Genomic DNA, 233,802 nt, shown 5'->3' with positions numbered 1-233,802 from the left:
GCTTCCATGATTTAACTTGCGCTCCCCTCCTGACTTGTATACAGTTCAATGATAAATGCTACCACTGGCAACACCTTTCTACGCTTCCCCGTAAATCCCAGCCACTGAAACACTTCATTGATCATTGTGCCAATAAACCGTCCAAAGATGTACCATTCATCAGGACTCTGTCGCTGTTTTCCCGTGATTCCCTCACCACAACACGACTCAAACGATCACGACTAGCAAATTAAAAATATTTTACCCGAGCTTGTCTCACTATCGACCTACCAGCTGGGCTCCGAACTGCCCTTGATTGACCTCTGGGGCGGTGTTGGAAGTTCGGCGAACCTCCCAGCAGGGCGCGGGGCACCTCTGTTCTGTCTGCCCGGTGAATCACTAGATCCGTGACAGGGGGCAGAGGTCATCGGAGCCGTGCTCCAAAGAGCTGCACGAGCGCTGGGGTCACGGAGGGGTCAGCCCACCCCCGCTTCTTCGTGATGCCTTACAAGAAGCGACAGGGAGGTGATGGAAGTGGGAAAGGCAGGAAAGCCCCGTTCTTCATTGTGGATGAAACTTCCAAGAACACGCAGGCGAGTTTGCGTAACGCAACGATAGCAAAATTAACGCATTGTCGGTCGCGTCGTCACTTTGTTCACTGGTTCAGTTCCGGTCGTAGGTATGTCAATTTCTTTTTTGCTTGCTTGAGTTTGCACTTTTGGACTAGATTCTAATATGTGAATTCAGGGCCATAGAGTGAAATGATAAAGGGATATTGAGAGGAGAGACTCCTGTCCAACTGATGCTGTTCGCTGTGCTAACTGCTATGAATTTCGTATTGATCCTTCTTTCTTGTTAGCTTTTTACGTTGTCTTTGTGCTCCGGCCTTCGAAGTCATTCCTTTCAGTCTTCACTTCACATATGAGATTCGTCGAATATTCATTGAGACAGCGTTGATTATCAAATAATTACTTACCGGGGACCATAACCGTTTGTGGTTACATGGATGCAGCGCCAAGAGGTAAGGGAAGACGGAGCATAACGTTAGAAGAAAATGAATATGACGGGGCTGGATCACGAGAAAGAAGGCCCGGAACGGAAGGATGGTGGATGATGAAAACAGACGGGAATGAGTTACCTACACGTGAAATATTGAAATGAAAAGGAAGACATTAGACAAATGTCCATTGACATCAAGAAAGTTTATGTTGAGACGCGTGTTTCAGAGAAACACATTATCGCTAGCTAGCGATGTCATTAGACAGTCATAAATGTCGCTTGAATTTAGCTGTTTCAAATTAACTAACCTTACATTCAGTAAGCACTAAATGAATTTAAAACTTCGAATAGGGCCGTGATTGGACGGTCGACAGCCCCGCCATTGACGTCACGCCAGTGTGAAGCTCATCGACCAGTGATGCATCGGAACATCCTGCATGACTCCTCCGTTCTTCTGCGTGTTTTGATTTCATACGTATAAACCAGAACCAGACTGTATCGCCCACTTGTCATGTGAATATACACTAAGGATGCGGTTAATTACTTGCCGTTTCCCTCTTGGTTTCCCGGTTTCAGTCGAGTTTTCAAATGGAACCACAGCATGCTTACACGGAACACCTGTTGAATATGTTCGGAAATATTTGCTGTTTCTGGTCATTGTGACGGAGCAAGTATGTAGTATTCGTGACGAGCCAGAAACAAGTACGAAGTGCATGATCCGGTTCACGAACGGGCATTTCCTTAGCGCAATCACATTCTACTTCAAGTTTATTTTTATGGTCGGATACATTCTACCGACAACTTATCAAACGAATGCCTGCGGTACCTAGTACCTATCTCCCCTCTCCCGACACACACAATCTTTTTGCTAAAAGTGGCGAACTCCAAGCATGAATTAATCCAATCCACAACCGGTAGATACGAAAGAAAACATTTTGAACCTGGCATTGCATACGCCCCGGAAAATAATGCATGTAACTCGAACGTTTGCATTCATATAAGCAGATGTGTTCCTTTTCCTTCTTGAATCCTATGGACATGAAGCACACCTGCACAGTGCACAGCCTCGCATGGTTGACATTCACAGTTCATTCAACAAATAACTTATCATATTCTGGGCTCCCGATTCGCTCATATGGTCGCTGCGTTTGACTTTGCCGAATGGGCTGACTGTAGCCTGCTCTCTGCCGAGTGGTTCGGGGCACGACTGCTAAAGAACGCCCACCATTTGTGACATCTTATATTGGCTCCTAAGCCGTAGCAAAGTCTATAGAGTGCCTCAGTGACTTCCCCATGCCTTCCCCAATCGTCTGACTCAGACCGTCGTCAATCGGTTTCGATTCGTTTCAAATCGCCGCTCCGAGGTATGACTTCAGTCACAGTTGAAAGGAATTGGTCGGTTGTCGTGAATTGTTTGTGACGGGTTAGTTGCGCCACAGTAGCAAACGTGGTGGAAAACAGGATTGAGGCAATTAATAATGCCGATGTCCCACACTTGCAGTCCGAAGAAGTGTAAAAACAATGTCATTTTCTTATTTTGTTGCCACGAATTTTACCACCTGCAACGTTGCTTCATTGTCAATTTATATCTAAGCACAGCAGACAGGTGTCGCCGAACGATATAAGAGCCTGAAACGGAGCCGTTCAAGCAGCAGTGACAGAAAAATTGCCGTCATGTTCGGCCTGAAGTTGTTGTTTTGTCTTCTGGTACAGGGCCTTGCCCCATCCTCTTCGGTGAAAGGTACGATAGCAGGACTTCATTGGTTGTCAGTTGTTACATTACTGCCTCAATATATCATGTCAATTGATAATCTAACTCAACTTTCACGATTCAGAAGCTGTCTTTCTCGTAGGCTAGATTCAACTGTGAATAAAAACACAACGGGATTTCAAGGCAAATTCCGAACAAAACTCAGCTTTTATGTTATGCTGCTTGAAGCTGTTGCTCCCTTAGTTGCACTGATCATTTGGCGCCCATCGTGACATTGTCGGTCGCCATGTTCCGTTCCGTTCCAGCTGGTCCCGTGGAGGTAACTCTCGACTCGCACCCACTAGAGGTCCGCGGCTCGTACAACCGTCCCGTGCTGGGGTGCAGTAGCGATGTCCAGACACTGGAGCCGGGCGCCTACATCATCCACTCGCCCAACTTCGACCGGCACAACCCGCAAAATACACCAACGACTACACCTGCACCTACAGCTACGATTAAATACCACGGGATTCTCCGTTTCGACTGTTTCGACTTTCAGCTTGAAGACAGCGATGGGTGCTCCAAAGATCGCCTGAAGGTGACCTACGGAAGCCAGGCGCTGATTTCCTGCGGAAGAAACACACCGCGCACCCTGTACGGCGAATCCCTCGACATTGACTCACCACCGACTCCAGTGGCACCGACACGGGTTTCCTCTGCACCGTCATGTCCAAGGTATCGACGTCCAGTAGTGGTCTGTTCTGCGGAAGGGGTTTCCCTCGAACCGGGAACCTACTCCCTCGTCAGCCTGTTCTATCCAGACAACTACGGGACGAGCCTGTATTGCCGCTGGGATCTGAGCGCGAACCTTCTCACTTATTCTATGGAGTTCAGCTGTAGGGATTTTGATATGGTGTCCTGGGATGGATCTTGTGAGTGGGATTATTTGGAGGTCAACGGGAAAAAGTACTGCAACGGTAACCCACCGCCAGGGGAAGATAGCCCGCTGCCGGTGGGACAGCACGTGGAAGTGGTGTATGAGACCCCCGATTTGCCCGACAAGACCCGCAAAGGTTTCAACTGCACTGTGGTTGTTAAATAAACATCATCCATTGAACCGTAACGCGAAGAAGTGTTGAAAACGCAACGCTGTCTGGCTTTTCCCACAGTATGCATGCACATTGCACAATCGGTGGGTTTGCCTTCGGTGATATACTGAATTCTGTTTTTTTTTTCGATTTCCGATTGAGGCTGGTGAATATCGTGCGCGTGACTTGGCGATTCGGACATTCGGTTTGTCTACGAACGTCGAACGCCATCTAAGTTCTAACTGGCTGGTTTGATAAAGGGAGAATATGACCCAAAAAATAATTTATGAAACCTTTTTTGTATGTCATGTGAAACACATTTGGGAGGTAAAAATTCAATAAACTACATAAATTATCGATCGATAAAATAATGTTGAACTTCGTAATTCCTATTAACTAAAATTATGTAATGCCTCATTAGTAGGTAACGGCAATTTCGCGCGTATTGAAAAACAAGGCTGTATAAATTTGATTTATTTATAATCATCAAACCAAACTTAAATTTGTGTACATAAATTGCAATCTTTCACAAGGTGGCGTTAGCCTCCAAATTTGCAAAAGAATTTAACCCTCACCCGCATGGGAGGGGGGGGGGGTCGAACGGACCCCATCCCGCAGTTTTTCGCAAATAACTCGCGTAAAAAGCAGCCGATCGCGACGAAACTTCCAGAACTTTCGAGTTATTTGTTTTACACCAACCCTAGAAATTTCATGACCCTGACCGACCTGTGAGTTGTGACTTAAACTTTGGCGTCTTTCAGAAGAGCCCAGGAAGGGGCCAGGGGTCGAGGCCAGCCAATGCCAAAACACCGAACTGTAGCTCCGCCCGGACTCACTTAGCAACCTTAACGCTAATGGTCATTTCACGATGGAACCGTGCAAATTATATTAGCGGGAAGTTGCGCCCTAGTCACCTCCGGGTGCGTATTATTTAGGCCAGGGTTCATAATGTCCAGGGCACAATGTGTCCAGTGCTCGAATTGACCAGTGCCTTGAATTGGCCAGTGTTCACATTGTCCAGGGATTACATGGTCCAAAAGTGGCCAACTGGCTGCAGATAGGGTAAATTCAAAGAGGCCAGGGTTCATAATGTCCAGGGCACGATGTGTCTAGTGTTCAAAATGGCCAGGGTTCATAATGTCCAGGGCACGATGTGTCCAGTGTTCGAAATGGCCAGGGTTCATAATGTCCAGGGCACGATGTGTCCAGTGTTCAAAATGGCCAGTGCCTTGAATGGGCCCGAGTTCATAGTGTCCAGGGATTACATAGTCAACCCAACCCAACCAAACCTAACCTAACCTAACCTAACCTAACCTAACCTAACCTAACCTAACCTAACCTAACCTAACCTAACCTAACCTAACCTAACCTAACCTAAGGTAATGATGTTTGCCTACCAGGGATAAGGAAATAGTTTCTCGCATGAATAGATTGCAAGCAATAGTAAATCAAATATTTTTAGGTTAAGTGGTTATGCATCAGGCTTCAGGCCTTCGGCCTGAAGCCAGATACATAACCACTTAACCTAAAAATATTTGATTTACTATTGCCTGTAATCTCTCCTAAGGCATTGCCTTCGGCACTGCACTGCTTTGCATTGAGCTGATTCCGTGTTTTTTACATAATGACGTCACTTTCAGTGACTAGGTAATCCCTGGACATTATGAACTCTGGCCCATTCAAGGCACTGGCCATTTTGAACACTGGACACATCGTGCCCTGGACATTATGAACCCTGGCCATTTCGAATACTGGACACATCGTGCCCTGGACATTATGAACCCTGGCCATTTTGAACACTGGACACATCGTGCCCTGGACATTATGAACTCTGGCCTCTTTGAATATACCCTATCTGCAGCCAGTTGGCCACATTTGGACCATGCAATCCCTGGACATTATGAACTCTGGCCCATTCAAGGCACTGGCCATTTTGACACTGGGCATAGCGTACCCTGGACATTATGAACCCTGGCCAGAATGAATGCTCCCCGTCACCTCCCACCTCCGCCAGCGCCAGGTCGTACCTCAACACGGAACAGGCCGTGCCACCTAGGTGCGCCGGGGAGAACTACAGGTCGCATAGTGCCACCAGATGTCGCGCAAACACGACAGGCGCAGATAAATAGATTTTAGATCGTGGGTGATATATTGTAACAGCGTTGATTTCTACCATGCATGTATTTTAGCAACTAACAGCATGGGCGCAGGCACTGGAACCACAACGGCTACCACAACTGCACGTAAGTATGTATTTCTCGAGACCATGTTTGGGCCAGAGTCGCGATTCAACGCATGTCGGCTCGCATTAGCCGCGCATTTGCGGTCTTTTCGTGGTTTCAAGCTTTCAAACATGTGATATGATGCTGGTGCTATGAATAAGGCTGGGTGTCAAGGTCACCTGAAGGTCATGTTAACCCGCGCCCTGCTGGGGGGGGGGTGTTTGAACACCCCCCCCCCTTGTGGTTTTTCGCGAATATCTCAAAAACGGCGGCGCGGAGCGCCGCCGTTTTTGGTACACCTTATCATACATCAATTCTACACATTTTGTGAAAATTTCAGACCAAGGTCATTCAAGGTCAGGTCACCAGGTCACTTGAAGTGACATCACCTCATAAAAAGTTTCAATGTCTGTCATAGCTACACCGAGTGACCGATCGCTTTGAAACTTTCAGCGATTGCTAAGAGCAATAGCATGTACAAAATGTATATCTCAGAATTTTGATATCGATGACCTAAGGTCAGGTCAATTTTGCGACCTCCCCATTATAAGTCAATGGGAGAAAATTGAAATGCGCCTCCTTTGGACGAAAGACATTATAAACACTCCCAAACACTGAATTACAAGTGGTTTAGACACACTGAACATGAAAACGGTGTCCGTGACCCCTGTTTATGCCCTGAGGTCATCTTAGGTCACGAATGGTATCTAACAGTTTTTCGCAAATAACTTTTGATAGAGGCATGCTAGAGCGATGAAAACGCCTTAGATGTGTTCAGCTCGACAATACGGATCGACTGATATGCAACATGACCTTTTCCGGTCAGGTCATGACCTTGACCTGAGGTCAAATTTTCAAGTTGACCTTTCAAGGTCAAGTTATAGTTCATTCGATGCGTCTTGACGAGAGGAACACGATGCCGGTAAAAGTAAGCTCGTACAATGCTTGGGTCAAAAGTTATTGCAGAAAAACTGTTTCCGAAAAAATCGTCTATTTTTGCAGTTTTTGCCCCCTGCAGGCAAAACCGTTGACGCTAGGTCAAATCTGAGAGTATTACTCAGAAAGGGCGTTAATAGGGCTATCGAATGCGCTTTTCCGCGGCGCTGTAGCTCTATTGGTTCCCGAGTTATGCGTTGGCTTCTTGGAAATTTTCGACATTCGACCTGGAAATCGGCGAAATTTTGCCTTCAATGACCTCTGGTGACCTGACCTTTGACCTGACCAAAAAATTGACCGAAGTGATTTCCTCATTATTTTTGACGCTCTTTCGAACGCCGCCTTCCGCGTATCGCTACGTGGTCCAGGAGCCGAGTTAGAAGGGGGGGGGTGTTCAAACACCCCCCCCCCCCCAGCAGGGCGTGGAAATCCAGGACCCCCAGCCGGGCGCGGGTTAATGACCTCAGTTCACTTTTTAGTGTTTTATACGTTTCTAGGCTAGTTTTTTTTTAGCTGAATTCGAATTCAGCAACCATATGAACATTTACGAAGTAGTTTTGGTGCCTTCGTAGCATGTTACGAAGCTGTCAGAGACGGTTGACACCTGCTACGAATACCCGACAGGACCCCTACTGGTTGACCTTTTATTTCCTGACCTGACCCGAGCTCGCCTAAATTCATGAAGACATCATCGGTGATCAAAACTAACATGATATTCGTGATCAGCACCCGCCCGAAACCCCCATAGAAGCCACAATTCACGCGACATTCCAACAGGTCCCGATTCTCCCGAATTTTGGGTCATTGAGTATTGACCTGACCTGGAAGGTCAACCGATGGCCTAGGACCTTAAAATTGAGTATCATCGGCTTCCTCTCGGCTCGGGCAACACGCTCGTTCTTTTCTCCGCGAAGCTCTAGCTCGATCAGGGTCCAAACGCGAGGGGGGTCGCATCCCCCACACTTGTGCCGTCGAAGGACGCAAAATGGCCTGTGCCGGCGTGGGTTAAGCTGACGGGGCATCCTGGTAAGAGCTTCGTGCTGACACTGACAGCCCAACCGAACATATGTGCAGTTTTTTTTTTTTTGCATCAGCCGTGCACTCTGACCAGCCGCCAGCTATTGAAGTTTTCGCTTAGAAAGTTTCACTTAAACCGGAGGCTCTTCACCAGAGCGCGGATGATTGGGTTCCAAAGCCACACACTACTCAGATTAATTTTTTTCACCGTGGTTAAAGCAGTCATTCTGCATTACTCAACATCCATATGAGACGACTGGTCTTTGGAGAAAAGAGGTCACGGTTTTTTAAACACCGAGTGAGCACCGGGCCTGCGGTTTAGTGACAGCGCAGTACAAAGTGCGGTTTGGGTATACGGCAGGAGAGGTGAGGTGATCAACCTTTGCATTTGTGGCTATCACTTCTCTCAGTCTGCAATTCTTATACGGCTTTGGTTCTGCACAGCATGTCTAATGAAAATTCGCGAATGAGGTAGTATGTCGATTGAACCTGGGCTTCATCATACCTTATCCCTCAAACCATGATTGCATCTGCTTCGTTCATGCTTTATAAACTCAGGAAAAACAGCCAACTCATGTATTTAACAAGTCAGAAATCATAAAAAACAAATCAGGAAAGGCACGATCAAATAATCAGCAAAAAAGCTGAAACAAAGTGGGATGCAATACGTTTTGATATTAGTTCTGAAGCCGGTGTGAAAAAGACGGCTATAACGACGGCATTTCAACCTATTAACAACCAGGCTCCTTGACCATATTTTGAATCTGAAAGCTGAACTGATTTCTGGAACACGCAAACAGTTCTCAGATTCCTGAGAAAAGGCACAACGGCGTTGACATGATAGATATGGAAGACTGCAAGGTGAAATGATGATACATTCCAGGCATGCGTGCAGCATACTTGCTGACATGCGCACTTCTATCCGTAATAATCTCATCACGTTTCCAGACACCCGCGTTGTTAAATGTACGGCGTAGTTACATACCAACAACCACTAATCACTAGTTTTATCACTTTTTCTTCGCACGACCGTAAACTTCTCCGAGTACGGCCATTTTTGTTGATAACGTCATACGCTATACGTTGAGTTATCGCTCATCATTGACGTCGATTTCGAACACCGTTGTCGGATATCGCTCGCATCAAATTTGTTCAGAAACGCCGCGCATCATGCGAACGTTTTACTGTTGGCCTTGGATGTGCGCTATGCAAATCTAACTGCACATTTCCACAACCGGCTCTATACAGTCAGTAACATCGCAACTTAATCAACTGTGCAATCCATCGTTCTTTCCCTCTAAGCCCATCATTGCAACATGTTGTCATTCAATTCCGTGTTGCACACAACGTGACAGCCTTTCCCACTCTTCACTCACTCCACCTGCACTTAATCTCTAACCATTGAGATTAGCGGCGAACGAGCGATTGATCTGATTGCTGAGCCTGTTAAAGAAGCCGTTGGCGTCGATGCTGTTGAACCCGTTGCTGCCCGCAGTGCTGAAACCAGACGTGCCGCTTCCGAACCTGTTTCCTCCAAACCTCGAGCCGACGCCGTTGTTACCGAAGAATTGCGTCTGTGGTCTAAACTGCGGCACCCGAGGGAACGCGATGGGCCTGAAGTTGAAGTTGAAAGACGGCACCCGCGGCACCTGGAACGGCCGGAAGGAGCCGCGGTTGCCGACGCCGCTGTTGAAGCTGCCTCCGCTGTTGAACGTCTGTCCCGTGCCGGTGGTGAAGGAGGTGGTGCTTGCTGGGCGGTTGTTGAAGCGCGTGCTGGTCGTGAAGGCGGTACCTCCGCCGCCCGGACCGCCTGCCGAGGCTGAGGACGATTGGAAGGTGGCGCAGGAGCCGAGGCCGACCGTCGCCAGCAGGAGAGTCAGGTGCAGAATGGAGCCCATGGCTGTGAACAGAGAACATCGGGTCAGCGACCGTGGTGAATGAGTGGCTCGTATTCGTAACGACAGGCAACTAATCGGCAACTCATTGTGCTGGGAGTGGGAGCGGTGGATCGTTAAATCGGAGAATGGTGGGAAACAACACCGCATCATCTCCTCTCTCTCTCTCTCTCTCTCTCTCTCTCTCTCTCTCTCTCTCTCTCTCTCTCTCTCTCTCTCTCTCTCTCTCTCTCTCTCTCTCTCTCTCTCTCTCTCTCTCTCTCTCTCTCTCTCTTCAACAAAAGTTGAAATTTACGTCACTTACGACCACGGACCAACCCAACATAGCTTTAAAACGATCTTGAGCTTTCTGTTTCTGTTGTGTTTGTATTCTTCATTTCGGTCGTTAGGACTTTATTTACAGCCCCTAAATACATCTCAACGATACGAGAACAAGTAAGACCTTCTCCAAACTAAAGAAATTCTTAGGAATTAGTGTATTATGACGTACACTATGATCGTTTCACTGCGTCGGACAAACTCTAATCCCTGCTGTTGGATCCGATGGACGCGCCTGTCTCTGAGATTGGGCTTTCCACAGCGTGCTAACCTTGATCAAAAGGCACGCTGTCGACAACGAAAGCCGGACGCAGAATTCGTGACGATGAGCTTCACGCAACGTTCCCGTGGTTTTCCTCGCGTTATTTTTTTCCAATTTTTGACATAGCTGTGCGCTAGTGGAATGGCCGTTATCTATCGTTCTTCTAAGCTGATGGGCCAAAGTGAAGGCCAAAATGGGAGGAGCTCTCTGTGGGCGTTCCATTCAAGACTATCACCCCACTAAACCGGTTTTTGTGGCAAACCTGGACGCCCGGACAGCACGAGAGGGCAGATCACGCGGCTAGGTAGCCTTCTGAACACGCCAGGCTGACCACAAGTCGCCTGCTTTTTGCCTCAGAGGCGAAAATCCTATGGGATGGTGTGCGCTGGTGGACGCCGGCACTTTTGGAGTTTCTCTGGAAAGCCCGTCCTCTGGGCTTTTACCGACGCATGGCGCTATGACAGGTGTGCTGTGTTGGAAACGGCACTGCCGACGGGAGAACAGTGGTATTGGGCGGAGAACAATGCTCAAATGAACGTGACGACGCAAACTCGGGACTCAGTGCGAACGGCCGGAACAAACAGCACGGCCCATCAGCCGGCCAGACCGGATCTAGGCTTTTCGACCGATCCGCTGCGGTTTGTGTGGTGGGACAATACGTAATGCAGCTCCCATCACTACGGAAAACGCGAGAATCAATAGATGGCCCGGGGCCGTGTATATACGAAGCTGCGATTTGACCCCTCCCCATCCAGGGTACATGGAAATACTTACCCAATCCGCCTCCGTCAAAGCATATCACATCTTCAAAATCTGAACGTTCCACAGGAAATGTAGACCCGATCCGCTGTACTACCCTCTCTTATCTTGCGCTCCCTCAGCTCGCAGTCTTACCACCGCCTGACTGCCCAGGGCCATGTGACGAAAAGCTCAGTGTCATGTCTCACTACCAATGCCGACTTGGATGTCTGATATGTGGCTTAGACGTAGCTGATGATTAGGCGAGTTCCCTCAGAAGCACCTCGAGGTAGCAGCAGTTACAATGTAATATGCTCATAATGGTGACTATTGTGTAAAGCTGCGACTTTATGCACCGAAACAATGCATGTAGATTCTACATGTAGTGCATGCATTGTCATATTTGATGTTAGTTATTCATCCATCCCGATATTTGTATTACTATCTGTTTGACTGCACCTATTTGACAGCATGCTGTGGGGAGACAGTCATGAGCGACCCGGATTAGTTATGGATAGGGATTAGTTTCAATTGAAGAGATGCGCCGTAACGGTCACGTTGACCGGACCACTTGTAATCCCCGCGGATAAACTGTACCGGTGTGAGAGTAATCTAAATCCCCTGTAGATATCTATCAGTGGTTATATAATAAATGCATCACGATTTACGCGAATCAGTCTTGTCCTTGAACGTGAGTTTCTTTTAACAGTTATCTTACGACAGAGGTAAATTCGGCGACATGCGCTTTTCCTGTGCTCTTCCTGAAGTGGACAATGGACGTAACGCACGACACAAGTCGTATAAGGAGTTAACCATCAGTTTGTTCACTGACCTACCGATTTAACAAGGTCAAGCTGTTTGGTTGACAGAAATGACGCTTTCCTGTCTTCCGTATAAGGGAATGAGCGTGTCTTTTGTCAATAGCTGAAACAAGCATCCACATCCGCTATTGGTAGCTTAAATCGTGATAGAAGAGAAGCCAGATTTTCCCTTTATAGGCATACCTCCCGGCGTATTGCAATGTCAAAACGGCATTTCATGTGCTCAACGATGCCTTTACATAATATTTTGGGAGTACAATTAAACACCCCTATGCAAAAATCTGGCAAATAAAGCGTATCATCTATTGCCAGATTCTGGTGGTATTGTTTTTCTTTAGAGTTAAGCCTGTATTTAAATTTCACCACAATTTTTTTCTAGGCAACATCGCAAACAGGTCCGTAAACATTAGAAGAGAGTGTTACATCAATTGCACTTTTGAGACACTGACACTTCTTAGAAGATGCCGAAAAGCGTTCACTTGCAAGCGTTCACCGAAACGCTTGCAAACTATACGTAAATGGGTACGGCAGAAGCTGGTCGCCAGACCACGACTATCCTTGGCCTGAATGTCAGAAACCATGGTGACCGGCCTATCCGAACACTTCGTGATTCCTGTAGACACTATAACTCTACAGCACTGTTGCACTGCTGGCGTCTTACATTCCAAACAGCGCTCTGACACAAGTGAATAAAAATACATCGTTTATGGCGTTAAATGGACGGAAACAGCGTGAAATGAGACGTCATGTCTTCCGAAGTCACGACATCGACTGAATTGTGGTAGGAACAAAAAAGCGGGAAATGCCATTGTGCATGCCTCACGACCAATACAATGCCTACACGTGAGTGAAACATGGCTGTTTCAAGTGAACACCTCTGGAAATAACCTTCATGTAGGGCGAATTTACGTCATCAATACTACGCAAGATGTTGTGAAGAGATGGTCATCACGGAATGTCCCGTGGCTGACAGAACGATAAGGAAAATATTTAGGTTTCAATGTCGGCTTTATTATGGTTAGATCGGTACTGCAATTCACAGAATGGCACTACGACTAATAAACCTTTTTGACGCCTTGTGGGTACACAAAAGCGTCCCAATTAACGTTAAAGTAGTCAAGAAAAGGAGCAATGGAAAGTGGATAACAGCAGGGATGATAAAAAAAATGGTCTGCACTTGATGCAAAACTACGGTGTCCATATTGATGTGGAGATAATCACATAGTAGGTCCAATAAGCTGCTTAGTGCTTATCCAAGAGCCGCAAACTTTCAGTCCTACTCCTAAATGATCTTGCCCTTGCCAAGGTGACCACGAGACGTTGCAGCGCACAAAGCTCTGTTGTTGGTAAGCCTATGGTAATTTTGAGTTATAAGGTTAAGCCTGTTATTCCCGATTAGTAGGTACTCTTGTTTGCGATTACCCTATTGAAAATATGCCGTATTGAAAATACCAGCCCATCGTGCAACATCACTTAAGTCCCCGCCCAGACACTTTTTCTTGTTTGATGCTGTGTGCACCGACCAAGCTCACGAAGCCGCACAGGTCACCCTCATAAACATTCAGCGACCCAATCTCCAAACCTTACGCCATACCCGTCAGAACTTCGCACACCATGACACTACGCCCCAGTGACGTTCACTGCACTCAACGTCATTACCTTTCACTTTCGACAAGAACAGTTACCCTCGCCCTCGGTCACTCACCTATGCTTCCCACTCCTCTGATTTGATCTTCCCTTCTCTCTCTCTCCTCTCTTACTAATCCGCACCTCTCCCTCTAACACGGGTCCAGACCAAACACTGAGCCGGCTGTGGGGATCCGGCTCACTTATGTAGGAGTGCAGAGGGCGCCGGCGACAGGCCGGGGCTGTGGAACGGCCGTCCAGGCACCGGGGCTGTGGAACGACGACCCGTGCGGTGGAGGTCCCAACTCCAATGGTAGCCGGAAAATGAAAAATAAAAATGTCGTTGCTACATTTTTAATATGATCATATCACCGTTCTCGATAGAAAACTTAAGATGTGACGTTGCTAAAATATCCCCTTTTATTCGCTTTTTTTGGCACAGGATGGCTCTTGTGACGCCGATTTTGGTGCCGTATCACCTGAGCTGACACCCATAAGCTCCGCATATTTTAAAATTGTGGCCACGGATCACTTGTTCAGGTCACCAAGTTGAGGCTCAGTGGTTTATGAAAAAAACTGCGCGCTAACGAGATCGAATGACTTCCATCTCCCTAAGATATTGATGAACATCTGCTGTACGTATTTATTGCGCACAAAGCCAATATACGAATCACGCTGTTTGACCTCAAATGACCACGTGTTCTGCCAGTGCCCTATTAGATGTAGTAATGGTTGCAAAGCAAAAACAAATGCTCATTAGGTATAGGGATAGAAATACAGACACGAGAGATAACTAATTGGAATTTGAAACAATTGCATCGATGCAGTACACAATGATGTCATACAGACTAACGACGATACAGAATTGATGACAGCATATTTACTGGCCACAACAGCCACGTCAGCGGTCACACCCCTAAGATGAATTGGTGCACTAAATGTCAGCCACTTAGATTGGCATATCGCACCGCATTGTCACGCACCAGGGGCCTCGTGAGGGCCGGGGTGGCTTCTCCTCATGGGACCTGCAGCATTTCAGGATTCAAGAGGGCTTGGTGTGCTTCCGTGTCCATTCGCAAAGAGAGAGAGGAATGCTGCTCAGTGCTTAGAGCGGAGCTGACCCTTGACCTTTACCAGGTTACCTGGCCTAACTTCTTTCTTGGTCGAAGTTTCCGCTACCCGGGATGCTTACTCAAACCCACAAATTGTTAGGACCAAAATTCTTCCTAAGACAGCAGCAGCGAGGACTTTTCAAAACAGCATGTCAGACTTCTATCAGCATCCTGAATCGAGGAGGGCTCTGCAGCAGCACCCCTTGAGACCGTTGGCCGTTCTTCGGTACTGCTCAAACCACTCCGACCGGACGGCAAACCGATCTGTCGGCTGGCCGCTCCTCTACGACGCTCACCATTTTTTTTTTTTTTTACGACGGCACTGGCGCTTCCGTCCGTCGTGACGCAGTTCCGCGGGCCGCCGGATGTGACGCCCTCAGCCCGCGTGACGCGAAATCGTGACAGCTCATGGACATCGGACACACCTCGAATCACACACAAACGGTACTGGTAGCAGGAGTCGTGTCCACAACTGTACTTACATCGTCCATCCTTAACTTCGTCATGACTCATTCCACAGCTCTGAATTCTCTAATTCATGAATTCGCTTGGTCATAGCGAGCAGTTATTGAAATTATCGAATTGTTAACGCTTAACCCTATTAGTGGCAGGGGGGGGGGGGTTGTTTTTATCCACCCCTCAGGTTTTTCGGGAATATCTCCGAAACCGCAGAAGCTACGATGCTGAAATTTTCTGACTTTTCCTAAAACTAAATTGGGCACATTCCCTGAAAATTTCAAGTTCATAACTTTACCAGGGGCGGCTCCAGAGCACTGGGAATTGGGGGGTCCTATTCGTGAAGCGAGTCATTTGGGCGAAGATCACGATGCTGCACCAGTTTTACGAACAGTGAATGAAAGGTATCATGTGATAACATATACAAAGTTATTGTGCATCCTCTTTTGACACGTTTTTGCTATACCTAATAGGCGGATCCAGGCGTCCAAAAAGGGGGGTTATTTTTTACCTCCCAACATAGGTGCCCTGACACCGCCTATGCATGACCAATACAATTTTAGTCGCTCTCTCATAAGAAAATTGTAACATAACAAGACCATTGCCACCCTTTTTAGAAACAGTACCAACAAAAACCTTATTTACTATACTTTTTGTGTACCCCCAATCTCAATGATCTGTATCCGCCTATGATTTTTGAAAATGCATATTTTCAGGATCCATGTGAATTCCTGGTTCATTCTCTATCGATCGGCAAAAGTTGCGTTAAGATTGGTTCAGAAACCTGGCCGTGAGAAACAGTCTAAAATGTATCTGCAATTTGCCCGTTTTTACCCCCCTCTACCCCCCCCCCTAATGACATTTTTTTTTTTAGAAATGTAGATCTCGTTGAGCGAAATCGAATGCCGTTTGAATTTTGAAAATCGGCCCGTTAGATCTCGAGATATCAAGGGGGGGGGGTCGTAAACAGCCCCCCCCCCCTGCCACTAATAGGGGTAGCCAGGAGCCTGCCACTAATAGGGTTAACAGCATTGATGGGCATAATGAACGAGCCGGAGGGAACAGTTCGTTTCAAGTGTAAAAGTCAATGGGTGATTTTATGCAGCATTGTTTGGTCCTGGTATTCATCAATGCACTATGTAACAAACAACCATGGTTCAGTTATTTCGCATCACATTTTCTATCGCGAAATGTCTATCGAAATGTTTGAGATCAACCAGACGAGCAACGCAGGATCAGTCCAGCTCCCAGTCATCTGTTATACCTATCGACTGTTATGATGTCACTTATCGAGTTCCAGACCTGAGACCAGCGCCTCCACGGCAGACGCAGCGGTTTTACTGCGTCGATTTCGCTGTAACCGGTGCAGTGTTCGATGAAAAGTACCTCCCGGCGCCCCGCTGCTCCCACTCCTCCTCTCTCCCTCTTTCCTTCTCATTCACCCACGCCCAGATCAGCCTACTCCCTCCTCTCTCTCCTCTCTCTCTCTCTCTCTCTCTCTCTCTCTCTCTCTCTCTCTCTCTCTCTCTCTCTCTCTCTCTCTCTCTCTCTCTCTCTCATCCCCTACTCTTCCCCATCCACCCGCGCCCAAGTCGTGACTGCAATAGAGCACGCTCAGGAAGGGACGAACGCTACACCGCCACGGGGATTTCCAGACGCTCGGGTCTATGAAGCCGAACTGCCCGTCCCATGGGGAGGGAGGGGCGACCATTGTCACGACCAAGACTCCTCGTGCTGGAGCGTGAGGCGTGATGTAGCCTTGAAACCAGAGCAGGGGGGGGGGGGGCGTGGCAGAACGAATGATCCGGCGAATGAACTACGCGTCGTGGAGGAACACCTAGCGCGCTTGGGTTCATCCGACGCCGGCGCTAAGTGATGTGTTTACGCCGGTAGTTTCGGTGAGCGCGAGCTTGGACTGCGGGTGGTACAGGTGTCAAAGGGTGCACTGATGCGCTCGCCACCCGGATGTGGTATATCAAGGTTGAGCAATCCGTGTTGTTATAGGTAATACCGTTAGCTATGTCGTGTTGGAAGGGAAGCGAAGGCAACAGACGGGCACAAATAAAGACTTACAGAATAAATATAGGTAATGTCTGTCTAAAAAAATGAGTAGGAATTATTTAGTGAATTCCCGGCTTGAGTGGTTTCTTATTGATATAAAAAGGAAATATCCGAATGTCCGAGATTGGAGATAAGTATTTCAAATTGGAGATTCAAACAAAATATCATAAAAACATAGCCTCTGCCTACCTTTGCCATGAAAATTTCATCGACGCGCCTGTGGATGCCTCTTATAGCATATATGTCGGTAACACCTAAAGCCATAACCGCCAAAGGCATGACTATATATTACTGACCGGGCCGACGAAATTATTTGGAAACGAGGTTTGCAAAATTGACGGAGGCCCGAGTGCGGAGCACGAGGGCCGGAGTCTAATTTTGCAAGCCGAGTTTCCAAATAATTTCGTACGGCTGAGGTCAGTAAGATTTTTCCTACATGCCGCATACCTGCTAAGTAGTTTCGACAGGTTTTGGTCGTTTTGGTGACATTTTTATACAATTGTTTTGTCCATAATTTCCGAACATGGTGATTGCGCTACTGCTGTGGATAAAGCTTGAAAGGAAATTTATAGAAGAAAATGCATCAAAATACCTCACTTCAAAAAGAATCGCGTCTGAAAATATCAACTCAGAATGGCACAACAATTGGATATCCAAGGAACATCATGCATGAATAATTTGCCACGACATAAGAACAAGAAGAAGGTAGAAGGTATAATATTCCTAGTGATTAAACGTGAATTTTCCAGTGCTCTTGCAAGAATCTTTTCTTTATTTATGTGATCGTACTTTGTTGATGACCTATGGCTAAACTTTCGTGAAATACATTATATTTTCCATATTTTACATGTTTGTTTTGAGGAAAGGACTACAACCGTCAAATAATAACGCAATAACTTACGCCCAAGGTATCAGTGGACATATCAAATGAAGATAAGAAACAAGCGATAACGGATTTCGATTAATAGAAGCATATCTTGCCATAATTTCGGCTTTGTAACCAATACAAAGTATTTCAAACCCCTTGATAAGCAGAGCAGATATTTTTTACAAAAAAATGTTGGTTTTCTAATCTTACGCGGCAAATATCATGCAATAATGATATCAATTATACATTTCCTATCAATTATACCTCTGGGCTAATGCGATAAACTGTAGTTTAGAGGTCATTGCCCTGGGCAGTAAACCCGGGCAGTAAACTTTTGTTTCCTGCCCGGCCCTATCAAATAACATGGCATTTTGACACCGACAGTTTCTTGGTCATAGTTTTACTGCCCGGCTCGTGCTGTGCTTAAGACATACCCCGGCATGTAGGAAAAGACAAACAGGTAAATTGAGAAGATATACAGTTGTCATACATCATCGTTGTTGATCTATATTCAGCAAAGGTCATCTCCGTCGGAGCTGTCACACCACCGCCGCTTTTTCCCGCTATAGGTACGTAGGAATCCGACTTCCTATGAGATGCCCGAACCGGTTCGCTCTGGAAACGGACCGCAATGACTTGCAACTGCTGATGCCTTTTGACTACTGCCGTAATGAATATGAGAGTGACATGTCCAAATTAGACAATTTTAGCAACGAACGATTTTCAAATGATACGGCAGCCTTATACACCGAGCTGAAAAAGTAATATTTCGGAAACTGCTAAAGTTAAAGCCTCTTCTAACCAATCCATTTTTTTAGTTTTACGCTTAGATGCGAAATATCGATTCTTAGCCGGGAATGTAAAGTTCGCCACGAATCAAGTGTTGTTAAGTTCCTACGCTGTCGATGAACGCGGCTCACATCTCGCCGCAGTGTTCCCGGAAGGCAGCGTGTGTAGGTACACACGTTTATCGTGTTTTCGTGCGACACTCCCCCGGCACGTGACCCAGCCCGGCGCCACCTCCTGAAGGTCAGCTCTTGATGACACCTGGCGTGCGCGAGCCCCCATCTCGAGAACGTCTGATTGGCGAAGAGGATCGACAACGCCCCTGTCTAGTGTTGTGTAATGAAGCCCATCCAACACCCCTGGCGCTTCTCGGTTCGCGCTGGAGAAGAGAATCTGGGATCGGTGAAGCTATGTCGTCCTGTTTCACCGCTCTCATTTCTCTCACAGTTCTTTCACTGTCTGTCGTCCTTTACATCATCAAATATGAATGTCGAGTTACTTATTATATGTATGCAAGCTCCGGCGGAAGAAAGCTTCCATCTCCTTAAATAGCTTCCACGATTCAGCAGCGGAGGACTTCGGGCGCACGACCTTACTGGAGTGCAACTATACGATGGCACACTCTCGTTCGGTGACCGGCTCCCACGAGCCATGGGAGCTGCCCAGATGCGCCGGGCGTCCTGCCGCGTATAAAGAGGGCTCGACTGTTTGACGCCTCAGGACTCCGTGGGGACGGACTCATCGCGGGGCCCCTACACTATCAGGTAAGCGAAGGTGTACCATTAATTTCAAGGGACCTTTTGGAGCTTGGTATGTATTTTGTTTCTGTCTACATTGTTTCAATTAAAATAATATGCATCTTTTACATAGACGGACAGCATCTAAGACGTCTTTAGACTGTTTCAAAGCATAAAATAGTTGGGTTGTGCATTTATTGCCATCACTGTGGGATTGTTTTCCAACATACCTAAGTCAACTCAATCACCTACTAATCGCCCGAGGATTCACAGTTATGTTAGCCTCAAAAGTTAAAAAGGTAGGCTATGGGCTTCAATGGAGTTTTTGGAACGCTTTAAAAAAACAGCCCTTATCTACTAAAACGGCTAAATTTGCACAACGGGAAAATACAAGCGCTAGATGTCTGGAAAAATATATTTACGCATAAGTTTATGACACAACTTATGGATTATGCGGCGGTGGCAGCTTCATAATCATTTTACTTTGCCGTCAGTTCCAAAATGGCGGTCGCTGGGCTGCTCCTGCCGCTACTGGCAGCTGTTTTCGCGCCAGATGTTGTCAGTGCGACGGGAGCGTGCGCCCAAAAGGGCATCATCGACGAACACACCGTCTGGAACGAGGGCATGTCGGCCAACCTCAACATCAAGTTCCCGAGCGCTGTCACTAGTTGGCAAGTGAAGATGACCTTCGACCATGCACTTTCTGACTTCGAGACCTGGGAAGCCATTGCCTCAACTACGGACAACGTTCTCTATACCTTGGACAACGCGCCATTCGATGGGAACCAACCGGCTGGAGCCGAGCTTTCAATCGCCTTCAACGCCTACTTCTCCAGCAAGGCTGAGGTCACCAGCGTGACGCTGAACGGCGTCGAGCAGTGCGGAGGTGGAGGCACCACGCTGCCGCCGCCGACGGGCCCGACCCAGCCCCAGCCGACCGGGGGACCCACCGAAGGACCCACCAAGCCTCCTCCACCACTACCTTACGACTACCAGGAGGTGCTCGAGAAGTCCCTCCTCTTCTACGAGGCCCAGCGCTCTGGCCCTCTGCCTCCTGACAACAGGATCCCGTGGCGCGGCGACTCGGCGATGAACGACCGCGGAGAGAACGGCGAGGACCTGACCGGCGGCTACTACGACGCCGGCGACCACGTCAAGTTCGGATTCCCGATGGCGGCCTCCATGACGGTGATGGCCTGGGGCGCCATCGACTTCGCCAGCGGCTACGCCGGTGCCGGACAGAGCAACTACGTCAAACAGGCCGTCAAGTGGGGAACCGACTTCTTCATCAAGGCGCATGTCGGTGACACAGACTTCTATGGTCAGGTGAGGGGACGTTGTTGAGGGCTGACGTTTCAGAAATCTGGGCAAATGTTCGTTTAAGTTTTTCCGGGAGCTGTGCGACTCTTTCTTCATCTGAGGCAGATTCCTTTGAGTGTGAGGATTAAGGGTCTCAAACTGATTGTCCCGCATACTGTGTTGTACTTCGCAGTGTGGCAACGGAGATGCCGATCACGCCTTCTGGGGCCGCGCTGAGGACATGAACATGGACCGTCCCGGCTACAAGATCACGGCTGGCGGACCGGGCTCTGACCTGGCCGGAGAGACGGCTGCCGCTCTCGCCGCTGCCGCCGTCCTCTTCAAGGACTCTGATCCCGGCTACTCTGACACTTGTATACAGCACGCTAAGCAGCTGTTTGAGTTCGCTGACGGACATCGTGGCAAGTACCAGGATTCTATCTGGGACGCCAGCAACTTCTACGGGTTAGTGAAATCGGCACAAAATCAACAAACGGCTGTAAAATATGCTTCTTCAGCAGGTTTCTATAACAGCAGGTGGTTTTATAAGGCCGTAAGTCTCATCCATTCCTTTTAGAGCGCCATGCCTCAATTTTAACTGCTACAGTGCATTACTTTATACCTAACATCCGAGACAAAGCGTTACAAAGGTCTTAAATATATAAGGAACGTAAATGCCACATACATTCGGCTTATCATATGAGGCAGGTGCTCAATTCTCACACTCCTGGGCCTCACTTCAAATCTTATCATGCGTCTCTCTCATGACTAGTGGCCGTGAACCTGATGTTGACACGCCCCCGGCCACTGCTGAATTTTTCCCAGTTCCATTGGTGGGCAGGATGACAAATAGAAAGCACTTGTAGCTCTGTACCAACTACCAACCCAAACCTGTTGTCAAGAGTAGGGAATTCACTGCCAACCATGAGATCTTCGGGTGAAAGGTCCTCACTTTTTGTTACAACAGCTTACTGCTTTTCGCTATAGCATGGCTCTAAAACTCCGTAATCTCTCTATTTTCCAGCTCCAGTGGCTACGGTGACGAGCTCGCGTGGGCGGCGGCCTGGATCTACCGCGCTACTAACGACCAGACTTATCTGGACAAGGCCAAGGGCTTCTTCCAGGAGTTCTCCGATCTGAACGGACGTCCCAGCGAGTTCTCTTGGGACAGCAAGCACGCGGGTGTTCAGCTTCTCATGTATCAGCTCACGGGTGACTCCTCGTATGGATCCATGGTCACCCAGTTCTGTGACTGGGTCAAAAACGAAGCGCCGCGTTCTCCCAAGGGCATGGTCTACCTCAATATGTGGGGCTCCCTCCGGCACGTGGGCAACGTGGCCTTCATCTGTCTGGGTGCCGCCAAGAACGGTCTCAACTCTGATGCCTATAACGACTTCGCCATCCAGCAGCTCAACTATATTCTGGGCGACGGCGGGCGCAGCTACGTGGTCGGATTTGGCAACAACCCTCCGGTGCGCGCGCACCACGCCGGGGCTTCGTGTCCGGACGCGCCGGCGCCCTGCGGCTGGGACCAGCTGCACACCTCGGAGCCCAACCCGCACGTGCTGTACGGAGCTCTGGTGGGTGGGCCCGACCAGTACGACGCGTACGAGGACAACCGCGACGACTACATCAAGAACGAGGTGGCGTGCGACTACAACGCTGGTTTCCAGAGCGCCATCGCCGGTGTTTTGTCCCTTTACTAACTTGGGTGATGCCTCGCTTGGAATTGTGGGCACATTGTGATATCGCTGTGACCTGTGGTCGCCCTGGAAATGCATTTAAAAACTGTTCAAGTTCGCCTGCCAAAGTTATTTAGGGGAAGTTCGCTTACCAATAAATGTCAACAGGGTGGTTGATCTTTAACGATCTTGAGCTGTGGGTAAACCGTGAGAGCTACACATCTCCGTTTCATCGCCTGATGATCTTTCCCTCAATGCATACAGCCAAGAACATATTCAATAAAGGCGTCTTATAAACGTAAATAAACGAACGTTTGGCGTTGGAAGACGATGGGTAGCAGCGACATCGCTAAAAAGCATTCCTTCCACTCTTTGCATATGTTGAGTTTGAGTGAGGCAGGGGCAGGCTGAAAACTTTGGGCCACTGACATGTTTCCTTTTGAATTTGCCAAGGACACAAGAAGGGATGCACTGTGCAGTGTGCATGGTGCATTGTGCATGTCTCTATATTTAGAAATCTCCGATATCCAGTAAAACATTGAATACCTTTAGATATCTGTATTTACTAGCATTGAACAAGAGAAGACGAGATTTACTGTCCAGCGGACACTACGTGTTCACAACTAACATCAACGCCAAACCATTCAGCATCCTCATTTTTTGACAAACGTCATCTAATCATTTTCCAAGAGTCTTCAACTCGTAACGATCTCCATCTCATGCTGTTGGCAATTGGCGGTCCGCAGAATAGGTACTCATTCGAGAGACAACACGCCAGCAATGGCGCTCTGGAAGCCAGCGTTATAATCCAACGCCACCTCGTTCTTGACGTAGTCACTTCGCTTGTCCTCGTACGCGTCGTACTGGTCGGGTCCGCCGACCAGAGCGCCGTACAGCACGTGCGGGTTGGGCTCCGAGGTGTGCAGCTGGTCCCAGCCGCAGGGCGCCGGCGCGTCCGGACACGAAGCCCCGGCGTGGTGAGGCCGAACGGGAGGGTTTTTGCCAAAGCCGACCACATAGCTGCGCCCGCCGTCTCCAAGGATGTAGTTGAGCTGCTGGATGGCAAAGTTCTCGTAGGCGTTGGACTTTAGTCCGTTCTTGGCGGCAACCAGGCAGATGAAGGCGACGTTTCCCACGTGTCGGAGGGAACCCCATTGGTTCAGATAGACCATGCCCTTGGGCGAGCGTGGTGCGTTGTTCCTGACCCAGTCACAGAACTGAGTGACCATGGATCTATAAGAGGATTCTCCAGTGAGCTGGTGCATGAGAAGCTGGACACCTGCGTGCTTGCTGTTCCACGAGAACTCGCTTGGCCGGCCCCGCAGGTCTGAGAACTCCTGGAAGAAGCCCTTGGCCTTGTTCAAGTAGGTCTGGTCGTTTGTAGCGCGGTACAACCAGGCTGCTGCCCACGCGAGCTCGTCGCCGTAGCCGCTGGAGCTGATGAAAGAAGAACAGTCAAGCCAGTGAAGCGTTACAGAACAAGTGACCAGAACCCTATAAACGTAAAGTGACCAAGGCACTGGAACCACATACAAGAGCGAAGATAGATTATTTTCGTAAGAAAGTGGCAAGACTGACACGTGGAGAATAAACCAGTGAGGTCACCTAAAGTGCAAGCGACGGATACATCAAAGGCTTGTGCTTCTTGTTCCTTTCTTACCTGTAAAATTTACCGGCGTTTGGGATCGCGTCCTGGTACTTGCCACGATGTCTGTCAGCGAATTGGAAGAGCTGCTTCGCGTGCTGCAAGCAGGTGGCTGAATAACTGGGATTTGAAGTCTTGAACAGGATGGAGGCAGCGGCAAGAGCGGCAGCTGTCTCGCCGGCCAGGTCGGAGCCGGGCTTAGAAGCCATGATCTTGTAGCACGGACGGTTCATGGTCATGTCCTCGGCTCGGCCCCAGTAGGCGTGATCCGTATCACCGTTACCGCACTGTCAAGGGGAACACGGGACTGCCAGCTTGAGACTCCCAGCGTTCACACTAAGACACATCTGCCTCGGATGAACAAAGAATGACTCAGTTTCTAGGTAATTAAACGAACATGTATCAAGATATCTCAACCTCATGCCTTCAACCATGTCCCCTTTGAAGTTCCTCACCTGGCCATAGAGCTCCGTGGAGCCGACGTGCGCCTTGATGAAGTAGTCGGTCCCCCACTTGACGGCCTGCTTGACGTACTTGCTCTGTCCGGCACCGGCGTACCCGTTGGCGAAGTCGATGGCGCCCCAAGCTAAGACGGTAATGGAAGCAGCCATCGGGAGGCCAAATTTCACGCGATCGCCGGCGTCGTAGTAGCCGCCGGTCAGGTCCTCCCCGTTCTTTCCTCGGTCGTTCATCGCCGAGTCACCTCGCCAAGGGATCCGGTTGTTCGATGGTAGACGACCCGAACGCTGGGCCTCGTAGAAGAGAAGAGACTTCCTCAGCACTTCTTGGTAGTTGTAAGGGAGGGATGACGGAGGATTGTTGGAGCTGGCGCTTGGAGTCGTGGTCGTAGTGGTCGTGGTTGTGGTAGCTGCAGCCCCTCCTCCTCCTGCTCTACCTCCTCGGCATTGCTCGACGCCGTTCAGCTTGACACTAGTGACCTCAGCTTTGCTGGCAAAGTGAGCGTTGAAAGCGATGGACAGCGAAGCCCCAGCTGGCTGGTTCCCGTTATAGGGCAGATTATCCAGCGTGTAAACGACGTTGTTGGATGTCGATGGTGTCGCAGACCACGTCTCAAAGTTAGTGAGGGCGCGATCAAATGTCATGGTTACTCTCCAACTGTTGACTGCTGACGGGAACTTGATGTTGAGGTTTGCGCTCATCCCCTGGTTCCAGACAGATTTCTCATTGATGACGCCACTCTGAACACAGGCGCCTGCTGCTCTTACGACAATGTTGCTGTTTCCAATGCTCAGCAGCAGCAGGGACAGCCAGACGCCCGCCATCTTGGAACTGGCGTGGAGCAGAGCTGCGTTGAGCAGGTCGCTAGAAGACGAATGGAGTTATATCGAGTGAAACTAAAATACTGTTAGACATAAGAATATTATACGAATAACGAAACTACGAAACCATTCAATGTTTTACGATTAACTACGGACTGATAACCTTTACACATCCGACCTTTTCCTGGTGCGTGAGGTGAAGCATGCTAATTCTTATCTTAGGTATCACCCAACAACCATGTTATACGGTCCAAATAAACCGAGGGAACAACCCCAACCAGGCACCAAGGAATAAAGCAAAAGTTCCTACCTGTCTCAGGTAATCCACAGATATAATTCGGAAGCCGTCACTACCCGTCAACCGGAGACGTTGCTCCCTGCAGTGCTGTAGATCGCATAGCCCGAAATCCGTTCAGTTGCCCAACCATACCGGGCAAACTGACATTGATTTGATATGAAGGGCAATTCAGCCGTGTCATGGCAGCCCGGTCATGAGGATGCCTTGGCAACGAACTGTCACTGTGACAGCACGGTGAAGGGAGAGACACGGAACAGCCACATGACAGTCGGCTGTCACAGTTGCTGTCAATTGACGGGGTGAGATGGGAAATGTTGAACCATTGAAACTACGTGGAATCAGCGAATGTCAGTGGTAGGTTATAATATAAAAGTCTTGCAGTTTGCATGCGATTTGTTCCTTTCGCTGGTCCTTCTTGGTCCTTTTGTCTCGTTCTATGATACAGCTATGAGATACCGCATGCTTAACCTTCGCCCCAGTGGGGGGGGGGGGGGGCATATGTTACCACCCTGTGGCGTTTTTCGCGTGTGGATAAAAAACCGCGGCGCGTAGCGCCGCGCCGCTTGGGGTAGCTTTTGGTACATCAATTTTGGACAATGTGTGAAATTTTTGACCCCAGGTCATGTCAGGTCAGGTCACCAGGTCAAGTTAACTGACTAAGCCTAAAAAAGTTTGCAATCCTGTCCAGCCTGCAATGTTTGTCAGAAAGGTTTCAAACTTGGTGGATTGCATGATGTTATGGGCACCTACAACTTGTATATCTCAGATTTTTTATATCCGTGACCTAAGGTCAGGTCAGGGGCGTGACCTTACCATTACAAGTCAATGGAGAAAAATGAAAATGCCTCTAGATCCGTGTCAGTGTGTACGCATAGGAACAGTCCAAATATTTCAGAATCACAATGATTTAGTCCACTCGTGATGACCAAGGTGTCATTTTTGCTGATAGCCTCTAGAAAGGTCATCTGAGGTCATTTGAGGCTACAAACAGTTTTTTTGCCAATAACTCGCGATTGGAAAGAGATAGGACGCTGGGGATGGTCTTATTGTGTTTGTATCGTTGAGACGCATCGACTGATATGCAACATGACCTTTTTCGGTCAGGTCATGACCTTGACCTGAGGTCAAATTTTCAAGTTGACCTTTCAAGGTCAAATTATAGTTCATTCGACGCGTCTCGGCGAGGGGAACACGATTCTGGCAATATCAATGTCGTGGCTTTTTGTAGTCGAAAGTTATTGTCGAAAAACACTTTTCGTAAAAACAGCTATTTTTGGAGTTTTTGCCCTCTGGAGGCTAAACCATTGACCTGAGGTCAATATTGATGATGACCTTTTCAAAAGAAGAGTTCAAAAGCTATCGATTGCTCTTTCATGCGTTTTTCTAGCTACCATAGTTCCTGAGATAGCGGCATGTGTTCTGAGAAATATAATGACATTTGACAAATTTTGACCTTTGATGACCTACAGTGACCTCAATGTCAATATTGCTCTAAGATGAAAATGACCTAAATACTTTCAAACGTACGCATTGAGAGCTGTCGACTGCTTTTTACCGCGTCTTTCTAGCCCTCTTAGTTTTTGAGTTAGAGGTGGGTGGTAACATATGCCCCCCCCCCCCCCCCACTAGGGCGAAGTTGGCTGAGACCGCCACTGGGGCGCGGGTTAAAGGACAGACCGCATGCTAAAGACAGCTGCAATTCGACGTTTTCTTAGCATTTATTTCCATTGCCAGCGCCAAGCACCTTTTGAGTCCTATTAAGTAACCATTATTCTTATGATAAAACGTAAGCTTCACCTAATCTAAGCGTTGCTGCGTATTCAAGTCACCGAGCATTTACGTTCCCCATACAGCTGAGGATCAACCAACCCAGCCGTCCGAGCAGCCTTTCGGGTTTTCTCATCGTAGCGTTTTCTCTCGAGCTAATCTTAGCATCCACCCAGCAAAACCTGGCCGCTCCTCCTCTTTCTACAAGCTGTTTTCAAATAACATCCCATTTCCCAATGCGATACCACGGTAACCAATCCTCTCCAACCCAATCCACCTCACTGAGTCAGCATGGTCAGTCCCTTTGGCCTTCTCATTATCTACGCTACAGGACTTGCTGCGCGGTCAGCACGTTCAGTCTATTTCCTTCAGCCTCGTCATCATCTACGCCACAGGGCTTGCTGCGCGTTCCGGAGGCGGCGGTGAGGCAGGAGGTACTGGTGACCCTGGGGGAACCGGTGACCCAGGAGGCACCGGTGATCCTGGAGGCAGCGGTGACCCCGCCGGCGGCACTGGAGAAATGACCCCGTCCTCTTCGCCACCAGGCGGTGGAGGCTCTTCGTCAGGAGCGAAGGGGTCGGCTATGATGGGAGGTGCTAGAGTCGGACGGGATTTGTAGGCCACCACGCAGGAGAGGAGAAGGAACACCACGCAGGCGATTCCGAAGGCACCTGTGAGATGGGAGAGGCGTGTGACTGGATTATAGAACGATGTGAGAACGGGGATGGACAGTAGAAAGGACGAGGGCAAGCATTGGAGAGGTGAGGAGGAGGCTGGATATGAGTCTGCCCGGTGTACTGTGCAGTGTGCAATGTGTGCACTGTGCAGTGCTATCCCTTATCACATTCATTACATAGAAGCGTGCGATACGCGCTCAGTCGTGAAAACTTGAGGGAATCTATTATTTCTGTCTTACGCAGGAAATGAATGGCGCGGAAATGGACCAATCGAAATTTTACGGACAAAACTCGTAATAATCAGTTACCGTTTCTGTGAACTAAAAAAAATCTGACATTTTACGAACGCAATTCGTAATGACCGGTTACCGTTTCTGCAAAATAAGGGTGTCTTAGATTCCTCGAGATTCCGTCCCAGCCTGCCTCACCTGTTGCGTAGAACATCTCATGCGCTTTCTCCATGAACCAGACGGCCTTCTCGGCGCTTCCCTCGCGGATGTTATCCAGCTTGTCGTCCATGCCTTTGGTGAAGTTGGAGGCCGTGGTGCGGTTCACCAGGTGCACGTTGGAGACGCCCGTGAACGCCTTGGCGACGCCGTAGAGGATGCCGCCGCTAAGAAGACAGAGCAGGGCGATCCCCAGAGCGATACCGGCCAGGATACAGAGCGTGGACTGGCAGCTGGCCTATCAAGGAGCATATTGGCGCAGTCAACGTCAAAGAGCCACCGGTTGCTGCCCTTGCATAGAGTTCAAAACAATCGGGATTAACAATGGAAGACTAATTGCTTACCTACCTAAGCGTGAACGTCACATGTTATAAGAATTTTATGTTGAATAGAATGATAAAAAGGGTAACAACAGGGATACATTAACTAAAATGGCATGCACAAAATGGTTATGCCAGCTTCATGCCGTTAGTGAACAAATGTATCGAAGGTGTCACTCAACATTATCAATTTCCGAGATCATCACCATGTCGAAATGTGAAAGGTCTCGGATCCCAGGTGCCTCAGCGACAGGACAGGATCATATCAATCACTTGGCTGCTAATCAATGACCAACACGGAAGACCCGTCTTGTAACGTTATCTCTTACATTACTAATGAAGCAAGTGGACATGACTTGTCCTGCGGGAGTAAATAGTGATAAAAGATGCCGCAATAAACGGGCAGGGACAGATACATTTTCTATTTAGGTGCTACTTTCACAGGCATTATAAACTTACCCGAATGCCTCCGGATCCCATGGTGACTTTCTTCGCTGGCGCGCAGAGAAAGATGCAATCTTCGAGTCAACACTATTTCTGGATGAAATAGATAAACGTTATGCTTCCAGTAAAAGCACGTTTAAACTTTAAATCTTATTGACGACTCTCTTCATGTATTAAGCAGTGCTAAAGGATCAGTAGCTAAGACGAAACATTAAAAGTCGGTTTTCAACAAAACCTTAAACATAATTAATTGCTAGCATTTTACATAATAAATCGACGATTATAGCAGAAAACTTGTTGAAACTTGTTAAGCAGTAAACACCAACATAACTTTCATCTTGCTTGCTCCTTCTCATCTAGCGTTGCGGTTTATCACCTTTCGAAAGGTAATATTTGCTACACCGCTTCGCCAATATACATTATTTATTTTAATTAATTACCTTAGTACCCATACCTTATACCTTGCTACCTTGGCTACACCGGCTACACCTAAGTTCCATTGGCTTCCATTGGCTCCAAGCCAATATCGCAGTGGGAGGCTATTTTCATAATAAAAAAGCCGTGCAACTTTTCTTTCACGTCTCCGTTGTGAAGACACCGCGCAATGCTGTTTTACAAAACGCGTGTATTGAAGGTAGATACACATTGCATGTTTCATTTTCTTGATATCAGCATATGACATGACGAAACACACCGCACTTGCAAACATGGTCACTGCAAGTCGGCCACTCTGAGAAGAGTCCCTGACTCACTGTATCGCAGGCATCGCACTGTATCGCAAGAAGAGAATCGCAGGCATCTCACTGTGGACATAGCTTACGAAGCGGCCTCGTACTGACGGTTCCGCCTTAGCCTTCGACGTGAATATGGGCCAGGTTGGCCAAGCACAATCTGGGAACGAGTCACCAATGTTAGTGCTGCCTAAAAGGATGTCAAACATGCGCTAACAGAAATAAAAATGTTATTGTTTATCTGGTCCGAGGTCATCTTTATCTGCTATGTCGTGTCAACCGTAGAGTCTTGATAATAACGTTTTTGTTTTTTAACCTTTTTAAATATCATTTGGTTGATCGTGTGGCGTTTGTTGATATCCAAATCAGCACTATACACATCATAAAAAAACGGAGCAATCTAATCTGATGTTGTTCGGTCAATGCCGGACGAAGATTCAGGGGACAGAAAGTCGATATGTCAAAGCCACGCCACGACGTAACCAACGCATGACGGATAGCGGCGTCAAACAGTCTACGCACATTTTATCCCAACCACCACCTAAACCCTCCATACCCATCCCATACCCAATACCCGTACTCCACCCATACATGCCACCCCATACCCATCATCCTCAGTCCTCACCTCAATCATATAGCGCAGCACGTATCCGAGTCAGGACAGCAGACTGAGGCGCAGCAGCAGCAGCAGCACTCCACCGTCGGCTCTGCACACGTCATATGACAACAAATATCGTTATCTGGACAACAAGCGGTCGCACAGCACGTCAGGGACTCCTGAGGTTCGAGCATCATCGGCGCGGCGACGGGGACCACCTCAGGCGGAGGCTCTTCACCAAGGGAGTTGATGAACGTGCGACAGAACTCGATGCCCGCCAAGAAGAGGAAGATGACGCCTGGTGCTGCCAGGCCGCCTGGAACACGGGGTAGAGGATTTGAGGGTTGGAGGGGGAAAGGTGAGATGAAATAAGAGGTCAAACAAAATGCAAAGACAATCTCAAGATACGAGCTCTACTGATTGTTATTCTTTTCTTCGCCGTTTTTTTTTTTTCTAGGACTCGGGATACCTGCAAGACCTTTGTGTTTGTCTCACCTGTTACATAGAAAGTAATCATTCCCATCTCCTTGAGCAGCTTGCCCTTGGCTGCGCTGCTGTTTCTGAAGCTGTCGAACTTGGCGTCCAGCTTCTTCGTGAAGCTGGAGGCCGTCTCTGGGTTGACCAGGTGGGCGTCGCCGACCATAGTGAACATGTGAGACGTCCCGTACAAGAGGCCGCCGCAGATTCCCGAGAAGCCGGCCAGAGCGAAAAAGAATGCCGCGAGCAGAAGGAGGCCGTTCAAACAGCTCACCTACAAGAAGAAGGGAAGGGAGGACTGGTGCTATTTGTTGCCTTTTGGGTATCCAAAAGCTGTGAAAATTCAATGGCACTCTAGATTGTTAATTATTGTGTGCATACTATGTTAGGGTTTAGTGAAAATAAACGTGCATCGAGAGCAGCATGAGCAGCAAGATATGAATGGAATATGGATATATAACATATTTGATCATGAAGCTGAATGAAACGTTAAGCGATTGGCTTACTGACAGCAGTTTAATACACACACCTAATGACTGTCCTACCTACCTGAAGACCAGCTATAGTTCTTTTCATCGTCGAACATCGAGCTCGTCTTCAGCTGAATCGACTGGCATCCTTGAAAGGCATAACTTCCGACGAAAGGTGCCATGAAGACGTCTCTTCTTTATCCGTCGTCTTGACGCCACATACCGACACTAACGCTCAAATGAAGAGAACAGGTCCCACGCAAGCCGCACCATTGTCATTTTCACTGCCACTCGTATTGCAATAAAAATAAAGTTTGTCCTCAACTGAAGAAAATGGTTGCGACTTTGAAGTGAGTGTAAGAAATTGACGCCAAAAGCTTAGGTATTCATGGAAGGAAAACAAAAGCTTCAAGTACCAACTGAACGACTGGCGAAATTTAAAAACAGTCGATAAAGTCGTTCGTCCCTCATGTTAGATGTCGGACAGTGCTCCAAGACGTTGAAATAGATCAAGAAATAGACCAGAGAATACACACCAATGTAGACGTGTGCAGACGCGTGCGAAACAGCAAACAGGTACTAAAGGGCCATTGACTTTTACGCAGTGTTTGTTCCACGGAGCGTGCAATTAATCTCTGAGAGCTCGCCGTTTATGTTACAAATTTTGTGCCAGACAGGAACAGAGTTGTTTTTAGCGTTTAACTGCATTTTGCTGCATCGCTTCACATTTTAACGTAATAATCAATTCATCATGGATCAAGAACACAAGACAAACATAATTTCATCCCACTAGATTCCCAATCCAGAAACAGATACCAATAAAATGCATTGTGAACATTTATTATATACCAAACAAGCCATATCAGTCACAGAAATAATATAAATGTCTTCGTAAATAACTTAACAAATCATTAGCCACCCATAAGTAGGCCTACCACCGTAGTTCGTGGCAGGCAAATGCCCTTGGAAACCCCAAATATCGCCAGAAATAGCCCACATCAGATCGATGCGATAATAGATACCAAAGGCAAAACCTGAGCTGGCCCCGTCACACATGCGTTTCGCATCGCTGGCCGATGAACTGGCAAAACTCGGCACAAACTAGTCTCTTCCCTGCTAGAGGAAAGCCGATATCTTCCCTGCTAGAGGAAAGCCGGTGTCTTCCACTTCAGAGGAAAGCCTATATCTTCCCTGCTAGAGGAAAGTTGATATTGATATTACGAAGCATCCTAATAAGTGCTAGCCCCACAAACTCAAAACTAAACAGTCAACAACACTGTGCCATGGTGTGAAAAATACGTGCCTGTGGTAGATATCACAGTAGTGCCTCCAGTTAACACGTAGCCCAACGCATCCCTGCGTCGATCTGTGATCGGAATCCACCACGAAACTCTCATGAGAACCCCCATCGCAATGCCCGAGTGGCTGCCGGGAGTTATCCCGAAAAAATATGTTCACCACACCCGCCACCTTGTCACTTCAGAACGGCTTTGACCAGACCGAAACCCGGTGTTCACACGACCCAGTCTTCACATAGCCACTCGCCTTCCATCCGGCACCCCTCGAGCTAGAAAACCGCTAAGCGCAACAGGGCTGACAAGCCACACTTGGTCCGCTTCACAAACCGTCAGAGCTTCCCTAAACATACAACCCGATCGGAATTAGCGTCAAAATGACTCCCACAGGCCAGGCCCAAGTGGAATTGGACGGCAATATCCTCACGCATACATCACCGGTGGCAATATCGTTCGCTTCAATGACCATTAAACCACCGAAAGATCACGCGTTTTCGTCCCCAGCCACAGCCTGCAGTCAAGCTTTCAACCCGGCCTGGCATCAGTATGACAGCTTCGAGCAAACGGCGGGATTCGGTGCCAAGCTTTTTCTTACATTCCCTCGCCTACAGCCGCCATGGGCACCCGACATAAGCGGGCGCTGAGGTAGTACCTAACTAGTCTGGAAGAAGCTCAGGGTGGACTGTCGTACGGCTGGACGTCCAGCAAGTCGAACAGCTTTGTGCAAACGTTGAATCAGCTAGTCAGCCAGAAGTCTAGCCAGCCAGCTAGCTAGCTAGCCAGCTATCCAGTCAGCTATTCAACGAGTCAGCCAATCGCATAAAAGTCGAAGCAGCCAGCTTGTTAGTCAGCTAACTCTAGGCAGTCAGCTAGCCAGCCCGAAATCCAACAACTTGATCGGCCCGCTAGCTAAAAGTTCAACCAGTCGGCTGTCCAGGTACAGGACACTGCCGGGGCTGAGCTGTAGCTGATGGAAGACTGTCCCGTATGGAATGAGTCTCGACCTGGATTGACAGGTGCTGCTTCTAGTGGCGCCGACGGAAGTGATGGGCGTGATGTGCGGTCGTGACGTCAGACGACAGTGATGTATGACGTTACAGAGCTTGTGATGGCAGTATTCTCACGCCTTTGACGTTCGCCTTCATTGATGGTAATAGTTCTCGAATGTTTCCGCGAACAGCACTGCTAATCCCCAATGGAACACTTCGCTGCACGGCCGGGAACCAAAATAACGTACCCCCGTTCACTTCACCCAACCGCAATAAAGACGTTTCCCTATGTAACGTCATACACCATCCAGCTCAGTTCTCGCTGTAGCAAGTAACGCTCGTCGCAGCCTCGCCAATTCTGCCGTGTGTCGCGTTAGTGTCCGTCTCGCACCACTCAGCTGCCGCCGCCGCACTAGCGCCGCCTGTCGGCGTGTTTTGTAAGCTGTAGTTGCGCGACACGCCGCGTCACATTGACTGTAGAAGAATGCGTGTCGGACTGAGCTGCTGGCGTTGGCCAGGATGAATCGCAGTACGTACCCGAGGGTGATGGGTAGGTCCGCCGGGAACACACGGCTCTCGGATTTCCTGAAACGGCGGCACAGAGGGATGTTAGCCGTTAGGGTCAATAAAGGCTATGACAAAGAAGGAATGAGGCTTTGGCCCCGTAAGGACTCTAATATAAAGCATTACGCCTAGGACACAGAGCAAGAACTAGCTTGAACACTCGACTATCAATCTTGACGATTTCTCTGCATCTTGCAGTTGCGACTCGGTATGACTGCAGACACGTGTCAAGGAGGCAAGTTGAATGGAATACAAGCCGCAGGCGTGCAAATATTTCATCGGTCGACAAAACACAGAGCATTGTCGACAAACTCACATTTTCATAGCTTTGAGGCTAAGCCAGGCGGGATGTTAACGGATGAAACAGATGTCTTACCTTTGAGCAGGAAGATACATAATTGTTGGGAAGGTCTCCAGTGAGAACTCCCAGCGCAGGTCGTTGGCAGCGCCATCTATCCGCGCGAACCGCAACCCTGAGTTTGTGAACAGCCGCATGGCGGCCAGAAACACGTGGTAGTACGCAGTGCAGTGGCCGCAGCCAACAGAGTAGAAATATACTATCACGTCCTGCAACGGAACGCGAGAGGTGGATGTCAGACAAGCCCAACCGCGGGCGGTAACAATTCCAACTTCGTGATTTCCGCCTGCTCTCCCTCCCCCGGGCCATGTAAACTTACAAAAAAGAGCCCCCCCCCCCAAAAAATGGAAAGCTAAAAAATTAGTTGAAAAAAAATGTATGAAAAAAGGCTCACTTAATTAAAAACTCGTGTTATCGTGCATGTGAACACTATGTGAACAAAATGACAAAAGAGGAAAAAAGTGGCAAAAAACAGCAACAAAAAACAAACAAATATATACCAGCTATATAATTAAAGCCCCCCCCCAAAAAAGACCTGTTGTTCCGTGTTCGTGAGGCTGACGTCAAAAGAGTGCTATCCGCCAACCCAATGCCGACACCGGACTCAACACAAGCGGTCCTGAGACAAGCAAACAAAATCGCTCCAGAGCCCAATGAAGAGTGAAGACTGCCCTACACGATGATGCCACCCCTGTCAAACACGCCAAAGAAGATAAAAGACCCAACCCCAAAAGCTCACAACTCGGCCGACATCGCCACTGGCGGCAGGCGAGACACATATGTACTACATGGACATGGACATGGAGGTGGTGAAAAAAAAAAAAATACTGACAGATATTGCTTTTGGCAGAGTATTGAAACACAAAGTTCTGATAGGAGGTACCGACCCAAAAGTTCTGAGAGCACTAAAAGTTCTGAGAACACTGAGAGTTTTAGGAGTGCACGTACCAAAAACTGAGAAAAGCCCAAAGATCACAGACGGTTAAGACACAAATGTAAGTCAAATGATTCCCCACTTTTTATCCAAGGGCTCTGAAACAGGCCCAGAAACTAAATGCGCCTACCTCCCTCCCGAAAAACAGCCGAGTAAAAAAAAACATTTTCACAAAACCAGCGAGCGTGTTGACTACGGAGGGACAGCATCCCTAAAGAAAGACGAAACACCAGCGCCTTCTATCAGCCATCCTACCCAGTCTCATCCGTCCTCTACCAGACGACTCACCTCACTACTGTTAAGCGCCACTTGTTTAAACGTTTCCGAGGTAAGCTCCGTCGGACCCACCAGGGGTCGAACAGTCGGCCTTCGTACAGCTTCCGACCAAAGATCCTCAGTCCTCGCTTCTCCATTCGCCGTCACATCATCACAATGTGATAAAACGTCACACTGTGATGTCACATCACCATACGTCACCTGTGACGGTTTTACACAGGTTCCGTCGCTCGCTACATCATCTGCCGCTGACGGTTTATCACGATCTGACGTCCTTTCTACATCATCACTGTCTTCTTTACCATCACTGGCCGGGACGGTTTCAAAGTCCCAATGCGGTGAGCTGAAACCACTATCCACCGAAGCCTTCGGTGCCGATGAGGGGCAGCATTCATCGTCGTCGCTGCATTCGCTTTCAAGGTTGTTAGCTCGAGATACCAGAGTCCGAGTCAGTCGACCGGCCGTGTAGTCGGCCACAAACTGACTCAATGAGTCAGTAGTCACCGGGCCGTCTAGCACGTACTGACTCTCCGCCTGTGGATGAACAGAGGAACAGTTAGAAAGCACTCTAAAAATGGAGCCAGGTGCAATGTGATAGGCAAAGAGGTAACCAGAGGTTGAACGCGGTTGGAGCTCAGCAAACAAAAACGTAGGTGAAGGTGAGCGGCTGCATCGTGGGTGACTGGTCACATGGCGTGGAATGAAGCTTAGCAAAGGCTATTCTAAATACGCTGATAATATGCGAGCGACGTAAATGGGACAAATATGCGGTTAATGTTTGATGTCAAACAACGCAATAAATAGCGATTAGCGCAAGGACTCGGAAAATGTTGCTAATGGAAACACACCACGAAAATTCAAAATATGCCACCGCGCATTAATTTCAGAAAAACTGAGCCAGGAACAATCCAAACCATCGCATTATCACACCTAGCCCGGCTGCAATACCTCTGCATCCAGTATGACGGCTCCGGCGCCGCCCGGTGTCAGGCCCAGCCTCCGTACGAGTGCCGCGTGGCGCACAGAGTCCAATAGGTAGATGGAGAGAGTGCGGTTGGTAGCGCAGTGTAAACCTGGGGGAGAGAGCACAGGGAAAACAAGGGTCACTGGCTGGGTATGTGGGGCTAGAGAAGGGTGGTAGGAAAAGGAGACAAGATGGGCAATTCCTATCGATTATGATATTCATGGAGACATTGGACAGAGATACTATGAATATGATATCTCTTACGAGGTTAAAAATGCTGAAGATATTGCCATAAAGTGAACGTACGCTAGCATGCACGTTAAAGTTTGCACAATGTGTCAAACATGGATGAGAGTATTGGTAACAGCGAAGTTTCCGGAGCCTCAAAACTAGGCCACGATACTCAGTAAAACGGATACTGAGCGGTGTCATGATTCACGAGAGTCACTAACCTGTGATGTTGACAGGAACCACTTTCTCCTCAGACTTCTGTTCCTGATCCCGCTGTCCTCGGACATGCTGTCCGTGTTGCTGCAGGTCCAGTAGCAGACCGCGGCAGTGGGATAAACTCTGCTGCCACACCAGGTCACGCAGCCTGGGATGGGAGAGACGGTAGGGAGCGTAAGATAAGGCGAGAGTGACGACAAGAAACAAAACAACAGAGTAAGATGATGAGGACATGACATGAGGACAAAATATAAGGAGCAGCACATATAAAGGGACTGATGTCACCTGAGCATATAAGACACACAGGCCTAACGGCATTCCAATGCAATGAAACATCCGAAGTCGCGCCCCGTGCCGTCTTACCCGGGATCAGGATGAATGAAGTCTCTCGGTGGGGTAGAGCTACCGGCCGCTTTGGACGACTGTGCGCGGTAGTCGCTGTCCTCCTGCTGGTCCGACAAGCTTTCCTGCTCGTCAGATAAACTCTCCTGTTGGCCTGAAGTGCTCTCCTCCTGGCTTGGCTCACTGTCCTGTTGAATTGGCGCATTATTATTCTCTCCAGTTTGGCTGTCTTGACGTTCTGTCTTACTGTCAAGTTCTTCTCCACTGCTCAGCTCTCCATCCTCACTGCCAGGTTGCCCCGAGCTTACGTCCGCGTGTGTCCTGTCTGGCTCTGCGGCTGTGCCAGGGGCATCTCCGTTGTCCGTCCATCGTAGACACGCGGCTACCTGCTGCTGCTCCTTGGGCATCAGAGCTGGCGAACAGACAAAGGTGTTTACTGTTTAGTTCCGGTTCGACCTAAGTGATCTAAGAACACAAGGTCCGCGCAAGACTTTGAACACAAGCGATTACTGACATCAGTTCCCTGGGTATCTCTAAATATAGACATATACTGTAGGCATCTACTTCCCTGTATGAAAGCAGAGATCAGTTACACTGTACGAGCTCAGAGACTAAGCTAGCCACTAACTTTTGTATATGGTGTGGTGGATCTTTCCCAGTTTGGTGACGGCCTCGGAGCTGTTACAGTTGTTGTAGTCCAGCCACACGCGTCGAACCTGACGATATAAAAACACAGTGTAAAGAACAGTTTAGGGATGGGGATGGGGTCGCTTCTGAGTGTTATGCTAAAGGCGATCGGCAACACGCTCGCACAGTTTATTAAACCAAATCCAGAAGACTAAAGCGATATACCTAAAAAGTTTGCAATGTTCAATCCACGAGCGCGGCAGCGAATAAGCACAAAGCAAAGAAGAAAAAACAGTTTTAATTGAAAGGAACACAGGAATAAATCAACTGAGCTCAAAGCCTGCTTTCACTTACCGCTGAGACCGCCTGTAGATCGGCGGCGGGCGCTAGAGGTCTGCGACGGTCAAAAACCAGCAGCGTCGCGCCGCCAGACAGCACCACACGCAGCGTGTTGGACTTGGAGTCGGGCAACTCCAGCCAGCCTGCCATCTCGCGGCGGCGCATCGAAACATAGCTTTTCATCAGCTCCGCCGTGAGCGCGCCGCTCGGCGGCTGCTTCAAAACCTGGGTGGGAAAGAGACACCAAAGAGTTGAATAGACGTTATACGGCTAGATAATTTCGTGAAAACAGGATATTTTTAACTTTATTGCCGTTATAGTTATTACAAATAAATCAACTATCCGATATGACGTCGGTCACGGTGCATCTATTTCAAACGCATTATCGTCAGCATGTTATCGTCAGTATCGTATAATTTTGTTTTTGTATACAAGTTATAACTACTCCTTGTGTATACCCGTCGAGGTAAAAGGCAGAGTTACCCGCTCGATCGAACCCTTCCTCATCCCGGTCTCCCCACATTCCACAATATCGACCCACTGACGTCGAGTCAAAGCCATGCAAAAATAATCGGTCACGCACCGACGCTGACCGGGGTCGAGGGAAGCGAAAAAACCGCCGACCCGCCATAAGCCAACTAATAGGTCGGTTACATCCCCAGTCATAGGCATAGACATTAGACAACCATGCCATTCAACGAGAAAGATTGTTACCTCTCCGAGACACGTCATACCCAGCCAGTGAACGAGAAAGATTATTTCCTACCCAAGACACATACCCAGCCAGTCAACGAGATATATTGTCACCTACCCAAGACACATACCCAGTCAACGAGATAGATTGTTACCCAAACTAACCGTGGTGCCGTTCCAATTCACCACGGCCAGTCCACCGGGGTGATGTAGCCTCAGTCGGGCGGCAGCTCGCGCGTTAGTGACCACTGCCCAGGCCAGGTCGGCCCCCGGCCGCTCCTCTAGGCTGAGTAGGGCGGCTCGCAGCAGACTGAAGTAGGAGGCCGGCGGACGGCCCTCGACGAACGGGGTGTAGCCCACCGCTATCGTCTGTGACAGAGAAAGAGAGGTGAGACTTGAGAAAATCTGGAAATCTTTATTTCGTTCCTGAATCTTGATTGATCCAGCGCTGCGCAATAAACCTTTAAGGTAAACTATTTCGAGATTGTTTATCCCGTAAATGAATCTTGGTACTGATAATTCAAACAACGATCAACGTATTTCAAAAGTACAACGGTATGTCGACAACAACTTCTTCCTCGTTCGCTCAGGTGAACTCGAAAACCAAACGCTGAAAGAAACAGAACGAAACCAAATAACTTACGCATCATCCACGCATCCCACCGGCTAACGAAACATTTTTCTCCATTTCCAAAAAGACCCATGTCGCACCCCACCACGTCTTATTTTCCGAGGTTCCAACAGCTAGTTCCAGACCACTTCCCATCAACTAACCGTGCTAGCAGCCTGCAGCAGGGCCAGATCGGCAGCCGTCTCTAGCCGTTTGAGCGGCCGCAGCACACGCTGAACGAACCGAACCAGTCGGGCGGCCTCCAGTGGGCCAGAGTACTGCACGCCTGTAGGGGTTGGGGGAGGGGGGGGGAGAGGAGCGACAGAAAAGAGTCATGTGACATCACCGATTGACGGGAATATCGTCGATGTAAAATGGACCTTGACTGATGAAAAACTAACAGTTTTTTCCGATGCATCGAAAACACTTAGGTAACTACACATGCAGAGAATCCAAGAAATCCAGCAGTTGACTTCCAGATTTTCTGCCGCAGTTGTAGCTATGAGGATGCAAACGGTCCACGGGAAGCAAAGTGGTGTAGGTGATTTAGTGCTTACAAACCCGTGGTTGAGGCTGAGGAATAACTGGTTGTGACTTTGATAACTTCGGCGGAATGGAAGGAGAGATAAGCGCGGTGACTGCGGACCTTACCGCGAAAATACGAGGGAGAGACTAAGGAGTTAGCATAGTCCTTACCTCGTCCGTGCCGGAGTGAGACTATAACCAGCGGGAAAGCGGCGATGTTCTTTATTTTCTTGCGACACTCTCCGGTAACATGCCAGCAGTTGATGGCGAGGACGTCCACCTGTGAAAATCGTCAAACGTCAGTCGAGAGCCACGGAAAGTGAAGAGCTAAGCAGTTTGTTTGTTTGTTTGTTGGGGGTTAGGGGCGCGCCGATTGCGAGGTCATTTTGCGCCCAAGAGCTAAGCAGGATGCGAAATAAACTTCGATACTTGCCGCTTAATTTCAGGTCACGGCAGTGAAAAGTTCATCATTCACCAGAAAATTTCCCGATTCTGAGTTTTTGAAAATTACGAAAATGACTCTACAATTCATCATTGAATTTGAGTTAAGCCAAGCGTTAAATACGTCCACCGTAAAACAGGCAATGTCGCCCCACTCTTTATCAGTCTCGCCCAATGAGTGCTTGCTACGTAATTTTTACAACATAAACATTATATATACCATATATTATATACCCTTCGCCACATCTCCCGGTCCAGTCCTACCCATGACCCTAGCCCTACAACTCTCCCCAACCCTTCCCTCCTCCCCTAGTCCCACACAACACCCTCATTCACACACAATTCCCATCCTTACCTGACCACTCAGCACATGTGCTGCCTGTAGGATCTCAACCCGAGCAGCCTGACTGGCACTGTCCCACGGAGCATAGAAGAAAAGCACGCTGGCATGGCTGGCGGCTGCTCTCTTCAGCATTGCCGGTGTATCACCGGTGAAGTAGTCTGCCACCGGGTCATGCTGACCGAAGAAAGGAGCTGCTGGCTGGGAAGGCACCAGGGGGGCCAGCAGAAAGGGGCTGTTGGGGAGGGGGGGGGTGTCAGTAAATGAGGCAGCCGACGATAACTGACTGCTGTGGGTATGAGGCAGGGGAGAAATATACTTAATATAGGAAGTGATATAAGCAGTGAATGGGTGCAGGAAGGTGGGGGGGGGGGGGAGACACTATTTACAGGTAGGTATTACTGCTAAGAGCACATTCAGCATTAACATTACAGGAAATTGACAACTCTATGACCTAACTTCATCACCAATTTCTGGGTAGGTAAAATCTATAATGGTAGCACTTTGTAAATTTGCTTGCAAATCCTTAATTTCACAAATTTTGCTTTAGGTACTCATTTTCAAAAAAAAAAATGTTTGAAAGTTGTCAAAATGGCTATTCTTTGCATGGGTCAAAGTAGGTATGTGCTTGCAACTTTTAAGTTACGTCCCTGCACACAATTCCAAAACACACCTGCGACTAACTGCAGAGAAGACCGAGAACACACAGCAGAGAAAAAAGCAGAACTGTGCACCGGCACTGTTGGGACACCACATGGCCTCCCACCACTTCTGAGCCTGCTGTGGCCGTGGTGGTGCTGTCGGCTCCTCACTGCCTTCTGGCGCAGAGCTCTGTCCACTCATGACCCAACATCACACTCTGGGGTAAAATGACAGCTGAAAATACACCTGCCGCAAAAAACAATCACGTTACATCAAAATTAGCACACTGTCAGCAACGGAAGGTTTATATCATTGTTTTCTCCAAAGAATATAATTGATGGGTTAACATACTTGATGCTTTACTAGGAGGCAAGCCCAGTAAGCCTAAGTGTAAGGTGAAGGGACTAAGGAGGTGACACTTGACACTTGACAGTCAACCATTTGATTGACATTGACATGATGATGATGATGATGACAATAATGATAACTCACCCAACCAAGTTGAGCTGAAGTTCGCGCTTCTGCCAATCAGAGCTTCGGATCAAGCCAAGAAAGCAATGCCCGATATCAATATATTGATCTTAAACTAGTCGGTACGCTTCAAAAATCTGTAATTTTGTATACTGATAAGTAAGTGATACCAGCGCCCATTGACAATGCTACTAATAGCCATTCATAACTGACTCACTCGACATATAAAAAGGTCATGAACAATAAACCCATATTATCGGTCGGTGCAGTCAGTGGGCCTGGGGCAATGGGTGCAAGATCCTGATCAATTCACTAATAAGAGGGGGGGGGGGGTAACGACATCGACAAGTGCAATGAAAGTGTAGGATGTTTACATCACGTTTACATATTGTTTTCATTCAGTATGCATTCGAAGGGCATCTGGAATGAACCTGGCCGTATCAAATGTCTATCGATAATAAAGAAGGATTTATTGTGATTTTAAATTGCTTGTCTTCCGATTGATTGCCGAGGTTCATGCCTCTTCCTGCAGATCACTTGGTTTAGTTATATCTTTGGGAAAGATAAGCAAGAAGTCGAAAACAAACGGTATAGTATATTTCCTAATTTTCCTTTTAAAAAATTTATCGATTGGAAGCGAGCAAAAACAAACTTTACAAAAATGATACAAATTAACTGTTTCGAAGATATTACAAGTAGATGAAATGGTATTAGATTCAAAAAAATATTTTCTTCCTAATGGAAGTCAACCTTACGGTGTGAAGTGTCATTTTTCATAAATTTTACAAAATTTCCGGGACATATCATTATCGATTGATACATTCTAACTTTTACCTTCCGTATTTCTTTGTCATTACCGCGCCGTTTATGAAACGTGATTAGTCCACTTTAAGGGCGCTGATTGGTCAAAAGGCAAAAATTGTATTTGTCTTTATTAGTGAGCCCCAGATATTCGCTGCACACTCACACATAAACAAAATTGCAAGGTTTGGTTGGTTTGCTGGGATTGTTGATTGCAGTGTTTGCAGTGTTTTTATATACCTTGGTTGATTGCTGTGGCTTACAAGAAAGGTCGATAGGTCCGAATATTGTTTCGAGGTGAAATTACTGGTGAACAACCTATTTCTTTTACTGATAACTTGAGTTCAAGAATCTCATAATTCCATGTTTTGTCCCAGTTTTTTTTTTAGCTGTTTCAGTTTTTTGTTAAAAAACACCGTTTTTGGTTTTTGGTATGCTTGCCATGTCTTATCACTTTGACCAATTTATGCTGCCACCCTTGCTGCGCTGCCACCTCAATAATTGCTGGCAATTGCAGGACTCATCTGTAAAGTTTTTATTGATACTTAACTTTGTTTGCGTCATTCCTCGTGACTAGGGCTGCGGAGTCGATGGATTTTCGGCGACTCCGACTCCAACTCCGTCTTTCAAAAACCAGCTCCGACTCCGACTCTGACTCCAGGCAGAATTGTCGACTTTGACCGACTCCAACTCCCGATTCCGACTCCGCAGCCCTGCTAGGTCTGCGGAGCCGACAGATTTTCGGTGACTCCGACTCCGACTCCGGCTCGGGTTTCTAAAATCGGCTCCGACTCTGACTCTGGTCACAACTGTCGACTCCGACCGACTCCGACTCCGACTCCGCAGCCCTGCTCGTGACTCAATAATTAATTTCAAATGTAGTGTCCATTTCAGCCTCAGTTAACCTTTGCTCTGCCCTACATTTTGATGTTGAAACATATTTGAACGCATCACATTTACTGAATGTCATATGGTGGTTATTGGTAATTAATGATCCATGCTTATCTTGGATGATCTATTTCATTGTTTGTATCTAACCTTTAAATGGATGGTGTGGTATGCCAACAGCCAGTAGGTGCAGACCTGCAGGCAGTCAGACTACTTCTGCCTCAAAATGGTCATACCAAACAGTATACTAAGCATGGGATTGCTTTCCCCTGGTAGAAGATTGAGGAGCATTTCTTCTTCACTCTTTGGTGAGTTATAACTAATTTTCATTTCCATGCCTATTCTATGCTATACATTAATCTGAACACAAATTTTCAATTTGTTTTCATCATTTTAATGCCTATCCTATGGTATGCTATACATTCTGAACACAAATATCTTTCATATATGGCTCATATATTGCCTGGTGAACCATTTATTAGTTTGATTTTATAAACGAATTTCCACATTTTAAGGAAACATGTTGTTTCATTTTTCTTCAGGATGCAGGATGCAGACAAGTGCAGCAAAATCAGATAAAGATGAGAAGAAGATGCAGTTTCTTACTGTGATGAGGGAGGTGCCTGTCCCAGGTATGCTGCTGGTCATCCTCAGTTAGGCTACTAGTTGGTTGAAAAAAAAAAAAAACAATAATAAAGGTTTGCTGATAAGTTTCCTCCATTAATGGACAAATTATATTATTCACACGCCTTACAAGCATATTGAAGATACTATTATTTACTCAAAACGACTTCACTAGATATGGAGGCCTACCAACCTATTTTCTTTGCTGTGAACTACGCAAAAAAAAAATCAAAAGGATTGAGGTCCACGGAGAAACCTCCCGTGGACGACGCGTAGATGGCGCTGCTATAGTTGTGCTAGCGGCGACATCTACTTAGTTTTCGTAATTATCGCTAGGTGGCGGCATAGCGTGATTGATTGATAGTTGATACACTACCGGAGTCTCCGCAGCTTCTGCTTAGCATAGCGCCGTACACAATCAAAAATACTTAACAACGATATTCAGGCTCTCAGGGTTAAAGTGCATAATGCATATCGTAAAAGTATGTATGGTAAATGTACGCCGGTAAAAGTACGTAGGATGAATGTACGTAGCGCTTAAATGTACGTGAGGTATAAAGAACGTATGGATAAAAGTGTGGGTCAGGTTTGGTTGGGTAGTTTTGTAGATTATAGATTTAGCAAATACCAATATCGTCACTATCTTTCACACTTGGTGTTATTCCCAATTCTTGCCTGGACTGGAAACACTCATCCTCCTAAAACGCTCGTACTATCCCTGACCTAATGACTGTTGCTCTACGGTACTCCCCTTGACCGGGCATCTGCTCTACAATACTCCCCTGACCTGACCTCTTCTCTACCCTCCAGTTGTCGTAGTAACTGCTGCGGCGGCCGGCGGTCCACGGCGTGGGTTCACCTGCAGTAGCTTCACCAGCGTTTCGGCACACCCACCTCTGGTCAGCGTATGTATCGGTCAGCCGAGCAGGTTCCTGCGGCTGGTGCTCGACACGGGACGGTTCAACGTGCACGTGCTGGCAGAGCGACAGGTCAGTCGATTGAGGGGAGGGGAGGGAGAGCGGGTTCATGGTGGGGAGAGGGAGGAGGTCGGTGCGTAGTGGACGTTTTGGGCACTACATAGTACACACTTTCTCTGCCTGTGCAGCAGCTCTTGCTCGTACCCAAAATCCATTGTTTATTGACACTTTTCTGTCTAATTTTATCTCCGAGAGGCAATAAATGCCGTTATTACGATTGACTGACGACCTGCATAAGCAGTGTAAATATTGAGTCATCCTCAGTTAGTTCAGTGATTTTTAAGGAGAGAGCTCTAGTCACTTGGACAGATGTGACAGCCCTGTGTTGATCGATTGTCTAGCCCCGGCAGCTGAGAGACACCGCCCAGCCTCTAGCCACCTTCTAACCTCCCCTTTCCCGGTGCTGTTCACAGGTGAGCCTCAGCGTCCACTTTGCCCGTCCTCCGGAGAAGAACGAGGACCAGTTTGATGGCATCTCTCACACCACCGACGAGAACGGGGTGCCTCTGCTGCCAGATGTGGCCGCAGGTACTGATAATCGAATCGATTGATTCACTAACGGCTAGACGGGATAGACGAATTGATCAACTTGACAGGACTCGCAGGCAGAATAGAGTGACAGACGAATTTCTGACAGAAAGGAGATGACGGGTACCTGTCAATGTCATAATGATACGGACAAGCTGTAATAGGCACAGCTCTGAGAAACAAATGGAGCTGTAGGTACTGTGTTTGATGTCTCCATGGGGGGCATTGCGACAGTAGCTGTTTTTTAAGCCATGTACTGTTACTTGGTTTTTGTTGTTCATCCAGCATAACGAAATTGTTCCGCTGTGTCACCCCCGAAATCCTTTTCACAGCATCGCTATTTGTTTGTGTTTTGCAGGCATTCGGTGTTCGGTGTTCAAATCGGACATAGTGGGCGACCACGCTGTCATCTATGGGGAGGTTTTGGAGTCAACGGTGGCCCAGGACCGCCCTCCGATGGTGTTTTACCAGCGGTAAGTGAAACAGCGCTGACCACACAGCTCAAATGTCTTTGGTTTGTAACCCGTTTAGCTCACCTAAATATCACTTCCAGCTTTCTTAAGTTGCTCGGTTCACAAGACTATTTTTTCATTGCAATGTCCGTGAAGTTCTTCCATAGCCATATAGGTATGTTTTATAAGCAAACGGCGCTAGTTTTGCAAGTTTTTCTTCGCGTTTTGATAAGCAACTTAATCCAGACCGGAGCTCTGTACTTAATGATTAGTACCTTTGACCAGTACCCTTCCTGGTCACTGGTTGGGCGCCGATGACCACAGTTGTAGTCCGGGCGCCCAAAAACCCCAATTCACCACCACACCACCACCTGGTCACTGGTCAGGCAATCACACTTGGCCACTGTTTCGTCCAGTCATATATCATTACATTCAATCTCCATCCCTATCCCTGCCAGGTCGTACCACAGTCTGGCTGAGGCAGCGTTCATGTCGGCGTTTGAGCGCCAGACTCTGCCCTTTGAGGACTGGACCCACGAGGCGCACATACGGATGGCCTGGAACTACCTGAGACAGCACCCGCTGCCAGAGGCTGAGAAACTCATCAAGTAAGGCAGCTAGATCAGGGCATGGGAAAGAGTAATCCTCAAGGATGACTGTGATTGTGATTGCCTTTTAAAGTTTTTTGGAAGGTGTTGGATATTTCGTTAAGTAAAAACAAATTTTGTTATGATGGCCTCTAGAGGGAAGAAGGAAAGCAAAGTAACGGTAGGAAAAAATTAAATCGATTCTTGTTTATAAACTCAAGCATGGTGTAGGCAATATTCTGATACTCATCTTCTTGGGTTCAGAATGCATTTGTCTGCATTATCATCTCCAAATCACCTTTTCTATGTAAAAGCCTACCGATACCCTACCGATACTAACCACCCATCTCACATCTTGTCCCTCAGGCAAGGCATCCAGCGCTACAACGTGGTCAACAAGACCCGCGTCTCCCGCGGCTACCACGAGACCGTCACGTGCTGTTTCGTGCGTCTGGTAGCGGCCGCTCTGCGTGATCCTATCACCGGTTCCGCCAATACTTTCCGCGAGTTTCGGCGGCGCAATGAGTACCTGTGGGACTCAGCTCTCGTGGGACGGTACTATTCACCGGAGAGGATTAACTCGGAGGAGGCGAGATTGAGGTGAGGACTGAGGGTCGCATTGTGGGAGGGTGAGGTGCAAGAGGTTTGGGATGGGAGATGCTTACGGTGGGTGGGAAGTGGGGAGTGGGAAGCGGGAAATGGGAACAGATAATAGGCACAGGCAGAATCATAATAATTGTTTTCACTTCTAACGTCTAAATCGTCGTAGAAGACAGATACTTGGTATGTTCATTATATGCATAAGAGTTTTTGCCACACCTATTTCGTATCGAAGACTTTTTGTTGAGAAGGCACATTTATTGAGTCATTTCTTGTATGATTGAAATATATACATCGTTAGGGTGTTATTTTCTGGGCTAGAAATCTGCTTATCGCCTACCAACCGTGTTCTTTTACTTGTTTTGCAAAGCCATTAAGTAATCGCCCTCGCGTTACCTTTCCCCAGGTTCGTGGAGCCGGACCGGCAGCCTCTGCCTGAAGTCAGCTGAGACGATCTCGCCTTCTCTGAACATGCTAGCGAAGTTGCCGTCTCGACCGTCGCCACGCAGAGCGTCATCCGGCCCTGAACCCAGGTCAGCGACTGAAGCGGGGCTTGTGTCACGGCTTATAAAGGCAGCTGGGGAAGCTGGGTTTGTTAGGAAAATGAAGTAAGGGCGATGGAATGTGCCACTGTGCGCAGCTGTGTCATTGTGCTTTGTTTGTTATTGATCCAGATAGATTGACTTTGTGAGGTGATTTCAAGGTAATAGCTACCTATGTGGCACATCACGTCCATGTGTAGATGCGACAGCAGTCGGTTGACCAGCCCCCACGAAAGATTGCAATGCAACATTGATGAGTTTAGGCAAGCAGAGCTACAAGAATGGTTCCATAAGATTTATAAGCTTAAATTCGCGTAAAAATGAAGGAACCGGTAGCTTTACGTTTGTCTCTCTTGCATGTCGGATTTTTTTTTTTTTTTTTTGGGTGGGGGGGGGACAGGATTATAAGCTCAACGCAGCTGTCTGATGTAGTTCATAACTTAATCCCTTAGAACCTAAACGGTGGGATCTTAATTTGTAACGTACCAATCGATTTATTATTATGAAGGTTATCATCTGAATATTTATACTTCAACATCGGCATTTGGTATAACTACCCTACGCTACGTGCAGTAATGTGCAGTAATGTCTAAAGCAGTAATGTCCTCGGCTGTGCAAACGTGTGCGTCAGAGTCCAAATGTCCAACTCTAGTCGTACTTTGTGCCAGGTTCATAACGGGTGACTGTCGGAACATATTTTTATATAAAGACATCGCCGGTGCTTTTCTCTCTCGTAATGCGTTCTGTATGAGTGTGTCTTGGTTCACATTGAAATGACTGATAGTGCAAATAACTAACCTTTGAATGCTGATGAGCAAGTGATTTTGGCAATTAATGTTGCAATAATTCTACTTCATTGTCATCTTGCTTTGCCCATCCAGCGATGGGATATAATTCGATGCATCCATTGTATTGTATTGAACAATCATGAGCGATCCACATTCTGAAAGTGCGTGGCGATTACTGCTCAGAATCCGTATCCGCGGTTACTAATCTAATTCACAGCATTCACACATTCACTCACGTCAAAGCACGGACAGAGACACTTTCGTAGTACCACAGGTACAACTCACTGTTGGTCAGCGACGATCAGTTGATGCCCCGTCCACTATCGCGGCTTTAACAGATCGGGCAAAGGGGGCGGGAGACAGCTGCGACAGCTGAGTTGGGAGACTGTTGAGTAGAGCAGCGGCTCGATAGCCGAACCGCCGCCTACCCGTTTCCAGCCGTGGTCGCGGAAGGTGAAAGAGGTGGTCTTGCCTGGAGTGTCTCTCCCGGACAGCGCTGTTTGTGACGAACATGGTTGCCAATTCCTCGGGTTCGCCGCGCTGAATGGCTTTGTGGGCGATAACAAGGGTTTGGTAATCAGCCATATGACGCGGGGACAACCACCCGAGCTTTTTTCGCAGGTCAGAGACATGGGCAAATTTACGGCGACCGAAAATCACTCTAGCAGCGAAGTTCAGAATTTTTTGGAGACGATCGAAATTTTTTTGGGACCCATTGCCATAAACTGAGAGGCAGTACTGAATGCGTGAGATCACGAGTGCTGTCACGAGCGTTCTAATGATGCCATCCGGGAGACTGTGGCGCGCATGGGAGAGACCGATCAACAGTCCCGTACACCGGCGGCTGAGTTCGGAGACGTGAGCGTCCCAGGATAGAGTACTGTCAAAAGTGACACCCAGGTTCCCCACCTGCGCGCACGGCTGCAACGCTGCGTCACGGAACGATACCCTGAAATCTGGCAATTTGCGTAAATTTTGACGACTGCCGAAGACAATGAGCTGTGTTTTACTGGCGTTGACCTTCAGGGCGTTAGCGCAGAACCATTCGTTGAGTGACGCGAGCGAAACCTCCATGCGCGAGATGAGAACTCCAAGGTTCCTGGCAGGACCGCTAACCAATACTTGGGTGTCATCGGCATATTGAAAGACTACTGCATCACCCGCGTACAGCGATAAGTTGTTAGAGAAGATGGTGAAAAGTAACGGCCCTAACGCAGAGCCCTGGAAGACACCCATGGTATTAGGAAGAGGCCGAGACAGCACTCTACTTCCGGACCCATTTTTCAACGACACGCTCTGGGTGTGTCCATGAAGATAGGCGGCGAACCAGGAAATTTCGATACCGTGCAGCATAAGTTTTTGCATCAGAAGCTCGTGGTCTATCACGTCAAAACATTTACTAAGATCGAGAAGGCATAGCATTGAGATCTGCCCCTTGTCGGTGGCGGCCAGGATGCGTTCAGTGACGGACAACAACGCGGTTTCAGTAGAGTGCCGGGGGCGGAAGCCGTGCTGTGAGGATGCCAGAAGGTGATTATGAGAGAGATAGATGTAGAGCTGCTGATGGACAATGCGCTCAACCACTTTCATAATTACAGGAACCAGGGAAATGGGCCGGAAGTTTGCGGGGTCTGAAGGATTGCCGGATTTGAACAGAGGGTGAACTATGGAATGTTTCCATGAATCGGGGATATCGGATTGAATTAAGCAGGTATTGATAATATGCAGGATGACACCACCAATAGCTCGGAATCCGGCTTTCAGCATGCGAACGCAGACACTGTCGGTACCGCAAGCACCCGAGCTACGCATGCTGAAAATCGTCCGCTCAAGCTCGGCAAGTGTGATTTCTCGAAGTTGAAAACTGCATGCGCCAACACGGGTAAGACGTACATTCAAATCGGTAGGTGCGTTTTGGGCTCGGATCTCGGCAGCGACACGAGGACCGACGGATACAAAGAAAGAATTTAAGTCATTGGCAGATAGGTCAGGCTGAACATCAGAACCATCCTTCTTACCGGCAACCACCGACCTGATACATTGCCAAACTTTGTTGGGGCCCCGTTCCCCGATTTCCCTCTGTAGTTCCACCCGCCGGTCGCGACGCAAAGCCGCCCGGACAGAGCGGTTAAGGTTTTTGTACTCGCTCGAGTTGCGGCCTAAATGGCGGAGCGCAGCGCGACGTTGGGACATGAGATCTCGAGTGGCGACGGAGACGGGAGGAGCAACAGTGGCGGCGGAATAGGGGATGCAGGGGGTGCAGCTGCACCCCCATCGAAAAACATGGGGGTGCAAACATATCTTTTTGCACCCCCAAAATCCGTACAAGGGGCCCGTCGCACCATCCAATACATTTTCTCCTGAAAACCAGTGATCGGGAAACGAACACTGATATCCGGGATGTCCAATTATGGTTAGGAGCGCCCCATGCTAGTCTTTGGGGCCCCCACACCGGCTAGAAGTGTCCCAAGCCGCGTTTGGTGCTCCATGCGGCATCTGAGGGCCCCCACGACGGCCTCAGAGGGCCCTTTTATGACGATCTCTGAGGGCTCCCACGACGACCTGTCCCTTGGGGCCCTACAACGGCCACTAAGGGCCCTTATGACGACCGCTGAGGGTCCCACAGAGGCTCCAGGGCCCCAAGGAGACTCCAGGGGCCACGCTGGCGTCTGAGGGCCCTATGACGGCCTCTGAGGGCCCTTACGTCTTACGATGATCTCTGAGGGCTCTCACGGCGACCTCTGTCCCCTGGGGCTCTATAACGACCACTAAGGGCCCTCATGACGACCGCTGAGCCTGAGGGTCCCACAGGACTCCAGGGGCCCGCTGGCCTCTGAGGGCCTCTACGACGGTCTCTAAGGCCCTCGTGACGGTCCTAGACCCAACTCAAGTCCGAGGGCCCATTTGGCTTCAGACGGCACAGCGACGGCCTCTGAGGGCCCCAACACAACCAGGCTGCTGGCATCTGAGGGCCCTGCAACGGTCTATTGAGGACCCTAACGATGGCCTCTAGCGGTCTTACCAAGGCCTCTGAGAGCCCTGCAAAGGTATCTGAGGGCCCATGAAGACCCTCACTATGGCCAAGGACCCTCATGACGACCTCTGATGATCCTCTCGAAGGCTTCTAAGGGCCCTCACAACAACTTCTGAGGACCCCAGGACGGTCCCTGAGGGGCTGAGGCCCTGACGACGACCTCTGTGGGCCCTCACGATGGTCTTTAAGACCCAACGCAAGCTCCAAAGGCCCACGCTGGCGTCTGAGGGCCCCACGGCGGCCTCTGAGGGCCTCGATGCAGGCAGGCTCCAGGGGCCATGCTGACCTCTGACTTCTGAGGGCCCTCTTGACGGCTTCTAGGGCCAACGCTGGCCTCTGAAGAACCCTACGACGGCCTCGGAGGGTCTCAACTCAACGCAGGCAGGTGCCAGGTGACATGCTAGCCTCGGAGGGCCCCGCAGAGTTCAGATTCAGAGGACCCAACGACCTTTGTGGACCTTACGAAATACGAAGGTCTCTGAGAGCTCACGTAGGCTCCTGGAATTCCACACTGATTCTCAGTCTCCACGTCGGCTTGTTGAGGCACTTTATCTGCTCTTGGTGCCCCGTCGCCGGCCTCTGAGAGTCTCAATGTCGGAACTTATGGGGCCATGGGCCCTACACCGGCTTTTATGGCCCCTACATCGACTCTTGGGACTCATAACCCGTGAAATGTGGGTCTAAGCGGCTTCTAAGTCCTAAGAATCCCAATGCTGGTTCTAGTAGCCACCAGCCGAATATTTGGGCTCACACGCGAGCTCCTGGGACCCCGTGCATACTCCAGGGGTCTACCTGCCTCTAAGACCCCACGCATACTTTTGAGGCTTAAACGCTTGCCCCTGAAGGCCCCACTGAGACCCCTTTCCTCTATTCAGTTCTCCATACCGTCTCTTTAGGCTAAACAGCGGCTCATGTGGCCTCCATCCCGGCTTTGGAGGGCCTCCATACAGGTTTTTTGGGGGTCCGATGCCGGTTTCTGAGAGCCCTCAAAAGACTTTCGAGCCTATACTGCCTTCTGACACCTTTCAGCAACTTTTAAGGGACCGACCCTGATCGGAGGGCTCATTCAGTCTGGGGAGTCATGTAGGTCTCTGGAGGAGTCTCTATGTGGTCGGTTTCAATTCCAAGGGGCTTCTAAACACGGTCAATTCTTGGAACGGTCTCGTAGGGCCCTCAATGGTCCACTGCGGATCCAGAAAAGTGGTTCGAGACGCTGCGGGTGGTGGCTAGACTAAAAGATTAGCCGATAAAAACTAGCTGCATTTGCGATCTTTATGCTTTCATTATTTGAGATAGGTAGGTACACTGTAATTTCAAACCTTTTGCAGAACTTGTGTGTATGGGGATAGTCATCCATGGGGATAGTTTTCCAAAATCTTCGTTTTTCATAAATCAATAATAATCATTCAAAAAAAAAAAAATGAAGGGGGGCCCAAACTTCCAGAGGGGCCCTTCGAGAAAACTTTGCACCCCCATCCAAAATTACCTTCCGCCGCCACTGAGGAGCAATCGGGTTACGGATAGACACACGCTTAATTGGGGCATGGGCATCGAAAACAGGTACGAAGGAAGACAAGAAAGCATCCCACTTATCACTGACGGTTTCGGCGGAGAATACATAATCCCAGTCAACATCGAGTAAGTCATGATGCAGTGCAGGGTGATCTAAACGCTTAAAGGAGCGAGACGAGATAACAGTGGGCTTTTGACGCAGTTTCGGCACATTCACAACGACATCGATAAATTTGTGAGGACTGAAGTGACAATATTTAACACGGGTGTCGCAAACGAGATCACGGTTGTTAACAATACACACATCCAGGAGCGAGCCGGAGGAAAATGTTGCAGTTGTCACTAATTGATCTAATGAGTAATTTGATAGGAAGCTGCTTAGGTGTTGACGCGCGCGGAAATTGGGCTCTTTCAATAAATCACAGTTGAGGTCGCCGCAGATGACAAGCGGAACACTGGGGTAATCGATTATAACTCGTTGCAGTTGGGCCTCGAGGTCCGTGAAGTCGGCAAGCAGAGCAGCCTCACTGTGTCGGGGTGGCCGATACAGGGAGCAGATAATCAGCTGCCGGCCCTGTTCAAGCTTTAGCAGCGCCCACAGTGACTCCAGGCTGCTGGCAGAGCTCCCACGGCCCGGAATCTTGAGTGCGGTTGACGTGATTTTAGCCTTGGTGATAATTGCGACACCGCCGTAACCGCTACCATCTGGGCGGTCCACACGACAAAGCGTGTATCCTGGAATGACCAGGAGGCGGTTCGGGGTGGTCGAGCGCAGCCAGGTCTCAGCCAGAAGCATGGCGTCGTAGTTGTGTCGATTGAGCTCAAACGTCAGCTCCTGAATTTTGGGCTTCAGGCTTTGAATATTCAGGGAGCCGATGAGTAATTTGGGCGGGTCGGTCGGCCGGCTAGACTGGCGCTGAGTCTGTCGAGCAGGCCGGCCATGTGCTCCGTCCACTAGGCTGAGGGGGCGTGGCCGATTATGACGGCGGATGACATGGGCGGGAAGACTGCGCCGGATAGTCTCGGCGACTTCCCGAGCCGTGTTGTTGTTAAGCCGGTCACGCACCTCCATCAGAAATGCCAGGTCGTATGCACAGGCAGGAGCAATTTGGTCGTCCCGTCGATGGTTGATGTCAGGTGTTTGGCACTCTACACGACGAGACCCGTGAGGGGTCCCAGTGCCGGGAGCAGTCAGCTGTTCGCTGCTCCCATGTCCCCTCGCGCGCCGAGCGCGCCAGCCTGCGCGACGGCCGCGCCGAGCGGGCCGCCGGGGCAGGGGACGAGGGTCGGCCGGCATTGTTGTTAGCTTTAAAGGGATGTTGTTTGTTTTAAAGGGAAAATACCATTGAAGGTATTTTCCCTTTTTGACGCGGTGCATTGTGTGATCTTCAAGGTCCAGTTAAGCATGTTCACTGGCTGTGATATACCTATTGAATGCAATGTGATGTTATTGCTTGAGCAGGCAATAAAAAAAAAAACGGAACTGGAGCGATGGTGTTTTCAGAAAGATGTTACGGTTCCTGGTGCAATATGGTTGCCTATTCGGGAAGAGGTCAAGTCAGGGGCGGCGCCACGGGTTTTCGATAGGGGGGGACGGGGACCGAAAATCGAAAATCCCAAAAGTAGATACTGATCGTGTATGCAAAAAAAAAACGAGGCACGTAACGCCGCGAAACTTGGCAAGGCCCAAAACACATCGAATGGTGCATCCCGTTTCCAAACTTATCCTAGGACACCTAAGATCGATCACCTTTTCAAGCATCCTTGCCTCTAAATCAAAATTTGCAGTCTTGCCAACTCAAAGCTGGTTTCCTACAAGCCAAGGGCGGATCTAGGGGGTCGTTTTGGGGGGGGTCACCAGTCGGCCGACATACCAGGTCTGGTGAATGAATTCTGACGACCGGGGGGGGGGGGGGGTAGGGAGCGAGTATGTCGAGATCAAAAAATGACATTTGATCTTCGTCGTTTATAAGATGAAGTTTTATCGTAAGTCACTCGGCTCAGTAGTTTTAGTTAGTGAAACCCACCTATATAGGAGCGTCGCCACGGATTTTTTACTGGGGGGGGGGGGGGAGGCGGGTCGACCGACTTAAAAACCCAGAAGTAGATATAGTTACCTCACTTTTAGCCTAATGCATTAGTAAATAGTAGCATACAGTCACGATCTCTCTTATTGACCTGTGTATGAATCGGCGGCGCGAAGCGCCGCAAAAATTTGCAAAAAAAAAGTTGTCAAAACACAGCTCTAAAACACAAATATTACAACCTTTTTAGCATGCTAGTACAAGCCGGAGTTCCTTCACAGTACACATATGAATTCCGATTCAATTTGACACGGTTAGTGTTATTACAGTCACTGTTATTTCTCTCTTATTGATTGGTGTATAAATCGGCGGCGCGAAGCGCCGAGAAAATTTGCAAAAGAATGTGTCGAAACACAGCTCCAAAACACAAATTTTACCACCCTTTTAGCATTGCAGTACAAGCCGGAGTTCCTTTACAGCACACATATGAATTCTGATTCAATTTGACACGGTTGGTTTATGTAATTACAGTCAAGATTTCGTATTGACCTGTACGTATGTACATAAATCGGCGGCGCGAAGCGCCGCGAAAAATTTGCAAAAACATTTGTCAAAACACAGAGGGGGCCTCCTCTCTACAGAGGACCACCGATCTCTACTGCGGGCCTCCTCTTTTCACAGGGCCTCTTAACTACAGAAGCTACAGGGCCTCCTCTCTACAGAGGGCTTCCTCTCTACTGAGGGTCTCTCCCTTTAAGAGGGCCTCCTTTACAGAGGGCCTCCTCTCTTCAAAGAGCCAGAGGACCTCATCTCTGCAAAGGGCCTCCTCTCTTCAGAGGGCCTCTTCTCTACAGAGGGCCTCCTTTCTTCAGAGGGCCTCTTCTCTACAGCGGGTCTCCACTCTTCAGAGGGCCTTCTGCATTCAGGCGGTCTCCTTTCCACAGAGGGCCTCCTCTCTACACAGGGCCTCCTCTCTACATAGAGCCTTCTCTCTACAGCAGGTCTCCTCTCTACAGAGGGCCTCCTCTTTAAAGGGGTCTCCTCTCTACAGGGGGCCTCCTCTCTACTGAGGGCCTCCTTTCTACAGAGGACCTCCTCTACAGAGGGCCTCCTACCTACTGAGGAGTCAGAGGGGCCCTAGCGGTCAGACACAGACACTAGCGGTTATTCACTGGAGGCCCCAGGAAGTAAGAAGGGCCCTAGCTGTCAGGCTGGTCAGAGGGCCCTGAATGTCCTGACGTGATTTTTGGGATTCCCGTGAATTTCTTTCGCCTCAGACGTGATTTTGACCTGCCAGGGCCCAGGGGCACTAAAAATAAAACAAACAAAATAAAAAATGAAAATAGGACATCACCAAAATTAAGTGACCGAAATCCGTTGAGTTTTTAATTTTGCGTATAGGTAGGGGCACCACGAATTAAATTCATGACCATCCCCTTGGAGTTTTCCTGGATCATCCCCTGGTGCTCGCACGGTTGAGACAAAAACGAGTAAGATTCTGGTCTTCAATACGCCTTTTCACGCAACACGATCCAGAAAAACAAAGGTATTAGCTCAGAAGTGTTTGACAGGTGATTTTGAGCATGCAAGACGGCGTCTATAGCGCATTTAGGTCTTCGGCTTTTGGGGGGGGTCAAATGACCCTCTCAGACCTTTTGGGGGGGGTCATGACCCCGTGGACCCCCCCCAGGATCCGCCAGTGCTACAAGCTGCGAATTGCTTAGGTATGAGTAGCAGTGACAGCTATTCTCACGTTTCGTACTTTCAAATTTTCGATCTTACGTCTGGTCAGCTTCAGGGCTTCACCATCATATAGTCATGGAGGAAAAGTGGGAATGTCTTCTGCTCTGATAAGTGCGCCAAAACTGCAATATAATTTCAGAATCATGACATCACCACCTGATCCATATGCAACGGGCAGGGTGCAGCTAATGGCTAGCCGTCAGTGGTCATGTCATCGGTGGTCATTCAAAAGGTCACGCTAGGTCATGGAAGGTCACCAGCCGTTATTTGATCACACTTTCTGATGATTTTACTTGCCAAGAGCTTCGCGGGAAAAACGAGCGATGCACCGTTGAAAAAAATTGAGTGAAAGGGTCTCAGGTCCGGTGACATCTGCAGGTGAAATGCCCCAGGGTAGGATTCCGGTGCTTGTTGATTAACTTCGTCAAAAATGGCAGTAGAGCTGTGATGTCGGCACCATTGTGTTCGTCATGATCGAGCTGGCACGACCTGCATCGTTCTCATATTCACCCTCCAATCGTAACAACTACAGCAGGGATTGGCAAATGGCGGGGCACCCCCTTTGGGAGGTAATGAAGGTCTCTGGAAACCTCATCCCACATCTCTTTAGCATTAGTGGCTCTCCTTATGGAACAGGTTTCTTGACTGGTCTGTTTCGCCCCAGAATTCAAAGACTAGTCAAGGTAAAACCGAGCGCACCATCAGTGAGCACAATTTGATAAGCTGGTGTATCTCAATTTTCATGTAGAACCTTGCACGTATCACGGACCTAAAACCCTTTCGTGCACTCGTGCAAAAGCAACTGCCATGTTTCAACAGCTGGTAATGGCATTTTCACAGCCGCTGACGTAAGAAGGGGAGGGATGGGGGGCTCGATTAGACCCCCAGCCGTTCGGCCGCCGACCGAACTTAGTTTTGCAGAAAAAAAAAACGAGTGCTATCGAACCCCTTGACGAGAGGGAGCCGATGCTATATCCAATTATAAGGTCTTGGGCTACTGCGTGCTTTTTTGGTCCTGCCTGTGATCTATCCGAACACTTCTCCCCACAAGTGCTGGGGTTAAATGGCATACCTAGATTTCAAATGGTTCCTGTGGTAGAACTGCCATGCTTGAATTTGACTAATTAGGAATGGAAAATTTTCATATAGTAACGGAAATCTATGGAATTTCAGTGAACTTGGTTTTATCGGCAATGGGGTCTGGCAGTGGGGTGGGGAGGTAATAAGTAATAACCCTGCCTGGCGCCCCAAAAAGGGGGCACGATCCCCGAGGCCCTGCCGATCACCTTATAACTACAGGCATCACAGCTCCACACCTTTTGCAGATGGCCAGGACCCCCTGCGATGCATCCCAACAGCAATCTTTATTCAGAACCTGCCTTGATTAACCAACGATGCATTAAATGCGACGGATAGCTCTATAATGCATTATTATCAACTATTGAACGGGCCTCGCCGATAGGGGGGTACTGTACCCCCCTAACTTTCGATAGCGGGGGACCTGTCCCCCCCGTCCCCCCCGGTGGCGCCGCCCATGGGTCAAGTTATGGTGGCATTCAGGTCAAGGTGTGACATGAAATTTACAGATTGGAAACTTGTATTGTCACATCACAATTCACGATACTCGCTCCCTCCCGGAAGTCGCTGTTTGAAAGCACGACTCACTCCGCGCTGTCAAACGCGAGGTTTGTCTCTCCCTTGCCGTCCAGCGATGACCGTTTGGAGGGAGTTTGCTCCGTTTGAGCCTTCCGAAGGTCTCTCCGTAGTGCTAGTAGCGCCAGGACGTAGACGATAGCTCCCAGGATGTACTCTCCGGGGAAAAACAGGTACAGAGTATCTGAGGGAGAAACAAACGTATTGTACAGGTCTACCAGATACCAGCACACTCACCTCACTAAGAATACGAAAATGTTAAGAAGTTGGCGTAATTCCAACTACAACTTTGTTGGAAGTTGGAATTGTAGACACGCTTTAGAAAGAACTGGATCGTAACGTTTATGGAATCGAATATGCTACACTTCACATGTGGCAATTCTCACAGGACAAATCAATATTAACCGTGCTTGGGTTACAAACTTATGAGTCACACTTCATCCAATGGTATTTGAAGGCTCCTGGCTAAAAGATGTTTCGCACCACTTATTTGGTTCTTTAGTATCTGCATGAAGTGACGGACAAAGCCTCCAAAACAGCTGACATGAGACTCAGTGCTTAGTATCGTTACCAGCCAGGTAATCGCGCCACTCACTTCTGAGAGCCTCGACCTCCGTGTATCCGGCGTTCTTGAATGCCTGCTTCACCGGGTTCAGCAGTAGCGGCATGTTACCGCCGATGTTAGTCGTAATGAAGAAGTACAGGGCGACAGCAGAGGTGCGGACCTCGGCCGGGACCAGCTCCACCAGAACGACGAGCGTGATGGGGACCCATACCTCACCTGAGACACATGGAGGGCATGGTCGGGATGACGTGTATCAATACAAAGTTGACAGACGATGGATATCGTTGGTACTAACAACGGATACTTTCGAGCCTTTTAGACTTTTTTAGGGGGGGGGGGACTTTGATTCCCTGTCGCTGCAACTGTTCATCGCATCGATTGTCTTGTGACTTATTCAAACAGTCGCCATCCTCGAAGTGATGCTCACTGCAAGCTGCCAAATGAAGTAGGTACTAGGTATCTGCACTCCGCGGTATTTGGTCTCTCACCGATGATGTATGTCTGTATGAGACTGACGTAGGGCCTACACAACTCGACTCACCGATGATGTAGGTAGGTATGAGGCAGATGTAAGCCCATGGTGGCTCCAGGAACAGCACGCAGAACACGAACGGCGCCGCCAGCAGCTGCGAGGCCACGATGACCCAGACGCGACCGTGCGGCCCAACGCGGCTCACCACGCGGTCTGAGACGAACCCGCCGACCAGCACTCCCACCGAACCGGACACCATCGGTATCCACGACATGTAGGTGCCGATCTGGGCCGGGGTTTGTCCGGTGCTCTCGAAGTATGTCTCGGCACTGTAGGACCAGACGTAGCCGGCTGCGTTTCGTATCGCTCCGGCCAGGGAAAGGAGGAGGATGGATGGACGGAAGAACATGCGAAGAAGATGAGGAAGTCTCCCAAAGAGGGAGTCCTGGGATGTTGAGGAGTCTGAGGGCGGAGGTAGATCGGTTAGAGGTGGTTCGCGAAGTGTGAAAAGCATGAGGAAGCTGAGCAAGATCCCAGGACTGCCAGAGAGGAAGTACGCCCATCGCCAACCCTGGAAGAAGAGCAGGCGCAAGTGGTCAGGAGCATAAAGATCTCAAATACAGAGAGGCCATTTACTTAGCAGAATGGACTTTCGATAGTTCACTGACACTTATGGAGAATGACACCCGAAGGTGACCAAGAGAATATCAAAGAGGACGTCATAGTCCGAAGGTTGAACGGTGGTTGTGCGTTACATTATAGGTAGCGAAGTTTGGAGAACGGCAATCTGTATTCAGGAACCCATTTCATAGCCTGGCTCTTATTGTGTGCTTTCGTTAGGGCGTTCCGTCAGGCGTCACCTCTCCTCTTTTCCCTCGACTGCTCACCATTCCCATAATATCTGCCTCTGTGATGAAGTCGCCAACGGCGTACGACAGCGAGTACCCGAAGTAGATGCCCCAGTTGTAGACGCCGAGCGCTGTGCCTCGCAGCTCGGGACTGAAGTAGTCGGCCAGCAGCGAGGTGGCGAACGGCGTGCAGCCGGCCTCGCCGAACCCGACTCCGAACCTCAGCGCGGCCAGCTGCCAGTACTGCTCAGCCAGGCCCGTCAGGACCACACAGGTGGACCAGACGAACAGACAGCCGCAGAGTAGCAACTGTTGGGAGAGAGAAAGGATTGCTATGTCGAATCGGTGCTCTCCGAGGCACGGCCTTTCGGAAGTCCCGTTTGGTTCGAAAGGCGGCGGACATCCTGAACCTTACATACGCCGACCTCATCCTTTTACCGCATTCCCAGTCGTGGTACTACAATATCCGCGCCAGGCGTGGAACGAAGTGGCATCTACAGCTCCTCAACTTCGAAGAGTAGAGGTGAATGGTTAGGTTAAAATTACCTCTTTCAAGGCCAATCTGTGGACATGACCATACCTTTCCCCGATTTTAGGGCTAGCCAACTGTTTTGTTGGACCAGACCCCACCCTTTCCATGAGCTGCTTTTGTCTTGCGCAGTTCGGCTTACGTTAGGTACCTACTTCTCTTCTGGCCTGTCAGGTCGGCGTTACATTACTCCCTTCTACAATACCCACCTGTTTCACATTACCTTTCGGTTGTACAGATCAGCGGCTATTCCCAGTGGCACTCCCGCTATGGTAAACACTAGCACGAAGATGGGTCCAGCCAGCAGGTCGTATTCAGTTCCGGTACCGGTGTAGTCCCATTTGCAGCCTGCTGAGCCGCCAGCGTCCACCAAAGATAGACATCTGCAATGGACGAAGTGTATGTAGGAAATCAACTGATCCAGGAAGGCACACCTATCGTTATGCTGTGGTTTAAATAGCATGTTAGAAGACTACCCAAAGATGTTATATCTGTTGTAACGATACCACAATTCTAAATTCTCATGGGCATCGAGTTGCGACGTAGCTTTTCCTGCGAGGTACAGTCCACAGCAGAAGTAATGTGGGGTTTCAGTCATGGGTATGTTCTGCTTCTGAAGCTTAGCAACGATTAGCCAGACTACAATGAAACTTTGAATGTAGCTTATATGTATCGTCACCCTTGCAGCTGCAACTTTAGCTATTGACATCTTCTTTTCGATCACTCCGCATTAAACAATCGCCAGTCAAAGCCAACCGTTGAGATTGATAAAACCCTACATTACTTTAGCGGTGGGCTGTACCTCGAAGTTTCCGCATAGAAAACAACATCCAACAACCCGTGTTCCACCATCCAACTTACGTCGTTCTGTCGGTACAGTTTGAGCAATCTGTCTCCTCTAAGGTAGAAGGGACCGTATCATTCAACAGACACCCTTGGTCGCCGAAGTGGATCTCCTGAGCCGAAGACCTCGCCACGACAGCCAGCATGTACCGATCCAGCTGGTTCAGCAAGTTTGTGAACGCCAACAGCGCCAAGACGTAGAGACTGTAGCCGGAGGATCGCAGGAGAAGGGCGCGGATGCCACCGGAAGGTGCCGGTTTCGGGAGGGATGTCGGGACGGCTAACTCGCAGCCCGTCGGAAAGTGCTCGGATAGACGTGAGGCCCGTCGCTGCGCCATGATGAAGGATTAGATCAATATATAGTGGATCTGGATATGGTGAGAGATGGCTGAGCTGAAGCCCACAGAACGAAGCGTTCTGTGTTGGTTGCGTCAGATCACGGGTGTGATGAATCCAGGTCTTCGAGGTTTGCTTTCCCTTCAGGTTTGCTGCTGCGAAGCTAAATTACTTGTTTGTGCGATCCTTTTCGCGCTTCTGCTAGGATCTTTATCTTAACTGGGATGAGCTGTGATCTTGGAATGGATCCTCCGGATGTGCTTCTCTTGTAGTCACTTCTGATGGGAATATTCTGAATCGATCTCGCACAGCTACTTGTTTTCATTAAGAACCTCAGATTCTACGCTTCGGTATCCCCTTTTCCGCTGGGCTTTCTATACTGGAGCCACAGTCCTCGCTCCTAAAAGACATTGAGCTCACCGACGTCTTCGGTCAACGAGCTCTTCTGGGCCGTCAAGGCGTCTCAATCACCTGGGATATCAAGGTCGACGAGATCTCCTGTGTGCCAGATGAACGGACTTTCAGGTCCTAGGTATTCTGAGGTCGCCCTGGACAGCCAAGGTCGTCGAGGCGCGAAGGTCACCTATGTATCCCGAGGCTAACGATGTACCGCGAAGTCACCCTAGGTCTCTGAACCACCGAGTTCTTCAGATCAACGGGTTCTCCTGGCCTTCAGTTTCTCCTGACCAGCTGTAGCTGCCTACGTCCTCGGGTTCCTTAGGTGATGTCGCCAGAATCACGAAGGTCACCAAGTCACCACAGACCTCCCGATGTCACTGAGGTCGCCGGAGTGACCGGTCGTGCGGTCCGAACTGCGAGTCCCACCGTCCACCACTGCTGACAGATTGTCCTGTCGTCTCTCCGTGGGATCATTGCCAGCTGAGGTCCACCCACTGAGATTGATATCAGTGAGGATGTATGAACGGACGCCTTGTGTCGGTAAGCGCTCAGACAAGAGTGGGGGAGGGATGGCGGCCTGCACATAAGTGGTTGATGTCGATAAATGTGTTATTATGTCAATCACGCGTGGACTGGTAACCACTTCACATGATCTCGAGGAGAAAGTTCAACTTATTCGTGCATGGGATTGCAGCTTTAGTATTGGGAACGATCTTGTTTCTAGTGCTCGTCATGAAAAACGCAAACTCATAATGACATTTGGTTCAAATTTACCTTCTTGACTCTGGGCTTTTCGTGGACGTACATGTAAAAAAGTTACGTTTTTTGTGTGTGTTTTTTCACACATCCATGATACGTTATGATTGTCTCCCATTAGGTAGGTATTTATTCTAGTTTTAACATTTTTTATATAAGTACATGCTGACTGTTGATGTTCAGGACGCAGTATACCTATGTGCCAAAGCAATCGGATTTGTTCCTAAATGGGCTTGAACGCGCAGGGGCACCTTCACACATACGTTATACCTAATATGTAAATTTGCATCGAATAATATCTAAACCATGACCCAAAGCTGCACAGGCAAAGCCGAAGGCAGATCCACCGAGGGAGATTTGGGTATGTAAAGCTTCCTTTGCCTTCAAATTTTCACGGTCAGATACGGTGCTACGATAATATCAGACCGTAATCAAACTTCCCCCGCGTATGTAGGTCTTTATGAGAAAAGCGCATCTGGTATATGAAAATTACTTGTTGAGCATGACTTAAGAGAAATCACCACGCACAAATGATTGAAATAGACCCGAAGAACTTCCCCTCTCTTAGGATGGATGCTCAAAAATTCATGGCGCAAGCGACAAAGTGCGATGACCATACCCACGTGCAAATAGGTAGGTATATGCGAATACGATAAAACATATAGCTGCCAAGTGGGCACTTGTGTTCTCCGCTTCTGGCCCCCGTGAGTGGGCCCGCTCGCCACCTCGGGGCAGCGATACAAACGCCCCGATAGGGCCGATCTCCGTGGCCCCGCTGATCTTGGAGCATTGGCGATCGGCGATCAGCCCCGATTAGTCGTCGGCCCGCGCCGAAGAGATCCGATCATTCGCCAGACCGCGCTTCACGAGGCTCCAGCAGTTGTCGAAAAGTGCCCACCAGACCTGACGACTGGCGGCAACTGGGCGGAAGCTGTGATCTCGGCGGTGATCTAGGTGTTGTGCAACGATCGCAGTGCTTCTGGAAGGAAGGAGCGGAAAAGAGCAAGTGGTCGAGCTGAGTCCATAACGATAAGAGTTTGTTTAGGAGTTAGTGTCTCTGAGGACCGACCTGGCAGCCTACTCTGAGGTGTTCATTGGTCAGAATCTCCGGTTGCACGTTTTATAGCATCTCGTCATTGCTGAAGATGACATGGTTTAAAGGCCCATTGCATACAACTTTAGCCGATATCAGACAATAAACGTTTGTTGAGCACCCTACGTAAGATACGATAGATTTAATCATCGTTGATACACAGATATCTGCGAATCAACAGATTGTACATCCGTTACCACTAGCCATAGACCTCTGTAAACACACTAGCACATGAACTGACGCACCTGGGTAGATGCGTATTTCCACAAAGATAACTGTGATTTTGCGCAATCGAATCATGCTTTTGTTCACTTACTTATGTGAAAATTGAACTCTGATAAGCACTCTGCAAATACCTTGGGCCAGCATCGAAGGCACCGTCAGGCTGTGGCCGGTGGCCGTTTCACGTTCGTTGCGGCATCTTCCCTAGCCGGTAGCCACTTCACTCTAAACGGCCACACACACAACAGCTTCACCATGAAGCGACGCTCATCCCACCACTCTGACCACTCCCTAAAGGACGCCGAGTCGGCTGTCCCTCCATCCTCCCCCAAACCGGCCCCCTCGGGCGGTCTTCGCGCCCTTCTGCTGCGCTCCTCCGGATACAGTCTCTACGTCTTGGCCCTGCTGTTGGTGGTCTACTTGCTGAACCAGCTGGATCGCTACATGCTGGCTGTCGTGGCGAGACCTTCGGCACAGGATATTCATTTCGGTGACCAGGGGTGTCTGCTGAATGACACGGTATCGTCCACATTGGAGGAGACGAACTGCTCAAACTGTACCGACAGGACAACGTGAGTTGGATAGTGAAGTGGTATGGCGGGAGTTGCATGGGTATTGCATGGGCTTTGCTAGTACGAAACGGGAACAAATGTGCCCTTTCAGTGATGTTTACTTTAACATTAGGTACATCCTTGGGCGTTGCATGGGAGCGATTTGCCATAATCGACTTTGGACGAGATTTGCACTAATCTACACTAATCTAAAGTACTAAACGCTGTTGACTCTACGAATCATTGTTCATTACCAGTCATAAGACGATCTGTTTACTCTTACAAAGATGCATGCAATGCGAGTGCTTTTATCCTCATCTCCATATTGGCCGCTTGTTGCTGGGCAGCTTGACGTTTGGTGGCTTTCAAAGATCTGAGTGGCAATGAGCATTGAGAAAAAATTATCCTAGCAAAAACATGTCCTTGCTCACTTCCAAAAGTACCTTATTCTCTCCGCTTCTTTCCATCTCAGTGTTCAAGATTATCAGTATTGCCACCCTATACCCCTCCCCACCCACCATGGCGAAATTTATTGAGACCCCCCAAGATTACTTTCTTTACCCGGACACGGGTCAAATGCGATATAAGATCGCCGCCTTTTTCTGAACAGAGGTGCTCGGACAAAGCGTCGAGTCATGTTGTCGGGGGGTTGATCCGTTAGTACCTAACCGTCTCGTTAAAAATTATGACGGATCAATAAACAAAAGAAAATATAGGAGGCTCATAAATTATGCTCCAAATGACGTACGGCTGACGTAGGCCATCCTATGTCAATACCTAAAAAATAACACACGCGTTCCGCCGACACTTGACAAAGTGATTACGAGGCCGTATACTTCTTATCTTTCTACCGCATGGCTCGGTAAAGGAACCGGACTTTTGCTGATATCCACATTTACGTTCCCAGGATTGAGGATAAAAGCAGGGTTACTAATTATTTATACCGTCCATTAATTTACTTGTTACCGTTCTGGTTTAAAATTAAATAGGCATTCCAGCTCTGTGGTTTGATCAGTAAAAATTTCATCACAACAGATGTCTATCTCTATTGGACGCTGGCGGCTCGGCGGGCTGCAAATGGGACTATACCGGTACTGGAACCCAGTACGATATCCTGGCCGGGCCCATCTTCGTGCTGGTCTACACCATAGCCGGGGTGCCGCTGGGAATAGCCGCTGATCTCTACAACAGAAAGGTAAGAGAGCAGGGTTGTGCTTGACTCATGAGTCGAGTCAGAAATTTGACTCAACTCTGACTCAAATGAGTCAGATTTGAGTCGAGTCGGATAAAATGTTGAGCTGTTGAGTTGAGTCAGAGTTGAGTCGGACAAAAATATTAAGGTGTTGAGTTGAGTCAGAGTTGAGTCAGTAAAATAACTTTTGACATTGAGTTGAGTCAAAAACATTTAGGAACATGAGCCAGCTGACTCAACTTTCTAGAAACAATATAAAGTATAAGTTTTTCATTCTCCCCCCGCTTAACAACTAAGGCCTGGCCCTGCTGCCGGATTTTTTCACCCCCCCCCCCCCCGCTCAACAACTTTTTTATCTGAGTCAATTTTGAGTCACACACTTCACTCAACACAAAATTTGAGTCAAGTTTGAGTCAACTCATATTTTCATTGAGCCGCTTGAGTCATGAGTCGAGTCAAGGGAAAAAATCAGCTCCTTGTTTGAGTCAGAGTTGAGTCAGAGCATTCTGAAGTTGAATGATGAGTCGAGTCGGCAAATTTTTTTGAGTCGAGCACAACCCTGTAACAGAGCCTCTTCGACCTATGTGAATGTTTTTATAAACACCTAGTGTATGTACATTTTTATTGGGTATGCATTTATCTTAGATGGTCGAATTTGTTGATCAGCAGATATCTATAATTGCACTACACATAAGAAGTACCGATATGTGCGGTATCATATGAAGACGCCAATTCGCTCACAACTATCGCTGGTCGACATATTACTGGTCACCTTCCAAAGTTTCTGCCGTAACTTTTCTAGGCGGCGTCTTCTTAGACCCATTCGGAAGTGCAAATAAGGCCTTGGTCTCTCCCGTTGTTTTCGGCAGTTATTACTCTGCGGCTGTCTCCTGGTCTGGGCGACGTGCGTGGTGCTGACGGGCCTGGCCGAGCAGTACTGGCAGCTGGCGGCGCTGAGGTTCGGAGTCGGGTTCGGCGAGGCCGGCTGCACGCCGTTCGCCACCTCGCTGCTGGCCGACTACTTCAGTCCCGAGCTGCGCGGCACAGCGCTCGGCGTCTACAACTGGGGCATCTACTTCGGGTACTCGCTGTCGTACGCCGTTGGAAATTTCATCACGGAAGCGGATATAATGGGCATGGTGAGAATGAATCAATAAATGAATGAATGAATGAATGAATGAATGAATGAATGAATGAATGAATGAATAAATGAATGAATGAATGAATGAATGAATGAATGAATGAATGAATGCGGGAAAGGAGAAAGACGGCCAGGGTTATCTCTAGTTAACGGTGGTGAAAGCAGATTGGCGTCATATCAAAGTAGGTTATATAAGTGTCATATTTTTAACTCGAATAATTTTCAATCATAGACGGAACAGGGTAAAGCGAAGATAGAGGGAACAGGGTTTTCTTATCGGCGACTGCTATTGAGTTTTTTTTATTTTGTTTTGTTACCAAGCTGATGCCTTTTCTTGGAAACAGTTTTATTCATTTCCCGTATTATAAAAGCGTTCTCTATTTCATGCGTCAGTTTATGCTATATTCGTGTCATTTACCTTTACCAATCATTATTCTCCAACTAATCACGTCCCGTCCCTGCGGCAGGGCTGGCGGTGGGCCTACTTCGTGTCCGGCGGACCGGGTATCATCCTCAGCATAGTTATGTTGTTCACACTCCGAGAGCCTCCGCGGTCAGGAGTCACCGCCTCCAAAGACTCTCCGCAAGCCTCACTCGTAAAGAAGCTTCCTCAGGTTATCAGATTATTCTGCCGTCCTTCTATTCTTCTCCTCTCTTTTGGTGGGGCGATACGTAACGCTGCCGGTTATGTGTGGTCTTACAACACGGAGACGTACTTTGAGAGTATCGGCCAAACCCCGGCCCAGATCGGCACCTACATGTCGTGGATACCGATGGTGTCTGGCTCGGTGGGAGTGCTGGTCGGCGGGTTCGTCTCGGACCGCGTGGTGAGCCGCGTCGGGCCGCACGGCCGCGTCTGGGTCATCGTGGCCTCGCAGCTGCTGGCGGCGCCGTTCGTGTTCTGCGTGCTGTTCCTGGAGCCACCATGGGCCTACGTCTGCCTCATACCGACCTATATCATCGGTGAGTCGAGTTGTCTAGGGCCTACTACGTCAGCCTCATACCGACTTTCATATATCATCGGTAAGAGAGTAAATGCCTCGCAGTACAAAGCACTGAGCTAAATCCAATGACGTACCAATTTGGAAAGCCACATGATTATCAAGCAAGGTACTCTGTTAGAGTAATAAACTTCTCGGAAGCCCTGCTTTTTCATCACGTGACCAACTTTTCATGCAGTGTAAGAAGTAAAGAATTAAACCTCACGCTCTAACTTTAGTATCTCCTTTACGCCGGCAAGCAGTTCGCATCAACGTTCGTAAATCCTTCTCCTATAGTAACACGTGACTTTGCCCTGCAGGTGAGATGTGGATCCCGATCACGCTGGCTGTGCTGGTAGAGCTAGTCCCAGCTGAGGTTCGCACCACCATCGTCGCCCTCTACTTCTTCATAACGACCAACATCGGCGGTAACATGCCGCTGCTGGTCAACCCCGTGAAACAGGCCTTCAAGAACGCTGGTCATACGGAAGTCGAGGCTCTTAGAGGTCAGTGGATGGCTTGGGCTGTAGGCATGAAAGTGAAACACAATTCATTTCGGTGCCGGATTTTCCTGGGGAAAATTGTTCGTTTGGAAAACATTGCTTTAACTTTTTCATAGTCGGGCATCCGTTGATTGTACCTTACTGAACATAAAGTCCTTACTTACGGCAAAGTCCTTACTGAACATACTGCCGGTCCCGTAGTTCAGTTGGTAGAGCGTTGGACTCCGCGTGGTGAGAGCACGCGTTCCCGGTTATAACAGTCCGGGTTCGAAGCGCGACGGGCGCTTGACATTTATGGGCCTCCTGACAGGTATGGTTGCGGTTGGTGGCAGGCCGTAGCCAGGCGAAGTCAGTGAGGGGACCGGCCGTGCGCGGCTATGTGCGCACGTTAAACTTTGGCCTCTAAATTCTGCCAATAGAACCGGAATTGCGCGATCGGAGGGTAGAGGGCAGGGTCACCGCAACAAGCTTCGCTTAGCCGTGGCCCTGTCCTTGTGAATCCTTCCCATCAAAAGGTTCGGACTAAATTTATAAAAAAAAAAAATGCAGTAAAGACTTAAGTGTCGATATCAGGTTTATAAAACTATATTCTTAATCAAAACTATAAACTTTATTTTTAAATCTAAAAGCTAAAACTTCCGCAAAGCTGATTAGAAATGTATTTTCCTAAAAAGATAAATGTTCGTCAAAACGCCGAGTATAAGTGTCAGTACAAGAAGCATAGTCACCTTCTTTACGACATAGAAAGGTGATTCTTTTGATGCATCTTTTCTGCCCGGTAGATTATGTGCTTCTGCCGTAACTGAGAGTGTCAAAACCTTTTTCAGACACACTGTACCTGTTCTATCCCGGAGAGTACGTTCTAGGAGCTCTTATCTACGTTCTGGCGCTACTAGCACTGCGCAGAGACCTCCGGAAGGCCCAAACGGAGCGAGCTCCTTCCAAACGGTCATCACTAGGCAATACGGCAACGATCAATCCCGCATATGAGAGCGGAGAGTGAGTCGTGGCCGTCAGAACATCGACGAAAGCGGTGAGATCAATGAGTGGCTCGAACTATCATCATATTTATGTGTTGTGATTGTTTTACAAATATACCGACAGAAAAGTGGTGACGAATGTATATTTTTGTATCCACTGTTTGTTTTGTATCCTTCGTTTTGTGTACATAAGCTGCAAACCCGAGAAAATAAACGTAACCAAGTCTCGTACATTTTGGGAATATTTGCATTGCTGGCACTTGACAGTGATATTTTGTTGCTAGCTAAGCAGCAATTTCTGACTTATCAGGTATAAGTTATCTAGCATAAAAGTAGTTCTTAAGTGTAAAGCAGGTACATACTTTTTGGTTATGTCCAGCAGCTCGTAAATCTGCATTCATACTACACGCACTAACATTCCAACCATTCATACGATCATTGAAGTGCGCGCGTCCTTGTTGACTACTCTCGTTTACTGAAGTGAGCCGGATGCGTGGGCCGTGGGCTTTGTCCGTGCCATGGGCGATAAGTCGACGCGATAGCGCTTCAGTTTTACACCGTCATCACCTATTGCGTTTTTCCCGGACTGACCGTTCTTCAGTTGCCGTTATCGGAGTAGCGGACCCGACAAATAATTTGAATGCCAGGCCGTATACCTACAGATTATCAGATTGGTGGTCATAAGCTATGGCAGATGGCATGCAAAGACTTCTATTGCATCGTAGGCATGATAAAAGTAACAGATGTTGCAAGGCCCTCAGCTTGCCACAAGACACAAACGGCTGTACTTTACGGTTACCTTACCACTTCAAACCTTGGTGGGGATGACACACGGGGTGATCTCATGAATATATGTTGTGTTAATTGTTCAGTTAGTCACCATTCAGCTTTCAAAAAGTCCGCGAAATCAAACGAAAGGCACAAAAATCGGAGCTATGCTTTTCCCTTTGCCATCCGCTATGCTTTAGATTGTAGGGAAAGGTGATTTTGCTACTTTTTCTTTATACAATTTGGTAGCGCTTTCTTTGACTGCTACCAGATGGGATGGTAATTGACGCATAGTTTACGATTGTGGTGTTCTAATTGTGCTTTCATTGTACAAAAAAAAAACTTTAGTCCAATCAATGAACAGTCTTTTCCGCAACGTTTTCCAAAAGCAGTGTTTCCGGTATGTGAAAGAACATTATGAGTCATGCTCCGTGCTTCGAGTGGTGCTTCGTGATTAGTTGATCGCCCGCAGGATCGCCCGCACGGCCCGCACATTGCACGTGTATTGGGATGTGATTAGTGTTTGGATATACGTTCCACAAAACTTAGTGTTCCATCTCACGTAGAAATAGTGATTAGGTATCCTACAACGCTTTGGTGTTTCATTTCCTACGATAGGTAAGTAAACGCCAAGGCTATATGTAAACGCCTTCGGCCTTGATAAATTGCCACACAATTTATATGAATTTTGTTTGAATCCTGCCCATTGCCAATAGCATAATTATAATTATATTTCTTGCTTTATTTTGCTTAATACTTGCTCAAACAAGCTGAGCATTGATAAAATGTCCGGGAAGTTAAATCACCTATGCTTTGTTGTTTCTGATGTCTTAATATTGTATGTTGACTCAAATGATGTGCATTTTGTTTCAGAGCTATCTCAATCTCAGCAAGATAACTTTACCAGATTTCTGAAGCATCAAGTGTTGGTGTTCTGAAGATGAGGTCATTGCACGTACTGCTCAGTAGGCTGGTCAGAACACATGGCACGCTTCAGCCACAATCTTTCTGTACCAGACACCCATCCCTTGTACGAGCTCTGCATGACTTTGGTGACCCAGACACATTCGGTGACTTGAAAAAGCCTCTGGAGAAACCAAGGCAAAATGATTCTGTTGAAGATTCAGAACCGAGCTTTGGAGCTGACTTACACGACCAAGATAAGTATGGCAACCACAGCCTACCTAATGCAAAGGGAAGCAGGCACAAAACTGTTCCTTACAGAATACAGGATGACATGGAAGTTCTGAAATGGAACTCAGCTCACACAGGTCACCGTCAGTCCCTTGGCAGATCAGATCGCAATAATCTTTCCTCTGCTGCTCGGGAGACTTGGCCCAGTACAGACGTCCACTCATCCCGAGGACGGGATACTCGTGGGGAAGCGCAGGACGCCCGTGGGTTAGAACGTCAATCTGCTCAGCCCTCCGGTCCCCAAACAAACCCAGCCACATCATCCACTGATGGCGCTGACAATGGCCCTGACGTCTCAGCTGCCAGTGGTGGTGTCATCGACTGGGAACTGGAGCCCGATGACGCCGATGACGTGGCCGCAGACCGGCTTCGTCAGGTGGTGTCACAGGTGCCCCAGCTGGGGATATCGTGTCATGCCTATGGCAGGAAGCTGAAACGCATGGTCAAAAATGGGAAGGTGAGCCGTGTATTCGTGTGAGTTTGAAATATTGTTAGAACTGTGTATTTGATATACAGTGAGCTCCGGTTGTCATTGCTCGTTTAGTTTCTGTGTATGGTCCTCAGAATGTAGTATTTGCTAGCTGTTTCTGAGCTTGTAATGTGAATTAGACGAGGTTTTACTCCATAGACGAGGTTTTATTCCATACAATGCACACTATTTATTAAACAGTGCAAAAAGCAAAAATGATCCGCCGCCATACACCTCAACTCAAACATGTTACGTTTACAGCTTCGGGAGGCGTTGGAGCTGTTCAACAACCAGATGCTGCTGGTGGATAAACTGCAGCCTGACGCCTACTGCTACAACATCCTCATCTCGGGATGTGCTCAGGCCGGTTACGCCAAGATGGCCTTCAAGCTCTACAGAGACGTGAGTCCCGGGCTTTTTTAAGTGTGTGTGTGTGTGGGGGGGGGGGGGGGATTGAAGGGCCGTAAAGAGCTTACTAGTTGCCTTGCGGATATGCGATTTTTGGATGAGCCAAATGACATGTGTTGGAATAGGTAGGAATGAAAGGTAGATTGCAACTGAATTACAGCCGGTATGAAATCGATAACACTTTTTGCTTCAGGCTGGGCTTAAAAAATGATCATAGTTCATAGGCCGGTTTACGACACCAATCATCGTCTTTTTTTAAACCCAGCGTGTCCATCTAACCCATCCCTCGTCCCCAGATGCGACGGCGCCATCTGAAGCCAAAGCACGTCACGTACACTGCCCTGCTGAACGCCTGTGCTAACGGACCATCGCCCGCTGACGGTCTGCGCAGGATCGAACAGCTGACTACCGCCATGGCGGACCGGGGATATGTGATGAACCCAATCAACTACCAGGCGCTGATCAAAGGTGAGTCCGAACGATGGGATCAGGCGCCAAGCTGAAAGCGCTGAATTTGGATTGTAAGCTACATATTTGTGTATTGTAGCGACCGCGTTGGGCCAGATCCACAATATCTTTCTCGATTTTGCTTCACCTATTCAGTACGAGAGAGCTTATGTGAAATTCCTTTGATTAATTAGCAGCCTACCCATGCAGCAAAGAAACACTTTTGATTTCCGCTGCAGTGTGCGTCAGTTTCGTTAGCATCCTGGGAGCAACGATAAAGCTATGGCTACGCTTTACAGCGCCGTAGGTACGGCCACCTGGACGAGAACGGCGAAATGATAGTTCAAGGAGCGACCGGTAGGTGGGATGTGCATCTTCTTTGGGGGCTTTTGTAGGGCCTTGGCCGAGACCAATGTTCGGCTTTCATGGATATCATTTTCTGAAGGACGCAGTGCAGGAGTGTAGCTCCTCGTGCTAGCAGTGCTATAGTTCGTTTTATTTCAAAAGGACGCTGGCTCAAAGTTCATTATTGAAGCTCTCACGTGAGTTTTGGCAACTTCAGCGTCTGGCTAAGAATTTCTTGCCGAAAAAATGATCGATTTCAAATTGTGCTCGGTAAATACATGGAAATTGTGACTTCAAAAATGAGCATACTATGATGACGTCACTGGTGGCAGCTGGCACCCAATGTCCGTACGAAAGCATTCGTTGCCAACGAATTTAGGGAAAACTTCGTTTTTTGCTCTTACCGAGGCCCGAATCGAGTATGCGATTCTTTCCATGATAGTTATGCATTGCATTGCAATGCAAGTTCCACAGCATGACGTCACCACTGTTCTCATATCTAGTTCCAAAACGCAGGCATGGAATTTATCGGGAATAATTCACATGTTAAAATAAGGCGACATTCGAGTTTCTCGGGTTCAGTTTTGGCCCGTTTTGCTCGCTAAAACACGTGCTTGTTCGAAAAACATACTTTGAGCCAGCGTCCTTTTGAAAAAAAAAACGAACTATAGTGCTTCTGCAAGGGTCAAAGTGCACCAAGCTACCATCGCACCTTACAGATCTCAGATTATGAAGAGGAGCTCGGCTAGTGAAATGCTGTGTGACTCAGCAGCCGAAAAGCTTGATATGAGGTCAGATGGGACATTAGTGACTTTCTATAATCCATTTCAAGTTAATACCTACATACCATAATGAGTAAGGTCGTCTAACCTTCTCTTTAGCTTCTTTTGCTGCTTGTAGGCTTTAGTTATACATGTAACCAAGATTATCAACCGTTCAGCTTTTATGGCAACAAAAAGTAAATACATTTTCTGTGCAAAGTTTTTAGAATTTTCTCTTCCTTTACCTGACAACCGTCCGGGTCCGAAAGCGGTGCTCAGTTATCGTTAAACGTTTTTCTGTCGGGATTTTGGGCACACTGATGTGTTTTGCTTCAATTCGGTAAAACAGCTGATCACGAAGGACTCAACTCCCCTGTATTCATGTATTTCGGCCTTTTGACGGCCGCGTGGCCACATAACTGGGGTATCCCACGATAAATCGAACCCGATTCGTCACCCTCGCCTCTTCTAGTTCGATGAAAACTGGCTCCACAGATGTAAATATAATTTGCTTCTCCGAATGCATCGTGACAAATTCAGGCATATCATGTCAGAGCTTATTTTAGTTACAGTGGAAAGCAGTTTTCTATTTACTATGCGTCGGAACGATATGTTTCGAAGGCTCCAATCATTAGAAGCAGGGATGCGGAGCCGTGGAAATTTCAGACGGCTTCGGCTCCGGCTCCGGCTCCGGCTCCGGGTGAAATGTCATGGCGGCTCCGGCTCCGGCTCCGAGTAAAATGATCCGGCTCCAGCGGCTCCGGCTCCGGCTTCTACTCAGTACATCCCCTATGCGATCAATTAAATGCGGGTGGAAGAAAAAGGCGATGGGATTGGTACACGTTGCTTCTGTATTTGTATAACAAGGCTATTTTGAATACCACATTGTTTTACGCCTTGTACTGTCAAACCGAGCTTGGTAAATAATTGTTTCCTGTTCTACTGTTATCTATGTTTCCTCTTAAGAAAAGGAGCCGGAGTCGCCCCCTTTTTTGACGGCTCCGGCTCCGGGCTATATTGTTTCACGGCTCCGGCTCCTGGCAAAATATGCCGGCTCCGGCGGCTCCGGCTCCGGCTCCGCACCCCTGATTAGAAGGCTTATCTAATCGACAATTCTTTTGCCACAATAAACTGCCATGAACCAAAGGCTATTGCTCGTTAATCGTTTTTTTTTTAAGGTGGTCTAGCTCCAAGGTCTTCATCTAAGATGCCACATTAGTTACGACAAATACTGAAGTTTATGTTATTACCTGAGCCCAAAGTCATTGCTTTGCGGTCTTTTTTTTTAAGTTACCAGAATCCCTATCCCGACCCCCGACCTTCGGCCAACGCGCTCGCTTTTCCGTGAAGCTCACGCTGTAATGGGAGTGAAGCGGCGATTGAGTACTGCATCAACCACGATTGAAACTTTTTGTGCCGTAAAAAGAAACGCCTGAAAAAAAAACAATTCTTTTTTCTAATGTATGATTTGACCTTTAGATTGAAAAATATCGAAATATCAAATTAAAAAACTCAAAAAGGCTGCCTCCAATTACCACGTAACCCACAAACACGTTCGACTACGAACTTCCACCCAAGATACCTATAATAAACAGGTAGATCCGATGTTTTGAGTAAAGCCCTGGTGACGTCACTGATATTTCTTATATGGAGAATTTCACCCGTAAGGAAAATATTTTACATACAAAAATTTGTATGCTAATAGGAAAAAATACAATCTTTCAATTCCACCATGAAAATTATATACTTTAATTAATAAACTCGAAGTCCTTTGAGTGTTTGTCCCAACCCCCTGTTATACCTTTGGTCACGTGACTACCATGATACACTTTGCATTTTACAAGGTTATGACTTAAACGGAAGTAATAAATGCTGCAAATGTATTATTTATGATGTTTTAGGCAGCAATCGTGTGAATATATCCTGAAATTATCATTAATCTGCTGAAAAGAAGTCACGTGATGTTACCAGATTGTGCTCGGACAGCATCTTCTTGAATTTCGATTTTGAGTGCTTTGTACCTTCATTGAGGCCTAATAACGGACGTTTTTAGTTATAAAATGAAGCACTGAATCTAATGAGGGCAAAATTTAATCATTTTTGCACTTTCAGGCTGGGCTATCCTGGCATGAACTTCGGCAAGTTTGTGTGTAAAGCCTATGGTGAAGGGAAAACTTCACGCCCGGCTGACGTCACAGACCTCGGCTACCAAATCGTGTCCGGTGGGGGTCGCTTCCACCGATGACTGGTTTTCTACGTGGCGGACCGGATTCCGAATGTAAACAGATGTTCGACCACGCGCTGACGTATCAGACGCTGTGTAGTATGTGTATGTTTGCGGTATTTCCGATTCCAAGCAGCACAAAGAAACCCACCCGTGCCATGCGTCGCTTCATTGTAGATCGACACATGCGACTGCGTCTATAGAAACGACACGTATCTGTAGCCCTGGGGGTATATACGCGACATGTATTTGTGTTCGTTCGAGTACGTAGCGGCCATTTGTTTCTAGGTGTGTCGCTGCGTGATGCTCTGTAAACCAACTCGTCACGAAACCCGCCCCAAACCATAACCGGTCCAACCGGTTACCGCAGGTCTCTCAGTTCCCTTCCACGTCACAAAAGGCACGTCTCGTTCAAATGACATTATATTCTGTGATGGTGGCGTATCCCTCCCCCCAGCAGTGAGATCGTCCTCAAAGGACACAGACAAACACTGGCTCGCTGGTGGATTCGAACCCGGGACCGCTGGCCCCGCCTGCGCTATGACTGCTCGCAAATATCCTTCAATATGAATGATTATGGTTAAAGCACAAAATACTTTGTACACACGACGTAACATAACAATCAAAGCACGGAACAGAACGCTTACTTCTTTCCCGCCTTCTTCGGGCTCTTCTTCGCTGCCGCCTTCTTAGCGGGTGACTTCTTCGGGGTCTTCTTGGCCGCCGGCTTCTTCACAGCTTTCGTCTTCTTGGCCGCAGTCTTCTTTGCGGGCGACTTCGCCTTGGGCTTCTTGGCTGCCGCCTTCTTAGCGGGAGACTTGGCCTTCTTGGCAGGAGACTTTGCTGCCTTCTTTGCGGGCGACTTGGCCTTCTTGGCTGGGGACTTAGCCACCTTCTTGACGACCTTCTTGGGCTTGTCCGTCGCGGCCTTGGGCTTCTTCGCCTTGGCGGCAGCCAGACGGTAGCGTCCAGCGAGCAGCGATGAGTCTGTTTGACCCTTAGGTCGGGTCAGCTTGCCGGCAGCCAGACCAGCCTCGAACGCCCTCCGGAGCATGTGGTTGAGCAGCTGGGCCGACTTGATCTGGTTGTGCGCCAGGATGTGCTTCTTGATGGCCATCACCGACGTTCCCTTGGGATCTTTCTCCGTGCTGATTGCCTTGGTGATCATCTCCAGGGTCGGAGGATGGGTCGGCTTGGAGGCCTTCTTGGCTCCGGCCTTCTTAGCGGGACTCGCAGACATGTTGAACACTAGCACGTGACACACGGAGCGATGTGACCTCTACGGCGGCTGAGCGCGTTCTGCGCCGCCCACCGCCGGACCGGCCTTTATAGGCGGACCGCCGACGGCCACGAACGAGTCCGCTCGTAGCCGCCGCCGCTCGCCAGTCACCCCTGCCGCCCGGCCCGAGCGTGTGCTTGTACCCCTGGTGGCGGCGCTGACCTGACCTGACCACGCCGGGTCACCGAGATGATTTTGGTACCGATCGACGCAGAAATAGTTTGACTACATGGTGTGAAGTTTTCAGGAGGGTTCGTATGGTAGAAAAGATATGAGCGTTGGTTGAAGTTGAAAGTTGATGATTTCGAATGTGAAATCAATAAGGAAAGTGAAAATTTCGTACACTTTTTGGGTGATTTTTGGAATTTTCCTTTTGGATCCACGTAGCCCTTCTATTTGTCCTTCAGTGTAAGAAGTTTCGTCGGTTTCTGTACTACCACCGTCTTCTGAGGTCGGTTTGAATGAGTGCTCTCAGGAGCAATTTTCGGAGTTTGTAGCGTCGGTCGCCGCCGTTGCTGAACGGGACAGGTTCGGGCAGGAACAGCCGGGGGCGGTACGAGGACGACCCGGGTCAGGGCACAGGTCAGCCATACTGCCTCAGGGCACTCCTCGAGGACATTGGCGAAGACTGTATTCCAAAACAGGCCCCAGGCGAACTCACAGGGTCAGTGGTGCTTCAAGAGCTTTCGTTGTTGTTAGGCTCTGTTTTGGACAGGTTTTGACTTCCATTTGTCCGAGCTAGACTGGTTTGAAGCCGAATGGTATACGATGCAGCTAAGTTCAGCGGTCGGAAGGATTGTCCGTCGTCCCCTTGTTTTGCTCACGATGCTCTCAGTTTGTGTGGGGCATGCATGTCGTTCCTATGCCGGGGGCGGGGCGCAGTTTGTGCAAGTGCGTGTCGGCGTGGAGCGGAGGGCGGGGTCCGTTTACTACGTTGGATGGAAGCGAATGTCAGCTCTGCCCTCGGGCTGCTCCTGCAGCTAGTGCACGGGTATGTTGGTCTGACGAGGTTGTGAATGGCCTGGGGAGCGGTACAACTACATAGGGGAGCGGTACAACATACATACAACTACATAACTACAAAACTTCTCTGCTCTGAAGTTTTGTGTGAAGCTTTGAACCCGTAACGTTTTTTTTTTTTTTTTCTGAGACCGCCCTAGGGATCTGAGCAGCGTATCCCTCGTGATCCTCGCTGGCTTTGTTCGCTCCTAGCCAGGGTGGCTATCCCGACACGAACGGGAGTTTTACCATCGGTGCCTCCCGCTGGCCGTGTGATATTATATAATATCGCTGAGTTGGAACCACTGTGGCCGACGCTCTCAGTTTGATGCGTATCAACATACCTATGCTTGTTTGCATATAATGGTGGGGCCTTATGTAAAGTACCCATAAGGCTAAATTGGAAACGTCCCTCGTTAGGATGGCTTTATTCACTCGCGTTCTAAAAGCAGACTGCTTTTCAAATGGTATGAAATTTGAATTTATATCGCCACTCATTATTAAATCTTTTCATGCTATGATGCATAGATTGAATCATGAATGTTTATTCACGAATACACTATACTCGTAGTTCGAAGACGTCGATGACGAGTGCAGTCCGGGTGCCTATAAAACTAATATCTTCATCATTATCATCGTACTTGAGTCCAATGTTGTCCTATGTTTTTAGTTGTTTATGATCGAACCCACGTTGAGTAGAAGGCCCGTTCCAAAGTTTCCTTTGTTTAAATTTCTAGACATCTGTCCCGTAGCGTGTGTGCGCTACGTTAGACCGGATGTAGAGGTAATAACGGATGCCCCCCTGCCATTTCGGTTAGGATGACGTAGCGTTATACGCACCCGCCCATACGCCGAGTTGTGTAAGTGTTGTCCCGTTCATTAGTGTTGATGTTGATGTTGATGGTATTTTAATGAGCGTTTATGATTATTTACTGCGTGATATTGTGTGTGCTTATGCTATTCATTTGTTTGTCAACACATGCAGTGTAAACAAATAAGCAACAAAATATACCTAAGCTCCATGCTTGTGAGTGTACGAGAATCCCTTGCCCGGTGGAAGTGTTTGTGTTATAGGCTTTTGTGCGATTCCACCTCATGCCAAATGATCAGTTGTTGAAGTCTTCCAAACTGGTGACCTGCAAATTAAACCGTCATGCCTTCACATGCGAAACTTCAATGACATATTATCCTGACCCAGCTTTTTGTGACCTTTAGACCCGTGGTCTCATGCTTGCAAACACATTGGCATCGCTTCACCCTCCTGTCTTTCATGGCCGATTGATTTCCAAACATCTACTCCACGCACGTCAACTTTGTACGCGATACGAGTTGACCTTACGTCGAGCTAGCGTGCCACTCTGGCCGGTAGCCAGGGTTCAGTGCCAGAATGAGGCCAAGTCTGATGGGTCTCGGCCAAATACGCGAGCGTCAAACGCGCCCGGAGGGCGTTGTGGTGAAGGAGGTGACTTTCTCTCGACTCTGGTCTCTCTAGAGGTGAACATGCTGTTAATTCTGCTGCATACGGTTTGAGTCTGTGATCGGCATAAATATGGCAGCTTGGCCGCGTTTGAATGAAGTGTCTTTATATTTCCATTGAGCACACGGTCTTCAAAGCAAACATTATCTAACTACTTGGGTTAAAGATCTAGGCTTTTGAATACACTTTTTTTCTCTTTTGAATGCGTCTATCCCTTCCTGTTATCCCTAACGCACGAACTTGCCTAAAGAATGAGCTTAAAATCGTAATAATTTGTTAGAGCGAGAGTCCATGGTCCTCGCGATACGATCAGTCCCTCGACGGGCTGACCCTTCTCTGCAGGGGACCAGGGCCTCGAAGACCCTCCTGTGAGTCTAGCCTGGGGATATGGAGGGGAGGGGTGGCGGCAGGTGGCAGGGGCCATGGTTTGTCAAATATAAACGATCGCGTCGGGATTTCTACCCAGGAGGCGTTGCCGTATCCAGTCGCCTGGTGGGGTGAGAGTGGGGGAGGGTCTAATTAAACTGGCGATGAGTAGGCCACATGCTTCATCGGTTACCTACTAACATTCCGTGATTAATTAGTGCTTATTTAATTATTGCATGTTTATTGTCAGAGTGAGAATAAGGCCAGGTTTTTCAAACTGTCAATGGTCGATACAAAATGTAAGTTAAAAAAGAATATGATATTATGCACTACAGCCCCTAAAGCTCAAGAAGCAGAAGTTAGGACAGGTCCTGACGGGCCCCGTCCGCTCATATCGGTCGCTGTCGCTATATAGTCGTCTCTCTCGGCAACCAATAGCGGCCCCGGTCCGTCGTCACTGAGCCCCTTAGCACCAGTCCGAGCTCACTGTACTACCGCACTGTGACGTGGCACTGTTCTCCGCTCTGATTGGCTGGCGTCGTCAGCTGACTGTGACGTTCCTGTGAATTGTTTATGTGACGTCACACAGGTCGATAGTGATGACGTTTGGAGCGGCGGCCGCCTGAACAGACTCGCTGTTACGGCCGGCGCTCCGCTACCGACACTGTGACGTCATTTGATGGCCAGTGACGTCACCAGGGCTCGATGTGCCTGCGGCGTCCTGTTGGACGTTCGACATGATCATGCCGAACTCCAAGGACTGGAGGAAACCTTCAGCTCTTGCCTCACCTGGAAGTAAATAAATGTACTCGTACAGCGTCGTAAAAACAAAACATCGCATTTATTCTTCTGCCTGGCCATGATAATAATAAGTTCCTATTTCTTCCTCTTCTTCTCACTTCCCCTTTATTATGCTCCCTTATTCATGTATCGTGCCCCTGTGCCTCATTCCTACTGCTTATGTAGCTCCCTGTTTCCCATGTCGCTCTCCCTCGACATCTATTCTTATGTTCCCCATCTTTCTGTCTTCTTTTCTTTATTGGTTATTCCACCACCCCAAGTCTAACGAATCCTGTACGACTCACCTTCCCGTCTAAATTCCCTCCCCATCTAACCCTGATCTAACCCGTTTCCCATCCGGCCCTCATCTAATCCCCCTTCCCATTTAGCCCTCATTTAACTGCCTAACTACCATCTAATTCCCTTATTTGACCCCCCTCTCCTCTTTCTTTTGCAGCATACGGCCGCTGTGGGGAGCTGCAGCGTGCGTTTGAGACGCTCTCCATCTAATTTCCCTGTCTAGCCCTGCCGCTGCCCTGTCTAAATCTCCCCTGCTCTCTTTTACAGCGTACGGTCGCCGCGGGGAGCTGCAGCGTGCCTTTGAGACACTATCTAACTCCCCATTTAACTCCCCTGTTTTACTCCCTCTCTCCCATCTAAATCTCCCCTCTTCTCTCTCTTTCAGCATACGGCCGCTGCGGGGAGCTCCAGCGTGCGTTTGAGACCGCCGACGAGCTGCTGCGACTGGGTCACCCCTTGACCGCCGAGCTGGCCAGTTTTCTACTGCAGGCGTGCATCTCAGACACCGGAGAGGGCTTCAGACATGCCCTGCTGGTGAGTGGACGGGAGGGGAGGGAGGTGAGGAGAGGTGAGGTGAGATGAGGTGAGGTGATGTGAGGTGAGTGAGGTGAGTGAGGTGAGGTGAGGTTAGGTGGGCTGAGGTTAGGTTAGTTGAGGTGAGATGATGTGAGGTGAGGTTAGGTTAGGTGAGGTGAGGATAGGTGAGGTGAGGTGAGGTGAGGTGAGGTGAGTGAGTAGAGGTGAGGTGAGGTTAGGTGAGTGAGTGAGTAGAGTAGAGGACTGAGATAGTTTGGACTGCCGTGTATACTATTACAGCCGCTGATGGATGACTCTGCTGCTGAGAGAGCTGATATCTCTGCTGCTGGATGACTCTGCTGCTGGGAGAGCTGGGAAGGAGGCTTATACTCTTTTCTGTGGTTGGTAATTGTAACTGGATGAATTGGTGTAGCGCAACGAATCTCTTCTCTTCCGCTGGGGTAGTGCGAATTCAACCTTGCAAGTTCTCACGCTCTAAATGAATACAGTATGGTTATCATTATTTCATTATAAGCTTCCTAATGAACACCTGTTGGAAATGTTTTCCTACCTCAGGAGCGATATGTTGTATCCAGCGAATGTTGATATTGTAAATACCGGTGTGTTCATTGTTTCAAACTCCTGATAGCACTTCTGAGGCTCCTGAACCCCGGGGTGAACCTAATTATACATCAACATCCGCAAGGGCAATCTGAGGTTACTACACGAGCTGACACGCTAGCCAGCTGGCCAGTGATCACTTATCTCTCCCCCCTTTTCCCTCAGGTATGGCATAAAGTACGCTCCAAGCACGTACCGCCCTCTATCTACCTCTACAACCTAATGCTGCGAGCAGCTCTGGACTGCGGCGCCGGGGACATCGCCACCTTTGAGCAGGCGATGAAACTAATAGTGTCCAGCTCGCCGCTTGACAGCGCTGCGGTCGCTGCTTTGACTGCAGGGGCGAAATCAGCATCGGGCTCTAATCGTGACAATCGTGAGAGCTCGAATCTCGGAGATGGTAATCGGACAATGAATGCTAGTCAGAAGAGTAAGGCGAAGTTGGCAGACTCAGCTCAGTCTTCGCAGAAGCAACAACAGCATCAACAACAGAAGCAGCAGGACACACAGGTTGTTCACGTGACTGAATGCCTGCGCTCGGCTGGTGCCTTGGAGAAGATCGGGCCGCTGGCCGCGGATCTACCTGACCTGCTGGGACCGAGACCTCACCGAGGAGGTTTGGTGGAGCTGCGGCATTTGGACACCGCGCCCGCCAGGTGAGGGGGATGGGAAGGAGCTGGCACTTTTATCTTCTTTTGTAAAGTTTGTTTGGATGTTGAATGGATGGATTGAAAGACACTTATCCAAGATAAGTGTCTTTCTGTCTATCTTTCCTCCACTTTGTTTCTTTTACGATCCCTATTCCTCTGATGTGACATCTTCTATTTTCTTCCTTCTCTGATTCTTCTTCTTTCTCTTGCCTTTCAAACATGATATGCCAGTTTTGTATGCACCTTGCAATGTTATCCACCTGTAAGTCCAGACACCTCTACCCCCTAGCACTCTCCACCAGCACCTTCGGCTTTGGCACCCATGCACTCTTATGAGTCCTGCCTCTTAGCTGACACCAGCTAACCCCTCCTCCCGCTCTTCAGACTGGCTGTACTAGGCGGCTGGACGGGGCTGCTTCAGACCATGGCTGCCGACGGTGTTCAGCCCGACATCAGGACCTTCTCGCTCCTGCTGAACACGATGCCGAACGACTCCGGCCAGCAGGAGGTAGGACGTGTGATGTGGTTTGACGCATGATTTGGGTGATGTGGTGTCTACTGTCTATAGGAATTGTAAGTGAGTCATAGCTGAGTCAGTGCGTCACAACTGAGTCGGTGAGTTACAACTGAGTCAGTGACTCATAGCGAAGTCAGTAAGTTTCAGCCAAGTTCATTAGCGAGTCACTCCTTATGTCGGTGAATCATAACTAAGTTTGTATGATAGTACGGAGTCAATTTATTACCGTTCAGTCAGTGAGATTCTACTGGAGTCAATGAGTCACTCCAATCAGTGAGCTGAGTAATAGGATTCATACTAGAGTCGTAAGTGAGCTGAGTCATAAGATTCAGTTACGGTGAAGTCGGTGAGTCACAAGCCATGACTACTGAGTGAGTCACAGTCAGCAGCTTAGTCATATCTAGAGTCAGACTGACTGGATCTCGCCGGTGTTACAGAGGTTGCTGAAGACGATGGATGCGCTGGGCGTCCAGCCCGACGTCGGCTTCTTCAACCAGCTCATCAAGAAGCGGGCCTCCTGCCGTGATACCGCCGGCGCTCAGGTACAAAGTGCCATCGAAATTCGCTGGAGAGCGTGTTTATCTGCGCCAAATACCGCATATTCTCCGAGATGTTATTCACACATGCTGACACATGACACGTTTGTAAGTCTGTGAACAATGCTCAGTTCGATATTATACACACCCATCATGCTTTTAAATGTCAGCCAGCGCACATAAAATGTGTGCAAGGCTCAGCACTGTTTTCTTTCTTTTTCACGATATAGCCAGAACAAACCTTGTCTCTGTAGGCATTTCTTCGTTGATCTTCGTACTGTTGAGTCGTTGACCTGGTGAAAGCATATGCCGGTTTTACCACATTCGTTCCGTAATGGTTGTTGACATTCGAACTGGCCCATTACCGGTCCGTGGTCCTTTAAATTTGTCCTATAGCCACTGTGTGTCGCCATTTAACCCGGCCTGTTTCTGTCCCGATCCACAGGCGGCCTTCGGTGAGCTGGAGCGCCGTCAACTTACCCCCGACGTCGCTTCGTTCGGGTGTCTGGCCATGTCTGTCTCCTCACAGCGGGGACTCGATGAGTTCATGGAGAAGTTACAGGCGGCCAACGTACGGTAAGGGCTCAGACTGGGATGTGGTGACGTTTTGGGGATCATGGGTTAATTTCGAGCGATATGGGGTCCGGTACGGTTGTTTCAGAAATCACGATATCTGGATGGGTCGGTCGATCGTGAAGGAACCTCGCACTTCGCATCTCATCTTTTGATTTGTTTGGTTTAATCAAGTCGACAGCGACATCCAAAATTGGATTGTCAGCTTCATTGGTAATACTTATCTCTAACATATTTTTCTTATGTTTCAGTGTTAATCAGTGTTTCGCTTCGCGTGCAGTTTTCCGGCGATATTTTTACATACTGTCGTTGAATGTGCCGCATTCATCTAACTATTGACCATGTTACATCCGTGATCTGATGTCTATCCTGACCCTACCCCAGGCCAAACGTGGAGATTCTCACCACCCTTCTGAACGGCGCGGCCCGGGCGGCCGACCCACACCGCACTCTGACCGTCATGGAGGCGTTTGTGAAGCACCAAGTGCGTCCCGACCGCCGCGCCCTGCAGCGGCTGGAGGAGCTCAGGCTGAGGCTACAGGAGCTGCTGGTGGAGAGGGTAAGAGTGGTGGAGGGAAGGGGAGAGGGGAGGAGGTGAAGGTGTCAGGTGATCATGTTCAGAGGAGAGCTCGGTAAATAGTTACTAGGCGCGATTGCAGTGTGGCGGATCTGATGATGAACAGTGAAATATCAGATCAGTATAAGTGTTAGCGAGAGAAGCGTATGGATGAAAGAGGAGTATGGGAATAAAAATATTGAAATGTGATGAGGACGAGGTAGGACTGAAAGACGTGTTTCCTTTGGACGAAACTAGTGACATTGAAAGTTATAACGGCAACTTTGGAAGAATTGTCACATGCTTAAAAATCCAATAACAGAAGGAAGGACTGCTGCATTTATATAAAAAACATCGCTGCCCTTCTAGAATATCAATTCGACTATCGACGGTCGTTCTGTCTGTTCCCTCGGCCCCCACCAGTCTGATAATGCCTTCTCCCTACAGATCTGACTGTGCTCGTACCCCTCTGTCTACCCCCAGGAGCGCGGTGGTCCGGTGCCGTCGGCCGCCCGTCGGCGCTCCTTCCCCGAGTGGGTACAAAAGTTCCGACTGCGGTACGCCGGCTGGCTGGCCGAGACGGAGATGGAGCCGGAACTGCCTCAGAGCAGCCAGTACCGGCCTCGGTCTCTGGTAGAGACGGTAGAGGAGGGGAAGCGGGTTACTGCTGGAGGGACTTGAACAGGATTGCATTGAGTTGCATTGCAAGAGAACTTAAATCTGCAGTCTCCAAATAGTCTGCAAGACCTGAATGACCATAGTCTGTGAGGAGCTGGTAGACCGTAGTATTCAGAATTCAGGACCACGGTCAACGAAACGTCCTGAAGACCACGTTTGATCATGGTCTACGATAGACTCGTCTTTTAGACCTCACAGATCACGGCCAGTGGCTGCTACTCTCGTTGGTCATATTTCGCGCTGTGTATCGTTTGATGCTCGGGCAGATGCTGTATTACTTACGCAGTAACGGCATTGTCAACTGAGTACTGTACGCTGTGATAATCATTATATTGTGGTCGTTGTTTTGTGAATGCTGTGCGATGTTTCTGAAGACTATTGAAATGAATTGAAGGCAACTGTGCATTGAGAAAGAGTTTGGACACATTCTTGACGTACGATGAAATCAACCGGGAAATAGACAAACCTGTTTGCCGAAAAGACAAATGTTTTGAGCCTCAGCTTGCTATAACATACTGTGGTCCGTGCTCTCGTTCCCAACCCTGATGCCGCTTCCCTTCATTGACCTGGCCAGTGGCCTGACCTGATCGGTGTCTGATCCTCTCTGTCCTCTCTTCTGTTCCGCTCTCCGCAGGGTTCTCTCCGAGTACGAGTGAGACACCCTACCTTCCTTTCATCAATCCGAGGAAACCAGCAAACATCGAGGATGTTCCAACGTAGCTGGATGGTGGAGACTGGTGCTCACCGTCACCCTGCCGAAGGTCGATACTTTGGTAAGAGTTCAGCACACCAGGCTATCGAGATGCTACTTAGCCGATTCCGCAGTCTGCCTGTTTGGTACTGAGTGGGAATTGAATCAAAGCCAAGTTAGAGCCAAGCTGCCAAAAATAACGCTTTGTCTTTTGACTGGAGGGGAAACGGTAGTCACCGTGGGGAAGCGGATGAGGTAGATGGTGAATCAGTGCGAAGTGCGTCGAGCGGTGGTTAGTTTGGCTTCGGCTCACCGACGTATTGTGGTTGACCTTACAACTAGAGCTTGGTAGGTGGCGCCAGGCTCGCCTAATTTCAAATGCATTTCCCCATGTTGTGGGGACTGGGGAGGGGGAGGGAACTGAGCTTCGATTATGAATCGGATATGAACCGCCTCTGTGCTCAAGCTTATTAAAGGCATCTGGTTTTTGCGAGACGCAAACGCTCGATACTTTCAAAAAGCCACCCATTGAAGTTCCCTGAACTGTCTGTAATGACTGCTTCGTCCGTTGTGGGTGGTAATTGGGACGGTAGCCGGCGTCAGTGACCTAATTGCCGTGGTAATAGAAAGTTGAGCCGCTCCCTCCGACCGGCGGTCTAGGAAAACTGAAGTGCCGTATTATTTCCAACATTACTCAGAATGCAAGGCCCTGTTCCCAGTCATGTGTGCATGTTATATTGAGTACCAGCCTATTGATCATTGCTTTCTCTAGTGTGCACTCCTCTCCTTTCAAGCGCCTCCCCCCCCCCCCCGAGTTCAGACATCCCAGTCGCCACAAAAGCTCGTTTCGATGAGATGATGTATTGATGATCAAATGCGATGGATGATACAGTACATTGTGCCATTACTGGCGGCGATAATTACTCGATTATCGAGCATCAACATATGGCGAGATCCACCTTCGAGCGACTGGCTCGGCTCCAATAAAGCATCACAAGATGCATATTCTCGATTAATGACGATGATCTACATACACTGAATTTGTACACTGTCACGTTTTAGAAGGCCATTTATGCCTTCTTTGCCGCCTTCTTGGGAGTCTTCTTTGCTGCGGTCTTCTTAGCAGCCGGCTTCTTGGGCGTCTTCTTCACCTTCTTGGGCGACTTGGCCTTCTTTGCAGCGGCGGCAGGCTTCTTCTTGGGCGTCTTGGCCTTCTTCGGCTTCGCTGCTGCTTTCTTAGCGGGGGACTTGGCCGCCTTGGGCTTCTTGACGACCTTCTTGGGCTTGGCCGGGGCTGCCTTGGCCTTCTTTTCCTTCACGGCGAGACGGTAGCGTCCGGCGAGCAGGTGGGACTCACCCTGGCCCTTGGGGCGCGACAGCTTTCCTGCAGCCAGACCAGCCTCGAACGCCCTGCGCAGCATGTGGTTCAGGAACTGGGCAGACTTCACCTGGTAGTTGGCGGTGATATACTTCTTGATGGCCAGAACAGAGGTGCCCTTGGGGTCCTTCTCACTCTCGATGGCTTTCTCGATGAGCTGCATGGTAGGCGGGCGGTCAGACTTGGCCTTCTTGGCGGCACCATCCTTGGGCTTGCGTCCCTTCTTGGCAGGAGTAGCCGGGGCGGCAGGCGCGGCAGCGGGGGCTTCAGTATCGGCCATGGCGAGAGCTAGCACGGAGCGACGTGAACACGGCGAGCGTCGGACTGAGACTGATGACGGCGCCCGGTCGGCGGTGTTTATATAGCCGCGGCGCGGACGACAGCGAGCGCACTGTGCCGCCGCGGCCGACGAGAGTTGAGCGGCCGCCGCGCGCCGCTGCAACTGTGTTTGTAGTTTATTGACAGCGCTCAAAATAGAAAATACCGATCGTGTTATGTCAAAATTTGAGTTGATATGTAAACTGAAATAGTGGAACTTTGTTATGTGAATGATTCAATGTTCTACCTCCAAAGGTTTAGAAGATACAGGCGTGTAAAGATGAAATTTCCTGAAGTAAAAAATTAAATCTTGCAATAATTGATAAAATTAAGGGCTTTCTATGCAGTATACATTTCTAATTATGATTTCATCACGAAGAACGCTTTATGCTGAGTCTGTGAGCCGATTTTCACACTTGGACACCCACTATACATGCCGCTACAGGGCTTTGTTCGAAGATTTCCACAAGCACATTCCGAGCAACATCCAACGGCTTATTTGGATTCCTCGCAACGGTCATGGCAGACTTTCTACTTATATTTGATAATTTTTCAACAGCATGTTGATCGTTAAGATGAACTACGAAATACTGGACAAATAACACGAAAGTTATGATGCTGGAGAGCTTAGAATGAAGCATTTCTGCATTAGTTTCAATAATTCATTGTTCGGCTGGGCGCCGGGCCAAATGAGGCCAATCTGGGGGATGCATTCCCAACCCTCGTACGCTGCAACAAATATTGCACAGTCCTTGCACATATGATAAATCATGCTGAGTGATCATGCTTCTATGTTTTAGTTATGTATGGTTTTACCGAAATATATTCAAATCAAACGGGGAATACCAAGCTGTAGTGCGTTCTGTGCATAACGGTTTTGTAATCTTTTTGAAATCGGTCGCTCCGACCTGTTTCTTTCATGTGCTATGAATTATGATGTGGTGACTTTTTCGACTCGGTTTCTTTACTGGACATCATTTGCCATATAAGCCGTTTCCCCACAGATCATGGCTACGACCCGGGGGTAGCGGACGGGCGGGCGTCGGGGCGGTCCGCCCCGCCTCTTTGTTCGGCCGGCCGGCCGCCGTAGCACGCCCCGACCGGCTACGGCCGAGTACGGCGTGACGTAGTGGAGCACGTCATACCCTGGGGGCGTGCTGCAACAGGATACGTCGGTCGTAAGAATGGAGGAGACCGGTGTCAGCTAACTCAATAGCATGACGTAGCCGAGGCTCGGGATGCGGCGTCTGTCCGTATATTTTGAATTTTTACACTTTTTTGAGCAGAGCATGTTTCATTTTTTTTTAAAGTGAACTTACCAAATGAAAAATCCAGAAGAGACATGGGCAATGGGCAACTTGCTAATTCCAGCGACCAGCTGTTTGTTATAGTGCGGATACGGGCTTAGTAAAAACTCGGCTCTCGGGCAACGATAAGTGTGAACCCGGCATTCGATAGCTCGTCGACAAAAACGTTCATGGCCAATGCCTCGCTCATTTTCGGTCCAGACAAAGGTCAGGTCAGGTAGTAATTCTTATTTCATCAACTATCAAATTTTCCACATTTCGGACATTTACAATCATGTGAGTGTGACCCGTACCGTGACGTTTATCAGGATCGTAGCAGTAGCACACCGACTACCGAGACGCCGGCCGCGGCGGCGCCGAGCCGCGTTTTTACGTTACGGGTTCTGTCTCACTCCACTCCCACCGAGCTAGGCTAGGTATATTCAATATTGTGACTCTGGTTAGGCGATAACCGTGTTGAAGTTCGTCAAAAGCATGAGTAGAAATGCTTGTCATCCATGGGCCAGCTCACCGGAGGCCATCTAAGGTTTTAGTAACCGATTTGGACATTAGTTAGGGGCAAATCGCTCCATTACTCATGTGAACTGCAATATCACTAGAAAGCATTATATGGCTTTTTCGCCGATGTCCTCAGACCTCAGCTTTGACCGGTTTGCCTTCTAGAGCCTGTCAGAGGATACAACGGCTTTTAAGCCAATATAAAATGCATAGCTTCATTTTTTTGCGAGCGTCCGCGTATTTTTCATTCTGACAAAATATTGCCTTCGATGTCTCAATTCGCTCCTAGTCAATCGTATCAGTTCAGATGTTACCGTAAATCGCCAAGTTTTCAACCAAGTGTACTTCCGATGTTAAGATAAAGAACAACACGTGTGAAAAGAAATTGATATATTGTATCAACACCGATCACTCAACACTGAAAATAACAAGTCGCAAAACTAGAAACACAGCGAGCCATGTATCTCGCCTTTTGCGTCATCTAATCGTATCACAGTGCCACCTAACGACGCTCTAACTGCATGCGAGGAGAAAGATCAGCGGCGTCCCATAGCCCCGGTCAAATCACGTATCAAAAATGTTCTTATCGCGGCATCCGCACACCATACGCAGAGTTTCAAGTGAAAGAGTTTAGTGTACCATATCGTACGGGTTTGTCCGACTCTGAGCAGAAAAAGAAATAATTTCAATCAAACCCTCCATCACATTTTTTTCTGTGCCAATCAAAAATATGCATGCAATATCACGCACTTTCAAAACTGAGTCGTCGACTAGTTCGGCCGCAAAGCTACACCATTTCACCAGCTCCAACCACTTGACATCGTCGACGGAGGCTTCAACACAGCGTTTAGCATAACACCACTGACGTCACGAAGCTCCAGTGACGTCACGCAGTAGTTCCGGCTTCAGCCAGTACCTCTGCCTCCCTCTGTTTTCGGTCGCGTCGTTTTGCCGTCCGCTCAACGCACTGGTCGTATGATTCGGCGAAGGCCCGGCGCAGGGCGGGATAGAGCAGAGGTACCCGAGGTAGGTGGCCGTGGTTGATCTGAGGCGTAGAAAAGGGCAGTCAGAATGAGATGCGACTTAAAACACACGGTGAGACAAGCGGGGCAGGAACTCGAATACCTATCCACAAAACGTTGTCATACTTAACATTTCATTGTATGTGCAAATCAATGTATGATGTATGAGCGTGTGTTCAGTATGAAACATCCAGACACATACAAATCTGTCTGTGCCCTACGAAAACATATTCGCGAGTATAAATCTGTCTCGTGCCCGTCTAATAACTTCAGAAACCACTGGTTGCCATCCCTATACCACGTCCACCATCCACCCTCTCCAAACACACTGTCCTCGTCTAATCACGATCCCACTACCGTAAGCATTCCTTTCTTACGGTCTTCCTTTCTTTCTTAAATTCATAGCCTCGTTGCTGGTGCGCCCTTTTAAAACACCACCAAATCTTTCTTACAATTCTTAGGGTAAATCCTTTCCAGTTTCCTTGATGGTTTTCATACATTCCACTCCCTGCCCCCACCCGTCCAGTCTAAACCCCACCCTTACAATCCTTCCCCCTCACTCACCACCATGTTATCGTAGGCGATTCCGACGTTGTCCGGCGCCGGCTCCGGCAGCATCGGTAGAGAGGCGTACCGCTGGCTGAAGTGGGTGAGCAACACGTGACGGGCGCCCATCCGTACACCCACCTCTGTGTGGACGAAACAGAAGGGGTGGTATAGTCGATACGGGAAGTAGATCAGGGGACAGGGATTGGATCCCGAAATCACTCAGTAACCAGTGGCTCTGAACACTGTACATTCGCAGCTGGCTTTGAAAGTACCGATACTCAGCACCCGTTTTTATATCAGAATCGATTAAAATTCAATTACAAAATACCAAGCTTTCGCTACAGCCAGCATGACCTCACGAGACAGTGTCCACCGCAAGTACTGGTGGACTGAGGAGAAATAAAAGACAGTAGGTGCAATTTCTCCCGGCAGTGTCGACACTCAGAAAATCAATTAATAAAACGATAAATTTAAAGTGGTTGCAGCTCCGACTGTCTTGCTACGTCAATACTCAGAACAAATAGCCGTATAAGGACTATAATTATAGTTATACCCGACAGCATGCCAATAATATCGTCACTCTCTGGCCTCTACTACTCGGTCACTCACCGATGGCCTCTGAGACGGTGGAATGTGCCCGCAGTACGGCCTCCTCCTGTAGCTCGTCCTCGTGTGTGGCCTCGTGGATGAGCAGGTCACAGCCGCGACCTGGCGACAGCAGCGAGATTAATTAGTTATAGACGGCTTCAGCACCGGTTGTGCAATAATTGATTTCATTTAAAAGCATAACTCGTGTATAATGACTGAGACTTTGGCGACAAGGGAGTACAATACCTCCTCTCACAGACGCCTCTCATAAGGCATTCATTAATTACGGCGAATGGAATAAAAGTTACGGAATGAAATCTTGAACAAACAAAAGGAAAAATCGTTATCAGAAGTTAAACCCTAAAAACAAGACCGCAAAATCCAATCGAGAAGAATATACGGTGGCCGAAAACCCGAGACAGATTGCAGAAAGGGTCAGAGAGAGACAGTTAACCACAAATATTTTCAAATCAGACACATTCGATATTCTATTCATTCCCAATCCGTTCTGCCCCACCACTCACCCAGCTCGACCAGCTCATCACAGGGCCTCGTGTCTCCCGAATACACCACCTCTCTTCCCTCCGTGTGGGCCAGCCGTACACCGTACGCCAGTGGACAGTGTCGCACTAAACAGGTGGTGAACTCAGTCAGACCGGCCTCCGTGAGCCGGCGGGTGATCCAGTCCGGCGGCGGTGACCGGCTCGAAAGGAGGCCCGCGTTGTGGACTAGAGTGAACGTGTCTGGGGGATGGGAAGGGCGGTTAGAGGGAGATTACGTTATGTCGATTACAGCTTCATATTTATGTTCACGATTTGCTGTAATTCAGACTGAGTCGTTCTAACGGGAGAATGTCTTCGCCGCACAAGATGATTGCTCACAAGTCACAACTTAACGAATAAGACGGTACCATTTCATTTAGGGTTAGGTGAGACCACGACGGATCTTCTAAATATAATAAAAACGACTGTAGGGCCTCAACAACGAATATATACAGAGGAATACGAACTATTTCAGAAGTCTATGAACAAAGTAATGTCGAGCGAACTACACATAAGCATGACACCACGTCCACAATTACGCAGCCATCTAGCTGCGGCTTTCTCTAACGTAACAGCTCACCCCTGAGCGGCGCCATCTTGGTGTGGTACATGTTGAGATAATTGGTGATGGGGGCTGGAGCCATCAGTAGACACGGTTTGTGGTCGGCGCCCAGTGCTCGACGGCGGGCCTCCAGGATACTGATCAGACCTGGCAGAAGAAATCAGGGGGAGAGGGGGGATTCAGGATGAGCGACGATGGACAGAGTACGGGGCAGTCACATAATCCAATACTAGCAGCTGACGAGAATGTCAGGGCGAGCTGAACGCGACAGTGGTTGAGTACCGGGTCACATGCAGATTCCTTTTATGTAGCTTATTTAAAAAACTACTTGCGTCTCGTGCTGCATTGCACGAAGACGGTTGGGTAGCCCACTATGCTATTCATCAGATTGACATCCAATGCCCTCAGTCCATTAGCAGTTCTCCAGCCACATCTCTCCAAATTACAAACGCGGTTGGTCGGACAGGGTCACACGTCATGCTCTCCATCATTCACTCATGTAGACACCCTCCACCCTTCCCCTCATTCCCCACAACAAACTCAACCCTCCCAAGTCTGACCCCAATAGCTCAGCCCGGCTCCCGTAAACTCCTCCCCATTACACTTTCTTACCGATGTGATGATCGGCATGCAGATGCGATATGTAGATGGCAGACAGTCGCCGTAGGGTCTCGGCCGCGCACTCGCTGCCCTGGAGTCGCACCAGCTGACCGTGCGTACCCTCGCCGCAGTCGAGCAAGATGCTATGCTTCTCACTGGAGACGAAGGGAAGTGATACCAAAGCTACCCTCAGTCCAGGCAGGTATTTGAAGTAACACATTTGTTCCAGGCCATCCCTTTGAGTTTTAAACCAGCGATATATTTTGAATTATGTTCCGTTACAAAACCACGGCGACCGACATAAATCGGTGGTGTAGTTTTTACACGAGTATGACAAATAATTCCAACTAAGAGCGTCACATAATTCATACTGCATTTCAGCCTAAGCCAGAAACGTTTCCATTTTTACGGCAATGTCGCCGTGCGGCTCACCTGAGGTTCACCAGAATCCCACTCGTATTCCGTTTCTTGTTTGGAATCGAGCTGCCCGTACCCAGGAATACAGTCTGTGGGTACACATCATCCGACGGAGGCAGGGCAGACCGGGCGCGTCGGTACTCGTCCAGCCGCGCCACAAACGTCTCATCGGCGGCCAGCTCGGCGCGGTATACCTCGGGTGTGACTGGCAAGACACCTTCGCTGTGGTTAGAAGGGGAGGGGGCAGTCAGAGGGGCGAAACACGGACGTAACACAGCTTCTGCAGCCACAGTATCTAGTTTAGCCACGGTTGCTATACAGACATGGTAAAGACGTTCAACACAATCATTTTTTTCTGCTATTCACTATAATTGCGATTGAAGAGAAACAAGACAGCGATATTTCAGACACCAAAGCGAAGTTTCGTACTCCGCGCCACTTGATGTCACTTCAAAACATATGACAGTCTATTGCGATTTATTCAACTGAACAGTCCTTTACTACCATCGAGAAACTCACAACAGAACCGAGATAGCTCAGCAGGTGTAATATTACAGTTTAGTCCCCTTTCCATCCCACCCCCAGACCCCACAGGGTGCAATACTCACGTATCCGGCGGCGCGGCTGGCCGAAGACTGAGTCCCCAGCCGGAGGGCGGGTGCAGTAGCGTCCCCGGCTCTCCCTCAGTCTCCTTCCTCTCGCCCGCTCCTTTACTGTCCGGTTGTGGTTCGGTAGGCTCCGTAGGCGGCTCGCTAGCGTCTGATGACAGGCGAGCTCTCTTATTGACCGGTACTTCTGAAATGGCCGGTACACAGTACGATAGGCACGGCGGTAGAGAAGGATCGAGAAGGCGATATAGCACTACCGGTACCACCCATAGTGCGTCTATGGCATAGCTTATTATGACCCACAGCTTAGGACAGGTGGCTGAATGTTGATTAAGACATATTTATCTCTGTGGTGGTGCACTAACAGGCAGTTTATAAGTAATTTCCCCAGAAGTCAGGAGCAGCTGGTGCGTTTTCGGGCAGTGACTATAGACAAGAGACAAGAATATTTCACTGAAAGTGATTGGAACACAAGTTGCCTCTGTAACACAAAGAATTACTTTCAGAAAAGAAAGCGATGGATAGTTCAAGAGGACAAAGCTCTGCAGTTTTTAACACCATCTGATGCATCGACTTACCTCCGTTTCCAGTGCCATTCGAGGCTCCCGTGCCGCCGTTCGCTGGGATGATGCCGAAGTTGACCTCGTCCCCGGTCAGTAGCGGAAACAGATCCGAGTCGATGGTATTCAGTTGATGCTGCAGTCGATGCACCGCCTCACTACCATGGCCATGACTCTCCTCGTTAAGCACGATATGCCTTACAGTCGCCGGCAGGCCTCCCCTCCACGTTCTGAACATGGACTCGTCCATCACAGCCGGCGGTGAGAAATGAACGACCGCCGTCAGGCGCGACATGTCAATGGACGAGTCTAAGTCTGAGAGCGAGGGGAGGAAGTCTGCGGACGGTAATTCCAGTACCACAAACTGAGGGCCGAGCTCGTCTGGTGAGGTAACATCTGCCGAACGAACCACGGTTCCATCTTCAAGCACCACATTATGTCCCGCCTTTAGACGGCCCAACAGTGGTCCGGGTTTCACCCCAAGATTAACACATTTTTCCAGACTAAGTCGGCCGGGCCAGTCAGGTATGGTGCAAACGTAGGCGTACGCCACTTCTCTTCGGTCTACCGACCCTTCGCTCGCCGCTGGCCCCTCTCCGTGAGATCGTGGCGCCCCTTCGTTCGACCGTGGCGCCGCTGTTGCAAACTGGGGCGCTCTCTGCGACTTGGCCGCGGTGGGTGGTGTGGTGGGCGTAGTGCGACCCCCGGTCCTCTCATAGGCGAAATAGTCTACGCTGGGTCGTGGGGGCGACTCTGAAGCTGGAGGCGGATCTCGTCTCACTTCTGACCCGTACAGGGGTACCGCACGCACCTGGGAATGGGTGGGCGAGGGGAAAGGCATAAGTACATACGTGCTCCCATCCCAGACTATGTATAACTTAACAACATTTCGTAATAAAATTCACATTTCCCCGCATGTCGGTTAAGACGGCTCTGACTTCTAAAGTGAGACTGTAGTGGGTTGATATTGGCATCACTAATGAAGTCGATGAAATGATGGAATAGGTTGGCCTTCGTATGAAGGGATCGGCATCGGCAAACTAAATATTCAATACTTGCGCGACTATAACCAAGCGCATAAAAACATGTTCAAATGTTGGAACCGCTACACTAAATTCATTCTCTTCATCCACGCATATCGCCACGAGAAAGACAGCGCCGCCAAAGAAAGCGCCACACGCTTCACGTGACAGGCGTCACACTGACCTTGAGCCCGACATCGACAAAGTCCGAGTCGGTATCGGAACGATGTTGGACGTTCATACCCCGCAGCTGGATGAAACTCCTCGTGTCATCATATAGGGAGCTCTGGCGACAGGGGAGGGAAAAGCAGCGTCAGATCGATTGTAATAGGCGATAACATGGTGATAGGTCTGAGCAGGCGCCAGGCTAGCAGAGACGGAGTCGTATAAAAAAGACGACGCAATAAATACACAGTTATCATTGAATGTCGTGGACGTCGCCAGAAGAATCAACTAACGACATCAGTCTGCTCATGCTGTAAAATGCTTAGCCTAAAACATCACAAGCTATTTTAGCTCTAATAGTTATACCAACATCAGTTTAGTGAGAACGACGCCAAGACTTCGATTTCCCGTCTGACTATGAGTAGCACCGGCAGAACTAGTAGCCTCGCCCCCTCCCCCTCTCACGAAATCCGCTTTGCTTGTCTCGGTTGTCTAAGGGGTCTACTCAGTCACCCATTCACCTATCCTGTCTTGTGAATACCCCTAAACCCGTCTTAGCTGTCTCATCAGCATCCCGGCAATACTTCGATCGATATCCCGACATCTCACTACACCCCAGTCGAACGGTCTCCGAAACCCCCACTCACCAGTCCTGGCGGTCCATGCAGTGTCAGCGCCGGCACCCCGATATCGTTGAGGGTCAGCAGGGCGCCCAGCACACCGCCAACGTTCCTCCAGCTGTTACACGTCACAAAAACATTCTCCAGTCGCGCCAGACGTGTCTTCCGTTCGTGCGACAGTCGCTGGGTGCCCTCACCACAGTTGAAGAGGTAACTGGAGACAGAGACAGAGGGAGAAGTCAGAAACCTCAGTTGTGCACACTGAGCACGCCAGAAACATACAAGCTGTCACATAAGCATCATTTCGTCAGTCGCAAATTCTTTTGTTGACCTCAGTAGACATGAAAAAATATATATTGGATGAACAAAGACGCATTACACCAACAAAACAAGCAATTACAAAGTATACATGACAAAAGCAAATCCACTGAACAAAAAATGATCCATGATTTCCTCAAAACACATTTCAAAATTGGCAATTTTGGTAGCAGAATCTGACAGCTGAATCCAAAATAATTCATTCTCATCTCTTTCCCTTTTAGAGAAACGGCTGTGGTGCGGTATTCACCTAGCTGTAGTGGTGAAGACATAGAGGGCCCGTGGAGCACCCTCTGCGCCTGTCCCCAACACTTGCAGTTTCACCTGACTTGGAGGACCATACGACTTGAGCTTCTTGGTCTTGGCAGAGCGGGCATCCCGCCGCTCAGTCAGGTCCACATTCTTGGGCATGGTAGCTAGCAGTCGGTGGCCAGGAAGCCTGCGGAAGGCCTGCAGCACGTGCTGTAGCATGTCCTGTCATGTCACACATCAGCAAGAATCTTATACACAGGATGTAATTTCTACAAATCACTGTGAATTTAATTAAAGAAAGATCACCAAAATATTAAACTAAATTGTCAGAGAAGGGGAAAGACGTCGCAAATAATAAGCTACGGATAAATGACTGAAATGCCAGGTTATAACCTGACATGTTTGTATACAAACATTAATAACTTTTGACAGGCACTGGCACCTAATTATTCTACGGAAAGGATCTGCAGACTAATGTACGTGTAGCATTGGTGTTCCACTTACCGGTGTGAGATACTCCCGAGTCCCGACGCCCACGTGTAAGAAGTGAGAAGAGAAACCTTAGGACTCAACGAGTAGAAGTAGGAAGCATGCCATGCACCCACATGTTGTAAGAATCTTGCCCACATGTAAGTAAGCAATTGCCAGATGTGGCGCAACATTTTCTATCCTGGCTGTTCTGGGTTCTATCACGAGCAGAAAGGCTGACATTTGATTGGTTGCCGTTGGCTAGCGAAGCAAAATACTCCATATTGATTGGTTATGTTTTATCATCTAGTTCACGTTTTATGCGATTCGAAACACGGCTTTGGGTGCTTTTTATTTTTTTTTTCACTGAGTCGAGATAAATGGATTGAGAATTGAATAAAATTGAGCATTTTGTTTTTTTTTCAGATTAAGCCTAACCCTCCCACCCAAGCAATAAAATGGCGAAAAAGGGGGCGAATCATTCTACCAGGCCCAGGTTGAAGAGAGATGACTCATCAGAAGAGGTATGTTGCATCATTTTTTTACATTCATTGCATAAGATTGTAGTTTTCATTTTTTTGAAGATATAAGGCAACATACTCGATCTGTTGTTAACTTCTGAGGTGGATAGGTTAGGAGCGGTTCAAGTCCACGCGCCTCCACCAGGCTGTGATCATTGTAGCATCCACTGTGATTATGTCTTTGATGTAGACAGAGAGGCAGCCTTGAAGGGCCACTGCAGAGTGCTGTGGCATCGTGGCCACTATGGAGTGATCAATGCGGAGCTGGAGGGCATTGACTGGGGAACAGAATTCTCACAGCTTTCCTCGCACGAAGCATTCACAAAATTGCTGTCCATCATGAACCCACTCATAGACCGACACGTTCCAAGAAGGATGCACGACACTAGACCAATGAAACCCCCCTGGAAGTCAAACCCTCCATCGTCTTTGAAGCGCCTGCGTAGGGAAGCATGGCAAGCTTACAAGGATATCAGATCCATGCTTGGCAGAAAGTCGCCTGAGACGTGCTTGGCACTGAAAACATTTCTCGAGACCAACAATAACATACGATCCTACGCTCATAGGTCCCAGATAGAGTACGAAAGGTCACTGATAGCAAGATCCAAAGCAAATCCGAAACTTCTTCACTCTTACATGAGACATAAAAAGCAATTCCGCTCCTCCGTGGGTCCACTGCGCATGGACCCAAACACCATTTCTGATGATCCGGGGGAAATGGCAGACTGTCTTCTTCGTGCTTTTGCTGACATTCACACTGCTGCGGTGCCGGAGGAGCCGGCTCCTCATCAGCGTTGCGAGGCCGCACTTAGCGAGATCGAGTTCGGCCCCTCTGACGTACGCACACTGCTCACCGGTCTAGATCCAAACTCAGCCATGGGACTGGACGGGCTGCACCCAAGACTGTTGAGGTCTTGTGCCAATACCCTCACCAGTCCCTTGTATATTATCTTCCGTCGGTCCCTTCTAGAGGGGAAGCTTCCTCGAGCCTGGAAGTCATCACTGATTGTGCCTATCTTTAAGAAAGGTTCCCGTCACGACCCTCAGAACTACAGGCCGGTTGCACTGACGTCAGTTGCTTGTAAGAGTCTTGAGAGATTGATCTTCCGTGGACTTTATGATTACTTCTGCGAAAATGCGATTCTCTCTGAGGAACAGTTTGGTTTCCGTCCAGGTCGCTCCACGGAGGACCAGCTGATTCTCACTTATGATGAAATCACTAGCGCGCTTGACTGTGGCCATCCTGTCGACCTCATCATGTTCGATTTCTCGAAAGCATTCGACGTGGTTTGTCATGCCATCCTCCTCGAGAAGCTAAGACAGATCGGTGTGCAGGGAAGGCTTCTTGACTGGCTGTATGATTTCTTGGTGGGAAGAGAAATGCAAGTGCTGGTTAAAGACACGACAAGCAAGCCAACAGAGGTGCTGAGTGGTGTACCACAGGGCTCCGTTCTAGGACCGATTTTGTTCCTATTGTACATAAATAACATCGCTTCAACTTTGACGAGTAGCTACAAGATATTCGCGGATGATTTGAAAGTGTATATGAAGATGGACAGAGAAGCCCCTCTGACTACAGCGGAAGATCTCCAGAGGGACATCGACCTACTGTACGACACAGCCACATCGTGGGGGCTGGCGCTTAACCTACGAAAGTGCGCTGTGCTTCATTTTCGGCGCCGATATCACGCCCAGTCCATCATTTCATACACATTGAATGGCACCGAAATACCGCACGTTTCGGCCTACACTGATCTGGGCGTCGCCGTGGATGACAGTTTAAAATTCCACGAGCACTGTGCCCTTGCTGCGAGAAAGGCTGGGGGCGTTGTCCATAACTTTCTTAGATCTACTCGCTGCCGATCACCTGACTTCATGATGTTCATTTGGAAGACACACATACGGCCCATTATTGAGTACGCTTCATCTGTGTGGAACAGTGGATATGTTCAAGATCTCAAGAAGTTAGAGAAAATCCAGAGACTATGGACGCGTAACACTCTGGGCCTCAAAGATACGTGCTATGGTGACAGGCTCAAAACACTTGATCTTTTTTCTGTGCAGGGTCGCCTTCTTCGTGCTGATATTTTGAAGTGCTGGAAAATATTTCATGGACACTGTCACATCTCGCCGGAGGATTTGTGGAGTCTGGAAGTAAATGGAAGAACACGTGGTCACAGACACAAGATCAAGGTCATCCGCGCGCATGTTGACGCGAGGTCCAGATACTTCACACACAGAGTCGTCAAAGAATGGAATAGCCTCCCGGGGTGGCTAGTGCAAGAAACCTCCCTGCAGAAATTCAAAGGAGGACTCGCAGAGGTGTTGGGCGCGAAACTTTACGATTACTCAGTCTAATGTTGCTACGTTATATGACAGATTACGATCGGTATAATGTCAAACCATTGGATCCCCCCCCCCCCTCCATGGTATGCGCCCCGTTCTTAACAAGCAAGGACAGGGTCAGATGCGCCATGGAGCTCCAATCGGTCATTCACCACTTGCCTCCTGATTTCTGCATTCCCACCATGCCTGGCCTTCCTTCACATGTCATTCACCCATTTGGTTTGCGGGTGAGACAGCATTTGCGTTACACTTCACAGCCGTTTCTCTCTCTTTCTTTCTTTCTTTGTGGAGCATTAGCACCAACTACGAGTCGAGTTTTGTCGACTTGTGTCGACTTGCACCAACTACGAGTCGAGTTTGTCGACTTGTTGTCGAGTTTCCACAACAATTCACACGCAGACGCACAACACCAGTTCCCTGACTCAAGGCCCACCCACTGGCCCCAGCTTGTGTCCAACTATATTCTTTGGAATTGGCGCGTCTCTGAACGACTTGGGTTTCCCTCCTTCTCACTCCTCTCCTAAGAGCAAGGCTGAGGAAACCCAACAGGTGAGTTAAACAGGTGAGTTATAAGCATTTACAGCTCAATATCATGGGTTTTTGTTGGAGAGTTTAATGTTCATTGCATTAAATGCTAATGAAATTAAAGCATTCTGAATTATCTTATTTCAGGACCCAGCAAATGCTGGTGTTGGGTGCCTCGGAACACTTGCAGCATGTGTAGCCGTGCTGGGAGTCGTCTTTGGTGTGCTGATCACCTTTGGCACAGAAAACTCCATCAAGGATGTGCCTGTTATGGTAAGAATGCTGATTTGCTTTGCTTTTCCTCTTTCTAATTTTCATGTGATGTTATCTTGATGTCTTTCCACATTATTCTGTGCTATTTTATTGTCATGTTGTTGTCATGTTATGACGTGCTTGAGACTGTTTCTGGATTCATGTTTCTTCTTCCTCATTCTCTATCTTGTCTTCCAGTCAGGACCTGTGGCATCCTCTGTGGAGGAGCGTCACCTAGTGAAGGAGGACATCACAGCTTCAGAGATTGTGGCTCAACATGCCACCTACCAGGGTAGCACAGCTTCCCAGGCTACATTCCCTAGCCATGTGCTGGGATATGTAACACCAGTAAGTTCTGCAATATTTAGGCCTGTACACATTCAGCTGCTGTGCTGTTGTCAGCCGAGAATCACTCACACTATTGGCTGAAAAATTGATGACGGTATGTTGCACATGCAACATGACGTCACCTCTCTGCTGCCGGCAGCATGGGCTGACGGGCTGTGCTGCTACGAGAAAGCAAGTGCAGAGATGCCGAGCCGTCAGCAAAAGCCATAAATGACGCATTAAGACACTGGTAGTGGCGCATGAAAGCAAATCACGTGCCAGATTTTTATTGAGCACTGCAGATAAATGAAATTTGGACACCATGTTGGCGCTATTCACATATATTTGGTTTCATAATTAATTGTCGATACAAGAAAAATACTTATTACTTTCGCACATTGTCAGTTAATATTTTGATAATATATCTAACTGCTTAAGTATTGTTTTAATAAAGAACATGAAGATGAGACGAAATATTTGTTTACAACGCCATATTTGTAAACAGTCAGCCAGTGCTGACATTTCTCATCAGCCAAATGTATACAGTTCCGTCAGCCAGAAGCGGTGGGCGGAGCCTATTTCAGCTGACAACAGCACAACAGCTGAATGTGTACAGGCCTTTTGCAATATATTGTTCTGTTATCATTAGGAGCCCCCCCCCCCTCCCCAGCCGGCGACCCAAGCATATCCGTCGGCGGTCGATCGGCCCGGTATCGTGTAACCATCGACACTGCTCCCCTGACATTGACACTGACGAGTGAGATTCTTCGACAGGAATAGATTTGGTACGGATTTGTCGCGATGCTATGCAGGGCTGCAATGTTATCGGTGAATCGAGATGAATTGTGTGGCGAAAAATGGTAGATGTCAAGACTGATAGAACGGACTTGGGTGCGGTGTTCTAGCTGGCATGGTCGGGTGTGGGTCGGTTCGGATTTATCTGATGCTAGATGTGGGCTGGTGCGGTGGCGCCCTTCGTGGCACCCGACGTCGCTCTTGATGCTCGTACTCGAAAGTCCATGCACATGTCACACTACTCCAAAATGCATCATCATACCTGCGTGAGGCCTATCGCCTTTGACCACGTAACACCCCGACGTCCACAGTGGAACAACCACGGCTACGACGTGGCCAAAACATTCGGCAAGTTCAGCCTGGTGTCTCCAGTGTGGCTGCAGGTCCGACCAACCGCGGAAGGTAGGCCCTCGGCCATCCAGGCGTCAGACTAGTATCTCGACCTCTCGGCTTCTCTTACTTCCTGCCTTTCAGCTCATCTAGCTATCGTTTTGCGGTAGCGTTGGCTCTGGTGAGTGGTAGTTATGCTCTATAAGCCATCACTTCTGCTGTTTTCCTCCACTATGTTATGGCTGGGATGTTTTAAGGCACCACCGTGGTCGTGTATTCACCTGCCATACCGTTTGACGTACTCGTGATCTACATCTGCGGTCACATGATCTCCGTGTACCGCCGGCAGGCTACACCATCACGGGTACTCACGATGTGGACGCCGGGTGGGTGGCCGACGTCAGGAAAACGGGCGCCGCCCGAGACGTCAAAGGTCGGTATCGGTAGAGGAGCGGACCGCTAATTTCTTTACAGTCCCTGACATCTAGCGACCCCTCGTCAGCGGGCAAATAGACAAGGAGACAGGCTGACAGGAATTGCTAGAATATGTGAGGGACTGTGAGGGAACTACTTAACCTTTGCTTGGTGAGCCAGAGCTTACAGTCTCGGATACAGCTGGCTAAATGTGCGGACTTTGTCGATCTTACATCATGATCATCATGGTCCGTCTCTAAAACGTGGTTTGCATATTGGTTTTGTTTTCCGAAACTTGTGAATGAATCCTCGATTAACTATTATTGACGTTTACCCGGAGACGCTTTGTGAAACTCCTTTTATCCATTCGAAGCTCGTCATCATATTCATGTCATCTCATCGCATCAGTTTAAGGACTGTTTGTAAAATGCGGTTTATCTAGCCTTGCCCTCAACCTCCCGCTACCGTCCTCCTCAGTCAGTTTCGACCCCACGCTAACTCTCCGACCGTGTTCCCGTTTCAGTCATTCCACGTCTCCTGTTCGAGGAATTCACCGGCCAGGACTACATGAAACTGTTCCAGCGGGACGCGCAGCGGAAGCAGCTGGCCGATACCATAGCGGAGGGAATTCAGGTGGGTGGGGCTGAGGTGAAGTGACGGCTCTATGAAGTGAAGTGAAGAGATTCCAGTGTGGGTTGGTATTGAGATGGAAGAATTGGACTTGGGGGGAGGGGGATAGAGAAACGGCTAGCGGGTTACGGTAGAGGGAATGAGTGAAATACTGAGACTGGCGGCGCTCGAGCCACCTGTACGGAAGTAGGTTGGATTCCGTGCCTTTTGATAGGAATTCCGTCCACTATTGCAGTAGTCCACTAAATCAGCCCCTTCTTTGATCTGTCCATCAATCGCCCCACGACTTGAGCTTATCACCTTCATAATGCCCCGTGTTTTCAGAGTCTGCAGATGGACGGCGCCGTGCTGGAGGTCTGGAGCCAACTGGGCGGTCAGCGGCGGCCCGATCTGGTAACTGTAGTTCGGGAAGTGGCCGCAGCGCTCCGCCACCGTCGCCTGATTGTGGTGCTGGCCATTCCTCCGCCCATCAACAGGGGGTGAGTGTTGCCGGTATTGGTGCCATAGGACAACGACAGACGTGAGGAATGGCAGTTTTGCAACCACTTCATTCTAGACATCTTGACAAGAGTTATATGGCTGGTCTGAATGTTTTCTTAACAAATTATTGCAAGAAACCGTGGCTAACCGCTTCCCTCTAATTTAGGGCTCTGTAATGGTTGTTTCGCTAACAGGGATCGATGAAGCGTTGACGCTGACCCATGGTTCACGGTGTGAGCTGGTTTTGTAGCTGCAGCATGCATTTTATTAATCCCCGAAATCGCGTGTGTGTTTCAGAGGCACCCCGGGATTCTTTTCGCGGGACGAGTTCTTTGCTCTGAAGGATGACGTGGACTTTTTCTCTCTGATGACGTATGACTACTCGTCTCCACGGCGGCCGGGTAAGAGCCGCAGAGCTGTTCAGACCGGGAATTATATTATAATTGCAGTAACAGATTGGCTTTGAATGGATGGGATGGTATCCCCAGGGCCTAGTGGCTAACTGGCCTGGATTTCTCCAGGATCTGTCCCGTTCACTGGTTTTAACATTCTCCTGGGTCTAGTATGGTCTGTTTGGTGGCGTCATGTTCAAACAGACTGTTTAACCTCTGGGGCTGTCCTGTCCCGATTTTAACTTCGGCCTTCGAAGCTTAGTCTGACTCCTAGGTCTTATTTCGTCCTCAGGCCCCAACAGCCCACTGAGCTGGGTGTGTCATTGATAAGTGGACAGCTGTCGTTCGTCTCCAGGCCTGACAAACAATTTGTCCCCTCTCACATGTCCTAACAGTCCACTGAGTTGAGTCTAACTCCGACTGTCCCGTCCGCAGGCCCCAGCAGCCCTCTGAGCTGGGTGCGTTAGTGAATATGAGTTAACAGTCGTACGTCCCCGCGGTCTGACCAGCCTTTGTCCCGTCCCCAGGCCCCAACAGCCCTCTGAGCTGGGTGTGTCATTGATAAGTGGACAGCTGTTACCCTCCAGGTCTGACAGACAGTTTGTCCGCTCCCACGTGTCCTAATAGTCCACTAAGCTGAGTCTAACTCCGGCTGTCCCGTCCGCAGGCCCTAACAGCCCTCTGAGCTGGGTGCGTTAGTGAATATGAGTTAACAGCTTTCATACGTCCCCAAGGTCTGACCACCTTTTTGTCCCGTCCGCAGGCCCCAACAGCCCTCTGAGCTGGGTGCGCCGCTGTGTGGAGGACCTGGCGCCCACATACAAGGGTCGGGACCAGATCCTGCTAGGACTCAACTTCTACGGAAACGACTACATTAAGTGGGTGACGGTGGAGCTGCGGTTATGCAACGGTGCATGGTTTCATATGATGACTTTATTCATTAATTCGTAGACATGCCAATTGCCAACGAATGCACGTCTTTAAAACAGCTTGTTATAATTGTCCCATAATTGTATACCTTATATAAATAGACTAAACTGATCCTTTTACTTGCCAAAAATTAGTTCGAAGTTTCTTTTCACTGTGTGTGAGCCCGTGCTCGCATGCGTCAACATAGATCTCGACGTCTACTTTATTAGTAAAAAATAACCCTGTTTCTTGGTTCTATGTACTAGAAAGTAGAAATGCCTCCTTTCCTCTCATTGAATCGTTAACCGATTTTCACTACACGCTCTTGTCTGTCTCCAGGGGCAGCGGGGGTCCGATCGTGGGCCGCCAGTTGATCGAGCTCCTGACGGGAGCCCAACAGACCAAGATCGTCTGGGACCGCGAGCACGCCGAACACGTGTTCCAGGTGAGTTGGAAGTTAGAGCACACGAAACGGGTGTTCCCGGCTAGTCGTAACTCAGTTATCGGAACGCAGTGGGCTTTTGGCACTTGGACGTTACACAGTTGTTTCCATTCTGTCGAAGACCTTAAAACACGCGGTCCAGGTAAGTGAGAGCACGTAGAACCTTTGTTTCCTGTTGGAATGGCTGGGTAAAGACTGCTGAATATCGAGCCGGTATTTGTTTCTGCTTCTTTCCCTGTTATCGTCAAACTTCGATCGACATCCATGACACGAAATGATTTATTTTGAATGCTCAACAAGCAGCCGTTTTCGATGGATTTCTCATGTAATTTCGTCGCCACTCTGTGGTTTCATACTGTCACCGCTCATCTGCTTGCATTACCAACCTTTGCTTCCCCCATTCTAACTCCGAATCTCCGTGTTATTCTTTTAGATAAAGGACAACGTTGGCCAGCACGCTGTGTTCTTCCCCACACTACTCTCAGTAAGGGAACGAGTGAAGCTGGCTCGGGAGCTCGGCACCGGGATCTCCATCTGGGAGCTGGGTCAGGGACTGGAGTATTTTTACGATCTCCTGTAGCGTATGTGAAGGCGTTAAGTAGAGGTGGTGAGGTGTGGGGGATGGGGAGAGGGAGGGAAGAGGGACTGGGTATTGCAGTGGTGTTGGTTATACGCTTATGCCGGGTGTGGTGTAACGCTGGGGATTTATGCGAGTGAATTGTGAAAGCAGTCTCATAGGCTGAATGAGCATCTCAACCGTCTCAATCTACAAATATTTGATGCTGTGTCGCAGTCTGAGTCCAAGGAGTGCAGTGCTGTTTCAGGACTATGCCGTGCTTCAAAGTTGATCCAGTAGGCCGGACGCCGGTGTACGACTACCGTGTTTGCAATAATGAATGATAGTGAGAATATTTAAACTCGCACTACGCCATGAGACTGGTGTGTCCTGACTCCTGAGCGATTTAAATGCTTGGAAATGAGGACGGAGGTGCTCGGCTTATTTCGGTTGTGAAGCGTGCGGTGTTCCTAGAACGCAACAGAGGCTAACCATTGAGTGTGGAAGCGTGCATAGTTCATCCATAAGTGCAGAGCCGCGTGTGCCACACGAGTGAAACTTTTACTGTATGCCTGGCCTATTCAAATACATTAGCCAGAGGGGTGTGGTAATAACTGGTGTAAGCAAATTGACCACGGTCAAAAATGCATTACCAGAATGCACTTAAGCGAACATTTTGGGATGGTCTCGTTCCTAAGTCGGCTAAGAGCTTCGGTCAAGAAAATAAATTTATCGTTGGCATACAGTAAAATACATACCAAACTCGGCCGGTGATAAATTTTCAAGACCTCAGTCCTTACTGATTTTTGAACTCGGCCTTCGGCCTCGTTCAAAAATCCAGTAAGGACCTCGGTCTTGAAAATTTATTTACACCGGCCTCGTTCAGTATTATATAGTACCGCCTGTTGAATTTGTGATAAATCGTGGCATTATTATGCACATCTTGCCTGCATGTGATGCCGTTTTTGCGTAGTCATTCCAATATGATCGAAAAACTGCGCATTTGGCTGTTTCCGTGTGTAGCTATTGTTCATGTGTGCAGTCCGACAAGCAGGGTTCCATTTCATGCGAAAATAGAGCGAAATGGCCCAATACAAATGTTTTCGCACGCATTCTCGAATCTACATTCTACAAAGGGCTGCGGAGAGAGGGCACATTATGAAAAGTTCTCTTAACCAAAACTCGTCCTTTGTTTTGTGTTTATTACATTTCTATCACGAACACTCTCACTCTACAAAGGTTTGTATGATATAGCGTGGCACACCCAACGTCGCAACTCCCTCTGCTGCCAATTCCAACGACACTCGTATGAGAGATCAAATTAATCACGAACGCACAGAATATAACGAAACACACTATTAGGTATTGACTGAACCTAGGTATTGACGGAGTTCTACAGCCTTGAACTGAACCCCTGGACTGAACATAGCCAACGGTTTGGATAAAGCCAACCAATTCAGCAACCAAAAAACTCCACCCGAAAACAAGTGACAAAATACCTCTGCTCTTTGGAATGCATGTTGTGTATACGAGAACATACCCTGACGCGCTCGAAACCATTATTGCGTACTTCAGCAAATGCCAAACGTTATTGCGAGTCCCAGCGAAACTATCAATGCTCACATACTGTTCGCATGGTGACTACGGGATTTTTGCCCCGTGGGTAGGCACTTCAGAAGCCAAACAGCACACGTCCCAGCTCCCAGGATCCCTGCAAACTGCCCGCGAACACCACTCAGGAATCCAGCGCCATTTATGTACTAGGCTGTACTGCGACACTGAATCGTACAGCTGTGTTGCACAGTTAAATGCCGACTGCTAGCAATACGGTTGAACCACTTCGCGCCCCAAAACACCGTGATCAGTTCCCACAAATTTCAGACCCGCAAACTCCACGCCTGACATCTCGTTACTGTGGACGCGACCTCGTAAAGGAAACAACCCGAACTCCCCGACATCCCAATACACTCAGAAATGCCCATCCATCAACTAATAAGACATGAGTAAGTGTCCTCTGGTAACACAACACACCGGAATGCAAGAATCCTGTCATAAACCGCATCAAATGAATTCTCACAAATTCCTCTAGTGTAGCACCAACCGCGAGACCCTAGTCAGTAGTCGTGCAACTCCTTGATATTTGAGCCTCTAGCATTGTTCAGTTTCATGAGAATGTTGATAAAACTCCGAGCCTCTATTTGTTACTTGTTATTAATGTTAATGTTGATTGCACCGCTCTTCGAAGGTTGAAGTTCTTCGATGCAACTTACGGGTTCAAAGCTGAAGTTTCTTCGGTGTGTCATATCGCGGGGTCAGAACAGGGGCTGAGGCTCCCAAGAAATACAGTTTTGTCTTGCGGGCTCGGAAGTTGGCACACTGATGTTCTCCGAAGGTGCAATACATGACTCACGGGTACAGGTCTGTATTGTCGCTTTGTCGTCCTCACATAGGTCCGGTGCGTCGCTCAGGATCGCTAATGGCCTGGCTTTGGTCACAGGTGAAGGCCACGGTGAGCGCGAACCGCACCCCGTCTGAGACGGGCTCCACCTGGTGGGGATTCTCCCAGCCGGCAGTGAACGCCGAGACGCGCCCTGGCGGCGACCGGGGCAGAGGTCAGAACTCGGGGCATCAGCGGGATCATGGATCAGAAAGAAAGGTTGATTTAATTCATTGGCAAAAATTGTTATTTGCATTCACAAGTAAGAGCACTTAAATACAGCGTTCAGTACTTGTATATAACTGTTATACCCGGTACGTGTAAAGCAACGATCGAGTATTCAACATACGTGAGTCCTTTACGAGCTGGGGATACTCCCGACCACAACCAGTCACGCATAATTAACATTGGGATTCGTGTTCTGACAACAATCGTAACATGATCTACACCTATACATTTATACAATTCGATTCAGCTCACAAATTTGTCACTGCTAAGCGACACCACTTAAAAAGACGGTCTCATAATTATATGAGGGACTCAAAAACCCCACAGAGAGCTCGAACCTGTAACACTTCCAAGTCCCCACGGCCCACTGACCCACTGACCTGTCTTGGGCTCGACGGTACGGTTGGCGTCGTTATCGTTGAAGATAAACCGTCCACCCTGGAAGTCGTGTCCGTAGTCGTTTAGGTACACCAAACTGGTGTAGTGAAACGAGGGATACGTCTCCTGCGGGAAATAAGGCGAATGTAGCTGTAAGAAACAATCCGCTGTAACCAGGGGTGCGTCTCCTGCGTAGAATGAAACTAATGTATGTAACTGTGACCAAGCTAGCGGAACAGACGATACATTTCGGACGGTACTCTTCCGAGAGGATTTTATCAAAGAACAATAAGTTGGAGTTATTAAGATACGACGAATAAAAGCAGCGATATTGAGTGAGGCGGTTCAAGAACGAACTATAAATGATCTCGCAGAAAAAAACTTACTTAATTCTTCAGACCAGCCTTTTAACAGGAGTTCACACTAAAGCTATTTGTCATTCACACCACCAAAATGAATCATTTATGTCATATACGCCGTCGAGTATTTAATAGTTAATTTCTACGCTCTGCAGCAGTCATGCAGCACCGCTCACAAACTATACAGTATACAAGCCTTCAAATTCACCCAAAGGTCACCGAGTTACGGGACGACGGCGTGGTGGCGGCCTTGGCCGCCGGCCTCCGCGCCCAACGATTACGACGAGCGTTCAAGCCTCTCAAGGCATCTGAATAATCATTACCTTATCGACGTGCGTGTGCCAGTACTCGTCGTGGACGGTACGCGCTTCCTTGGTCGTCATTCGGGAGAAGAAGGTCGGTTTGGCGAGCTTCAGCACTCCCGGTGCTAGTTGGAAATGTTCCGAGATGAAGTGCGCCACGCGCTGCTTCACTGCCCTGGCGAGCGACGGGGATGGTCAGATAGGTAGTTTGGAAACAGGAATGGGATAAACATGTGTATGTATCACACTCCAACAACGTCTTTCCAACTACGTCCTACGTCCTACGTCCACGAGTGGTGGATGGTTAGAAGCCACGAAAACTCGCGACACAGGTGTGAGGACGAGGGCTGAACGACGAGAAAGATAGAGAAAGAAACACCGCAAAAATGCGGAAAATGAGAAATGATCCTAGTCAAGGACGAACTATTCAGAAAACCAGCGGTTTCAATTTATCTACATTTTTACATCCCTTCCAGACGTCCACCTTTCGCCTCCTACCTTTCTGCCCCATTTATCTTATCTAACCATCCATCGCTTCCCACTCACTTGTAAATACGCAGATCGGACTCGCTAACCAGGTGCTGTGACTCGGGCAGCTGATACACGTTCACAAACGAGCTGCCTTTGGAGAGTGCTCCGCTGTGGAGGTCCAGGATACTCGCGCCGCCCGATGAGCCACCTGGTAAAGCAAAGATCATGGATGAGGGAGTGTTTCATCCATGGCATATGATTAAGGATCACACAGGATGTAATTGGGGAGACGGCTACTAAAATATAACAGCGATGCGTATTCAGAAATAACGGTAACAGGAACAAACTCAGTGGGCCAGCATTCGAGATTTAAGTTTGGGCCTAGTTTCAGGTGGGCGTTTGAATATCTTACTTTCTTGTATCGTAGTTGCGGCACTCGGTCGCCAGGGGCGCTAGTCCCGCGAGCGGCCTTGACCGCTCGCGGGCCGGCAGTTCGGTCCCGCTCTCCGATCGGTGCGCGCGCTCCGCTGTGCTGGAGTGTGGCTGTGGGTAGTCGCCGGTATTTTAGGCGACTGCCAACCCCGCCTGTTCGTATGGCGGATGAGAAGAGTGACCGTGGCGACAGTGTGGCAGACCTGTCAGCCAGGTTCGATCGCTTAGAAGAGATCGTGGCACGGTTAGCGAGTGACAGACCCGCACTTGGGCATTCCGCCGCGTCAGCTGCATGCGAAAACGACAGCGCCGGTCGTCGGCAAGTCGTGCGAGAACAAGTGTTGCCAGCGCCGGGCGCTGCCTTCAGCTCTTACAGTGAGCTACAGAGTGAGTTTCGCGCTATAAAAGAGAGTGTCGCCAAGATCAAGCTACCAGCTGATTTGGTGGTCGGAGACAGCCGTGCTGGCATCGGTCGAGCTGATCTCCCGAGGTTTACCCTCATCCAGAAATCGGCGAGATTCCAAGAAACCATCCTCAAGCTCTTGGCAGCTGAAGTTACCGAGGCTTCTCTTTCGAGCGTCACAACGGTGGCACTTGCCCACCTCCGTTTCCTCCAAGAGGAGTACACGAACCTTCTCGTGAGCAGTCAGTTTGACGAGGGCACTTCCAAGCTGTTCGCCACCCTGCAGCAAAACCCAGCCGCCTTCCCACCGAGTGCCTTGGAGAATCTCCAACGGGCAGTTTCCATCGCCGGTGCCCGCTCATCTCGGCAGGTCAGTTCGGCGGTGCCGCCCCGTGGCCGGGGGCCACGCCAGCCGTTCGGCTTCGGGCGGGACGGCGGCGGCGGCGGCTTCGGCTTTGGACGGTCTCGCCGGTTCGGCCCTGGCACGCTGCCAGCTGACTGGACTGGCGCCCGTGACCGCTCTGACCCAGCCGGAGCCCTGATCGGCGGCCGGCTAGTACTCTTGCCCGCGCTCACATACGTGCACGTTACCCCGGCAACGGGCTATTGACCAATGAGAAGCGAGAAAAGTGTTACGTCACTGCGATTTTTCATATACCTGTGCCCCCCGGACGTGACGTAGTGTGCTCGCGCGCGTGCAGGGTCTCTGCGATCGAAAAAGAGCGCTAGCAGCGCGCCACTCGACGCCGCAATTGTCAAAAGCGGCGTGTTAGTATGCTTTATTATGAATGATGTGTGTAAAAGTGAGTTTTTATGTTGTTTATTTGGAGAAAATGGTTGGAATAAATTAAGTTATTTTTATTTCTGTTGGTTAGAGTTTTTATTCAAAAGATTTCGGTCTATACCATTGATATTTACTGGAAATACCTTCGCTTGAATAAATTGCAGATATTTGGCAACTGAAGTGTCAGGTAAGCCTAAATGATTGTAAAAAGGTAAGATACACCCTGATTATCATTTGAGAAACGAAAATATATGAATTTTCCTTATAAAACTCGCTCAATATGCTACTCCGCGGTTTATGCCCCGAGGGTGTCCGAGGGTTCCCGTTAGTTTGTCGTTGGCGCTCGGCTCGCGCGCGAGCCGACGTCACCGCCTGTGACGTCGGCTCGCGAAATACGTCATACCCTGCACACAAAATAGCCGGCTGCCGAACAGCGCTCGGGTCACGTGACCTGGCCCTGCCGCGGCGCACGGGCGGCGCGAGGGACGTGCCGGAGTGATTCAGAGTGACAAGACGGACGTGCACGTAACAGGTAACGTGACCACAGACGTGAGTGATGCCGCTGTGTCCAGCCTTTTGGGAGCGCATTGGAGCTTCTGATGTGGTGATAGACTGGGTGACACATGGCATTACCATTCCCTTCGCTCGTGTGCCGGAACCCTCGGTGTTCAATAATCCACCCTTTAAAGGTAACGAAAACAGTTTCATTCGTTCTGAACTTCACAAGCTGCTGTCAAACGGTGTTGTGGAATGTGTAAGTGAAATGCCGCGATGTGTGTCGCCGTTGAAAGTCGTGCCAAAAAAGAGTGGCAACTTTCGCCTTATCTGTGATCTGCGTTACGTCAATGAACATTGTGTCATACCTCACTTCTCGTCAGAGGATGTCTCTGTCCTCCCACAAATCATGGGCACTCATGATCGTGCGGTTAACCTCGACCTGCGTGATGGTTTTTACCACTTCTCTATCCACCCCGATTTTCGCACTTACCTGGGGTTCCAGTTCGAGGGACGCTGGTACGTCTGGTGCAGACTTCCCTTTGGATGGTCGGGATCGCCATACTACTTTCATAAATGCATCCGCGTCATCATTGAGTACTTGCGTGGCGTTCATCAAATGTCTCTCATGGCGTTTGTCGATGACTTTCTTCTCACTGGATATCAGTCTGACATTTTACCCAAGCTTCAAATTCTTCTCGACACCCTGTCTCAACTTGGTCTTACCGTAAATCACGAAAAATCTGTTCTTCGTCCTTCAGATGTTGTTACGTACCTTGGCTTTGTCGTCCGCTGTGCTGGACCGGACGGACCTCCCGTCATTACCGTGCCGAAATCCAAGGTATCCAAGTTGAAACAGGATATAACACGCGCCCTCAAACGCTCACGCATTTCAGCGCGGCTTCTGGCACGCTTTGCAGGCCGTTGCATTAGCATGCTTGCCGCCGTCTTCCCGTGCAAGCTCAAACTTCGAAACGTTTACCGACTTCTCAACTCCAGGCACTCGTGGGAGGCCTCGCTGGAGTGGTCGGCAGGAGCAGTGGAGGATCTGACCTGGTGGGTTCGGTCCCTCGACAGCTGGAACGGGAGGCTCCTGCTGCCACCCGCGCAGTTCGACTTACAACTGCTGACGGACGCCTCGGAGTCCGGCTGGGGCGCTGTGCTGAGTCCACCAGCCGGTCGTACCGCCTCGGGCTTCTGGTGTCCCACGGTGAGCAGCGAGTCGTCCAACTTCCGTGAGCTTTTTGCTGTATATCTTGCACTTCTCTCCTTTCAGTCGTCACTTGCAGGCAACAAAGTAGAGATTTTATCCGACAATGTTACCGCCGTAGCGTTAATTAACAAGTTTGGCTCGTCTGATCCACGTCTTGATGCCATAGCTCAGGCAATTTGGTCGTTTGCATTGCAGCACAATGTGATGCTTGCAGCTCATCACATCAGCGGGATTTGTAACGTGGAATCCGATGCCCTGTCCCGGCAGCCGCTGCGGCACGAGTGGTGCTTACACCCCGCGGTGTTTCGGCAACTGGAGCGCATGTTTGGACCGCACTCCATAGTTCGGTTCGCGTCGTTTACGACGGCGCTCCTACCGGTCTATAACAGCCGCTTCGACCGCACTCCATAGTACAGACGTTCCAAATGTCTGAATTATCCAAGCTGAACATGTCAAGGATATCGGAGCTCGAAGTTTCATTAGCTGTCAAAAGCAATGGCCAGATTCGATGTCTTCCGGACGACGAAGAATCTACATACGTCGTCCGGCCAATGGCCCTCGAGGTCGGCGGGGGCTGGGATGCGGCCATCGAACGGGATTGGCCGGACGATGCAGAATCCTCGTCGTCCGGGAGACAGCAAACACGCCCTATATCTGGGATGTTACCTACCCAGAGATGTTAGAAAGCTAAATCGAACTGTCCACGACACCCACCTGTCAGCTGGAAGGCCCTGGTGGCGATATCCCGGAGCGCCTGCGCCTCGTGTGGTGTCACCACTTTGTCAGAGATAACCCGCCCGCAGCGAGACGGGGTGCAGCCTGGGGAGAGAGAGAGAGAGGGGTATAATATGACCCGAACGCAGCAGGATGGGGTACAACCTGGGGGAGGGGTAGGTGTTTTAGATTATCTGTGGAGTACAGTGAGAACTGAGACAACTGAAATGTTTGACAGATATCTTGGGAAAATCAACTGCATTCATGGGAAATAAATGTTTAGAGCAGGTCCTGGATAGTTGGTCATAAACTAGCATTAGTGAGAAGCTGTACTGACCTGGGTAGTTGGCAATCTCAGCAGTGTACTTGTCTGAGCATGCCACAGGCTGTGATCGCTTCCCAATGTTGTCCTTTGCTGTGGCCAGCTCCAGAATCTTATCCTGGATAGCAATAGGCAGCTCAGCCTAAAGTTCAGCCACACACAGCCCCAAATGAAAGTCTCAAAACAAGTGAAATAACACTCTCTAATGATTTGTAAAGAGAACAAACAAACCCATCAATAATAGGCATTCCTTTCTCCTACGGGTATCAGTAAGCAAAATGGTCTGCTGTCTGGTGCAAAGCTTGTCTTGTCTTATCATAACAGACCAGCTGGTATAGCAGGCACTAGAATTATACCCTTATACACCTGCCTGCAGTATCAGTTAAAGTACACCCATTACACACCTGTCTGGTGTAAAAGTACACCCCAGCAGCAGCTAGCAGCACAGCCAGCCTCAACAGCAACCGCTGGATGGTAGCCTCGGAGAGGCGGCGTTTGCCAGGTCCAGATGCATCCCCAGAAGAGTGGTCACCTCCTCCACTATTCCCATTGCTCTCCTTTGCAGGACCATTACGAGAGCTGTCTGGCTGAGCCGAGGAGGTCGGCTGCTTGCGCTGACCCTGGTGACGCTTCTTCAGGGAGCCAGTCATCTGTGTTGGGAAAAATAGCTTTATTATGAGCCCATCACCTTTTAGATTCACAGGTGAACAGAAGAATTAGCTCCTTCAATTTTATCCTTAATCTCACCTAAATGAATTTTTTTTTTAAATGCACCCAAAGAAGCATTAAATAATTAATTATTCAGGAATGCTTTTCACCTGTTTTAAGTGAAAGTGGCTGGTACTCGACACCATCATCAATTCTTGAGAAACAAGTGGTTTTTAGTTCAGGGACTTTCCATGCAGAACTGATATGATTCTAAATTCCCATAGAATATCCACACACCAGGGTAAAATTTAGCCACCAGATAAGGAGACACTCATGTACATACCTTGGGAGCGTTCAGTGCGTAAAATATTCATAAATAATCAATTATTTACCTTTTATGTGCCATCCGTATACCACCGGCGGATTTGTCAGAAACGTCTTCAGCGCGCATCATTTGCAAACATTTGGCAGCCGGATCCAAATATGGCAGCGCCTTCGCTAGCTTCATACGCGACGGAATCCCTTCACGCAGCAGACTACACATCGTTTACGACGGGACCATTGCATCTCAAATCGCATAGAAAGTAATTAGTAAACCGTCACAGAGACTTAAAAAGCATTCAGCATTATAATATATTCGTTTAGTTCGAGCTTAAATAATATAATGACATTCCCACTGCAGCTGATCATCCCGCTACTAAAAGCTGCGCACATTCGCAGAAGTTACGAGAAAAAGCCCGATCGTGACCATCATTCCGCCTCGAATACCTCCATCTAGCTGCTCCTCCAGCTCAAACTCGGCAGTATCAGCCTCTCCACGCACCATTTCGGCGTCAGACGCCCGCGACACTCGCCAACGAGCCACGGGAAGCTCACAGACCCGTTTTCCCTCCATGATAGCGAGGAAATCGGCGCAGAACGGAGACAAACGCGGCGCCCCGGCGGCGGCGGCGGCGGCACAGCACGGTTACAAAACTCTGCCGCGGCAGCGTTAGCGGCTCGTCGACCGTCAGAGATCCCCAGAAAGGATGGTGCCCACTGCCCTGTGACGATAAATACAGCGTGCCGTGCACTCCGTGATCGAGTTGGGAGGGTCCGCGGTGCGACCGGCCCGCTCGAATTGGGTCTGTCCCAGGCGAGACTAGGTCAGGTCATCACCCGCAGACGGGAGGCCGTCAGCCGCCGGCATATACATCTGAAACGGAATACAAAACACTGCAGTCAGAATAGTGAGTGACGAGTGGAACAGAACTGCAGCAAATGGAGTTAGCTAATAATTAATGAAGCGGCACGACCAGTTGCCTAGACCCCAGTCACCAACAGAACAACGGCACATCAGTCAAATAAAAAATCAAGAAAATAATAGGAGAAATAACTTGTTTGCGGATTGAGCCAGAGGGTAAATCGGACATCCATCAGTTGGATTTCGAAGTCAGGCAGGCTCTAGAGTAGACGATGAAACCAAATTTCTCTTGAAAGGCGAAGCTGTCATAAAACGAGTTGAATGTGTCAAACTATTCGTGATAAAAATCATCAGACACATCGCTCAGCTGCCGTTCATTCAGTTCCTATGTCAGCTCGGATAACAATTCGTACCTGTTGTCGAGCGTCCCGCTCCGCTACTGGTTCCTCTGCTGACTGGACGCTGCTCCCGGACCCGCGCCACTGTCGGCCGCCGCGGCCCGCTCCGCCAGGAACCGGTCAAACTCGCTGTTTGTGAGCATACCATCCCGCGCCTCGTCACCACCCTGCGGGGTCAGGTCAGGGGTCAGAGGTCAGGGGTCAGGTCAGGGGTCAGAGGTCAGAGGTCAAAGGTCAGAGGTCAGAGGTCAAAGGGCAGGTCAGGTCAGATCTCTGAGAGAAGGTTCGCCATAGGAGGGAAGGTCACAGGTCAGATGTCAGGGGTCCAAGGTCAAAGGTCAGAGGTCATGTCAGATGTCAGGGGCAGAGGTCCGAGGGAAGTTCAAGCATAGGAGGGAGGGTCACAGGTCAGAGGGGGGTCAGGCAAGAGGGCAGGTCAGTCAAGGCAGATTTGGGCACCAGCAGTCTGGTTGAGTGGAATAGCAAAAGAGTATCACGAGTCACGACAGCTAACGATAGTGTAAGGATGCAATAAATGGGACGGTAAGTGTCGATTGAAAGTGACTTGCACCGATTGTCGAGTCTAGCTGCAGGACATACCACCAACAGAAAACCGATTATAAATGAGAATCAGTCAGCGGTTAGATATTTCTGCGCATCCCCGCCGATTTTCCGCGCACGATACATGGTTATGAGCACACTGTGACAGCAGAAATGCGAAGCAACAAACGCAACAGAGGGCCATGAAAGCTGATACGCAAAAAGCGGAAAAGCAATGACTTCTCCGTAAGCAGCACTTGTGGTTGTGGACGTTGCATTAGCAACTCAAAGTAAGCAGCTCACAGCTGTTAGCGACGAGTTACTGCTCGCCTAGCTCTCAAAAAGAGGAGAAACAAAGATTCAGCAAGCATTAATTCATGCAAATGATCTTAGTTCTGAGCCATATAGCAAACTCGCCGGCTAGCTTTTCAACGTCACAGGAAAATATTAACTGGTTAGTGGGTAGAATGCAGTAAAAAGAAGGTAAGGTTAACATTAGTGAACAAATGAGGTTTAGTTTGATACTGAGAATGGTTAGTCAGCTTCGAATTACTCTAATCATTTACCGCTTCTTTCAGCCATTTCTCCATTTCGTCGAAATCCTTCTCTTGCTGAAGCTGTGGACAGACGAGGATAGCGGTGCCCAGTAAGCGTGGAACACTGACACACGCAGCATGGCGACCCCGACATCGAACAGGCGGGCAGTCAGCTGTCTTCGCCCCAGTAGCAGTGGAGGCAGGGACATTGCAGCAAACTGTGTTGGCATGGAATATCGGGAGAAAGCATCGCACTGAACAGCACAGTGTTGCAGAATTGAGTGACGTTACAAAGTAACCAGAATGTATGCAATATTTTGAAGAGGACGAAACAATAAGCGATGTAAAAATAAAAGAGCTGAATCATATTGAAATGTAACAAATCAAATGCAACGGCGGTTCAAGCATTTGACTTCTAAAAAACTGCGAAGCAATTAAGGAGAAGCAGCGTTTTCCCTTTATTTGATGTAAAGCCAGCAGTCGGCATTCATAAGCAAAAACAAAAACAGCGTTCATAAGCATGGAAAATACGGACACACGCAAGGTCGGCATTATTCAGTCTAAAGGCTGCCCCACACTGGACCTCGCATGCGGGTTGCGGGTTTTTGGGTTTTCGGGTTTCTTCAAAATCAAATACTACAATCTAAGCTGAGAGACCCACACTATCATCTAACAAGCGAGTCTGCATGTTTTTAGCTTGCGAGCGACCTTCCATCGCATTCCAAAAGTTGATTTTGAGTCAACTTTTGATTTTCCTCGCTGCGAGGTCTGCGAGTTCTGCGAGGTTTGCGGGTTTTTCGTTGGAGTCGAATTTTGGTTCGTTGCGCTGGTATTGCGACTATATGTAAGTTTCTGAAGGTGTACCGGCTTCACTGCATTCATGAAGTTACCATAAGGTAGCGGTCTAATCACTCTATGAATTAGTATTATGCCCGCAAACTCAAAACCCGCAAACTCACAACCCGCATGCGAGTTCCAGTGTGGGGCGGCCTTAAGCCACGGAGAGCATTGCGATAGCTGAGTTACTTACCTAGTTATGGTTCATGTAAGAAAAGTAGCTGATGCATGAATAGGTGCAAAATGCAGAACAAACCAATGACTCAACGATTGCATGGAAAGTACGGTAGTTACGCTTGCCTTCATAATGAGAAACTGTGTATAGTTTGGAGATAGGGAGGAGCACTTCAAATAAATACGGCTTTGTCGCCTGTTGCGCAAAACTGAAAATTTCAGTCAGATGAGTTAAATTGCATTTATTACAATAGTGTGAACTCATAGCTTCCGAAGTCATTCCATCAAAATATGGTCTGGTATAGAATGCTAGGCTTAGTTGTGCTAGTCTGAAGTTGGGCTAGGTAAACTGGGGTAGTAACCAGTTAAAAGAGTAAATCCACTTCACAACTACAGTCAGCAGCGATCATTCAGCGGGCAGTGCCATTAGCTGACCAGTGCATCTCAATCTACAGGGTCTTTCATAATGAATGTTACTTTTGAACATTTAGTTAGGAGCTCTTAATTTATCACTTCTGCGTGAATTTTGTGCCTTACATGGACACATCACATAGCTCATTCAACACAAACTGTGTGACTTTGGCATCCACAGAGCGCAACCACAGGCTGCGAGCTGTGGACTTCACATCGACTCAGTCACAGTCTGCTCTGGCCATTGATGAGACCACGTTCTTAAAACACAGGATGTGACTGTGACCATGCTGTGTCAGCCACACAGTTAGTCAGACTGTGATTGTGGCGCCTGTGACGGCCAGCAGGTCAATCAACGTCTAAGAGCTTTGGAGACGCAGCCACATATAACAGGCATGCTCTGATATAAGCTTTGGGTTCAGCTGCAACTACAGGCTGCGAGTCCGCCCTGCATAGCTGCTGCCCTGGGTCAGGCACAAGCGGGTTATTATAAGTCAATGGACAGCCATGCACTAGGGTCGGTTAACCAGGGGCGGGATACTTCTCTGACAGAACGGGACTCCGTTGGCACAGTACGTACCCGCAGTATTGGTTCCTGCAATCGGCATGGACGTTAGCGGTGAGTCTGTGACGCCGTTCATACGGTGAATGAGAACCTATCCGCTCACAAAGTCTGGATCGTCAAAATGTACTCAGCGTAGTATTTTTAAGGCCGAAGAGCTCGCATCTGCCGATTATTTTTAAATTTCGAGAACGTCTGGCGAACAAATAGCTAGCCAAATGTGGGTTGTACGGGCGGTGTGGGGATAATGGGAGGGAGGTCGTGTGGGTCGGTGGTGGGGGCAGCGGGTAGACTGTGAGAATAAAACGGGGGGAGGCATTAAGGAAGTAATAGTGGGTAGCAGTGGGGACAAGAAGGCAAGCCTGCGGTAGCCAAATAAGGAGTGTGGGCAGGATGAGGTCGGTAACGGCAAGCCTGAGGCTCGTGGCAGCAGTAGTATCATATCCTGGTTACTTGTCTATACCGGACGGGTACTCACGATATTGTCCGCAGCGGCGCCGTCTGTACGTCTGTCAACGGACAGATACAAAACACGGTCAGAGTCGGTGGCACAAAAGAGCAAGTACATACATACAACCAGTCGTCTGAGGTATTATAAAATAACGGTTCATTATGGCGCAATCGGACTAAAACAGTAACCTGAAAACGAATGTGCCTGACATTTGCCGGCAGCTCACAGCTGATGCTAGTTACTCAGATTTACGTCCAAGCAGCCATAATTTCCACAGAAAACTTAAAATGTGCCATAAAAACGTTGACTAAGGCCGGCTCAGGTAAAAATGCGTGGAGTGAATACATGCCACTGCACCTAAAATCCTCACTCTGCCTTGCTCTCCCAACAGGCCTCGTTGACGGTGTCTCTCGGTTGTCCGTTACTCACGAGGGCTGCGCGGGGGTGACGCCGGCCGCTCCGCCGGCTGCCTCCGCGCCGGTGACGTTCGGGATCCTGGACACCTGCTGGAAGGTACTGCCGCCGCCGCCCACCGCTGGAACACAGAACAGAAGTCAGTACATAAATAGAACACCGCAATAAGCATTTGACACTAACATAAGATTATATAATACATGAAAAGCGGATAGCACACAACAAAACGTCCTGTTTAACTGCTGTCAGTAGGAAACAGGATCGGAAAATTTATAATTTTCATTCGCGGCGTTTGTTGAGACTACTGACCCTCCTGAGTGCTGACTAAAGTGTGTGTGTGTAGGGGGGGAGAGGGGGTATGCATCTTTTTTGTCGCATGGCGATGCTGAAAAAACAATGATGATGATGATGATGATCATGATGATAGCTTTCCTCTCTAATTCACAAACCATGATCACCGCAATGCCACAAAGACAGCCTCACATACCTAGTCCCTCCATCTGTCGTGACACCGTCTCGGGGTCATCTCCGAGGTCAATGAGGGCCCCTCCGTCAGCAACTGCGGCGGCAGCTGCGGCGGGCGGCGGGCCGGAGGACGAGGGTGACGCGGCAGCCGGCCGGCGGTCCGGGGAGCCAGAGTTACCCGAGCGGCCCCGCTCGAAACGCTCGTACCTGCGACGAGAGGGTGGGGGGTGGGGTGGGGGGGGGGGGGTAAAGTCAAATGGGAGCCGTCAAGAAATGCAGCTTGTGGGTGTGTGTTGGTGTGGGGGAGGGATAACAAATCAGGTCATGAACGGGGAAGAAGGCTGCAAAGGTGATACGCAAAGCTATACTCGAAGCTACGCAAACTAAGGTGCTGAAAGCACATAATCGATCTCCACGATGGTGATATACTGGCATCTTAAAGTATAGGTACAGCTACCATGACCATCATTGCTTTAGGTGAATATTCAGCTTCTACACGAGTACTGACCGCAAACCAGCCACCATACGTTATGGAAGACCCACTCACCTGATGAAGGCGTTGTTGAGCTCGTCGTTGAGTCTGAGCAGTTCGGCGGTGATATCGTCCCGTGTGACCCGTCCCACCAGAGCCACCAGACGCTGCTGCATGGCCCGACATGTCTCGGCCAGGTGCTGTGCGAAGGGTACAGAAGCAGTGAGGATACGCTTTACAGTCTAGTCATCGCGAATGGTACAGCATACTGAAGAATAGCCAGCGATCAAATATATGACGACGAATAGAAGAACAACGACGAAATGAAGAATAGCTAATGAGCCACATTGCGTAATGCGTATGTATGGATAAATTCCACTTAGAATTACGACGTTTCTGCTCATACAGCCAAAAAACATTTGGAGAGCTACCCCGACTCCCAAACCCTATCCTCCCTCTTCAAGCGCTCTTCCGTCACAATATGTCATTGACGCATTCTACCGTCCCTTTCCTACCGATGTCTTCCAACATCCAATCCACCATCTCTCACGATCTCCTACCATCCCCTTCCACTCTCGTCTTCTACCACCTCACCTTCAGTAGCTGCAGGTCGTCCTCGGACGCCGTGCTCGGCTTCAGGGTGGACAGCATCTCGTTCAGCACGTGCACATTGCCGTCCACAACGTGAATCTCCTTCTTTAGCTTATCAGCCTGTCGGTAAGTGATGGTAGAGAAAGGTTACTCATATAGGGTCACCGTGACTCAGGATGAGAATATGGATCGTCTATGGCTACTAAAATTGATATTCCCGATCACAGCCTGTTTTCTTATGGATGGCAGTTAGCTTACTAATCGTCTGAACAAATCATAAAACCCTGACTCCCGGAGCTTCACAAGATAAACAGATGAGTACATACGGAAACAAGCTGCCGTTCTGTTAGCTCCGTTCATACATAAAGAAACAAGCAACGAGTTTGCAAGCTGAACATGAAGCGCACTTGCATAACAAACAAACTAGAGTATGTCATCAAACTACCACGCACTAAAACTAGCTATCCTGATGCGAGCGATTTTCGGTGAGTCGAGTTCACAGTTTAATCACTTGGCCAACGCCAAATGTAACCGTCATTTAGTCGCCACCGAATAGGGTATCAGTTGCCACTCGCGGTTATCACTTCTAACCTGTTCGGCAGTGAGGTCCAGCGGCTGGGAGCCCTGTGAGTCGGGCTGTGACCGGTGTGATTATAGTTACCGTTTTCAATGCCTACCTGTTCGGCAGTGAGGTCCAGCGGCTGGGAGCCCAGTGAGTCGGCCGGTGACCGCCGACCGGTGTGTTCACAGTCCCTAATATAGTTACACTAACCTGTTCGGCAGTGAGATCCAGCGGCTGGGAGCCCTGTGACTCGGGCTGTGACCGGTGAGTCTGTCCCGCAGACGGGGAGGCCGCCGGGGCCGGGGCGTGCGCTGGTGTCGACTGTATAAAAGGTACAGAGGAAGGTCACAAGGGTATAACGGAAACCAACAAAACAAGAGGGAAAAACATTTTGGTAAACGATGGGGGAATGCAATCTATCTCAACGTCCATAACTATTTCGGCAATTACAAAATAACAATATCTTTTACGCCAAAATTTAACTCCGCGCGACTGCTTAATTATGACCAAGCTGCTGAGACTAGCGCTCAACGCCATACAACCCTCCCTCCGCCATCCCATTCCCGCATTGCCTAAATAGTAATGAGAAATGGGCAATGTTGAATGGGATGGTGGAGAGAAGGGTTCCGTGGTGCTGAGCGTCACCCGCGCTCGGGGCTGCGCAGCCAGCGTTACCCACTCGCCCTTCATACCCTCTGCGGTGTGATGATGGGCGCCGCGGCCGAGTCGCCTCCCTCTGGGAACTGCACTCCCTTGGCCAGCAGCTCGTCATACACAGCCGCCACGCCATTCAGGTCTGGCTGGCCGCGGAAAGTCACCGCCCAGCTGCGCACGAGGCCGAGCACCTTCTCCTGAACGGCCAGCGGTGGCTCATTCTTCGGGCCTGTGGGGGTGGGGTGGGGTCAGTGGAGGGGGAGAGGGGGGTCAGAGGGGGCGCAAACGGGGCAGAGAGCTCAGGGTCACGGGAAAGCCGTCAGAAAATGGGTACAGGATGGTCAGAGGTAAAAAAGGAAGATGAAGGAGCGGTAAGTCTACGAAAAAAAAATATAGACAGGGACGTGGAATGTGAATAACAAGAGGAAAGTAAACAATAAAATAATACATACAAAGAAAACAAACTGCAAAATGTTACGTACATAAGCGTGAGGTAGTAGACAAAACATGTAGTTTACGGGACAGGGGAGGAATGGGTAAAAAAAAGACTGGAAAGGGATGGTATTAAACGAAGGTAACAACTAACATAAAAAACGACGATAAATATAAAAAACAACACAAACTAAACATCAGCAGCTACTCCCGAATAGCAGTAAGCGAAACTCAGCGCACTGAAATATAACATAGTAGCTGATGCATTAATTGCCCCTGAGTGTTAGTGGTTGTTTGAATGGCATTCCAAACAAAAGTAGACATATGCTGAAAAAAGATGGTTGATAGCTTGATACAGGGCGAAACATATCAATCGTGGAATGGCGTACCGATTCGAGGCTACCAGACAAAGTCAAATCGGCGAAGGAAAAGGATGTACCAACCATTGTTGATAAATACCAAACCGAAAGAATACCTACTTTCGATAAAACGCGAATTCATGGATTTAGGAAGGGTAGCTGAATACAAAGAACATGAGGCTTCCATTTGTCTCGAATTCGAAAAAAAAACGAAGAAAAAAAATTCAAGCTAAACGCATTAGTTTATACGCAACAAAGGTCTCTCCTTACAACTCACACAATGCATAAGAATGGTTTCAAGCTGACAGGAAATACAAAGTGAAGAGCAGAGAGAACACAGTTAAACTTTGATTGAATTGCCAGGTAAGAGTCGGTGAAAGCAAGATGCAGATAGCGTCATGCATTTGTGAAGCATCATTTCAGTTCATGCACCCGTGGCTAGAGCTAGATTTTACTGTGCAGCAAGCAAATTAGCGTGTCTGGAGAGCAAAAGAAGGCGAGTCTGGCTTATCACGTCGTTAGAGCTGGGCAGCGGGGGTACGTTGTAACTCTGACAGCCACGAGACAGCATCAATGAGGTGCGTTTTGTCAATGACGCGTTGCAGAATCGAGTCACAGTCACTGAGTCCTGAGGTAAAGGCCGATGGCCGATGTCACAGGTCACTTAGTGGAAAAGTCGCGTGCCGTCTACCTTTATCAGTCAACACAACTAAGTCAACTAAGGAGTCGTTTGGCGCCAAAAACTACTGTTTCAAACGGTGAATAGTCAAGCTTGTTCACAAGCAGTTATTAACAGTCATCCTGTTTCCCGTTTCAGAGCAGCATATAGTGTCCAGAAGCTAGCCTAGTCGCCAGAGCTGCCCAGAAAGCGTGTGCCCTGACCACCCTCGCACACCTCAGCCCAGTGGCCGCAAGTCGAGGCACACATCATGCGGGCTTTACCTAGCATAGCGCTCTCAATTGTCTCGGCAAAGTTCATGATAGTCGAGTTAACGGAGGATAGGAGGCCACTCTCGTCGGGCGGTGGCGCGTCAAACTCCACTGGAGGCCCTAAAACGTAGCAGACACGGCACTAATCAGAAACCAACACCGCGCGGGGGCTGACGGAAACCAGGGCTGCGGAGTCGGAGTCGGAGTCGGTTGGAGTCACCGAAAATCCATTGACTCCGCAGCCCTGTCGGAAAAAACGAGAACGCAAGCAAACAAGCGGTAAATGGGGGTAAAATAAATAAACAGTTCACATTCGGCCAATGTAATTTCAAATGTGAGCTATTTCAGGGAAGCAAAGGGAAGACAACCTCAAGGATACATTTCATCATAGCCAAATGGAAACAAGTTCAGAAGGGAAACATGAAACATTTAACGAAATAATTTGCACAGCTGTGGGCAAAAGCTTAACAAACAGATACACTCACTTATTTACATGCACGTGCAGCATACATTTAAGCAGGGCGTGGCAACAACGAATAGAATGTCGCTAATATGTAAGTGCACCCTACACAATAGACATTACATACATACAAAGTCAGAAACACAAATGCCCGATCATTGAGAATAGGCCAGTCGCTGGGTTATCGATATACGTCACAGGTTAGTCATCACGGCACAATTTGCGTCACGCGTCCACAATCAGGTTATGGCATACGTCACACGAATGTCAGGTAAGTTGCTTGCCACGTCAGAGCCAACGTCACAAGTCAGTCGATCATAGGCCACAGAATGTCACAAAGCATGTCACTAATACTCATAACGATGGACCATAATTGTCAGGTGAGGTCAGCGCTAAGCGGCCTGCAATGAACTGAGCTAACCCTAACGGTCCTCGTAACGTTGGTTTTCTGAAAGCGCAAATATTTTATGAATATGTACAGAATGTCTGCATATTTTTAGGAATGACAGAGTGCTAGAGGTTATTCTGATAGGAAAAATGAAATGTTTGTTTAGTGCTTGCCGCACTACAAACTACGTTTAAATACGTAATTACGTATTTAACGTAATAAGTAGTTAGTGCTAGGCTAGCTTATGTACTAACCTTCGTCCCACCCATCCCGGGTTAGCCCACGCCACAGGAAGGGACAGGGGAGGGGGAGGGGAGGAGGTAATCTGACCGGCCCGGCCAACCACGGAAGCCCCACAATCTACTACACTCCCCATTCCCTCTCCCGGTTGGGTCGGCCCAGCGGGTTCGGGGATAAACGTAAGCGCCGGCATATGACGCCACTCGCTGGTAAAATGAATGTTACTAGAATATTGTCAGGAATCTGTCAGGTACAAGGAAATATGACTTGTGTGGATAGGTACAGATAAAAACATTTTGACAGAATTTGATATTCTGTTTGGGTATGGGCATACCAGCAGCTGTTACCGGCTCTAAATATGTTAGCCCCATATCAGGGCCGCAACTATACCAGAGAATATCGGCGCCTAGTCCAGCTTACTCATCTACAGACTGCACAGTTATTACAAAGTGAATTCCATTCTTTTCAACTCACTATCGATCTTTATAATCCTTTATCGTTCTGACAAGTATGATAGCGAAATCTGCCGATAGTTAGGGCACGAAACTTACATCACTAGTCAAAGCTCATGTATCGTTGTGCATTCAAGCGCCTTAGCATGACTCAACGTCTCCATGATGTGCCCCATGTTTGCATCACTATTGCTCTGTGTACCTGCACTTTACCTGCACTCATGACCAATACGACACGCCAAAGCCACATCGTTGATTAGAAGTGATTCAGCCAGCACATCTCAGTCACAATCCACGTACGTGAACTTCGCTTACGAAAGCACAACCGAGATAGCGACCACACGCATTAGTTATCAGCACATACCACATAGTTTGTAGGTGGGCACTGAGCTTGTTCGTCATGTGCACTGGCTGGTGGGTCTTTTGCTGGGGCAGAGACTGCTGCCAAGTTCTGACACTGAAAGCAACAGCTTGCACTTTGAATACCATCTCATGAATGGCGATGATTTGTGATTTAATTTCAGGGCGCCCGGACTTCAGAGGTCATCGGCGCCCATGAAATGTTTCATGAAACTACAACTATGCGTAAGGGATCGCACAATGAAACGAACTTATAAGGAACTTTAATTGCAATAATTTTCTTACCATGATTTAGCCAAAGCACTGTGTCTGAAATTTGCATCACTGAGAGGCATGACTTGCACACTCAAAGCTAGGAGTACTCGTATGTCAACGCATCACTGTTCAAACTAAAAGAATGTCCTCTCGGGCTCGGCCACAGCTTACATAACCGAGGTATCCGAGCATGACCAGTTTCGTTACATAATCCACTCGGGATTCAATGTTTATGCATGCATAGTAGCAAGAGACGGAGGACTTTGCAGGACAGTGGCCACTGGCGTGCTATCGCGGAAAGGTTCTGCAAAACACTTCTGAACATCAGTAGAGATTAACGTAATAAATGGAGAACGATAACAGGATGATAAAGCTTTGCCTTCTTCCAGCTTGTCAGCTGTTGTTGTTATCGCTTAGTCAGAAAGCGTATAGATTCCTGGGACGTTCCCATCACACATGAACAAAGGGTTCGCAAGAAAGAAAAGCGGACGGACCACCCAATTATTATCGGGGCCATATCGTGCCTCAATATTCACGGTTATGGCCCAGTGGGTAAGTGCCGACCCTAGCTCGATGACCTATCGAACGCGCGCCAGAGTATCGAGCGACACTGGGTCAGTCCACATTGAGCGGTCACAAGGCTGAGATAGCTTATCCGGCGAATGGAACAGTCGGAGTTCGTCGATTAAATAATAATTTTAACACAATGACTATTTCGTAGCTCAGGAACCCGACAGCATGATTCTGCAGTTCGATTTCAGCGTTCGCTTTGTCTCTCGCAAAGGAACGTTGCCTTATTAGCACAATATATATATTTCAAAGGTATTAGTGCCCACTCTGTATCTTATATCTGCTTATTATGTTGTATCTTTGGACTTGACGGTTCTAATCAAACGCTTATCAGTTAGACGCGTCTGTATTTGCTCTCCGACGTGATGCAAACGACTTAAAGTGTGCGATGAAAGATAATGCTTCAACGACCTACTCATAAACAGTTACACACTTTTTCGTAACAAACATCGATTCGAAAGATAACGAATCAGACAGCCGGCTGTGGGCTGAGCCGGTGAGGTAAAATTCCGATGTAACATTCCGGTTTGCACCGGAACGATCAGCTGTGGTATTACTACACAAACAAACCGAGGCACATCATTATTCAGCGCCGCGAATAGACTGAGTCATGACTGTATGGACAAGCCAGGCTCTTGTCCGGACCAGCGGACTCCGTGCCAATAGTGCCGACTCCGACCTCCGTCCGTTATATCGTTACGTCACTATGAATCACCCGTCTTGTCCGTTATACTGCTCGACTCCGTACGGCTATCAGCCGCGCCATCCCAAACAAACCGGCTTCAACCGGATATCCTCCGATCTACGTCATCACCATCCTGTTATATCACCCTGATATCACCCAGTTCCGTCGGATCATCGGCCTTCGTGCCTTACAGTTACAGCTGGCTCCTACATATAGCCTACAGCACTATAGCACCGGCCTCCGTGCCTTATACAAATGGCTCCGGCCTTTAGCCCATAACATTATAGCACCGGCCTTCCTTATACAGCTGACTCCTGCTTATAGCCTACAGCACTATGGCATCGGACTCCGTGACTTTTACAACTGGCTTTGACCTATAACACGAAAGCAATGCCCTCCGTAGTCCGTACCCCATAAGAATACAACCGGCTTCGTTTGCTACAACACCGGTTTCATCCAATGCAACGTCCAAGCCTTCCGCTTTCGCCAATTAAGTGCGCCAGCAAAGCCGTGTCAAGCCTCCATAGTCCATAGCTCATACCGTTATACCAACCGCGTCACCACGGCTCTGCCAATTACGAGTATACTACCCAAACCACAAGCCTTCATCATCATACCGTTATACGAGTTGCGCCTCGCTGGCTGCGCGGCGTTGTTCATTCGTGCGCGAACACCCCCACCCCTCCCCCCACCGCAGTAAATATGCCAGTTGAGTGGCAGTTCCTACATAGTCCAGCACACGTGATGGGAGCTGTTTCGCCATAACGTAAACACGAGCGTGTGACTGGGAGGGGAGGGGGGAGGAGGACAGGCAGCCCCCCCCCCTCCCCCGCCCTACAGACTGGTCAACCGACAGCCGGTTACGGGCGGTATGAGAGGTTAGCCCAACCTATCTATTTCTGGCAGTATGGTGGTCACTCCCCAAAGCTCAAAGCACGGAATGGGAAGATTTTATCAACGGAATTGAGCGATCACCTAAGGACCTTACGAATTGAAGCATGTGATATTTAATTGATCGCCGAAGTTATTCGAAGTTCCGTTAAAAAAAAAACATTAGTCATAATACTTACACCATATTCGATTCATAGCGGAACCCAAATTGTAACTGAATTAATTAAATAAACGTTCATTGCTGGATTTTGTCTACAGTCAACGAAAAACCACACAAATTGTCAATGTGGTTTCGTGTCCGTGACTGTGACAAATATAAAATAAGAACAAAACTGGGAGCCAAACTGGACAAAATAAGTAGGTACCGCATGGATCCAGCTAATTAAAGAATGCCTGGTACTTCAGCTCAACACAATCGTCCTTTATCTGAGGTCACCCGAATGTAACGGGGAACACATGAGCAAATGGTCTACCAAGCCATTAACAGAACCGCCAGCGGAATGTTTGTACTGCAGTGACCGGCAAAGTTCTCCGTCAAACCATCGTCCTACCGAATTTTTAACTAGTATAATGTTATCGAATTTCGCCAAGCATTGTTGATCACGAGTTATTTCACACAACTGGATAAAAAAATAGATGCTTAAGTAAATATAGCGCCCAATATAGGGTTCAAGTAAACAAAGGGGGATGCAGGAATAAGTCTGTACAGATTGCACAACGTTCGTCAGTCCAAGTCCTTTCAGTCAATATCTTAACCAAAACATCCAGGGCCTCCCATACCACAAACAGCACCGTACATATTTACATAGCATGCCTGTACTGGGGGGATGGGGTGGGGGTATTCATGAGGGAGGGGGGTAAGGGGCTCAGCCGGGTGAGATCGACATGGGGTAAGAAGGGAGCTCACCGATCAGCTTGATCAGGTCCTGGATGTAGTCCTTCTGGCAGATCAGATGGTGGAAGTTTCTGCCGCAGTTCTTGACACAGGTCTCCAGCACCTGCCGAGGGCACGTGACAGTTTTACACCGCTTTTATTACGCGAGATTCTGTGTTTCCTGTTGGTGGTTCTGAAAAGGGATCGGATAAGACATCTCTTATGGGAGAGTAGTGATGTGAAAAAACGGCACGCAGCCTCACATAAACGTCGATTAAAAACGTTAGAGTAACATGGAGTGTCAGAGACAGGTCGATTGAATCACAACAAAGTGACACAGGGCATCGCAAAAAATGCAACACCTGACAACTCGCCCCATACGAAATATAGCGGTACAGATCAGCAAAGGTAGCCCGGCATAGGTGTAAGACAGAACCGTAGGTATGATCACGTGACGGTTGCGTTTACGTGCGACCGAATAAGTCAGACAACACGTGACAGTTGCATAATACGATACGACAAGACATACGCCCGCCACGCGGTTATCCCTCGCACCGACGGGGGGGGCGGATATCCGCCCCCCCTGAGGTTTTTCGCGAATAGCGGGAAAACCGCGGCGCGTAGCGCCACGAAATTTGGTATGACTATAACCTCATCAATTTTACACATGGTGTGCAAGTTTTAACCTCCTACCTTTTAAGGTCAGGTCACCAGGTCACTTTGAATGACCCAACCTCAAGTCACTTTTTTGCAACTTTGTCACCGTGCCAGAGCTACAGTAGATGTCGGAGGCCTTTGAAAGTCGCAGGATATTATTAGGTCATTAGTAGCTACAATTTGTATATCTTGGAATTTTGATATCGGTGACCTAAGGTCAGGTCAATTTCGCGACTTCCCCATTATAAGTCAATGGGGGAAAAATCAACTCCCTGTTTTTACCACTAAAACGGGTCGGAATGGCCCCATATACCATACATGACTTCATATACGATCAACCCTCACTACCTTGAGGTCTGTTTTGCTGTTGGGCAGCTGTGAGGTCATGTGACGTCATCAAAGGTCACCAAAGGTTTTTGGCCAATAACTCCGTACAGGAACAAGATACAGACGCGTGGATGGTCTCATTGTTTTCAGCTCGTCAAGACGCATCGAATGATATACATGATGACCTCGAGGTCACGTGACCTGAGGTCAACCTTTGACCTTGACCTTTCGAGGTCAACATATATATCATTCGATGCGGATTGACGAGAGGATCACGATGATGCCCTTAGTTTGTTCCTATCTTGACTAATTCGAAAGTTATTCGAGAAAAACTCTCCATATCTAGCGCCGCCATTTTGACTTTTTCGACCCCTGTGACGTCATCTTTGACCTGACCTGAAAATGACCTAAGTAAAAATTGTAGATCTTGGCCGTGCGTATCCGATGCCGTTTACCGCTTGTCGCTATCTTGCTTCGTTCTCGAGATCTCAGGGGGGGGGCGGTCATCCGCCCCCCCCCCCGTCGGTGCGAAGTTGGCGCAGACCCCCGTCGGTGCGCGGGTTATGATAAATCTCATCAATGACCATTGACCCCATCCATTCCATCCCAGCAAACTGACCGTCAGCGTGTACATGACTGCCGTGTAGTTTTTCCCAGAGAAATGGTGCAGCCGTTTCTTGATGGCTCGTGCAGCATCTTTGGCCGCTTCCTCCGAAGAGTTGATGATGTCGCAGATCTCCATGTTGAGAGTCCAGTCCTCAGAAGCCAACGATGGGTCGGTGGCTTCCTCTGTTGGGAATAAAAGGTGATAAGAGTGAGTGAAGTCTCGCGATACTTTGATTTGATCGGCGGTCACGTAAAACGATCAAATTTATGACGATTATTGCTCAATTTAAATTAAAATCGATTCTGCAAGCGATACTTTTTCTATTGCTCGACGCGTCGGTGATCCGATCGAACACATTGAGGCACGGAGGGTTATAACGCCCCCTCCCCTGTAGTTAGGCTGCTGGTCGCGTAACGGTAGCGAAAGGCGGGAAGCAGTGTTCGAAACGTCGTCATAAATAATTGGAAAGGTTCGGTTCGATACACTGCCACGTGCTTATTCTTTGTATTGAAAAATGGCTGTCGATCGTCATTCCGACCCAAAAACGATCGAGAAATTATCGGGAGCTGGTGACTAGCTGTAAACTAGTAAAAGGACATTGCATTGAGCTGGAAGACGATGACATATTCATGTGCATTGTTAAAATCACAAATACACTCAAATTTCAGTAAGCAGACAGCAGAATATTACATGCACCAGCATTTAGTTTCCATTTCACAAACACAAAGTGGCTCAATTATCACATAATGAGCATAGCTATCACATGAACTTCCAAAAACACTTGCAAGAAAAACAAACATCTTTACAGATCTCCTTACCTATTTTGTGTCCAACAGGAGTAGCCATTGGATTTCCAGCAAATAAATTCGCCATTGTGGCAGCCATGGTGTCAGTTAGATTTGACTAATAACCACCTTTCTTTAGTGCTTTTTGGTGCTCTTGAAATATGATCACCTGTAAAGAGAAATCATGGGTTAAGAATAACAGCAAAAAATTACATGAAAATAAATGAAACTGAAAGGGCATCCTCATAAAAGTACCTATATGATATTGTGTCAATACCTAAATTGAGCTTAGGATTGAACCCTCCTATTTCTTTTATTTATCATTCCCCTCCATAGTCCATCCTTTCCCTCACTCAGATAAAGATCAGTAATTAGTATTCAGTGACCCCGGATGAACTTTTAAGGTCAGCCACTGGCCCACTTATAAGGCAACTTGTCTCATGACAGAACACCAAAGTTACAGTGAATTCAGGGCTACTGTTAATAAAAAATGGTGTATACATTCCTTTATCTTTATTTCTTAACCTTTGTTGCAGACCTCAAAACATCATCAAGCTTCAAATAAAAATTTCAACTCGTTCAGGTAGCATATATGATGCTCTCCGGCCACTTTAAACTAGAAGACACATCCCTGTTGAGCATTAAATAGGTACATACTGGTATACTGGGATATTGGGAAGAATTTAGGATCAGAAGAACATGTCGTTTTCCCACTCATTAGGTATAGGTAGGTATAGGTATATAGATAATGGACTTGGGGTAGCAGTATGCTATTTGTTGTCCATGTCATTGTTGGCAAGGAAACATGTCAGGGTACTCATTGAGGTTGGAGGTCACAGGTCACAGTTGGCTTTGAGCTGGAGGTGCTTATCTAGCTTAGCTTTAAATGTAGCAGTGGTGTCAGCAGACACAACATCATCTGGTAGCTTGTTCCAGTCATTAGCCACCCTCTGTGAGAAGAACCTTTGTCTGGCTTGATGGACTGACTGCTCCTTGTGTAATTTCATATGGTGACCTCTTGTGTTTGTCGTCCTCAGTTTGAAAAACTTCTCTCTCCTCACATTGAGCTTCCCTGACATGATTTTATACGTCTCAATCAAGTCGCCTCTTTTTATCCTGTCTTTAATAGATACGGTCTTCAGGAATTTTAGTCTTTCTTGGTATGGCCTGTGCTTTAACCCCCTCACCAATCTTGTAGCTCTGCGCTGGATGTTTTCGAGGAGACTGATATCTTGAACAGCTTGGGGACCCACAGCTTGTATACAGTAGTCCAGGTGTGGTCTCACATATGAGTTGAAGAGGCTGGTGAAGTTTGTTGCTGTGATTTGGTCAAAGGACCTCTTTATCATTCGGAGAGCTACCATTGCTTTGCTCGCAGCTCTTTGACAGTGACTAGTAGGTCGAAGGTCGTTTGTTATAGTCACCCCCAGGTCTCGCTCCTTATCTGTGACTTCTAGTTTGACTCCTCTAATACTGTAAGATCTTTTTGGGTTTTGTGGTCCACAGTGCATCACTTTACACTTTTGGGGGTTGAATTCAAGAAGCCATTGGTACTGAAGGTACTGAGTTATCATACGTCATAGGCAAAACACTTGCCAAAATTTTCAGCTAGTACAGTAAAGGGACAGTGGTGAATTTACTCTAATGACTGATTTGCCAATTGCTGATTTAAGAAGAAATTCATTATTGAATTTTTAGCTTCAGATATAGCTTTTAATTAAAACACCACCGTTTCATCTGCAACAGCTAAGTGCCAACAAATCAACAGCTTTATCGTATCAAACGGTGCAACTTTTAGCAAGATGACATAAGGCAAATTTCCAAGACAAATACTAAAATTCATAGGGCGAAAGATCACACCACACCCAAGAACTAACTTTACTCAATATTTCACGCACCAACGCGCACTCACTGGTGTGTAAACACAGCGGCTACTACTCACGGAATTACAGAACCGTGCTCAGTTATTTGCAAATCCTGCTTGTTCAGAGCCCAGAGGGCTGTTCACGGGCCCTGTGTGCGGTTGGACCGCACACAGCCTCCAAGCTCCGCCCACTGCGTCCCTACGTCAGCATTCCGTCACCGCACACAGCGACCGCTGTGGCCGGTCGGGACTGGCCACAGCGGACCGTCCACCGCACGCAGCCGTGACGTCAGAGCCGCCTACCCATCCCCTACCCCCACGCCTGCTGGACGCACCGCACACACCGCACGCAGCAGTGTGTGGTGCCCGTGAACACCCCTCTGTTCGGGCAGCGCATCCTACTGCAAAATTTTGCACCACGCATGCGCAGTTGGGGTCTCTCGGGTGCCAAGCTCCGCCCTTCGGCGTATGACGTCACACGTGTGACGTAGGCTCGCGCAAAATCTTTCAGTTTTGCGCAAGAAGAAAATAGTAGCTGCAGGAGGCGAAAGTGGCGCGGATTAAAGTTTACCCTCATATATTTGTTATTGTAAGTGGTTAGTATGGTGTTATTTTGGTATCATTACCTTTCTTTTCAGTGGCACATTGCTATTAACCACATTTGAACGCATTTTACTCAGTAATTGAACGAAACACACCAGTCCACCCGCGCCACGGTTCGCCGCGTGTCGCGTGGCCCTCGGCTTTGCGGGCCGGCGGAGAGTGGGCGGAGCATGGGCGGAGCCAGGCGGCTGACATCATCGCATGTGTGACTTCACACTCAGCAAAATATTTTGCGCGGACCCGAACAGGGCTCAGAAAGCTGCGATAGTGATTGGGTGCTATTACCACTCACTGCTAATGGCTTTTAAAAGAACAGGATGATTTGTATGGCGCAGTTGCGACAAAATTCGTAATTCTTTTAGTCTGATTTGTAAAGAGAATAGCAACAGCAATCTGTGACGTCAAACAAGTTGAACCACTCGTTTCGGAGCGTGTCATTCTTTTTGAAAACTGTTTTGCAATTTCACCTTTTAATTTGACATTCACATAGCAAAAAATATTTTTCCTGTAGGGAAGAAAGTTCAATCGACGTGTTTGGATACTTGTTTTCTGAAAATCTGAATAGCTAGGATTAACTGATGACGTCATATTTAAATCATGCTCATTGATGTGTCTACACTTCTGCTTATATGCCAGTTCTTTCATGGCCCTGTTTCACCGGTGATAGCAGCACGCCACTATCAAATTGCGCGAGCTGACGTAATGTGATGACGTCATACTGCTGACGTAAGGGATAATTCTGGCGCACGATTGCCGCAATATTGTTTTACGTCATCAACTAAATGTTCGAAGTTTACGTCCAAATTTTCCTTAAAACCAACTTTTTTTAAATACATCATATTAAAAAAATATATATTGTAATTAAATATACTATCATGACTGCATAAACTCTTACTTTTAAAGGCTCATACGTCACTTAATGCCGCGGCCAAGGTCGCGGCAATCGTGCGCCGGAACTGCCCATTACGTCAACAGTATGGCGTCATGACATGACGTCAGCTCGCGAAACGTGATAGCAGCGTGCTGCTATCACCGGTGAAACAGGGCCCATGAGTTTCCCCTTTTCGTGTGTGTTACTTTGACAGAGGCGGGGGAGGGTGAATCAAAAATTGCAAGACGCTTCGGTTTTAGGTTTCAATACAATTTCCAGGTTGTTCGTGTTGCTGGCTGCAAGATGCATTCCAGACGTTCAGGGAGCCCAAATATGGACCCGCTTCAAGCCATGAGGCGGATGGACTTCCCTTACTGTGTCCATGAAGCTCTGAAAAAGCTTGGTCAGTAACTAGGTAGTAGGTACCTACCTATAAATTCAATTTTTTGTGTCAACGATTCATGTCAGTCCCCCAGTCACACCCCAACCCCATTGCTCAGACTTTAAAGCATGGCGATCTCATTGATCTTGTTGGCGATCCTGCTGGTGCTAAGACACTCGGTGTCGGTGTTGTGCAGTTTTTCTCCTAGAGCGGCAAGGATTTTGTTTTCAAGTTGTTACTGTTAGTCTTAAACCTTCGATCTAGATAACACGTTTGACATTGGAACAGAGTGTTGTATCTCGTAAGTCTGAAGTCTGAAGTAAGAACATTTCAAAAGTACGTTTTTAACTATGCTTATAAATGTACGGTACAGGTGCGGTCTTGTGACGGAGTAACTATATCGTTACTGATTCAGCCTCTTCTGTCCTTTTACAGACCAGATAGTACACCAGGAACCAACGCGACTGCGACCCATTCAGCCGTTCGTACAGCTCCTTATCAACGAGTTCATCATCTTTGACGGCACCGGTAACAGCAAGTTCAGGAGGGTGAGTATGCTCGATGTTGAGTTTACATTTCAAACAATGAGTTAACCCTCGCTCGTTTTGGTGTTTTTCCAGCCGCGAGCGTATAAGGAGGGGGGGGGGTCCGTTGGACACCCCCTTGCAGTTTCGCCCCTGATCGAGCTAGAGCTTTGCGGAAGAAACGAACGTGTTGCCCGTAACGAGAGGAAGCCGATGATACCCAATTTTAAGGTCCTAGGTCATTGGTTGACCTTCCAGGTCAGGTTAATGACACAAAGGTCGGGAAAATCGCGACATGTTAGAACGACGTAAAGTGTGGCTGCCATGGGGTTTTCGGGGTGCTGATCACGAATATCATGTTAGTTTTGATCACAGATGATGTCTTCATTCATTTAGGCTAGGTCGGGTCACTGGTCAGGCCAGGTCAGGTCAACCAGTAGGGGTCCTGCCGGGTATTCTTAGTAGGTGTCAACCGCCTCTGACAGCTTCGTTTCATGTTACGAAAGCACCAAAACTACTTCGTAAATGTTCATATGGTTGCCTATATTCAAATGCAGCTCCAAAAACTAGCGTTGAAACATAAAAAACTCGAAAAAAGTGAAGCGAGGTTATCAAAGGTCAACGACATGGCCTGACCTTCAGGTGACCTTGACATCCACCCTTATGCATGGGGGCAACACGATATCACATGTTTGAACGCTTGAAACCACGAAAAGACTGCAAACGCGCGGCTAATGCGAGCCGACATAGTGCCGAATCGCGATTCCGGCCAAGCATGGTCTCGAAAAGTAGGTCACAGGTCAAGGGTCATTTAGGCAAACTGACATAAAGGTCAGTTTAGTTCAGGGACATAAATTTTTCAGGGTAGGTGAAAAATTGATTAAAGCGAGGGTACTGAAAGTTTGGTCGCGATCGGCCGCTTTTTACGCGAGTTATTCGCGAAAAACCGCGGGGGTCCGTTCGACCCCCCCCCCCCCTCCTATACGAGCGAGGGTTAATTCACTATGTCATCAGGGTTGTTTCCTGGTGTCGATTTTGAGTTTTATGAAAATATAGCATCATCATAATAATGACTCTCATAAATGCAGTAATGCTCACTGTGTGAAAGGTGTGTCCAAGAGCTTATGGTGCCCACTGCTGGTTCATACTGTTCACCCTCATCTCTTTCTGCCGCAGAATCTTAACAACGTACAGAACCTACAGCTGCTTGAGGTTCTGGGCGACTACTTCAGCCTGCCAAACTCGGAAGCAGCGCGCGTCATGGTACGTTTTTTACGGTTTTTACGTACCGTAGAACTCTGAGGCCGTACTAGTTGCGTAGAAGGTACATTCTAACGTGTGTGCTTGCTTTGACATGGACATTTTAAAGTCCAAAAATGAAAATAAATTTACGCACTCTCTTTGACAGGCTTCCATTGTGGAAGTTTACCCACATCGCCGTTTCACGATCACCTTGCGTCGTCCCTTCCGCAGACATCCATGGCCCAATACCATCCTTCCGCCTCTCTTGACAACCCCGCGTCGTCTTTCTTTACCAACTCCCACGCCCTATCAGTAACCCGCTCCGCCCCGTTTCCAGGCGTTCATGGTGCTCAAGGGCGGATCTAGGGGGTCGTTTTGGGGGGGGTCACCAGTCGGCCGACATACCAGGTCTGGTGAATGAATTCTGACGACCGGGGGGGGGGGGGGGTAGGGAGCGAGTATGTCGAGATCAAAAAATGACATTTGATCTTCGTCGTTTATAAGATGAAGTTTTATCGTAAGTCACTCGGCTCAGTAGTTTTAGTTAGTGAAACCCACCTATATAGGAGCGTCGCCACGGATTTTTTACTGGGGGGGGGGGGGGAGGCGGGTCGACCGACTTAAAAACCCAGAAGTAGATATAGTTACCTCACTTTTAGCCTAATGCATTAGTAAATAGTAGCATACAGTCACGATCTCTCTTATTGACCTGTGTATGAATCGGCGGCGCGAAGCGCCGCAAAAATTTGCAAAAAAAAAGTTGTCAAAACACAGCTCTAAAACACAAATATTACAACCTTTTTAGCATGCTAGTACAAGCCGGAGTTCCTTCACAGTACACATATGAATTCCGATTCAATTTGACACGGTTAGTGTTATTACAGTCACTGTTATTTCTCTCTTATTGATTGGTGTATAAATCGGCGGCGCGAAGCGCCGAGAAAATTTGCAAAAGAATGTGTCGAAACACAGCTCCAAAACACAAATTTTACCACCCTTTTAGCATTGCAGTACAAGCCGGAGTTCCTTTACAGCACACATATGAATTCTGATTCAATTTGACACGGTTGGTTTATGTAATTACAGTCAAGATTTCGTATTGACCTGTACGTATGTACATAAATCGGCGGCGCGAAGCGCCGCGAAAAATTTGCAAAAACATTTGTCAAAACACAGAGGGGGCCTCCTCTCTACAGAGGACCACCGATCTCTACTGCGGGCCTCCTCTTTTCACAGGGCCTCTTAACTACAGAAGCTACAGGGCCTCCTCTCTACAGAGGGCTTCCTCTCTACTGAGGGTCTCTCCCTTTAAGAGGGCCTCCTTTACAGAGGGCCTCCTCTCTTCAAAGAGCCAGAGGACCTCATCTCTGCAAAGGGCCTCCTCTCTTCAGAGGGCCTCTTCTCTACAGAGGGCCTCCTTTCTTCAGAGGGCCTCTTCTCTACAGCGGGTCTCCACTCTTCAGAGGGCCTTCTGCATTCAGGCGGTCTCCTTTCCACAGAGGGCCTCCTCTCTACACAGGGCCTCCTCTCTACATAGAGCCTTCTCTCTACAGCAGGTCTCCTCTCTACAGAGGGCCTCCTCTTTAAAGGGGTCTCCTCTCTACAGGGGGCCTCCTCTCTACTGAGGGCCTCCTTTCTACAGAGGACCTCCTCTACAGAGGGCCTCCTACCTACTGAGGAGTCAGAGGGGCCCTAGCGGTCAGACACAGACACTAGCGGTTATTCACTGGAGGCCCCAGGAAGTAAGAAGGGCCCTAGCTGTCAGGCTGGTCAGAGGGCCCTGAATGTCCTGACGTGATTTTTGGGATTCCCGTGAATTTCTTTCGCCTCAGACGTGATTTTGACCTGCCAGGGCCCAGGGGCACTAAAAATAAAACAAACAAAATAAAAAATGAAAATAGGACATCACCAAAATTAAGTGACCGAAATCCGTTGAGTTTTTAATTTTGCGTATAGGTAGGGGCACCACGAATTAAATTCATGACCATCCCCTTGGAGTTTTCCTGGATCATCCCCTGGTGCTCGCACGGTTGAGACAAAAACGAGTAAGATTCTGGTCTTCAATACGCCTTTTCACGCAACACGATCCAGAAAAACAAAGGTATTAGCTCAGAAGTGTTTGACAGGTGATTTTGAGCATGCAAGACGGCGTCTATAGCGCATTTAGGTCTTCGGCTTTTGGGGGGGGTCAAATGACCCTCTCAGACCTTTTGGGGGGGGTCATGACCCCGTGGACCCCCCCCAGGATCCGCCAGTGATGGTGCTCTTCCAGCCGGTTCCAGGTCCGGAGGGGGCCGCCGGACGGCGCGTGTCGCTGCTGTGTAGACTTGTGTCGCTGGCTGTGTCCACTCGTAACAGCCAGGTGCTCTCCTGTGCCGGCGCCTGGTTACTGGTGAGTCGAATGCGGATCGATAGAAAGACGTTGGAAAGCTACGTTTTGGGTGAGCGTGATTGGCTTCGTGGGATAAACGCCTTAGTTGTTCCTTGTCATTTAGCTTAACATTGTCGTCATCTGAGGGTGAATTATGTCAGTTATATATGGGTCAGGTTCTAGCAAGTGTACCTTTTCATTTAGTTAGTGAAATTGAAGTGTGCCGTTTAATTCAGTTTTGTCTATAGTTTTATCAGTGTAGTCATCAGTCAGCGCAAAGTCGAAGGGAACAGCGTTACTATTTCAGTTTAGTGTATATCGGGTATCAGGCTCAAACTCGTAGCTGTATGTAGACTACTTCCCCTCTCCCTTCTCACCGCAATCACTGACATTTCATCCCCTATCTCCTCTCTCTACCGAGCAGCAGCAGGGCTGCACATCAGCCGCCGCACTGCGGCTGGCCGAGTCACTCCTGGAGGACCACCTGCTGCCCCTGCCCCCTCCTCCCTCCGACTCCGGAGAGGAGACGCCCGACCCTCCGGCGGCTGACAGTCTGCCGGAGCTGGCGCCCCTGTTCACTGCCGGGCTGCTGACGGCGCTGACACATCTCTATAGGGATCTGCGCAGCCGACCGCCGCCGCCGGAGCTTATTTCGCAGGTATGGTGATGGAGGGGGTCGATGGAGATTAGGTGGGGCGACATGACAGTAAGGGAAGAGGCTGCACACGCCGGTACAAGGGTGTGGTGCTGTGACGTTAGAATTTGGCGCATGATGTTTTATCAGGTAATACTGCGCAAGCGCTAGATATTAGGTGTTGCTAGGCTTTACTAGACATTACTTACAATAAACCGTAAAAGTTTTTCATCATGAATTGTAGACATATGAAAAGTCAACCAGTCTATCCCCCATCTCGACCATGTGTCATTTTTTTTTTCTCGCCCCACCGATACTGACCTCCGCGGATCCTCACCGTTCTATTTTCTCTCTTCCCCACAGGTGCTCCGCTGGCTGGAATCGAGTCCCTCCCTGCCTCTGGTCCCTCTCTCCGGGACCGGCCCCGTGCCTCTGCCCAGCTCCGCGCCACCGCCGGCCGCCGCCTGTCCCGCCGCTGGACTGATGACGTGGTCGGTACTGTCGGCTGCCGTGGGACCGTCCCAGACGGTGAAAGGAAACGATCAGATGGCGAGACTGCACCTGCTGCTGCTCACGTGTCTACTGGTGGGTGACGGGAGGGGGCTTTCGTGGGTTTGTAGTGGGTGGACAGGGTTGGTAAGACTCGTGGGTAGCAAGTGTGTGTTAGTGGGTGGTTTTGGTGGGTCGTGGTAAGTGTTGGAGGATGATCAGGCGAGTGGGTGTTTCGTGATGGATGACGAAGCTCTTGGATGTGAGTGGTGGGCAAGTGCTGATGTCGGACCGTAAAATCCTACCCGACATAAAATGACTCGAATCGGACTCAATTGTGGAGCTAGTAGTCTTAACCTGCTCGTCCTGGCTTGTACTGTGATCTATTTATTTATTTATTTATTTATTTCACATCGTGAGGCAATTCCACCGCATGCAGTGGCTATTCCATGCCTCGAGTCAGTTGTGTAATGGGAAGAGTGACTGATCTCAAACTTGCACTCATACGTACCAACATACAATCATACAGTCGCACCGCATCAGGGATCTAATAATCTAATGTCGTTATGCTCGTATAGCTAATGTTTGGCATTGTATCGTAACTATAACCCTGCGTGAACGTATCTAAAACACATGATTTTTTCCATGTCTTTGACAGCCCCATCACCCAGTTAACACTCCCCGTTTTCTCTCCACCCTCAGGAGGTGCCCCGGCTGCGCCCCCAGTCGGGCGGCCGTCCCGCCCTGCTCACCCACGGCCAGCTGACGCGACTGGTCACTGCGCTGGAGGCGGCGGGTCTCGGTGCCGACCAGCCCCCGGCGCCCCACCACCAGCTGGCGCTGGACAGAATGGCACAGCTGTTCCAGGTGGCGCTGGCCGTCGAGGGACTCGGACATAATAAACGTGAGTCTGTTTTATAAATGGAAGTGGCTGCAGGCTACCTCGTTCGTAATGAACAAGTTTTTGGGACAGTTCAGGGAATCGTGTGAATTTTAATCATTAGCGACATGTCCAATCCATGATGTCTGTTTTGTGTGCATGTGAATGCTTGTCTAGGACCGAACATTTCTTGAGCGTGAAGTGTCAGTTGATATTGATCTTAGGCCAGTTTAGATGAACTATTTGCAAGCATTGTAGCGTTCTCTTCTTTGGCGTGCGCTACTCTTCCTTACGGAACGGTTCTATGTCTATATATTCCAGGCGAGAGTCTACAGCAGCTAAGTCGACTACGGCAAACACCTCTCATCCGTATCGTGCTACAGCACAATAGCTAACCAAAGCGCCCTCCCGACGGATCTGTCGACCAGCCACAACTCATCCACTTGGAGACTACGGTGGGTCCCCCTTACGGCCTCCTCCGACCCTCGGTCACTGGTGGTACCCATTGGGTCTAAAAGGTGTGATCGGTGAAGTGCGTTTAATTTGGTCAGAGTGTAACTACTATGCTATGGCCAGGAGCGAGGCTGGTTTCTTGCTGGAATGAGCGGGCTAGCCAGTTTCTTCTATTTCCCATAGCGATACTGGGTTCTGGCCTGGTTGATCCTGAGCAGGCCTGAGAGTCTGTTCAGGTCAGAAGCAAATTATGCCGCTGAGGAAGAGTTTCCTCTCACTGGACTCAGGCGCACGCAAGGTGTATACCGGCGCACGGTTAGAACAGTGGTGCAGCCATGGAGACTTTATGTGGTCAATATTGAGAGTGTCTACGTTGTGTGTTCACTGTTCAGCTTGTGTCCATATTTTGCCATTGACTTTGTACAATATATCATGATGCGTTGTATCCACTCTAGTCGAGACTCAGCTAATCCCAAATTTTCTTAGGGCTCATTGTATTTTTTCATTTTCAGTTATCTTACACTATTCAGCGAAGGCTATCAGATTACAGCGCCAAATCCTTGCACCTTTCGTGCGTTAACGTTAATTATTGACCCGGAAAGTGTGATTGGTGCGCTTGTCAGCCTGCGTGCGCTGAAGCGCCCCCCCCCAAAAAAAAGCACGTCTTTTAACAAATTGTGACGATTTTTTTTACACGAAGTATGAAAGTAATGTAGGTACGAAAAGGACTTGAGTGACCCGCTCGTGCTAAAAAAAGATTATGATCGGCCCCTCCCGAAAAAAGCGGGCGATGAAACAAAAATGCTACATTTTCAGCCTGTTTTCATCGGTCGCTCCAAAGGAAGCTCAACTATTTCAATTTTTAATCGACCGGAGAACAGATTGTGCTCGAGGTAGTATTTGGCGACAGGATAATCCTGAGAATAAGAAGATTGTTGGTGTACTGAACTTAACTGATCAAAAATACTCTACGTCTCATGGAAATTTAAGGCGATATCCCACAATGAAGCTATGCTAAATGATAATGTGATTGAGCAACGAAATGGCCTTCCTCAATGGCGTATTTCCTCGTCTAAATCGTTGTCGGCGCACAAAACTGGTTAGTTCACTGTTCCATCTTTTCCCAAATAAGTGCCCTTCGTCTCCCGGGATTAACTGGTGCCCTCATCATGGTGCCCTATCATTATATGTACCGCACCATAACAATCGTATCTGGGGTGGAATTAACGGCATATGGTCGATGAGCTTCCTTGAAATATCAACGCAGCCTGATTAAATCCATCTTCCTCTGAAGGTCGCGGACTGAACTTAGCGGTCCTTAAACAAAGACATCAATTCAGTCGAGCAGCGATGGTCATCCCCTGAGAAACCTGACCGGAAAAATGTGTAATGCGTCATTATGTTAATCTCAGTAGATCTCCGCCCATATACATATTTACCTCATGCATATTTACCACGTTTAACTGTAGATAGAAATAAGTAACGTCTTCCGGTCGTACTTATCAAGCGCTATCATAAAGATTGCTATATTTAGGTGTATGTCAAGGTGGCATCTTCCTTGTAAGAGGTTACTTTGTGATCCAGGGGATCCGAGGCTTTGATGCGATCCACTGATAGCGGGGCCGTCAAAAGGCCACCTGTTGTTGTTGACTGCTTGTATTTATGATGGTCTAGGGAACACGTGGGGTTATCAGCTACTGGCATCAATTTAGCTGAAGCTTCTAAACACAGGCCAATGCGTGTAGGCTGTAGCTGTATTTAGAACGTTCGCAACTGTAATTTCCAGTGTTATCCTTGAGGGTAAGCGGATATCTTCTCCTTCCATCCTTGTGAAGTTGATTTGGACTCTGGCTTGGTCCGTGATCGTGCTAAATGTCTCCGAGAATAACCGAGAATAGCTGATGCCAGCTCTGACGCGCTTTTTTCGTGATTGCTCGAAACGGTTCAGAAGTGGTGAGCTGAATGCTGGCCCTATTAGCGATTAGTCGAGAGCTTTCACTTTATTTTGATTTCATTATTATGCGTGATGTACCTTGGCACTGAGAGCGATGTCGTAGCACGGATCAGTTTCTGCCTTGAAAAACGAGTAAGTACCTACACACCGAAAGTTGTAGCTCAAATAGGTATTAAAATAGAATAGTTTGTTATATTATATTATTAAATTCAGGTAGATTTTGGGCCACCAAAATTTGGGATTGAGACTTTAGCCTACGGGGCGTACTTATTTTACAGGCAACCCCCGCAACATCACATTAACATTTTACCAACAATAAAGACGCGGAATGACATTCGACGCGACTGGACATGACAAACGCGATTTGACCAAAGTGGCTGCTTTGCGTTTTGCGACGTTATTTTTGCCATAGCTGTTCACGAAAACCGGCCTTTTGGTGGTTGGCCTGACCTCATAGGTCAGTAGCGGCGGAACACCTTCAATTAAGGGGGGGGGGGGGCACTGCCGACTTGGTTCAATTTTTTTCCATGCAACGCCCATAGGGCTAATGTTAAAATGGCAAAATCAAGGGGGCACGATGCTCCGGTCCCCCCATTTCGCCGCCTAGTTATGTCATCGGTCACCGGTCGACCTGTGATGTTAAATTGGGCCACCTATGCTCCGAAGACTAGGAATGGATTTGTCAGATAAGTGTGGGACTTATAATGGTAGGGTTTGGCCGTGAGTTTCTTTCAAACGGGCTTAGACTTTCTCAGGCTATCTCGGGACCGGGAACCCTTACGCTGGCTTCCAGACGTATTTCAGCTGGGGCACATTTGTAGTCTGAGTGGCCCCCACGCCGGCCCATTGAAGGACCCACACACCGGCTCTCGGTGTGCATGGGCTCTTCAAGCTCGGGCCCTTCAAACTCAGGCCCTTTCAGACCGTTTCGAAAGCGTCTATAAAGAGAAAAAAGTGCATCAAGCAACCTCATGCTGATAATGACGTACGAACTTTTGCCAACATTTTAGTCCGAAAGCAACGGCGGCACAAGAGGCAGCCATTGCCATCTTACGCGGTAACATTTTGTGACGGTGTTATTGGCAGCCATTACCATCGCCTATCCCCGTTTGCGAGGCTATACTCAACGCCAGGCCGGTAATCTCTAACCACTGTAGCGGTCGCCGGATTAGGCCACCATTGGATCGTCACCTCTGCGTCAGCCTTCCCACACCTATATAGGCCGGCGCGGCGACAGCGCGGGTCTGCTGTGGCGGCGCGACTGGCGGTAGGAGGCCGTGTCTTTACCGTGTCCCCTCCGCTGGCGGAGCGAGAGACCATACGGGGACACGATGTGGCCGGTGAGACTCGGGTGGGCCGTGGGGTAGCATTGGGTGGATGGGTTTATTAATGCAGAGTTAGCTTGTTGATTGTTTTCCGGATTTATAATTTTTCATGGCATTCCATCTGATATGTGGAAGAGGGAACTGTATTTATATCCTCAAATCCAGCGAAAACTACTGATTTAGTTGGAAGAATTTTGAGATCACAGGCTGATCAAGCTATTCCATGCTCTGCTCTTCAGCCGTAACAGTAGCTTGTCGTTTTGGTTCGTAATAGCTAAATAAGTAGAGTCCTAACTCCTGATAGGATACGACGCAGTACAGTACAGTTAGTGCCTACATGCCAGCTAATGGTACCCCGTAGACGGCAAGTCGTCAGCTACCGCTGACTTCAATCACTGCTCTCAACAGGTACCACTTCTTCTGCTGCTGCTGACGGTGGTCCGGGCTCTCCTCACGCCGGCCCCTCTGCTTCCCAACCCACACCCTATCCTCTATTTCTCTCTGTCTGACTCGGAAACAGCTCCCCTAATTCGCCCTGTCCGCGACTCACCAGTCCCCATAACTACCTCCCACGGCAGTGATCTGACCGATCCCAACACCTACCTGCAGGACTTGGTTCATGTGGAGCCCCCTAAGACAAAACCCGTAGAACCAAGTCCTCCATCAGTTAACCCATACTTATTCAATCCTTATCATTTCAATTTTATTCATAACGACCATTTTCATTTCAATCCCTACCAATTCAATCCTTACCAGTTTAATCCATTCGTGCCTGTTTCGTTTCACAATCCATTTTTCTTCCCGGCTTCGTCTCCATCTACCCCACCAGCCTTCCCCGGTTTTAATCCCTTCCTGTTGCCTCAATTTCTACCGCCACCTCCCTCTTCGCTGTCACCTCCCTCGTCGAGACTGGCATTACCACCCGCACCACCGGCACCAACACCGGCACCTACACCGGCACCTACACCAGCACAAGCACCGTCAACAGCACCGTCAACTCTGCCGGCCTCCGTCCCTCGGGTAGAGCCGAAATTCCCGAAGAAGAAGAAGGCCGGTTTCGGTCCGGAGAAGTTCCAGCTGTTGAAGTCAGCTAAACTGCAGCTCCGACCCGAGCCGAAAGCTCCTCTTCTGTCCAAGGAGGATTTGGAGTTGATACGGCTGCTGAAAATTGAGTGTGCCACTGGAAACTCTGCGTACTGTGTGTGACGTCACGATAAGGTGAATGACGTCAGACATACTGTCAAGATTGAGACGAGGTCAAGCGGAGGTTTTGCTGTGCCGCCGCTCAACATGATGTAATATAAACGATCGGTCTGGCGTCCATCAATATGCAAATCACAATGAATGAAGGCCACGGCTCCTCCGACTGGATGGGAGTGGGAGGAGATGGGGCGGGGGGGGGTAATGATAGACGTGAGGAAGCTATATATCTAACAGCGTCGGTCTAAAAGCTTTATGGTGAATGAATATGATTGAGCAAAAGTAAACATGTTTCAACTTCACTTTCACCGCTCACCTAGAAATAAGCAAGTCAATAAAAGATCGTGATCAAAACTGTGTGTAGCAGACATGGGCACGGATCCCAGACGACCAAACACGAAAATCAATATGACCACTAGATTAGTGGTCTTTAAGCGTGGAATTATGGTGGAAAACATGGCTTATAGATGCCTCTCAACGAACCAACCATTTTGCATTCCCTCAGAGTTTACAGTTTTGAGAAAATCCCTCAAGATCCATCTCGGATCCATGATCACGAATCATGGATCCGAGATGGATCTTGAGGGATTTCCCAAAACTGTTAACTTTGAAGGAGTGCAAAACAGTTGGTTCATTGAGAGGCTTTTATTAGCCATGTTTTCCACCATGATTTCATGCTTGAAGACCGTTTATGTAATGGCCATCTCGATTTCCGTGAATGGTTGCCTGGGATCCGTGCCCATGTCTGGTGTGTAGGTGCATCGCCGTTATTAGTGTTCTAGTCAATACAAACAGTGTTGTGAATGATGGTGTGTCTGTGATCGTGCCTCGTCTTTCAATTAAATAGTGCAGTTTGTTTCACGAGCCTTTCGTCCCCTACCCTTCGACCTAACGAGATGATCTGCGCACCAATTCACCTTCACATGCTGGTGAGGGCTCGTCTCCTGCGCTTTTGCGACTCATTTTTGCCGAAATTTTACGTGCGCATCACCGTCTCAACTCTCATCTACAAGTTTCGTGGTGCGATCTATCGGATAACCCACTCAGCAATCCACTCACTGTTGACGCATCAGGAAAAGATAACAAAATACCGCTCTGGGAAAACCATCAACTTCTACCCAGTTGCGTGCTGGTGGTCCATCCATGCCCGGATTAGTGATCGTCTTAGCAATAGCTTTTTCCGCCTGTCTGTCAGTCTGCGGGTCTGCCGTCAGTTGACAGTTTCCGTATCCGTTGCCATTGGTCGATCCAATAGTCCGCTTAGCCGTCTTTTTTCGGCCTGGCGCCTCGCTAAACGCGGAAAAACTCACGAGAGGATCAAAGCTGTTGGCTATCAAGAGGCTTGTACGCGGCCCGCCGTCAGCTTGAATAATGAAGGGGGGTTTTATTTATCGAGACTCCATGATTATATCGTGACGGATTGCCTACGGGCTCGAAGAAAACGAAGAAAACTGCATGCCTGCAACGGATACGACTGCTTTGAACACCATGATGTTGCACTTCGTTTTCTGATGGCCTACATTGGCTGCCCGGACATTTTTAGAGACATTTCGCATAGGAACCTGACCGTTCCCAAATATCGAGTCCGCAGCTAACTTCATGAATAAAAGACTGATCGTTTCCGCACATCGTTGCTATTGATGACAATGACATAAACAACAAGCCACAAAACGAGTACAAAACAATAAGTAGGTACCCAGGATGCCCCAGTGAGTCTTTCAACGACAACGACGCCGACGACTACTGGCCTACTGCGGCGGCTGGCCTTCCGTCGGCGCCGTCGAGCCCTGGGTTCGTCTCCTGAACGGTCGGTGACGCCTCTGCGGGGCGGGAGCGCTCTCCGGTGCCGGCCGTACCTCAGACTCTGACGTGCCCAGTGCATCCTCCACCTCATCCAAGTCAAACGTCACCGTGCCTCTGGGATGCGCCTGTCGCGGGGCACCGATGCTAGGTAGACCTCCGCCGGCCGGCGCGGGCAAGCTGGGGAGGTGCTCCCGGGATGGCTCTCGTGGTGCGCTGACGTCCTCCACCGGAGCTACCTTGCGACTTGAGGTCTTCTTCAGCACTGAACGTGACGGACGAGCCTCGGGTACCTCCACGGGTTTAGTCTGCTCAGCCTCCACCGCTCCCTTTGTCTCTAAACTCGGCTCTTTGGCGGCGAGCTGCTTTGGCTCCGAGGGCGGAGCCAGGGACGGCAGAACGGATCCCCGACTGCGCACGGGGACCACCTCCTCTTTGGGCGGCCCTACGGTGCCACTCCCTTCTCCTGATACCACCCCGGAGCTGGCAGCATCGTCCACAACCGACCGGCTTCGCGCGACAGAGGAAGTGCTCGTACGCACATGGTCTTCCGACTTCTCTTCCGGTGGGAACGTCCTAGCCAGTGTGTCCATGGCGCTGGTCCTGAGAGCTATGGTTGGCAACTGGTTGATCGTCATGGCTCGCCTTCGTCGAGAGGTATCGTCGTGCGGATTGAAGGATCGTAGCACACTGCCGCGTCGATGATGACGGAACGACGCCGCGAGGAACGTGGCACTCTCATCCATGGTATCCTCGAGGGAATGACGACGCTCCTCCTCAGTTTCGGCACAGCTACACGCCTCGCTCATGTAGATTTCACTCTTGATGAGCGGCGGCATGGATGGTATGAACGGTAGTTTCCCGAACATCCACAATGCCAGACCGATCAACCAATCATACAACGCCACGAGCGACACACCCACCAGGAAACTCAAGTTGCCCAACATCTCCGCCACCATTTTACCAAAGTCGTACTGCTGCGCCTCGCCGAAGACAAGCAGCTCGTCTGAGATGAGGACCTCGAGGCGCGGATGGCGAGCCGTGCGCGCGCTGCCGTTCTGAGGAGTGTGAGCGCTCCCTGCCAGTCGGGGTGTGATGGTGAGCTGGTCGCAGTGACGGGGACATCGTTTGGTGCAGTTGGACGCCTCGGTCAGGTCGAACACGGTGCGAATCGTCTCGATCGTTGACTTCAGCTCTGAAACATGCCGGGAATCGTGGCGGTCAAATGCAAATAAATCGCACTCGTAACTTTGAGTCACACGAATATTGGTAACGTGCTGAAAGCACAAAAGCACATTTCATCATTGCACGACAGGCTCGGGATATAAGTTACCCTTTGTTTCATTATCAATTGTTAATTAAGTGATTATTATAATACAAATGCCACCCATCCAACTAAACATATACAATATCTGGAATAAGGATTATGAACTTAAAGTATGTGTGAGTTTACTGTTGCAAAATGTTTGTGGAGGAGTGCATGACAAAATAATAAATAATCCCTTACATGTCCGCTGCTTATTTAATATTAAATATCTTGGGACGTCGGACGTCATTCGGCTCGTTATATAATACTTAGCTCTTGTTCCCGGACTGGTCGGTCGATTCGTACCTTGTTTCGTGTGACAGAGGGGCAGGTCGACGGCATGTAGGTTGCTCCGGCGCTTCAGACGATCAATCCATGGAACTCGACATCGCATCTTGCCCTCACTTGGAGTGTCGTCACCCTCTGTCTTGTTTTCTGACGTCATCTTTTCGTATAGGCAGCTCTCGATGCATGTGACCTGAGACTCCTCTTCACCATAGTCCTTGCAGTGTTTTGTGTGTATCCGTTTTACCGCTAGAATATTCAGGCGATGTCAGGTAATCGACAATGCCCTATGCTTCTGGACTAAATAACATGCGGTGGAATAATGAGCACAATTATGAAACGTGTCATGAAATGTGCAAGGAGGGATATTCACTAAGTGCTCACTAGCATATCAAACAGTTAGGTATGCACAAACCCAGCGTAGAGTCACGTCTTCCGAAACGTCCTTAGTTAACCCAGTGCGAAACGGCCACACCCTTTATGTTTGTAAAACATGAATGCATAGTTATTCAGGCCATCAAAGTGTAAGCAACAAAATGGGAAAGGTCACGTAACTTCAACTGAGTACGTTTTCCTTACCGGACACATGCACCAACGTGTTCTCATCAGCTGCCACCCGGTAGGGCACGATGACGCTGGCGGCCGGCACGTCGGTGAACTGGTTGTAGGCGGTGATGTAGACGGTGATGTACATGTCGGATGTCTCCAGACAGGGCGACTTGCCGATCAGCGTCTTCTCGGGCTCCTTGGGACAGCTCTTTCTGCAGACGAGAGATTAATTGTACAGACTAATTTTTAATGACGTAACAGGAAGGTTACGATCCAGTGGCGAGGAAGAAATCAAATATTTTAGTTAATCTTCGACTTATGAATGCCTTCTCAGATTCGCGAGCAACATGTTGTAGACTTTTGCTTAGTGACTAATTTTTATCCGAATTTTCAACGACTGCTTGTGGATAAAGAAAAATGCACTCGCACTGACACGCTAATGGATGTACTTCTTTTTTCGTCAGTAACTACCCGACTCGAGGCATCCAGCAAGCGTACTTACCGAAATTGGTAGGTTATTTTGGATCGCTGGTAGCCTTGGTTCTCGTTGTGCCTAAACAAATGACGGAAGCAGTTCGGCGCCATGCGCGTGTCAATCAGGCTTTCCTCCAGGGTCTGCGTGGGTCCCGCGATATCCTGCATTGACTTCCGTAATAGATCCTCATCGATGTAACGTTTTAGATTCACACCAACGTAATTCAGCATTTGCTCGATGGTCATGTTGTCGTAGGGTAACACCCAGGCTTGGTCGAGGAGCCCGGGATACTCCTCGAGAAGCATTTCTTCGAGAGTTCCGAAGTATTTGTCTAGGAACCGTTTGATCATTGTGCCGTCTTCAAGTGCTAAGTACAATGGCATGAAAAATGGCCGTCTTACTTGGCACCTTCCGAAATTTGCCATCTTAGATATGAGTAGAGGAAGAGGATCGGTAGGCTTGAACTCCCTCTCATGCTCAAGGCACTTGAGAATGCCATCTTTTAACGCTCTAGTAAAAGCATGTGGGTATTCTTTCCGTAGCTGAACTTCCAGGTCGTCCATGAAAGGTGTTATTAAATCGTCATATAGCAGCTTGTTGAAGAATTTCGGCAAACTCTCGCCGAAATGTGTCATCCTCAAGCCGTAGACTCTGGGCATCGGGCAAAGTACTATCTCCAAATTCTCTCTTGATATCGAGTTTGTTTGTGCATACACCTGAAAATAAAAGTGTCATCAAAGGTCTTGAATTAAACATAATTTAAGCATACATATACCATTGCAAATAATGCGGTAGAGAACGGTAATATATAATACTGAACGAGGCCGGTGTAAATAAATTTTCAAGACCAAGGTCCTTACTGAATTTTTGAACGAGGCCGAAGGCCGAGTTCAAAAATCAGTAAGGACTGAGGTCTTGAAAATTTATCACCGGCCGAGTTTGGTATGTATTTTACTGTATGCCAACGATAAAATAATTGTCTAGACCGAAGCTCTTAGCCGTTTTTTGAACGAGGACATCCCAAAATGTTGACTTGGTAATTCGTTTTTGACCGTGGTCACTTTTCTTACACCAGTTATTACCACACCCCTCAGGCTAATGTATTTGAATAGGCCAGGCATACAGTAAAGAAAATGGTTTGCACCATTTCGCAGATAAAGATTAACCCTCGCCCGCACATGGGGGGGTGGTGGTTGCCACCCCCCCCCCCAGGCAGTCTTTCTGCTCTGCACTCAACATTTTTAGAGCTAGAAGGCTGATTTTTCGTATAGCTGCTCGTCTATCCTTTCTTGATGTCCACTGAAAGTTTCAAGTTTCTGTGATTTTTGGTTTCGGAGATATGACCTTGTTTGTCAGGTCATGTCATGACCCAAATGGCCAATTCTCAACATCTTGCGTTTGCCATGGGCCTTGTGAGCTTTTGACACCCTGATTTCGGCCTTTTTTGCCAGTCTTACCTCCCACCTATCATGGAACATGTTGTTCGACGATGTACAGGGGTCAAGGTCAGGGTCAAGGTCAACCTAGGTCATCTAAGATAATTGCGTTTTAGGCAAGCTGAATTTACTTTTTGTGAAGTTTTTTGACTGCATTTTTGGTAAAAGCTTCTCAGATCATGATTTCATGTGATATGGACCCAAAAACAATCGGTGCACACATCAGTATACACACAGACACACACAGACATACAAACACATATAATTGACCTTGACCTAACTTGACCTGAAATGACCTCAGCAGCAAAATTCTGGTCGGATAGTGTGGCAAAGAGGTTCTAGCTGGCTTGGCACCAGAAAACAGCATCGTCATCGGTATTTGATAAGCAGCGCACTTGATATCCAACAGTGACCCAAAACAGCAACATTTTTAGTTTGACCTGACCTGGAAGGTTAATGACTGACCTGAGAAGGTAAAACTGGGTATCATTGGATTCGTCTCTTCCCAAAGAATCTTTTTGGTCTTTACTCCTAAGCTCTATCTCCAACAGGAACGAAATGGCGCGGGGGGGTGGCAACCACCCCCCCCCCCCATGTGCGTTCTAGGATGGGAAAATGGCATGTGCGGGCGAGGGTTAATGCTATTTCATACATTTATTAGTCATGGGAAGAAGGGTGATTTTAATATTTAATATACATGTCTGGGTGCAGCTCTCAATAGCTTATTTTACGATGGAAAATACCTTTGTAGTCATGCAGTTACTATAGTTATTGAGTTGTGCAATATTTGGCGCTGGTTGTATCATGGGAACTTAAAAATGAATTATCGCTTTCCGTTCTGTCTTTTTTTTTCCTTTACTTCTACTCACCTCTACCACTTTACCCTTCACATACTTGTCGATTGCCTTCCCGAAAGCAATAACCAGCACAGCAACGCAAGCGAAGACGACAAGCTCTGGCTTTGGGAATCTCTTCAAGCACAGCCAAAATCCTTTTAACATGGATTAACTGAAACAGAGATATGCACGAGTTTAGTAACCGTTTTGTGTCTATAGACGCGATGTTTTCAGCATATGCGCTGTTACTAAAATACAAATATACAAAGTTATAAATGGTGTAAAGTAGTTTTGGAAGATCATTCGAAAACAAATGACTAAATAAATAGGTGCATTGCTAGGTACAGCAAGCACTTGATGATTTAAGAAATGTGATAAGATGCGGGAGCCGTATTTACCTTGACAACTGTCCAATGTCTTTTACTTGTTGCCACAAGCTTACACAGCATCGTTCTCGTCTAGCAACTTGAATGTACAAACAGTTCGCACAGATTCCGCGTCGAATTCAGTTTAATGTTTTTCATCACGGAGGCCTCGAGATTATCTCATGTGACAGCGAAACAACACCTGAAGTTGCGATTTTACGAAAGCAATTCATGCGCTTGATTTCCATTTCCCGTTCGCTGACTTCACACATCGATATTGAATGTAAAACATCACAAACAATGATGTTTGACTTTATGTCAGTTAAAAGAACGCTAATTCTTCATTCCCCAGACATTTGACATCTTTGTTTATAAAACTGGCGCATTTTGCCTCATAATTTTGATATCCGTTTAAAATGTGAGCAGGCTCGTGACAACTTTTGCAGCTGTCCTACCGAACAAGAAAAGCCATGCACAAAGGTCATTTGACTTTTGTGAAAGATCCGGTAAAGATTGCGGATTTTTTTGCGGAAGACACCTTGAAATGGGATAACATAGGTATTATACCAAGTTTTAATATATGTCACAGCTGTTATTGTCAAATTTGTGGCATCTATCGGAACCCTGAGTGCCGTGCTAGTGCCCTGAGTCACTGAGTGCATTGTCTATCTCAACTATAGTTCGTTTTTCTTAAGTTTGCCCCTCACTGTAAACGTCTTTTTGAACACAGCACGAGAATTGCTAGCTGAATTACTGAGAAAACTGGTTGGCGCACATTGATTTCACCATATTTCACAGACGATCAATTTTCTCAAATTTGTTTTCTATTTCACAGACTCATAGCTCGTATTTACCCATACCTATACAGCTCCACAGTGATTGACGACTTCTCAGGAATGCTTCCCTGAACTAATTAATAAATTGCACGGCGTTTAACATTAACGTTAGTCGTTACATCGTCGGTGTTCAAAATTTATTTGGAAAATATTATTCATATCTCCAATACAATGTGCGCCAACCAGTTTTCTCAGTAATTCAGCTAGCAATTCTCGTGCTGTGTTCAAAAAGACGTTTACAGTGAGGGGCAAACTTAAGAAAAACGAACTATAGTTATTTTATTTTGCCCGGTTAACTTAAGTGACCCTCACTGAGCGCCCGGATGTGATAGATCGAACACATTGGTCTCGGCTGGTCTCGGCTTTGGTGTTCGCAGCATGAAGCCTAGCTCGACAGGGTATTCCTATATTTAGAGCGACGATGCCTCGAAGGTACAGTGCCGTCGGTAGGTATACACGCGAAACCCATTGTGCCTATACCGTCTGCCTTCAGTAGGTGGCGGATCGATGACAGCCAGCCGACCTGTGTACCTCACGGTTGCCATGGAAACCGGCCCGTGCTCGGCGCCGACTCTATGCGTCACACCTGGTGGGCCTCCGCGTGGGTCACAGCGAATAGTGACGGAGGAGTAACGGCGAGTGACGGCGAGAAGTTACAGTAAGCAGTGACAGCAGTGAAGAGCAGTGACGCTCTCTGTGAACCGTGAATCACGGCGACTCGTGACGGTATCACGATACAGTGACGGGTAGTAACGATTAGTGACGCCTTGGATCACGGCGAGTAGTAGCACGGTAGCGACGCACAGTAACGGTGAGTGACGTTCATGTGACGCCCCGTGACGGCTATCACCCCCGTATGAGTTCTTGGAAGGCAGTGGATAGCAGAAAGGCTCTTCAGTCACAAATGCGTGCCGATCGTGACTTGTGCTGATTGGTTCATTGACCTGAGACCTGAGCTGAGCTCGACAATCACCAGGTTACGGGATTACTGTCCATCGACGGAGCTGGTGAGTGACCCGAGTTAAAACGATGGACTGATTGATTGTATATTATTTTAGCTCTAATCGATTTTATATAGGTACCTAATCCGTCTGTGTTACTGGTAACGTCACAAATCACTTCACTTACGTCTGGATTTAAACCGTTTGCTTTTTATCCACACCGTGCCCCTTTGTCGTGTAACATAATCTCGCTGAATAACACTATGTTTACTTATTTGCCGCAAATTAAGAAGCACTGACAAGTGGCAAGTTTCCGTTGCCAATTTTATTTCGTAGACCGTAGACGAAAAGAATAATGGAATAGAGGTAACGGATTGACGTAAGCTTCAGTCCATATCATTTTTGTCACGCGGTTTTTTGTATGGAAGGCGCTCCCAGTAAGAAACAGCGAAACGCGAATAAAAAAGAAGAAGAAGAAAAACGGAACAGGAATACCTATCATCTTCTATCCCAAATTGAAATTCATGACACGCTCTCCGCGCAGCTCAGCGTATACCTGCGAGATAGGCAACCCGCATTACACGCCTGCGAGATAGGCAACCCGCAATACACGCTGCGGCGACGGGCCGCCTGGGAGCTGCGGCTCTGAGATTCGCTCTCGGGCTTGGTTAACCAATCAAACAAAGAAGCTCTGGTTATATAGAAAGGTTAAAGGTAGCTGCTTAAATGTAGATGATATGGACTGGCTGTGGCTAGACGGTCGACAATAGACAATGAAGTTACTAGAACATCGCCATTTCGTGCTGCACGTTTCCAGGCACCCAGCTGCAGAAGACGTTCTTTACGCGCCCGACACAGTGTCCAATGTTCATTTTAGTCTCGATTATGAACTCATTGTTTATAGTTTGACGATATTTGCTACGAGTCACGAATAAATATTAGGCTTCTTGACTTTGTGATTTTCTATAATATCCCGATTCTCTTATCCCAGCTACCAACCGAACCTCATGTGACATCCTGCGGGGATTTAACGTCTCTCCATGGTCGCATGCCGGTCGGTATGACCTTTGTGACCGTCCGGACCCCGCGTGACCCGCACCAGACGCGTGTCCGGCCGGCGGACACGCGAATTTGCCGTGTGCTGCCGGTTTCATCAGACTACTCTAATGAGATTGGTGCATGTCGGCGTGCGGAGACCGGTGACGGTGAGGTCTGATGAATGATGATGACTGTCCTACGGTAGCAAATATAGCTCGGTACTATAGGACAGGACTAGGGGACGCGGGAGGGATGGGCGTTTTTGGAAGAGAATTAGATATTTAGTAGTGCTTGGACAACAACGATGGGAGGAGCCACCTCGGAAATTGACGCAACCCATAAAGTCATCTCGGTCTTGTGCCGTTTTTGTGTTAACATTTTCTTCAAACACCTGCAATGTGTTGATTTATACAAGTTGATATGTGGTTAAAACAATTAGGTAAATGATTAAGGTATTGATCCACACTTAAAAAGGCATCCGTTGTTATGTCATAGCCTTTTTACGTAACATCCCGTCTAGTGTCTACTGTGGGACCGATTCCCTTCTTCCATATCATGATAAAGAGAGTACACGTTCAAGCTTTGTTACAATGAAATACCCGTCACTTTCCCCTTCGTGACGGCACCGCCCGACGACCTAGATATACCAGAAGGTCGGCGGACCGGTCCTTCATTGTGCAACCACCTTGCATATAACGCACAGGCACTGGCGAACCCCAATCAGAATCAGAACCACAGTTGCAATACAAGTCTCGGCCCGCTCAGTCGTCTCTCTCTATCCGCGCCTCCGCGACAATGGTGGCAGCGGCGGTCGAGGGGACTTGTGCCCCTCACCACGGACCCCAGCCTCTACATCTGCACTGACATCGCAGACTGGTTAGTCCGTGCTCCGTGACAGTGTATCGCCCCTACGTCGCGTCATCGACTAGGGAGCTGATCATCCTGGACTCGTCATCGTCCAGCAGCACCGTCTCCAGTGAGTAGCTCTGCCCAGCAAGACTATCTGCCCTGCGGCAAGGTCATCAGCTACCCTGGACTACTACGGAGCCCGCCGACAGCGCACGGCTCATCAGCCCGCGCCGTCCTCCTCAGCATCATCGAGTGATGGACACCACCTCGCTGAAGGACTCAAGATCGGAGGAGAGAAGAGAAGAGAAAAAAAAAATATCAACGCTAAATTCAAGACAAATTGACACCCGAAATCAAGAAAATCCACCCATTATGAGCTTTTGCTGCATTTTCGTCAAAAAGTGACAGTGAAATTGTGCTGTGAAATTTGTTTTAACTTCGATGTGTTTCAAAAACCGTACTGTTTCATTATCCGTTTTCGTCAGTTTTCTGTCGTTTGTTGTGCTTCATTGTGGTTGCTCACCCCAAAATTTACGGAGAAATTGCAAATGCGCTTAATTTTTGCCTGCATTTTGCAGTGTCACTTTGACACTTATAAGCATAAAAAGAGCATATTCTGAAGTCGGTATGAACATTCAAATACGTTAATCGTGGTCAATTCACTGAAATTATATTGTATTGATATTCGGCCAGAGATGCCGAGGGCCATGGAGATGCCCAGGGACGGTCCCCGCCAAGAGTGCGGAGGGATCGCCCGGTAGTAGGTGTAATTGTCACGAAACTTACTTATCTGTTCATACCATTTTGTGATACGCTCATATGGAAATTTCTTTCTCCGTCAGCTAAACGTTTCCTCTCTTTGTTATGATCGCTTCGGTTCCCTACGCTTCCCTGGGGGAGGGAAGATAATGTGGGACCGATTCCCTTCTTCCATATCATGATAAAGAGAGTACACGTTCAAGCTTTGTTACAATGAAATACCCGTCACTTTCCCCTTCGTGACGGCACCGCCCGACGACCTAGATATACCAGAAGGTCGGCGGACCGGTCCTTCATTGTGCAACCACCTTGCATATAACGCACAGGCACTGGCGAACCCCAATCAGAATCAGAACCACAGTTGCAATACAAGTCTCGGCCCGCTCAGTCGTCTCTCTCTATCCGCGCCTCCGCGACACTACAGGTCGATATTAGCTGCAGTGCTGAGTGACCGTCCAAATTACCGTTAACTAACATCAATCGCTCTCAGATTCGAATCTGGGCTTAGAATATTTCATATACGATTTGAATGATATAATCAGAGAAGCTATTTGCTATATAGTATATTTTTTGCTATATATATAGTCACCCGACGTCACAGCGCTTTAGTCCGCAAGCCAACCGAACAGCCATGGCTCAGTTTTGAAGTTTTCACTCAGATCGCCGCTCTCCTGCCATTTATCCGTAGCCTGTTGGCGTGTCAGCCATTGGCTTCTTGAGCGCTCGCGACGAAAAGCTCTTGACAGCCTCTGATTGGCTATTGACCTGCTGTCAGTGTCAGTGAGCGAATACTCACAGAACACGACAGTCACGACTGGGAGATAATGGACCGGTTAGGAAGAAATGTACCCATTGGGGACAAAGGGACGTTCACGCTAACAATAATGCACGCTAACAATGGTCACATGCATATTGCATAAGTCACTACTACTGACTACACAAGCGTCGTACTCCACGTCGCTAGTCTGGGTGTAGGGATTTCTAAGAAGCTGCAGAGCCAAATCGCTGATAGGTAGGTGTGAGAAGATCGAAATAATAATTCTAATAATTAACTATCTCGTAAGTAGGTGATCAGTAAAGCTCTCGTATATCGTGTTAAGCTGACAATTTTTATTATATGAAATACCGATTTGGCCGATGCATTGTCCTGACCTGACCTGATCTCACCGGACCGTGGACCTCACTTCGACCTTTGTTCAGCATAAAATTAGGATTAAAAGGTCCATATTATACGGCTCAAGTTGCCACCAAACGATATGGTACAAAATGCTAATGCTCTGAGGCCATTCAGCCGAAATGATATGCCGAAATCCCAAACCAGACACTTCCTAGCATTGATATGACGTTTGAGGTCACTGGTTGTCCTGAGACAGTAACTTGTGCTTGATTCACTTCGTCTCGTTCACCACGTCTTATGTCACTTGGAAAAGACGGATAACACGAATTAGGACGGAAGACGGTTCCCAGTTTCATAATAGCTTCTCCAAAAATCGTCCTCGGGTGTCTGATGCTGTTTTGTTCTTGTTTTCACAGGTATCGAAGAGGGAAAAATCGTTTCTCAGCATCACTTCAGCGACCAAAGCACCGTCTGTTGTCTTCAAGAGACCTATGCGACCCTCAAAACTGCAGATCTGGCCAATTGAGAACATGTGAAGTAAAGGAAGAGCAGTAATGAGTGAGTTCCGCTGATCTGGGCAAGCTGGTCAAGCAAACGACACTTCGGCGACAGCCCACGAGTTTCTGACCCTCGGTCTCATAAAAACATGTAACGGAAATCCGTCCATCTACCAGCCATCTATGAATAACCTACCAACCGTCCATATATGAGCGACCCGTTGCTATCGACTCATATCAGCACCTGGCTCCATCACCAATGGCCAGTCCGGTTAACGACGAATATTCCGACCGATTGGACTCGCATAGATGGTCACATCGATCGCGCTACAGTGGAAGAATTCAATAAACTGTCAGCGGGTCGGCTGTTAGCCTATTGGCTGTCATGTCCCCTTCAGCGGGCCCTGAAGCGGTGGAGTCAGAGTCAGAGAGAGCAGAGGAGTCCAGGACAGAGGTTGGGAGAACAGAGGCTACAGGATGTCCGTGCGGTCCTCCTCCCGGTCAACAGCTAGCTCCAGAATACCGACGCTGGCGTCGACAGCACGGTCTTCAAGCTCCGCTCCACGGACAACAGCTAGCTGGATGGATACTTCTCCTGGCCGCTGCTGCCTTCACAGCTGGTGTGCTGGTCCCAGCGCTGACTGCTCCGCTACAAATACCCGCCGCCCTACTGGGTGTAGTTCTTCTGCTGGTACATGCCATCAGCCACGCAGCAGCCACTCTGGTGGATCCCGCGGATGGTGAACTCCGTTCTCGTCCCGGGCGCCACGCGGTGCCCGAGTTCGATCGACAGCAACACGCGCATGTGATTGAAAACGGTCGGTGTCATCTTTGTAATGTAACCATCACCTCATCGCGAACCAAACACTGTGCCGCTTGTAACAAGTGTGTTGATCGGTTCGATCATCACTGCAAGTGGCTGAACCACTGCGTGGGGAGAAGAAACTACGTCTGGTTTTTAGTGTGTGTGGCAAGTGCAGCTGCTCTATCGCTGCTAGTGCTAACCCTCGCCGCCGCAGCGCTAGCGCTTTGTTTCACCTCCAGTGGACAGACAGTGGTGATGAGAAATGATACGCAAGCACCAACACCTGTAGCCAACACCACCCAGCTCTCTCAGACTGGAGCCGCTGAGTCTCTGCTGAAATCACCGCCCCCTGGTGACAGTGGTGACGGTGGTAACGGCGATGGTGACAATGGAGTAGCTGGTTCACCTTTGGTGACTGGCGCACACTTGGCCATGTTTGGTGTACCCGTTGAGAAGGCGCTCTTCGCCGCAGGAGCAGGTCTGTTCGGTACTCTAGCTCTGGTGGCTGCGGTGTTGCTGATTCATCTCCTTATCTTCCACGCATTTCTAGCCGCTCGCGGTGCTACCACATACGAATACATCCGCCAGCTTGACTCTTCCCACAAGTCAGCCCCACCTTCTGCAGAGAGCAATCGCAGGTGGCGCCACCGGGGCTGCTGTGCTCCTACAGACCTCACCCGACGGCGTAGAGTTCGTCCGGGTCGAGCGCCACCCGCGCCGCCTATCGGTCACTCCGAGAAACAAAACGGCGTCAGTGGACCTCACCCGGCTGAGTGTGTGGTGACGGTATCAGGGTCAGTACCTCTGGCAAGAGCGGAGGGATCCCTACCGGCCCTGCCGCCTCTACGGACGGCCTCTGGGTTGAAGGACACGCTAGACACGCTACAGAAGTATAACGATACGCGCACTCAGCTACCCGACTCTGATAGTGAGGGTACTGAAGAAGGTGGTAGTGCGGCTGCCGTGCGTACTTGTGCTAAGGTTGAAGCTATAACACCAGTTGCTAATGGGAACGTGAGACCGGCTGTGACCAATGGCTCACAGTGGCTCAAACAGCCAGCGACGAAAGCCGATTCTCCTGCACAACCGGAAAGCAAAAAGGACCGCTCACCGGAGGCTACCTCCCCTAAAAATGACGTCTCATCAGAACCAGAAGCGGAAAAGAAGGAAGAATCGCCCACCGAGGCTAAACCTTCGCTTCTAATGGCCAACATAGTTACAGTGGCTTCTCAGAGACCTTACAGTGCTCCAGTACCAGCCACTCGAACTTCGCGACCACGAGAGCTTGACCTCACTGTGGATTTGGGCGCTCCGTCAACCGACGAGGGTCGATTCCGTGTAACACCGGTGACGCAGTTCGAGCCCACGCCAGCGCCTGCGCCGATTGGCTCACCACACATCACTCGCACTGTGGGGGGAATGGGGGCGGGGATGAGACGACGGCAACCCTCACCGGTTCCCGAGGAACCTCGGAAAGCTAAACGCGTCACTTTTGTAGAAGTGACGCAAGTGCGCCGCGTTGAGTGTGCGTCAGATACTGAGGATTGCGGTGATCGTGTTCGGGATGAGACGAGGCCACTGTCAGCGCAAAACGCAGTGGCGGATTACATGCAGAAAGTGCGGGCGCGCAGAAGAGGACACCTAGCGGCGGGAAGTGAAGCGTTAGTTGTGCCGCTGGCCGGTAGCGGCGCTAGTGTAGAGGCACCCTCCACCGAAGGGCGACCGTCTAAAGTATGGTTCAGTGATGGTAGTTCAGCGTTGGGAAGTGTAAGGACATGACGTCAGGCTTCGGTACCGACCGAAGCTGATGTGAACGATTCAGAACTATCGAGTGATAGCCCGGTGACCGATGTGGGTATGGCTAAACTGGAAGAGCTAAGCGAGAGTGACGACGAAGTGTGATGTAAACGGGACAGAACTGAGGGCAGTGTCTGGGTGTGAACGTGACTTGAATGGTGGCCAGGGAAGGACAGTTGGCCTTTTCATCGAGGCCCACAAAGAAGTCAGAACGAGCTTTGCAGATGTACATATCTGTGGTGTCGATACTAGTCACGGGACCTGTGTATTCATATAAAAACGCACATCGCGTCTGTGCTATACTTGTATGTGAGACAATCACTGGGCTAACACTGCCCTGCCGTTCGCCTAAGCAGTGTCGCTGTATGTACAACTATACGGGCTGTCTAGATCACTGTACCACCACTCTTTGATGTCATGTATCTGATAACCGTTCGGTGTGTAAACCATAAGATCATGCTGTCATAGATTGATCGGTAGATCATCGGAGATCGCCCCGTCACCGTCCACTGCTCACGGACCAACTAACCTGTTCCCCCTTCCCCCTTTCCTTGTCACTGGCTCCATGTACTAACAATGTGTCTGTTCCAGTCGCACTTCCACCTCTAAACTCCTCCTAGATTACTTTCCTGTTCCAGTGGCAGCTCTAGCCCCTACAAAGCCAAGGAGGGCCCTGTTCCAACCTCCTCTATCTTGCTCTTGGAGGAGTTTAGAGGTGTTAGGAAGCGCGACTGGAACAGACCCATAGCCACCCAGTGTTCAGTCGGTGCTGCTCTACAGTATTTCCATCAGCCTGTCGGGAGCCTAGGTGAAAACTGACCCGGGTATGGGAGGTCTATGTCGGTTGTATCGATGCTACGGGTTGTCAGCTGCCTTTGAATACAGGACTGCCCCCAGTGGAGTCTGCTGGGAAGAACTATGAAGCAAGAGATGGACAGGGGAAAGGAGACGGGGGTAGGGAGACGGGGGATGAGCTTTGGAAGGGGAGGACTGGAATAGGCTATCAAAATACATAGACTAAACAGACTCTGTATGGAACGCAGTGAGCTAGATGTGGCAAAATGCTGACGGACAAGGCTTACCAGTCGATATCAATTCATAATCACATTTTTATTGTCTGTTCAATAAAAAAGATCGCTTAAAAACAAAACAGCAGAACCATCATTGCAGAGCCAAAAGTCACAACACTGGCGCGGGCCGTATTCATTTTCTGAGCAGAACAATACTGAGCAAACGGCACGTAACAGCGAGTGATGAAACCCACGGCGGTGAGGACCCGTCTCTCACTCTAACACATCCATCCTCACGACTGACGGAGACTCAGATCATATCTGATCATTCAGAATCAGACCCACTCCTAGACAAACGCACTACACCTCGGAAAACAAGACATCCAACAAGACTCGAAAACACTCGCGTTTCGCACCCATATTGACTGAATTCAGGCAAACGTCCCTTCCCATCGTCTCAGAGTCACATGTTCAGCCCACACCAACAATCATAGCCAGACTCAGGCGCCAACTGACTCAGTTTGGATTGATTAGGTCCTCTCGACAAACTCGGACTCACGACAGTCTCAGATTCACAAGACTGACTCAGCTCATCCTAAACCGCACTTCCTACCCATAACCCTGAGTCATTGATCGCGGATTTTTTTTTAGCCTCCGTCCCACTGAGCACTGAATGCTAAAACTTAGCTTTAGACAATGTCAGTCAACGTCAAAACCAAAGTTCACCTTCAGTCAAGCATTCCCTAACCGGAACATCTGCACACTTGAACTTCAGACTGATTGCATATCAATATGTGACACCCACCACAGGCTTCAAAACACATCAGCTGCTGCCTCTCCTCCCATCCAACAATGTGACCGATTCCAGACCCGATACAAGGTACTCGATCTCCAGAGGTCACCAGTTGAGGTCAACATGGCCGTCACCAACCAAGGTCACCAATCAAGGTCACCAGTTAGGTCACCTATCGTCACCTATCAGCTGACTGCGGCGGGGGCGGCGGAGTTTACAGCTGTTTCACCAGAACCAGTCGACCCAACCCCGTTAGTCGAGTCCATTTCCACTTCCTCCCCTCCTTTGGACGAGTCCATTTTAACTACCTCCCCTCTTTTGGATGAGTCTACCTCCACAGCTTTCTCTCCATTGGGCACTTCCATCTTCCCAACCTCCTCTCCATTTGAAGTACCCATCCCATTCCCCACACCCTCTTTCCCACCTGCACTCTCCCCATCTTCTTCAACCTCCTTCAGCCTTCTCTGCCGATCATGCCAATCCCTGGCGTTCTGTCGCTTGGTCTTGACCAGAATCCGGTGACCGGGACAGTCCAGGTTATGTTCGTAACATTTGTCCCGACAGTGGAGGCGGCAGAGCAGAAACTCGCAGCGAAGACCCTGGGGATGTAAGGAGGAGAGCGGTCACTAAGTGAGAAGCGAAACATCTATGGAGTCTCCTATCAGGGAAAGGAAGATCACACGGGGCCTTTGACGGGGAAATAAAGGGCAGCATAACCACTAAATGGATGAAGAAGAGTCACATTTATGTCGATGACGGATAACCAAATATAGCATGAGGTCGTTAAGGGGATAACGAAGTCTCATGCGATATCAACTATCAACTATGGGAAAAGAGGGTCATATAGCGCCAATGGTGGGGTAACGAAGAAAAAATAATTAAGACTACCATTAGCAAGTTTCGACTAACGTCAACCTCTGCAGCGCAGCTAAGCTAAAAATCGATCAATCTCTAAACGTCAAGCAGGTAAATCGAACATCCAAACTGGCTCCCACAACAAACACGTCTATCCCACAGCCTTCCTTCTCCCCACTCACCCCCTCTCACACCTACCCGTGGGTTGCAGCACAGACTACACCGCTCCATGATGGCGCGGTTGGCGCCAACTTTGGCCCCTCGCGCCAATTTCTTCAGTTTGCGCTTGCTGAGCGCGCTGGGGTCCTGCGCGCGCGCCGGTGGTCGGGCCGGGGTGTCGTCACCCTCCTCCTCCCGCTGCTCTTTCCGCTCTTTCTGCTCCTGCTGCTCACGACGCTGTTTGTCGGCATTAGCCTGATGGTAGAGAACAGAACCGAAAAGGCCTGGTAAAGTCTATACACAGAACCAAACGAGACTGCAAATCAATAGCGCGGGGCAGACGGTGGACGTATAGAGCATTTTTCAGTAAAACGTCTAATCCAATATTAACGGAGGCTGATAAATCTATCGATAAAGCGAAAACGATACACAGCAATAAAACAAACAAGAAAATAAACCGTATCATTGAGCAAATGGCCAAAAGCCAGGCGTGCGGAGCCGGAGCCGGAGCCGGCACATTTTGCCCGGAGTCGGAGCCGGAGACGGAGCCGCCATGACATTTCACCCGGAGCCAGAGCCGGAGCCGGAGCCGATTTTATTTCTCCGAAGCCGGAGCCGGAGCCGAAGCTGTCTCAAATTTCCACGGCTCCGCATCCCTGCCAAAAGCTTAAGCCTCATTAGCAGCTGGAGTTACAAACACGAAACATCTTCGTAATTCGACTAAATTCAACCACAAACTTTCATATAACCCGTCAAGCACAAGCCGCCATTCTACTCTTTCCACTCTCCAACGAAGTCCCAGGCCGTACCTGCATTTTCTTCAGGTGGTCCTCAATGGGCTCCCTCTCGTGCGGCTGACAGAACAGCGGCGACAGCGGCAGGCGGGTCAGCACGGGCGGATCGTCGGGCGCCGGCCGCCACTCGGCCGCGCCGGGCTCTGTGAGGTGACTGTACCTCTGTCTGAGCAGTTCGACGGCCTCTTCCAGCTGCTCCAGACGAGAGGCGCGCGCGGTCAGCTGACGCACGTCGTGGTTGGACGGCATCAGGAGGCTGGGGGAGGGGGTAAGGTGATTAGAGAACACGGCAGACAGACATCGATCAAAAAGAGCGAACGATTGGTGATGGAGCACGACTTAACGTGCACGGTAGTTTTAAAAGTAACCGAAGGTTTGTTGTCAATAGTTAAAACACTATTCTTTAGAATTGTGTTTTCTATTGAAAAACAAATCTGAGTTCCCTGATAATTTGGTAAAAGCTGCCTGAGATCTATTAAACGGTTATCAATGACAAGCATAACATATGCCAAACTGGTGGGATCAAAATTCGTGGAACAGAGAAGGGAAAACAAAACAATCCCAACTGGTAACAAACGTAACGGAATACATCAAGAAACACTCGGTCTAAAGAGAGTAAAGTGCACCCACCGGTCAGTTTTTGAACACAAAACACAAAAATGAGTACCCGGGTGAATGTGCAATAGCAAAATATTTCCAAATTTATTTTTAATTTCTCCTACTTCCCCACTCTTTCGAAGCCACTCCCCTCCCCAATCCTCTCCCATCGCCCCATCCTCCTCACCAGTAGTGCAGTATCTTAAACACATGTCCCCTCGCATAGCTGAGAGGACACGGGTACCGTCTGGCCAGCTGGAGATACTCCTCAGCCACCTCCCACACAGGTGGATGAAGCCCGGCGAACAGAGCTGGGTTATGGAGGTTTCCTTCGGCAGTCATCACCCCCTGGACGCCTGTATGTTCGAGGCAGCGGTGTACGTCAGAGAGGTACTGGATGTTACCGTTGGCGAACACGGGGATGCTGACTGCTTCTCTGTTGGGAGAGAAGGGTTATTGTCAGGGTTAAATGCCAGAATAGGTTAGAGTATGCAAACAAAAACATCGTACACTTATGGGGTTGGGTGGTCAGAATAAGCGTAACTGGACCATAGGGTGGGAAATGCATTTTTAAGTGCACAGTGCACACCAAGGAAGGTCATATTGACACGTAATAGCCACCCTGTTGTAGAGTGTCTGCTGACGTAAATACAAATACGATGCATCATACTGCAGTCTGCAACACCATATATGAACATCGCACAGTCAGTTGTTGGTCGGTGGATTAGAGTACCGAGCATCACAGACGATTCATTCAAATAAGACGGAAAAGAAAAGAGTACGACGGTTCATTCAAAAGCGAGTTCGTATGATCAGGGTATGTGTATGAGCATGAGCAATTGAGTAAGCCATCCAAGTACCATCTCACCTAACTGTTTTAATGGCGCCCCAGGCACTCACCTGACAGCCTTGATGGCGTCCCAGTCGGCCAGTCCCGTCAGCGGTCCCTTCATCTCCCGAGTCCGGCCGTGGACGGTCAGCAGCTGGCACCCGGCAGACTCCAGCATACGGGCGTACCTGGTGAAATACAGCGGGATATGTCAAGGCACTGTTTTAGTTAATGGAAAAATAGCACGGGACACACCGAGATACTATCAGAGATGATATAATAAATAAAAACGGATGCTGATGACACCGCATTATCGTGTAAGAGCATCACTGTAATATCCGTTTTGTCACTACTCACTAAATAGGGTACATATCGCGGACCACAATATTACGGGGTATCCGTAGTAGTGACGTCGTCAAACAATTATAAGGTGCCATCCTACCAGATGACCTAGCACAAGACATTCCAGGGTACAGCATACCTGACAGCACAATCCGATCCACGATACGTACCGCAGTCGGCTGGCCAAATGCAAATATATCGAATAGAACCAACTGGCAGAGCGTAACTACTAGCTTTACTTAGCGCGACTGTCGGAGGGACTCACCTGATAGTCTTCTCCAGTTCGGGGAAAATGCGGATCTTACAGGTGACCGGCAGCCGGGACTGTTCGTGAACCACTTTCACTGGAAACAGAAACAGTCGGACCGGGTCACATGGCAAGAATGGAATGCATGTCAGATACCTACCTATGTTTATGGCACAAATCATGGGCAAGACAGTCGCACTTCATTAACATCTAAAATAACAGACAGAAACGTGTCCCAAGTACCTCGATTTGACGATAAAGCAAGTCAAGCGATAAGCTGGCAGACACACAGACACACGACCTAGTAGACTGAGGTGCTCTCAAAACTCACCGAATTGACTAGTGATCACCCAATTCCCCACGATTAACCCTGATCACCACGATGACTTATCATCCACTAAAGTTTTCTCTCCCAACTCACGGAGTCGACAGATGATCTCCCCTAGTTCACCCAGTTTTCTCCCCTAACTCAACGAGCGGACCGAAGTTCCCTAGCACACCGGCATGACTGATTATCACTCGTACCAAGTTAACGAGCTCCCCAACTCACCCAGTTGACTGATGAGCCCCCAACAAACTCACCGAGTTGACTGATAAGCTCCCACTCATCCTGCAGGAAGGCGCCGTAGTGTCCACGCCGGGCGATCGACTGCGGACAGCCCAGGTTGATATCCAGCGCGTCAAACTGGCCTCCCTCGCAGTACCGGGCCGCCTCCAGCAGTGTGGCAGGGTTGTTGGCACAAAACTGTAAGGGAAGGGGAACAAAAGTCATCACTGATCAGTGATCACTGATGGTCATAAGTTGTAAGGTGAGATGGTTCTATCGTCAGTCGGGAATCATTACGTCTTTAAAAGTAAACTGTTGAAAAAAAAACGGATGAGCTATCCCACGTACTAACTAACCATAATACCAAAGACTCGCAGTGTTTATCAGTAATGGGCCACCAGATGACTTGTTGCTTCGCTCCAATCGACTGCTGTCGTGCATAATATTCTCTGGATGCGTGATTTTGTCGAGACTAAATCACTGATCAATGGCCAAACATTTTCCTTGATTAACATATATCCAGTTCACAAAGCGTGGTGGCCGATGCGCCATGCCACCATAAATCGTCATCACCATCCCAAACTGGCTTGCATCCTTTGCCATATTAGCTCAAGCGTTCTATAATCCCGTCCCACAGAAGACGGAGCCGCAACGTCCGGTTCCAATGTTGGAATTGTGAATTTTGGTCCTGGTCCCGGAGAATAAAATTTGTCCGGAGAATCAGCCAGCTTTTAGTACATTCAACAGGAAAATCATGTTTGGCCTACTAAAATATGTGACAGTTGATAAATTGTGTTCTCTCAATGCTATAACTGCATCTTTTAGGCGTAATAATGGCCATTATCACACAGGCTGGAAATTTAAGAGATTTTAGGTGCTGGAGAATATATTTGTAAAGGAGAGCCAAATCGTTTGGACCCGACTGAGACCAGCAAAGGGCCTCATTTCCTACATTGTCCGGTCCCGGTCTAACCTGTATGATGAGCGGCCGGTCCTCGGGGTACGTAGTCAGACACTCCCGGCGGTACTTGACGTCCTTCACAAACATGTTAACGTGGTACATGGGCGTGTAGCACAGCTCGGCACCTGAGGAGAGCGGACAGGGGGTGGGGGCATCGTCATTTTCACGGCTTCGTGAATAAAAACGAAACAATACATATGATGGCAGGTTTCACAGATGGGGGCCAGAATATTATGTAGAAACACGATTAGAGAAGAACAAAAGGGGCTGAAGTCATGCAATATCGAGTTCCAAAGCTCTGAACAGACTTTGACATTATTGCCACTCACTCACCGTACTTCCTGCTGAGCATACGCCAGGCGGCCTCGCTCTGATCAACCATTGGGGCGACGACGAGACGTGCTGAGCGCAGGCGACCGTGCCACAGCTCAAACCCGCCCGGCTTGTCGCCAATCGCGGGATCTGAGCCATCACCAGATGTTGACTTGGTAGCACCACAGTCTGTAGACTCAGAGTCTAGGGTGGAAGGCTCGGCCCTATGGCTAGGAGTGGCCTCAGTTCCCCTATCAGACTTACGCTCAGTGACGCCAAGAGTCGGATCAGATCCACTCATAGCAGCTGATGCAGTCCCACCACCAGAAGTCTCAGTTGGTTTGGCTATACCACCAGGTCCTGAGGCCCCATTGTTGACTGATTCCAGCATCACTGCGCTAGGATTAGCTGCGTCTTGCCGAGGGGGCTCCCCAGCTGTTGAATCAGTCGGCTGAGGTTTATTGTCGGCTCCACTCTCCATGTCCACAGCAGAACCAATGGATGAATTTATCCTGAAGGCTGAAATGGAGACACAAATCATATTATTTAGAATAGAACAACATCATTCAAGCTGTCAATGTAAGCAAAAAACTGCTCTTCTGGACATTTCCTTGCCGTTTGTTAGGATCCATCTGAAGTAAGCAAACATATTGCATGAGAAATCTGCTTACACATTCTCCAAGCTCCCTATTGCAATAGCAATTGCAAGTGTATTTGTATGTGCAAATCATTTTACCAAATTCCTTCCTAAGTCTTTTTCCAAACCTTGACCTTGGCCTGACTTATCAATGAATCTGTATTGCCTATATAAAATTATATCTACAAACAAACAGCCTCAACAGAATGGAAGCAATTGCCGGTCGATTGCCTACTACTACGAATCTGAGTAAGTTTGTGTACATTCAATTAAGTTGAAAATTCTGTACCAACACGGAAAATCGAAAATGCAACACCGACCCAAACGCACATTGACATGCTCCATCGCCGAAAATGATTTTGTTCTATCAGAAAAACCATGTGAAAATCTCCCGCAAAATGCTAGGCAACTGGTCGGAACTCTTGCTTAATCTGGCGTGTTGCTAGGCAACTACAGTCTGCTTGACCCAGCTTCTTTTAAGACTAGCAATCGAACAGCATTCCTTTCATACACATTTTGTCGCAGGCGCTGCATGTATGTCGCAACTTGCGCTTTCACAAGTCAAAAAAGTCGAAACAAGTCAATTTGCCCAATTCGTAATATGAATCAATTCACATTGGGGCCCGACGGTTTTTGACAGACGGTAGGAAGTCAATTCCGAGGCATTGAATCGATTCAAGCGTGTGGATACGGAATAATCAACGGACTCGGACTGGGTAAATAATTGGTATGTCAATGCGTGGAATTGATTTCAATCAATCAATTTCAATCAATTTTTATCAAGTTCAATCAATTATCAAATTTAAATCAATTGTCGAATTCAAATTTGCAGGTTTGGTTTTATAATTTTGTGTTTGTCATTCACATCTGTAAATATGTTTTGAAGTAACGGCCATGCCGTTTGTGGTAAATAAATCAGAATTTTGGCAAGTTGTCTCAGAATCTTTTAGCTTGACTCCAGAGTCCAGTGTAGCTTGAGGTCATCAAGATTGAGACATCAAATTTGATTGGAGCAGAGCTTGTCAGTCAAAGCCAGAAATGTGTCTGCATTCTGGTGGGTGGGACCCAGGTCCCAGACCCACTGACTTAGTTGCCCTGCCTGCTTCTGCTCCCGCTAACCACAGACCATCCCTGTCATGCCATAACTCTCACACTCTGTCCCCAGGTCGGTGGTCAGTGATCATCATTTTGTGATGTCATTGTGTGGCCAGTGACGTCACCATGCAGCCAGAGACGGTGTACAACCCGACTACCATAGCTGGTGGCTCGGAGCGTGGTGGTTACCTGGACAGCATCAGTCAGGACAGGCATGGCCGGCGGCGATGCTGTACATTGACTATTGGTGAGTGTGCTGTGTGATGGACACACTGGCAGGTCTATGAAGTGAACTGGTTGGAGGATGAGGTGTGGTGACTAAATGAGAGGTTATGAAGGGGCTGTTCAATCTTTGGGAGAACCTGGGTGACCTGCGAGCAGTCTGGGACGGTGGCCTGGAGGGGACAGAAAACCTAGAAAGAGTCCAGTTGACCTGAGATGGGTCAGGTTGAGCAGGAGACATATTTTTGCTTGATGTATAAGCCATGCCCAACAATGCAGCAACTGACCAATAGGCAATAGTTAATGATTGATGGGCTGACAGATGAAGTTAAATGGTATTTGTTTCTGCCCATTCTCCATAGCATTCTGTTCATTAAGTGTCATGGCATGCAGTGTGTTCCCTGTTTTCCCATTTCACCATGCTCCCCCAGAGTGCCCACTATAACCACGTCTTCACCTCCCCTTCCAGCGGTGGCAGCCACCATCTGCACCCTCATCGGGCTGGCACTGACGCTCTACGGCAGCGTGTTCCACTACCACTACACCGGCGTCGGCGCCCCGCCCCCGGCTCAGACTCGGAGCGGCGTCTCCGCCATCAGTCCGAGGTCCGCCTCTACAGGGCCCTCCTGGCGGCCGGCGTGCCTCTCCTGGTGGCCGCCGCCGCGCTGTGGACGGCCTACCTGTACCGCCGCGGACGGTGTCGGGACTGCTGGCTCTGTCCCGGTGCCAGGAAACGCCGGAGGATGCGGAACAACTTCCGCACGCAGGTACGGAGAAAGGAGAAAATAACACACAGGTATTGGGTGGCGTCAGGCTGACGTGTTTAGTCGTTTTCGGGATTAACAAGATGGGTGGACGGACAACAAACTGGCTGCTCGTGCCATCGCACTTGACATGTGACAGAGCAGCCGTCCCGAAAACAACCTCCGGAACTCACACTCGTAACGATTTTGAAGAAAAAAATATGCTCGGTCTGGCCTGTCCGATGTGTCCGAAAAATGTCTTTCAATTTTTTTAAGACATTTATCTGATACTCTCATGTGGCGATGTTAATATCGCAGCAGGGCATGAGATATGTGCGGTTTGCGTGCATTTCTGAGTATTGCTCTCGTAACGCTTCGGTTTCGGTTAATGTGACGCAACATCGTTTTGCCTGTTGCAAGTGGCGGCTTTGCAGATGGCGTGGTCTTCGGACGTTTTTTACCTCTCTGTGTCCTTGGTGATCAGACAGCACGATTCGCGTCGTTGCACTTTCCATTAGGATTCCTGTTGGAAGTTATGTCTTCGGGGACCGACTTCTGTCGGTCTTTGGGAACCGTCAGCTCCCAGGCCACCAATCTGTTTGATGCTGTTTTGCTTCTAATTTTGCAATGTCGCTTCGGAGTTTGCCTGATATCAGTGTCCCTCAAGGGCTAGTCTCGGGCGTATCAGCGTCTCTAGTGCCGGTGTTTTGTCTCGACATGTCTTTCCGACCCGTCTTCTCAGCACCTCTGTTCAGTCAATCAAAGTTTCAGCGTCTCTGTTCTGACCGGCGGTTCTCCCCAAAGACAAAATTAGCAAAAACAAAACAAAGCAACGCCACCAGCAGCCAAGGTCATTCCACCCACGGCCACCACCAGTTTCTCCCCCGGGCTCCAACCGGCGGCCGTAGTTGACGGCCAGCTTCTCTGCCTTCCCGTCCGGCATCATCTCATCTTCTTGTGTATGGTCCTCCTCTTTTTCGTTCACTCTATCCTCATCTATTTCTTTTTCTGTCTCGTCTTCCTTTTCTTCTTGGTCTTTCTCCTCCTCCTTTGTATCTTCGTATTTTTCTGTCTCTCCCTCCTCGTCTTGCTTTTTGCCCTCCTCTTCTACCTCATCTCCTACATTTTCGCCTCCTTCGTCCTCTTCCACTCCCTTTTCCTCTTCCTTTCCTCCTCCTTTTCTTCCTCCTCCCCAGATTCTGCCGTCTGTCCGGCTGGAGCCGTTTCCCGCAAGACCAACGTCTTCTCTGGTCGTGGCGAAAACTCCACCTTCATTGTGATCGCTTCTAAGAGCACGACCGTAGCATTTGGGTCTCTAAAGAGCCTTCCAAATCCTGAACTGATGGTCAAATCCAGACGACTCGAACGTCCCCTCAGCACGGGACCTCTCGACTCGTTTCTGCATAAAGAACTAAAAATTCAGCTCGTAGACCGGTGTGTTGACTGCCATCCCATAGAAGAAGAAATAGTTCGTGCTCGTTTGGGAGGTTGGCAATCAGTGAGGCAACACCGCGAGGATCGACGGCTAGCGGGCGGAATGCGGACGGATGGATGCGGATGCTGACGGATACTCTATCAGAATCAGACGGCGCGATGGCAGTGATTGTGACGAATTGGACGTACTGAAAGTCGAGACGTGCTCCTGGTACGGGGTCTGCGTTCAGGCCACGGTCGCTTAGTTCCACTGTTTGAGGGATGTTCACTTCAACCAGCGTGCTATGAGGCAAGGACGGAGCATCGTTATTGCGATGCTCACATATCGACCCACTATATTCAGGCGGACAGCGGCATCGACAATCAGCTGTTAGATATCCAAAATTACGACAGCGTATTGTAGGTCGACCAACAGCTGCGCAGGTCTTCCGCTGCCTTAGCTGACATCCGTATAGCTTGTTGACTGTATACAAATCCATATGAGACTGACGTAGACCGGCTAGTACATGATAATCAAGTAGATGTTGGTTTCGACCGTCTTTCGCTACCAACACCGGTCTCTGATCCTCATCAGCAAACGCTGCTCCTCGTAGCTGCATCACAGAAAGAAAGTCATAAGGTGCCGGTGGCGGCGATGCGGCAAGTCTCCTCTCCCGGCATTGTCTCGTTTGCCGGTGGCCTCCATCCCCCACTCGACGTAATGGGCTGTGTTCGTGTCGCAGTCGAAGCACCTGGTGACGGTCGGGTCGTTGATGCTGGTTCTGTAGTCCTAGCACGTGGCCCAAGTGGTGTGTTGCAGCCGCTAAGCCGCATCTTCCTGCCTCTAGTGAGAGGGGTTGTCGTGTCCCCGTTGTCGCTTGGCCCACGTATGACCAACAGCCAGTGACGTTACCCACGCAAAGCGTGGGCTCCTCGTCGCTATTTTTCTCTCGACAATCCCCATCAGGCAACCTTACAGCTTGTAGACAGGTGTGTTCAATCCAACCCCTCAAAGCGATCGATAGCGACGCGATGGCCGGTGGCTATCTCTATACAGACGATATCTTAGCAACGGTCGGTCATTCTTCGTTCTCCATAGCTTGCTCCGATCACCACATAGCTCAGTTTGAGAGAGAACTTCCTTTGGAGAGAGCGCCACGTCGCCATCGAGAGCAACTAACCTGCCGTCGGGCAGAGCGCGGGCAGAGTAGCCGAGAACGTAGAGAGCGTCGATAATGTCTCCGCTACCACAGTCGCCGTGTATGGCTGATGTGGAGTTGGTTGGAGTCGCCGATTCATTCGCAGCTTGGGTTGGCTTTGTGTCTTGTAGCTCTGTAGCTGGGAGAAATGAGGCATGGCTGAAGGAGAAATATAAGATGGCAATGAAGGCATTATGAAGCGAGGTAGATTTTGATGTCATGTCATTTTATGTCGATTGGCAAGCTGCTTCATTAGATTCACTTATTGCATTTACGTGACATTCCGAAAGTTTACTGTGAAATTTTCTCTTTTAACTCGATAAATTTGTTAATTTTCCATAATTAACCTGTGTGGTCTGGAAATCACCTCAATCCCGCCATGTCGATGCATGCTGTCCTTGATTTTCGCGGAATGGAAACTGCACGCATTCCTTGATATACATCTCTCAGTCAGGCGATATTTTCCATGGACTGATGCTTGGTTTGATGCATTGATGTACACTTCATGAAGTTGATGAACGTGAAAAAATGAAACAAAAATAGTGAACCGACTCGTTCAATTAAATCACAAACAACATCGATTAGATTTCATTTTTTTATAACAGCTAAAACGAGAACGGATCGTTCTCCTGATTGTAATTTGTTTTGTCTGTATTTCTAAAGCCTCTGATCGAAATAGATTAGATGGGGCCATGAGGTTGCCTGCTGATCGAATGACCAGTTTCTCATTTTCCATAGTGCATGCAGACGACCTGAGTCGAATGCTTTGTAAGTTAGTGCTTTGTTAGAACTTTGTTAGTGCCCTATTCTCTCGACTCTGTCTAGATTCGGGTTTTTCTTCCTTTTTTCTTTGTGCTCGCTCCAGTGTTGTAATTCTTCTCTGTTCTTCCAAGTGTCTGAAGAGTCAGACTCTCCACCTGTGTTTCTCTATGTCCCCCCAATTTTGTAATTCACACTGTTCTCTGTCCTCCCGGCAGTGTCTGGAGGCGGGTAACCTCACCACCTGCTACCCGAGCCGTCCCTCCCAGCTGCTCTCACAAGAGGAGGACCGGCTGGTGTCTCAGAGTCTGGACGAGGTCGCCGGGTGAGTTAGCACATACTTCTCCCCTGTGAGAACATCAGTCAGAGAGCCTTGGTGAGACTTCATGCCGACTGCTGTCTCTCGAAATCTGCCAAGCTGTTCCTGCTGGCGTGCGTGATAGAATAGGCCCGCTGAATGCGACTTTACTAACTACCGTGTGAAAATGACGCCACTTTTTAGGAGGATGGTAGAGTTTTATTGGATCAACTAACCACTCGTTATCGGTTTTTAAGTGCCCATTGTGCTGTGTTTTACTACCAAAAGGAGCTGTCACAAAGTTTAGAGATCTGTGAGTGAGTTTTCTGTGTGTGTCATTTGATCAGATAATGAGGCCCCAAGGGCGGCATTTGCTGACTTTCCTGCGCGTAGCTACCTAATTTTACTGCTTTTTGTCTGGTTTGACGTGTTGACCCCAACCCTCGGAATTTTGCGACATGCATCCCTAACAGCGTTACCCTGTCCGCGCTAACCGTGTGACGCCGAGTGACCTGACATGACCTCTAACCGTGTGTGCCCTCCCTGACCTCCTGTGACCCGTGGCGTCAGACTGGATGATACAGACGCCATGCTGGACAGTGGACCGCGGCCCATAATACGGCCTGCTCAGCGTGCCACCTAGGGGCAGGTAAGAGAACGACTAAGCTAAGCTAAGAGAACGACATTGCTTGTCAGAACGACTCTCAAAGGAAAAGATGAATAAGTGAAGAGGCTTCACAGGTTCTTTCCTTTATTATGTTTTGTTCTATGAACATTTTGAAGTTTTGAACGTGTTTAGCAATATCGCATGATTGGACGTACCAAGCACCTCTAATTCCACGTTTGGCGAAGATGCACTGGGATATTAAAGTTCGACATTCCTTCGCCCATCAAGGCCATTTCTTCACCAACACTGGCTGCGAGTTATATTTCCCCTAATGTTATCCCCCATCTGCCAGTGACGCTAGTGCGTCTGTGTTATCTACCTTCTTCCGACAATGCATGTGACATCTCCCCTCTCCTCTCTCCCCCACAGCGGCGGTAACAACGACAACGGTACCATATCACCCCCTCTACCTAGCCGCGCTGCAGACACCGCCCCACTCGCCAGTACCGAGGACCTCACCGCCCTCTCTGCCGAGACGCTCTACCTAACCACCGGCGGCGGCTCCCTAAACCCAGCCGCCTGGTCCGGCCTGCCCAGCTCCCTTACACTCAACTCTGGAGACTCGCGACTACCCAGCGACTTGAGTCTAACGGGGGATGGTTGGACGGGGCGAAGCAAGCCTCCCCGGGCTGTATCGGCACGATGTTTACGAAGGATGTCGGCTAGGAGTGGAGGTACTGATAGGGCGATGAGGGGAGTTAGTGCGCCAGTGGAGGCAGCTGTGGAGACATGGACTGATTCCGTCCAACAAGCTGTGGATGATAAGGAGGGGTGATGATTGGGGTATAGACTACCACCGAATATTTGTTTGTCGTGTGTGCTTGTGGGGGAGGCAGGGATGATGATATTTGACGTGCCTGGGACGAAACATTGACGAGCTGCGTCAATCCGCGAAGCGGTAGTGTGATGGAAAGAAGGGTAAACGGGGTAGCATTTCACGGCCCGTGTGGGAATCACGAAGCTTATGTGTCTTTATAGAATGCCTGTGGCCAGTTAGGTGAATGCTTTAACGTTTGTACTTCGGGAATCCGTGTGTGGCCTTGTGAAATGTGATCTAACATGGGTATATATTATCCGAAGAATCTCAATCAGAATCTTATGTGAGCGTGTCGTCCACATGAAACCCAGCGAGCATCGTGCCTAGTTTTATAAACTAAATGTACCGCGAGTTGGATCAGTCCTGCCCCAAACTTTGCGTAGGATACTGTTACTTATAGGGTACTGTTATAAGTATCGACGGCAAGAGCCGTGTGTGTCTCGACTTATGCTATCCTGTCCCTCCCTTTCTTATTGTCGGTCTGGTACTGTCATCACTCTTGTCATCACGTCTTGCACTACCCTGTCATATATTTCCTACACTGCTCCATCCCGCCCTGCTATATTCTGGCCTGAGCAACCTTTTGCTGTGCCTTCCTCTCCTATAGAAGGGTTGTTCGTTGTTCGAACTTTCACCCCCATCCCTATCACGTCTCATGGCTTCCTGCCACACATTAGATCGACCTGGCCTGAGCAGCGGTAAATACGCGAGTTATTCTGCTGCCTGTTGTAACTTCGGCTCATGTGCTGACTATGTGACAGCGTTGTAAATAGGATTCTGGTAGTAATGACTCCGGAGTCCGAACGATGGCGCATTCTCTTTAGTGAGACTTTGAACATTTAACGAATGATCTGCATCGCATGGCTAGTAGATATTTACATGTGATCTTTTGTTTTCCTTTTGTTTATATCGTGGCTTTATTTAGTTCTCTTTATGAACCATAATAGATGACTTAGGTACCTGGATGTGTTGTGACTAAACCATGCTTTATTTACGATTGCATTGTGTGGCATAGGCTCGCGTAAACCAGTGCGTTGACGGTCATATGCTGTATGTATCTTTTCTGACCACTAGTTTAGGTAGTCTTTTGATTCAGCTGGTCAAAATTGTACTAAAGCGAGGTATGATGTGTCTACCGTATGTTTCTCTTACATGAAAGCCGTTTGACTCTGGGGAATCCAGCCTTGTGCCAGAGGCGTACCAGCTACTGATGCATAATTGTCAAATGTCAGCTATAATGGTTCCGTATACGGCACTTTTACGAACAAAACTGTACCTGCTTCAGTGGACAGCGAGTTGGTTGTTTTGGATTTGTCTGTTTGCTGGGAACGCTGAACAAATACAGGTAGATAATAAGTACCGACTCAAAGTTTGCTGCTGCGCGGATACGGATAGGGGAGAGCGGGGCCAGTTGAAACACGGGGTCAGATGAAACATGGCTTTATTTTCAACAGCATGCAACATATGGCGTTGCCGACACCACTGCGCATCCGCGCTCGACCACTTCCTTTGTCAACGGCGTTTGGGCGGCAAACGGACGGGAATTTTGATTTGACACTTGTTTTTGTGTTTTTGAGGGGCGTTTGGGAGAAATCGTTTTTATGAATATTTTGTGATATCTCATATACCTTTGTTTGCTGAAAGAAGAACTCCTGGCTCCGGAATAACACCTAATTTGGCCCTTCATTCAGCATGATGCCGTCCCTCCAGCTCGTTTGACATGTGCTTTACGGCGCGTGCGAGATGGCGGGAGCGGATGGGGTCAATTGAAACGCTTCTCTGAGGGTCAGTTGAAACAGGGCCACAGGCCGTTTCAATGGACCCCGGTGACCTTTGCAATGGTTATTGTTCAGGGGCTGTAAACATTAAAGGAAATAGTCCACCTTTGAAATGAGCTTTTAAACTGAAATAGTAGTTTAATAGAGCTCAATTTTTGTCCCCTTTTCTCCAGCCTTTTGCTTGAAAGCACGCCTTAGCCTGAGATATTTCTCATTTTCCTCATCCGCCCATTTTACCATAGTCTATGTACTTTATGTCACCTATTATGAGGAACTTTGCACTTTTAGCTTTCCAACGACCTATTGAATGTAGCATTTGGAAAAGTAAACCGAACAAAATATCTCCTTAAGAAAGTGGCCTTAAAGAGGAAAACATCCCATTGTTAAGGATAGGTGCAATTGACCCCATGGGCTGGTTCAATTGACCCTCGCATCGGGGTCATTTGAAACGGGCGTAGAGCTGTTTTATAAGCGTGCGTTTGGCAGCAAAATATGTTTGAAACATAATTTTACATATCTTAAAATAAAGCCAAAAGAGTATATTTTTTCATGGTATTGTGCATTTTTCGATATGACAACTAGATCTCGCTGTGCATATCAATATATAAAAAGTGGTTCAACTGGCCCCGCTCTCCCCTACCCTGCCCGGTCCAGTCTTCGTGTGTGAAGAGACCATATAACGCAACAATCATAAAATACTCAACGACCGAGGGTGCTACGTTGAGAGGGTCTGGATAGATACTTCGTTCATTTTTTTCTTACGTATCTAAGCTTGTTTTGGGACCGGTTGTTTTTCTACAGCTGCTTCCTAAACTGATGGTGTTTCGTCGCCATTATTGAGCTTTCCGGTCAATCCGAAAGTTATCGATCGCAATGTAAGCCCGAAGAATTGACACCCGTACCGAGCAAAAACAGTTAAGTGAGATTCGTGCATAATTTATTACATTTTGCAATTAACAGTTTCAGTTTGACGGAACAAACGCAACAATATTGCTCGTTCGTTCTATAGCACACATAGTTCGCAAACGCAGACACCGGCGGCTCGCCACAACAGTCAGACTAGGGATAACAAGACACGGCACCGCTCAGAGCCTCTCTGCAGCTTCTAGCGCTCGCCGTTGTCGCTGCCGGGGCTGTGACGATCACCGTTGACCCCATCATGACCGTGATGATCCCCATTATGATGATCTCCATTAATCCTCTTCTGATCTCCGTTGATCCCGTTGTGATCTTTCTCATCTCCGTTGGCCCCAGCTTCAATCTTCTTATCTCCGCCTTCGCCTCCATCGCTTCCGACCCGCTTACGCTCTCCTTCCTTTTCTTTATCATTCTCTCCTTCCTCCGCGTCTTGCTCAGAAGCACACGGCAGTCCAAACCTCACCCGCCCGCCTCCAGAGGCCGGTCCGATGCGTGCCGTCTTCACCGGACTGTACTTGTTGAAGCCGGTGCCGTCTGCATCTCGCTCCGCTCCATCCGCCCGTCGTCCGGCCTTCAGAGCGGCAGCTATATCTTCAGTGATGTCCCGACATTGGGCGTCGGAGACTGGTGAGCCGGGAAGGAGCTCGCCAGCAGCGTCGAGCTTGCGGTACGGCCGGTTGGTGGTGGGAGACAGCTGAACGCCGCCCGGCTCTGAGGAAGAGTCCTCCACGGATCCCCTGGTGCAGTCCTCAGATTGTCCTCCGCTGCCGCTCTTCGCCGGTTCTCCTCCTCCATTTTCGATCACGCTGCCGCTCTTTGTAGGTCTCTCGCCGTTCGTCTTCACTTCGTTTTCTCCATTTTCCATGGGTTTCTTGTCCGCTTCTACTTTGGAATCCTCTTTCGGTGGCACAGTGCCAGGTTCATTCTCTGGGATGGCACAGAGGGCGTCTCTTCCAGTCTTAGCCGTAGCTGGAGTGATGGTATCCTCTCGTTCGTCATCCGGCACGTCCTCGGAAAGCACCCAGCCGCCATCCGGTGACCCGAAAGGATCCGACGTGGCAGCCACCTCGTCCTCTGCCTCGTCATCAGCACTGACTCGAACAGTCAGCTCAGAGTCTGGAGTCTCGCCCATGGGGTACGGCTCTCCATGACGAGCAGTCCACTCGCGGCTCTGAAGGTGTAGATAAACCACGGAGTAAACCAGGTAGCCGAGGACGTGATACAGCACGCAGGTCTCCAGACTCCAGGGAAGTCGGCCGGTGCGTGCGAAGACGACCAGACACCAGACGTTCCAGCCGTCGAAAGACCAGTGCAGGAGGGCCAGGCGCTCCAGGAGGGAGCACTCGGGTAGACGCAGAGCCAGTAGATGTAGCGCCAAGAAGCCGGCCTTGAGGAGTAGACAGGTGGCTACAGTAGCCGCCGGTCCGTCGTGCGCGATCATTCGAGCTGTGTCGCCTAGCGAACCGCTCAGGAGTGTCATCGCCTCGACTAAACTCATCACTGGGCACGGCTACTGAAGCTTCAGAGAAATACTGGTAGTCTGGCGGGCACTAGTTGGAGCTCCTCTAGTAGAAACGGCAACACCGGTCACCAGTTGTAGCTCGCAGCTGAATGTAGAGCGAGGACGCGAGACACGGGCACGGTGCGGCGGCGGCCGGCGGACTGCGCGAGGCGGCCGTGACCTGACCGGCGCCGACCCGACCGCTGCCCCGGGGCGGTGGCAGAGGCGAGCTCAGGACGCCAACGACGGAGGGTAACGCGCTTTTTGTAACAAGCGACCTCGAACCATGCGGCAAACAAACTGCTTCCAGCCCACACAGGGAAAAAACAGACTGTCACCCCAATTTCATTGTGGTGCTGTCGATTAATAACGGACTGTCATGCTATCCTTTGCACCCCCGGGAGGGGTGCCTGGATGCGTCCCTGTCGGTGGCGGGGTGAGATGACCCAGACGGGGTCACTGGAGGTGCAAATACCGCGTTCCGTGCTCCACATAACATACTGGCCATTCGGGATTACCTTCCCGACTTTGAATAAAGATCATTATGTCTCATCGCACAGGAAAACTCGCATCAAAGTTGATAAGCGATTTAAATGCAAGATGTCCGAAGTGAATTATCAAGTCAATATTTGTGAATTCCCGTCTAAAAAAATACAAAACGATATAATTACGCTCGAATATCACAAACATTCATATCGCATTTTCTACTTCGAAACTGGTGTATTGTTGAGTCACGTATTGAACGAATGCTGTGCACAAAATCAGTGAACAAGTTTCGACAGAAAACGCTGACAAATGTATCCAACGACACGTCTTTTGGATGAGCTAACCCACGCAGCATGACAGGCAAATATGGCACATATTTTGTAACGGGTCTCACATCTAGATAAAAACGCACAGACACACGCGAGCACCTCGAAAAGACACGACTTACGCAACATTTAACTTCCTCCAGGCGAAATGTGTGGCAGATAAAGATATCTGCAGTTAAAAACGTTGTGATTTCGGCTGAGATTCGCTCTCCGCTCGACTGCATCGATACGGGAGAAAGTTTGTTACACTCGCGGAAAGACTCGCTCGCCTTGGGCGACTAGGGACATTGAAAGCACGTCCCATGGTTTCTTAGTTTGGTCCCTTATGACGTATATGGTACACGTTACCTACAACAAAACGTGACGACCTGCGTCGACCGGATGATTTCCAGCTTATGCGCTGAAGCACTTAAGATACTGACGACTTTGAGTCGGCACAACTGGCATAAAACGCAGTAAAAACACATCACTCTACAATATGGCACACACGGCAAACACACGAAACAACATAGAAAACTTGTTAAGTACGATATGAAGCATGTCACACTATGATCTCAGATAGATTTGTGAAAAATTGGTCCCTTGGGTGCACCTTGGGTGCGCGCATACATTTCGGTACGCAAAAAAAAAACACATGGTAATAAAAGTAACTCAAGACAATATCTGTGCACATCTGAGGCATGCATCTGTAAAACGACGAGTAAGATCTATCCAGTTCGAATTCAGATCAATTCATAGCGCAAAGCGCACTACCAACCATTGCACTTGGTAACAAATATGGAGCTAGTTTCGGGTAGATTTGTCTGAGTACCACACACCAATCGATGAACTTCTGGCCCGACGGCCCGTCGTGGGTCTAGGCTGAGTTAAACCACACTCTTGTATTCACCTGACCTAGCCTCAGCCCGTCGGATGCAGCGGCGTACGAAGCTCGTACAAGCCGTCCTGTGTCGGTTGAGACCTCGTATTGCCCGCTCCCACCGTTCTGAGTGATAGGACTGATGGTGATAGGGGACATGGAGGAGTTCCCGCGATGGTAGATCCCGGTCACCGAAGTATTCGGCGTCCGCTGCTCTGTTTCCGGTGCAGACTTCCGGCCACTGTGAACACACGGCGCATGATCAGACATTAGACACATCCCATTAGTCACCAGCACAGCACAACAGCACAACGACATACTATGGCAGGGACGTAGGTCATATAACTTGGAAGTGGCTGTGAAACAACTCGCAACATTCATTACAGATGTCTATGTAAACTTCAAACGCTTATAGCGCCACATACTATCGACACCATTGCTCATTCTTAAGTCACGAAACAGCTTTGCAACATTACAAGGGCCTACAGAAGCCAACGCGAAGAAGAAAACTGCAGGAAGAAAACGGCTAAGTTAAACTGCATGCAACCCTATTATACAAAACCGCGTAGTGCCTAAACCCCATGCCAAATAACTAATCTAGCGAGTCAACCGACTCAAATGGAAAGTGGAAATACCGCCCGCTAGCAGTCATTATATTTAGGTTCAGTTTACCCTGACACTCACCAAGGTATTGGCGAAACACTTACCCAAGTGTTGCTCGTTAGTAGAATACACAGCATTTATCGAGGCAGCTATCACCAGCAGTTATACCGTCACCGATGCTCGCATCCCAACACTCAGTGTTATGAGGAGTATTTGGTCGCCAGTCGAGACAGACTGATCTGTGTATTCAGGCATGCATGGTCTGTCATCTCATCTACGCACAAACCAGTGGGGGCACAGAGCATACCCCGCAACCGTGAGATATGTGTGAAAACACTCATGCTCACAGCATAACTGACACGTCTTACGGTTATGCTAAGCAATACACAGCAGCTAAATGTAAATATAATTGTCCAGCAAGAGATAAAATACTGGCCTGCATGCACCGGAAGAGGCTAAATAAAACAGACGCTCGGAAAGTGGCATCACAAACACGATTTGTTAGCGTCAGCCAACATGCGGTTATGGCTAACAGTTAACACTGCAAAAAAGAGCCACCGGCCCTGTGTCATCAAACCATGCATACTTATACAGTAGTCCGTATCTCCTAGAAACCTATCACACACCTGGATATAAATCCCTTACAGAGTGGTGCACATGTTAATATCGCCTACACCGAACCAGTCAGTCGCTCCAATCTCTCAAATGCGGTTCGCTCAACCGATCCCACCCTACAGAGTGAGATTCGGTCGAGGCTAGCCATCCATGATGAGAAGCAGGCATTCAAACATCCGCCAAATCACGGAACCATTCGGTACTTCTACCAGCACATCCGTCATTCCATTACCCCATACGAGTCTTATCCGCGATCAAAATCCATTCCGACTACGGATACAACACTAAAAGTGTTGTACATCATCGCGATCATATCAGTAATAGAGTCAACACGAGCCAAAAATAATGTGCGTGGAAAACCGCGTGGGGCGCCGCAAGCAAAATTGCAGCTGATCCACTCGTGAGTTCGATCTTCGCGGCCAGCAAGGACTTCAAGAGGCCCTTCGAAAAGCTCGCCTGCAAGTTTATGCAATAACACAACATTCAGAGACCCCACAAAGCGCTACGATAAAAACCTGGTAATTTTGAGTATCACTGTTGCATTCACTCCAAGTAACCATTGTAAGCTCGATCTACCAACAATGTCTCAGACACTGTATCGTCCTGTTTGGCAGATTTTGGCAAGGCCACGAAAATGACCCCGTGTCACGACGCCATACTGATGCGCCTGGCATGTCCTTCCTAAACAGTGGCAGACACCGAACTCTATCACTACAGATAGTGTGCCAAGCACTACAGACAAAGCGTGCAACACTATGCACAAGGCGTGCAGAACTACAGACACTACTGTTATGTGCAGTGCAGCACTCGACATGCAGTGGTACTACCTCCGACACTACAATATGAGAGTACAGTGTGCGTCGCAGAACGCCTTTCCTCCAATGTTCCAACACCCATGCGAAAGATGTTAGAAGAAACTAAATAAAAGACCATCAGCACCCCTCACCATAGGGTTACCCTCACACACCGTGTTAGTCCCATTCACCATGCACCCCTACACGCGTCCCCTGGTCGGCCACCCGGAGGCTCTCTCACGTGCGCGCTGCTGCGGCGTCGGAGGTGTACGGAGCACCTCTGTGATGGCCTGCATCCAGTTGGTACGCTCCTGCGCCGTCTGGGCGGAGAGTAGGTAGGTGCGCTCGGGGGTTTTCAGTGTGAATGAGAACCCCTGTGGAATGGAGAAATGAGAAAGCGAGAGTGAACGATCGTGGTGCCACTGCCAATTAATAAGCGGGGCGTATGACGGATGGTTATGTTCAAAATACGAGTGCCTCAGATACGAATAGGTAGCATAAGCCAGGTAGATATAGCTGGGTCAGCCAAGATGACGTCATTTGTAGCCAGGCAGCCCAGCAGCCACGATAAGAAACAGCAAATTACTTTCATTTTACAGATGAGGCCCTGTAAGAGCACACTCCCATTTTGAAAGTCGTGAATGGTCGCTAGGTCCCTACTCGCTACACTCGGTAAACTATTCACAGTTTCTAAACATGCTCAGGTGACCAGCTCTGAAGCCCAGCTACTCCGTCAGCACCTCACCTGGTCTTTGGATCCGGGCGGCACTCCTTCCTTCACCGCCCACTCTGGCGGCTCCCCGATAGAGATGACGCCCTTCGGAACCGGGTCCTGACGGCCAGACACACACAATAAGATAGACCCGTTACGTCAGAGTAGGAAGCACGGCATGAGAATTAAAATGGGTTTGTTACTTATGTAATTTGTCATCCACGAGTCTACCCAACCTCACCATCTGTATGATAGACTGTATGGTTTGGGCTGTAAGGTAGACTTCCCTGAGTCTCACCAGGTCATGGTACATGATCTAACGATCTTTGAACTGTAAGATAGACTGCCTCTCACCAGTGGCTGATCATGATACATGAGCTGACGATCTTTGGACTGTATGGTATGGAGTATGTACTGTGTGGTAGACTGTCCTCACCAGTGGCTGATCATGATACATGAGCTGACGATCGTCCAGGGTAAACCACCGCCGTCGGTACTGGTCGCCGGCGCGCGGACCGATCTTGTGCAGCCATCCCTCCAGGTGAAAGTCGTGCGTCAGATCAGCCGTCAGCTGCGGGGATAGGGGGGGGGGGGTGAGTTAGTGGTGAGCTCCGCTAAACCTTTGTGTTCGGGGGGGGGGGGGGGAAGGAGAGGCGATCCGCGCAAATAAACTTGGCGGGCCTCGGAGATTTACTATCGCAGTCACAGATAGGCTGGAATATTGTAAAACCTATTGCATTTGTTCCTGAAGATTCATTTTTCATGATATAATTATCATCATACGTAAGGTCCTTTCTCCTTGGACCTTGACCCACCTCAGCTGCCGAGTGACCCGGAAAAGCCACACGGAGGTAGTTGAGCTTGGCGTTCCTGATGGCCATGTACCAGTCGATGGTAGTCTGGCCGTCGTTATGGTACACAAATATGTGCCGGATGGTACCTGGTGGAGGGCAGAGACGGGAGGTATGTGGTCACATGAAGGGGATGTGAGCTGAGACTAGGAGACGCGTGTTTAAATCTGTCACATAGGGACAGCCCGTTAGCTGATGCCTAGGCTCCACTACGCGATTTTCCGTGCGATTTTGCGACAATGCGAGAATGCGATGCCCTTGGCGATGCCAGACAACGTTCATCTAGTGCAAACGGATGCGCTGAGCCAAACTGCGGAAATCGCATTATTAAATGTCACGCAATGTCGCTCTCGCATTTTCGCATTTTCGGGGAACAAAATTCATAATTCTGACGCTAAATCGCTAAATCGCACAGAAAATAGCGTAGTGGAGCCTGGACTTGACAGGGAGCCTGTGGCATGAGAACCGCGAACAAGCAACATATGAAGAAATCTTCTCACTGTGGAGACTGGGGAGCTTATCATCAGGCGTTACATGTGGGGACCAGCAAACCCAATAGGCCATCGCCATGCTAACAAGGCGTATTCTCTAATCCAGCTCGGCTGTTTCACCCAACACCCCCTGTAGTCAAAATTCTCCCAGTCTCTTCCACCCATCCCTAATTCTAGCTCGGCCCCCATCTTCGCTTTCGTCTTCCGTCTATCCTTTTCCCAACGTTCCTCTCCCATCCACCCTCCCATCACCACCCTCTCCTCCCTACCTCCTCCTTCCCTATCCTACCCTTCCCCTGCATCCTGCAGCCTCTCACCGTGCGTCACGTAGGTGATCTGCATGCCGTTCGGGTGGTTGACTTTCTCCGGTACCAGCGCTACATTCATCGCCTGCAGCGACATCGTCTGCTTCGGGTGCTTCCCCTGCAGGGAGAGATGAAATAACATTGTCAGCAAGGAGTGACGCTAAATTTGTTGAATTGAATGCATCGCTACTTGCAGTTAGTGACAATCAAAGCACTTAATGTATCGATACACCTCTTGAATATTGATAACGCAGAGTCGTTTTAATGCACTCAACTTTATATTGATGAGGAGCAGGTAAGAGGTACCTACATCGTGTATCTCAATGACATAGGCAACAGTTCTGTGGACTTCAAGCATCTGTTCTTCGCCATGGTCATAGGATAAGCTGCCCAATAGTATGTATATATCGTAAAGTATGCTGCCATTTTATTGCTTATTTTGGCTTTATGGTGCGATACAACATCCATGCATTACATGAATTGCAATGCATGGTGTATTTAGCTGCTTATTGCGATTCAAGTTGTTGAAATGCAACAAACTTAGAATTAGATGGTACCCAAACATGTGTGGTACCACATAAACGAGCCAAAACACTGCCTAGTCGACCAGGCTTTATCACTACATTTCCCCACAGGCTTCTAAAACACCACACATCCGATTCCGGCGGGGCTCGACTAAAACAGCACAGAGCCGCACATGTGTCCCGTTCCGTCCCCGTCACCACAGTGGGCACCAGCGCTGCACCAGACACCATTTCCGGACCGGCTGGTGACAAATTCTGCAATCTGCACCAGCTGAACTTTGCCCTTTAGTTCACTAGCCTTCGTCGTTTGTTAGCTGACTAGCCTACAATCGTCAGTTGACTATCCCAGCACCATATGCCCTGTTGACTAACGAAATCCGTTAACTCAGAAACCTAAATATGTAGGTATAATACGTGGGGTGAGTAACGTTAGCCCCGTCATCCGATGAGCCTTACTACGTCAATATACTGAGCTTTACCCGTCATCTGACTAAAATTCACCGTTCCCTTACAGTAGGTAAGTTGTACCGATCTGTAAGCTGGCATAACTCGCTAGTCAGCTGAGTTACCAGCTTATTACGTCAGTTGCCTTACCTCTTACCTCTTCATAAACTGCTAAACTATACATACATAATCTGACAAGCCTCAGACCTTTGTCAAACGAGGAATATTTGTGGTGAATTGTGCTACATGCGGAAACACTAGAGCTGACGCTGCCAAACAGAGACAAAGCGCAACCATATTATAGATGGTCCTGTTAGTGGAGCTGGCGCAAAAAGCGTTCTCGGCAACAGCTGGACCTGGCTGAGTCCAGTTCTCTGCAGATCATTGCGTGATTAAGTTTTTGTTTTTGTTGCAAGGGCACGTGCTTCGTTGCGTGCTCTGGCATTATGTGCAAGTGAGCAGGGACGGAGGCACGCAACGTAACAACTTTCGTGAGTCTGGGGTGACTTCGGTAAGCTTCGGCTATCAGATGCAGCAAATTCACACGCCATCTTTTGACCAGGGATACCTACTATCTATACGGATTTCAAAAGGCTACACCATAACCAATACGCATGGAAAAACAAAATGTATTTCCGAACAGAAATTGGCGAAGAGAAAATTTCATGAAAAACACCGGTCTGACCCCGATAACTCTCCAGCTCCGATAAATCTACCCACAACAGCCAACCACACAGCAAGCCCAACGATTTGACCTAACTACTGTCTCACCGACTCACCTCTTTGACATAGTAGGACAGCGTGTTGGTAGCCTCGGAGAGCTCGAAGCGGCGGATCTCGAACTTGGCCGCGTCCCGTCCCCGTTTCATGAGGTGGCCGCTCTTGGTGCTGGCCATGTAGCCCACCTGGCGGGCCGGCTCCAGAAACTCCTCCCGCTCGTACTTGGCGCGAATAAACTGCTCCAGAAGAACACTGGAATATCATAAACGGGTCAATAAATTGCTCATGAAGATGAAGCACACCAAAGTCATAAACCAGTCCAAACACTGCTCTAATGGTACTCTGGAATCACAAACGGGTCAATAAACTTCTCGAGTAAGACCCTGAAATAATAACCGAGTAAATCACTAATCCAGTAGCACACTGGAACCATAAACGATTCAATAAACTGCTCCAAAAACTTCCTAGAGCCACACACGACTCCATAACTAATCCACGGTTCATCCACTGAGCTTAACGGCTGTGCGAGGCAGACACAGTTCGAACTCCCATTGGTGCGCTCCCCCCGATCTCATTATGCGATAGGCGGGGCTCACCTGAACCCAACCTATGATTGGGTGCACTACCCTGACCCTGCTCTCACATTGGCCACACCCCTCTGACCCTGCCCTATGATTGTCCACACCCCCTGACCTTGCCCTCACATTGGCCACACACCCCTGACCTTGCCCTATGATTGGCCACACTCCCCTGACCTTGCCCTCACATTGGCCACACCCCCTGACCTTGCCCTCACGTTGGCCACACACCCCTGACCTTGCCCTCCGATTGGTCACACCCCTGACCTTGCCCTCACATTGGCCACACCCCCTGACCTTGACCTCACATTGGCCACACCCCTGACCTTGCCCTCCGATTGGTCATACGTACGCAGGCGCGCAGCCGTCCGGGCGACGGTAACAGTCCGGTAGGTACCGTTCGTAGTGGGCGTTTGACACCTCATTTCCGTGCTGTTCCATGAAGATTATTTGGTTCTCATCCAGCCATCTGGACAAAGAGCGAACAGGGTACAAATTAGACAGAGTTCCAAGCAAAAGCAGGGTAGCAGTGCAGTGTAGTGGCCAAAACAGGGGACGTCAAATAAGTTTTGGATGACTTTGTGGATAAATAAATATTATTTCAAGGCAACTAATCAAAATTCCTTTAAAATGCAAACATCTAAACCGGCAAAATAAAACGTTGATCGCGATAATCGAGATAGCAAGCCGTTGCACCAGATTCATTTGCCAAACCACACACAAAGAAACTGTTCCGTGACCGTTCCGTGTCTACTGCTCACCCGACCACATGCAGGAGGTGTCCACCGTTCCACAACCACCTGCCCACATAGAGCTGTCCACAGACTGCAGTCCACTTTTCCACACCTACCTGTCCACACTGAGGTGTCCACATTTTCCACATTTCCACACCCACCTGTCCACACAGATATGTCCACAGACTGCAGTCCACATTTCCACACCCACCTACCCGCACTGAGGTGTCCACATTTTCCACCTTTCCACACTTACCTGTCCACACGAAGGTGTCGTGTCTGGGAGATGTGTGTGCCCATGGAGCGATGGATCCCAACACAGGTAGTACAGAGAAACACTCCCAGGTTGTAGGAGGCATACTCCACCTCTGTGAAAAAAAGAGGCAACGGCAAGAGGTTAGATGATACATATTGTATCGGGGGACTAAATGCATACAACCCCCGGAGACTCATTTGCATCTTCACGGCATGTCAGCGTATGAGCGCAAGCAGACCTTGGTCTTCTTCCGTCTGTATTCTCCCTGCTTATAACACGGACGCTCCCCAGTTTTAGCGCAGTTGGAAAAACATTGATTAGGCTCGAGAAAACTCAGAATTTTCGGTGCCCCCCGACCTCTGGACTTTCGTCCCTGGCTTTGTAGATATCGTATGATAGATATCGTATCGTAGATGTAGATATCGTCCCTTGGCTTCTGGGAGCGAGGTGGGCTCTCGAAACTGCTGTAACATAGGAGAAGGAGCCCTCCTGGTATAAGACGAGCATAACCACTAGCCAGTTGGAGAGAAAAATAAAGACACTGAGAGGTAGAATTACGGTCGGCGATGTTCGACCGTGACTCCAGGACTATGGTCCAGAGGGACCCCGGCGCTCCTATTGGTGAAGTGATCTTGTGGTAGTGCTCACACTTGCTGCATCCATCCCATATAAATCTCGCATATCGAGCGCTGAAGCTCACGAACCGGGGGTCCGATACAATGCTCAACAAACTGAGTTACGAGAGACTTTGAAAATACTTTCGCTTTGACTTATATTCACGTACGAGCACAGCTGGACGCTGATTTGACTGCATTGCGTTCACCACGTCAAATCAGCATATGATACTGAGCGCACGTGAAGACACCATCATGCGATGGCACGGAGCCACGTCCCCCCTCCCCCATCCGTCCGGGGGGCGGCCGGACCGGACGTTGTGGGTGATAACGCGCTGTGCCACCGACCGTCGAGACGAGGCCGGGTGAATCGGGACTGGCCAACGATACCCCACGACGTCGCCGTGAATGCCAACACTCGACACACACCGGCAAATGCAGGACGGTCGTAGTCACGCCAAACCCAAGATTCTGCCATGGCAGCAATCGTTTGGGACAGAATGCACGATGAAAGGGCCGGTGTCCTTTACCAATGTCGATCATTCAGTCATTGATTTAATCAAGGGTTGCCGTAATCAACCCTCGCCCGTATCGGTGTTTAGTTAGCCACGAACGTATAAGGGGGAAGGGGGTCCATTGGACCCCTCCCCCCTCATGCCGTTTCTTCGCCCCTGATCGAGCTAGAGCTTCGCGGAAAAAAACGAGCGTTTTGCCCGTGACGAGAGGAAGCCGACGATACCTAATTTTAAGGTCCTAGGTCATTGGTTGACCTTCCAGGTCAAGCCAATGACCCAAAAGTCGGGAAAATCGGGACCTGTTAGAACGTCGTAAAGTGTGGCTGCCATGTTTTTTTCGGGGTGCTGATCACGAATAGCATGTTAGTTTTGATCACAGATAATGTCTTCATGTATTTGGGCCAGGTCGTGTCAGGTCAGGTCAGGTCAACCAGTAGGGGTCGTGACGGGTATTCGTAGTACGTGTCAACCGCCTCTGACAGCTTCGTAACATGTCACGAAGGCACCAAAACAGCTTCGTAATTGTTCAAATGGTTGCGAATTTCGATTCCAGCTTCAAAAACTAGCCTAGAAACATGTTAAACTCGAAAAAGTGAATCGAAGTCATCAAAGGACAATGACCTGACCTGACCTTCAGGTGACCTTGACACCCACCCTGATGCATGGGACTAACATCATATCACATGTTTGAATGCTTGAAACCACGAAAAGACTGCAAACGCGCGGCTAATGCGAGCCGACATACGCTGAATCGCGATTCCGGCCAAACATGTTCTCGAAAAGTAGCTAACAGATCAAAGGTCATTTAGGTTAGGGCATGAAATTTTCAGGGTAGGGTAAAATTGATAAACGCGAGGGCACGGAAAGTTTTGTCGCGATCGGCTACTTTTTACGCGAGTTATTAGCGAAAAAAAAACGAGGGGGTCCCTTCACTTCCCCCTCCCCCTATATGGGCGAGGGTTAGGTTTCAAAGAAACACTTAAAACAATGACAAAATTTAAGTAATGAATTTGAATTTAGTACCTATCATACCTATACCTATTCAAAACAATAAACTACAATGAGTGACATGGCATGATATTTTTAGCATAAAAATTATAATCTATATTTCTACCAGAGATCTCTTGAGGCACCTGATAAGAATGAGAAGCTCAGCAGAAACTTTTTGCCTTTTTTTTAAATAAATTTAGTCCGAACTTTTTGATGGGAAGGATTCACAAGGACAGAGCCACCGCTAAGCGAAGCTTGTTGCGATGACCCTGCCCTCTACCCTCCGATCGCGCAATTCCGATTCTATGGCAGAATTTAGAGTCCAAAGTTTAACGTGCGCACAAAGCCGCGCACGGCCGGTCCCCTCGCTGACTTCACCTGGCTACGGCCTGCCACCAACCGCAACCATACCTGTCAGGAGGCCCATAAATATCGAGCGCCCGTCGCGCTTCGAACCCGGACTGTCATAACCGGGAACGCGCGCTCTCACCACGCGGAGTCCAACGCTCTAACCAACTGAGCTACGGGACCGGCCTTTATTTGTCTTACTAGGAACCTTGATACATGCATAATGAAAATGCAACTTTTATTAGTTTCACCTCACAATAAAATGCATGACAGGCAGACTCACTGTTGGTATCTATATGAATAATTCATTTTTATTTCATTTTTCAGTTTATCAGTTCACAGTTTATCAATCAAAACCAGAGAAGAAGAGCAAAATATTATTGCTCATCAACAATAATGAGGGATAATAAAATATATATCCATGTATTTATTTTATTGATATTTTGAAGGTAACATGAATTTTTAAGACAAAATTTAAGAGGTATGTGTGAAGCTTGAATCAATTAAAAATGCTGATAGGGTAACAAAATTAAAGGGCTGCAGGCAGGGCTGCGGAGTCGGAGTCGGAGTCGGAGTCGGTCGGAGTCGACAGTTGTGACCGGAGTCGGAGTCGGAGTCGGAGTCGATTTTAGAAACCCGAGCTGGAGTCGGAGTCGGAGTCACCGAAAATCTGTCGACTCCGCAGCCCTGCTAGGTTTGCGGAGTCGGAGTCGGGAGTTGGAGTCTGTCGGAGTCGACAATTCTGCCCGGAGTCGGAGTCGGAGTCGGAGCTGGTTTTTGAAAGCCGGAGTCGGAGTCGGTGTCGCCGAAAATCCATCGACTCCGCAGCCCTGGCTGCAGGAGTAATATGATGTCAAAAATCCTATAAGGAAATGGTGTAAGAGCAATGCTGACTGATAAGGAAATAATTCCTCACCCTTTCCAGTTACTGAAGTATTGAATCACCTTGCCCCGGATCTGTTAAAAATGGGATAATTTCACCTTTTCAACCTAATAATTTTTATGCAACAATTTACAAAGCACTTCTGCTCTTTATCCTTCCCTGAGCTAAAACTGTTCTGAGAGCCCGTCTCGCTCCCTGTCCCTGTGTTGGTCAGCTGAAAACAAATATGGAGGACATTTGCAGTGATGCAGAGCAATACAAAGTAATGAAAATCCCTCAAGCCACCTTGAAGCAACAGGGGACAGCTAACAAGCTACACTACCTGGTAACAAAATGAATTAGGTACCTACCTATCAGGAATTGAAACTAAACATCAGTTTGACTATAGAGTTTGAATTGGAAATAACAGCTGAAAATGGGCAATCTGTACAGAAAACATGCAACCATTTTCATATATCAATAGTGATTATGTTCCCACATATTAAAAACATTTTAAGCTGTTATATGAACAATATTAATATTGGCTGACTAATATCCCACTTTGATTTAAGTCTTCAAACTGCAAGCAATAATGAAGTAAAATTTAACACTTTGACTTACGTGGGCTCCTGCAGTCTGCGCACACATCGTTGCCAGGTAACCGGGAAATCTCCAATATTCTCGCGTTTTGATCACTCATCACTAATTCTGGAGAGCTCCAATCAGGGTATATTGAATCACAAGAACTTGCAGAGGACACCTCGAAACCCAAACTACCATTCACGGTCACGGTTTTGGTTTAGGCAATAGGCACCGAGGCGCTCAGCTGCACCGCTAGGAGAGCAGACCAAAATTGATAGATTTAAGTGAAGCAATAAGCAACCGAAGGGGTGCAACCACAATAAAATTAAAGCTAAATTCACAGATTCACTGCTCTGCCTCTGATCAAGCACAGACAATGCACACAGACATCGGAGAAGTTCACGAAACAAATGATTGCGAATGAATGAAAGCGAGATCAACGTTGCCGAAATTCAGTATGTCAAATAGGCTTTTATTTTCGGATCGCTTTGGTATTTTGCTGCCATATTTGAAGGAAAACAAGGACTATGGTAAAGCTTTTTATGTATATTTATTTTCATCGCTTTGTCATCAACTGCATCGTTATTGTAGCGTAATCGGTAACAATAAATATTGATTATAGATTGATGAATATCGATTGGTGACGAAAATATATTGGATTGGAACTTTCGATTCGATTGTTGACGAAAATATGCAAATGCGTATTGCGTATGTGACCTTGACCTGTGACCTTTTTCTCAAGGCCGATCAGCCTAGAGTGAAACAACGAAATAACTTCTAAATGCCGGATGATAAGAATTCGGGGGAGACATTGGTCTGGGCAGGCACCCTGGTGACCCGTCGGGGATGAGCCCGTCCAGTGGACATGGGCCACCCAGACCCCTGACGGTCACCGCGACCGGCAACGGGTCTTCTGCTCCTAGGTTGGAGACTGGAGCTACCCGCATAGGAAGGATACAGGTGCCCATCCAGCCCGGAACAGGGGATGGGGGCGTGAAGGAGAAGGATTTGACTATACCTACCGAGGATGAAGAAACGACGGAACTGAGGTCATACTTCACCGCAACATTTTCCTAAACACTATACCTGCCTAAATAACTCAGATACCTAGGTGATTAGAAACCAGGCGTTCGACCATTCAAAACATCTCCTTACCCGCCCCAAACCTCGGCACAATCGGCAGTCTATTTACGCCCGTACTCGAGCCGCCCCCTATCGGTCGTCGTCGTCGCCCGTTTGAAGTGCTGTGACCTCGAGCGGGGTAGGTAGTTGAGAGGCGAGTCGCCGGGCCGACGGCCACCGTGACGCAGCAGAACAGCGGCCGTTTGCGTGCTGTGCAGCAGCCAGACGGCCGCAGTTGGCACCGCCGCCCAGCGTTGGCCGGTGTGCGGCGGTTGAGCGCAGAAGTGCACCCTGCTGACGCCATCATGGTAAGAAGCTGGCATTTCGGCGGGGAACGGGTCAACTCATGTGTATGTCGTTGATGTTGATGCATGGTTGTCGTTGGTCAGTGTTTTACCTCATACCTAAATGCACATGCATGCCTTTTTAGCGGGTTCGGTTGGACTGTAGCGGGCCGTATTGGGTACGGACGTTAGGTGTAAGTGGCACAACTCAATCGATTCATTGAAAATACAGCCTAATTACTGGTTTATTTGTGATATGGATCAATAATGTTCGAATTTATCAATAGCAATACCTATTTATTGCCATGTCATGCCCATTTCTGAATTTACAGTTCAGCTTTTAAAATGTTTGTTTGGGTGAAAAGATTTACACACAAGTTACAGCCGCAAAGCTCGCCAAACAAAGGTTATCGTGCCGTAACGACTATGTAATAGCTCGGGAAATGATGACGTTAATAGTTCTTTTCCCGTAATGTGACGAGTTAATGAACGTGCAGTGTGAGAGGATAAATCAGCAGCTACGCTTGGGTTGTGTCCCACGTATGTTTGATTTCTTCGATGATCGGAATCGTCTTGTAAAACGGCATTATACGGCCAACCAATAGCATCTCTCCTCTCCTTATAGCGGGCAGACGGTTTGTCAAGGGGCGTGGCTTGGGTATGGCTGGTCACGTGTCTGCTGGCTAGTGGGATGAGCTCGGACAACGGCAAGTTGTGTGCCGGTCGCCGGAGGGTTGGTCGGTCACGTGTCCACTGGCTGGTAGGAGGAGCTCGGACTGCGATAGTCGGATAAACTGAAGGGTCAGCCACCCAACGATGTTGAACTTTGTACCCGGTGTGTCCGTTCACATATCGCTTTGTTTGTTTAGCGAGCTCTTCACGATAGGCGTGGGGGGGGGGGGGGAGATAGTGTGCCCGTACACTAGTCCAAAGTCATGTAAGTGAAAAGGTACCTACATAAGCTACAATACAAGAAATTGAATGACATTTCAGCAAATGTGCTATTCTATTTTATCCCTACTCGATCGATAGGTAATCGATTAAAAAACTATGGACAATGGCCCTATTACCGACTGCCATTGTGTTCTGAAAGTATAGGTAGTTAGGTATATCAAGGGCTCTTAGACATTATGCTGTGTTTGAGCCCTTGCTGACGTTCTCCGAGGAATTAATGTGCTTTTAAATCCTGCTGGTAATGTCCCGCACTGATCGTTGTCCAGTTATGTATACGGCCCTCCAGCAAAAGAGTGGTTGGTTAGCCCATGTGCTTTTGGTGTAATAACTTTGAATGATAGACACTCCTGTGAAATGACTCAATATAGAAATGAGAAGAGGGTTCGTGCGCACACTTCGGCAATGGTTTTCAACAGCCATTAGACCTATTCATCAATGCAGATCGCTTATTGTGATGTTGGCAACCAACCACTAAATATCTGGAGCAGGGCCTATTTTAAGACAATTTGACTGGGGTGGCCAGGCAGTGGTGGCGCCCCTGTCTCTTGTGTGCCCCCCCCCCCCACCGAAATGCTGATGTGCGCAGCATTTCGATGGGGGGGGGGGGCGACACAATCGAGTCTCAGAATCTTTTATTTGTGACGGTAGTACGTAAGGGCTAATGTTTCGGGAAAGTGTCTGGAGGCGTTTATTGGCATAGTTTTTTTTTCTAACATAGCCCTTTCGGGCGCTGCATGGAAAGAATTCAGCCAAAAGTCGGCTGTGCATGGTGCAACCCCCTTTCGTCAGAGAACTTTTACTGCTTATGCCGATGGCCCTAAAATCCCCCCCCCCCGATCCGTCCATGATAAACAAAACACCTTCCCATCCCAAGGCAGCGGCGTCACTCGAGGTCACTTAACCGGTCGCCAGGATAGGGGAGGGGGGTCAAACGGACCCCTCTCGGTTTTTCGCGAATAACTCGCGTAAAAAGCGACCGATCGCGACGAAACTTTTGGTACCCTCACGATAATCAATTTTACACCTACCCTGAAAATTTTATGACCCTGACCCTAATGACCTTTGACCAGTGACCTACTTTTCAAGACCATGTTTGGTCGGAATCGCGATTCGGCGTGTCGGCTCGCATTAGGCGCGCGTTTGCAGTCTTTTCGTGGTTTCAAGCGTTCAAGCATGTGATATGATGTTGCTCCCATGCTAGCATTAGGGTGGGTGTCAAGGTCACTGGAAGGTCAGGTCAGGTCATTGATCTTTGATGTCCTCAGTTCACTTTTTGTAGTTTTACTTGTTTCTAGGCTAGTTTTTGGAGCTGAATTCGAATTTAGCAATCATTTGAACATTAACGATGTAGTTTTGGTGCCTTCACTACATGTTACGAAGCTGTCAGAGGCGGTTGCCACTTACTACGAATACCCGGCAAAACCCTTACCGGTTGACCTGACCTGACCTGACCCGACCTGGCCTAAATGCATGAAGAATCATCTATGATCATAACTAACATGATATTCGTCATCAGCACCCCGAAAAACCCCATAGGAGCCACCCTTTACGACGTTCTAACAGGTCCCGATTTTCTCGACTTTTGGGTCATTGATCTGACCTGGAAGGTCAACCGATGACCTAGGACCTTAAAATTGGATATCATCGGCTTTCTCTCGTCACGGGCAACACGCTCGTTTTTTCCGCGAAGCTCTAGCTCAATCAGGGGCAAAACGGCAAGGTGGGGGGTCTAACGGCCCCCCCCCCCCCTTCCCCTATACGTCCGCGGCTGGAAAAACACCAATACGGGCGAGGATTAAACCGCCGCCCGCCAGATTTTTCTCTTGGAAATACCCTCGTCAGAAGCAATGCGTGCACGTGCGTTTGAAAATCCGCAGTTGATCACGCGGCCAGTCTCAAAGCCACATCACAATTCAATTTTGCGGCCAATATCTCGCCACGCCACTGCCTCGAGACGCTCTCCAGATTTTGAAGAGCTTATGGCTCTGTAATGCCAAGAAAGATGCATTGGTGACCACTGACCAGTGTTGTAATTTGTATATTGCTATTTGTCATCGATGCGCCATTGATACCTCAACCGAGATATCTTCTCAGTTGTGGTAAGGCGCCTGAATAGTAGGACAATCCAGTAGCGGTATGGCGTCCCTGAGGGGCGCCCCAGTAGTGACAGGGCGCTCCAGTCTCGGTAGGGCGCCCCAGGCGTGACGGGGCACCCCTCAGTAGTGTAATGAAGCCCCAGTAGCGGCATTGAGCCCAAACAGCGGTGGGCGATCCACTGGTTGTAAGGCGTCTCAGTTGTGGCATAGCGCCCCAGTAGTGGCAGTAAGGGCGAGTTAGTTACTTGACTTACTGCTAGAGTAAATGCGCCCCAGTAGTGGTACGGCACCTCAGTTGTGGTAAGGTGCACCCGTTGTGATAGGGCGCCCCAGCTGTGTCAGGGCGCCCAGTGATGGTAGGGCGCCCCGGTTGTAGCAGGGCGCCGGAGTAGTGGTAGGGCGCCCAAGTAGTGGTGGGCGCCCCAGTGGTGGTAGGGCGCCTCGTGGCGGTAGGGTGCACCAGAAACTTAGGGCGCCCCAGCACCAGCGGAACGTCACAGTAGTGTTACGACGCCGCAGTAGTGGTACGGCGATTTCTGATAGGGCGCCCAAAGGTGGTTGGCGCCCCAATCGTGTCTGGGCGCCCCAATGTTGATAGGACACTTCAGTCGTGGTAGGCGCCCAAGTGCTGGTAGGGCGCCCCATTGCCGGTAGTGTGTCCCAATCGAAGTAGGGCGCCACAGTTGCACTTGCGGCAGGGCACCCCCAGTAGTGAGAGGGCACCCCCATTGGTGGTGGTGGCGCCTCAGTGAGCCCTTTTCCCCCTGTCAAGCTGAGTTGCGCCCCAAGAATGTGTCGCATCCGTGATTGTCGGCAGCCAATATATGTGGGCGGACTTTTGGGCTGTTTTTCACTGGGGTGGCAAAGTAAGACGACTGGGGTGGAAAACCGCACCACTGCACAGTGGGGATTTTTCCGATCTAGCACGTATTTATTCGTAGAGGGCAAACCATAGGTAGAATTGTAGCCAGATTGTGCACAGATGTTGGCTGGTGTGTCCTGGTGAGAGTTTTACCTGTAAATGTGCATAATCAACATAGTATAGGGGGTTCAATTGGACCCCCCGCTCAGCCGTTTGGCCCCTGATCAAGCTAGAGCTTCGCGGAAAAGTCAAGCGTGCTGCCTATGACGAAATTAGGCCGAATATATCCAATTTCAAAGTCCAAGGTCATAAGCTGACTTTCCAAGTCAGTTTAATGACCCAACTAAAGTTGGGAAATCGAGACCTCTTGAAACTTCGCAAAGTTAGGGTGCTACGGGGTATTTTGGGGTGCTGATCACGAATTGCATGTTAGTTTTGATCACAGACGATGTCTGTAATATGCATTTAGGCCAGGTCGGGTCAGGTCAGTTCAAATATGTGATCAATTAGTAGGCGTCCTGCCGGCCATCCATAGAAGTGTCACCTACTACTGATAGCTTCGTAACATGGAACGAAGGCACTAGAACTACTTCGTAAATATTCAAATGGCTGCTAAAATCGAAATCAGCACCAAAAACTACCCTAGAAACAAGTAAAACTCGAAAAAGTGAACCAAGGTCATCAAAAGGTCAATGACCTTGACTTGACCTTCACGTGACCTTGACTCCCACCATTATGCATGGCACCAACATCATTTCACATATTTGAACGTTTAAAACCACAAAAAGACTGGAAACCGCGGATAATGTGAGCTGGCATACGCCGAATCGCGATTCCGGCCAAACATGGTCTCGAGAAATATGCCACAGGTCAAAGGTCAGTTGGGTCAGAGTCATGAAATTTTTAGGTTAGATGTAAAATTGATGATCTCGAGGGTACCGAAAGTTTCGGCGCGATCGGCCGCTTTTTACGCGAGTAATCTGCGGAAAACCATGGGGTTTTATCCGACCCCTTCCCCCTCCCCCTCCCCACAAGTACGATGGTTAATAAGGTTACGGTATGTATAATTTACGCTTGTCATCCTATTCCTAATGAATGTGTCTCAGAAAATATGCATCATATAAATCACGAAGTAAAATTATTCGCCTATGTCCGGAACATACCTATATCGTGCTGTTTGCCCTAGCGCTCCTCGAGTGGGGTGTTAAGATACTCTAATGTGAATATTCCGTGCTCAGGCAAGTTTCGGCAGCCAAACTAGGCGTTGTCTTGTGCAGAAGAAAGTGGCGAATTCGATAGGATATATTTCGGAGTGGAAAAGTGTGGAGAACATTGTTGATTTCCTACATTTATTTAGAATACCATTCCTTCAATATGGTGTCTGTAAGGGTTTTTTGTAAAGGGCATTTTTGTGACCTTAGTAAGGTTGTGGCATACTTTCTGTTTGCCATTCCATCCCTAATAAAGGTGCCTTTCAGATGATATGCAACTTTAAGACCTCGCAAGATTAAAACCAACAGGACAGGACAATGAAATTGAGCTATACTTTCGGGCCTTGCTGAGCCCATTGAGTAATCACGCATGAGTGTGAACTTTGGGCGCATTTTTCCTAGTTTTGCGTGGACATACAGATAAAACAATGCCATATATGAAAAATTCAGACATTTCTTAGCCCTACTGACACAAAAAATTAACAAAAATCCAAAAAATATTTTTTGAATTAATAGGCGCTAGATCGGAAAAATCCCCACTGTGCACTGGGGTGGGTTTTGCCACCCCAGTTAACATGTTAAAATAGGCCCTGATCTGGAGGGCCGTACATTACAGACGTGATTTGTCTTTCCCACAGGGTCCGTCTCGCTCCGTCAGTGTGGCGGTGCTGCTCCTCTGTCTGGTGATTGGCGGAGAGGCGGCCCGGATACTCATGCTGGTTCCCATTGGCGGAAAGTCGCAGAAGAACGTCTTCTACGGCCTCGCGTCCGGGCTGGTGGAGCGGGGTCATGATGTCGTCTTCTTCAACGGCTTCAAGCCTTCCACTCCCGTCAAGGGCGTTCGCGAGGTTGTGCCCGACGAGCTGGCGAGGATCTTCTCCGATGAAAATCTGCCCAACATGTTTAAGATGAATGAACGGGGCATGCAAGCGGGTCTGAAGCAGTTCTTAACTTTCTTTTCGGATGGACCTCGAGCGGCTTTGGAGAGCAAAGAACTTGACCACCTTCTGAAAGAGAAATTTGATCTAGTCGTGTTTGGTGGGTTCTCATACCCACTGTATTTTGTTGCACATGTTCTGAAGACTCCATTCATTATCCTAGTTCCGGTTTCCTACTTTCCTATCTTTATGAGTCCTATGGGAAATCCGACTCTTCCGGCAATAATTCCAACACCATTCGTCATGAGCACGGATAAAATGACCTTCATGACGCGTGTGAAGAACGTCATGAGCCACTTCTTCTTGGATATTGTATTCCGGAGAGGATTTTCATTCTACAGCGACCGTCTGATCGCTGAGAAGTTCGGTCCCGGAGTGATGCCTCCTGTGCTAGACATAGAAAGAAACGCTAGTCTTCTGATGCTCAGCAGCAACCCAGCTATGGATTACCCGAAGGCCCTCCTTCCCAACACCATTGAGGTTGGAGGCATGCATTGTGCTGAACCGAAGCCACTGCCAAAGGAGTTGACCAGCTTCCTCGGTGACTCAGAGTTCATCTTCTTCAGCTTGGGCTCGGTGGTGAGACCTCAGGACATGTCTCCGGAGCAGAAGGCATCCATCCTCGCCGCACTCGGCAAGCTACCCTTCAAGGTTCTCCTCAAGTGGGACACAACAGACCGCGCCGGACTGCCCGCCAACATCCTCCCCTCCAAGTGGCTTCCGCAGCAGGACATCATCGGCAGCAGCAAGTGCCGACTCTTCGTCACCCACGGCGGTTTCGGCAGTCTGGTGGAGTCTGTGTGTCACGGTACACCCCTCCTTGTCCTCCCCGTAACTGGCGACCAGCAAGGCAACGCCATCACCGCCGAGAGGCTCGGTATGGGAGAAACCCTCACCTGGGACCGTCTGAATGCCGACACCCTGAAAGCCTCCATCGAGTCGGCCATGTCTTCGGAACGCCTCGCCGCTGCGCGGTACCGACAACGTCTGATGAGGGAGCAGCCGGTTTCTCCGCGTCATCTTGCCGTTCACTGGGCCGAGCACGTCATCCGGCACGGCGGCGCGCCGCATCTCCAATCCGTCGGCGCCGAGCTCAACTTCTTCCAGTACTACTCGCTGGACGTGCTGGCCTTCCTGCTGGCCGTGCTGCTGCTGGCGCTGAAACTGCTGGTTGCCATGGTGAAGTGCTGCTGTCGCTGCGTTTGCGGACGGAAGACCAGTCAGGAGCCTCCGAAAGAAAAGTCTAAGGGCAAGCGTGCTAAGAGCGATTAGTGCCCTTAAAGGGACCCTCCCACCTTAACATTAGATTTGAGTTGAGATAGCCAAAATAGGGTCCCTGGCTCACAATTACCGGTTTCGGCACTCACAACATCGAGAAATGCCTTAAATCGGAAATATTGAATTTCAAAATTGCAGCATTTTGATTCAGAGGGGCTAATGCATAGGAATACCCCTCTGAATGTGTGACGTCAGCGCAGATATCTAACGATTTTTAAATGTTTGACTAAAACGTTTTGTAGCACGCAGTGGTATATGCTGCTTTGCGCGCAACAAGTGCCGCACTTTCAGCTGCAAAACTATTGCTTCCAAATAAAGTCGCTAGGTACAGCGGAGATCCCAAAAAGTAAACAAAAGTAAAAGTCTAATATCTTGAAAACCGGTGAATATTTTTCGGTGAAATTTGGTAGATATTCGTTTTCGCTCTTTCTGAACCGAGCGACATCACTTTCATGCCAATTCATAAACTTTTTTGAAGGTGGGAGGGTCCCTTTAAAGTTTGTGCTTGGGTTTGTTACGTCGTGGCAGCAATTTGTGTCTTTGAATGTGCGCCTTTTACCTGTCAGAAACAACGCTGCCAGTTAATTATGGACAGTTGGATGGCTGGACGGGTGATTTGCCGATGATTGCTCAGTGTGTTCGTGCTGGTGTTCGGTTTTATACCTGAGTGCTTATGCGGCGTTTTTGATTCGCGATCACTTTATTCCGTGTCTTATGTTCTTTCAACCTCGCTTCAACTGCTGCTGGTGCAAAAATTGCATTCGTGTGTGTTGTGCGTATTATCAGATTTAGACGATATAAACGTCACAGTGATTCCTTGTGGTCATTTTTTTTCACGACTTTTTCATCGTCGAAAAAATTAAACGTTACGTCTCGGTAGCCGTCGGGACATCCGTGAGCGTTTGCAGCATCGATCGCAAGGTGGCGTTGGCATCTTTTGTGGGAACAACTAGATGGCGTCGCGACATAGCAGAACAGACATAAGGGCCTCGGTTGGACCAGGCAAATTCTGCCTCACACATTCATCATGTAGATTGGGACATAACTATGTACTGGATCTTTTCGGGGAAAAGCATGTCTCTAAAAGTTTTGCTTTACAACAATTAAACATTTTGAATTAACGTTTTCCCATAAATTTCGGTCTCGTCATTTAGGTAGGTATACCTAGAGTGAGCTATTTCGTCATCTATTAGGTCTGAGCAAACACCAGGCCAGCAAAAATTATTGAAGGTCACATTTTCCCATATCCCGCGCCCCACTGGGGTCTGCGTATGACACGCCCTACTGGGGGGGGGGGGGGGGGGGGGCAACTCCGAAACTACTGGGCCGATCGTCAAAATTCAAACGGCGTCTGATAGCCCCGGGAAAACTGTCGTACGAAACCTAATTTTGTTGACCTCGAGGTCATCGATGACGTCACAGGTCAGGTCAAAGTAAAAATTATTAGCATTTTGGCTTGTTCACGTTTTGGGCTCTGGCCGCCGTCTTACAAGTCAGATCAGGCTCATTTTTGGTTCACACACTCGTGAACAGATGCTCTAGATACCCTGAGGAGTGAGGGTACCAAACTTGTACTTTGATTTTCAGGTCAAGGTCAGGTCATCACAGGTCACGAAAATATTATATCATGCGTCGGTCACGTGACACACGTTTTATGGTCCATTTAGGCCAAAGATTTCGAATTTGATGTCGTCTGTGTCATTCGAGGTCATTTTGAGTCAAATTTAGCTTAGGTCAGGTCACTTTTAGGTCAAAAAATGTCAAATTTTGAAGCTAAAAGTTTTCAACAAAAAAGGTGTCTATTAGATGCAGTTTGAGCTCAGGAACACGATGGTGCTATTTATATTGGCGGACGATGTCAAATACGTGCTGAAAAATTGATTTGAAAAATTAGTAATTATGAATTTTTTTTTGCAATAAGGCGTATAACTTGGCCATTTTTGAAGATATTTAGCTAAAACTTGCTAGAGTTGGTCATAATAATACGTTCTATTACATATATTCCAGTTTTTTTTCGAAAAGTCATAATTTTTTTGAAAAAAAAATGTAAAAATATAAAATTTGAATTTTATTATATTAAATTTTCGAAATTTTCAAAATTTAGAAAATCCGAGATTGCAGTTTAGTAGCGCAGTCTATTCTGAGTCCTCTCATGCAAAGAAATTGGATCTAGCTTAAAAACTGAGCTCTTGGGAGCGATTGCCGTGGTTCAATGTTTTGCATCGAAATCGGCCGAACATGACGTCACTCTGACGTCATTTCCGGCTGACCTATGGTAGCTACGAAGTTCATATTTTGACACAAGGTGTCAAATTGATGCTGCCGAAGGTACTGAAAGTTTAGCGTCGATACGTCAAGCGGTTTGAAAGTTATTGCAGAAAAACGGGAGGGGGCTATGAATAGGCCCCCCCAGTGGGGCGCGGGATATGGATGTTCTTGAGCAATAAGCTTACAATTTGTGCGCTAATTAAGTTACAACGTCACAAACAAATCGAAGGTGCACCTACAACGGGCTCGCTAAGTCGCATTTGACGTAGAGTCGTCAACAGTGTGGTGGCTCCCTCACGTGCTAATGAAACAATCCAGCATTTAATCCACGCAACAATCCAGCTCTCATACAGTGTCAAAAAGGACGTTTCGGTGAACACAGTTTGTATAGCCTCTCGCACCAAAAATGCACGATTTTAATTTTGCCATCACCGTGTCTCTCAGTTCTTGATCCTCAGGGCTTCAGGCCGAACGAACCATACTTTAGGTCAAGGTCATGACCTGACCAACAATGGCCACGGTGCATAACAGTAGATCCGCTCTGTTTAACTGAACTCATTCGTGATATTTTCATCTAAGCGTTTCATCTATTACCATCTAAGCGTTTTTTTTAAGACAATTCCAGCCTGCTGTTGACCTTTACCTATACATACATAACCTATCCTGACCTTTTTAAAAGAACCTATCGATCGTTCACAATACCACGGAATATATAGTCTACGACATGTCGTATATATGTATGTCGTAAACTATATATTCCGTGGCAATAGGTATGCACTATGTAGTCGCTAACAGGGGCGGATCCAGCCGATCCATTGGGGGGCGGGGGGGGGGGCAAAAGTTTCCGACCCATTCGGCGACCAGGACCCACCGCCGCGCTAGTGACCAAGCGACTTTACAACGCCACATTACATCTGCATGCATTCAGTTCAGGGAGTTATATCTACATATTATCTACCAGCCTAAATCATCAGCAGCGAGCAGTCAGATCCTTCCTTCAGAATGGTCGCCACGGAAATTCCTACTTTTTGTCCAGCAAGGCATCGACGCCGTATTAGATCTTAGATTTCTACATGTTCTGGGAGGGGCAAAGAATATCTTGCCCACACGATTTAGCTTCGGGGAGGGCAATTGCCCATTTTCCCTCCCCTGTATCTGCCACTAGTCACTTATGTTAAATATACCTAATTAAGAGCTCATGGCACTTAATTGCAAAATAAGCCTGCCCGGTGCACAAAACACATTGATCTAAGGCGTTATACGCGTTTATTCACATAATAACCATAAAAACGCCGTACACGTCACAGTGTGCTGCTGTATACATCACAGTGTGCTGCTCTTACATATTGCAGTGTGCTGCTCGTGCACACCACAGAGTGCTGCTCTTACACGCACATCACACAGGCCATTTCATTTGCCGTCAGCTAGAGACCGAAAGGAAAACCGCCGCCGCCGCCGCCGCCAAACTGGAACGGGTTCTGATTCAAACCTCCCAACCCCCCGAACAGGTTCTGTCCAAGCCCTTGAGCACCCTGTCCCAGGCCGTGCACATTCTGACCCAGGCCATGGATGTTTCCGTTGAACGCATTCTGCCCCACGCCGGGCACCCCACCGTTAAATCCTCCTTGTCCCAGATTGGAGAAAGCGGACTGTAGGGGATTCTGTAGTTGGTTTTGTAGGGGATTGTGCAGTTGTCCTTGTAGTTGATTCGGCAGTTGGCCCTGCAGCTGGTTCTGTAGGGGATTCTGAACACCCTGGTTCAGCAGGCCTCCCAGTGGGTTCTGACCGACGTTCTGCTGAAGACCACCGCCAAGGTTCTGCGGGAGGCCACCTCCGAGGTTCAGGCCTGGGATGTTCGGCAGCACACCCTTACCCCGGGTACGCTGCGAGCTCTGAACCCTCTTCAAGCTGCGCACCGTGCCTTTCCCGTTATTCTCTTCCACACTGTAAGCCACGTGATCCTTTTCAACCGAGTTCCCCTTGCTCCTGACACTGTCTACCGTACCGGATGCCACTCTATGTTTCGCTCTTTCCGCTGCCTCTACCTTCTGTCGTTCCTTGTCCACAGGAACCAACTTCGTTTTTCCATCCACAGTGCTCAGCTCAAAGACCTCAGTTCTGCTTTTCGACGCCAGTGTCTCCTTCGAAAGTTCGGGGATCTCGAAGGAAATCACTTTGCGCTTGTCTCCGTCACCGACCGGTGAAATGAGTTCGATCCTGGGCCGAGGGGTGCTGACCGTTGTGGGAGTAGTGGCAGGTGTGGTCGTGGTGGGTTGCGTGGTGGGTTGAGTGGTAGGAGCCGGTGTCGGAGGCACAGGAGTCGTTGGGGGCTCGGTCCTACGTTCCACAATGCCGGGCACCACATAATAGGTCCTCTGTCTATCATCATGCGGGTAGGACTGTACGGTTGGCATACTTTCAAATGAGACCTGTCCAGGGTAAGGCTGTGGATTAGCCATGCTGACAAAGTCTGTTCGACGGTCCCTGTCCTCCGATGGGAAGTAATGGGGCCGCTCCACACTGTCAAACGGCATCCGTTCGGGGTGTCGCTGAGCACCAGGAGCACTCACAAACGCTGGTCTCTCCTGTGCTGAGTAGTACCGGGTGCGATCTCCATGTTCCACACCACTCACGGGCATCCTTTCCGGATGGCGTGAGCTAGAGAACTCAGTCATATGTGGCCGACTGTCAAACGGAACTGTGTCGTGTCTCCGGGTAGGACTGCTGGACATCGAATACTCAGGGCTGTGATGAGTATTTTCCGGTCCGAAATACTCCAGACCAGTGTCGTGATGTGAGCGATCCGATCTATGAGAAGCGGGGGAGGAAAACTCATCCATGTACCGTCGCTGCTCAATGGAAGTGGGTCGCAGCTCCGGCATACGATGTTCGAAGTGGCTCCTGTCTCTGTGGTGTGGGTGGTTCTCATAAGAGGGCACCTCAGGGTGACTGCGTGAAACCTCTCGCTGAGGAACCAGTAGTCCACGATCGACGGATCTGTCTGGCGACGTGAACTCGGAAGTTGGCGATCGTTCAAAGTCAAATTCGGTTCTGGACTGTCTCGTGTCTGTTGGGGCAAATTCCCGTCTGCGATGTTCGTCATGCACTGGCGTAAACTCTTCCCTGCGACGTTCGTTGTGCGTTGGGGTGTAATGTGCCGGAGGTCTGCGAGGCGACTCTTCTCTGGGAGCTGGTTCTCGTCCTCTGGATGTTCTGTCTACAGGAATCAGGTCTGGTCCCTGGTATTCCCTGTCTCTGGGAGAAAACTCTGTCCTTCTCGAGTGCGAATCAAATGGCGGGAACTCTTCGCGAGCGGGCGACCCACTACCGTGACTGTACTGAAGCTCAGTCCTGTACTTTGTGCTTTCCTGCGGCGTAAGCTCAACCCTGCGCTGGTCACCCTCCGATGGTGTAAACTCAAGCTCCGTCCTAGTTCTGGCTCGATCGAGAGTGGTGAAGTCACTTCCATACGGTGTACCTCTGTCGGGTCTTTCTGTAGGAGCTTCCCTGAAAGAAGGAGGCTCACGACGCTGTTCTGGGTGGCTTATCTCCCTCCTACGATGAACATTCTCTCTGAACTCCGGTGCGCTTCCGGTCTTTTTGAATCCAGTGAGCTCCGGCTCACGTGTCTCAGGCGGGAAGAACTCTGGACTGCTCTTCGGGCGCTCTCTCCGTTGTGGTCGCTCTCTTTGAGGCCGATCTGACGGGTGTGGCGGAATATCCCGTGAAACGGGCTCTCTGCGGGGATGTTCGGCATACCCCGGCTCGGAACCGCTAGGCGCACTGTCATACGGGGATCCAAACTCCGCCCCCGGGGCTGGCGATCCTGTGGGTGGCTCACTGGATGGGGGTGCTGGAGGTCTTCTTCGACGATCGGTACGTCGACGTGGCTTCACGCCACCTGGTGCGTCACGGGGGCTCGGCGGGGGCTTCCTGCGCGGCTCCTTCGCCGAGGCAGCTGGTGGCGGGCCCCGTGGATCAGCTGGAGCCGATGGTCCTGACGGTTCCCTTCTGGATGGCGGTGGCGGCTTTGACCTTGCGGAAGGGCCTGTCCGCGATGGCGGTGGACCTACAGGCTGCGGTCCCTCAGGGTTCGGAGACGTTGGGCTCGGCTTCCTCGGTCTCTTGGGACGATTGGGTCGCCTTCTTCTCGGCTTTGGCGCTGGCGGGGGTCCACTTGACGGCGACGACGGCGGAGACCTTGGCGGAGGCCGTGGGCCCTGTCGTCCACCATTCGGTGCACTCGGTGGCAGAGGGGACCTCGGTGGCGGCGGAGGTCGGCCATGGCCCGGCGAGCTAGGCGCCGTGTGTCGAGGAGGTGGCCGCGACATTGGAGGCCTGTGCGGCGGCAGGGGTGGTGGAGGAGCCTGTCGAGCTGGCTGTGGCTGATGGGCGGCCGGCAGCGGCTGCAGCGGAGGCTGCTGCGGTTGTGGCTGATGAGCGGCCGTCGGACCCGGTAGTGCCAGGTAGGTACCCGCCGGCTGACCAGGCGCCGGAATGGCGTAGATGACTTGTCTCGGCTGCAGAGTTGCGGTGGGTGTCTTTCCCGCACTTGCCGCCTGCGCTACCCGGCTCGCTAGAGATTGGGCCGGTGGGGCTGACTTGCTTACGGCAAAGGTAGGCGTAGCAGCCGGTTTTGGGCTGCTTGCTGCCGGCGGTGGCGAGCTGGCTGCTCCCTTGCTGGCCGCTGGCGGCGAGAGGTGTACCACCTCGGGCTTCTGGTTGGGCCTCTTGATGACGACGAAGGTGCTCTCGGAGGACACTAGGTCGGCGGACGCCTGCGCTCGCGCCACCGAGATGCATGTTCCGATCACCAGGATCAGCAGCAGCAGCTGCTGCACCGCCTGCCGGTCAGAAAAGGGAGAGAGTTAGAGTAAGACAAAACGGTAAAGTAGTAAAAGCCGCCTTTGCTAATTGCGTGGGTTTACGATGAGCACTAGCACGCAATAGTCTAAGTTGTTTTTTTAGATCTCAACGTTTCAATGATTGATGATAAACATTTGACAACATCATGGCCTTTACCGTTGACGAGGTTTAAGAAGTAATTGAACTGGCTTATGTGCCATTATATATGAAGAATGCCTTATATCTTTTGCATGTTACAAAGACCGCCGTCAACCCGTGGAAGCACCCATAACGGCTCAGTTTTTTCCTCGCCCGGTAATGCAACAAGTCACCGTTCTTCGAACGCATATTTATCCCAACTGATCTTACAATTACCTACATCACTTAGCAAAAGAACTCCGGAGTGCCAGAACTGAGCAAAGTACCAGGACTGAGCACTGAACATATGTTTCAGGCACGGCAGTGGACACACAGAGACTGGTAGTTTAGGAAGATCCGGCTGAGCGAGTCAGTCCCACGGAAGGTCCGGCCGGTTTGATATCGCTCCCACGCCGCTCCGCGCCTCCGGAGGAAAAGGATGGACCGCTTCCCGACGATGGGAATCTGTATCCAGAGGGGTGTGGAGGTACTGGTGCGTCCCCCAGGAACGGTAGATAGCAAAACTGTAGGATGTCAGATGATTCTAAGTATTGTAGCTATTACAAGAAGTGTGGAAGTGTTGCGAGCTAAATAACACTTATATCATCGCACACTGACTGCAGCTAGCTATTTTTAGCGGACTTTGTCGGATCCTATAAACATCTAAAAATGAACTACATGGCAGACCATTGCAGGTCATACTAAGCTCCCGAGTTCATGCATGAATGGTTAACATGATTAACATCATAAGGGAGCGTTTTTTAGCATCAAACTAGTTAGATTGTAAAATGAGAGCCGCATTGTTTAGATTTACTGGCCTAGAATAATAACGTAACTATGATTATTGCGCACTGTTTTGCTTTGATAAGAAATGCATGTTGGCTTGACCCCTAAATTCAATTATTCTTCAGTGCGTAGGTACTGTTTCTCCAGCCTACGGAATACCTTACATTCCTGTACTAAAATCTAGGACACCTATTGTTCTGCCTCTGCATTAACTTAGTGTGTGTCATATAAACAAACATCTCTATATAATTAATTGTTTATGTGCTTTGAAAGTATTGTATGAAGCAGCAACTAACAAAAGCTAACAATGAAACAAACTTTTTTTTGTCCATTAGAGACACAGCTACCAATTATCATGTTTGTTTGCATTTGTTTCATTTCTTCCATTGCTACCTTATTGAGGACTCCGGAAAACAGCATGCTATTTATTGTAAGATCGTTTACCTACCGTAGCTCGCTATTCAAAAGCATTATATAATATTGAACCAATGGAAATCTAGCAAATATGAGTCGGAGATCGTGACCCTATTTATGTTATAAGGAAAACAGCTACTGGACATATGCTTGAATGCTCGTGACTCGTAAGTCTTGACCGTGACCTGAATCCACAGTGCTTGTTTACAATTGCTTACCTCATTGATGCTGGCTAGGATTCAAAGAATTACTTCTCATGATTTCACAGCTACAGTTAGATATATGTGTTTAAGCATTCTATGACGAGCAAGTTATTAGAATGGTAACTTTCAAACCACTCATTTAGCCACGCTTTTCTTACATAAACATTAAACACGCATAATTGTATTTTTCATGCGCCAAAGCATGCACGATTATCCGAAAATTGTCATGAAACGATGGTATTCCTGCAAATTTTCCCTAAAGGGATCGAAGTTACCTACACATGGTTGAAATGGAATTAATCATTGAGAGTTTTGCCAATTATTTTGTCTTTTATAGGATTATTTTCACCAAAGCAATCAGAAGTTAAAATAACTGATCTTTATGGCACTAGTATTTCGCCCGCTCTTGTCAATCAGCAGTTGACGCAAACTACATTGTTTTAGACATTTACATCAATGTGGAACACGCTGAAGTTATACCGCAACTCGAATCATGCACGCTACCACTAGAGGGAAAACGGAAATGGCGCCTAACAGTCCCGGGCTGGAAGATGACTAGGAAGCTTTCCTATACCACCTGCACCATGGTGCATAGACGGGGCACTTTCCGTGTAAACTTGTGGGAAAAAGAATCAGTACAGGTCAAACGGGACAGGAAGACACCGCACCATCGGCTGGTATACTCACATGGGGCGCTATCGGACTCGAGGCCTGGTCTACATATGTATGCAATAATTTCCGAAGTAATTTCTCTCATTTTACGCAATCCAGTTTTGGTAATTTTATGACGCATTTCCTTCAGCTGTTCAGGGAGGATTGCATTCGGCTCTTTTACGTTATACCTATTCCACTTTTTTAAGTTGAGGTAATTTAAAATTGCTAATTCTGCCATTATTAGCTAGCAGATGTATGATATTTCAATAGAAAATTTACACTTTCAGGGATTTTTCTTTAGAATGGTTGGTTTCAAGTGCCAGCCTGACCTCCGAGGTCTCTGTTTGAGATGACGTCTTATACTCTAGCAGCATATTATAGGCTTCCTCTCGCGACATAAAAATGATGAGAAAAGGTCAAACATATACCCCCATTCCAAACTTGTGATATGATATCCATTTCTCCTTCGAAGCTCAACTTAGCTATAGGAACCGATCAAGTCCAACGCAACAACTTCAGCCTGTCCTGGCCTTTTTGCTATGATTGTGCCAGTGAAAACCCTTGACAGTTTATGGCTCGCCCAGTTGTCATTTCTACCCCGAAAACGATATGTGACCGGCACTCATCAGCAAGCCCCGTTGACCGTCCCTCTTACCGAACTAGCAGCGGGTCTTTTCGGCTCGTAATCAGACTTAAAAGTCGCACGACAATTAGGCTCAGACAATGACAGGAAACTCCTTTCCGTCACATTTGCCTCTTGGCGCCTCTGCCAATGTGAATCAGTGTCAGAATTATAGAAGCATCATAAAGCCAAATGCGCATTTCTCAAGACAGGATGCATACCATATCGCAATATATTTGCGTGCTCTGTAGAAAATGACCCATAAAAGCGGGAAAGCTGGTGAATCCCTCGGTGAGCTTTCTGACCATTTATCCTGGTTTCATATGGCTTACTTTAAAAAAAGATTGCATTCAGTGTTGTTTTGTTTCGTTTTGATGTTGTTTTGATGACGCTGTTGAGGTGATGAAAGGCACATACATTGTACACATTATATTGCTAAAAATGAATCATATGGCGCATATCGAGCGATGCAAAAACAGCAATGATTGTGTTAGGTAAATATATAAATGCAATTGCATTTCGTCATATAATGCAAGTAATGATTACAGTCCTAAGAAGCAATGCCCGTTTAATAATACTTTAAGTGCAGCTAGACACCATTGTGCGCCGTATATTTTTCGGGACATGTGACGTTCGCCCGTTTAGGCAAAGAACGGACCGAAACTCGGCTGAAGGCCACATCCGTAAGCTGTTAACCGGTGCCACTATGCTCATTGAGAGTCCTGAATTTCCACACTGTGCTACGTGAGGAAAGAGAAGACAGTACTCTGGTCCAACTCCTCTCCAAAGTAATGTTTTGACAAACATTTGAACTAAATGTGCACAAATGTGGGGACACACTTTAAATCATAATTGGTATAACAAGAGCGAACCAATCGTAGGCGAAAAAGTAGCATGGATGTTTATCGATGACAACATTTTAATAAAAAGTTGAAGACCAAACAATGCTCTCTATGGACAAGCGAGGCTTTACGTATATTTTAAATTAGTACTGCTTGCAATAGGAGATGTCCCCAAGCTGAAGATATGATACGATGCAAACATATCGACGTATCGACATACGTATAGGTATGTCGATATAACATATCATATGATAACGACAAACGTATAAATATATCGACCCCAGACGATATAAACATTTAAGGAAGCTTACAAAGTATCAAAAAATATTTAATACCGTTATATTTCAAAATGCCTACTAACGCTTCTGTTAGAAGCATGCAACAAGAATGTTTGATGTATTTTTATGAGCATTGGCGTATATAGTTCACATGAAGCCCAGATTCTCACATCATGTATCTCACATCACATCATGTAACTACATGTGAATCTCATCACATGTAGTTAGCTGCGCGTTTGATGCTATCATCTCGTTTGAGTTTCACCTTTTCCAGTATACTGGAAATGCCGCATCATCGAAAAGCGGCAGATGTTGCGCGCAAAGTAGCATATACCACCACGTATTACCAAAGGGTTTAGTATACGATTTAAAAATTGTTAGATTTGCGCTGACGGCACAAATTCTAAGGTGGCATTTAAATGCATTACACCTTACATAGAGCTCAAAAACTGCAGGCTTTGAAATTTAATACCTCGAAATTAAAGCATGTCTCGATGTTTTGAGTGCCCAAACCGGTATTTGCAAGCCAGGGACCCCAATTTGGCTATCTCAACCCAAAACTAATGTGATGAAAAAGATGGGATGGTCTCTTAAAGTGTCCAGGATTTGGCATATACGACGATTAGTTGCTTTGCGCTGGAAATTCTGAAACGGATACATTGGCTACAATTGGAAATTACACGATGAGAATATAAGCGAATGTGGAAATGAGTAAATTTCGAAGTGTTCCCGATATAAAAAAATGTTTTTCTGACATCGGCGTTAGTGGGGTTTCTGCCTGTTGTAAATTTTTGTAAATAAACAATAAACAATAAACGGGGATTTTTTACGGCCTCGAAATGAAATAGTTGTGTCCTTGGAGATAGTTTCATGACGCTTTGGATACCGGCTGGCGGCTATGATTGTAATTTGTGCAGCTTGAGTTTCTCATTTTAGTTCCAGGTTGATAACGATTCATACCAGCAAAGTAGACGCACGATATACTATTCTAAGAAAAATAATAAAATATGTGACAGCACTGTTGCCGCTGCTCGTCGCATCGTCCCCTCCTTATCACTTATCTTCACCATGCATCGCAAATCTAGTTCCCCGTGATAGTGTCTATTAACCGTTCATACCATTCTACCCGTTGCAGTGTTTGCCACGTATCCCGTCTCTTCCCTCGCTATTAGTTACCGTTCTCATGGCTGCAGCACTGCTCGTGGGCCGATCCAGCGGCGGTGTCACTCTGCGCCCGTCCACGGCCCGACTACGGCGCCGCTCCGGTGACTGACGCGACCACCGACCCGGGGGTGTTATATGGGCTCGGCCGGAGGCGGGACGCCCGGCGACAAACGGGATAGTGTGTGTACTGGCTGAGTGCTACGGTGAGCGTTTCGGTGAGCTAAGGCGTTCCCTGATGAGCGTTGTGTTGAGCCTTTACGGCGTGCTAGCTCTTGGTGGGTTCCTAGTGAGCTTCAGGTCAGCGCTACGAGTACGGTTGGTTATTGACGAGCGTTTTCACGTTGAGTTTCTAGGTGAACTTCAGGTGAGCGTATTAGTGAGATAGAACTAAGGCCTGGCATGAGATTCCACTACTGAAAAAGAACGCAACGTTGAAAGGCTTACTAGGCCTAGGCACTCGAGTAGAGCCTCATTTATCGCAATTAAAGCTGATCTATCGATGGTTGATTTGTCGACTGGTCGATTACAACTCAGCTTGGTCGAGTCTACGTGACAGAATAAAGAAAAACGGTAGCGAATTTGCAACCCACGTTTAGAGTATATTTCTTGTTATCCAACAAACACATTTATAATCGAAACACCCTGCTCTGCGAAGAACACCATCACATGGCTATCGTGGTGCACCGATCACACATATCCTCCGATGGCAAGAAGCGTTCTGAGTGAATCCACGTGGCACGAAGGTAGGCCACCTCAGACAGAGAAGGAAGGGTCCGAGGCAGCGTCCCGGTGGCCACTTTGGCACGTGTACGATATTTAGAAGAATCCTGGGCGAAGATATCCTCAAGGGCGCCCTCATCCTATGCATGGCCTTAACCCTTATCGTCGTTCAGGATTCTTCGTGAATGAATGGATCGACCCAGACCGCTCCTTGCCATTTGGAGACGAATGACTAGCCTTCATTGCAGAATAAATACAGACATATTATCACATACGTGGTATCGTTACACAATAAATATCTACGAAGATGAAACACACGATTGGCGTGATCTGAATCGTTGTCAATGGCTAGCAGAAGTCGTTATCCGTGGGATCATTTGGGTATTTTCTGTGGAACTGAATGCCACTCCAAATCCGGTGAAGTGATATTTCCGAATCAATTAATCACTTAATAACGACTAATTTTATTGTCTAGTAAGATCAAATTCAAAAACATTTAAATGCTATTTCTACATCAAAACGTAAGGCTATGATACGCATAGGCTTTTTGCTCTTTATGCATTCTAGAATCCTGAACAAAGACGGAAAGTGTTCAGTACCGAGACTAAAGACACTTGGATAAAGAAGGCAACTAACAATAATTGTTCTTTAGCATGACAATAGGTCTCTGTGAAGAACTTGGTCTATCTTTACGGGCCAGTTATGCCATGTTGAAGAGCATATCCTCTTCATCACTAAGCGCCTCATCTGGCTGTCCACCCTTCGCCTTTCCATCACTCTTGGGCTCCTGTTCAGCCCCTCCATCTCTCTTCTCTTCGGCATCTTCTTCTCTGTCCTTCTTCTCCTCTCCCTCTCTTCTTTCCTTCTCCTTTCGCTCATCCTTATCGCCATTCTTATCCTTCTTCTGCCGTCGCCGCCGACGGTTCTCACTACTCAGAGGTCGGTAACCGAACAGATCTTCCTTCGTCTCTGGAACGGCACCTGCTCTGGTGCGGCGAGCTCGAACCCGCTGCTGTTGGCGGGCTTCGGAGTCGACCAGGCCGGTTTCCTCGGCCACCCAGCGCACCTTGCCAACGATCTGGTCCTGCATCATCTGGATGCACATGCTGATCAGCGACATACCTGTGGACGGTGGGCAGATATGTCTGTTACCTATGTGGGGAAGAAAGGAAAACAAACTCAGGAGCGTCTATTCGCTGGGGTGGGGTGGAGAATCGTCCAATTTGTTAAATTTGTTAAATTTCTCAAAATTGTAAATTTCGTAAAATCGTAAAGTGAAACTTTGCCGTTTAATACATTACTGTTGTCTTTATTGTTCTGATGGACGGACAGTTGGTTCTTTGTCGCACACAATTTCTCTTCAGATTAATAGCAGAATGTGGTGCTTACCGAAAAGGCAGTAGATGATCGTAACTCCCATCTTGAATGTTGCCATGTTTGAGTCATCCAGAAAGCTGAAAAAGAGAAGTGGTAAAACGAAACATTAAAACAAACTTTAAGGTACATTAACGTTTATATTTCAAAGGTTCTACAAACCAGCAAGAGTAAATCCGAAAATACATTTTACGAGTAAAATAAATGCGTTTCCCAATCGGATCATATGTTTTATTTTCTGGCTTGCCATTGCCTTCTAGCTCCAATAGAAGGATACCCGGCATCCTTCCTGGTAATATGCCAATATACCTGGCATAATGCCTGGTATTATGCCAAAACCTGTTCTCCTTCCCTACATATTCTTATGCAACAACGATTGATACTCCGCACCCTGACATTTTCTACCACAAAGAAGGCGGTTCATGTGGCTCGATTCTAGAAGTTCTTCCCGTCTCACCTGTTTCCGGGCACCATGTCGCCGAAGCCGATCGTGGTCAAGGTGACGAAGCTGAAGTATCCGGCAGAGCTCAGTGACCAGTCCTCCCAGTTGCTGAAGATAACGGCGCCCAGGATCAGGCACAGCGCTATCATTATCATGGTGATGACTATCGGCACTTGAACCTGTGGGAGGAGCAGCGGGTCGAGCAGGTCATCATCGATGGGACTCCGTGCGAACATAACACAGTTCGAAGACACATAACGAGATTAAAATCACCTACCTTTATATAACTATTCTATTTTAACATCTAAATGGGTAAGGATAGATAATTATTGTCGGTGCTGGTTTTAACCGATATGGCCTTTGATGTTAGAAAAAAGCCTGCAACGAGAAGCCGCGAATGGCTTTGAAAGTCCATGACAAGATCCGTCGAAAGCATTTGCGCCAATGAATTTTTTGCTAGTTTTGCATTATGATTGACTGTATCAGATACCTGGTCGGTAGGCATGTAGTCTTCTTTGCCAACATCGTCCTCCCAGAGACGCTTCCTGCGCTGTCCCATCCCCGCCTCGTTCTGGTATCGTCTGGTGCGGCACCAGCGGCATATGCAGCGACTGGAAACGGACACGGGGTCTCAGCGAACGAAGACGAAACCTCAGAGGACTACCACGAAATATCAGTAAACGAGCACTAAATATTTGTGAACAAGCACGAAATTTCAGTGAGCGAAGAACTTATCTCAGTGTACGACGACTAATTTTCACTAACATCTGACTGGTGTTGCTAGACATCCATCTGAGCTTTCAGCACCACCCGTGTGACCCGCAGGATCCCCATCGCCCGTCCACCGACCTGTAGATGTAGCGGAAGGAGTCCGACATGCCGGAGCCGATCCTGCCCAGGAAGACGAGCAGCAGCGGCGTCCCGATCATGGCGTATCCGATGGTGAACATCTGTCAGACAGCGTGCACATAGTGGTGGACACATTCCACGTGAAAGGGGATGCATCGGGCAATGAAGAGAAAGACTATGAACTTTCTGAAGTTTTGGCGATGCACCTCCACGCTTATCTTTCGTCGAAGACGAATTGCAGTAAAAAGTGTTACTAAGGATACATTCGGAGAAGATCCCTTCTTGCTCAAATCATTTTAGTTCCTACGAATCCTATTTCGTTTCAAAATTGCAGTGAAAAAATATGCAAAATATCCGCAGGGGACCTCCAATGAGAGCCGGAGCAACCGTCGACCAATCGAATTTGGAAGCACAACCGCCACTGCCTTGACGGTGACGGTCGAGCATCATTACATCATTGATGTTTCTCATTCTGCAGTTCTCACGTCTGAGGACTGCAAACGTGAGAAAGAGCAGTTCTCACGTCTACTCTTTAGAAGCAGACAGAGGCCATACCTGTCCCCCGAAGGTCCTGGGGAAGATGTGGCCGTAGCCGATGGTAGTCATGATACTGATGGTGAAGAGCAGTGACTTGGACAGAGTCCAGTCGTAGTTCCAGCCCTCCACGGTGCCGTCATAGTTGTAGGTCGTCACGGCGTCAGAGACAAACGTCTCCAGAACCTTCAGCTTCTTGTTCACCTGCGGTTTGGTCATGTTTGATGATAGGGTTATACGTCCTGCCGGCTGCTATTGCTGGGTTAGTTCGCTGTATTCAGTTTCCAGTTTTGCTTTGGCAGCGGTTGTTGCTTAGAACTTGGGTTATGCATTACAAAAAAGAAGTTTTTGATGTTTGTATTCCATGTCCTTTGTACCTATAGCTTCATCGTACTGTGCTGAGATTGGTTACATAAAATTTTCCTGCTTGAATGCTAACATTTATGCAGCTAAGTGAGGGTCTTCTAAGCAAAACGAAAACATCCTTTAGCTTTCAAAAGTTTTGCACTCATTCCTCATAACCGTAGAGCTCAGTAAGTAAGCATTTTTCGTTTTTTTGTCGGCACTGCGAGAGTCTCATCATCAGTAATGCTCTTGAATGTGCATGATTTACAGACCCAAATTCGCGATTTATCGAGATAGAACGACTACATTTATACTCAAAACTCAAAATCGTGTGCAGGAGTCATCAATATCATCGAGGTTTTTCACCCAGCCATGGTCCTATTCTTATAAAAGCACTGGCCGGTTGGATAAATATAGAAAACTGCACACACTTATCGACCTGAGCAACGTGCGTTTGTTATGTTGCACAGCAACGGAAACAACAGACATTATGCAAATTGCCTGTAACAACTCGGCCATAAAAACACCGACACATTAGCCATAATGAGCTGCACATCGTCAAAATCGAAAAGCGAATAACGAAAATGCCCAGGAGAATAAAAGCGTGATGGCTTAATATCATTTGTCAGTCTATAGCGGCACAGCGACGTCGACAATGCAATATATCCAATGCTGGTGGGCGGCACGTACAAAGGCTGGGTGACATTAGCAAAGCGAAGGCGGCCTTTCAGGTCGATGATAGACTTGCTGGTGAAAATAACCCTCGCGCCGTAACAGGCCCCTGCGTGATTAGGCCTATGTCGATGGGGGACAGCAACTGTTGTGCATTTGGTCGTTACGGATTCAGGGTCTTCGTGGCAAGGATCGGATCAATGGGTACCACCGATCTTCAGACATGTTATTGCGTTGAAGGGTAGAGCGTGGCCGCCTTAATTCAGGCATAATTCAGGAAAGTGCATCTATAGGTATTATAAGTTATAGCGTGCCCGTACGAAGTCCGTCCGTCCGTTATGCCTCAAATAGCTTATTACGCCGGAACGGCGCCCCTGACTCTTTGAAATTTGTGTGTAAATCTGTGGGTGGGGCGGGCTTAAAAAAGAACTTTGTAATTAAATGCTCCGTGACACGTTTTCAGTTTACATAATTTTTGGACAATTTAATACTATATGTGTCGAGGTGAATCATTTTAACGTAAACCAATATGGTAGCTCTTTCTTGCAGGACCACAACGGAGTTCGAATTTCATATTTTTCTTAGTCGTTGAAATATGCACTGGATTTTTTTTTTCTGACGAATTGCAAGGTTAAAGACAAGTGTCCTACTAAATACACCATACCTCTTTCTGCCACTTATCGAAGGTCATGTTGGGCTTGACTTGGTAATGCCAAAGGTACGACGATATGTAATTGTAGGCATCCGCCAGATCTTTGGCCTTGTTCTGCTTCATTAAGTAGCGATGGTGTTCGTTCTCCTTCTCCAGCTCCATGAAGGCAAGTGCTCCTGAAGACAAGCACGTATAGTCGTTTGGTATTGTTTGGTCGTTTAACTCCATCCACATTGACCTTTTCATTAGAAGCTAACGTATTTTGGCTGGAGGAGGACGACCCCCAGCATTTCGATAATCGATTCCTGATTGAGAAAGAACTTCGCGGAAAAGAACGAGCGTATGGTCCCTGAGAAGAGGAAGACATACACATTACACACTCGTAGTTACTAATCTTAATATCTTAGGACCTAGGTCATAAATAAACCCCAGGTCAGGTCAATGAGCCAAATCTGAGAAAGACTTAGGCCTGCTTAACCCTCTCAACATTATTTTTGTTTACCCTCGGAACTCTCATAACCAGAATAACCGTCGTATCTTCCGTAACCTTTAAGAAGCCCTCGTAATTTTCGTAACCTAAAAGTAACACTCGTAACTCCGGTAATACAAAGCATTTAGGCATTCGACTCCAACTTACCTAGCACAGCCACGGCAGAGACCAGGAGAAACAAACCGACATGACCGAACAGGAACTGCAAGATGAGCGTGCAAAGCGACTTCGGCTTCTCATGCACCTGGAAACAGATCGGAGATCATTGGGGAGCATTGATCATAGCTGATCTTTGCCAGTTCCACTATCTTTTGACAAAAACTGTCTTGATTGTGCAACGCGCATTCTCTTTCAATTGTCATCAGATGAAGTGTTTGGCGGCACGACATTGATTTACTGGATGTGTATTATGTGCACGATAAAGTTATGTTTCCTTAGTGACAGACTATGTAATCGTACAACTTTCGAGCACTTGTTTTCACCTTCTTCGCGAGGATGAAGCATCCAATATAAACACTTCTAGTTATTTTTCATAAATTAGGCACAAACAATGATATATGACAAAGGCATAATAATCACGTAACGAACAACAAATAAAATAAATAAAAAAGACATTAAGTGCTGCATTTATTCGCCACTTAACTGTTTCTATTCGATAGACAATGCTTATATCTAGCAACAAATATGAAGCGATTTGCGTTTTATCATGCCCTCAGTACCCTTTCTGTAACACTCATTTTCACGCAAATCTTTAGGATACGCGGCGGCTGGTTGTTCTGAAGTTGTAACTGCACAAGTCAGCATGGAGCTGTTAGGTTTCAGATGAGTGATGACATATAAGTAGGAACTGCTCCCTTCTTCTTTATTAGAAGCAATCATTCTCCTCGCTGCCGGTGACATCCACTGACTTCCTTTTACTGCCCACCCAACTATTCCTAACCGGTAACAAAGGCGGCAACAGACGCTTTGCGGACTTCCCGTGAATCGTACCGTGATTTTTCCTTCCTTTCCACCGTCCGCCCGTCTCACACTCACTCATCAGTTGTTCAATCTTACCAATCCTTTGCATACCATTGTGGTGGCACCTTCAGTTAGTCATTGTCAGGTGAGCACTGAGCAGTAACCAGGCGCAGCGCATATCCTGCCTGATGGAGATGTTGAGAGACGTCCAAATGAGACTGGATGGAGATGGATAGATTTGAGAGGTAAAATTCTTGAGAGTTGGTTCTTATATAGTTTGGCGGAAGAAGGACGAGACGAAAGTAGCGTCTATGTTGTCGAAAAGCGGTTGAATGATAGCTATTTCTATCTTGTAAACAGTGACTTACGTTTCTATGAACAACGAATCGTGGCTCAAGAATGCGTGATTGATAAAGGTAGGTATGTACCTAAAGATCATTTCCCCTTCCACTGAAAAAAAAAAATACTGACTGAACTCATTTTCAGCTGGTGGAATAAATCAGTGTGAGAGTCACTTCGCCAGCTGTTTTAATGTTGCTGCGGTCTCTTTTGATTTCTCGCTATGACAGAGTCGCATTACAGGGATAACAAAACATTTCGAAAAGTATATTTTCTCACCCCTGCTGCAGATTGCGATGACATTTTCGAAACTTCCTAGATGATTTGCTGTATACTTCGAAGTTCATACACCTAGACCTGTGAACAAAAATGTCAATTGTGAGATGATGTTTTTCGTACTCCAGCGTAGATGGGTAGCCATACGGCTTCCACGGTTGACAGTGATGACATCAGTCATCTTTTGCAAGCTCGTTAAAGATTTGGGCTGTACGGGAAGCCCAAATCTTTAACGAGCTTGCAAAAGATGACTGATGTCATCACTGTCAACCGTGGAGGCCGTATGGCTACCCATCTACGCTGGAGTACGAAAAACATCATCTCACGCTCTCAGTCCCAGCGGATAAAAACAACACCTAAGAAAAATGTCAATTGTCAGGTAAAAAGTAAATGAAAAAATAATCAATTACCTAATCATAAAATGCGCATGAGTTCGAGGAAAGGATCGCCTTTCAAACACCAAAATTCAAGCAATAACTGGGTAAAAATGATGGGAAAATAATAAATATACCTACCTTCTATAGATATATTTACTTTACACCTACAATTATTTCACAGCCTATTCCTACCACGGATGTGTTGATTTTTGTGCGCAAGCTGTTAAGCTTAAATAAAAGTTACCCCTCGAAAGCACTATTTGGGCCCTAAAAAAATGTCTTGTCACACACCCACCCTTCCTCCCCCGTCCCAAAAATGGACTCGTCCACTGACCTGACTGGCCTCGGGCGGCGGCTGGGTCGACTCCCCGGCACGGCCCATGACCCGGCGGCGTGGCCTGCGGACGGAGAGTGACCTCAGGGGTCCGACCGGGACCCGGGGCGCACCCAGCAGTGCTGCTTGTTGTGTGCGGTGACCATGGCGGCCACTGACAACACGCCACGTAACAGCCGATGTAAATCACCCGGGAGTGCAGCCGAACAAGGGAGAGGGGGCAAGAGGGGGGAGGGGAAGGAGCATCGTGATTGCAGGAACGGTGCCGCCTTCGGTCGAAGAGTTATGTGTGTGTGTGTAGGCGGTGCAACAAAGGCATAGTTGCAAAAGTTCGCCACACTTTGCCGCTGGAACACCGATTTGTCTAATCGATAAGGTTGACTAGCAAAACAAGGTATTTTGCTACGGTGTTATGCGGACAGAATAGCGAGAAAGGCTCACGGCTGGTCTTATATCGACGTGATAAAGGTGGTGATGGAAACGTAGCGACTACCTGTGGCTGCAGAGTGCAGACCATTCCGGATAGACAGACGACAGTTTTGTTATATGCTCAACAAAACAGTTACTTTAATTTGAAATTACATTCCAAAGGCCAAGAATTCCAAGTAACCATTAAAAAAGCGCAAGCTTAAGGTAAATATTGATTCCTGGACATTTTTAATAGCATGCAATCAGCGACGAAGATCTGATGTCGCAATTCACCAACATCTACCTATATTTATAGGAACAAGACTATGTGACGTCATTTTACAATGAAAATATTGGAATAGGCGGACCCAGGTACCTGAGAAAGGGGGGTAATCTCAATGTACTGCCCCCCGTCTTGGCGTGCCTGAATCCGCCTATGATTAACGAAAACGTGTATTTTGTGCTCACGTTGCATATTTTACATGATATATGACACATCATGTCATAAGACACATGACATACCATGACAAAAACTCAAACATCATCCCAAGTTAGCTTACCTGAACTGAATCCACCCATGATTTTTGAAATATCAAAAATACCGGAGCATGTATGAAGGCCCAGTTCATGAAGAAGGGTCTCCTAAAGCTTCATCAAAATGGAACAGAAAAGAAAGAAGTTATAGCATTTTTAGTGATGAGGTCTAAAATGTGAAATTTTTCGAAAGTTTTTGCTTCCAGCCAGGACCCCCAATTTTTAACTTTTCTGACTTATTATAGTAAGTCTGAAAGTTCACGATGAGAGTAATCGAATGGCGTTTGTCCCATTAAAGGTAGTGTGCCACCTTTGAAAGATTTCCCATTTTATTTTTCCTAGGATAGGAAGCTTCTGTTTTTACCTAATATCGCAAAGAAAATAAAAAATGGGCCTGGAATAGTGCCTTTTTCGCCTAAAAGTTTATCGGTTTTTCGATATGTATAACAACTGTAGTGGGCTGACCTGCAAACAGGCGTCGGCAACAATCGCGAATGCGGCGCACATGTGACAATAAGCAAAGGTCATTATAGAGTTACGACGTACGGGAATGAGTTATCAGCTGTCTAATCGTAGACAACACAATGTCGAGCCTTAAACTGTAAGCCTGTATTGGTATTGTTTCTTTTATTTGGCTGTCGAACATTATTTATGGTTTGAAATATAATTTTATGTAAAATAATTGATATGAAAAAGCCGTCTCTTAACCCTATTCCTGGCGGGCTCCGCCGGGACAAGAAACTGGCGGGGGGGGCCGATTCGGCCCCCCCCCCTGAGATCTCGAGAACGAAGCAAGATAGCGACAAGCGGTAAACGGCATCGGATACGCACGGCCAAGATCTACAATTTTTACAAAGGTCATTTTCAGGTCAGGTCAAAGATGACGTCACAGGGGTCGAAAAAGTCAAAATGGCGGCGCTAGATATGGAGAAAGTTTTTCTCGAATACCTTTCGAATTAGTCAAGATAGGAACAAACTAAAGGCATCATCGTGATCCTCTCGTCAATCCGCATCGAATGATATATATGTTGACCTCGAAAGGTCAAGGTCAAAGGTTGACCTCAGGTCACGTGACCTCGAGGTCATCATGTATATCATTCGATGCGTCTTGACGAGCTGAACACAATGAGACCATCCACGCGTCTGTATCTTGTTCCTGTACGGAGTTATTGGCCAAAAACCTTTGGTGACCTTTGATGACGTCACATGACCTCACAGCTGCCCAACAGCAAAACAGACCTCAAGGTAGTGAAGGTTGATCGTATATGAAGTCATGTATGGTATATGGGGCCATTCCGACCCGTTTTAGTGGTAAAAACAGGGAGTTGATTTTTCCCCCATTGACTTATAATGGGGAGGTCGCGAAATTGACCTGACCTTAGGTCACCGATATCAAAATTCCGAGATATACAAATTGCACATACTGGTACCCTAACTAAACCCTGAAGAGAAGAAATTGATCGGTCAAAAACTCTAGCTCTGGCGTGATTGCAAACTTTTCTGAGGTAGCGTCACCAAACCGCCTCTGGTGACCTGACCTGAGGTCAGATCAACTCAAAATTTTCAGACATGTTGCGTAGAAGCCTTTTAGGAAAAGTCAGAAAATTTGAGCTTCCTAGCTCAACGCGTTTGGGAGATATAACCAAAAAACCTCAGGGGGGGGGGCTCCTGAGGCCCCCCCGCCAGGAATAGGGTTAAGTTATGACCCCATTCCACCACACGCAAGTGGCAGAAATGACAATGATCAGCTGACGCATTTTTCTTGGCCGAAGTCAGAGCGCGCGGCCCGACGCACCACCACCGCACCACAAAGTATGAGCAGAAGCCGCGCCCAAAGCCAGGGCCCCGGTAACGTGAGGTAGCCGAGTCGGGGCAGCGTGCGCTGACCCAAGCCAGGGCCGCAGCTTTGGGCGCGGTCTACCGCATCCCCGCGGGCAGCCCCGGGCTATCACATGACACGGGGAGGACGCGCGGCCCCGGCTTGGGTCAGCGCACGCTGCCCCGACTCGGCTACCTCACGTTACCGGGGCCCTGGCTTTGGGCGCGGTCTACCGCACCACCTAACAGGCGTGTTCGAAACCGCAGGAGATGATGATGAACGGGTTTATCGAAACTTGATTGGATGAGCAATCGGTAATAGCGATTTCAGTGTGTGCATTTATTGTTCATAGTGGTGTGAAATGTGGTTGGGGTACGACCGACAACCCGTCGGGGCGAATTTCGCACTGGGGTACTCAAAATTTGAAGAATGTAAGACGTTTCCATGAGTTTTGAAGGTATGGATAAGATCTAAAAATCCGGTTCTCCTTATCTGGGCCATTAACGCTATACGGTCCAGGAAAGCTGGCACACTACCTTTAAGATCAGACATCTAGTTTTCGAGATATCAAGGGTTGCCGAATCGGCCCCCTCCACCAGTCAAAGTAGTCCAGAGAGCCCACCAGTAATAGGGTACAGACTTGACCCCAGATGACGTCACGGGCTGACGTGACGCTCAGGTAAAATCGCCAGACGACCCTACCTGGTATACAGGGCCTTGCTTATAAGGGTGAATGCATATTATATTGCATAAGGTAAGTCAGTGCAAGCCAAATACTACCTAGCGGGCGAGTGCCTAACTAAAGCTTTTGAAAAGCTGCCGGTGAGGGCGCGCTCATCGCTAGGAAGGCAATGGGCCTGCCCGTAGCCCCTGACATGTTCGTAAGCCCGGAATCGGTCAGTGACTAAGTCGCGTGGGAACTTCTTCAAGACTGGGGGGGGGGGGGCTGAACCATAATAGAGATCAACCTGACCCCATGAAAAGTTGTGGGGCACCGCCCCCACGGCCCCAGAGTTGTGGGGGCAAGCTTCCCCCACTGCCCCCTCCCCCGGTTCCCGCGCCTATGTATGAATCTATGAAATTATGTTGGTAGATTTCCGATTTTGATTCCTCCAGCTGGGGGGGGGGGGTCAAATCCATTACGAGCTCCCCCCAGCCGAAAAGCTGGAGGGGCTCAGCCCCCGCTAGCCCCCCCCCCCCCCCGGTTCCCGCACCACTGTTTACCATAGACTAATCTAATGTTAGTACTATGGTGTAACGTATGGTGTCGTAGACTATATATTCCGTGGTATGGTTTTACATCAAGGTGACCGTCGTCAGACTTGGCGGTTTTTTAGATACGCTTCAAGGTAAAGTTTGTTGGAAACCCGGTCATTTCGTTTTCACAGATCCACAACACAATAAGTCAATAAGTCGACTTTTTGAGTGTACTACCTATGTGGAGGCTGGTATCATGTTGGCTGTTGATAGACTTAGAGCATGGCACTTTGCAACGACAGCATTAAATGCGTTTCATTTGGTTTCTGCTGGCCTAAGGAGTCAGCTGGCTGGCCAGCTGACCGTCGGACGGTTTTATGGAAGCTCCGTATTTGCTCTGGATTCATTTCAGTTTTTGGGAGTTTTAATTATTATTGTTGGTCTCAGTCGACTTCTGGAAGAACGGTTTCCCGGAGGAAGCAAGATTGTGTCCCCGATTGATACGTAAGAGTTTCAATGTTGTTCTGAAATATGTTGGAATTTTCGGGACTGATTGATTTTTGATGCTATCCGATTGAAGTCGAGATCAAGAATAACACCTAGATATTTCGATTCGTTCTCACGGAACGTGACGTTGTGAGCCTAGCGCCTGCTACCTGCCGATTAGCTTCGGCCCCTGGTGTGGCTCCTGATGGCGTTGATAATAAATGAGCTCTTATGCTATATGATCTGCAAAATTGATTGTGTTCCCATTGACGTTCTTGTCAAGCTAGTTGGTGAGAATTTTACGGATGATGAAGTGGAGGCAGCCAAGAGCCTTCTCTCTGATTATGTTGATGAGTCAATTAGAGCTGGTAATCGGCGTGGCCAGAACAAAAAGAAGATGAATTTGGATGGAATCGCAAAAATGCTTATTGAATGTGACAGAGCTCAACTTCCGAAATTTGTCGCTCTGGACTTAGCCAAACTGACTCCCATTACAGTTGACTGCATTGATGTCAGTGCTCTGATGCGCAAACAACAGCTAATGGATATTGAGCTCACTACGATGAAGGATATGATCTTAAGGTCACAGCGGACACCTCTGAGAAGGTCGAGAAGGCTGTTGCCAGCCAGCCTGCGCCAACCACTCAGGTTGAGTGTGATGCTGCCGCCCAGTCTGGGTGTAAGATGACGTACGCTGGGGTGGTGCAGGCTGCTGCTCCAGTGAGTCAAGATGGCCAGGAGTGGACGCTGGCTAACCGAGTGAAGAGGGCCAAGGCACCTGCTCCTAGACCCGCTCCTCCTCCGCCTGCGGCTGCGACCTCGAGTACCACTGCGAGCGCCACGGCCGGTGCTAGGGGCAAGGCGTCTCAGCCGTCTTCGATTGTAATCGGCTCCAAGAAATGTGCAGGTGGGCCGATCCGGGCGGTTCCCACCGTCAAGCGGTTCTCCATGTTTATGTCGAGGCTCCCGCCCGGCACTGGCGAGGACGCTGTCAGTTCGTACGTCCGTGAGCAGACTGGGGCTGTTTCAGTGACCGTGACTAAACTACAAACTCGCTTTGACAGCTACGAGTCCTACCGACTAGACATCCTCAACCCATCAGCTGATCTGGACTTGCTTGACCCCCAGCTTTGGGCGGAAGGGCTGTAGTCAGGCGATTCTTTCAGAAACGCGGGTCTGTGGGACCCCCCTCGGGGCTGCGAGCTCAAATGGTTCAGTGTGATGTGTTGTAAAGTGATATGTAGTATAGTTTTTTTTTTGCCCTTAGTTTTTTCCTTGTAATCCTTATGTTACAAATAGCACTTACAATTGCCAATCTTCAAAGCGTAACACTGGTGGTATTCAAAAGTTATGTGAACATTCTGATGTAGTTTTTCTTACAGAGCATTGGCTCTTTCCGGACGACCTTTCAACGCTTTAATAATATTCATAATGATTTTGTTTCGTTTGCTCTTTCATCTATGGATCCTCGTCAGAACTTCTTACGGTAGCCGTTTGGTGTGTCGCTGT

At 48.5% G+C, this 233,802-nt stretch overlaps 25 protein-coding genes across 84 annotated transcripts; 9 read left to right on the top strand and 16 right to left on the bottom strand.

Moving 5' to 3' along the window:
• Nucleotides 1–8,493: 8,493 nt before the first annotated feature.
• LOC122370405 (nucleoporin NUP145-like) lies at nt 8,494–14,017 on the bottom strand. 2 transcript variants are annotated; one of them, XM_043345972.1, is made up of 2 exons: nt 13,671–14,017; nt 8,494–9,831 (listed from the first exon to the last, which is right to left on the bottom strand). In XM_043345972.1, the coding sequence occupies exon 2, from the start codon at nt 9,827–9,829 to the stop codon at nt 9,326–9,328; it is 504 nt and encodes a 167-aa protein (XP_043201907.1). In that variant the 5' UTR covers nt 9,830–9,831; nt 13,671–14,017; the 3' UTR covers nt 8,494–9,325. The 2 variants fall into 2 exon arrangements, with proteins under 2 accessions (XP_043201907.1, XP_043201908.1); XM_043345973.1 differs by lacking the exon at nt 13,671–14,017 and adding an exon at nt 11,181–11,293.
• A 5,309-nt stretch (nt 14,018–19,326) lies between these two features.
• Nucleotides 19,327–22,764, top strand: LOC122370404 (endoglucanase E-4-like). The gene is made up of 4 exons (XM_043345971.1): nt 19,327–19,638; nt 20,106–20,937; nt 21,104–21,375; nt 21,935–22,764. The coding sequence occupies exons 2-4, from the start codon at nt 20,113–20,115 to the stop codon at nt 22,614–22,616; spliced, it is 1,779 nt and encodes a 592-aa protein (XP_043201906.1). The 5' UTR covers nt 19,327–19,638; nt 20,106–20,112; the 3' UTR covers nt 22,617–22,764.
• Nucleotides 22,765–23,347: 583 nt separating this feature from the next.
• LOC122370397 (endoglucanase 15-like) lies at nt 23,348–25,520 on the bottom strand. Its single transcript, XM_043345960.1, has 3 exons — nt 24,693–25,520; nt 24,253–24,524; nt 23,348–24,029 (listed from the first exon to the last, which is right to left on the bottom strand). The coding sequence occupies exons 1-3, from the start codon at nt 25,518–25,520 to the stop codon at nt 23,348–23,350; spliced, it is 1,782 nt and encodes a 593-aa protein (XP_043201895.1).
• A 1,991-nt stretch (nt 25,521–27,511) lies between these two features.
• On the bottom strand, nt 27,512–29,988 carry LOC122370403 (histone-lysine N-methyltransferase SETD1B-like). The gene is made up of 3 exons (XM_043345970.1): nt 29,485–29,988; nt 28,688–28,943; nt 27,512–28,253 (listed from the first exon to the last, which is right to left on the bottom strand). The coding sequence occupies exons 1-3, from the start codon at nt 29,503–29,505 to the stop codon at nt 27,967–27,969; spliced, it is 564 nt and encodes a 187-aa protein (XP_043201905.1). The 5' UTR covers nt 29,506–29,988; the 3' UTR covers nt 27,512–27,966.
• An 89-nt stretch (nt 29,989–30,077) lies between these two features.
• LOC122370402 lies at nt 30,078–32,377 on the bottom strand. Its single transcript, XM_043345969.1, has 4 exons — nt 31,825–32,377; nt 31,294–31,549; nt 30,826–31,114; nt 30,078–30,360 (listed from the first exon to the last, which is right to left on the bottom strand). The coding sequence occupies exons 1-3, from the start codon at nt 31,849–31,851 to the stop codon at nt 30,831–30,833; spliced, it is 567 nt and encodes a 188-aa protein (XP_043201904.1). The 5' UTR covers nt 31,852–32,377; the 3' UTR covers nt 30,078–30,360; nt 30,826–30,830.
• Nucleotides 32,378–32,569: 192 nt separating this feature from the next.
• LOC122370401 (thioredoxin domain-containing protein 11-like) lies at nt 32,570–42,967 on the bottom strand. Its single transcript, XM_043345968.1, has 14 exons — nt 42,624–42,967; nt 42,163–42,377; nt 41,505–41,724; nt 40,880–40,988; nt 40,348–40,469; nt 39,739–39,942; nt 38,896–39,105; nt 38,543–38,630; nt 37,936–38,326; nt 37,578–37,720; nt 37,110–37,234; nt 36,174–36,695; nt 34,970–35,160; nt 32,570–34,614 (listed from the first exon to the last, which is right to left on the bottom strand). Exons 2-14 carry the CDS (start codon nt 42,330–42,332, stop codon nt 34,326–34,328), a joined length of 2,784 nt encoding a protein of 927 aa, XP_043201903.1. The 5' UTR covers nt 42,333–42,377; nt 42,624–42,967; the 3' UTR covers nt 32,570–34,325.
• Nucleotides 42,968–43,454: 487 nt separating this feature from the next.
• LOC122370400 lies at nt 43,455–49,010 on the top strand. 4 transcript variants are annotated; one of them, XM_043345963.1, is made up of 9 exons: nt 43,455–43,588; nt 44,472–44,599; nt 44,834–44,923; nt 45,726–45,904; nt 46,306–46,420; nt 46,779–46,893; nt 47,331–47,480; nt 47,826–48,059; nt 48,466–49,010. In XM_043345963.1, the coding sequence occupies exons 2-9, from the start codon at nt 44,518–44,520 to the stop codon at nt 48,506–48,508; spliced, it is 1,008 nt and encodes a 335-aa protein (XP_043201898.1). In that variant the 5' UTR covers nt 43,455–43,588; nt 44,472–44,517; the 3' UTR covers nt 48,509–49,010. The 4 variants fall into 4 exon arrangements, with proteins under 4 accessions (XP_043201898.1, XP_043201902.1, XP_043201901.1 ...); XM_043345967.1 differs by having other exon boundaries at nt 43,587–43,681; XM_043345966.1 differs by having other exon boundaries at nt 43,587–43,712.
• Nucleotides 49,011–59,281: 10,271 nt separating this feature from the next.
• On the bottom strand, nt 59,282–63,779 carry LOC122370398 (MFS-type efflux pump MSMEG_3705-like). The gene is made up of 6 exons (XM_043345961.1): nt 62,631–63,779; nt 61,993–62,152; nt 61,280–61,549; nt 60,462–60,963; nt 59,951–60,136; nt 59,282–59,539 (listed from the first exon to the last, which is right to left on the bottom strand). Exons 1-6 carry the CDS (start codon nt 62,948–62,950, stop codon nt 59,364–59,366), a joined length of 1,614 nt encoding a protein of 537 aa, XP_043201896.1. The 5' UTR covers nt 62,951–63,779; the 3' UTR covers nt 59,282–59,363.
• A 1,115-nt stretch (nt 63,780–64,894) lies between these two features.
• Nucleotides 64,895–70,996, top strand: LOC122370399 (MFS-type efflux pump MSMEG_3705-like). Its single transcript, XM_043345962.1, has 6 exons — nt 64,895–65,990; nt 67,005–67,164; nt 68,031–68,300; nt 68,770–69,265; nt 69,603–69,788; nt 70,613–70,996. Exons 1-6 carry the CDS (start codon nt 65,674–65,676, stop codon nt 70,786–70,788), a joined length of 1,605 nt encoding a protein of 534 aa, XP_043201897.1. The 5' UTR covers nt 64,895–65,673; the 3' UTR covers nt 70,789–70,996.
• An 853-nt stretch (nt 70,997–71,849) lies between these two features.
• Nucleotides 71,850–87,558, top strand: LOC122370422 (pentatricopeptide repeat-containing protein 1, mitochondrial-like). Of its 2 annotated transcripts, none has more exons than XM_043346038.1 (11): nt 71,850–72,151; nt 72,407–73,184; nt 73,458–73,598; nt 73,901–74,072; nt 82,968–83,116; nt 83,885–84,375; nt 84,754–84,877; nt 85,324–85,428; nt 85,868–85,998; nt 86,380–86,554; nt 87,035–87,558. In XM_043346038.1, exons 2-11 carry the CDS (start codon nt 72,474–72,476, stop codon nt 87,230–87,232), a joined length of 2,397 nt encoding a protein of 798 aa, XP_043201973.1. In that variant the 5' UTR covers nt 71,850–72,151; nt 72,407–72,473; the 3' UTR covers nt 87,233–87,558. The 2 variants fall into 2 exon arrangements, with proteins under 2 accessions (XP_043201973.1, XP_043201972.1); XM_043346037.1 differs by having other exon boundaries at nt 71,999–72,029.
• LOC122370423 (late histone H1-like) lies at nt 77,789–78,695 on the bottom strand. The gene has a single exon (XM_043346039.1). It carries the CDS (start codon nt 78,619–78,621, stop codon nt 78,025–78,027), a length of 597 nt encoding a protein of 198 aa, XP_043201974.1. The 5' UTR covers nt 78,622–78,695; the 3' UTR covers nt 77,789–78,024.
• A 1,210-nt stretch (nt 87,559–88,768) lies between the features above and the next one.
• Nucleotides 88,769–89,648, bottom strand: LOC122370421 (histone H1-like). Its single transcript, XM_043346035.1, has one exon. It carries the CDS (start codon nt 89,576–89,578, stop codon nt 88,991–88,993), a length of 588 nt encoding a protein of 195 aa, XP_043201970.1. The 5' UTR covers nt 89,579–89,648; the 3' UTR covers nt 88,769–88,990.
• Nucleotides 89,649–91,794: 2,146 nt separating this feature from the next.
• LOC122370413 (ribonuclease Z, mitochondrial-like) lies at nt 91,795–99,983 on the bottom strand. 5 transcript variants are annotated; one of them, XM_043345989.1, is made up of 13 exons: nt 99,751–99,983; nt 99,245–99,468; nt 98,704–98,890; nt 98,076–98,177; nt 96,888–97,680; nt 96,310–96,496; nt 95,717–95,923; nt 95,297–95,439; nt 94,703–94,831; nt 94,105–94,323; nt 93,602–93,700; nt 93,008–93,132; nt 91,795–92,466 (listed from the first exon to the last, which is right to left on the bottom strand). In XM_043345989.1, exons 2-13 carry the CDS (start codon nt 99,463–99,465, stop codon nt 92,308–92,310), a joined length of 2,571 nt encoding a protein of 856 aa, XP_043201924.1. In that variant the 5' UTR covers nt 99,466–99,468; nt 99,751–99,983; the 3' UTR covers nt 91,795–92,307. The 5 variants fall into 5 exon arrangements, with proteins under 5 accessions (XP_043201924.1, XP_043201926.1, XP_043201927.1 ...); XM_043345991.1 differs by having other exon boundaries at nt 96,310–96,460; XM_043345992.1 differs by having other exon boundaries at nt 99,245–99,456.
• LOC122370417 (chitinase domain-containing protein 1-like) lies at nt 99,857–109,745 on the top strand. Of its 2 annotated transcripts, XM_043346031.1 has the most exons (12): nt 99,857–99,875; nt 100,141–100,238; nt 103,254–103,379; nt 103,557–103,706; nt 104,792–104,882; nt 105,160–105,243; nt 105,748–105,857; nt 106,179–106,333; nt 106,632–106,735; nt 107,490–107,604; nt 107,975–108,080; nt 108,511–109,745. In XM_043346031.1, the coding sequence occupies exons 2-12, from the start codon at nt 100,173–100,175 to the stop codon at nt 108,655–108,657; spliced, it is 1,254 nt and encodes a 417-aa protein (XP_043201966.1). In that variant the 5' UTR covers nt 99,857–99,875; nt 100,141–100,172; the 3' UTR covers nt 108,658–109,745. The 2 variants fall into 2 exon arrangements, with proteins under 2 accessions (XP_043201966.1, XP_043201965.1); XM_043346030.1 differs by lacking the exon at nt 99,857–99,875 and having other exon boundaries at nt 100,033–100,238.
• An 80-nt stretch (nt 109,746–109,825) lies between these two features.
• Nucleotides 109,826–118,362, bottom strand: LOC122370420 (2-oxoglutarate and iron-dependent oxygenase domain-containing protein 3-like). Of its 3 annotated transcripts, none has more exons than XM_043346032.1 (8): nt 118,212–118,362; nt 117,576–117,821; nt 117,187–117,289; nt 116,850–116,954; nt 112,884–113,016; nt 112,359–112,512; nt 111,679–111,802; nt 109,826–111,224 (listed from the first exon to the last, which is right to left on the bottom strand). In XM_043346032.1, exons 2-8 carry the CDS (start codon nt 117,819–117,821, stop codon nt 111,076–111,078), a joined length of 1,014 nt encoding a protein of 337 aa, XP_043201967.1. In that variant the 5' UTR covers nt 118,212–118,362; the 3' UTR covers nt 109,826–111,075. The 3 variants fall into 3 exon arrangements, with proteins under 3 accessions (XP_043201967.1, XP_043201968.1, XP_043201969.1); XM_043346033.1 differs by having other exon boundaries at nt 118,163–118,224; XM_043346034.1 differs by lacking the exon at nt 118,212–118,362 and adding an exon at nt 118,117–118,142.
• A 76-nt stretch (nt 118,363–118,438) lies between these two features.
• LOC122370414 (TOM1-like protein 2) lies at nt 118,439–137,947 on the bottom strand. 33 transcript variants are annotated; one of them, XM_043345995.1, is made up of 16 exons: nt 137,832–137,939; nt 135,375–135,510; nt 134,569–134,738; nt 132,999–133,089; nt 127,803–127,910; nt 126,108–126,298; nt 125,626–125,736; nt 124,857–124,973; nt 124,338–124,462; nt 123,813–123,997; nt 123,341–123,446; nt 122,939–122,969; nt 122,479–122,493; nt 120,507–120,557; nt 119,416–119,567; nt 118,439–119,014 (listed from the first exon to the last, which is right to left on the bottom strand). In XM_043345995.1, the coding sequence occupies exons 2-15, from the start codon at nt 135,439–135,441 to the stop codon at nt 119,439–119,441; spliced, it is 1,497 nt and encodes a 498-aa protein (XP_043201930.1). In that variant the 5' UTR covers nt 135,442–135,510; nt 137,832–137,939; the 3' UTR covers nt 118,439–119,014; nt 119,416–119,438. The 33 variants fall into 33 exon arrangements, with proteins under 33 accessions (XP_043201930.1, XP_043201934.1, XP_043201931.1 ...); XM_043345999.1 differs by lacking the exon at nt 137,832–137,939 and adding an exon at nt 137,284–137,326; XM_043345996.1 differs by lacking the exon at nt 137,832–137,939 and adding an exon at nt 137,254–137,284.
• Nucleotides 137,948–138,833: 886 nt separating this feature from the next.
• On the top strand, nt 138,834–163,395 carry LOC122370411 (uncharacterized protein C7orf26 homolog). 6 transcript variants are annotated; one of them, XR_006254562.1, is made up of 10 exons: nt 138,849–139,082; nt 139,497–139,609; nt 140,762–140,848; nt 141,165–141,173; nt 143,088–143,219; nt 143,623–143,856; nt 144,196–144,417; nt 145,024–145,225; nt 145,523–145,656; nt 163,142–163,395. XR_006254562.1 is itself a non-coding variant. In XM_043345987.1 (9 exons), the coding sequence occupies exons 1-9, from the start codon at nt 138,983–138,985 to the stop codon at nt 145,594–145,596; spliced, it is 1,173 nt and encodes a 390-aa protein (XP_043201922.1). In that variant the 5' UTR covers nt 138,837–138,982; the 3' UTR covers nt 145,597–146,099. The 6 variants fall into 6 exon arrangements, 3 of the variants coding, with proteins under 3 accessions (XP_043201923.1, XP_043201921.1, XP_043201922.1); XM_043345987.1 differs by lacking the exon at nt 163,142–163,395 and having other exon boundaries at nt 138,837–139,082; nt 145,523–146,099; XR_006254563.1 differs by lacking the exon at nt 141,165–141,173 and having other exon boundaries at nt 138,848–139,082; nt 143,100–143,219.
• LOC122370410 lies at nt 151,752–158,194 on the bottom strand. Of its 3 annotated transcripts, none has more exons than XM_043345983.1 (6): nt 158,046–158,194; nt 156,854–156,992; nt 154,576–155,264; nt 154,104–154,285; nt 153,546–153,773; nt 151,752–153,128 (listed from the first exon to the last, which is right to left on the bottom strand). In XM_043345983.1, the coding sequence occupies exons 2-6, from the start codon at nt 156,983–156,985 to the stop codon at nt 151,882–151,884; spliced, it is 2,478 nt and encodes an 825-aa protein (XP_043201918.1). In that variant the 5' UTR covers nt 156,986–156,992; nt 158,046–158,194; the 3' UTR covers nt 151,752–151,881. The 3 variants fall into 3 exon arrangements, with proteins under 3 accessions (XP_043201918.1, XP_043201920.1, XP_043201919.1); XM_043345985.1 differs by lacking the exon at nt 158,046–158,194 and adding an exon at nt 157,219–157,609; XM_043345984.1 differs by lacking the exon at nt 158,046–158,194 and adding an exon at nt 157,219–157,567 and having other exon boundaries at nt 156,879–156,992.
• Nucleotides 163,396–163,607: 212 nt separating the features above from the next.
• On the top strand, nt 163,608–166,740 carry LOC122370409. The gene has a single exon (XM_043345982.1). It carries the CDS (start codon nt 163,608–163,610, stop codon nt 165,804–165,806), a length of 2,199 nt encoding a protein of 732 aa, XP_043201917.1. The 3' UTR covers nt 165,807–166,740.
• A 175-nt stretch (nt 166,741–166,915) lies between these two features.
• LOC122370408 (tRNA-dihydrouridine(16/17) synthase [NAD(P)(+)]-like) lies at nt 166,916–174,244 on the bottom strand. Of its 4 annotated transcripts, none has more exons than XM_043345978.1 (10): nt 174,228–174,244; nt 173,292–173,789; nt 172,971–173,083; nt 172,033–172,195; nt 171,469–171,547; nt 170,933–171,049; nt 170,220–170,468; nt 169,451–169,691; nt 168,681–168,896; nt 166,916–168,226 (listed from the first exon to the last, which is right to left on the bottom strand). In XM_043345978.1, exons 2-10 carry the CDS (start codon nt 173,749–173,751, stop codon nt 167,813–167,815), a joined length of 2,052 nt encoding a protein of 683 aa, XP_043201913.1. In that variant the 5' UTR covers nt 173,752–173,789; nt 174,228–174,244; the 3' UTR covers nt 166,916–167,812. The 4 variants fall into 4 exon arrangements, with proteins under 4 accessions (XP_043201913.1, XP_043201915.1, XP_043201914.1 ...); XM_043345980.1 differs by having other exon boundaries at nt 174,197–174,228; XM_043345979.1 differs by lacking the exon at nt 174,228–174,244 and adding an exon at nt 174,201–174,218.
• A 117-nt stretch (nt 174,245–174,361) lies between these two features.
• On the top strand, nt 174,362–182,483 carry LOC122370424. Of its 4 annotated transcripts, none has more exons than XM_043346042.1 (6): nt 174,362–174,623; nt 175,073–175,249; nt 175,694–175,991; nt 179,557–179,663; nt 180,207–180,285; nt 180,673–182,483. In XM_043346042.1, the coding sequence occupies exons 2-5, from the start codon at nt 175,230–175,232 to the stop codon at nt 180,277–180,279; spliced, it is 498 nt and encodes a 165-aa protein (XP_043201977.1). In that variant the 5' UTR covers nt 174,362–174,623; nt 175,073–175,229; the 3' UTR covers nt 180,280–180,285; nt 180,673–182,483. The 4 variants fall into 4 exon arrangements, with proteins under 4 accessions (XP_043201977.1, XP_043201978.1, XP_043201976.1 ...); XM_043346043.1 differs by having other exon boundaries at nt 174,415–174,634; XM_043346041.1 differs by lacking the exon at nt 180,207–180,285 and having other exon boundaries at nt 174,419–174,634.
• Nucleotides 182,484–183,818: 1,335 nt separating this feature from the next.
• Nucleotides 183,819–198,941, bottom strand: LOC122370407 (arf-GAP with dual PH domain-containing protein 1-like). 3 transcript variants are annotated; one of them, XM_043345975.1, is made up of 11 exons: nt 198,915–198,941; nt 198,566–198,778; nt 194,616–194,727; nt 193,978–194,094; nt 193,107–193,299; nt 191,372–191,477; nt 190,528–190,652; nt 190,149–190,283; nt 189,746–189,832; nt 189,242–189,374; nt 183,819–187,229 (listed from the first exon to the last, which is right to left on the bottom strand). In XM_043345975.1, exons 2-11 carry the CDS (start codon nt 198,642–198,644, stop codon nt 187,177–187,179), a joined length of 1,140 nt encoding a protein of 379 aa, XP_043201910.1. In that variant the 5' UTR covers nt 198,645–198,778; nt 198,915–198,941; the 3' UTR covers nt 183,819–187,176. The 3 variants fall into 3 exon arrangements, with proteins under 3 accessions (XP_043201910.1, XP_043201909.1, XP_043201911.1); XM_043345974.1 differs by lacking the exon at nt 189,242–189,374 and having other exon boundaries at nt 186,767–187,229; nt 198,915–198,938; XM_043345976.1 differs by lacking the exons at nt 189,242–189,374; nt 194,616–194,727; nt 198,566–198,778; nt 198,915–198,941 and adding an exon at nt 194,476–194,479 and having other exon boundaries at nt 186,767–187,229.
• Nucleotides 198,942–199,802: 861 nt separating this feature from the next.
• LOC122370425 (UDP-glucosyltransferase 2-like) lies at nt 199,803–208,087 on the top strand. The gene is made up of 2 exons (XM_043346044.1): nt 199,803–199,956; nt 205,694–208,087. The coding sequence occupies exons 1-2, from the start codon at nt 199,954–199,956 to the stop codon at nt 207,263–207,265; spliced, it is 1,575 nt and encodes a 524-aa protein (XP_043201979.1). The 5' UTR covers nt 199,803–199,953; the 3' UTR covers nt 207,266–208,087.
• Nucleotides 208,088–210,791: 2,704 nt separating this feature from the next.
• On the bottom strand, nt 210,792–219,586 carry LOC122370396 (cell surface glycoprotein 1-like). Its single transcript, XM_043345959.1, has 2 exons — nt 219,498–219,586; nt 210,792–214,383 (listed from the first exon to the last, which is right to left on the bottom strand). Exons 1-2 carry the CDS (start codon nt 219,504–219,506, stop codon nt 210,964–210,966), a joined length of 3,429 nt encoding a protein of 1,142 aa, XP_043201894.1. The 5' UTR covers nt 219,507–219,586; the 3' UTR covers nt 210,792–210,963.
• A 477-nt stretch (nt 219,587–220,063) lies between these two features.
• Nucleotides 220,064–227,970, bottom strand: LOC122370427 (two pore potassium channel protein sup-9-like). Its single transcript, XM_043346045.1, has 10 exons — nt 227,850–227,970; nt 227,142–227,219; nt 225,711–225,807; nt 225,086–225,249; nt 223,426–223,608; nt 222,871–222,971; nt 222,512–222,632; nt 222,037–222,200; nt 221,595–221,659; nt 220,064–221,327 (listed from the first exon to the last, which is right to left on the bottom strand). Exons 2-10 carry the CDS (start codon nt 227,163–227,165, stop codon nt 220,906–220,908), a joined length of 1,341 nt encoding a protein of 446 aa, XP_043201980.1. The 5' UTR covers nt 227,166–227,219; nt 227,850–227,970; the 3' UTR covers nt 220,064–220,905.
• Between the last annotated feature and the right edge of the window lie 5,832 nt (nt 227,971–233,802).

The sequence above is a fragment of the Amphibalanus amphitrite genome, unplaced genomic scaffold, assembly GCF_019059575.1.
Source record: "Amphibalanus amphitrite isolate SeventyFive unplaced genomic scaffold, NRLGWU_Aamphi_draft 001130F_arrow, whole genome shotgun sequence".
In the NCBI taxonomy this organism is placed as follows: domain Eukaryota; kingdom Metazoa; phylum Arthropoda; class Thecostraca; order Balanomorpha; family Balanidae; genus Amphibalanus; species Amphibalanus amphitrite.
The sequence above is the reverse complement of the archived record's forward strand: the minus strand, read 5'-3'. Positions and strand labels throughout refer to the sequence as shown.

What these genes read in the sequence shown, in the direction of transcription:
- LOC122370409 (XM_043345982.1), top strand. Translation starts at nt 163,608, where the DNA reads ATGTCCCCTTCAGCGGGCCCTGAAGCGGTGGAGTCAGAGTCAGAGAGA.
- LOC122370411 (XM_043345986.1), top strand. Translation starts at nt 138,983, where the DNA reads ATGCATTCCAGACGTTCAGGGAGCCCAAATATGGACCCGCTTCAAGCC. An exon ending in TGCTGCTCACGTGTCTACTG is followed by an intron (nt 144,418 to 145,023) that starts GTGGGTGACGGG and finishes CTCCACCCTCAG; the next exon opens with GAGGTGCCCCGGCTGCGCCC. An exon ending in GGGACTCGGACATAATAAAC is followed by an intron (nt 145,226 to 145,522) that starts GTGAGTCTGTTT and finishes TATATATTCCAG; the next exon opens with GCGAGAGTCTACAGCAGCTA.
- LOC122370422 (XM_043346038.1), top strand. Translation starts at nt 72,474, where the DNA reads ATGAGGTCATTGCACGTACTGCTCAGTAGGCTGGTCAGAACACATGGC. An exon ending in GCTTCAGACATGCCCTGCTG is followed by an intron (nt 83,117 to 83,884) that starts GTGAGTGGACGG and finishes CTTTTCCCTCAG; the next exon opens with GTATGGCATAAAGTACGCTC. An exon ending in AGGAGCTGCTGGTGGAGAGG is followed by an intron (nt 86,555 to 87,034) that starts GTAAGAGTGGTG and finishes GTCTACCCCCAG; the next exon opens with GAGCGCGGTGGTCCGGTGCC.
- LOC122370398 (XM_043345961.1), bottom strand. Translation starts at nt 62,950, where the DNA reads ATGGCGCAGCGACGGGCCTCACGTCTATCCGAGCACTTTCCGACGGGC. An exon ending in CTGATCTGTACAACCGAAAG is followed by an intron (nt 61,550 to 61,992) that starts GTAATGTGAAAC and finishes CTCTCCCAACAG; the next exon opens with TTGCTACTCTGCGGCTGTCT. An exon ending in CATACCTACCTACATCATCG is followed by an intron (nt 60,137 to 60,461) that starts GTGAGTCGAGTT and finishes CATGTGTCTCAG; the next exon opens with GTGAGGTATGGGTCCCCATC.
- LOC122370404 (XM_043345971.1), top strand. Translation starts at nt 20,113, where the DNA reads ATGGCGGTCGCTGGGCTGCTCCTGCCGCTACTGGCAGCTGTTTTCGCG. An exon ending in ACACAGACTTCTATGGTCAG is followed by an intron (nt 20,938 to 21,103) that starts GTGAGGGGACGT and finishes TGTACTTCGCAG; the next exon opens with TGTGGCAACGGAGATGCCGA. An exon ending in GACGCCAGCAACTTCTACGG is followed by an intron (nt 21,376 to 21,934) that starts GTTAGTGAAATC and finishes TCTATTTTCCAG; the next exon opens with CTCCAGTGGCTACGGTGACG.
- LOC122370410 (XM_043345984.1), bottom strand. Translation starts at nt 157,269, where the DNA reads ATGCTGTGTAAGCTTGTGGCAACAAGTAAAAGACATTGGACAGTTGTC. An exon ending in AAAATAACCTACCAATTTCG is followed by an intron (nt 154,286 to 154,575) that starts GTAAGTACGCTT and finishes TCTCGTCTGCAG; the next exon opens with AAAGAGCTGTCCCAAGGAGC. An exon ending in CCTCTGTCACACGAAACAAG is followed by an intron (nt 153,129 to 153,545) that starts GTACGAATCGAC and finishes GGCATGTTTCAG; the next exon opens with AGCTGAAGTCAACGATCGAG.
- LOC122370397 (XM_043345960.1), bottom strand. Translation starts at nt 25,520, where the DNA reads ATGGCGGGCGTCTGGCTGTCCCTGCTGCTGCTGAGCATTGGAAACAGC. An exon ending in CCACGGAGCTCTATGGCCAG is followed by an intron (nt 24,525 to 24,692) that starts GTGAGGAACTTC and finishes TCCCCTTGACAG; the next exon opens with TGCGGTAACGGTGATACGGA. An exon ending in AACGCCGGTAAATTTTACAG is followed by an intron (nt 24,030 to 24,252) that starts GTAAGAAAGGAA and finishes TTCTTTCATCAG; the next exon opens with CTCCAGCGGCTACGGCGACG.
- LOC122370420 (XM_043346032.1), bottom strand. Translation starts at nt 117,821, where the DNA reads ATGACTGGCTCCCTGAAGAAGCGTCACCAGGGTCAGCGCAAGCAGCCG. An exon ending in CAGGGCCTTCCAGCTGACAG is followed by an intron (nt 113,017 to 116,849) that starts GTGGGTGTCGTG and finishes TTGCTTTACCAG; the next exon opens with GTGGCTCATCGGGCGGCGCG. An exon ending in GGCACACGCACGTCGATAAG is followed by an intron (nt 111,803 to 112,358) that starts GTAATGATTATT and finishes TATTTCCCGCAG; the next exon opens with GAGACGTATCCCTCGTTTCA.
- LOC122370405 (XM_043345972.1), bottom strand. Translation starts at nt 9,829, where the DNA reads ATGGGCTCCATTCTGCACCTGACTCTCCTGCTGGCGACGGTCGGCCTC.
- LOC122370424 (XM_043346041.1), top strand. Translation starts at nt 175,230, where the DNA reads ATGCTGTACATTGACTATTG. An exon ending in GGAACAACTTCCGCACGCAG is followed by an intron (nt 175,992 to 179,556) that starts GTACGGAGAAAG and finishes TCCTCCCGGCAG; the next exon opens with TGTCTGGAGGCGGGTAACCT. An exon ending in AGTCTGGACGAGGTCGCCGG is followed by an intron (nt 179,664 to 180,672) that starts GTGAGTTAGCAC and finishes TCTCCCCCACAG; the next exon opens with CGGCGGTAACAACGACAACG.
- LOC122370401 (XM_043345968.1), bottom strand. Translation starts at nt 42,332, where the DNA reads ATGAGTGGACAGAGCTCTGCGCCAGAAGGCAGTGAGGAGCCGACAGCA. An exon ending in TTCTCTGCAGTTAGTCGCAG is followed by an intron (nt 41,725 to 42,162) that starts GTGTGTTTTGGA and finishes CCTCCCCAACAG; the next exon opens with CCCCTTTCTGCTGGCCCCCC. An exon ending in CACATGTGCTGAGTGGTCAG is followed by an intron (nt 40,989 to 41,504) that starts GTAAGGATGGGA and finishes CGATTTTCACAG; the next exon opens with GTGGACGTCCTCGCCATCAA.
- LOC122370407 (XM_043345974.1), bottom strand. Translation starts at nt 198,644, where the DNA reads ATGAGTGATCAAAACGCGAGAATATTGGAGATTTCCCGGTTACCTGGC. An exon ending in CGACACCTTCGTGTGGACAG is followed by an intron (nt 194,095 to 194,615) that starts GTAAGTGTGGAA and finishes CTCTTTGTCCAG; the next exon opens with ATGGCTGGATGAGAACCAAA. An exon ending in CCGGACGGCTGCGCGCCTGC is followed by an intron (nt 193,300 to 193,977) that starts GTACGTATGACC and finishes ATGATATTCCAG; the next exon opens with TGTTCTTCTGGAGCAGTTTA.
- LOC122370414 (XM_043345995.1), bottom strand. Translation starts at nt 135,441, where the DNA reads ATGGCTGCCACAATGGCGAATTTATTTGCTGGAAATCCAATGGCTACT. An exon ending in TCCTGTTGGACACAAAATAG is followed by an intron (nt 134,739 to 135,374) that starts GTAAGGAGATCT and finishes TATTCCCAACAG; the next exon opens with AGGAAGCCACCGACCCATCG. An exon ending in GGACCTGATCAAGCTGATCG is followed by an intron (nt 127,911 to 132,998) that starts GTGAGCTCCCTT and finishes GCTACGTTTTAG; the next exon opens with GGCCTCCAGTGGAGTTTGAC.
- LOC122370413 (XM_043345989.1), bottom strand. Translation starts at nt 99,465, where the DNA reads ATGCTACAGCACGTGCTGCAGGCCTTCCGCAGGCTTCCTGGCCACCGA. An exon ending in CCAGCCGCGCCGCCGGATAC is followed by an intron (nt 95,924 to 96,309) that starts GTGAGTATTGCA and finishes TTCTAACCACAG; the next exon opens with CGAAGGTGTCTTGCCAGTCA. An exon ending in GGGATTCTGGTGAACCTCAG is followed by an intron (nt 95,440 to 95,716) that starts GTGAGCCGCACG and finishes CTTCGTCTCCAG; the next exon opens with TGAGAAGCATAGCATCTTGC.
- LOC122370399 (XM_043345962.1), top strand. Translation starts at nt 65,674, where the DNA reads ATGAAGCGACGCTCATCCCACCACTCTGACCACTCCCTAAAGGACGCC. An exon ending in AACTGTACCGACAGGACAAC is followed by an intron (nt 65,991 to 67,004) that starts GTGAGTTGGATA and finishes TCATCACAACAG; the next exon opens with ATGTCTATCTCTATTGGACG. An exon ending in GGAAGTCGAGGCTCTTAGAG is followed by an intron (nt 69,789 to 70,612) that starts GTCAGTGGATGG and finishes AACCTTTTTCAG; the next exon opens with ACACACTGTACCTGTTCTAT.
- LOC122370400 (XM_043345963.1), top strand. Translation starts at nt 44,518, where the DNA reads ATGGTCATACCAAACAGTATACTAAGCATGGGATTGCTTTCCCCTGGT. An exon ending in ACGTGCTGGCAGAGCGACAG is followed by an intron (nt 45,905 to 46,305) that starts GTCAGTCGATTG and finishes TGCTGTTCACAG; the next exon opens with GTGAGCCTCAGCGTCCACTT. An exon ending in TCGGAGGAGGCGAGATTGAG is followed by an intron (nt 48,060 to 48,465) that starts GTGAGGACTGAG and finishes ACCTTTCCCCAG; the next exon opens with GTTCGTGGAGCCGGACCGGC.
- LOC122370408 (XM_043345981.1), bottom strand. Translation starts at nt 173,811, where the DNA reads ATGATTTGTGTCTCCATTTCAGCCTTCAGGATAAATTCATCCATTGGT. An exon ending in GACGCCATCAAGGCTGTCAG is followed by an intron (nt 170,469 to 170,932) that starts GTGAGTGCCTGG and finishes CTCTCCCAACAG; the next exon opens with AGAAGCAGTCAGCATCCCCG. An exon ending in GTCTGTGCTGCAACCCACGG is followed by an intron (nt 168,227 to 168,680) that starts GTAGGTGTGAGA and finishes TTACATCCCCAG; the next exon opens with GGTCTTCGCTGCGAGTTTCT.
- LOC122370417 (XM_043346031.1), top strand. Translation starts at nt 100,173, where the DNA reads ATGGCGAAAAAGGGGGCGAATCATTCTACCAGGCCCAGGTTGAAGAGA. An exon ending in TGCTGGGATATGTAACACCA is followed by an intron (nt 103,707 to 104,791) that starts GTAAGTTCTGCA and finishes CGACGTCCACAG; the next exon opens with TGGAACAACCACGGCTACGA. An exon ending in TACGGAAACGACTACATTAA is followed by an intron (nt 107,605 to 107,974) that starts GTGGGTGACGGT and finishes GTCTGTCTCCAG; the next exon opens with GGGCAGCGGGGGTCCGATCG.
- LOC122370421 (XM_043346035.1), bottom strand. Translation starts at nt 89,578, where the DNA reads ATGGCCGATACTGAAGCCCCCGCTGCCGCGCCTGCCGCCCCGGCTACT.
- LOC122370403 (XM_043345970.1), bottom strand. Translation starts at nt 29,505, where the DNA reads ATGGGATCCGGAGGCATTCGG. An exon ending in TGGGATCCGGAGGCATTCGG is followed by an intron (nt 28,944 to 29,484) that starts GTAAGTTTATAA and finishes GCTCCTTGATAG; the next exon opens with GCCAGCTGCCAGTCCACGCT. An exon ending in TGAGATGTTCTACGCAACAG is followed by an intron (nt 28,254 to 28,687) that starts GTGAGGCAGGCT and finishes CCCATCTCACAG; the next exon opens with GTGCCTTCGGAATCGCCTGC.
- LOC122370423 (XM_043346039.1), bottom strand. Translation starts at nt 78,621, where the DNA reads ATGTCTGCGAGTCCCGCTAAGAAGGCCGGAGCCAAGAAGGCCTCCAAG.
- LOC122370402 (XM_043345969.1), bottom strand. Translation starts at nt 31,851, where the DNA reads ATGAAAAGAACTATAGCTGGTCTTCAG. An exon ending in GAACTATAGCTGGTCTTCAG is followed by an intron (nt 31,550 to 31,824) that starts GTAGGTAGGACA and finishes TTCTTCTTGTAG; the next exon opens with GTGAGCTGTTTGAACGGCCT. An exon ending in GATTACTTTCTATGTAACAG is followed by an intron (nt 31,115 to 31,293) that starts GTGAGACAAACA and finishes CCCGTGTTCCAG; the next exon opens with GCGGCCTGGCAGCACCAGGC.
- LOC122370427 (XM_043346045.1), bottom strand. Translation starts at nt 227,165, where the DNA reads ATGTCATCGCAATCTGCAGCAGGG. An exon ending in CTCTGCCGTGGCTGTGCTAG is followed by an intron (nt 225,250 to 225,710) that starts GTAAGTTGGAGT and finishes GCTTGTCTTCAG; the next exon opens with GAGCACTTGCCTTCATGGAG. An exon ending in GACATGGTGCCCGGAAACAG is followed by an intron (nt 221,660 to 222,036) that starts GTGAGACGGGAA and finishes TCTCTTTTTCAG; the next exon opens with CTTTCTGGATGACTCAAACA.